The 288,358-nt window shown below is 46.4% G+C and overlaps 1 protein-coding gene, 1 non-coding gene and 1 pseudogene across 2 annotated transcripts; 1 reads left to right on the top strand and 2 right to left on the bottom strand.

The window, feature by feature from the left end:
- Window positions 1–58,635: 58,635 nt before the first annotated feature.
- LOC147679889 (18S ribosomal RNA) lies at window positions 58,636–62,895 on the bottom strand (annotated as a pseudogene).
- Window positions 62,896–86,223: 23,328 nt separating this feature from the next.
- On the bottom strand, window positions 86,224–223,850 carry TGOLN2 (trans-golgi network protein 2). The gene is made up of 4 exons (XM_086943452.1): window positions 223,734–223,850; window positions 200,583–201,580; window positions 158,596–158,679; window positions 86,224–91,287 (listed from the first exon to the last, which is right to left on the bottom strand). Exons 1-4 carry the CDS (start codon window positions 223,774–223,776, stop codon window positions 91,282–91,284), a joined length of 1,131 nt encoding a protein of 376 aa, XP_086799578.1. The 5' UTR covers window positions 223,777–223,850; the 3' UTR covers window positions 86,224–91,281.
- LOC147679888 (small nucleolar RNA SNORD58) lies at window positions 163,262–163,327 on the top strand. The gene has a single exon (XR_015301965.1). It is a non-coding gene; the product is annotated as a small nucleolar RNA SNORD58 (small nucleolar RNA).
- Window positions 223,851–288,358: the final 64,508 nt, after the last annotated feature.

The raw sequence follows: 288,358 nt of genomic DNA, 5'->3' as shown, positions 1-288,358 counted from the left end.
CCAGCAATGTTTAAAAAGCATTTGCAATCAGTGGCGGCTGGTGACATTTGAAATTGGTGAGGCGTAAGTACGATCCTGGTTCCCGGTGGCACTGCACCTGCTGCACCAGCACGGTGGTCTCATCCTAATAGTGAATGATAAGCCAATAAGGAGCGGTAGGGATATGTTTTTATTAAGTAAAACTGATAAATGCCCCAGCCCCTACACCAAACAGGCCTTGTTGATGGTAAAAATGCTCGGTCCTCATTACAACAGCCGAGGGTCTGCAGGACATTTACAGAAACCTGCCCATCGCTAAGTGCTGTGGAGATATGCTGGTAACGTGCACCGCTGCTGGTCTGAATTTTCAGGAACACATTCTGTTTTTGTTTTAATCCTTCTACAAAAAAAATGTAACTACACGTATGATCAATCATGTTAAACTTTACTGAAATTAACAAATGTTCTCCAAAACATAGTGGAAAGGTAGTGAAACAGTAGCTACACTGCGAGCACACTGAATACATAAATCAACTGGTAAATTCAGGGCACCTGGAAATGTGCCATGCAATCCCTAATGCGCTAACAAGGCCAGATGTCTATCCCGCTGCTGCTGCTCCGTCACTCAGCTGCTGGCCCGGATAAAAAGCGACATGTGACAGGGTGCACCTGCTCTGTAAGCCTGTCTCTGCGTCTCCAGGGAGAACCCGCTGCTGTGCTTGTTTGTGGGGGGAGGGGGGCGTGGAGACCTTGGGCAGCATTAGACTCATGCCCAGCCAAACCCTCGAGTCCAGTACAAGGCCACCAAAACAGAGCTGCTAGGGATGGGAGTGTTGAAAGAGCGCCATTGATTTCTCATATACTTGCATCAGTGCTTACCGCAGCCCCCCCTCCCACCCCCCAACCCCGCCCCTCCTCGAATCCTCAGAACCCAAACACCCAGCCTTATGCTGGCATAGGCGGCAGTCTACCGGCTCGAATAATAAACAGAAAGGTTATTGTCTGACGGTTTTCATTAGCTTTATTAATCGAGCTGTGGGAGGTCTCGGGTCAAAGACTTGCGGTCTGTCGGAGTGACCTCTGGACGTGACTCCTGCATGTCACTCGCCAGTCACCGCTGACAGTCTTCTGCAAGTTGGGTTTTTTATTTTAAATACATATAAAAAAGTAAAAACTTACCTTGGCTTCCCGCGCTGACTCCCGACTCGAGTCCTGAGACTGCATGCAGACTCCCGCCGTCCTGGATTTTGAATGCCGCCGCTGCATCTGACGTGGTGTGGGCTCTCGTCACTGAAGGCTGCAGGCAGCCTCCCTCCCCTCCATGGCAGCCGGCGCTGATTGGTTCGGCCGGCTGCCCTAACCGCGTCATTTCTCCTAGTCTGCATCCTGCAGAACGGAGAGTGGGAGGTGGCTTGGGGGAGCGGCTTGCCCACTGTTGCTAATACTGTCTGTTTGGATAGCCTCTCAGGCTGTCCAAACAGTCAGTATTAACAACAGTGGGCAAGCCACTCCCCCTGCCCTGAGGCTCGAGTATTGTAACCAGGAAGTTCTGCTGACTGCTTTCTCGCCGTGTGAGAAGGGCAGGCAGAAACAAATGGTAGTTATAAATAAATAACTACCATTTGTTTCTGCCTTCTTCTCGCACGGCGAGAAAGCAGGGGGGGCGGCGCCCAAACTCCCCCATGGAAGAACCGTCACTGTTTGCAATGCAATAGGTCTCGTATTCACGCGAGTTTGAGCTATTGGCATTGTAAATGACAATGCCTTTTGTTTATGTTTTACAAACCAAAACATAGATAAATGGCATTGTCATTTACAATGCCAATAGCTCAAACTCGCGTGAATGTGAGACCTATTGCACTGCAAATGCTTGTTTGTAGAGCGCTGTGCTTTTCACAAGCGCTACTGCCTACTTGTTAACAGTAGTCCACATATAAGGTCCCAAAGGCGAGACCAATTGGCTATGCCAATGCTTGTACTGCATATGCTTGCAATAAGAAATCAAAAAATATGTAGCCATCGCACAAGCTTGTGATGGCATACTGTTTGAATGCTGAACTGCAATAACATCGTTCAGCCAGACTCTTCAAAGACAGAAGTAATGATTAATTATTATTGTATGGGGGGCTCGACCGAGCTTATTGGCCATATGTGATGCTTTGAAACTATCCTTGTGAAAGAATACTACAGGAGCCACTCAAAAGCAAGTGAAACTATATCCACTTACATGATGTGGAAGACTAACCGCCTATTCAGTGGAGCCTTCTCATTTTAAGTTCAGCAGAGAGATAGTAAACAGTTCTCTTTCCAGTTATATGTAAAACGCTCTGTTGCCCGTGTGGCTGGGTCTGCACTATATAAATACTACAAATAAATAAATATTAAAATACATTGCTTTGTCTCTTTCAGGTTGATGTCAAACAATTAGCAAACCTCCATATAACGGAACCAATGCTAATTATCACAACGAAAAAGATTTAGATTCTTTTTAATCTCAAATAGGCTAATTACATTAAAAACACACACACAAAGCAGCACAGGTACAGAATGAGGGACAAATCCATGCGTCTTTCTTATGAAGAACAAAGTATTGTTTTTTTGGTAGCACATGCATCTCAAAGATTTGTGGCCAACTGCAAATTGTTGTTAATGTATAACCTCATCTAGGACTCCTTGTGAGTTCTGCAAATAAAATATTGCATAATTGCTAGCACTGGTGAAAAAAAAAATCGCATTACCTTGCATTCAACACCTTCAGGATTGATGACTCTTTGCTACCGACGTCCATCCGCAGCTGTGGCAACAGCACAGTATTTCTGCCCAGTATGTATTATGTTTGTATGTTTTCACATACCAAGCAATGACTGCACTTGGTTTGAAAAAACCTAAAACGACCTGAAAGTTGGCTGCGCGCGCACACTAGCACTTGAACACTGCTCCACTCTTAGTTAACAGGCAAACATTCTGAGGCGTCACAATGAAGATGCAACCCGCCGTCGTTTTTGAATAAGCTGAACATGTTTAAGGGCTTTCACACCGGTTCTTATCCAGGAATGTCATTAGAAAGAGACCTTTCAAGAGAGGAGTCTGCTGAACTCGGCGATGACAGCAGTCGATAGCATTTCAATGACGGAACAGAATGCTATGCACACTGTCCTCACAAATCACACAAACCAGACCATTTGCTTACATAGCACATTTACCTCTCTAAGCCACACTCAAACAAGCCTATGTGGAGCTGGCGCCGGTGTGCCTCGAGCTGCTGCAGTGGACCCTGGCGTCTTTAATCCACCTCGTGTTCCAGTGAGGGTGCAGCAAACGTCTCGAAGCGCAGACGCTGCTTTTCTAGCCCTTGTCCGACCTGTCCCTTCACCTCATCGTCCACAATAACCACCTGAGTGGCAGGAAGACTGACGAAGGGCACCCGGCGCGGGTCAGTCATCTCTGTTTGCAGCCTCCAGACTTTGCTATAATGCTCGCATTGTTTTACATTAGCTGGAATGACAGGGGAAAGTGAAAGCGCGGCATGCGCACGCTGTAGGCACACCGTGAGAGTGCACATTGTCTGTCCGGCCACGCTGGGTAATGGTGATGCGACGTGATTGAGAAACCTAGCTACGAACTGGGACTTGTCAGGGAATGACTGCTGCACCACCATGCCAAAAAGGTGAGGCAGAGGCGGCTGTGAGTGGGCTCTGGAGAATGTGTAGCTGCCGGCTGCCAACAGAGCAACGACTGAGGTAGGGCCCAACCAGGAGCATAAGGACAGGGTTTTCAAAAGCGGCTATACGGAATACTTCTAGCGAGTTAGAACGTGCAGGGTGGGGTAGGTTTGCTTGCAATTAATTAAAGCTTTTAGAAAACAAGCAGAGCCGAGGACACACGGTAAGCGCAGGGGGAGTGGTTCGCGTGCGTGTGTGTGCGTGTGCGCGTGTGTGTGCAGGGGGGCCTGGGTGTGTGTGTGTGTGTGCGCGCGCGCGCCGTTACTGCATGCGAAAAAAGCAGCAGCAGGCGCTGTGTGTGCGTGTCTGAGAAGCACGTCCACAGACCCAAATCGGCGTGTGCACCAGTCTGTCTCCCTTGGAAGGCATCACGAAGACAATAGTTCTCGCTGGCGAGACCTAAAAACACTGGTGCTTTACAGAGCAGGCAATTGCAGGCATGCATATCTGGTAGATACCTTGGCTTCCGAGACCCCTTAGGCCGGCAGGTGTCTATGTTTCACGGCGACATGCGCTACCGTTGGCTCCTGAGGCGGCTTGCGCTTGGGGAGTGGGGCAAACGGAGAAGGGCCCGAAGTGAACAACTGCACTGGGGCGATCTTGCCCTCGTAAAATACAGATATCTGGGGAGAAAGGTGCGGCCCCTTTGAAACCAACACCTTGGAGAGTTACCCGAGTTCGAGTCACCATAATATCTGCCAGGAAAGGAACTCAAATGATTACAAGGAATATTCCTTTAAGAAGTTTTGGAGTATGGATACAGGACAAAGACCTCCGGAAGAGATGGGTCGAGAGAAAGAGGTGGAAGAAGGTTTTAAAAGAAAGTATGTGACAGAGGCATAGTAAGGGGAGAAGAGCAACCCTAGTCAGAACAGAAAGAAGGAATCCAGACTGACCCGCTCAATGGCTTGTGCTGTGATCCAAGCCCCTACACCTCGGAGAGTAACCGGAGTTCGAGGCACCATGATATCAGCCATGAAAAGAACTCAAAATACCACAAGGAATATATTGTTCTTTAAGACGTTTTGGAGTACGGATACCTGACAAAGAGATGAGTCAAGAGAAAGAGGTGGAAGAAGGTTTTGAAGAACGTATCTGACAGAGACACATGGTAAGGGGAGAAGAGCCACCCGAATCAGAACAGCGGGAAGGAATCCAGGCAGACCGTTCAGTAGCTTGCGCTGTGAATCAAAGCTCTTTGTCTACACCTGCAACGGAATCTCCTAACCTGATAGGTGGAACAGGACTCATAGAATCACATTAAGACCTGATTCAGTCCCGTCCCAGAAGTACAAGGACTTTGAGAGTTAGGAAAGTTAGGAACTCATTCATGTTTGTGTTCTGTATTAATTACTCTTGTGCTGTCAGTTTTATCTGGGTTAAGGAGAAATGTGGTGTTGGGTGTTCCTAACAACGGGCGTAGTCGCAGGTGTTTATAGAGGGCAGCCCCTATAGAGCGTAGAGTGATAGAGGCAGTGGTGCGGTAAACCGTCTGTTTCGTGTCAACAATTAGACAAATAAACTCCAAATTACAGTTATGGGAGAAAACGTAAAGCAAAAGAAGCCTACATTTTGGAAAGACGTCGCCGAAATCGGTGGTCCTGCGTGCGCCTCCCATTGTGTTGCAACCGGTGCGATCCCATCTCGGTCTTCCAAGCAGAGACCAGGGTGCTGAAGAATTCTCAGTGCGCAACAGCAGTCTTCCTGTTGGGAGGGAGCGCGCAAACGCTCAGAGTCGCAATTTGACGTCAGCGCGTGACTGCCGCTTCCTCCAGTCAGTGCCCAGTGGGATCCCCTCCGACACTGCTGTACCTCACAGAAGGAGCAGGCGAAGCCAGAGCCCTTTGCGGGGGCCGTCGCTCTCCGAGGCGGTGGGTGTTAGCAGCCTTTGTAACGCCTTTAGGGAGCTGAGACCAGGCGGGAGGCGGGGTGCCGGGTCCCGGACCTGTTGGCTACGAGGGTATAGGGACCAGGAAGGCTAAGCAGAGGCCTGCCGTGGGCAGTGAAGTGCCGGCCCCCATCTGGCCTCCACCAGAGCCTCAGCGAGCCAGGGCCATGTCAGACCAGACCACCAGCGTCTCCCTGACGCAGGTCCTGGATAGGTAAGCGTGGAGGGGCTGAACCGACACCCGCGGCGTATTAAGTCCCTTCTTAATAAGCAATCGATACAATGCGGACCCCTCCATAAGTTTCCAGAACACGCAGAGCCGAGGACTCGAGGTAAGCGTGGGGGGGGGTTCGCGTGTGTGTGTGTGTGTGTGTGCAGGGGGGCTGGTTGTGTGTGTGTGTGTGTGTGTGTGTGTGCGTGCGCCCGCAGTTACTGCATGCGAGAAAAGCAGAAGCAGGCGCTGTGTGTGCGCGCGTCTGAGAAGCGCGTCCACAGAACCAAATCGCAGCGCGTGCCCCGGTCTGTCTCCCTTGAGAGGCATCTCGACCACAATAGGTCTCGAGAGCGAGACCTAAGAATATTGACAGTCTTGTTCCCTATTCTCTTTGCCTGTGCCATTCCTCATCTAGGGTTACCAGATAATTCTATGTGTGGGGCACAATTCAGGGCACAATTTTCAAGTTCTATTTTTTTCTTTTACACATTATTTCTTTCACGTGTGTTAGTCCAATTGGTTCGATTGAACTGAACCAAAAGTATATCTCTTATAATGCACTGAATTGTTAAATGAAAGCCCAGAACTGGATCCTAGGTCTCGCGGGGCTTTGGATGTATTTGTTTAATGGCATTCCTCTAGTCCCTATTCAGTTGTCATATGCAAAATCTGCAAAAAACACAGTTGATGGACAGAATGCAGAACAATGTCTTACTTCACCCCAGTACAAAGATCTGGGCCTAAATCCATCGTTTTTTTGCACTCCACACCCCCCTAGGTCAGACACTGGCTATATGCAAATCAGTCTTGACCCTGTGCCTCATGGGAACAGTCCAGCCCGAACTACCAAGCCATGTCTTTCCTAGACCGGAATCAAGCATCCAAGGACCGGTTTCTGGCTATGCAAAATCTGAGCCTGGGAGTAGGCAGACTTGCCTCTCATAAATCCTTCAGGAGGGCAAGGAGCTCTGCATAGACTCCCCAGCAGGTACTTGCTCTGTCTCCTCTGACAATCTAATAATAAACGGGCCAACACCATGGTAGCATTACAAGTGTGTGTCTTTATTAACATCCATTGGAGAGCTACAGCATCACTGCAAACGAAGCATCGGTGTCCGCTCCCAAGTGTTCCCAGTGTTCTCCGTGATGCACCTAACATTCCTATATGTGCATCACACTTAAAGGGCAAGATACAACACAATCCATTCCCTGGAAGAAGTTTCCCCTTATTCTGTGAACCAGTCGTTTCCAGTGAGGCCAGTGAGTGTGAACACCTGTTCCCCTGCCCGCTTTCCCACCACTGCCCAAAACCATGTTTCGTGAACTTTTGTGAATGCACAAGTGGCTGTTACCCAACTATTCCTAAATAAGCATTGCACAGACTAATACAGACGTCCAGCAGTTGAGATGTGTCCAGAGTTTCTCATAGCCAGACTTTTACCAGTAAAGTATTTTTTTCTGAGAAGGGAGTAAAACTCTAGCACTATATGATTCTTCAATGAACTAGAAAGTTGTACCAACCACACTTTGTAGGTATCCCCCATCCCGTAGCTCTGTTACTGTCACATGATTTCTTCCTCGTGTTCACAGCCAAAGTTAAACTGAGTTTACAAGCAAAATTCGGTGTTTGAAGAAGAGGAAGCGAAAATAGGCGTGTGTCCCGAGATAAGGAAAAGGAGGCTGTGTCGGCGGCACTGGACGTTGTTGCTCGAGTCCTAGTCCTATCCCCTTGTCGTCTATGCCTATCAGCTCTTTCCTCTCTATCCCCCGGGGCCTGGACCCACCCTCCGTCCGTGGGCTCTGGTGGAAGCGGAGGTACCAATCCGCAAATGTTTGGATTTATATGCATTGAAACTTTAAAATCTTCTCTTTACTGCTGAACTTACATGCAATTAAACATTATTTGGTTCCATTTAAGAGGCTATTTTTAACGTCTGAAGGCCACGTGAGGGATGTGTGCCAGATTCAGATTGTTAGCGGCTGTGGGAGGGGGGAGAAACTCTAAGGGGGCTCTTGCGGTGAATAAAAGTCTATTTAACAGAAAAGAGAGTACAGTCGAGTCTATCGTAAGCTTGTGAACTTGGTGCGTTTTCCAAAACGTTTGCCAAACTTCATTAAGCCCCAGGTATTTCTGTAGAGTCACTCAAGACAGGCAGTGGCACAAAGAGTCCACGGGCCGCCTGTTTAATCAAAATGCTCAGGTGGCGCGCAGGCTTCATTAGCATCCCGGGCCAGGACACGGAGACTGGAAGGGCAGGGGCCGGGCAGGGCAAGGCCTTTAACTTAACCCCAGCCCAATCGTAATGATATAATCTATTTTGTACGGCTAGATCACGGCCCTGGGCAACACCAATTCTTTAGATTGTGGAGCCGGAGCTACCACGGTGACCACCATTCGTCGCCATCCCACTCAAGAAAATAAAAGCAGCGTTGTTTGGCAATGTCTGCTTAGTTAGTACTTACGGTTACGGTTCAGGAATCCCAGTATGGACTTACGCAGAAAGGGTTAAACCTTTCTACAATCTCGTAAAACCTGATTTTTCCAGTTAGGCAATGGACACCGGGGCACACAAACACCCTTCGTTCCTTTCAAGCTGACATGATTGCTTCAAAACACTTACAGACACATGTAAATGTACGCAACCTCATGATCCGTATAGTTGCGGGTCAGTCTGGGTACACCTACCTAACAATCAATGAAGGAGAAACAGTAACCATAGCACACAAATCACAATTATACACAAAAGTTGAGAAGCATCTTGCATCCACAGAAAAAAATGCAACAGCAGTACGGCTAAAGTGAGAGAAAGAGCACTGGCTCAGGGAAAACGAACAATTGTCATGGCTCCAGTACCGGCCTTAGAGGCTGCTACAAAGGCTAGGTTTCCAAATGCTAAAGCCTTACAGCCAAGATGGATACAATGGGCTAATTCTATCACTGCATCTGATGTAAAATACAGATACGACCCAAATTTAAAAACACAAGCATTTCTGCAATATGAACAAGAATATTCTCTTCCGAAAGAAATAATGCCTCTAGATCAGTATGAATACATACTTTACACTGACGGATCTGCTCAGCCAGTCACTGGAAGTAAACAACAATACAGTGCCACATCCAAGCTGTACAAAAACTCTAAGACTACACGGCTCAGCTGGCAGAATTTAAAGCTCTACTACTGGCACTGATAAATATGGATCGAGAATTCCCCACTCTAATTGTGTGATTCCTTTAACAGTGTACAGTTGTACAATGAATATCTTTTCTACTGGGTACAGAATGGGTTTAAGGACTCAAAAGGTGGCACAATTAAGCTTAAAATGCTATGGGAACAGGAGGCAGGGTTGAAAAACAAACTACCAGGAGCACATGTGATACACACACTGAGTTATCAACGTGATGGCGTTCACCTTGAAGGGAATTCATTGGCTGATGATCAAAAGGGGCTGTACGTATGGCTTCCGTAGCTGCAATTACTCGTTCAAAAATGAGAATAGACGGAGACATTCTGGTTGCTGTCATTGCTACAAGCAATAACTTGGCTGTACAGAAAAAAATTCCACTCAAGTACTCCTACAAGTTAGATGCAAACAACGTTCATTTTGCTCAGATTCCCGGAGTGGGGGATAGAGTCATACCAAACATGGATCTAGATTAGCCTTAATATTAGCTGCACACAAAGGTTTGGGTCTGCACACGCAGGAGTTAACGCAGCTGTTTCTCTACTGAAACGCTATTGGTGGCCAGGGTTAACAAAGCAGACCATAGACTATATCTTAAAATGTGACATCTGTCAACAGATGGAGTGCTCCTCCGTAAAACATCCAGCGCAGACACCATTGTTAATATCAGACAGACCACTCACGTTTGTCGACCCGCTGCAGCCCCTTACAATCCGACGGGGCTTACAAATGCATTATGGTTGCAGTGGATTCCTGCTCAAGATTCCTATGGGTATGACCTCAGTGCTCAGCTGACGCTCTAACTGCTATCAAAGATTTAGGAGTCTTTATAGGGACATACACAGTTGGCTCATTACATTCTGACCGTAGCCAGTGTTTAGCTCTCTGGCTTACAAGGAAGCCATGGGAAGTTTGGGTGTTGCATTGCGGCACTCCGCTCCGTACCATCCCCAGGGAAATTCAGTTGTGGAGAGGAAAAACGGTACTTAAAGCAATCATTAACAGCTAGAGTATTAGGTACGGGTGGTAGTTGGGTCAATCATTTATATGGGGTACAGAGGGCCTTAAACAACATGCCAAGAAGTTCTCTAGGGAATGTCACTCCTTCTGAGGTCCTTTTTGGTACAAGAATGTGGGTACCTGATCTCAATTGTGAAGGCATAGTGGCGGATGAAAAACCTTTTGACATCAATAAACGTTTGGCTGTTTTACAGGATCTGAATGAATCCAGAGCACTACAGAGCAATGTTAAAGTAAAATGGTTCGCCACTGGGGAAGTCAAGTTAGTCACAGCAAGACCTGTCTGGATTCCTAAAGTCGGGGATCTGGTCAGAGAAAAGATAATGGACAAAAAAGAATTTGGGTCATCATACAGAAAGCCAGTACATGTCCTAGCAGTGGAAGGAACAAGACCTATACTTCTACCCTCTTGCCGAAAAGAAGGAGAAAAGATTTGTCTCCATTGACCTGATAAAACCACACTATGTGGCCGATACTGAATAGTAGGGATCGTGGGCTCCTAGGTAGCCGACTCACTCCTCTCGCTACCATACAGGAAGTACAAACAGAATGGCCCATCCTGTTTGAAGAGTCACCTATACGGAACGATGGATTATGTAACAATGCCATGGAACTCGTTCCTCTTTAAACTAACATTCAAAATCAAAATGAACGAAAAATTTTAATTCGACCTATCACTGATGTCTACATAAATATGCCTCAAAAAGAGCCATCTTAAAGTTCAACACAACCTGCTGAGCTACCTAAAATATATCGAACTGCATCTGGCTATTTCATCGACTTTGATACCTTTTCTTTGGATCCAAGTGACCCTGAAACTGACGCCTGCCCCGATTTCTCATCAACAACAAATCAGAGACTTCTTAATTTTTTTTAAAAAGACATACCTGGTGTCACCTTGGCTACAACTTTGGATTATTACCGGTATATTTTCTTTCTTTTCTGGATAGGCTTAGTAACTGTTTTCTGCCTACTTATTAATGGAACTTACCTTCGCCCAAGCTCTGCAGCATCAAAAGTAAATTTGATTTTAAAACCTCATGTTTCATCACATCGTGAAGAAAGAGACTTGTCATCAGTGAACATTACAGCAGTTCCTATACCCTATGGCATAGTATTGGGAAAGGTTGATTATGGTATATTTGGTCCGACCGAACTTTTAAAAATACCACAAATAATTAAAAATTTCCTTAAATTATATCATTACCTCCAGTACATTTTCCGATGGGATTTTGAAACTACGAATAATATGTTGTCTGATTTAGAACAATCTGCCACATTTTCTAGCAATGAAATGTTAGAGGACACATCAGATTTTGATACAATGTATTGTTATCAACATTATGATCATTATTTTTTACACAAATCCAGTAACCCTAGAAATGTTTTCACATATCACCAATGGAAACGTTGCCCTACACCACTGAAAAGTAGTTCGAAAACATTTGCACAAAACTTTTCATATTTTCCATGGTTTAACATTTCTAACCCGACCTCATATTACTATAGGGTTGCACCGACATCCGCACAGAAAAATATGCTGACTAGCATCAAACAGATTTACTCTGTTTCCTTCATTACCCAACTGTCTGAACAGTGTTTCGACTTATTGAAAGACACTATAGACTTAAAATCAGCCTGGGGTTCAAAAGATTGGCAAGTCCAGGGAACAGAAGCGCTATCTAGAGCATGCCTCATTCCTCAGCAGATGAGATTTCTAAACGATACTGTGCAACAAACTTCCTGTCTTGGAATAGCAATAAGTCTTTGAACTCACCTCGGATTCCAACACCATCACATACCAAGTAATTTTACATCATGAGAAGGGATTACTTTTGATTACATTTTACAATACAATAGATCAGACCCCCCATTGGAAGGGATGATTGATTTGGCCCACAGACACAAACAGATGTCAGGCAAGATTCAGGAGTATCACTGAATGGTTCAGTATCCACAAGCCAGACCCCACGCTATGTACAAAGAGAACATCCATGGGTGGTGACATCATACAGTGTTGGGAAGTTATGCCTCGATTGGCTAAAAACCTCGGAAACCGGCACCTCCACAATCTGGGCAGCAGCGAAGGGGGCATTAGCACAATACCATCGCTGCCGTGAGGGCAACAGACAATGCTTCAGGGTTTTTCTTTTCTCTTCACCTGCCGTGAGGAGAACAGCTCTTCAAAACTACATCCCCAGCATTCCCTGCCTTTTCGCCCCGCTCTGACGCCCAACAGCACGCCAGGAGGCGCGATTTAAAAGCTACAAGTCTCCCGCAGAGTGGGATGAGCGCGGACCGCACCCGGGCAAAGCCCGGGCCAAGGGCAGGCCCATCCTTGCCCATCATTGACAGGAAGAGGCAGGGCAGGGCCACCCCCCTTTCATCCCAGGCCCTGGGCACTGTTCTACATTTGGAGTCGGCTAACAGGTACTGTGAGCACCTTTCTTCGCCATCCCTATCATCTGAATCTGCTTGCAGCAACTGTATTTTAACTCTACCAGTAAAACCGATATGTAGTACGGCCAAACAGGACCGGGTGTGACTAAACTTGTTATTGAACTTGCTCTAATTGGACCTCCCTGGTCAAGCCTTCTACTAATCAGGATACTGTACCATATACTGCACTTTACAGACATTACGTCTTCCAAACGCTAATGCTGCTACAAAACTATATGCATGTTGCATTTTTTTACTTATTCCTTTTTCCTTTCTTGATAAAGCAAGGCTCTTGGATAGTCTGTAATACTTGGCACTTTATAGTTTGTGACCTAGTATTGTATTGTATACATTGCACTTTGTCCTGTTAGCTGTGAAGTATTTCAACAGAGAATTGACAATAGAATTGCATGTGGATACACGGTTAACATGAGTAAGCGCAAGCCCAGTAAAGGTAAAAATGTGGTTGGAACTTTAGATGCCTTTTTATTGAGGGCAGAATCAGCCCTCATTAACAAGATAAAGCTCACTGAACGAAGGTTATCTCTTGAGCCCCTATCCTCGCAGTGCAGACTTTCTTTATCTCCCACAATCCCTGAATCCTTGGTGGTTTCTCACCATGAAGTATCCCCATCTCGGATTAGTCAGCCCCCAAATGTTGCTTTAGACCCAGTGACAAATACGGTCTCTTGTTCATTTTCTGACCAAGAACCCAGCCCTGCTAAACCCAAAGTTACGACTTGAGGGCAGAAAGCTAAACTAAGGCCAGGTCGCACTAATGAATCCTCCCCTATTTAAAGGAAAAGTAGTGGATTAGTGAAACAAGGCAAACCTGTTTAGAGAACAACCATAAAGAAAACATTATCTGTTATCCCTGCTAATGATTCCAATGAGGGCTGCCCCCCCCCCCCACTCCTACATATCAGTGGAGTGGACACATACATATCAGTGACCGTCGATTGCAAGATCCGGGTAGTGTCAACCACAAACCCAGGAATACTGGCATTGACAGCCAAAAAGGGGGGATACTAGATGGGGCATAATAAACTTTTACAATTCTGTGGCCTCTCCTTATGGTGCCTGTAATAATACCACCCTGGGTGCATTTATCAGACAGTCTTTTGGTCCTATCTTAGATAATCTTATGGTCTCTGGTGATTTTAATATACATCCCTGTGGAAACTCAATGCAATCGTGTATTTCTGAGCTGGGTTGCCCCCGCATGAAGGGGTTCCATTTTGAACACCATGCCCAGGGGGCACTGTTGAATAACTTGATAAATGAATTGGACATGTTGGCCCTGATGTCCTTATCTGCCCCACATACCATATTTTCTGTGCCAACTTTTAAAGGGCGTGATAGGGGATCATTTATAGATTTTATTTTATTTTAATCTCCTCATCCCTACAATCTTTATTCCATGGTTTTAATATTATAGAGAGCAAATACAGTGACCATAACCCCTTATGTGTTCACATGGTGAGCCCATTATCAGCACAATTTGATGATGCTTCAACAAGGGGTTTACTGAGACCGATTGATGGCAAGCAACGACTCAAATGGTCTCAGATTTCCCCAGACAAATTTTACAGTGAAGTAAATGTATCTTGTCCCCCCGAGTTAGCACTATGTATTGCTGCAGGCTCTTCACCCAATGAGATTATTGGCGCATATGAATCATATAGCGTGCAAAGTTGGTTAAATCCTAAGCGCACCGGCTGGTAGAATGGCTATCCTTGGCCCCAGATGGTTTGACTCTGAATGCTCCAAGGCAGCACAAAACCTGAGGGAAGCTTTGTCAGCCAAACCAAGAATACAAACAGAAGTACGCATCTGCCGCAATGAATACAAGTCAGTCCTGGCCAGACGGAAGGGTGCCCTGAAGGAGGAGGCGTGGAGGGAGTTGATTGACTCGAGCACTCTCAGGAACAGTTCCAGGTACTGGAACGTTGTGAATCGCCCCGTTTTTGGGCAGGAAGTGGGAGGGGCCTTAGACTCACATATCACCGTGGAGGAATGGGTGCTCCACTTTAATTTCATGTTTGACAGCCCCATGGAGCATATCTGCCAAGTGGTTCGGCATACAAATGCCCCTGTAATAACCTTTGAAAAGGCCGAGGTTATGGCTGGTATTGCAGGGCTATCCATTAATAAAGCACCGGCCCCAGACGGTATTACCCCGGACCTTTTGAAGTCCGACCCCCCATTCTGGGCTCCGGTATTAGAGGCTGTGTTCAACGCAGCGGCTCAGAATGGCTGTCCTCAGTCTTAGGCGTCTTCCACCATAGTCCCTGTTTTTAAGAAGGGTGACAGGAACAGTACCCATTGCTACAGGCCAATCTCCCTTATTGATTCAGTGGTCAAGGTTGTAGGACGTATCCTCTTGCAGAGACTATCCACTTGGGCGGAGGAGCATGAGATCCTGTCGGATGTCCAGTTTGGATTCCGGTCGGGTTGCTCGACAGTTGCTCAGTGTCTTTAATTTATCTATGTTACTGAGCAAATATACTGTCGCCCGCCCAAGTACTATCCACCTTGCCTTCCGCATTTGATTGCGTTAATAGGGTGAAATTGTGGCAGTCCATGAGGCCAATGGGGGTGAATAACAGCATTGTTAATTTCCTAGAGGACCTCCATAAATCAACCACGGTTAATGTTAGGTTTTAGCAGGACCTTCGGGTCACTAGAAACTCGGAAACAAAGAGGGGAGTACGGCAAGGATGCATTTTGGCTCCTTTTTTGTTTAACCTGTAATTCAATGACTTGCATACCGCACTAAGAGCTACCTGGTTTGATTTCCCATGTGCTGGGCAGCGTGGCATTCCCGTCCTGCTATATGCGGACGACGCCGTCCTCATTTCTAGGACCGCAGTAGGTTTGCAATCTCTTTTAACAGCATTCTCTAGATTTAAGACTAATCGGGACCTGGCAATACATAATTCAAAATCTTACATAATGCAGGTGGGGAAACAACCCAAAAGAAGTTTCCAATATAGCGCTAGCCCCGCTCAGATCCCCCGTATTAATGTATTTTCCTATCTAGGGGTTCTCTTTGATAACCAACTAAAATGGGGTCCTTTAATTCGGAGGAAAAAGGGTGACCTGGTCCGGGTGAATGCTCAATTTTTTATTTTGCCATCAAAATAGGGAAGAAACCAACAGGAGCCATGTTGAAAGCCTATCAAGCTAAAAGCACAGCTATAGCTAGCTATGGTAGTGAAATCTGGGGACATATTGCTGCAGATTCCCTACAGGTGGCTGAGAATAATTTTTTAAACGCCTACTGCGTATTCCACGCGGAACCTCTAACCTAGCGGTCCATGAGGAATTAGGGGTCCCCTGTTTAAGTGATGTCCTTGCGCTGCGCCCCTGGTGTTTTGGCTGAGGTGCTTGCTGAACAAAGATTTAACTCTTAACCATCCAATTTTAAGAGAGTGTATGTCTCTAGATAATGCATCCCAAATTTTTTGGTTAAAATATTTTAAAAACAGCTTGGAAGGGGTAGGGTGCGCTGATTTATTTCGTAAATCTGAATCCATTGTTAAGAAGGACATGGAAACAATCAAGTTACCCTTCTTTGTTTATTTATTTTTTTATTAGTTTTTATTGCAGAATTATAGATGCGACATCGAGGTGAGTCAACCAGTACACTCATGACATTGCATAACACATCCACTGCCGTTGAAATTGTACACAGCCATTTAGCCCACATCCCGGAGGCTAGGCGGTGTACCGGTTCGTTCCTGCAATCTGTCATGGTGGACATCTCACAGAGATGACTGGGTTACAACACAATCTAGTATCTGCTTTTATATCCCCCAAACTCCCCCCCCCACTAACCGCCGTCAAATGCAGTTAGGCACCCTATGTGGGCGACCCTAGTGTCATCAGTGCCCACTGCGGCGGGGCCAGGTCTGTACCGTACTTCAGTGGCTAGCCCTAAAGACTGTCGGCCTTAACTCTCTACTATGCCGATCGTGCTGCCTAGCACCTCCTGTCCTGCAGCGACAACCCCCGAACCCTTGCCGCAGGCACTCTCCCTAATGGTACCATGGTACCCTAACAACAACCTTACAACCTTCCCACCCCCCCAACTTGCTGCTAGTATGGGTTATAAATGTCAATCATGAAAGAAGAGTTCACCACTAGTCAGGTATGTGCAGTCTATCTTCCTATCTCCACGGAACTCCGCCCTCCGAATGTGCCTAGTCTTCGTCCTCAATCAGGTAGTCTCGCAAAGCCTGCACTACCACTTCCCAGGCCCTCGCCATCTCTAAGCTCTTTTCATTGTCCGTTCTGGTCGCCTGTCGCATTCTGATCACACTCTCACAGCTGGCCCACTTCAACAACTCATTCGTCCATCTCCTCACTGATGGGCCCTCTCTGGATTTCCAGTGCCAAGTAAGCTCTCTCTGGGCCAATATAAGTCCCAGGTCAATAAACTTGCTCGTGACTTTTGTCTTTGCTGTGTGGGGGAACCAGAGCAGCAGACACGCCGCCATATCAAAGTCCACCTCCCGATCAGTAACTGCATTCAGAAGCTCTCCCACCTCCGGCCAGTAATCCCCCAGCTTCGGGCACCCCCACAGCATGTGATCCAGCTCGACCTCTGGTGTTAACACCTTGGGCAAGCCGCATCTTGTACGTGAAAGTGTCGCCTGAGTTTCCCTGGAGTCAGATAGGCTCTGTGTAGTATGAAGAAGTGCACTTGTTGGAAGCGGGCGTTCCTGCTACCCTTCCACGTCCTTTTCAATATGTGACCCCAGACTGTATCTGGTATGGGCTTGCCTATACTTTCCTCCCATTTCGTCTTCAGCGCATGCAACGGCTCTAGACCCTCGTTCAACATTCGAGACTGGAGGCAGGTTACTGCTTTAAATGTGCCCGCAGCCATCACCACATACTGGCAGGCCATGGTCACATCCGCATCCTTTCCTCCATGGTGAGGGCTCCAAACTCTAGTCTCTGCTGCATTACTATGTATGACAAGACATGCCGCTGGATACCTGTCCCTCTCGACTGGTCCGGGCCTCTAAATTCTCTAGCAATGCTTTGGGTCAATACCTGCAGTTGAGCCGCCAGATAATATAGTTCAAAGTCTGGCACCACCAGCCCTCCTTCCTGTTTGGGTCTGACCAGGGTGTTCAGTACCACCCTACGTCTTCTATGCCCCCAAAGGAAGTCAATAATTATTGTCCTCAAATCTTTAAAAATCCGCTGAGGGATCCAGACTGGTAGGGTCCGAAAGTAGTACAGCAGCCGTGGTAGCGCTGCCATCTTCAACAATGCCACTCGGCCTTGTACCGATAGAGGGAGGGAGGCCCAGAAGGACATGCACCCCCTCAGTGCCCTAATACATCGTCCTACATTTCCCTCCAGCAAGCTGGCAGCGTCGTGGTAAACCCGGACTCCTAAATACGTGAAGCATGTGTCCTCCCAGACCACCTTCACCACGAGAGGAGGGTATGGTGTACCCACTCGCAGCGGGAACACGCAAGTCTTGTTCCAGTTCACTTTGAGGCCCGAAAGCCTGCCAAAGCTGGACAACATCTCCACTGCCCCTTCCAGCGCCCTTTCCGTATCCTCCAGGTAGAGCAACAGATCATCTGCATATAAGGAAATGTAATGTGTCTCCTCACCCCATCTAACCCCATCGTACATTTCTCCTGTCCGTGCTTGCGCCGCCAGCGGCTCCATCGCCAAGGCGAACAACAGACGAGACAGTGAGCAACCCTGCCTCGTCCCTCTACGCACTGGATAGTCATCGGATACCACTGATCCCAATCGTACCCTGGCCGTAGCAGAGGAGTATAGAACTCTCGTCCAGCGCCCAAATCCATCCCCTAGCCCGAACTTCTTCAGGACCTCATCTAGATATTTCCATATTTCCATTCGAGGCTACCAAAGGCCTTCTCGATGTCTACCGATAGTACCGCTGGTTTATGTTCCGAGTCCCGGGCGGCATCTAAAACACGGACCAAGCGGCGAATGTTTATGGAAGTGTTCCTCGTCGGGATAAACCCTGCTTGGTCTTCGTGGATCAGCGTGGTCATATGTGGCAGTAGCCTAGTGGCCAGTATACGACTTAAGATCTTATAGTCCACGTTAACATGGAGAGGGGCCTATAGGACGTCACATCAGAAGCCTCCTTGCCAGGCTTCAGCAGCGGTACTACCAGGGCCTCCCTCATCGATTTAGGCAAATGTCCCAGCGCCATAGCCTCAGAGTACACCACCAGTAATTTGGGTGCCAGACTATCGATATATTTCACATAAAACTCAATCGGAAGGCCATCCACTCTCGGTGTCTTATTTCTAGCCCTTTGCTTAATGGCCACCCGGATCTCCGACAGTGTTATTGGGCCACCCAAAGCCTTTGCATCGTCACCATCCAGTACCGGAAGATGGACCGTCTCAAGATAATCTCCTATTGCCGCTACCTCCACCCCCATCTGACTCTCATACAGTAATGTGTAATACGATTTGAAGCGTCTCAGGACTGCTGACTGCGAATAGGCCATCTCCCCTGACTCTTCTTTAATACTCAGAATAGGACAACCTCTATTTTCTGGTGTAGCTAGTTTTGCCAGCAGCGTGCCCACCTTATCCCTTTCTGCGTGTACCTTGGTATTGTAAAGCTTGTAGTCATAACATTGCAGCCGCTCTGTCTCTTTTGCTACCAATTCCTTTGCCTCTAGTAGCCAATCCTGCAGTGCCGGCCGCTCAGGTCTACGCTGCTCTAGTTCTCTCAGCACGCATTCTGCCTTATCTAAATCAGACAAAACCGATGTCCTAGCATTCGAAAATCCGCCCATACAGACACCTCTCACCACCACTTTCATCGCATCCCATTCTATTGACCTCGTAGCAGCTGAACCCTCGTTCTAAACAAAGTAGTGCTCAATACCCTGCAGGACCGTGTCACTAAATACCAGGTCCTCCAGTGTGTCAGGCCGCAGCTTCCACGTGGGGACCGCTGACCTCGCCTGCTGCTATTGCACCCTTATTAATAAGGGGTTGTGATCTGAAATGGTGCTAGCTAGGTACTCCATGTGTGTGATCATGGTGGCCAGCGGTCCCCCACATAGGATTGAGTCTATCCTGACATGTAGCGCATGTAGAGCCGAGTAAAAGGAGTAGTCCCTAACCTCTGGATGTTGTGTTCTCCATATATCTACAAGTCCCCACCTTTCTTGCCAATCCCTCCTGTGTGCGGCTAGTCTGCGGACCGGGGAGTCAGCTAACGGTGGATGCGACCTATCTAGCGCCACATCAATGATCAAGTTGAAGTCCCCTCCTAATATGATGGGACCCGCCAGGAAGTGTGCGAGCGAACCAGTGAGGCCATCAAAAAAACGGGCCTGATCAGTATTGGGGGCCTACAGACTACATAAGACCACGTCCCGGCCATACAACCTCCCTTCCACTGCTACATATCGTCCTTCGGGATCCACTAGCTGGATCGTGACCTCGAACGGGACCCTCGCTCTCACCCATACCAGCGCCCCCCTAGCGAATGCAGAGTACGTGGTGCCAAACACCTGCCCATGCCATCGTTTCTGTAATGCTGTACATTCTTGTTTGGTTAGATGAGTCTCTTGCAACAGTGCAATTTGGGCACCATGCCTCACTAAATAGGCGTGTACCTTGTACCTTCTAGACATTGTTCGAAGTCCACGGACATTCCATGTGATACATTTCAGATTAGGTAACGTCCCCATAGCAGTTATCTCCCCACCATTTCCACAGTGTCCGTTGGTTACCCATATCATGGCATTATGACCCCCCACTCAAAGCATCCCAAAAAACTTCCCCAACCCCGCTCCCCAGAACAGGACCTAATAACACAACATCAGCCCCCATCCAAACCTGTAACACAACACACATACTACTACTCTGTAGTCGCCACTACAGAAAGCCTTAAGGGCAACGAGAGGGTAGTTCAGGGCCGACCAGGGGCAAGCCAGGCACCCGCCCCGCGCCCATGATCCCATACTGCTGTTGCAACACAGTACCTGTCAGTACGCCAAACTCCAAGGTAAGCTAGTCCCTCAGGGCCAGCCAATATAGTCCTCACCCCAACTATCATTCGTTAAACAGTCCATCCGCCGTCTGTGGGGTGACCTTTGGACCAACAGAGCTGTCCACTTCCGAGACGTCACCTCCCGATTTCCCTCCGTCGTCTTCGGTGTCCGAGCCCATCGATATACTCTCCTGTTGCGACCCCGTGATGATTGCTGTCGCCGCCACCGCTCCTTTCCTGTCTGCTGCCATCTGATCGTCCCGCATCGCTCTTTTAAGTTTGTTTCGCTTGCGGATGCGTTGCGATTTTCGGATAGGAACAGATTTTTGACGCTCTCTCTCTCCCCTGTTCTGGCGGTCCGTGCCAGCACGGTACAGTTCGAGCCATGACCACACTTCGTCAGGGGTCTGAAAAAATTGGGTCTTTCCATCCAGGATCACTCGTAGCCTATCCGGAAAAAGCAAGGAGTATTGGATGCCCTCTTCCCTCAGTTCCCTTTTGACGGCTAAAAAGGACGCTCTGTTCTTCTGGACCTCCTGGGTGTAGTCCGGGAAAACTGTAACTGCGCTATTCTCCACTTGGAAGGGGCCCTCCGAACGCGCCCTCCGAATCAGCAGGTCTCGGTCCTTAAAGTGCAGTAGTCTGACCACCATTGGCCTCGGTGGGCGGCCCTGCATGGGTGGGCGGGGTGCGAATTTTGCGAATTCGCGATCCGCAAATTTGCGGATTTGCGAATTCGCAATCCGCAAAATTCACGAATTTGTGCGAATTTGCAGATTCTTGGTTTTTTGCGTGTTCGCGGGGTTTTTTGCGCGTTCCCAGGGTTTTTTTGCGTGTTCGTGGGGCTTTTTGCGTCTTCGCGAGCTGCTTGCATAGCGAAGTTACCCATGCAGTCGTTTATGGGAGAGGGAGAGAGAGAGATAGATAGATAGATAGATAGATAGATAGATAGATAGATAGATAGATAGACAGATAGATAGATAGATAGATAGATAGATAGATAGATAGATAGATAGATAGATAGATAGATAGATAGATAGATAGATAGATAGATAGATAGATAGATAGATAGATAGATAGAGAGAAAGAGAGGGAAAGAGAGAGGGAGAGAGAGAACGAGAGAAAGAAAGAGAGGCCGGATCTCTGAAGGGCCAGATTCCTGAGTTGCCCCTACAGAACATACAGCTTTTCATTTTTAGCTAAATGCATATGAAAATTGCGCTGTAAAGGTCTCTTTTAGTTTAACTCCTCCTGACAACTCAAAATGGGTGTATTTGCCATCCTCTCCCTTCTTCCTGTTTTTTATATCTGTGAGTGCTTCCTGATGAGGTTTAATTCCTTGGACAGGTGCCTCGTTGCCTACTTGTAAATATTCTCTGACCCTGCTTCAAGGGTCAGAGCAGGGTCAGAGAATAGTTGCAAGTAGGCAACGAGGCGCCAGGAAGCAATTAGCAGCAGGTGTCCAAGTTGAAGTTAATTTGTTTGTAACCCTTTTGTAAAAGGTTACAAAGAAATTAGGTTCAACTTTTGCACCTACTGCTGTAACCCTTGCTTGGCTGAAAATTCGTCCCCGCTGATTCGCGGATTTTACCGCGATTTTGCGAGATTCGCGGATCGCGAAATCGCGGAAAATCCGCAAATTCGCCCGCGAAACGGATTTTATTTATTTATTTATTTTAAAGATTTGTAGAGCGCGTAGTCACCACAAGGGTATCCCAGCGCTAAAACCTTGTTACTCATGAGGGGGAGCGGATCGGTAAGAAGCCGGAATTAGGGAAAGAGGAGAGTTTTGAGAGTTTTTCTGAACCGGAGTAGATCAGGCTCTGTTCTGAGGTTCAGAGGGAGTGCGTTCCACTTGAGACCGGTGTTTACCGAAAAGCGGCGGCCCCCTATGCGGGCCTTTTTCACCATGGGGATTGTGATAAGGTTTCCATGCTCCGAGCGGAGAGCTCTCGAGGGTTTGTAGGGGGTGATCCAATTGTTTAGTATGGGGGGACCGGTGTTATGTAGAGCCTTGTGGGCCAGACAAAGGGCCTTGAAAGTGACCCTTTCCTTAATCGGGAGCCAGTGTAGTTTCCTAAGAGCAGGTTTAGCCGATGATCTGGCCGGGGTGCTTGTTAGGAGTCGGGCGGCGGCGTTTTGAGCCTTTTGCAGAGTTTGAAAGGTGGATTCCGGGGCGCCCAGATAGATGGCGTTACTGTAATCCAGCCTAGATAGAATTAAGCCCTGGATCAGCATGAGGCGCGACTGGAAGGGTAGAAGAGGGAGTACTTTCCTGCAAGATTTAAGTAACCCGTAGCAGGTTCCGGCCGTCTTTCTGGCCTGTGTCCGGAAGGTAAGGTCGGTCTCCAGCCACACACCGAGACTCTTGACCTCCTTCTTGGGAGTGGGAGGTTCGCCCATGCAGGCTGGCCAGAAGTTGGAAGGGATGTTAGTAGTTTTTTGTCCAAGGACCAGGATCTCTGTCTTGGAGCCATTGAGCTTCAAGGCAGAGTCGCTCATCCACTGGTGTACGCTGGAAAGACAGTCGTGGAGGTTGGAGGGCTCGAGCTTAGGGTGGGAGAGTGTGACCACCAGTTGTGTGTCGTCGGCGTAGCTGACGATAGTGACTCCGAAGGGTGAAACGAGTTCCTCCAGTGGGGCCATATAAACGTTGAACAACGTAGGGCTCAGGGAAGAGCCCTGTGGCACACCGCACTGGAGGGGGATGGACGAGGAGCGGCTTTCGCCTTCCCATACTTGATAAGAGCGTCGGGAAAGAAAGGACGAGAGCCACTTCAGGGCTTTACGCCCACCCATACCTGTGTGCTCGCTCCAGGGAAAAGAAGGGCGAGAGGCCCTCCGGGACCACTACTGTTTTGAACCAGGTCTCCATGTAGGCCACTGCGTCATCCCCCTCAACTTTCTCCGGCAGGCCCACGACCCTCACGTTATTTCTTCTATTGCGAATTTCGGTATCCTCCACGCGTTTTTCCAGCATCGTCAAGCGTCCCAGGATATCAGATAGTTTGTGTTCCGCGGTCACCACCGCCGGTTTGAGCTCCTGAAGCAGCTGTTCGGAATCCTTCACTCTGTCAGAGAGTTTAGCATGGTCCGCTCTGAGTAGGCCCAATCCCGTGGCGACCTTCGCGATATCTTGGTGTAGGGATTCCTTGGTCGCGGCTATGGCCTCCAGTATCCCATCCAGTCTTTTGTTCAGCCGCTGTTCCTGTGTATCAGTGTCCGGGGCAGCATGCGACCCACCTGCCGCTCCCAGATCGCTTGTTAGGTCTGTCCTCTGCTGCACAGGTGGGTTGCCACCCTTGGCCGCCATCTTAGGCGCTGTGCGCACCGTTAATTGTTTGGCCCCCCGGAGGGTCCCCGCCCCCGCCTCCAACCGCTAGATGAGAAATGGGCCCGGTATCCTCTCACCTCACTGTGATGGTAACGTTCACCCCCCTGCTGCCGCCCCTACTTCCAGGCGTCAAATTGCCTACTGGTCCAGAGCACTATTGCCAGGCTCAAAATGTCTGTCCCTTGTACCCCATCTTGTAGCCCGGGTGTTGTCTTTCACGCGTTCTGCCGCCGTTTCCAGCGTGGTCACATTACAACCTCTCAACGGTGTCGTGGGGGGCTCTGTACCAGTACGTGGAGGGACTAACTGCGCGGGCCGGACCAACCAGCAGTCTTCAGGGAACACCAGGGGCTGCAGGCTACGCCAGGGCACCACCTCTCATCCGCCCGGCACCCCGCTCACCCACTCCGACGAATCACCTCAGCACCGTTGTGCCCGTGCGCCACCAGGAATCGTCGGGTTATACATGGAAGGGCCAACCGTCAGAGCCAACTCTTGTGCACCGCTCGCCCTGTCCAGGAACTCCCGCGGCAGCCAACAACCAGCCAAGGAGGACCACCCCCTCTCAGCGCTCCCGCCCGGTCCGTGTGGGCAGCCCCGAGATCGGGCGTAAGTCCACTCCGTTTTCCGCTGCACACCCAGCCCACATACGTGGCACCACGTCGGGGGTCCGCCTGTCAGACTCCACGCTGCAGGATCCGGTTGATGCACATAAAACTCCACCTCCCGACCTCACCAACACACTGTTGCTTAAAACACAGTGTGTTCGAGGGATAGGGCGAGGGAAAATAAACAGAACAAGGAGGGGACGGAAGGGGACTGCAGGGAAGGGATAGCTGAAAGACAAGAAAATAAATACACAGGTTACAAATGTTCACAGATGAACCCTACACTCATTTCATTCTCGCTAAACTGATCAAATGATTCACCTTTGTGAAGAAAGTGAACTCCACCTCTTCCCTGTTGTATCAGGTATCGAATAACAGAACCTCTGGTCCCTAAGGAATACAAGTATCAGGTTAAACTCATATACTATAGAGAACACCTATAGGAATTTCTTATTTCTGCTTGTAACGTACCCCGCCTTGTGTTAGTTCATATTCATAAGATAAATGTGTATCACACCACAATCCCAAGTGAATCCAATCAAAGAGCCTGTTACGTGAAAGCCGAAAGTATTTCTTAGAAATGTACAAAAAAGGTTCCTAATTAGACACGGCAAGACGTAGCTTCCTACTACTGTCTTCCGCTCTACAATATAGTAATCCACTGGATCCTCAATGAAACATACTCCAAACACGGCAAGGTGTAGAACCCCACTACCTTCCGCTTTGGCACTTAAATCACAAGACACTAGTGCCTTTCTTCGTAGCGGTAGTGTGTAGAAAAGGTATCTCCACTACACTCCGCTCTCTCTGTATTCAAAATACACCAATGCTGAACACCGCCGTGCCAGTCTCTAAATCCGGAGCCTTTCTCTTTCGCTCTGTCAAGAGTAAACTCAAATGCACACAGGTAACGCGTTAAGCCACGCGCTGCCTTTAACTCACAGTACTTGAATATGCCGTGAAGGGTCCGCTCTCCCTCTAGATCTCTGCTCCTCCACACGCCGACTCACAGAGTCTACCAGGAACTAATTACAGGACTTTGCAGCAAGACTCCATATTACAAACGCTACTCGGTAACCCCCGAGTCAGCAGGAAGTAAACAGAAGCGCGGCTCCTCCACACGCCGGTAGAAAACAATGAACGTCTAAAGCTTCCCTCTGTTAGAACAGGGAGAAGACGATTGCCAGTAACCAGCGACTGAAATCCAAATGCACTGTTAGTCACAATCACGAACAGTGAGGAATGGTCCCACCCATCCTTATATAGTACCACGCCCACCGCCAGGACTTCAGGGAGATGTAGTTAATTAACTTTTTAGGTAGGCGCCTTGGCAGTTCCTGACAGTATGTCCCCGCCCCTAGCGCCTCCTAGGGCCGGGCTTAGCAGGGAATCTCCTGTGGAATGGTTGCACCGCACCAGGAGCATGCACATCAGAACAAAGCTCCCATGAATCGTCTTCAGCGGTGTACCCCTTCCAAGACACCAAGTACTTAAGGACACCCATGCACCACTTAGAGTCACAAATGCACTTGACCTCGTATTCCATACCCCCATCACATAACACTGGCGGAGGGGCCGCCCTACGAGATGAAAGAGCGGGCTTCAGCAACTGCACATGTAACACAGGGTGTATCCGCAGCGAACCAGGCAGCCTCAATTTGTACGTTACGGGATTCACCTGTTTCACAATGGGATAAGGGCCGATGTACCTGGGGTGAAACACACTGCGCAGCTTAAACTTAATGTTCTTGGTTGACAGCCATACCTTGTCACCCACCACATACTGACGGCTCTCTATCCTGCGGCGGACTTCCCACTTCTTGTACACCTCCTTGGCCTTGTTCAAATGCACCTGCACCCCCTTATGAACCTTCCTCAGCAATAGAATCTTTTCCTTAACAGAAGGCTGATCTTGGAGATCTGCAGGAATGTCAACAGGCAATGTGTTTGCATCAAATCCGAAATTAGCTTTGAAGGGAGACATTCCAGTGGAACTATGCCAAGCATTATTATAGGCCAGCTCCGCCATCCATAACAGATCCACCCAAGACACGTGAGCTTCTTTAGAGAAACATCTCAAGTACGTCTTCAAAGTTTGATTCAGACGTTCCGTTTGCCCGTCTGTTTGAGGGTGGAAGGAGGTGGACAGATTAGATTCGATATTCAGGGCTCGACACCACATGCGCCAGAATCGTGCAATGAATTGGGGTCCCCTATCTGACACGATTACTCTTGGTATCCCATGCAAACGGACGACGTTGCTGGCTAACAGCTGTGCAGTTTGACTCGCATTGGGAAGGTTTTTACAAGGGATGAAGTGTCCCATTTTGGTGAGACTGTCCACTACCACCAAAACGGCTGAGAAACCCTGATCAAGCGGAAGACCTGACACAAAATACAGGCTAATGTTCTGCCACGGTTGACTGGGTGTAGGCATGGGAATGAGTTTCCCCGCCTTTTTCCTGGTTACCCCCTTGGCTCTGGCACAGATATCACAACGAGCCACCCACACATTAACATCCTTAATCAGAGTAGCCCACCAGAAATGTCTTTGGATGGTATCAATGGTCTTACGAATACCAGGATGTCCCACTAACACCCCCTCATGACACCAGCTGAACGCCTTTTTCTGCAAAGGGACAGAGGGCAAGAACAACTCATCTTGAAAGAATGGCAAACCGTCTCTCACCTTCCTGTCAACAATGCCATGCCCCCATGTCATCCAGCCTCCAGGATAATGATGACTTCTAACGTCATCCAAAAATGTCTCAGCCCTCACTACACATAGAACTTTCCCTGTTGGAATAATGGCCTGTTTCTCTTCCTCGCCCACCAGTGGCAATGTCTGTCGGGATAAGGCATCAGCCTTTCGATTTTCTGACCCAGGGCGGAAGGTGACCACAAAGTTGTATTCAGCAAAAAAGAGCATCCATCTCATTTGTCGTTGAGTTAGATGTCTTGCTGAGGACATATACTGCAGGTTTCTATGGTCCGTGTATACCGTGATGGTATGAAGAGCACCCCAAAGATATTGCCTCCACTCCTGAAAGGCCCTTTTTATCGACAATAGTTCCTTCTCAGCTATAGTGTAGTTGAGTTCCGCCGAACTCAACTTCTTTGACAAATAGGCCACTGGGTGCAGTTGCCCCGTACTGACATCCCTCTGAGACAACACCGCCCCTATTGCTTCATCAGAAGCGTCAGCTTCAATTACAAAAGGATGTTCCAAATTAGGATGTGACAAAACTGGGGCGGTAGTAAACGAGTCCTTGAGAGCTTGGAAGGCCTCTCCAGCCTCTAGAGTCCACAGGAAAGGCATTCCCTTCCTCAAGAGCTTCGTAATGGGAACAGCAATTTGCGAAAAATGCAAGATAAAGCGACAATAGTAATTCGCGAAGCCCAGAAAACTCTGGACTTCTCTCACATTTTTCGGAACTGGCCAGTCCCGAACTGCTTTCACCTTGCGCTCTGACATTTGCAAACCCTGTGGACTGAGCATCACTCCCAAAAACTCCACACTATACACCCCAAACTCACATTTGCTGAGTTTCACAAACAAACTGTGCTCCCTCAATTTGGCCAAAACCTTGCACACCTGTTCCACATGTTTGCTTTCCTCCATAGAGTACACCAAGATGTCATCAATGTAGACAACTACGAACAAATCAATATATTCTTTCAGGACATCATTGATAAGGAACTGAAAAGCCGCCGGGGCATTACACAGCCCAAACGGCATGACCAGATATTCGTACAGACCGTAACGCGTCTTGAATGCCGTTTTCCACTCATCCCCCTCACGAACCCTGACCAAGTGATAGGCACCTCGCAAGTCCAAGTGAGTGTATATCACTGCCTCCCTCACCTGGTCAATCAAAACGGTAATGAGAGGGAGAGGGTACCTGTTGCGAATGGTGTTTTTATTCAAGATGCGGTAGTCCACACAGGCTCTCAGGTCGCCATTGGTTTCGCTATGAAGAAAAGTGGAGATGCTGCAGGGGAACGGGACGGTCTTATAAACCCTATGCTTACGTAATGGTCGATGTATTCTTTTAAGTGTGTGGTCTCAGGGACCGACAAGGCATACACTCTACATGTTGGGATCGTAGCACCTTCAACCAAGTCAATCCGGCAGTCATATTCCCTATGTGGTGGTAGGGTCTCTGCTCTGCTTTCACTAAACACATCCTGGAATGCTTCATATTGATTAGGAAGAACCACCTCTTTCTCCGCTGCTGTAGCCACCATGAACTGACACGCTAACACCGCTAAAGGGGAAGACGCATAAGGCACCAGATGTTCCTGACAATACCCAGACAAGAAATGCACAGTTCGGGTTTTCCAGTCAATAGAAGGGTTGTGGTAAGTAAACCAAGGCATCCCCAAAATGATCTCATATTGGGGAGCGTCTATAATGTTCAACTCCAACCTTTCCACATGTCTCCCTTCTGACACTTCAATGGACAACACCACTTCTGCAGTTTTCTCAGTTATAAGACCTGATTTTATGGGCTGTCCATCAACTGCCAAAACCTCCTCTGGATTGTCTCTAGGTACTCTAGGTATAGCCAAACGAGACACTAACCCATTGTCGATAAAACTTCCTGTAGCTCCTGAGTCCAGCATAACCATTACTTGATGGGTTTTCTGCTCACACTCCAATGACATAGCGAGCACCAGGTGTGACTCAGTTTCCCCTATCCCATGTGAAGATAATGTGGTGAGTTTCCAGTCAGGTGTCTCTACCTCTCTAGGCGAAGGTACCAACAAGGTGTCAGACTCTCTAGCCGTAGTGGAAACAGCCCCCTTTTATTCTTGTTCCAACCAGTGGGAGCTTTGGGCTTGGAAGGGCACTCTCGTACATAGTGCCCCTTTTTTCCACAGTACATACAAAGGCCTTGTACTCTTCTACTTTTTCTTTCCTCTTTGGAAAGAGGGGGGTCTAATAGCTCCTATCTCCATAGGTTCTAGACCAGCCTCTGCGGTACCCATAGGCCTAGGAGGGAAGCTCACAGTACGGGTATAGCCTTTGTCCCATTTTCTCCTGTCTCCACTTCTCTCAGTTAGCCTACCATCCAACCTTAGAACCAAATTCACCATGTCAACACATGTAGTGGGTTGAGGGTCTATCTGCGCCACCACATCCTTCAATTCATCCCTCAAACCTTGATAAAACAAAGACATTCTCTTTCCCTCTGGCCATTCCGTTTCGGCTACCAAACGATTGAACGTGGTCAGATAAGTTATCAAATCACTTCTGCCCTGACGCAAGGTTAACAACTCTTTATCTGCGCTAAAATTAGTGGCCCTTCTGTCAAACACTTTCTCAAATTCGTCCCTGAAAGCTGTCCAGTTTGACAATATGGCATTGTCTCTCTTTATCAGGGGTACCGCCCAATTGGCCGCATCCCCCACTAAATAAGAGATAGCAAACGCAACCCTGGAGTGGTTCATAGGGAAAGAGGCTGGTTTACAAGAAAAATGGAGCATCACCTGTGTCAAAAACACTTGCGTTTTGCGCGGATCACCCGCATATCTTTCTGGGGTAGCCAATGGAATAGGGGGGGGGAACAGTGACCTGTATCTGAGAAGGACTAGCGGAAAAAGGATTCTTAGATAACTGCTCTACCCTGTCCTTATGATTCAGAAAAGGTGTGGCAGGGTATACTCAGACATGAGTCCCTTTCTCACTGCACCATCAGGATTCAAGCAAGCCGGGCCGAAGACGGCTGAAATGCCAGAAACCGGTCCCCGGTAGCTTGTCTCCTTTCTGGTGAAGAATTGGCTTGGTAGTTTAGTCTGCCCTGTTCCCATGATGCACTGGGCCAGGGACAGACTGATTTGCATATAGCCAGGTTCTGAGCTGGGATGGTGCAGTGAGATAAATAACGGTGATGGATCAAGCCCTGATCTTTGGACTGGGTAAGAGTGGTCTGCTTAATTCAGACACTCTGTTCATCACCACCCACTTTTCTGAATTGTTTTTGGCCACTATAGGTGTGGCAGGGTATACTCAGACATGAGTCCCTTTCTCACTGCACCTTCAGGATTCAAGCAAGCCGGGCCGAAGACGGCTGAAATGCCAGAAACCGGTCCCCGGTAGCTTGTCTCCTTTCTGGTGAAGAATTGGCTTGGTAGTTTAGTCTGCCCTGTTCCCATGATGCACTGGGCCAGGGACAGACTGATTTGCATATAGCCAGGTTCTGAGCTGGGATGGTGCAGTGAGATAAATAACGGTGATGGATCAAGCCCTGATCTTTGGACTGGGTAAGAGTGGTCTGCTTAATTCAGACACTCTGTTCATCACCACCCACTTTTCTGAATCTACCCTGTCCTTAAGCACAGCCGTCTCGGCCTTGGAAGATGCCAATTCTTGTTGAACCAAAACCAAAGCATGTAACAGATCCTCCAAGGTGGCCATATGTACCCCAACCGGACCAGGCAGAATGCAATTCGTGGGTTCGTGATTCTGTCAGACTCCACGCTGCAGGATCCGGTTGATGCACATAAAACTCCACCTCCCGACCTCACCAACACACTGTTGCTTAAAACACAGTGTGTTCGAGGGATAGGGCGAGGGAAAATAAACAGAACAAGGAGGGGACGGAAGGGGACTGCAGGGAAGGGATAGCTGAAAGACAAGAAAATAAATACACAGGTTACAAATGTTCACAGATGAACCCTACACTCATTTCATTCTCGCTAAACTGATCAAATGATTCACCTTTGTGAAGAAAGTGTACTCCTCCTCTTCCCTGTTGTATCAGGTATCGAATAACAGAACCTCTGGCCCCTAAGGAATACAAGTATCAGGTTAAACTCATTTACTATAGAGAACACCTATAGGAATTTCTTATTTCTGCTTGTAACGTACCCCGCCTTGTGTTAGTTCATATTCATAAGATAAATGTGTATCACACCACAATCCCAAGTGAATCCAATCAAAGAGCCTGTTACGTGAAAGCCGAAAGTATTTCTTAGAAATGTACAAAAAAGGTTCCTAATTAGACACGGCAAGACGTAGCTTCCTACTACTGTCTTCCGCTCTACAATATAGTAATCCACTGGATCCTCAATGAAACATACTCCAAACACGGCAAGGTGTAGAACCCCACTACCTTCCGCTTTGGCACTTAAACCACAAGACACTAGTGCCTTTCTTCGTAGCGGTAGTGTGTAGAAAAGGTAGCTCCACTACACTCCGCTCTCTCTGTATTCTAAATACTCCAATGCTGAACACCGCCGTGCCAGTCTCTAAATCCGAAGCCTTTCTCTTTCGCTCTGTCAAGAGTAAACTCAAATGCACACAGGTAACGCGTTAAGCCACGCGCTGCCTTTAACTCACAGTACTTGAATATGCCGTTAAGGGTCCGCTCTCCCTCTAGATCTCTGCTCCTCCACACGCCGACTCACAGCGTCTACCAGGAACGAATTACAGGACTTTGCAGCAAGACTCCATAACACAAACGCTACTCGGTAACCCCCGAGTCAGCAGGAAGTAAACAGAAGCGCGGCTCCTCCACACGCCGGTAGAAAACAAAGAACGTCTAAAGCTTCCCTCTGTTAGAACAGGGAGAAGACGATTGCCAGTAACCAGCGACTGAAATCCAAATGCACTGTTAGTCACAACCACGAACAGTGAGGAATGGTCCCACCCATCCTTATATAGTACCACGCCCACCTCCAGGACTTCTGGGAGATGTAGTTAATTAACTTTTTAGGTAGGCGCCTTGGTAGTTCCTGACACCGCCCGTGCAAGGGCCGCGGAGTGCGAGAGGCGCTACTCTAGTGCGGGGCTGTGTACCAACGGCCGCCTCGGTAAAGGTGGGGGATGGGCGTCCTGTCCGCCGTATTCAAAGGCGGCTCTGCGCTCTCACCGCCGTTCCCGCTGCTACGGTATTCCGCGCCACCGGGACCTCCTGCTGCCCGCTCCTACCCGGCCTCCGCACTCACTGCAGTTCTGCTGCGGGCCGCTGCTCCTTTCTTCCCTGATCAGCCGCTGTAAGTCCGGGCCGCCGCCATCTTAGCTCGCCTGGCTCTGCACCGTCCGTCTCCCGATCTCGGACTTCAGCACGGTCCTCCGGCCCCCGCTGGCTCTCAACCGCAGCTCCCCACCTCCTGGATGCTTCGGGCAGAGATTCCGCACCCCGACCGGTGCTCGTAGGGTGATTCCCAGGATAAGTTGCGAGATCAGGCGCAGAGCTGCAGGCTCACGCCGCCATCCCGATCGGCGTCCAAGCCACGCCCCCCATCAAGTTACCCTTCTTAACCTCAAGGAAACTGGCCAGGGATGCGCAGGAAATGCCGAAACCAAATGTTTGCATGTTTTTAATGCTCAAAACAACCCCAACAACGGAACCTTACCTTAGGCTTCGGATGAACACTTTTCACCTTTTGTTAGCCAGGCCCAAAGGATACAGCAGAGGTCAAGTGCTAGCTCCCCGTGGCTGCGACGGACAGTCTCCGCAGGATGTGCTGCACTTTATGTTTTTATGCAAGTTGTATGAAACCCTGCAAAGGCATTTTCTGGTTCCTATTTTAAAAAGAATGAATTTTAGAAAGGCCCGCCCTGCTCTTATGTACCTTCAATTACTGAAAGAGGACTGTATTAGTTTTATAGTAGGGTTTATAAAAGCATCCGTGAAATCTAGGGCCTGTATGGATGTGTGGACAAAATGGATGAGCTATTCGCTTAGTAGGTCCAGCTTTCGCTACCAAGTACATATAATAGGAAGTTATGTTTTGCAGGCAAATTGCATTTTAAGGCTTTGAACAATCCTCGGCGGCTGGGTATTGGGTTTTTACTATGAACTGTGTAGAGGTTTTGATTTTTTATCTATGTTTTAATTATGTACCACTGTTTTTATGTATTTGTATCTGTGTAACTTTCATGGTTTTCTGCAAAACCGAATAGAGTTCAATTGAATTGAATTGGCTAAAAACCTCAACACTAACACAGGGGAAACAACACTTTTCCTTACTTACAGAGGATGTGGTCCTACGGGATGTTTTATTAGGTCCCAGAAAACCACGTCAAAAACATTTCTATTATGCTGTCTATAATGACGCTGCAATCATTCCACGCAGGTTATGTGCCTTAGCATTTTATCAACAGTATGTCACTGTTTTCTGCATATAATCTTACAGAAAAACAGATGAATATGGCACAGAGGGGAGCAAAATATACCATGCTGCATAATGAAAATCAGGACAGACTACCTTTTACTGTGGCTGAGTCACCGTCCACGAAATGGTCGATACATGGCCATATAACATTGCCGGTCACAGTTTCAGTATTGGCCAGCACAACAACAGGCAGATATGAAGAAATGGGTAGGGAATTCATCAAGAAATCTTGAGAATTACCGTACAGTTTTCGATGCAGACGTGGGGATCTAGAGGTATTTTTAAGCGGTACAAACTGCGAGAACGCTTTAAGTGGTTCTCTCATATGCCAGGATATTAGGCTCACATGCCAGGATATTAGGCTACTCGGGGCATGCAATGATTCAGTAGCAACCCTATCTTGTCCCTTGAAGGGTACCCCAGTAGCCGTGATTAACCTGGTATTTAAGCTACTTGTGAATGGGAGTTACTTGATGCTGAAAGATCAAGGTTGTTGTGGGATGCTTCCGGGCATGCATATCTCATCACCGTGAACTCTAGGGTTACTTGCTGTATGCAAGTAATGTTTCCACCAACACACACAGTCAGGGAGCAGTTATGGCCTTCGCTGAATGTTTCCTTTATACAGTTTGATATTCTGAGCAGAATAAAAGCCATGCTTCTACAGAAAACCATGCGCTTAACCTATGCCCGGGAGGCTTTTGATCACCAGATCGCAAGGTCCTCGGCTGAGATACAGGCACTCATGCGTACAAACTGCCCCTTGCCTTTCACAGAAATGATAAATCGTATCTTTAACATGTCTGATACAACAGGTATAGTCCACCTATTTAAGGCCATAGGTTCAGGACTGTTAAGCACATTTCAGACAGTCCTCTGAGTTATACCAAACTTTATACACTCCGTATTCGGAAGCATTTTTGGAGGACCGATAATCCTGTTTCTAATAGCAGGTATCCGGCTTGTAATTTTTATGCTAGGTAAGGGACGCCCCTGTCACCAAGGAGATGAAAAAAGCACTATTGAGGCCTAAATACCGTGATCGCATGGTACAACATCTGGGCACACCTCGCCTACGAGAGAGCTGAGCGCCTCTTTATTTTTGTCATTTAGACCAGTCTGGATAGACTGCATCCTACCTGTTCTCCGATGCCTGCTCTGCGGAGAAGAATGCGTGTTGGATCTCTGTCTGACACTACCATCAGTTGCACAACATGGACTTTGATACTTTACTGGACCCGTTAACTGCCCATGTTCTGCAGTGTCCCCAGCATATTCCTATGTTGATGGCGGCATTCTTAGATCCTCCACAGGAATGCCTCGGCTCCTGCTGGAATGGGTACCAGCTCCTCCACTGACACCCAGGCCTTGGATGATGCATAGACTGCCCCAGCACGGCTGAAGGCAGTGCGAACGGTCATCTGTGCTCAATTGATGTGACCTGCAAGGTGTTTCAAGGGTTGTCGTCTGCGAAGGCAGGCAACAGCAATGTTGCATCTACTAGCCAGGACACAAACATTTGGCTTGTCTCGTGCTGGAAACAAATCGCCCTTTTCAAAGAAACAAAAATTGGACTTCCAAAACAATTGACACTTTTTTCCTGCATGGCTTCCCATTGCTCGCAGTGGTTTGAACTATATATATGAATTTTTAATACTTTTTAGTAGTACTATTGTTTTACTATAGTTGTTTGTGTACCAGTGCCTAGACACGCCTAGTAGTATGTTAGAATTTAATTATGTCGTCCAGTCGGATGAGGAGTGGGTGTTATATTCCATATAGGTACCCCGTTATAGGCTCAGCTAACATCGTACCCCTTCACCTATATTCGTCCCTACATTACATACATAACGGTTCTTAGGTACTGACCTTTTACCTAGATACAACACTGCACACAGAACACAGGATTTTCCCTGGTAAAGGCCTCACACAATATGCATGAGGATTCTTGGAAACTCAGCAGGACTACCATCGCCTGTAAAATATCTATGTATGAAGTTAATTCCCGACATCATCCTAAGTCTGTCACGTGGTACAGGAAGGTAGAACCCCCGGGGAGACCTTGAGGTATATAAACATCACATCTTGCTGAGACAAGGAGAGGAGATCAGGACTTCCTTGCCGACTCACACTGGCGTGAGACGCTGAGATTCCTGCATGCGGTATACTCCAGCTCGCAGTGGTCTAGCATCCCTTGAGGGTTGATGATCAAGACGGGGGGTACCCCAGTCTCTCACTTCAGGTAATGGGGTTGACTTTATCTCAGAGGAATTCGTGGCTTAACACATACATACACACTAGGTACACTTAGGTACATCGAGTTAGGGTAGCATCGTAGGAGTACACATTTTTATTATCATATGTTTTATATACTTGTCTGTATTGATGGTTATAGCAAAATCGTAGCCATATACCATCCTTTTACTTTCTTAATGCTCCTAATCATGTATATCCTGTACAGTCTAATTATTGTTCCAGTGCACCTATTTTACACTAGAATAATGACTGTTCAATAAATACTTATTGAAAAACCTCCCTACGGTTTATTCTGTGTAACTCTCCAAGACTAGGTGAGCACGAGTGACTGAACGAAAAGTAGTACACTGTTTCCATAGTCCTGAGGGAACAGGGTTGTCCTGTTCGATAGTTGCCGAGACCTGTACTCTCCTTGGTAAGAGGAGTTTCTAGTGGCACTTTGAGCTAGCAGGTATAAAGGCCAACATAACCGGTGGGGGTGTCTAGAAACAGTCTGACACCAAGCCCGCAGGGTATGTTGTCTAAACGCGCAAATTCTATATAGGTTTATAGGACCTACACGACAAAAGAAATCGATGTTAATGTGGTGGTCTGACAGTAAACAACTGGATCAGATGGCTCAATAGCTTCTTTGATTTTGGAAGAGGTGATGGACAGAGTATCTGAATGATGCAGAATACTCCTACCCAGTCAAGAGATCAGGGCTTGATCCATCACCATTTTTTTGCTCACTGCACCATCCCAGCTCAGAACCTGGCTATATGCAAATTAGTCTGTTCCTGTCCCAGTGCATGATGGAACAGGGCAAACCAAACTACCAAGCCAATTCTTATACTGGGAAGGAGACAAGCTTCCGGGGACCGGTTTCTGGCATTTCAGCCGTCGTCGGCCCGGCTTGCTTGAATCCTGATGGTGCAATGAGCTAGGGACTCACGTCTGAGTATACCCTCCCACACTTAGTGTGGATAAAATCAATTTTGGAAAAGGTGATGGACAGAGTATCTGAATGATGCAGAATACTCCTACCCAGTCAAGAGATCAGGGCTTGATCCATCACCGTTTTTTTGCTCACTGCACCATCCCAGCTCAGAACCTGGCTATATGCAAATTAGTCTGTTCCTGTCCCAGTGCATGATGGAACAGGGCAAACCAAACTACCAAGCCAATTCTTATACTGGGAAGGAGACAAGCTTCCGGGGACCGGTTTCTGGCATTTCAGCCGTCGTCGGCCCGGCTTGCTTGAATCCTGATGGTGCAATGAGCTAGGGACTCACGTCTGAGTATACCCTCCCACACTTAGTGTGGATAAAATCAATTTTGGAAAAGGTGATGGACAGAGTATCTGAATGATGCAGAATACTCCCACCTAGTCAAGAGATCAGGGCTTGATCCATCACCGTTTTTTTGCTCACTGCACCATCCCAGCTCAGAACCTGGCTATATGCAAATTAGTCTGTTCCTGTCCCAGTGCATGATGGAACAGGGCAAACCAAACTACCAAGCCAATTCTTATACTGGGAAGGAGACAAGCTTCCGGGGACCGGTTTCTGGCATTTCAGCCGTCGTCGGCCCGGCTTGCTTGAATCCTGATGGTGCAATGAGCTAGGGACTCACGTCTGAGTATACCCTCCCACACTTAGTGTGGATAAAATCAATTTTGGAAAAGGTGATGGACAGAGTATCTGAATGATGCAGAATACTCCTACCCAGTCAAGAGATCAGGGCTTGATCCATCACCGTTTTTTTGCTCACTGCACCATCCCAGCTCAGAACCTGGCTATATGCAAATTAGTCTGTTCCTGTCCCAGTGCATGATGGAACAGGGCAAACCAAACTACCAAGCCAATTCTTATACTGGGAAGGAGACAAGCTTCCGGGGACCGGTTTCTGGCATTTCAGCCGTCGTCGGCCCGGCTTGCTTGAATCCTGATGGTGCAATGAGCTAGGGACTAACGTCTGAGTATACCCTCCCACACTTAGTGTGGATAAAATCAATTTTGGAAAAGGTGATGGACAGAGTATCTGAATGATGCAGAATACTCCTACCCAGTCAAGAGATCAGGGCTTGATCCATCACCGTTTTTTTGCTCACTGCACCATCCCAGCTCAGAACCTGGCTATATGCAAATTAGTCTGTTCCTGTCCCAGTGCATGATGGAACAGGGCAAACCAAACTACCAAGCCAATTCTTATACTGGGAAGGAGACAAGCTTCCGAGGACCGGTTTCTGGCATTTCAGCCGTCGTCGGCCCGGCTTGCTTGAATCCTGATGGTGCAATGAGCTAGGGACTCACGTCTGAGTATACCCTCCCACACTTAGTGTGGATAAAATCAATTTTGGATTTCGGACTGGACTGTTCCCATGGGGCAACAGGGTCAGAGCTGATTTGCATATCGCCATTGTCTAACCCAGGGTGGTGTGGAGTGCAAAAAAAACGATGGATTTGGGCCCAGATCTTTTGACTGGGGGAGTGTGTGACATTGATCCACATTCAGTCCATCACTTGTTGTTTTTGCAATTGCCGCCCTAAGTGCGCTGGGGATGCCCAGACGTGGGTCCCAGGCACTCCACACCACTTGGAGTCAAGCTAGCCGGGCTGATGAGAGGTGTTACCTCGAAACCGGTCCAGTCCTCGGATGCTTGATTCCGTTCTGGGAAGGACATGGCTTTTGTAGTTCGAACTGGATTCTTCCCATGGGGCAACAGGGTCAGAGCTGATTTGCATATCGCCATTGTCTAACCCAGGGTGGTGTGGAGTGCAAAAAAACGATGGATTTGGGCCCAGATCTTTTGACTGGGGGAGTGTGTGACATTGATCCACATTCAGTCCATCACTTGTTGTTTTTGCAATTGCCGCCCTAAGTGCGCTGGGGATGCCCAGACGTGGGTCCAAGGCACTCCACACCACTTGGAGACAAGCTAGCCGGGCTGATGAGAGGTGTTACCTCGAAACCGGTCCGGTCCTCGGATGCTTGATTCCGTTCTGGGAAGGACATGGCTTTTGTAGTTCGGACTGGACTGTTCCCATGGGGCAACAGGGTCAGAGCTGATTTGCATATCGCCATTGTCTAACCCAGGGTGGTGTGGAGTGCAAAAAAACGATGGATTTGGGCCCAGATCTTTTGACTGGGGGAGTGTGTGACATTGATCCACATTCAGTCCATCACTTGTTGTTTTTGCAATTGCCACCCTAAGTGCGCTGGGGATGCCCAGACGTGGGTCCCAGGCACTCCACACCACTTGGAGTCAAGCTAGCCGGGCTGATGAGAGGTGTTACCTCGAAACCGGTCCAGTCCTCGGATGCTTGATTCCGTTCTGGGAAGGACATGGCTTTTGTAGTTCGGACTGGATTGTTCCCATGGGGCAACAGGGTCAGAGCTGATTTGCATATCGCCATTGTCTAACCCAGGGTGGTGTGGAGTGCAAAAAAACGATGGATTTGGGCCCAGATCTTTTGACTGGGGGAGTGTGTGACATTGATCCACATTCAGTCCATCCCTTGTTGTTTTTGCAATTGCCGCCCTAAGTGCGCTGGGGATGCCCAGACGTGGGTCCAAGGCACTCCACACCACTTGGAGACACGCTAGCCGGGCTGATGAGAGGTGTTACCTCGAAACCGGTCCGGTCCTCGGATGCTTGATTCCGTTCTGGGAAGGACATGGCTTTTGTAGTTCCGACTGGACTGTTCCCATGGGGCAACAGGGTCAGAGCTGATTTGCATATCGCCATTGTCTAACCCAGAGTGGCGTGGAGTGCAAAAAAACGATGGATTTGGGCCCAGATCTTTTGACTGGGGGAGTGTGTGACATTGATCCACATTCAGTCCATCACTTGTTGTTTTTGCAATTGCCACCCTAAGTGCGCTGGGGATGCCCAGACATGGGTCCCAGGCACTCCACACCACTTGGAGTCAAGCTAGCCGGGCTGATGAGAGGTGTTACCTCGAAACCGGTCCGGTCCTCGGATGCTTGATTCCGTTCTGGGAAGGACATGGCTTTTGTAGTTCGGACTGGACTGTTCCCATGGGGCAACAGGGTCAGAGCTGATTTGCATATCGCCATTGTCTAACCCAGGGTGGTGTGGAGTGCAAAAAAACGATGGATTTGGGCCCAGATCTTTTGACTGGGGGAGTGTGTGACATTGATCCACATTCAGTCCATCACTTGTTGTTTTTTCAATAGCTTCTTTGTCCATGTTCAAGTTTTAGGACTCGTGTTGAGTGGGTGAAGTACCTGGTCCTTCTTATCCTTTCCGCGCGTATACTTGTTTTAATCAAGTATACCAATGGGCTTGTGAACTACGGACAACTGACCCCAACTGTGACTAGGGAAGTGCTCTTATCACGGATTGTAGGAGTACATATATATCCCATTTATTGGAGAATTTAACTGTAAGCAGTTTGTTAGAAAGCAATGCAGTACTATGGGAATTTCGGGAGCTTCATACAAACATGCTCCTGTGGGAATACTTTGCGGCAAATAGAACTTTACCGCATGCCATTATGCTAGGTTGGTACAGCCCGCTGAACAGCTCTACCCTAAATGTTATAACCTATATGAAAGAGTATTTAAACCAGCTCCCATGCAATCTTTTTTGAGACTCAGGGCGTGGTAGTGCAACCTACAGTATTTAGACCAGTTTCCTTTCCTGTATACACCCTCAGGCTGTACACATAACCACTAGAGTTCCAACACAGCATGTCCATTTTGATGCCATAACAGAGTCTTTTACTTGGTATGTACTGCCTGAACAGCAGTCACTCATTATACAGCATTAGGACTCATTGATGGCTACATTCTTTCCAACAGGCAGGATTTTGAACAACCCGTCATGGTCTGGATGGTCCCGGGGCAATGCAGCAGAATTATCATTGAAATGAAGCATACTCCGCAACATAAAATAAATGGTCCCTGCTCAGGGTCGGTGCGAAGTTGGGTGTTACCTAAACAGTGCGAGTAGACCAGTACGATTGTAGACTTGGTTTGTGCTTTATCCCTATTTTGAGCTTAAGGCCCAGAAATGTCTCAACTCCCAAAGTGAAGTGGGAGTTCACCAGTGTCCTAAGAGTGCCTCCATGCTCCCTAAGAAACCGATTGGCATGCAAATTTGTTTAGTGCACAATTTCCTCAAGGAAATAAATATCCAAAAAGAGATGGACGTAATCAATAGCCAAAGAAAAACGGCTCTATCGGCGTTATATCCAGTTTCTTTAGTGAACAGGGGAACTTGGGGTTGCACTAAATTTGGGGATGACAAGAGTGCACTCGTTCTGCGCTTGCCACCGCACATGCCTACTCGCTGTGCTGGTCTACCTGCCTACTCTCTCTCTGCTGCACAGATTGTGCTTATGAAGGGACATCACAACTGAAATTCTCAGGTTCCAGAATTACTAAAAGACGAATCATTGGATAGAGCTCCACTGGCTGAAAAAGAAATCTGGTCCATTCGCTTCTCCCTCGGATGTTGTGTTGGTATTTCATTCTGCCTCAGAGCTGTCATCCATCACTCAAGTTAGTGCCTGGGGAGCAATCATCCACCGAGACCCCATCTCTGCTGACTGTCTAAAACCAGCCTAAAACTTTCCTTCTTACAAAGTTTGTCCTATGTAGAAGACAGAAGTAGGATTCTAAATAGAAGGGTGTGTACATCTGTGAGATGTGTGTGACAAAGTGTAAAAGCTCAGTAGATTGACACTACTGCAGCTTACCCAAAGACACAAAAAAAGACAAAAAAACCCAGAGCACTTCTTCACTATGCCACATACGCAATATACCACAACATACTTAATAGGACAAGTGAGCAAAATTTCTGCACTGTGTCACCTGGGGAGAGCAGAACTAGATAACGTCAAATACTCCAGTTCTGCTCTCTCTGTAAGCTGGCGCACTGTGTGCTGCCTTGCGCCAACGCAGACACCACTACACAAGGGTGTTTGTGCTATGGTCAAGTTTTATGCAAGAAGTGGCATCTTTCTGCATAAAACTATCCATAGAAGCGTTCTCCCCAAAGAAAAATCCATTTCTCCTGGTTACGCCAGCCTCAGGTAGGAGCCAGATTTTGGCGCAAGTCCATGTCTACAAGCCTTTGTAAACATGGATTGGCCTTTAAAAACAAAGGGTGGGCGCAGAGGGGGGCGCCCATGCACCACCCATGAATGCCTCTCTGGTGCAAAGTAACGCAAGGAAGCACGATGTGCTGTTACTTTTTTTTTTTTTTACAAATCAATGCAAATAGCCATTTCCATTACTTTGTAAAATGTAAACAAGGATTTTGTGCTGGGTATGCATGAAAAAAGTCAGGCAAACATGACGCAACATCTTTGTTAGTCTGGTTCTTATTATAGTAAAATTAAAAGCACGGGATGCAATCCAGGGTGGTTTTTTTCTTCATCACCTGCACTAATCTGGAGTCCTTGGCTGAGGTGGACCTTCATCCCCCAGGGTTCCCCTGTTTCTAGGAGGGGTATGAATGTTTTGATGTGCTAGATAAGCGCTGGCGACCTCCTATGTGAGATGACAGGGACATCATGGGCCAGTCATCACCCGAAGAGGCTGGGTAGGCAGTCCTCTTTAATTATCACTCATCTCCTTCGCCTTCCCCCACTGCATGCCCAGGACATTAACACTATTAGCAAACACGACATTCTCTGCCGCAAATGGCACTGTGGAGTCATTCTCCCAACTAAAACAGAAGACCCTAAACTGGCTCTGTACTCACACTGGTTTGCCCTATTTTGATACCTGCCATATATTGATGGTTAGGAGGGTGGGCTAGGTGGGGCCTATGCCTAAGCTTTTCATGGGTGAGTGTATTGTTGTGAACTTCAGGCCCCTAACCATCGTCTGCACCCTCCTCAACAACTACCCCCATCAAAAACTGTTAGATTCAACCATTGCCCTGTTACCTTTGACTTTTTTCTATCACCATTTGTGGGAAAGACATGGGCCTGCTTTTCACTCTCCAATAGTAGTCCAGCAAGTCTGTGGAATGGGTATTGGGTTTGTCCCAACCCCAGGTTTCGACGTATTCAAACTACGTTGTGAACTTACCAATTTCTTTCGAAAATTAAGACTAAAAGTTTTTTGAAAAACAGGTGACTGATCCAACACAGAGAATACAGGGTGATACCAACTTTAGACTCAAGTCTACTTTCACCCCCCTCCCTCCACACAGTGTTCCACCAGAAATACTGGCTTTTGAACAGGCTGTGGTCAAAGAAATTGAATCTATTGAAACTCCCAGTCCGTATCAAAATCTAACAGCTGGTGAATTCAAAGCAATACAATCACTACAGAAAAATTCTGATATAGTTATAAAGAGTGCAGACAAAGGGGGTGGCATTGTCATCCAATACAAGAGTGCCTATGATCAGGAATGTAGACGTTTGTTGGGTAACAAGACCAACTATGTTCTGCTGAGAGAGGATCCATCTGAGAGTCTCAAATCAGAAATAATTGAACTTGTAATGTCAGCAGAGCAGGAAGGCTGGGTTACCAAACAGGAGGCTGATTTCTTGACAGTTTCAGAAGGTAAAATCCCTTATTTTTATACCCTCCCGAAAACACATAAAGGAATCCTACCGCCACCAGGGAGACCCATTGTTTCGGGTTTGGGCTCCTTGCTTGATTCTTTGTTCAAGTATTGTGATTTTTTCTTAAGACCAATAGTTGAGGCTACTAGCACCTACATTAAGGATACCAAAAGCCTACTCGCTCTGCTAGAAACAGTGATTTTACCTGAGTGTCAATGTTTCTTGGCAACATTAGACATTGAGAGCCTTTATACTTGCATTCCGCAAGATGCGACCTTTGAAGTAATTGCCCACACCTTAGAAACCAGCGCTTGGGATCATAAGACATCAAAATCCTTTGTGGTCGATTGTGCTACTCTAGCCCTCAAAAGGAACTTTTTCCAGTATGAGGACCAGTTGTACCTACAAGCCACCGGTACTTCAATGGGCAGCACATTTGCCCCCAGTGTGGCCGGTTTGTATGTCTTTAATTTTGAAAGAATGCACATTTTACCATCTGGCAATCCGTTCTTTGATAACATCATTCTATGGCAAAGATACATAGACGATGTGCTGCTGATCTGGAAAGGGAGTGAAGAGACACTAGGTTCCTTTTTCACCTGGATCAATGGTCGTGATTCGAATCTTAAATTCACTCATGAATTCAATGAGTCAACTGTAGTGTTTTTGGATGTTAGCATCACACGGGTAGGAAATGAGTTGAAAACTAAAACCTACTACAAACCAACTAGCAAAAATAATCTTCTACACTATATCAGCTTCCACCCCCAATCATTGAGGGAGAATCTACCATATGGACAGTACCTCCGCATTCGGAGGAACTGTAGTGATGTAAAAGATTATAAAGAGCAATCCAAGAACCTGACTGTCAAAATGCACAATCGGGGCTATCCTGAACATCTTCTAACAAGAAGTTACAAAAGGGCTCGCAATCAGAATCGAGATTCCCTGTTAGAAGAAACCCCACACAACGAGGACAGTGAAGCACCACTGACATGCGCCACTACATACAATATGGGCTGCCCGCGTACCGAGCTCCGTGATTCAATCTTACCGAACGAACTCTGGATACAATCCCCACGATGTCGGATATTAACGAACATCAAATTAGTTCCTGAAGCGGCTTTCGGTGCAGCGTCGCAACTCGCCTTTGCCTTACTCATTTACCAGACCACACGGAGGATTGGTTACCCTGTGGTTCCCTGCCCCTCCCCCTGGTCCTGATGAAGACCCCACAGCAAGGATAAATATTCCTGCAGTCTCAGAGGGTCGAAACGTCGACTGTTTGTCCAATTGTGGCAACCTCACGCCAATATTTTGTATATACACTGTACCCTGTGTCGTATGCCTTCTCTAAAATAATTGTCGCCATTCTGTTGGCAGTTTGTTGCTATACGTATTATAGCATGAAAAGTTCATTGAAAGACTGATTTTACTGTCACTTAATCCCTTCACTTCCCTTACCTCTTCACAAGCACTTCCTTTCTCCCTCCTGGGGCACTGTATGACCTTTAATACAGTTGACTGTTTGCTATGTGTATTGATTACACTAGATCCCACAGTGAATTAAACTTTGTGGATCAAAATTATTGTTTTTGATTAATTCATTGTATTGCATTATATGTTTTTTGTTTACACTGGGACCTCTTCCTCTCAGTACTTACTACATACAATACAGCATCAAATGTAGTAAGCCGCTGTATTAATAAACATTGGAGGATCCTCACATCCAAAAATTGTAACTGGGTAAAACCTCTTTTCTCGTACAAGAGAGCAAAAAGTCTTAAGGATGCTTTGGTCCACACTCGCCCCCGTAAGACACAGGAATCTGTCAGAAGCGTCCTGAATGCCTGGGGTTTACCACCTGTAGTGGGTCACTACAGTTGTGGTAGTTGCAGTGTTTGTCCCTTCACCACAAGTTCAAAAACCTTAGAATTGGAACCCAATAAGATCTGGGAGCAGAGAAGCCATATGAACTGCAACACCAACAACGTTGTTTATTTAAGAACCTGCCCCTGTGGTTTGAAATATGTGGGGATGACAAAAAGGATGGTCAAACTCCGCATATGTGAACATAGGAGTAGTATAAGGTGTAGCAAAAGTAACACTAAAATGACCACACATTTTTTAGAACATAAACACTCCCCCAACGATATCCACTGGACAGTGATTGAACACTTGCAATATGGCAATGAGCAAAAATTATTTGAACAAGAACAGAGATGGGTATACCGTCTATCGTCTCACCAGGTGGGGCTTAATGACGACATTCCGTGGGGCAGTGAACTGAGATAATACCCACTTATTCATCCTGATTTCTTGTCCTAAAGTTATGCACATCTACCTGAAGAGCTTCTTGATTTTTGCACAACTGGGTTTTTCATCTTTTCTTACAGGGTGCTTAATTTGGAGGCCCTAGATCTGTTTGCGATTACAATTTAATTTCTATCGCAATTTTGTGTCACTCGCTTTGTTGTATCGTTATAACGATTCAGCGTTCCAGATCTATTAATTACCAAGATGAGAACACGATTAGTTATGAGTAAGGTTAGCGGTCTAGTCTTCCTATAAACTCCACCGGAAGTGTATTGTTACCGCGCAGAGAGCTACCGCAATAGTGCTATCTCCCACTGACCATGGCGCGATAACGTACTATATACAGATCGGACGATCTAATAATGAAAGGCATAAGACTGAAAAGTATAAAAACTAATACAAAAGCCTAAGTATAAATCCTTGGGAAATGTTTTTCTTCCGGTCACATGAGTGATGACGTGGTCACGTACCAACAACGTAGTTTTAAATACGGCAACAGCGCCATTACGAGTAAGATCCGGACATCAGTGGAACGAAAAACTAGGTTCCAGGAGGCGAGTCGTCCTGTAAAAAGTAAGTGAAGGTTTCTTTGTACCGCGCGCTAAATTTTATGGCTGTGAGAAACATGTAGCAGCATGGGTGGACTGATGTGTGACAACCCGCTCAGTTTGGTTTGTTTTAACAGATAGAACGGGACGTGAAGAAATTGCTACACTGAGAGTCCATGTGGCACGCCAACTTTTCAAACAGAGTGAGTGCTTTAGAATTGACCGATGGTTCTCCATAGGTTTGTCTGCTTTTCTGTCTTGTTGACCTCTGAGAGGGGGTTATAGGGACCGGAATTTTATGGGCTGGTTATCCGGTGTTTTTAAACGTGAAAATAAACTCCAATGAACTACATGACTCTAACAAGATAGGCAGTTATCTAGCTTAACTACAGCTTATATATTATGAAAAGTCCGAATATAAGTCAGAAAACCCTAGTCTGAAAAAAAAGTTTAGAATAGTAGGTCAACAAACTGATATAGATACATCTAATATGCATGTGTTTTCAAATTACTTTACAGATTGTATCCAGGCAAATTGCAGGAGCACTGACTGCGGGTAAAACCGTGAGTTATCTGAGGAGAGTATAAAATCTTGGTCTTTTCTCTTCTGTCCTAACGGTGTGGGCACGCCTTAGCGTGCGTGGACCCCCGGAGGACTGTTTTTTCGATTATTATTTTGGTCCTGAAGAAAGCTGAGCTAAGAAAGCAATAAACAGCAGAAACATGTTGACCACTCACACCGGGTCACTGGGGTTCTAATATAAACCTCCAAGTGATCTCACTGTTTTTAATATGAACAACTGGCCCTTTAATAAAGTTGTTGGGGTCCAGCTGTGATCTTTTATCACACTATTCATTTTTTATTGATCACATATATCACACTTTTGTAATACCTGCTCCGCTGCAATCGCAGGCGTCGAAGCACACAGGGGGGATATTCGGTCCCTCCTGTGACGAAACCCATGAGGAAGCATGTCACCACTAGGGTGAGTGAGGGTTCTTTTAGGAAATAGTTTTTTCTCCTTTTTCGTTTCCTTCCAGCTTTTTGACCGCACATTTAATTGAGTTTAGTCACTGTGTGTTTCTTTATTTAGGCATCATGTATTTTAGAAATCCACATTAGTAGGCTCTCTTTTGTTGTTACTGAATGGGAGCAAGTACCAGCAGCAGGGACCTATTTGCCCCAACAGAAACCTCCCCCTCACCTAATGTTGTTGCCTAACTCTCTATCTATCAATTGATCCACAATAAACACGGGTCACCATTCCATAATGGTACAGCGCATAATGTTACCCCTTGCATAAACAGTCCAGTGTCTTTAGTGGTTCCTACATGTAGAGTGCACTGAGGCAGGAGAGCTAAGCTTAAACAATCTGAAAGGACTGATCACTAGTTTAGGGTATAGTGCAGCACTCAGACCAAGAGCTATTGATTGCGACAAGATCATCAAGCGACTCTCTTGGTGACATGCACACCGTAAGCATGTCAATGTTTCTTCGGTGATACATTCACCCCTTTTCATTTTTTTTCCTGGTGCAGATGACATTGCTTCGCAGTGATAAGCACATTCACATTTAGATGAAAGAAAGTTTTTCAGGACACTACGCGTGCTTTTCGCTCACATTATTTCATAGTTCACACACCTTTTCAGTGGCTCGCACACTTTACGTGTCATCCCTTCACGGTGATACACACACCAGTCTGAGATTTTAGTAAACAGTGTAGTTTTCTCTTATGCTTAAGTGACTGATAGATTGTTAGTTCACTTTCCTGAGGCACAGCCGGGAAAAGTCAGGAGTGTAGCTTTGTGTTTTAAAAATTGACTACTAATTTTTATGCTTTGTGTGATTTTAATAAAATCGAGTGCTGCTCACCCACGTTGCTCTCAGTCCCTCCTGCACAGCCACCGCGAACCCTGCAGCCGACTAGGAGCTGTTCAGGGATTCACGCGGCCGCCATTTTCCGTCCTGTTTGGTGGTGACGGTCCAGTTGTTTCTCAGACGCCGCCCTCCAGACACGCTGATGCTACTTAAATCGCGCTAAAACTCTTGCGCGTCAGCTAGATTGTTAGTTCAATTTCCTGAGGCACAGCTGGAAAAAGTCAGGAGTGTAGCTTTGTGTTTTAAAAATTGACTACTAATTTTTATGCTTTGTGTGATTTTAATAAAATCGAGTGCTGCTCACCCACGTTGCTCTCAGTCCCTCCTGCACAGCCACCGCGAACCCTGCAGCCGACTAAGAGCTGTTCAGGGATTCACGTGGCCGCCATTTTCCGTCCTGTTTGGTGGTGACGGTCTAGTTGTTTCTCAGACGACCGCCCCCCTCTTCCCTCTATAAATGGTTACCACTAAACATCCGCGCAGTGGGCGGGCGCAGCGGGCGCGCCGGCGCCGCGCCAAAGTCAAGCCCGTCTGCGCCGTCCTCGCCAGGTCATCGCCTCTCGCCAATCCCCTTGGCCGATTGGCATCAGAGCACATTGTTTATGACAGAGAGGTACTTTTGTCCATGAATTCTGGTAAGGGGGTGTGTGAGAAACTGACAAACCAACTGGGGATGCCGGGTTTGACCTGCTCAGTGTGTAATTATGCTGTCCAATCACCTGACCGAGTGAGTGCCATTAGGAGCGTGAAGTCCCATACTCAGGTGTCTGTACTTCAGCTAAATGTTAGATCACTCGCCAAGCACCATCTGGAGGTACATACGTTCATTGAGGAGGAATCTCCTGATGTCTTCTTTATTTGTGAAACATGGCTCCGAGATGAGGACATGATGGGTATAGTGAATCTCACACTCCCTGCAGGATATTTGATCGAAACTCTCAATAGGAATACTAGAGGGGGTGGAATTGCAGTTATTTACAAAGCCCAATACCCTTGCTCTTTTGTCAAGGAGTATCTATGTGGTAGTGAATGTGCCCGGTTTAAGATTACTATTAGTGCACAATTCACACTCTCGGGACTGTATATCTACCGACCACTGGGCCCTGCCTTGAAGTTTGTTGAGGCGCTGTTGGAAACTGCTACCCCACTAGTGGTGGGATCCGCCAACTTTACCATTCTGGGGGATCTGAATCTCCATTTCGATCAAACCCAGGACCCTTCTATCTGTAAATTATTGGCGGACCTGGCCGCTCTCCAGCTAGATTTATTGATGACTGAGGCTACGCATATGGCGGGTCAAAACCTGGATCCAGTGTTCTCGAACTTTCCACATATGACAGGGGAAGTACCTAAGCCCATGGGCTGGACGGACCACTTCTTGGTTGAAGTCAATATGGATATCCCGGAGCCTCTATTGGTGGAGGGAGTGCACAGAGTCCAAAAAAGGCCCTGGCACAAACTTAATTTGGAGGACTTCCATGCTTCTTTAGGGACACTATCCCTTCAAAATTTAGCTGACCCGGAGGCGGCGTATACGGCCTTTTGCGACTGGATTACGAAAAGTCTTGATGCGCTCATTCCTGTCAAATGGACTAGGGGTCGCAGGTCCGTCTCAAACCCATGGTATAATGAAGCCCTCAGAGCTTTAAGGAAGCAGTGTAAGAGAGCTGAGCGCTCCTGGAGAAGGGAATACAAGGAGGGCGATAAAGCAATATATCTGGCAAAATTGAAGGTGTATCACAAAGCGATCTGCTCTGCGCGTGCGGCCTTCTATGTGGAGGAAATAAAATCTAGTTCGAATTCCACTAAATGCATTTTCAAAATTGTGCAAGAATTGAAGAACTCTAGATCTAGGATATCTAATATATCCTCTGCACAGCAATGCGAAGAACTAGCCATCTTTTTTATTGAAAAGGTGAACAATATCTATAAGACCTTCCCGTTGCACCCCCCTGGTCTAATTGTTCGTGGAGACAACAGGGTGAGGGTTACCACTTTAACATCTATCCCAGAGATTTCTGGAGAAGAGCTAGTCAAACTTTGCAGGAAAGTAAAATCGGGCACGCCATCCGACCCTATGAGGCCGACTCAATTTATGGAGTCCCTGGTGCACCTTCAACAGCCGATTGGTGCAATACTCAACCTCTCCTTCTCCACTGCCACTGTTCCTAAGGCATGGAAACAGGCACAAGTTACTCCTATCATTAAGAAACCTTCACTAGATCCCTCCAAACCTGAAAACATTAGGCCAATCTCCCTTCTTCCGTGGATGGCCAAGATTGCTGAAGCCCATGTTAATAATGTCCTCTCTGAGCACATGAGCCAAAATAACATCCTGGATCCGTCGCAAAACGGATTCAGGCCCGGCCATAGTACGGAGTCTGCCCATCTTGCCTCTACTGAACATCTAAGGCTGATCCTCGATGCCGGTCAAAGTGCAGCGCTGATTCTGTTAGATCTCAGCGCTGCCTTTGATACGGTTTCCCATGAGATCCTTTTGCATCGATTGGAAGGGGTAGGGATCATGGGAGCTGCCTTACAGTGGTTTCGATCCTTCCTTGAGAAGAGATCTTTCCGGGTTTCGGCACCACCGTATACTTCTCAGTCCCACTCTATCGGCAAGGGAGTTCCGCAAGGCTCAGCACTCAGTCCATCTCTATTTAATATATATGTGCAACCCCTGGCTGTCGTGGCTAAAGAGTGGGACCTGGAGCTGGTATCATATGCGGATGATACACAGCTGGTCATTACTCTAGCTGAAGGGCCATCGGTGTCTGCCACGAGGTTTAGAGATGGCATGGCAGCAGTAGCCCAGTGGATGTCTGAGAACTGTCTGCAACTCAATGCCAGTAAAACAGAGGTTTTACTGGTAGGAAAAAATACCTCCCTCTGGAATGAACACTGGTGGCCTGCATCGCTGGGTACTATAACAACGCCCAAACCCCTAGTGAAGAATTTGGGAGTATGGATGGATGCCTCGCTCAACTTTCAGTCCCACACAAAGAGAGTGGCAGCTACTTGTGTGGGCCTGCTAAGAGGCCTAAAACCTATCCTGAAGTACTTTGACCCAACAGCTCGCCAGCTCATAGTTCAGGCCACGATCCTCTCGCGCCTGGATTATGCCAGCGTGCTGCTCCTAGGGGCGAACAAAGCCGAGATCTTGCGACTTCAACAAGTTCAGAATCTGGCAGCAAGATCTTTGGTTGGGCTCCCCCGCAGATGCTCCGCTAGAGCAACGATTGGAAGACTACACTGGCTCCCGATTGCGTCGCGGATTAAATTTAAAGCCCTTGTCATGGCATTTAAAATCCTTAAACCCGGGAGTCCGGTTCTACTACGCCCATTGCTGTCTTGGTACAGGTCACCCCGGAGTCTGCGCTCCTCCGGGCAATATTTGGCGGAGGTCCCACGTACCAAACTTTGTCGGATGGGCGGTCGCTCTTTTCGGCTATTAGCGGCCAAACTATGGAACACTCTGCAGGCCCACACCCGTAGCATTGAGAACCTGCTAGCCTTCCGGAAAGCCATTAAGACCATCTTGTTCTCACTGCCATAGGCTCCTATACTTGCCTGACTGTCCTTGAGTTTATGATCCTTCTGGTCTAGCAGTGCCGGGACGCCTCTTTGCTGGGGCAGCTGTTGCGCTTTACCAAATCAGTAACATAACATAACTGATGGCCTATACCTAATTCCCTCTTCTAGGGTACCGTTACATTTATTATTGATCCTTTTCTGTTTTTTTTATTTAGTGTTTCCTTCACGGTTTGCCTAGTCTCTCAAAGTTAACATTCCTACGCTGGTTTTTGGGTAGAGTGACAATGGGTGAAGCTTCTGAGAGCCCACCTAGTGCCAGTACGTCAGCAGTTAATGTGGCACATGTGTCTGTAGTAACACCTCCGTTTTTTCCCCCTTACCCAGGCTCCCCACTAGTCCCATGGGAGGATTGGGTTATTTTGCTTGATGATTATTTGGAGGCTTTAGATGGTCAGGATTTTCATCCTTCCAGAAAAAAAGTGTTGTTGTTGAGTGTTTTAGCAGTGAAGGATAAGTTTTCGATTTTTGCTCCAAGCTATAGACACAAGTGGTCAAACATTGCTTGATATTTTTGATGAAGCTAAATGTAGATTGGAGGTCAAGTTTACGAGGGAAGAAAAAGTAGTCATGACACGCTACAACTTTTATACTCAAACACAGAGAGTAGACGAATCAATTGATGAGTTTGGTTTCAAAATTGCGTGAGTTGTCCATGAAGTGCAAATTTGGGGTTATGACTGATGAGCTAATAAGGGATCAATTGATAGTTCAGTGTAGAGAGAAGAAAATCCAGGAAAGGCTATGGGCAGCCAAAAATCCTGGGGAAGCCGTTGACATGGATAAGGATTTAGAGCAGTCTGCTTCTTGCTATGCATGAACTTTAGAGGAAAAAACAAGAGGGAGGTGTCTCGGAAGTGGCTGATGTCAGTAAACCAGTGGAGCCCTTTACCGCTCTCAAGTACACTAGCAAGTCCATCAAGTATGATGGAACTTTTAGACAAGGCAACAGAATTTACAATGATTGTGGCACCTTCAGTCATTCTTCAGACTTTAAATTCTGCTTTGCCAATAACATGTAGTGTAGAAAGTGTGGCCGATTAGGCCATTTTGCAAAATGTGCAGAATGAGTAATCGCAATAGGTTAGTATCGGAAAGTGGGGTGTGTCATGTTGAGTCTAGCAACAGGATTCTTATGGTAATCGATGTTGATGGAGTAGCACAAGATGGACAGAGTAAGAACAGGCCCAAAGCCTTTTTTGTCATAAACAATGGTGAGTTTGAACATATGGTCGATACAGGATCAATGTATACCATCATTCCCAAACCTGTGTTTGATCGGTGGTGGCCACACTGTACTTTGAAACCGAATGAAATATCTCCGGGGGGCTACCAATGGGAATCTATTGACATTCTGGGTTTCATTGATGCAAAAATTCAATTTCAGGGAAGGTCCATCAAGGGTAAGTTGTATATAGCTGAGCGTGGGCCACCAATTCTGGGTTGGCTCCATCAATATGATTTACACATTATTGTCAACCCTAGGGTGTAGTGTAGTTCCTATATTCCCAATAGGCTCTGCGCATTGGAATAACATATACTATAGTTTAGACGTAGGACTGAAGTCGACTAGGTCTCTATCGTATATATTATACTTAATTGTGAGTGCCAGCTAGCTCAGAGGTCACTAGAAACTTTCTTGAATTCACAAGAAGGGATTAGTTTCTGACAACCGCATAAACATGATAACTTGGTTTCCCAAAAATAAGCAATAAGTCTCTAGAGTCGCAGAAACAATAGATAGCTATTTCACTCAGTCACTCGTGCATGCTTCGTTTCACCAGAGGTGCTGAGAAAATAGAGAGACAGGTGTTTTCAATAAAAGTATTTATTGTACAGTCTTCTTTCTCAAGCATAAGAAATGTACTGCTACAATCGTAATACTGGTAATAAAGTACAGAGTATATAATACAAACAGTATTATAAAGTAGTACTGTAAAAGCATGATATGGTTTCTAAGCCATAAATTGCCTTAAAACGGATAAAATACATACAGTGTTAAAATGATGGCTAAAAGTACTCAACTGGTGCTTTTAAAATGCGCCTACCCCGGTGTACCTGACCTAAGCCTAGCACAAGTGAAGAAGTGAGTGAGGAGTAGTTTAAGTTTAGTATTTTCTGCTAAGAATCTAATCAAGAATTCTCTAAGGGTCTAATCAGCTCCGTACCTTGGTTTAGAATGAAGGAGGTCTTGTATCTCTCTCTCAGGACTCGATTTCCCAGTAACCCGCAAGGGTAGCCTGGAAACACTGAAGCTGGATTTCTCGGCAGGAGAAAAGACAGAGTCTCTCAGTGAGTCAGCTGGAGGGTCGGCTTCCTTCGGCACTTGCTGCTGCAGGGCATCTGGCAAGTAGTTAGTCGATCTGCTCCAAACCACCGTGTGTTTGATTGGGCAAATCTAGGCATATTTATAATTTGAAGGTGCTGAGTTTGACGTATGATTGGACTTAATAACGTCATAGAAGACTCAGTTCTTCGAAAACTCCATGATTTCCTAGATAAATTAGTATTCAGGCAAGGGGAAGTCCCAAGCTGCTGAAGGCGGGTTTTTCTAAGAAATCGTTGCCGATTCTTGGAACATAGTGGAAGTAGCCATGCCGTATTTGGGCTGTATAGGCTCAGTCTAAATATGGTAATGATTTCTATGCCTGTATAAGGATAGCATAATCTATACCTATATAAGGGCATGTATCGGGAAATGTTACACTAGGGTCCTAGATTCATTTACAATTAAGCATGGGCGGATTTCGCGGATCCACGATCCGCAAATTTGCGGATTTGCGGATTCGCGGATCCGCAAAATCCGTGAATTTGCGGATTTCTTTAATGGGGGGGGAGGTCTTCTCCTGTGCGGCCTCGACGACGCTCACGATTGTTTTTGGGCTGATAAATGAGTCACTGAATTTGAGCTTCAACTAGTTCCAGCGACCATGTGTGTGTTACTATGCAATCGCCCCGAAGGGCGCAGGGGTCCCTTGAGTGAGCTGTCCATCATAGTGGGTAAATGGCGGGAAGACGGTGCACACCGCGAGTGTGTGAGCGGGGCCAAACGGGCGGGGCTTCCATGCGAGTTCACATGCCTCTTGTGTGTATAAAAGGTCAGAGACCGATCAGAGCAGCAGATCAAGAGAAAGAAGCTCCTGGTCACAGGAACAGCACGAGGATTGCGCTCGTGAAAGTCAAGGACGCAAAGGCCTCTATCCAGCATCACAGCTGATTTTCGACTGTAGATTTGGGAAGATGGCACACCTGCCCAGCCTCGACGACGCTCCCTTGAGTGAGCTGTCCATCCATCATCTTCCTGTAACTATTTTAGGATGGCGCCTGCAAGCTGCCAGTGCCATCCTAAAATAGTTACTAAATTAGCTTCACTAATAGATAAAATAAAGCAGGTGCTCGAGCACCTGCTTTATTTTATCTATTAGTGCTTCCTGTTGAAGCTAACTTAGTAACTATTTTAGGATGGCGCTGGCAGCTTGCCGGCGCCATCCTAAAATAGTTACAACAACAACTTCAAGCTTGAAGGCTTGAACTTTTGCCCCCCGAATCCGCCGCTCGCGGATTCACGGATTTTCGGTAAATTCGTGGGAGTTCGCGGATTGCGGATTTACCGAAAATCCGTGAAATCCGCGAGCGGAACGGATTTTGCGCTCACGCTTATTTAAAATACCCACTCCACGAATTTAAGTTCAATAAAACTAAACCTATAAGCACTGAACATTTCTAAAGCTGGTGTATACAATCCCACCCAAAATACAACATGCAAATTGCATTTGAAAAGGCTTTTTTGAATGTAACGAGTATAGAACAAGCAAGTCTATATAGACATGAAGCATAGTATACATTCTATCATTTGTAAAATACATTCATGAAATGTCTCTGATGTTTTCACAGAAAGAAAAAAAACTTCGAGACCATCCCATATCATAGGCCCAGATGTAGGTAATAGCAAACTCCCGAATGGTAAATACCGAATTTTACTGATTCGGTATTCACTATTCGGTAATTGCTATGTAGGTAAAACATTCGGTAAAAATACTGAATCGGTAAGATTCGGTAATTACCGATTCTGTAATTACAGAATCGGTATTTGCCATTGATTCCTATAGGCTTCAAGGCCCATAGGATTCCATAGCAAATATCGATTCAGTAATTACCGAATCGGTAAAATAACCGATTTTACAAGGGGACAGGGTGTCACTTTGACACCCTGTTGCACCCCTGTTACTGGCTTGTGTGCCATGTGACACACATACATGCCCTTTGGGCATGTCTGTGTGCCACATGGCACAGGTGTACAGGCACAGATGTGCATGTACACTGGAATTCGTTATTTACCATGGAATAGTATTCTATGGTAAATAACGATTCGGTAAGGGCCTGTGGCACTGATTACAGTGCCACCTACATATTGATTTACAGAATCGGTAAATTTACCGATTCAGTATTTTACCGATTCTGTAACTTTACCGAATCGGTAAATATACTGATTCTGTAAATTAAATGCTACCTACATGTCAAAACCCAAATACCGGCGACCTACATCTGGGCCATAGTTTATAAAACGTTTTTGTTCTGATTATTAGGCCAAATATAGTCATTAGGAAGTTTTTCAAAAGAAATCTTGTTCTCTAAGAATAGTTCTACTTTAAGCAGATGATTCTGTGCCAAAAGTACTATTTTGGAAAAAGTTCAAATTAGTAGATGGTTTGTTTTGAAAAAATGAAGGCCGAATTTCAGAGTTCAGAGAACGCGGTGTAAATGAATCAAAAATTATTCTCAGGAGTGTCAGGACAATACATCAGATCGTCTAGGCTGGCAAAGAAACCGTCTACCGTAGTAGGTGAAAGTGGAATCACTTCAGTTAGCAGATCAAAAGTGCAGAAGTGTGGATCATCGCCGTCAGCGTTTGATGCATTAGCAATGTCCGCAGTAGATGGTACCTGTATGCTTGTAGTCTCTCGTATCTTACCCTCAGTTATACTTGCCGGTGAGACCTCAATGAATGCCGCCATCAGAATAGGCAGCGGTTGGGGGCAACACGATGCATGAGTCGTTACTGGACCTAGCAAAGCGTCAACATCCGATGGCAGTACTGATGGAAGTGTAAGACAAATGTCCAACACGCATTCCTGTCTGCAAAGCAGGCATCGTAGAACAGGTAAGATGCAATCTTGCTAGATTGGTCTGAACGATAGAAACCAGGTTGGGTTCAGATCTCTTAAACGAGCCAAGCCAAGAATCTGTGAAATTCTCTCATGATACCTCATGGCAAGTAGGCATTGTTCCATCGTAGTCTCAGTGTTGCTGGTGGCCAGACTTGCCATATCGGAGAAGAAGGAATAAAAATAGAATTCCTGCTACTAGTCCCAAGATGAGAGGCAGGCCGCCGAACACAGAGTGCACGAAATTTGGAAAAATGCAGAGGACTGCTTCAAACGGTGTTAACAGTCCCGAAAAAAATCGTCTTAAATACATGTGCGATGCCGCTGGTATCAGACATGTTTAAGATTTAACTTAACGTTTCTGCGAAATGTACTGGGAAGTTTGTTGATAATAATGCATGTATCTCTGCAAAAGACCCTGCAACTTGCATATCATACGTTTCTCTAGACGAGGTCAGTGTCACATTTTTTTGTAAAAGAATGACTTTCTTTCTGCTTAAAGTATCAATTTGTATAGAAGAGATATTCAGTGAAGGCCATAATTCCGTCCCCTTGTCTGTCTTGTGCGTTGGATACAATACGTGCATACAACAAGTGAACATGGACGACACACTAACTAAATAAGCTTTTCCTGGCAACATGCCACAACAGCTCTGATCATTGAGCATAACGTAAGTGCCATTGGATAGCTGCCTGAAAATTGGTTCTATCACTGTGGAGGGCGTACCATGCAGATGGCATGAAAGGTTATTTGCAGAACCTTTGCAGGCTCTGTGTAAATTAATACCTTCGCACAAAAGTGTACCACTTAGTGAGTTCTTACAATTATTACCACTAAGGAATACCTCTTTTCCCTTATTCCAACATTTGTGTGTGTAAGGTAAAGTCCAGGTCGACTTAATGTATTCTTTACCCAACCTTTCATACAGGCCCGCTGGTATATGCTGTAGACAATACTCGAACTGGAAAATCGTCACTGGTATCGTAATGGTGCCATGTATTATCCATTCAATGACAGGCTTCTCAGAAACTGTTAATGGTAATATTTCCAGTTTTTCAATGCCCAGCACTGTATAGTCTGCTCCTTTTTGTGCCAAAGATATTTGTTTACCTGTAAGGTTAAATTCAGAAAACAATGTCATGGTGTTGATTAGACGCCATGGCACGTAGCCTGAACGCAGAGTTTGCAACGTTCGCTCCACCTGCACGTCAGCCGTCCGTCGCTGGGTGGCCCCGAGCCGTGCCGGGGGGGCTGGCAATCGGCCCACCCCACCATTTTGCCCGGGTCAGAGGTGCCGGAAGGGAAGAGTCAGGTGGCTCCCCATTCCGCACGCCTCCCACTGAGAGGAGCCGGGGTCCCCTCGCAGGCCCTCGGCCCCTTCTCTTCCAGGCCGCCCTGCCACGCGAGAAGGGCACCTCCTCGGCCACCCGGGCCCCGGTCGGGCAGGGACTCGGGTGCAGGAGAGCCCAGCCGGCGCCAGGGCCTTTTGCAGGGAGGGGTAATACCAGCCCGGGGATGTACCGCGGTGGGGGGTCTGTGCCGGGTGAACTCAGGTTCCACCTCGCAGAGGGACAGGGGACGGGGGACGCCCCCCACACCCGGTCCCTCACGCATCGGTCAGGCCCTTCCCCGGGGGGAGAGGCCCGCCGAAGTCCCGTTCCTAAACCCGAGCGCCCCATGAGGCCACGGACCGCTCCCCCAGGCCGGGGCATGCCAGGGCAGGGCTGGGCCCTGTGCCTAGGGTGCATGCTTGCAAGAGGTGGCCGAGGGCTTCAGGCTGGCGCCGTCGGTCGCTCGGGCCGCTCCTCCATTAATGATCCTTCCGCAGGTTCACCTATGGAAACCTTGTTGCAACTTTTACTTCCTCTAGATAGTCAAGTTTGATCGTCTTCTCGGCGCTCCACCAGGGCTGTTGCCGACCCCGGCAGGGCCGATCCAAGGACCTCACTAAACCATCCAATCGGTAGTAGCGACGGGCGGTGTGTACAAAGGGCAGGGACTTAATCAACGCGAGCTTATGACCGCACTTACTGGGAATTCCTCCTTCATGGGAAATAATTGCAAACCCCAATCCCTACCACGAACGGGGTTCAGCGGGTTACCCACACCTGTCGGCGAAGGGTAGACACACACTGATCCGTTCAGTGTAGTGCGCATGCAGCCCCGGACATCTAAGCAAGTTGATTTAGAACTTACTTTAAGAACTAGTAGCCCTGCATTGCGAGACAATTTGGATGAGGCTTGGGAGGATTATGAGAGCTGGCTGACAAGAGCTCTTGACATAACAGCTCCATGGACAACCAAGGCCCCGCTTAGGAATTCTAAGTCGGCGATATGGTTTAATGCTGAGCTAAAAACTGCTAAATCCCTGTGTAAAAGGCTTAGAACGCTCCTGGCGGAAAAACTATGAGGAAACAGCCAAACAGGAATACAAAAATGGTATTAAAGAATATCATCGTCTACTCAGGAAGACCAAGAGAGATTTTCTGAATAATAGAATTGTAACAGCAGAGAACTCGACTAAGGAGCTCTTTGGCATATATAAGGAGCTAACATCCCTGGAAAGGACCTCAGCTCCAGAAACCCATTCGAGAGAGACATGTGAGGCGATTGCGGACTTTTTTGTCCAAAAGGTCGAAACGATATACAACTCCTTCGTAATAGGAACAATCGGAACTTCCACAGAGGAACGAAGTGAGATTGTCAGGAAATGCTGGCCTTTGCCAGTTTGGTGTCCCGAGTAACCCTGAGCTGCTGAAAATAGTTCAGAGCATTAAGTCTGGCTCTCCTAAAGATGCGGCTCAACCGAAGATTTTTAGGAATCAGGCTGAACTCCTCATTAACCATATCAGTCATATGGTAGGGTGTTATAACTTGTGTTTCCCTGCTGCTCAGCTTGTATGTATGATGTGTGGAATGTTAGATGATTGGAATGTTGGTGTGCTGTGAATGTCAGTTGAGTGAGGGCTGAGCAGCAGGACAGCTGCTCCTGATGGGGTTATCATTATAACTTAACTAATTAACTAAAATAAAGTAACTTGATCTACCTTACATGAAGTATCCATCTTCTCTTTGAGTACAACATAGGGCTGTCATTTAAGGCCTGCTATGTCCCACAGGACTGGAAGACAGCGCAGGTCATCCCCATTAAGAAGAAAGCCAATCTTGGTTTAGATCACTTAGACAACTTCCGACCCATTTTGCTCCTCCCCTTCTGTGCGAAGGTAGTGGAGAAAATTGTTGACGCACAGCTGGTGAAATACATAGAGGACCACCAACTCCTGCACCCCTCTCAATCGGGTTTTAGAGCTGATCACTCCACAGAAACAGCTTTGCTCTTTTCGACCGAACTGCTGCGCGGGAAAGTGGATGAAGGGCGGACGGCCGCGCTGTTATTATTATATCTCAGTGCGGCATTTGACACCGTCTCGCACCCCATGCTGCTCTCCCGACTCAGGATGGCAGGGATTGAGGGGCCGGCCCATGATTGGGTGAAGGCATTCCTGACAGACAGAAAATTTCAGGTCTACTGCCCTCCCTACAAATCGGAAGTGCGGGCATTAAAACAGGGATTCCTCAGGGCTCTATATTGAGCCCTACCCTATTTAACCTGTATATGGAGCCATTGGCCAAGCTAGTAGAAACTTTCGGGGTAGAGATAGTGTCCTACGCAGACGACACCCAACTGGTGGTAACACTGTCTCAGCCCCCAGAAGAGGCGGCAGCGAATTTCTCGGCGTGTCTGGGGAAATTGGTGGAATGGATGAACAATAATTGTTTACTCCTTAATGCAAACAAAACGGAGCTCCTTGTGGTAGGGAAAGCCCCCTCCATCTGGTCCTCTGCCTGGTGGCCATCAGAGTTAGGACCCGCACCGTGTCCGGCAGGACAGGTGAAGAACCTAGGGATCATATTAGATACCAACCTCTCTTTTCAACATCACACTAGAGTGGTGGCAGGCAAATGCTACAGCATTTTAAAATGCCTGCGTAAAACTTTGGATCTCCTCCCAGCGACCAGTAGAAAAATCCTGATCCATACTTTGGTCACGCCTCACCTTGACTACGGCAACTCACTACGCTGGCCTGAGTCAAAAGGGCCTTCATAGATTGCAGTGTGTACAAAATGTGGCTACCAGGTTAGCACTGAATCTCTCTAGAAAATCTTCAGGTAGCCGTGCTTTGGCTAACCTGCATTGGCTTCCGGTCCGGGAGCGCATCAAATTTAAAACTCTATGAGTAGCTCATCGCATCGCACAGGGTAAGGGCCCTGTTTATCTCCAAAGCCTAATGACCCTGTACCAGCCTAAACTACAGCTAAGATCTCTGGGCAGTATGTTTTTTCAGGTTCCCCGCATCCATCGAGCCAGGATGGGTGGGCGTTCCTTCAACTATTTGGTCAGTAAGCACTGGAATGCGTTGCCTCTGGAACTCCGGATGGAGCCATCAGAGAGGAGATTTAGGATGAAACTTAAAACCCACCTTTTCCCCCTAAATAGATAGGAGGGCCCTACGGATCCTGGCGCTACTTCCATTAGCAAGGGGTACGAGCTGGTTCATTGAATCTACACAGCGCGGGGACACACTGTTTCTAGTGTAACCAGGCGCTTTACAAGCTTTTTTATTATTATTATTAAGGGCATCACAGACCTGTTATTGCTCGATCTCGTGTGGCTGAACGCCACTTGTCCATCTAAGAAGTTGGACGCGGACCGCTGGGGGTCGCGTAACTAGTTAGCATGGAGGAGTCTCGTTCGTTATCGGAATTATCCAGACAAATCGCTCCACCAACTAAGAACGGCATGCACCACCACCCACAGAATCGAGAAAGAGCTATCAATCTGTCAATCCTTTCCGTGTCCGGGCGAGGTTTCCCGTGTTGAGTCAAATTAAGCCGCAGGCTCCACTCCTGGTGGTGCCCTTCTGTCAATTCCTTTAAGTTTCAGCTTTGCAACCATACTCCCCCCCCGGAACCCAAAGACTTTGGTTTCCCGGAAGCTGCTCGGCAGGTCATGGGAATAACGCCACCTGATCGCTAGTCGACATCGTTTATGGGTCGGAACTACGACGGTATCTGATCGTCTTCGAATCTCCGACTTTCGTTCTTGATTAATGAAAACAATCTTGTCAAATACCTTCGCTTTGGTTCGTATTGCGCTGGTCCAAGAATTTCACCTCTAGCGACACAATACGAATGCCCCCGGCCGTCCCTCTTAATCATGGCCCCAGTACCGAAAACCAACAAAATAGAACCAGAGTCCTATTCCATTATTCCTAGCTGAAGTATTCAGGCGACCGGCCTGCTTTGAGCACTCTAATTTTTTCCAAGTAAACGCTTCGGACCGCCAGGAGACTCAGTCAAGAGCATCAAGGGGGCGCTGAGAGGCAGGGGCTGGGACAGGCGGTAGCTCGCCTCGCAGCGGACCGCCAGATCGATCCCAAGATCCTACGAGCTTTTTAACTGCAGTAACTTTAATATACGCTATTGGAGCTGGAATTACCGCGGCTGCTGGCACCAGACTTGCCCTCCAATGGATCCTCATTAAAGGATTTAAAGTGTACTCATTCCAATTACAGGGCCTCGAAAGAGTCCTGTATTGTTATTTTTCGTCACTACCTCCCCCAGTCGGGAGTGGGTAATTTGCGCGCCTGCTGCCTTCCTTTGATGTGGTAGCCATTTCTCAGGCTCCCTCTCCGGAATCGAACCCTTATTCCCCGGTTTCACCATAGTAGGCACAGAAAGTACCATCGAAAGTTGATAGGGCAGACATCAGAATGTATTGTCGCCGTCACGGGGACGTGCAATCGGCCCGAGGTTATCTAGAGTCACCAAAGCGGCCGGGCGAGCCCGGATTGGTCTGATAAATGCACGTATCCCAGAAGGTCAGCGCTCGTCGGCATGTATTAGCGCTAGGATTACCACAGTTATCCAAGTAACAGATGGAGCGATCAAAGGAACCATAACTGATTTAATGAGCCATTCGCAGTTTCACTGTACCGGCCGTGTGTACTTACACATGCATGGCTTAAGCTTTGAGACAAGCATATACTACTGGCAGGATCAACCAGGTAGCCGCACCTGATGACGGGGTGGGGAGCCGCATGCCCATCTACCCGACCAGCAACCTTCACACCCCCCTCCGTCTCTCGGGAGCCTGCCAGGGGAAGGAGTCCACCCGCCGGGGCAGGAGGGCTCGGTGGAGGGGCATGGAGAGGTGCGGTCGCATGGGCACCGGCAGGCCCAGCCGTCTCCCCCAGGAGGGAGAGGCAGGCCGAGGCGCAGCCTGAGTGAGGAGGAAGGGGTGCCAGAGCCAGGCACCCCTCGGAACGGTCGTTCCCAGCTGCTGTGGAAATGTGCTGGCCAGAGAGGGGTGACGGCACGGCACACGTGGCCTTCGGACCTGCTGGGCAGCCGCATCCAAGGGACTGGCACCAGCCGACCCCTTCCACTCGGGTCAGACCACTGGGGGACACGAGCTGCCGGGGCCGCTCGGCCTTCGCTCTGCTGGGTAGGGTGAACCCTCGAGTCGGACGGTCCATGCGGGGTGGAAGCTCTTTGCTTGAAACGACAGCCGAGGCTGGCCAAGCAGTCCATCCCTAAACGGACCGAGAGTGCCCAATCGATCAGAGTACAGCCAGGGCTGCAGGGCTCCGGGGCTGCAGGGCTCCGGGGCTCCCGGGCGGCAGGGTTCCCGGGCTGCAGGGCTCAGGGGGGGCTCTGAAACCCCACGCTGCGCCTCAGGAACGGTGAGGACTGCCCGGGACCCATGGAGCCCGTCCCGGGTACTTTGCCACGCCGTGGGCTGGAGGAGGGAGCCCCGGACGCCTGGGAGGTGTTGCCCGGTCATCGCCCATCTGGTCCCCGGCAGGGAACCGCAAGCCCCGGAAGGGTGTCCGGGCATACCCTTGCCACTAATAATCCGGGGACCCTAGGCCGACCTCCTGGAGCCCTGGCTGGGATCCGGGAGGCGAATGGCACTTCATAGGGACTTCCAGGGAAGCCCGGCCATCTGGTCGCCCCATTGGGAAGCATTGTGTGCGACCAGATGGTCGAGTGGAAAGGTGCAACCAGATGGCCGGGACTGACATGACTCCAATCTGCCTGCCCCGAGCCTCCACGGGAGGGCTCTCGCCTGCCCTTCTAGGGCTCCGGGGCTGCAGGGCTTGGGGGCCGCAGGGCTCCGAGGCTCCAGGGCACCGAGGCTTCAGGGATCCGGGGTTGCAGGGTTCGGGGGCTGCAGGGGTGCAGGGCTCCGGGGCTGCAGGGCTCCGGGGGCTGCAGGGCTCCCGGGCCACAGGGCTGCAGAGCTATGGGGCTGCGGGGCTCCGGGGCTGCAGGGCTCCGAGGCTCCAGGGCTCCGAGGCTCCAGGACTCCAGGACTCCAGGACTCGGGGGCTGCAGGGCTCCAGGGGCTGTAGGGCTCCAGGGCTGCAGGAGCTCCAGGGCTGCAGGGCTCAGGGGGGCTGTGAAACCCCACGCTGGGCCTCAGGCACGGGGAGGACTGCCCGGGATCGATGGAGCCCGTCCCGGGTACTTTGCATCGCCGCGGGCTGGAGGAGGGAGCCCCGGATGCCTGAAAGGTGTTGCCCGGTCATCGCCCATCTGGTCCCCGGCAGGGAACCGCCAGCCCCGGAAGGGTGTCAGGGCATACCCTTGCCCCTAGTAATCCGGAGGAAGGCTACCCCTCTTTCTGGGAACAAGTGCGCAACGCACAGCTCAGGGGACCCTAGGCGCGAACACGCCGACTTCCTGGAGCCCTGGCTGGGATCCGGGAGGCGAATGGCACCTCATCAGGACTTCCAGGGAAGCCCGGCCATCTGTTCGCCCCATTGTGAAGCATTGGGTGCGACCAGAAGGCCGAGTGGAAAGGTGCGACCAGATGGCCGGGACCGACATGACGGCAATCTGCCTGCCCGGAGCCTCCACAGGAGGGCTCCCGCCAGCCCTTCCAGGGCTCCGGGGCTTCAGGGCTCCGGGGCTACAGGGCTCCGGGACTCCAGGGCTCCGGGACTCCAGGACTCGGGGGTTGCATGGCTCCAGGGGCTGTAGGGCTCCAGGGCTGCAGGGATGCAGGGGCTCAGGGGGGATCTGAAACCCCACGCTGGGCCTCAGGCACGGGGAGGACTGCCCGGGATCCATGGAGCCTGCCCCGGGTACTTTGCTGCGCCGCGGGCTGGAGGAGGGAGCCCCAGACGCCTGGGAGGTGTTGCCCGGTCATCGCCCATCTGGTCCCCTGCAGGGAACCGCCAGCCCCGGAAGGGTGTCAGGGCATACCCTTGCCCCTAGTAATCCGGAGGAAGGCTACCCCTCTTTCTGGGAACAAGTGCGCAACGCACGGCTCAGGGGACCCTAGGCGCGAACACGCCGACTTCCTGGAGCCCTGGCTGGGATCCGGGAGGCGAATGGCACCTCATCGGGACTTCCAGGGAAGCCCGGCCATCTATTCGCCCCATTGGGAAGCATTGGGTGCGACCAGAAGGCAGAGTGGAAAGGTGCGACCAGATGGCCGGGACCGACATGACGCCAATCTGCCTGCCCGGAGCCTCCACAGGAGGGCTCCCGCCATCCCTTCCAGGGCTCTGGGGTTGCAGGGCTCAGTGCTGCAGGGCACCGAGGCTCCAGGGTTCCAGGGCTGCAGGGCTCGGGGGCTGCAGGGCTCGGGGGCTGCAGGGCTCCAGGGCTCCAGGGCTCCGGGGCTGCAGGGCTCCGAGGCTCCAGGGCTCCGGGACTCCAGGGCTCGGGCCTGCAGGGCTCTAGGGCTCCCGGGCTGCAGGGATCCGAGGCTGTAGGGCTTCGGGGCTGCAGGGCTCCGGGAATCCAGGGCTCGGGGGCAGCATGGCTCTGGGGTTGCAGGTCTCGGGGGCTGCAGAGCTCCCGGGCTGCAGGGCTCAGGGGGGGCTCTGAAACCCCACGCTGGGCCTCAGGCACGGGGAGGACTGCCCGTGACCCATGGAGCCCGTCCCGGGTACTTTGCCACGCCACAGGCTGGAGGAGGGAGCCCCGGACGCCTGGGAGGTGTTGCCCGGTCATCGCCCATCTGGTCCCCGGCAGGGAACCGCCAGCCCCGGAAGGTTGTCTGGGAATACCCTTGCCCCTAGTAATCCGGAGGAAGGCTACCCCTCTTTCTCGGAACCGGTGCGTGCCGAGTGACGGAGGGGACCCAGGGCGCCAACGTGCCCGACATCCTGGAGCCCTGGCTGTGATCCAGGAGGTGAATGGCACCTCATCGGTGTGAGAAGGTGGCCTGGTATATGATGTTCACTATTCTAGTGAGCACCTTGCACCAGTCCAAACAACCCTATGGTGATGGTTGTAAAGTCAACCTTATAGACCAGCTATTCTAGAGGTAGCATGGACAGAGCAGTCTTAGGCTACACTCAAGAGGGCATGTGAAGCTAGCTGTTTTACCATATGCAATCCCTTTAATACCAAATGAAAGCACACCACACAGGATATATATTCAAAATATATATGTATTTATTTCTAAACAAACCCCTGAACTCTTTATGAGCACAGAAGCACAAGCGCAAAACAAGTAACTTAATATAACATACAAAAGTTGCACAAATATGGATAGGCCAGGGTGGCCCGCTAAACCATATACTAAAAAAATGGTACAAGTACCACGTCACAAACAATGGTAAGGCCTAGGGCCTTGGGAATAGCTGGGGCTATACTGGACTAACAATGGCTAGGGAGCAGGAGGCCCACGGGATGCGTGTGCAGAGACTAAAGGCACACATAGAAGTCAATGGGTGCGTAAAAATGGAAAGTTAAAGGTTTGGGAGTCTTCCGACTGGACTAGAACCTAACCACTTGAAACTAGGAGTGTAAACCTTTACAGGAGCACCGTAGTACTCGTGTTACCTAACTCACAGGAAGCGGGTGCATATGTCCCAAAGTGTGTTGGGTTTCGTCGTAGAGATCTATGGAGCCTAGGAGAAAAGATGCTGCAGGCGGCCAGAAGAGAAGAGTCCGGGTGGATCGAAGATGAAGAGGACCTGAAAGCAGAGGGGACAGAGTCTGGGTCACTAGCCAGTGACCAGGATGGAACCAGGAAGGAACCAGGTGATGTCGCGTTGCAATCAGGTGCTGATGGGAAGCTTGTCTCTGCAGCCACGTGGACCAGGAGTCATCGACGACGACCAGGAGTCAGGCACGGACTGTCCCACGAAGGCTCTCGCTGTCGGCGGTGTCGGCTTCAGGATTGGAGGCAACAAGCCTTGGCAAAGGCAACCCACGCAGGATACGATGTAGGCTTCTTACTCAGACCAGCAAGGTCTGAGGGGCTGCTTTTTTTGAGGGAAGCAAGGGCCAGTCTGGAGCAACCAGACCAGCAGTGTAGTTTCTAAGGATCGTCGCCAAGATGGCCACTAGCCAACGGGCAAGTGACCGGGCAGACGCGTCAAGCAGGAAAATGCAAAAGGGCCCCACGCAGAACTCGTGGAGGGTGCAGGGCTGATCTTTGGTGCAGATGCTGCTCGGGCTGGGGCTTCTCAATCCCCAATGCACAGCTTCGAGGAGGCCTCGGGGGCTGCACAGTTGGCAGGTCGCAGACTTTTCATGATGGCCGGTCCCAAGTCTCTCGTCGCCTCCACGGGTCTCAGCTTTGCATGGACTGTGGATCGGGCTTGGTGGATGTCTGGGAATCCGGTTCTTGTCAGGCTCTGGGCTCTGGGCTCGGGCTCCGGCGGGAGGCGGCGGCAAAGCAAGTTGTCGATCGCTGGATGGTGCCTGCTTGTGCAGGGTGGTCACTCCTTGACCACAAGGGAGATTCTTCAGTCCTCTTCTTCCAAAGGAGAGTGATGAATGTCCTGAGTTTTGTTTCAGTGTTTCAGTCAGGATAATCTAAAGTCTCTACACTCAGTTCCTACCTCAATACGAATCTTAGGGGCTGGATTACCTGCTAGGTCACTCCTATGGGTGGACCAGGGAAGGGGGTGGTTACACCCCTTTCCCCTTGTCCAGTTTCACGCCAGAACTGGGGCTGGAGTGCCCCAGCACCGGTTTGAACTGGCCTATGCATGGGACACCTTGTGTGCCCCAGGCAGTGTCTCAATTCTTTCAGCCCTCCCTGTCCCAATACACAAAATCCTGTCTGGGGTGGTGCTAGCACCTCCCAAGTCAGGAAACCTATTGTCCAAGCCTCCCTTGCTGGAAGGACTCCCAGCAGTAGGAGGTCAGACTTGTGTCTGTGGCAGCAGCATCCATTTTGTGATGCTGAGGCTCTGGTTAACTTTAACCGGGAATAGTAGGAACAACATGTCTTCTCCCTCTAGAAGGGTGGAATGCTACCCCCATCGCCGGAACTGGGGAGGGGGTAGTATTCCAAATCGTATGACACCTTACTCGACATGTTTTGATAAAGCCAAACCGAAGTTAGCATTTAACCGCGAGGTTCATAATGCACTTAAGAGTATATGGTATGGCAATATCCTAGAACAGCTATAAGGACATGGTTCCGAAAGCTGCAGACAGGCTCAGTTCATGCTAGAGCACCATCGCACATAAAACCAAGCACTCTGCTTCCAGGATTGTTAAGGCCTGCAATAGGAGTGACTTATAGGTGTATATGTGTCTAGATATAAGGTTAGATATAGGAATACTATATCTAAACAAGGGGTGATTACACCACCTTGCCCCAGCTGAGTGATCAGCCAGTTGTGTCAATTTGGATGGCCAGCCAGGGGTGGCAAAAGATATGCTGCAGCCCCTGGTAGGCCTTGGATGCACCTATGCCCTGGGGCTCATAAGGTGACCCAATATCCAATTGGAGATGTACCTAAGGTATATGGAGTCCATTTTAAAGAGAGAGCAGATAGCCTGGGGCCCTGATTAGCAGGATCCCAGGCCAACTAAGTCAAAAACCAGCTAAACACTAGACAAAGAATCTGGGGTAACCATAGTCTGGTATCCACCTTCCTACAATCGGGACTTCCAGGGAAGCCCGGCCATCTGGTCGCCCCATTGGGAAGCAGGGGGTGCGACCAGATGGCCGAGTGGAAAGGTGCGACCAGATGGCCGGGACCGACATGACGCCAATCTGCCTGCCCTGAGCCTCTGCGGGAGGGTTCCCGCCTGCCCTTCCAGCTTCCGAAACCTAGCCAGGCCGGGGAGAGCCTCCCCGGGCCCCGGTAGAGCCCCGTCCCCAGCGCCCAGACCCTCTGATGGCTTGCAGGACGGGGGGCTCATGCACCCCGGGGCCGGCCGGACGGAGCTCAAGCACCCGGCCCGGTCCCAGCTTCCGAAACCTATCCAGGCCAGGGAGAGCCTCCCCGGGCCCCGGTGGAGCCCCGTCCCCAGCGCCCAGACCCTCTGATGGCTTACAGGACGGGGGGCTCACGGACCCCGGGGCCGGCCGGACAGAGCTCAACCCTGGGCCCGGTCCCAGCTTCCGAACCCTAGCCAGGCCGGGGAGAGCCTGCCTGGGGCCCGGTGGAGCCCCGTCCCCAGCGCCCGGACCCTTGGCCGGACCCAAGGAGATTTAAGCCCAGGCCACGTCCACTCCTCGACGGCCTGCCCGGGGAGCCAATTTTTCTCGACTATTAAGCCCCCACGTAGTGGGGGCTTACAGAACCCAGGGGAAGGACAAAAGTTGGAGTTAGCCCGGCCACCAGCCCGCAGGGCCGTCTGGTTACCCTGCCCGCAGGGCCATCTGGTCACCCTGCCCGCAGGGCCATCTGGTCACCCTGCCCGCAGGGCCATCTGGTCACCCTGCCCGCAGGGCCATCTGGTCACGCAGACAGGCGACCAGATGGCCCGGGACGACCCAGCGCCCTGATGGCCTGGGAGGCTGTCGTACCCAGTCGCCCTTGCAGTCCGGCGAGGGTGGCCGGGCGCACCAAGGCAGCCGCTCTGGAGCTTCCTTCCCCCGGGTTGCTGCTGCTCACCTCCCTGCCTGACTTGCCCGGGAGCAGCGGGAAGGGGAGGCCATCTGGTCACCCTGCTGACCCGCAAGGGATGGTGGCCCCCATCCCCGCACCCCAGTGGGGCAGGGACAGGATGGGGAGGCCCCCGTGCCGAAGGGCACGTGGTGGAGGCAGCCTCCCACGGACCTGTGTTACCACCTCCACGTCCCTCCCGCCGACTTGGCAGCAGAGGGACCCACCCCTGGGTTTGGTGGAGGGAGGCATCCGCTAGCATCCACGCACGGAGAGACAAAAGCTTGGTTCAGAGGAAGACTTTCAGTAGATCGCAGCGAGGTAGTTTATCTCTGCTACTTACGAAACCCTGACCCAGAATCTGACCTGACCGCAAAACATCTTGGTATATGGTTTGGGGAGGACCTAAGATTCGAGGACCACATAAAGAAACTATCAGGGACATGCTTTGCTACTCTGAGAACACTACGAAGATTTTTCCTATTGCTCCCCAGAGAAGCAAAAGAGACTGTTGCCCGAGCTCTCATCTTAGCAAGACTGGACTATGCGAACGCTCTGTTTAGCGGTATCCCTGCTTATTTGGTCAAACGCTTGCAGGTTATCCAGAACGCCGCTGTCCGCCTCTTGTTCAATGTTCCAAGATGGAAGAGCGTTCGCTCTCACATGCGCAGCCTTCATTGGCTGCCAGTGTCTCAGCGCATCTTGTTTAAATCCCTAGTGCTCTCGTTTAGAGCAATCCACGATCAAGGGCCTGCCTATTTGAAGAAACGGTTTACCTTCTATGCCCCTCCACGAGATCTCAGGTCGTCCTCCCTGATCAAGATGACTCTTCCTCGCTTCAAGCGAACCAGACTAGGGGGTCAGTCTATAGCCGTGGTTGCCGCCCGGGCCTGGAATGCCATTCCCCTCCACCTGCGCTCCATTCAGTGCGTAGGCCAGTTTAAGAAATGTCTGAAAACCCATTTATTTACCAGTGTGGCATAAGCTGGTCTCTGCTCTGTCTTCTCTGCCTTTCTCCATCGCGCCAGGATACTCCCAAGTAATAGAGCGCGCTATAAAATGGTTTATACATACATACAATCAGGACCTCTACGAATGATTTAGCACCGGGTGTCCCACGAACATGCGGCGCACTAAGGGTGATGGAGGCGGCCCCCTTCCGTCCGCACTCCGGTCCCCAAGCGAGCGTCTCTACGCAGCGCCCCCCCAAGGGAGGCCGGCTATCCCATGCCAACCGAGGCTCCACGGCACTGCGGTATCGTTACGGTTTAGGGGGGATTCTGACTTAGAGGTGTTCAGTCATAATCCCACAGATGGTAGCTTCGCCCCATTGGCTCCTCAGCCAAGCACATATACCAAATGTCTGAAACTGTGGTTCCTCTCGTACTGAGCAGGATTACTATTGCAACAACACATCAGTAGGGTAAAACTAACCTGTCTCACGACGGTCTAAACCCAGCTCACGTTCCCTATTAGTGGGTGAACAATCCAACGCTTGGTGAATTCTGCTTCACAATGATAGGAAGAGCCGACATCGAAGGATCAAAAAGTAGGACTGCAAGGGCGACTGGGTACGACAGCCTCCCAGGCCATCTGGGCGCTGGGTCGTCCCGGGCCATCTGGTCGCCTGGCTGCGCGACCAGATGGCCCTTCAGGCAGGGTGACCAGATGGCCCTGCGGGTTGGCGGCCGGGCTAACTCCAACGTTTGTCCTTCCCCAGGGTTCTGTAAGCCCCCACGAATAGTCGAGAAAAATGGGCTCCCCAGGCAGGCCGTCGGGGAGTGGATGTGTCCTGGGCTTAAGCCTCCTTGGGTCCGGCCAAGGGACCGTGCGCTGGGGACGGGGCTTCACCGGGCCCCAGGCAGCCTCTCCCCGGCCTGGCTAGCGTTCGGAAGGTGGGACTGGGCCCGGGGCTTGAGCTCTGTATCGGCGGCCCCGGGGTGCGTGAGCCCCCGTCATGCTAGCCATCAGAGGGTCTGGGCGCTGGGGACGGGGCTCCACCGGGGCCTGGGGAGGCTCTCCTTTGCCTGGCTAGTTTTCCAAAGCTGAGAAGGGGCCCGGGGCTTGAGCTCCATCCGGCTGGCCCCGGGCCGAGGGAGGCTCTCCTCGGCCTGGCTAGTGTTCCAAAGCTGGGACCGGACCCGGGGCTTGAGCTCTGTCCGGCCGGCCCCGGGGTGCGTGAGCCCCCCGTCTGCAAGCCATCAGAGCAGGGGGTCTGGGCGCTGGGGACGGGGCTCCACCGGGGCCCGGGGAGGCTCTCCCCGGCCTGGATAGGTTTCGGAAGCTGGGACCGGGCCCGGGCCCGGGGCTCGAGCTCCGTCCGGCCGGCCCCGGGGTGCGTGAGCCCCCCCATACTGCAAGCCATCAGAGGGTCTGGGCGCTGGGGACGGGAATAAACCGGGCCCGGGGAGGCTCTCCCCGGCCTGGCTAGGTTTCAGAAGCTTTGACCGGGTCCAGGGAGCAGGTGTGGCTGGCTTCATCCACTACGCTGTTAGAGTGGAGTTTTCTGCCCTCCCCTACCGTTAAGTATAGAGCTGGAGTCATATGCAGATTCGCAAAAAACGAAAACTGGACTCCCATATCACTAGTGGGTGAAACTTTAAGGCGCAGAACGATGGGGCATTTTGCAAAATATATTCCCCGAGTGTAATGGAAAAAAATGTTCTCAGAGCCCTGATTAGTTATAAGGGAATACCACTTATACTACTGCGCCTGAAACTTGGCATCCACGACATAGCAATGGTGGCAGCACAAAGACCCCTGTTGTATTGAAGTTAAGAGTTTTGTAATGCGCTTGATCACCGTGTGGTTTCTTGGCGCTGAGGACGGATGGACCCAGATGGAACAGAGGAGGCCACCTAGGGCGAGAAAGCACGTGAAAAGAGGAAAGTCTTGAGGGCTTTACGAAAGTCGAGATAGATTGGAATAGACCTGATAGTGAATGGGAAAGCATTCCAGAAGGGTGGGGCCAAGGTGGAAAACCTCATGCCCCCAAATGTTTTCCTCCTAGAGCGGGGGACACATAGTAGGAGCTGGGAGGAGGAGCGCAGGTCTCTGTTGGTGACATAGGCTTTGATTTCAGAGTTGATAAAAACTGGTGCAGTGCCTGCCAGGGCTTGAAAGATCGTGCAGCCCACCTTGAATAAGGAGCGCTCAAGGATGGGACGCCAGTTCAGGGTTTTTAACAGAGGGTTGACATGGTGGAATTTGGGACGTTTGTAGATCAGTCGAGCTGCCTGGTTTTGAAACAGCTGGAGGCGCCGAGGATCACAAGCAGGGACACCTGTATACAAAACATTGCCATAATCAAGGCGTGACATGATCATAGCAAGAAGAATGAGTTTAAGGGCTGCAAAGGAAAAGAAGCGGGAGATCTTGCGTATAGTACGGAGTGTCAATCAATCAATCAATCAATCAAATCATAACACTTGTATAGCGCACTACTGACCCGGCAGGGTCTCAAGGCGCTTGGGGAAGGGGTCCGCTATTGCTCGAACAGCCAGGTCTTGGGTTGTCTCCTGAAGGCGAGATGGTCCTGGGTCAACCGAAGATGGATGGAAAGGGAGTTCCATGTTTGGCCGCCAGGTAGGAGAAGGATCTACCTCTGGCGGTGGCTCTTCGGATGCGTGGTACGGCGGCGAGGGCGAGGCTTGTAGAACGTAGCTGGCGGGTGGGCGTGTGGAAGGTCAGGCGGTCATTGAGGTACTTGGGGCCCAGGTCGTGGAGAGATTTGTGTGCGTGGGTGAGGAGCCTGAACGTGATCCTCTTGCTGACTGGGAGCCAGTGCAGGTCCTTCAGGTGGCCGGAGATGTGGCTGCGTCGGGGGATGTCCAGGATGAGTCGGGCGGAGGCGTTCTGGATGCGTTGGAGTCTTTTCTGTAGCTTGGCTGTGGTTCCGGCGTAGAGGGTGTTTCCGTAGTCCAGTCGGCTGGTGACGAGTGCCTAGCTGACCATCTTCCTGGTTTCGGTGGGGATCCATCGGAAGATCTTGCGGAGCATGCGTAGGGTGTTGAAGCATGATGAGGAGACGGCGTTGACTTGTCTGGTCATCGAGAGGGAGGAGTCCAGGATGAAGCCCAGGTTGCGTGTGTGGTCTGTTGGCTTGGGAGTGGCGCCCAGGGCTGGGGGCCACCAGGAGTCGTCCCAGGCGGAGGGCGATGGTCCCATAATGAGGACTTCCGTCTTGTCTGAGTTCAGTTTCAGGCGGCTGTTCTTCATCCATTCGGCGACGTCTTTCATCCCTTCGTGTAGGCTTGTTCTGACGGTGGCAGGGTCTCTGGTGAGGGAGAGGATCAGTTGGGTGTCGTCGGCGTAGGAGATGATGTTGAGGTTGTGCTGGCGTGCGATGGCTGCAAGAGGTCTAATGTAGACGTTGAAGAGGGTGGGGCTGAGTGATGATACTTGCGGTATGCCGCAGATGACTTTGGTGGCCTCGGATCGAAACGGGGGGAGGAGGACTCTCTGTGTTCTTCCAGTGAGGAACGAGATGATCCACTCCAGTGCCTTCTCTTGGATACCGATGTTGCTGAGGCGTTAAACTAGGGTGCGGTGGCAGACAGTGTCGAACGCTGCAGAGAGGTCCAGGAGGATGAGGGCCGCTGTTTCCCCGTTGTCGAGCAGGGTTCTGATGTCGTTGGTGGCTGCGATGAGTGTCAGGAAACATGATGGTACCACAGTGCTGATCTGAGAGCGCATTGTGAGATCGTTACTGACTTTGATCCCCAGGGTCTTTACAGAAGAAGAGGGTGAGGTGGGGAGCCAAGGGAGAGAGGCCAGAAAGTAGAGGTCCAGGGACTGGAGGTGCCACCAGTGAGTACCAACTCAGTCTTATCGGGGTTTAACTTGAGATGGTTACCGTTCATCCAGTCGCTGATAAAGGTCATAGTGGTTTGAAAATTAAGAATAGAGGCTGGGAGAGGAGAGAGATTGAAGATCAACTAGAGGTCATCGGCATAATTAAATACTGTGACATCCATTTGTTGCAAAGCAGATATAAGAATGTAAAGATTAAAGAGGAGGGGAGAAAGAGAAGAACCCTGGGGAACCCCACAGTGAACAGAACGTGTAGAAGCAGAAAAATCTGCTAGCTGAACAGCCTGTGTACGGTTCCCTAAAAAGGAGGTGAGCCAGGCCAAGGCGGATCCCCTGATGCCGGCGCCTCCGACACAGTCGAGAAGAAAGGAATGGTCGACCGCGTCAAAGGCGGCGGACAAATCGAGGAGAACAAGTGCCTGGGGAGAGTCAATGTCAGCACCCCCTCTAAGCTCGTCCAGGACGGAAAGAACAACAGATTCAGTGGAGTGCGACGGACGAAAGCCTGCCTGATGGGGAGCTAGAAAGCGGCTCCCCTCAATAAAAGCACTGAGGCAGGTGGTAACATGGCATTCCAGAATCTTTCCCAGGAACGGAAGCAGGGAGATAGGACGGAAGTTAGAGAGAGGTGGGCTCAGCGCCTGTTTTTTTTAGGATAGGGATTATTTTGGCTGATTTATACAGATCAGGGACAATTCCCTGCATGAGGGAGTTGTTGAGGAGAATTAATGGGGGCTCAGGGCAAGCAGAAAAGATCTCTCTCAGTATGTGGGCGGGGCAGCTGTCAAAGGAGAACCCTGATTTAACCTTCGTTAACTAAGTAGAAAAAACTTCCTTGGAAATCGAAGGAAATTGATCTAAAGAAAAAGGGTTGAGCGGGGTTGGGGACATAAGAAGGAGGGGGAAGGCGGGGGAATATTGGACTTGATAGTTGCAATTTTCTCAATAAAATAATCATTAAGGGAGTCACAAAGGAATTGTGAAGGAACCGGCTTGAGAGGTGCTCTATCAGAGGAAGCTAGTTCGTGGACGATAGTAAATATTTCCTTGGGTTTGTTTTCAGCGAAAAGGATCTTGGAGGAAAAATCAGTATCTGGAGTACTCACGAGCAGTCTCACTTTAAGGAGGGTTTGCAGGTTATCCTAAACTCCAAATCGGTGAGCAAAATAGGATGGTTAGGATCTATTAAAAGAGCATGGATCGCGATGGGTTTGGAGACATTTTGGAAAAAGCTTTGTTCTATTTGCCCAGGTGATGCACTAAAAGTAAACAAAATTGGACCATGAGAAAGCTATTATCCACAGGGAGCATCAAACGCATATAAGTAGCCTAACAAGCGCCTTTTTACTCGACAAATCCATAAGCAAGGCTGAGGGGTTCATGGGTTAAATACAAACGGTACGCGCACCGTTGGCGTACCTTCAGTTTAGGTATGGGATATTCTCTGTCGCAGCTTTCACTGTCCACTGGGGGAACACGCATCAGGTGTAACACTATTGCTTTTACTGTAAAATATAAAGGAAACGGACAAGCATTTGTTGGTTCTCTGCCCATTTTACATCCAACCTAGAAGCAGATGGATAGACTCCCTGTGTAGATCCCTCAGCTCGCTTGAGCGTTGAGAAGCCTATAGAATATGCAAACACGATACCCCCTCAATTATGGTGGTTTCAAAGTTCTTGTATACTGCATGGACATTGTGGCATAAATCATTAGCCACTGTGCAAGGGTGAGCCTTATTCTGAAACTGTTTTGGTCACCATTGATAAACTTTGTACAAATATCTTTGTTTTTATCCGGTTTTTAATCTTTTATATTTTTGTCCTGTGTTTTTAAAATATAAACTTTTTAGTATGTTTCGAACTATCAATAAATAATACAAAATTCAAAAGTAGCCCACATCTCAACATTGGGGCAGCTTTTAATTTCAATAGACACCACATAAAACATGCCCTTTACATGGGAAATCACACTCCCTGGTGGTTTGGTAGACTACTGACATTTTATTGGGGCAGGGAGGGGCGGAGGGAGTGTGACTGCCCCCTCCTTGGAGGTGCAACTGCGTACCCAGGGGAAAACATGCTTCTTAATAATAATAACGCCCCCCTGGGGGAGGGTTGGTGGGAGCGGGGTTAGGTGGCGCATTTTCCCTTTCAGTTAGACCCCGAAATAGCAGAAAAAAATGGCTGCCATAGCTTTTCCTCTGGGATCCACAATTCCCCACAATCCTCCCCTCCCCCTTGGGGAAAAGGAAAATGCTACTTATCAGTATGCATCTGTTCTTGGCATGTAGAGCTGTAGAATCCTGAATTTAGCAATAGATCGCCACCTGGTGTTGGGCTCGGATGATTGCAGGTTGTTGTCTTCTTGGAAGAAGTCTTTTGTAGTCACGAGATAGGTGACTCCTCCCTTGGATAATACTGCCCATGGTCAGACTCCATCCTCAGATTGTTTTTCGCCAGGATGGGAAATGATGGAGTTAGCAGAAGTAAAGAGAAAAGGATGTCCATGCGTGTGCATCTAAGTAAGATGAGTACTGGAACGGATACAAGTCCCGGGTAGGCGGGAGGGCATGTAGGGTTCTTAAGCTCTACATGCCAAGAACAGATGCATACTGGTAAGTAGCATTTTCCGTTCGAGGCATATGATCTGCAGATCCTACATTTAGCAACGATTGTGCAGCAGTGTCTCCCCTAGCGATGGTCGCTTGTATCCGTTGCAGAATACTGAAAGAGTGTTTTAAGGACAGCTTGGCCTACTGCAGCTTGCTGCTTGGCTTGCACATCAACACAATAGTGTTTAGTGAAGGTGTGTATTGTAGATCATGTTGCTGCCTTGCATATATCCTCTAATGGTATGTTTCCTAAGAAAGCCATAGAGGCTCCTAGTTTGCGAGTGGAGTGTGCTCTAGGAGGAACTGTTAGTGTACGTTTAGCCTTGTGATAGCATATTTGAATACACTTTACAATCCATCTAGCAATACCTCCTATATGGATGGATAGGATTGCCTTTGTGTGGGGGAGAGAAAGATACAAATAGTTGTTTTGTCTTTCTGAAGTATTTAGTCCTGTCTGTGTAATATAGTAGAGCTTTTCTAATATCTAAGGTGTGCAAAGCTCTTTCTGCAACAGAGTCCGTTTTTTGAAAAAACACTGGTAACTCTACTGATTGGTTTAGGTGAAAAGGAGTAATCACTTTTGGTAGGAATTTTGGATTGGGTCTAAGGACCACTTTGTTAGGATGTATTTGAAAAAAAGGTTCTTCTATTGTGAATGCTTGGATTTCACTAACATTTCTGAGAGGGGTAATGGCAACAAGGAAATCAGTTTTCCATGTTAGAAATTGCAGTTCACATTTATGTAACGGCTCTAAAGGGGTCCCATGATTCTTGTAAGGACCACATTTAGGTTCCATACTGGAGCAGGTGGTAACCTGGGTGGGATTATTCTTTTTAATCCTTCCATAAATGCTTTTATTGCAGGTACTCTAAATAGAGATAGATGTTGTCTATTTTGTAAATACGCTGCAATAGCTGCTAGATGCAGACGTATGGAAGAGTAAGCCAAATTGGACCTTTGTAAATGTAGAAGGTAGCAAATGATATTTTGGATGGAAACGTCCAAAGGATCAATGTGATTGTTGTTACAGTATATTGCAAATCGTTTCGACTTAGCAGCATAGCATGCTCTGGTAGTGGGTCTTCTAGCTTCTTTAATTATATTCATACAGTCTGGTGGTAAGTTTAAGTAACCAAACTCTAGGACTTCAGGAGCCAGATCGCCAAATCCAGTTGGCTTGGTTCTGGGTGTCTTATTTCTCCATGGTTCTGTGTTAACAGGGATGGCGTGAGCCGTAATTTCTGGTGTGGAACCAATGAGAGATCTAGTAGCGTGGTGAACCACGGTTGACGTGCCCATGTAGGAGCCACTAGAATCAGTTTGAGGGACTGTTGTCTGAGCTTGCGTACTACTAGTGAAATGAGATGGAGAGGCGGAAAAGCGTACGCAAATCTGCCTGACCAATTCATCCATATTGCATTCCCCTCCGACCGTGGGTATGGAAACCTGGCGGCGAAGGTTGGGCATTTTGAGTTCTCGTGGGTCGCAAACAGGTCTATTTGTGGATGCCCCCCCATTTGAAAGAATGGTTGAAGTACTTGTGGGTGCAACTCCCATTCATGAATCTGTTGTGATTGACGACTTAACAGATCTGCTATCTGGTTGTGGATCCCTGGAAGGAGTTCTACTGTCAGATGTATGTTTTGAGGGATGGCCCATCTCCAAATGTTCTGTGCAAGTTGGGACAGTTGCAGAGAGTGTGTCCCCCTCCGTTTTTGTATGTAGTACATGGCTGTCATATTGTCCGTTCGGACTAGGACAGCTTTGTTTTGGATTTGTACTTGAAAAGTTTTGAGTGCTAGGAAAATTGCTAGCAGCTCTAAGTGGTTGATGTGGAACTGTTTTTGTTGATTGTTCCACTGACCTTGTGTGGTATTATGCAGGAGATGGGCTCCCCATCCTGTGAGGGATGCATCTGTCGTGAGCACTACCTGTGGAACAGGTTCTAGGAACGGCCGTCCCTTTGTCAAATTTTTGGTGTTCCACCATTGCAGAGAGCGATACGTACGGCTGTCCACCAACACCAGGTCTGTGAGCGGACCTTGAGCCTGATTCCACTGTTGTGCTAGACATTCTTGTAGTGCACGCATTTGCAGTCTTGCGTGGGGAACTATGAAGATGCAAGATGCCATCATCCCTATTCGTTTCATGAACACTCTGGCTTGTAGAGAGTGCTGGCATTGAAAAAGGGAGACTAAGTTCTGAATACTTTGAATCCTGGCTTGACTAGGATACGCTTGAGCTACCGATGTGTTTATAGTAGCTCCTAGATATTGATGAACGTGCGAAGGCTCTAGGTGTGACTTGGTGTAGTTTATCGTAAACCCGAAGTTGTGCAGTGTTTGAATTGTTTGTTTTGTGTGTTGTGCACACTGTTTGTACGATCTTGCTTTGATGAGCCAGTCGTCTAGTTAGGGGAAGACATGTATTTGTTGTCTTCTGAGGTGTGCTGCCACTACTGCTAAGCACTTTGTAAACACTTGTGGTGCTGTTGTAACCCCGAATGGAAGGACTTTGAACTGATAGTGTTGTCCTTGTATGACAAACCTTAAATACTTCCTGTGCGCAGGATGTATTGGAATGTGAAAATAGGCGTCCTTTGGGTCTAGTGTGGACAGAAAATCTCCCTGTTGTAGTAATGGAAGTACCTGTTGTAAAGTGATCATGAGAAAATGATCTGATTGAATGTAGTGGTTGAGTGGCCTGAGGTTGAGAATTGGTCTTAAGGTCCCGTCCTTCTTTGGAATTAGGAACTAGAGGGAGTAGACTCCTGTTCCTTGTTCTTCTAATGGAACTACTTGAATAGCATCTTTTTGTAGAAGTGCTAGAACTTACTGTTGAAGCAGAGTTATGTGTTCTACAGACAATGGACGCTGCCTGGCTGGTATGTTTGGGGGGTTGCTGTGAGTTCTAGGCAGTAGCCATGTTGGATAATTTGTCTTACCCACCTGTCTGTTGTGATGGAGTTCCAGACAGGTAGGAACTGTGAAAGTCTGCCCCCCACAGGAGTGGAATGCTGTAGGGGAGGCCGAGGGAAGTCACTGTTTAGGAGTGGAAGAGGAGCGTTTGTTGTTACTACCTCTACCTCTTCCCTTGTTGTTATTACCTCTGTATCCTCCTCTAAAAAAAAATCCTCTATTAGAGGAGGTCTGCGTGTGTGTTTTAAAAGATGATGTTGTGTCTGCGCCGGTCTGCTTGGAGCCTCCTCTATAAGAGGAGCGGCGAAAAGAACATCTAGTTTGGGCGGATTGTAATGCCCCCATAGACTTAGCGGTATGTGTGTCTTTCTTCATCTTTTCGAATGTATTATCTACCTCCGGCCCGAACAATTGGTTCTGATTAAAGGGCTGGTTTAGGATGGTGGAGAAGTGTGGCTCACTGGTTAGAGGAGGCAGACCTGGAAGCAGAGGTCAGCCCGGGACCAGGGTTCAATTCCCGGCTCGGCGGGGTCTTGAGTCCTAAAATGTCCATGGACTCGACAATTCTCGCTCCGGTGCCTACTCGATTCACGGGTTCACACTCTGCGACTCTGGGCAATAGCTTGCTTAATCTCCACAACGGCCCCTCGCGGAGGGATGCCTGACTTTCACCTTGCAGATACCCTGCCGGGGTTATCTCACAGGGGAATACCAGGACGGGTTCCCTAAGCAAGCGCTTAGAAACCGCTCGGTGATTTGCGCTATATAAATTCCTGTACATTTACATTTACATTTACAAGGTAGTTTGTACCTCTGGTTTAAAACCCGAGATGCGTAACTATGCGTGACGCCTGAGAATAACACTAGTGTTCACTGCTCTGGATGCTGTGTCAGCTACATCTAGTGCACATTTAATTGAGGCATTTGAAATTAATTTGCCTTCTTGTAAAATTTCTGCTGCCAGATCCTTGTGTTGATCTGGTAGGTGTTCCATTAACTTTTCTAGTTGATCGTAATGAGCCCTGTTCTAGCGTGAGAGTAAAGCCTGTGTGTTTGCTATGCGCCATATGTTTGATGCTTGTGCAGCAATTCGTTTCCCTGACGCATCAATGATCTTGGGCTTTTTGTCAGGCGGGGGTGTGTCCCCAGAAGTTTGAGAATTGGCTCTTTTGCGCGCATTAGACACTACCAAGGAGTCTAGTGGCAGATGACCCTTAATGTATACTGGATCAGCTGGTGCTGGCCTATACTTTTTCTCTATTCTAGGATTTAACACCCTACAACTTACTGGATCTTTAAAAATCTCTGGAGCAAGTTTAATGACTCCCCTAATCATTGGTAATATCTGGGTAGACCTTTGTGACTGTTCGAAAGTGTCTAACAAGAAGTCCTCCTCAATGGCATCAGAGTGCATGGGAACCCCATGGTAAAGTGCAGCTCTGTTTAACAAATGATTACAACCAATACTGTCCTCTGTAGGGGAAGGTTTTGTTGGGTAGTACTGAGGATCAGGGATGTCTGGTGCATTATTTGGTGAAAAATGATATGCATCATCATCATCCTTAGGGTATTCTCTGTTAACATCCTCATCTAAAGGGTATGTATGTGGCTCTGGAACATCATCCCCCCCACCCAAATCATACTCCTCATCCGTGTGGTGTGATGATGCAGGAGAGTGAATAGAAGAAGTTATAGGTTCTACATATGGAGTAACAGGAGAGGAAGAGGGTGAAGGAGAGGAAGGGTGCATTGGAGAAGTTGCACAGTCCTTTTTGGCAGGAACCACAGGTGTAAGTGGTGTGTCTGCTGGTCTCTTCTTATAAGGGATTGCTTCCACATGTCCAGTTTTTAGATTAATATGGACTTTTTTCTGCCTAGGGTCTGGTCTAAACAGTTCTTCCTCTTCTATACTCTTCTTCGGCGTCGATTTTTTCGGAGCCGGTAGAGGTTGTTTAGTACTTTTTGCCTTATGAGGAGTAGTTGAGTCTTTTGGCAAAATTGTGATCCATGAGTAGGAAACTAATTGAGGAAGGCTTTGTTTTAAAGGGGAGGCTCTGTACTTTCCATGGATGTTTCCCTCAACCCCTGGAGGCTGTTTTCCATCTACATTATGCACTGGAGTGTGAGACCGCACTTGCTACTGTTACTCATCGCTCTAGTGCAGAATCAGGGGAATCAGTGACTTCAGTGCGCCTTGCAGCGACGTTATAGTTTGGCACGCTAGTTAGGCAGTGGCTGAAGTGAAAGTGATTCCACTTTGCCCCCACCCACTTTAAAAACAAAAGAAAAGCCCCCCTACCTTCATTTATTTATTTACACGGCCCTAGGGGATGGGGCCTTGCAGCCTAATTAGGCTCTGGGAGGAGGGTGCACTCCCTGCCTTCTTTTTTATCTCAGCCAGGGGGGATGGGGTCCCTGGGCCTGTCAGAGTCTTGGGAATCTTGGGAAGGAGGGCAACGTGCCCTACCCAAAAATAAAAACATGCCCCCCCCACCCCCAAACAAGCTTGTAACTCGCACTTTTTTTTTGCCACAGATCCTTCACAAATTTGCGGCAACAGACATGTTTTTGGCTCTAGGCAGTGTCATTCTGGGGTTCCACCGCCAGGCCTAGGAGGTCATGGTAATGTACCCTGGTCTTTTTTTAATTTATTTTTTAAACGTACGTCCCGGGTCCTAAGGTAGCTGCCACCACTGGTTGATGTGGTGACAGCCAATCAGATTGTAGCTTGAGATCGGTCTGGTCCGTGGCGATCCGTGGCATGACATGTACACTTTTTTTTACCTTTATTTCTCCCAAATCACTCTTTTGAACCAAGATCTACCTTTCTGCCAAATTTGGTATTCATCCATTTAGAGGTTTGGGCTGTAGCAGAGTCTGAAGTTCCTATGGACAAATGAATGGGAAAAAAGCGTTTTGGGACCCTCTCCCCTTTTCCTGCCCCCCGCTTGATGGATCACCCCCACACTTTCCATGCCCAAACTAGTAAAGAAAAAAGTAGCACTTTTCTTCGGGAAAGTTTCGTGGAAATTCATCAAGCGGTGCCAAAGTTATTAGCAACACAAAAATGTATTTCCTATGGATACACGATCCTAACTATAACTACCCAGTGTCAACCACGGTGGTTCAACAATCCACTGGTGAAGTGAGTTCCCACACTTTTCCCAAGATACCTGGCGAGTTCCTTATGTCCAAAATCCACTGGGCAATGCCTTGCTTGGGAAAGAGGGAGCCTATGTAAGCGATGGTATGTGGTACAAATAATTTAATTGATTTTTTATATTTCTTTGCAAATGATTCCTCCTTCGACTCGGTTACAACCAAATAAGCTTTTTTTTAGAAAGTTGGATGGCATCTGTAGTAGTTTTATCTGGGGGTATAAAAAGGCACGAAGGGCGGTCAAATTTTTGACATTACCAATTTCCAAAGGGGGACTTACCTTTCCGGATTTTAATCTTTACTTTTTAGCTACTTTTCTTTTACGCATTAGGAGCTTATTAAAAAATACTCCTTCTTTATTTTTTCATCAGTATATGTTGGGGGCTGATGCCAATCAATTTCTATTACGGGTCCACGATCCAAACTACTTTAAAAGAGTAAAATTCAAGACTGCTAAGCATGCTATAAGAATCTGGGACAAAATTCTGCACATTAGTAACAGCTCATTTTACAACGCTGAACTTAGACTATGGAATAATCCTGGCCTTCCGGGTATATTTTCGGATGGTTTGGGTAATCGGTGGATAAGACAGGATATAAATACACTAGGAGACCTTTACGGTACTAATGGTTTGATTGATTTTGAGAACTTAAAAATTACAAACGGGCTTACGGATGATATGCACTTTAAATATAGACAACAGAGATTTTTTCTGTAATAAATTGAGAATAACGGAAGTCAAACAATCTGATATTCTTGAGGGTATTTACTCTGAAAAAACTAAATCATTAATCAAATTGGGATATCAATGGCTCATCAAGGATAAGGGAGAAAATACAACTCAAATCGCAGCCAAATGGTCCCGTAGATTAAATCAAAATATAAATTCAGTACAGATCGGAAGTGCCTTAACCCATCTAAGTGATATAGTTCATTCTTCTAATCTCAAAATGCAACTATATAGGACAATCACTGAATTGTATTATACGCCACAAAAAATATCCAGCTGGGCACAAGGTAACTCGATATCAGATAAATCTATGTGTGTTAAATGCAATACTGCTGCAGCTGGAATTGAACATATGTTATTCTCTTGTCCAGCACTCTCCAATTTTTGGAATCGAATATCTTATCTTCGATTTAATCAGATAAATTCACCGGATCTTACAGTACAAATGGTTTTATTAGATATCCAAGATAGGAACTGTCCCAATAAGGATCTTTTAACGATTGTGTTAGCATGTGCTAGATTAACAGTAGCTAGGGTTTGGATATCTAAAGAACCCCCTAAGGTTGCGGATTGGTTATCATTGGTTTACGAAATTAGAACTATGGAGTTCTCTTTAGCTAAACTTAGAGGTCCAAAAGCTCTTCTGAGAAAAGAAAGGATATGGAAGCATTTATTTGAAGGCCAAGAAATGTGATTAGGCCTATACTTATTCTGGTCTTTTTGCTTTAGCAGTTCATTACTTTAACGGTAGAGCTAACATGAAGTTTTGTTTACAGCTTATTTTGTATTGTTTCCACTCTTCTATTTTCTGTCTGTATCAATTGTATATGTATGTTTAGTATGGAATTGAAATGTAATGAATTTTGTCACTTCTTGCAACAATAAAAATGTTTAAAAAAAATAAATTAAAAAAAAAAGATTCCTCCTTCGACTCTCACGTCAACAGTGGATCATTCATCGTCCATCAGTGGTGAACCAGAGCCGTCTAGCCTCCAGCATGTCCTTAACACAGACCATTTCACCAATTACTGCCTCCATGTGTATTAGAAAGCAGTCATTTGGTCCAAACGCTGCAGATTTCAGTGGACTGGACTGCGACCAGAAGGAATCCATCAATGACTCCGAAGCCCCTTTAGCTGACCTCAGTTGTCTGTGTGTGTGCCCCTACCCTCTCACTTCCAGATGTAAACGAAGCTGTTTCTTTGATGCTTTCAAAGAGGCATGCAAATAAATGTTATGGTGTGTCATTTCGGATAATATTGAACACCCAGAAGTCTGATATTATAAAACTTATGCTATACTTATGCCACCCACATGCTTGGAAGTTGGAGGGATGGGAAGCCTCAGAAGACAAGCTCATCCAACTTGCATCTTCGACTTTCTGGAGATGAAGCATCTTGCACCTCTATGGGCATAACCATCAGAAACATTCTATGTGGACTGAACAACAGGGAAAGTGTGTGAGCCAAAGGCTGTGGAAGAGGGCATACAGCTATTCCTCCCCCTCTAACCTCCTGCAGCTAACAGTGTCACTGCAGCTGCGGAATGAGGGAGGCTGGTTCCCCATAGCTCTTAAGTCTCCCTTAACTTCGCTGAACTAAAAAAAGCAGTTTGGCAGAGCAGAGGGAAAATCAGGGACTGACTTCAGTCTCCTTTTAGAGCTTCTGTTGTATGAGCATGCTAGCAATTGTCGTCCACAGATGGTAGGAGCTACGAAAGGGACAAATAGGAGTACTAAATCCCCTTACGTTTCCCCGAGAGGCTTTTTTTTATTTTTTGAGTTATGACATTCCATTCTGAAGGCGTGGGCTATACCGGCCTTTAAAGGTCTGCACATATGTAGTAGGTGAAGATGTACAAGCGGAATGCAACACTTGGGCGGACCTTTAATGGTGCATAGAGCCTACTGTGGTAGGCTTTAAGGCTATACTAAATATCGATCTCATGCCAGATTAAAACCGGAGGATGGGGTGTTTCTAAGTGACCTGCCTTGGAACTAAAAAAGGGTCAACATGTTTCCGCTCCTCAGTATTATCAGTGAGGCGCAGATTGACCCCCGATGATGAATGATGTCACCAAGTATGGGTACGGGGTTAGGTAAACCATCCTTTGAACTCTTAGAAATCTATAGATTTCCTAAGGTCCCTGCACTCATTCTTTGTATACATTGCCTGCTAGGGAGAATGTATTGTGGCCCCTCTGAAACTATCTCCCATCAACCAGCTGCAAATTAAGTCATCTGATGTGCATCAAACACAGTAAACCAAATGAGACAAGAACTTTCCATCCATTCCCTTAGTTTATTTAGTTGATTCGCATGTCGGAACCAAAAATGCCAAAATATACAAAATCAAACATTTCTTTGCTTGTAAACAAACAAATTACGAGCAAGCTGAAATCAAGGTGCGTGGCCCTCCCCCATGTACAATAATACAATTAGGCAATCGACCGCTTCATCATATTCCACAGGTTTAAGATAAACAAAAACAAGGGGAATGGTACAAAAACTGCACAGTCCCAATTAGGTGAACATTCATTAACACAAAAACCTAAAAAGCATAAAGTGTCTTTACAACTCTTGGAAAATCCCCGGAGGGACTGTGCACAAGGGTTACAGAGTGCTAGAATTTGCATTTTCATTAATAACATTTCACAATGTGAATGGCAAGATGGGCAGGTCAAAACAGAGACTGTGGAATTTAGGCCATATCTATGCACAAAAGCCTGTCTGGTACTACAAAAGGAATGTCATTTAGTGAGAATTGGAGCCCTGTGCAAGCTGTCAAAATTTCGACTACAACTCTGTTTCTTGTGGTGACAACTTCCTTCAGGGGCAAACCTCGGTTCTGATATTCAAGAATAAAAAGATGTAAGTGCCATAGGCAGGTCTCCCTTGCTGCTGAAGCGAGGCAAAACATATAAGGTAATTCAGCTCACCTTTGCTGCGACGAACCACAGTGTTGTCTCTCAGGTAAGCTTGATCACTTTCATTAATTAAGTGTGGAGTGGCGTAACAGATTATAACAAAACTGGTGAAACATGGAGTGGAAGGCAATATGTTCTCTGAAATACAAATCTACTGCTACGGCAGAGCAGAGGGTAATAATGGTTCCTCAAAATCAGCTATCAACAAAGCCCTCAACAGTGCCACACTACCAATATATATATTACAGGTCTCCAAGTTGCTCTAATATGGCAAGGGACAGAATAGGCGGTGACGTCACTCCAACTAAGGGGACAGGCTATTGGAATGAAAAAATGGAGTGCTACGCAACTGGATCCTGGGACAAGGATGAAATGTGTCACTGAGCAGATTAGCATGATTTGCAACAACTACGGATGCCCAGCTTTTTAGAATATAGATACTTCTACTAAGGTGACCCTATTTAACGCACTTCCAATCAAAACACATGGACACACAGTGATTTTCGGCATATCATACAATTTGACCAAGGCAACACACCATCTTCATAACCCAAGCTACTGGTTTCACAATCAACAACTTGGCCGGTGGACCATATTTTCTTCTCTGCATACTGAATTTCTTACGCATGTAGGCATCATTGCACAAGACCTAGTCCACAGCTGCTCTAGAGACAGAGGTGTGATAACATGATAAACTACATGTATAGAGTTGCAAATGTATGGCATGCTTGTTGCCTCCGTCTCAGAATATCTTCAAATCCACAATCTTGCCCGACTAAAAAAAAAAACCTGTAAAATAATGAGCAGGTTGCATAAAAACCAGCACAAATCACAATGAGGAAAACAAAAACTATGTCATTGTTGCCCAGGTATGACGCAGGTTTTAAGTATTAAAAATCAAAATGTATTTACGCCAAAGCAAAATAACCAAATAAATAAAATTTTAGGCAAACAAAAATCTAAAAACGATCAATTGCAAGCATCCATGCTTCACCTAAGGAAAGACATGTTTTAAAATTCCACAGCTCATAACAAGAACAGCAACGCTCGAGGCACCAATCGTTGCAAAGCAGGCGAACCTTGGTGCGTTTTCACCTTAATACTTAAAAACCAGACAGAGTTTTAAACACTGCAGACAAAGTAATCTTGCCTCGAAGCAGAAAACAATATATTAACTCAACAATTTTTTTATAAGGCTGAATATATTAAAAAATCTCTATTCCCAGACACCATGCCCTTCCCTTCAACACGAAAAAGGTATAATATAAAAGATAGCCACAGCATGTAGGGTTCTCTTGCATCTAAAGAAAGTCCTGTGATATAAGTCATCATTGGGAAGCAAACACATATGGGCTACGGCACGTTTGACATTTATAAGTTTTACAAGGGCAAAAGGGAGTACAAAGTACAAGACCTGACGACACAACCTACCCTTTCAAGAAAAGCAGTATACTCCAGTAAAACCAACCTTCAGCATGAAGCCAATGTTCTGTAAAACACAGTTAGGAGAGACTCTTTCTCGCCACTTCTCAGGGCTGCTTCCATTAATTTATCACCTATACAGTCAACCAAAGGGGGGTGTACCTGTTGCCAACAACTAACCTCGCAGTGTTTTGCAACTGTTCTGAGGTGCTGTGCATTAAAAAGGAGATGGGTGGAAAAGAAGTAATTTGGTAAGGGTGCTGAAATATCTCAAGCAACCATGTCACGCGTCTTGTATAAATGTCTCCAGCCCCCTCTCTCACCATCGTAGGGAGATCTGCCACGCTGCTGCAGGTAGGCCTAGATGGGCTAGATGATTTTCACACCTGATTCAGAACTATGAACCCAGATCGCTCTACTGTGAACCGCTGAACGTGTGCAAATGGCAAAGGATTCATTCCCCTAAGGCGAGGAATGTTACAAGGGCTACCAGGGTGATTGTGGTCAAGCAACGCAAAAACATACATAGACTGTATCTGGCATCTCAGGCAAAGTGACAGACAATGCACAAACCTGCAAAAAGCATGTTTTAAACAGTGAGAACGCGAGTGGTGCAGTCAAATGGCCCTCTTTGGCTCTTTTGCGATCGAACCATTTTTTTGTCATGTTTTCATACTTCGACCCTTAATGCCAGAAGTGAAAGATTCCCACCCGAGGAGTAACTTATAACGCACCCATCCTGAAACAGGACTTAGTCTATTTTCTAGTGATATACTAACAAAACCACAAAAAATGTGCCTGTATACAATCAGCAGGATGATGGGCAAAATGAGATCAAAAATCATTTAAAATTAAAAGGAGTCCTCTGTTACCAAAGTGGACTACACCTAAGAGGCCCAGAGGAGAGAAGCTGGCAGGTTCCACATCTAATAAAGACAGAGGTGGGTTGGCACTTGAGTGTTGTCTTTCATTTCTTACCCATCTTGGCATTTCTCAATTCACCATTGCACTCCCCACAAACCTGTATTTCTTCTACCTAATCAGACTTTCCCATTCACCATAAAAACACACACACACATAAACCACTTTCTCACAAACGCTCAATGTCACTCATTTCGCTCTCCTTACTACATCTCTCTCAGCCACTTCCCATTTCTATCTCCCATCATACAGTGCCAAATGTTTATACAACTAGGAAGGTATTTTGATACTGAGGTGCACAGCAGTTATTGGGAGGCGTGGGCTGACGCTGCATGGTCCTATTCTTCTGCAGTCAATCATGAGTAGTGAAAGGTGTAACTGGCCTATGGCAGGGTATCCTTGGACAGCAACCAAGTGGGTGACATTCACTCATTCTGAGTGACTGCTCAGACTGCAAGAATGGACACGTATGTAATGTCTCTGCACCTCTTTGTTACCTCAGACATTTACAGACAAGCTGTATAGTGGTGAAGCTCTCGAGTTACAAATAAGCAGATTATGTTCTCATGTTTTGCAATACTTTGTTCTTCCTCTGTCCCAAAGACACAGTCATAGATAGATGGCTAATGGTAAAGGCAGACTATAAGGCGTAGCAAGTCAAGCTACTGCAGATCTCAGCCGAAAAGAATATAGACATTTTTTCTGAATGATTCAGGAACTTGCTTTCTCTTCAGCCCAGATTCAGTTTTTTTAAAATCTCATTCTCATATTCCCCATTGCAAACATCTTTCTTATGCCCCTCAACTAAATAATAGACACAAGAGTCTTTTGTTCTTCTAACAATGAGTAATTTGAGCCATACTCCTGAATTAATCAGCAAGCGCCTTCCCTAAATAAATTCAGGGCAAGTTGGTGAAGTTTAAAAAGCAGGTCCGAAAATTAGCAATCGAAAGGAAACAAAAATATCTATAAGGGTTTCTAATCTGCCCTAAAACAATGCCCTCTGTGATTTCATGAATACTTTGATGTGTATCTACCACATAACCCCAAAATATCCAGACAATCTATAAAAAAAAACTAATTACTTTTAATTTTCTTATGCCTATACCATACACAAAGTAGTCCCTGTAGAATAAGAAATAATTTACAACTTAAGGTTCACTTCACAGTCACAAGAGTGGGGGAAGGTTCACAAACATAGCTATAAAGCAAAAGCATCGAACATGCATTCCAGTCACATGTCACTCTCCTTTGGCTTTAACAGGCAAGGTCTTGACTTCAAAATCTCCAATAATACTTTCAGATGACAGCCTAAAGTAATAATCTGAAATATTTTGCAAACACAATTGCAACTGGCGTAACCTTAAGTTGGCCTATGCCACATTTGGCAATGGTGATACTCATACACAGCACTGTATTTTCCACTCGGTGACAGGTTAAGACGTTTTGATGACCTAGGCCAGAGCCAAGCAATGAGGTTTGTTCACACCACTACTCCAAAAAAAGGAGCCGCCTTTGTAACTATTTTACAAATCCTGGTTTCGTAAAAGAATAATCCAGTTCAAATATAAAATGTGCAAACAAAACTCACTACTAGGTTCACGACATTATTACCAATCGGGCACCTCCTCGTTCCGGCTGCTGAGAATACAGGAGGCAAAATAAATAGAAGATCTGCCTAGATTCGTCTCTGAGTGAAAAGGCAAACACAGATAGCACGTGTACATCAGTTCCAGCATGTGTCACAAGTTCCCACTTTAGCTTCAGCATGTGCCACGGGAGACCCTTTTGTTTTAGCTGCCGCCATGTTACAGGAGTGAGAGTGGACAGACTGTGAAGCCACCATGTGGAATACTCCAATAAAGCGCCTCCGGTATAGTTGTGCCTGTGCAGCAAAACAGGAGTCATAGTGCAAAGCCTACAAGATTCCCCTCTGACCCATTCCACTTAAAAGAATTTAAACAATATTGTCTGTATTGGCTCAGTTCAACGTTCCTGCGTTGTACTCTCTCCACATCACGCTTTCCGCCGCTGAAACACCATTCTCCAATAGCTCCTGGTGGTAGTGCCTCAAATCTGGAATAAAAAGGGAAAATAAAGGCATTGTTGGTAAAGGAATATTAAAAAATGTTCACTCTTATGTGGTTTGACAGTAAAGTGCCTGTTGCTTGTGTCGAAGAAGCCTCTACAGATAAAAAACAAAACTAAAAAAAAAAAAACTTCATTTCTCCAGGGCTATGGGTAGCGACTAACGGAAATGACGATCAACTACAATTTAAATAGGAGGTACCTGCCAGCAAGCTCTGACCTCTTGCTAAAACAAGAGTGCAAATAAAGGTGAGCAAGTGTGAAAATTGCTAGACAATTAGACAGCCACACAATGTATTTGTGAAGGATCAGCAAAAGCCCAAAGACAAAAATATTGTTATCAGAAAATATTTTATTTTAAGAAACAAACCAGTAATATTCTTTTTAAAACTTTTTACAGCCTACCTTTCTTAGATGTAAATCCTGCATTTTACAACAAACTAGGCATTGGTTATCAACCCTCAATATAGTATGTCTTTTGAAAGAGCTCACATTTAGGGCTGCTAGACTTACTAACAATGCTGCCGAATGTTATCCGTCCTGCACATTACTTGGCAACACTCTTTCCCCGAAAGTCATGTTTTCCAAGAGTACAGCCATTAGGCGGCTACTCTTCAATAATCCCAATTTCCACTTTTGAAAAGGTAAATGGGCAGGGCCATAGTGGGAACCCAGAGCAGCCCTGGCAATTTTGACGGACCAGCCCCCCACCGCCGATTTTGTTACTGGGGGCCGATATAGCAGTACAGCTGCAACCCCCCCCCCCCAATAACAACAAGCATTGGCAGAGCCAATAGTTCTTGCCTTTGGGACCTTTTATGTATTTAGCCATGCAGCACATTATCCTGGGAGGTACAACATCTACTGTTACTTCACGTGCCAAAACCTTCCTGCTGGACAACTGCATAAAAGTCCAGAAAATAGTAACATTTGTGAAAATGTATGTATTAAAAATCACCAACTGAAATAAGTGGAAATGATGAGACAAACAATCAGCTTAATTATGCTAGTGAAAACACATTGAATTAGTGGATGAGCATTATACCAACCTGGCCTCTTTTCTATTTAAAGGAAGAAGTGTGGTCTACATACAGTAGAAATTGAGACTTCTGCAGAGACCCTTGCATTGCACATTAAAATCACTCAAGCCAATTCACCACAACGCCTAGTTTCCGCCGCTGAGCACCCTGAATGTTCAAATCCCTTCCTCTAAAGGTGTTTGGGGGCATTACACAACATACAAATAGTATGTGATCTTGAACAATGCATTGGTGTGCAAATATTGTTATTGAGAAAATCTGTTACAAACGTCATCTTCCAAACCCTGCCTTAGAAAGGCAGCTTTGGTATTTGAATAATTCTTCAAACTGAAGGCTTGATTGGTACCTGCGGCCTACAGAGCAAGTTTTCCCAGTACGACTACGTCAGTGCTGGTCTCACTTATTGATGGGAACCAGCAGTGAGCATGTGAAGGTATTTACTGATGAAATGACAGTTCTGTTTATTGCACATGAATAACGCTTTAATGACAGAAAAGCAGATTGTAATTTGAATTGCGTTCCTGGGCACGCCGCACACTATCTGCTGAATCTCTGTAAACACTGCATTGTGGTAGTATTTATATGTGTTTTTAACCCGTTCAGTGCTGCGAACGTCCAACGGTCGTCACGTGCACTACCTCGCTAGTGCTGCGCACGACCGTTGGACGTCCGGATCCCGTTAGCGCAATCGAACGTCCGCACTGGGGCGGAATTTGCGGCGCGCTTAACGGGTTAACAGCCCATGTAAGTCCTGAAGTGTATTCAGTGTTGTCAATTGCATTATTTATATAGTGCTCGAAATAAGTGTTTTAAAAAAAAATTCAATGACTTGATTTTTTTTTTTGCCTGTATTAATGTCTGAGCAAAATTCTATTTTATTGTGGCCTGAACACTTCAGCAAAGGCAAATCAGAGCAGAAAACATCATGGATTTGATTGGACACACCTATGGGGTTTGGATGGATGAGAGAACGTCTGGGTTGGGAGGTGTGGCTGGTAGGTAGAAACAGCTCTATGCATTATCAGAAGAAAAGAAATAGAATAAAAGTGGATGTATCTCAAAGCACATATGAAAAAGTGGGACAGAGTTCTGGCTCTAGAATCTTACTTACTACCAAGTGGTCAATTAATACACCAGCCTTTTGCACTCACATTTCATCGAATCTTGTTCAAGGTCCAGCACGGGTCTCTCAAGCTTCATTTTTTAAGGGAAACAAACTGTGGCAAGCCTGGGAGGGAGCCTCTTGTTTCAGTTATATTTGCAGGGCTTGGGTTACTGTTGACTCGTGATGCAGGTGGCATGTCTACTGCAATGGTGAAGAAGCTGCCTGCATGCGAGGTGAGACTGTATTGTTACTTTTAGTCCTCGCACTCAATTAAAAAGGTTTCTTTTTGTTAGATCCGGTTTACGGCTTTCCTGACAGTGCTCTGTGGAAGACTCGTGCTTACTGCACTCAGCAGATAAATACTTATGAACTCCCGCGGTCTGTCGGAGGAACAGTGATCAGAGCTGCCTCACAAACTTTTGCATATTTTCAAGTTAGGTAAATTTTCACTGCTATAGGTAAAACAGCTCTTTTCTGCTAATCCTTTTCCTAAGGCGTCAGAAGAAGGCCGGCTCACTGAGCCACTCTTAGTTACTCAGAGAGTCTGAATCATTTTGCAACATTTCTTCTGTAAGCCTGTTAATTCTAAAATGAATGATGACAAGGGGGCAGATAAGATTCTTCCTCTTTCTTTAGCTGTCAGTGCAGTATTTTGCGAGCATCTTGAGTTTCTACAGGTGAGCATTTGAAGGGCAGCCATTAAAAAATAAGCTCGCAGAGCAGCCCCGGCTGAACCCCTCCCCCATGTCCAGGCCATAGCTTAGCAAGAGAAACAGAAATAATCCTATCAGTCCCCTTGTCATCATGCATTTGAGAATGAACAGACTGACATTTGCAAAATGAAACAGACTCGCTGAGTAACCAAGAGTGGCTCAGTGGGCCAGCCTGCCTCGGAGGCCTCTAGAAAATTAGGAACATGATTAGCAGAACAGAGCTGCTTTTACCTGCATGGGATCTCTAAGAACAAAGGAGATATAGCGGCCTCGGCTCTACCGCGCCCCCTCCTACATAGGACGCGTAGGAAGAAAGGCAACAATGAAGGAGCAGAGCAGCCTCTAGGAACTGCTGACTACGTCTGGCCCTGAATTTCCCTGCTCCCATTAAAGCACTCACTGAGGCTGGTGCCTGTTTTTTTTTGTTTTTAACAAAAAAATATGAGGAGCAGTTAGTGCTTTGACCTGTAGAAGGCAAGCTTCTTGAACTGCTGCAGGGTGTTTCCCTCTTCAAGGGCAGCCATTAAAACCAGCAGCGCCGCCGTGGGCCAGCCAGCAGCGAGAAGAGGGCAGAAAGAAAAAGTGGTGCAGTTTAAGAAAACAACAGCTCATATCGAAAGGATCTGTATAGCAGGGGCAGTCATCAGGGCGGGAACAAAACACCCACAAGGAGGGACAAATGTGCACTATACACCAACGAAAACTATTGGATTAGTAAAGGCAGACCAAGCAACCTATGAAGAAGCGGTAGGCATGTGGTGGGTGTGGTGAAATGCCACAGACAGAATACAGCATGCCTTGCAGACCAGCGCATGCGTGCTGCCTCTAGGCGCAACCTAAAAACGTCTCTCTTCATTGCAAATTCGTCTCCCATCCTTTCAGCCTCCCAGTGTGGCTAGTCCGGCTATGTACTCCTCACTGACATTCACTAGGAACGGTGTATTTTCAGGAAGGGCATCCAAGAGCAGACATGACTTCCGTAAGTCCTCCCAAGTCTCCACACACTGGAATGTGGACAAACATCACAAGCAAGACTGGCCTTCAACCCAGCGAGGAACCATCCCACACAATTATACATTTCATCCATGCATTGTATAAGTTAAAAAATCCTTGTATTTCATTTTGTTTTGCACTAGACCAAGCATGGTTATTGCTTTTGTCTGTTTGTGTGCAAAATGTCAGACCTACTGGGTGTGCTAGTGTGTTTTTTTTTATTTTAAGGGACACAGGAATAAATGAGTCGCCAGCTTTTAGTCTTCTACAGCCCTATATTTTTTTAATCAAGCAAAACTATTATGCATAAGCAGTCTACTTGTGCATGGGCACTTTATAAGAGACAGTACTAGATTTAATGAGGATGTGCTACAACTAATAATAAATATTTTGTTCTCAGCCCGAGGTTTAAGTAATCTGATGATCATGAAACAGAAGCGCTAAGGGTGGCAATACCCACTAACAAACGTCTGCTTTTGGATTGTTTCATAGGAAACGTACGATTTACTTACCTTTGGTAACGATGTATCTGGTAGAGACGATTCTTGCAGCAGATTCCTTCACGTAGAATCATCCCCAGGTGTGAGACTGGATCCGGAAAACTTTTTGCCACAGCATCCCTGTGCGCCGGGGCGACATCAAGCGATTCCGCCCACGCATCGTCCGCGTACGTGACGTCAGCGAGGTCACATAAGACTCGCCCCGGCGCGCCTACGTCAGTTTTCTTCTGAGAACTTTTCCGCACCACAACGCAGAACGACCAGTTAAAAAACTGTGGAAGCATGGGAACAGTGGGTGAAGTGCAAAAAAAATTGGAAAGAAACGGTGACTAAAAACACCACCAGAGTAGTGTCAACACCGCAGAACCCAAAGGCAGGGAAAGAAGAAAGAACAAGCATAGCCCAGGCAGACACCCTGCCAGCACATCGATAGCCTCCCACCCTTGTGCCCCTGAGGCAAGGAACATGCGTAAAAGTCATGGCACACAGAGTAAAACTACCGCCCCTATCCTGAGCAAGGAAGGGAACCAGCCCCAAGAAAGACATGGACAACAAACGTCCAAGACACCCAAACATAGAGGGCAACCACCCACAAGGGACAAGGGCAAGACATGGCCAGATGACCCTTAATCAGAGGATAGCAATGGAAGGAAGGGAGGGGAGGGTGGACAGGGATAGAAAGCAATCCCCCCACCCCCCCCAACCCTGGAGTAGCCAGAGCAGCAGGGCACCGGAGCACCGGAACCCCATCCTCCAAAGAACCAAAGGAGGAATGAACCGCCCCCAGACGGAGCCACCTGTCAAGAACAAGGAAGGCACTTACAGGAGACACAGCCCCCACTGGGAGGCGAGTACCGAAGACCAACCCAAGGGTCCTCGCAGAATAGGGGAGGAAGGGCTGGCCGTGAAGGAATTTTGCGGCTAGAATCGTCTCTACCAGATACATCGTTACCGAAGGTAAGTAACTCGTACATCTGATAGAGACTACTAGCCGCAGATTCCTTCACATAGAATAGATCCCCAAGCAATACCCCCTGGAAAGGAGGGTCTGCGAAAGGACCCCACCAGCCAACACAGAACAGAGGGACCAACATGGAACCAGATCTGTGGACCAGGTAGAACCTCATCCCAGCCAGGCAATGGGAACCCCCACAAGCAGAACCCTACAGACTCCAAAGGATGTAAGAGGAAGAAGGCTGAAGAGGCCCGTACACTCACAGCAGATGAACCAAGGGCAAGGTCGGAGAGGCCGAAGCACCACACTCCCCCACAAGGCAAACCAGCTGCCGCCTTCTGCCAAGACAGGAAGATCGGAAGAAGAAGCCTAGAGGACCCAAGGAAACAAGGGAAAAGACAAGCAACCTGCCAGCCAGAACAGCGCCGGCAGTCAAAGCCGCAAGAAGAACAGCCCGGGGCCTCAGGAAGGCCAAGTAGGGAGCGCCCGGCAAGGGAGAACACAGGACCATCCCAGACCTCAGGGCAGGAGTAGGGAGAGGAGGAGATGCCCGGGCACACCAATAAAAGTGGCCACGCACACGACCTCAGAAAGCAAAAGCAACCTACATAAACGCCATGGAGAACAGGCACCCGAAGGTGACCAGAACTCTGAAGCAGAGCGCAAGCCATATGACAGATACCTCTGCCCCACATAGGGTACGCTAAGTCCCAAGATATGGGAACCTGTTTTGGAAGATCTTCCGCAGCAGAGTAAAAACAAAAGAGCCACGGAGACAAAAACACCCCCGGGGGAGGCTTGACAAGCAGTCCAAGCAAAGCAGAAGGCCTAATCTAATAACAACTACAGCAGAACACACACACAGAAGCAACAAAAGGGCCGTCCAGCAGCCAACAATGCCAAAGTCCCAAGGAAGGACGCAAATGGCCAGAACACAAACTCCATAGCCAGAATACTTGGCCTAAGAAGGCCCAGAATCAACCCAACTGAGGAGTCACTGAGGAGGGGACGGAGGAGGAGGTGGTGAAGGAGGAGGAGGAGGACGAAGCCCTGCCAAGAGCAGTTGAATGGCGGAGTCGGCCGGGGCATGAAACAACAGGCTGCCATCAAACGGAAGGTCGATGAGTCGTTCCGAATATTCTCAGGGAACTCCCCGTCCCGAAGCCAAGCATGGCGATGGAGAGCGACTGAGGAAGTCATGGCCCATCCCAGCATCTCGGAGATGTCCGGAGCGGAGAATAAACTCTGCAAGCTCCCGGCCAATCAAAGCGTGATGCCGTAAGTCCACCTGACCAGTCTCCTGGGACGCTGCCAGAGACTCAGCAGAGTCCCACAAACAGGAGGAGGCCATAGTCAGCACACACAAGGGAAAGGCAGTCCGCAAAAGGGGGATGGCGGCCGAGGGGTGACGGGAAAGACAGGCCGGCCACGCGGCGCAGAAGATGTGGAGGCACCGGGTCCCCCGGGGCGGGACGCCTCCAAGCCCTAGTCAAGGAAGAAAGAAGCGAACCTTCAAAGGGAAGTAAGATTCCCTCCCACCAGAGCCCTGGTGGAGGACCTCCAATAGATGGTCCACCGGAAAGTGAGCCACGGGTCACCCATGCACAGGATACCCACAGCCATGGACACCACATGAGCGAAGGCCGCACCCGCCTCTGTAGGGCCCCGGGTGGAGAAAGCAGCTCACCCGTGGGCGATGGCTGCAAACTAAGGCGGCCGTCCCAGAGGCCAAGCGGGACGGGCAAGGGCCAGACCTGGAAGTCAGAAGGAGCCGAGGAATGAGGGACCTGCCGCTCTTCCGACAAACACCTCTGCCTCAGGAAGGGTGGGGAGCCGCCCTTCGACAGCAGTGAAAAAGACACCACACAGCGACCAGTCTCCGGGGAGGACCACACCAATATACAGGGTGCCTCCAGGGAAGGAGTGTCCGAAGACGAGTCCGCGGTACGACCCTTGCTGGGAGCCGTAGAATCCCCTGCCTGAGGCAGGACGTCAGCACCATCCAGCGTCACCGGACAAGGTTCCTCCTAGTCACTCCGGATCGGAGACCGGAGTAGAGCTGGAGCCAAACGGGCCCGGGGGCCGCGCGGGAACAACGCCGACCTGACCCCCGCTTAGGCAGACACCTGTGTGGGGGAACGAAACAGGCCTGGGGAGTGACACAAAGCCCTCCGCCAGCCTCGGCCCTGAATGAAGTGTAGATCACTCGGCAACCTATGAGGCCGTGCCAGGGACAATTCAACATCCGACAAGGAAGCCGCCTGTGGGGAGGGAGGAGAGGGGCCCGGAGAGGGACGAGGGGGCCTCCCCCGGCCTCGACCCGGAGCGGGACGAGGAGGATCCATAGACCCCTGTGGCTCTGCATGGTCCAGCTGCTGCCGGCGCAGTAGCGGCGTCACCTCGGCCTTAGACAGGACCACCCTGCCAAAGGACTGAGGGGGCTCTGGGAAGCGACTCGAGCCCCGGCGACCTCCCGCGACACCACAGGGACTCCCACGGGAGTTGGCGGCGAGGCAGAGACGACCTGGCCTGAAGGAGGTGCCCCGGAGGAGCCGCACCCCAACAGCACCACATCCTCCAAGCCTGGATCCGAACCAGTCAGCGCCGGGGCCAGAGCCAGCAGCGCCGCCGGGGAGGGCCCTGCGCAGGGCGAGGGATCCGCTGAAGCCCCAGGAGGGGAAGGAGGAGGAGACGTCAGCGAGGCCTGCAAGGCCGCCGCGTATGTCTCTATTTGGACTCTCGACACCCAACACCGGGAAAAGGTGGCTAGGACGACACGCGGGACGCATCACCCGCGGAGAGTCCACGCCCCCCGCAGGCAGTCAACCAGCCCCCGGGGACAAACTGCAACACTTAAGCACCAGGGAGCAAACCTCACGTGACATCAGGGAAGGGCGAGGACGACGACCAAGGCCGTATCTGAAGCCGTCCGTTGAAGCAGACTGATGGGATAGAGTTGACCTGGAGAGATGCGACGACCTCGACCTGGAGAGACGCGCCAATAGAAGTTTCATCCGGAGCTCCCGCCTCGACTTCGGCTTCAACTGTTGGCACGTTGCGCAATCAGTGGTGCCGTGATCCTCCTCCAAACACCACATACAAATGAGGTGGGGGGGTCTGTCGTCGACATGAGACGCCTACAAAACGTGCAAGTTTTGAAGCCCGAAGGCATTCGCACACTGTTCCACAAAAACGAAATGGAAGAAAAGGCCCATAGCAAGGACCTGATCTGCGTTGCACGCGGAAAAGGAAAAAACTGACATAGGCGTGCCGGGGTGGGTCTTATGTGACCTCGCTGAAGTCACGTATGCGGAGTCCGCCTGGGCAGAGTTGGGTGATGTTGCCCCGCCTCCAGCGCGCAGGGATGCTGTGGCAAAAAGTTTTCCGGATCCAGTCTCACGCCTGGGGATAATTCTACGTGAAGGAACCTGCGGCTAGTAGTCTCTGTCAGATACAGATTTCTTTGACGGCATTACAGCTAATAGTCAATACTTCATAGTGCCTCTGTAAAATGGCCAATAGGCAGGACATCACCAGTAAGAGAGCCTGTCTGGGCCATGGCACATTTTCAATGGAAATACTGTCAATTTCTGACTAATATTACCCAAGACCACTGTGAGAAAAACTTTCAAAGCGGATTCTTGTGCGTCTTAGTATAACCCCCACCAGTGTGTTAAACTGCATAAGCCACAGTTTAAGTGCACAGTAATAGGTCACGTTCATGTTCTACGTGGATGTTCATGTATATTTTGTTTCCACAGAAAGAACTACTTGTCGTGAGTGAGCTATATTTTATGAAGCAACAGATAATCTACAAAGGGACTGTGAGCTGCGTTGCTTAAATTGAACCAATTTTTTCAGATTTACACAAACACCTGCAGCCAAGTGCGTGAAGACACAACCGAAGCGTGCTCAATAAGAATTATTCAAATAGCCCACCAGTAAACATAATACAAGTCACACACTAGCAGTGTGACGCTCTGGTAATGATAATTTGTGAATAACTAACCGCATATGAACACTGAGTGGCTTATCAGTGACACAGTTCTGATTAACTTAAACATTTGCTCTGCTCTTGTGGTTTTTTTTTTGGTTTTTTTTAAGTCCGCGGTTTATAGTACTAAGATAGCGCTATAAAAATACTTCAAACTTTCAAGGCTGGCTTCTTTTGATGAATGACATACAGCAATTTCAGAATGGACTGCTTAGTATTACAAATGCAAGAACTAGCCCGCAAACAGAACCCTCTTCGTAGGAGATTTACTACGCCTTCCTCAACACCCCATCCAGATAGAATGCTGACTCTGAGCCTGCCTGAGTCAGCGAGAACAGGCAGAAGCAGCAGAGCACGGAACAGAGGACGATGGCAACAGACCAAAGCAACAGAGTACCTGTCTGACGATGCAGCAGAAAGCCGAACGGAGATTGAGAGAAAGTAGACCCAAGAAGGGCATGATTAGCCGGATTTAGCCTGATGTTAAAATAGCCCACCAATAGCGAAATCCTACTGATGTGCAGTTGCGTTTTTCTCTTCGGTGATGGGTTCTAAACCCCCCCTCAAAAACAACAAGCATTTGCAATGCAATAGGTCTCGCATTTGCGAGAGTTTAAGCTATTGGCATTGTAAATGACAATGCCTTTTTATTGATCTGTTTTGATAATTAACACATAAATAAAAGGCATTCCCATTTTCAATGCCAATATCTCAACTCTTTTAAATACAAGACCTATTTAATTTCAAATAAGCGGCCACCATTGTCCCGGACTGCTTGGAAAGTGAAAGCGCACCTGGTGCGCTGAATGTTGCAGGAAAGCATGTTGTGCATGCAGTAGGAGAAACAGTGCTTACAGACTAAATAAGACATACTGTGTAACAACAGAAGTAAAAGGGCCAGTCCTTATGGGAGGTTACAAATAAAGACAAGGCGATACTAAGGAGGGACTACCAAGCCTATTAACGAATCAGCAGCCAAAATTTACGAAGGACAATGACACAAACCAATGAAAAATATGGGCGGAGAGTGGGCGGGGCTTCAAGTCCATACTCCATCAAAGAATGCCTCACAGAGCAGCACATGCGCTGCCCAGGCTCACCTAAAAAAGTCTGTAAAACCTATTGTTTTATTTTCATTTTTTTTTGCAAATATCACCATTTCACCCAATATTTTTCTAAAATATCCCAAGGTGGAGATTCCTCACCCAAATCCTTCTGTAGAGATTGTGTAAAGGGAGTACTCATAGAATTTTCTTTGAGACTTGTAGTAGTTAGTCATTTCTCAGCATTATTCGTAGTAGGTACTGATATCTCCCATTGCTGTCCCAAGGGCTCTCAAATTGGATATGAAAGTTAATCCTTCTACAAGGTTAAGAAGTCCCCCCCCCTCCCTAAACAATCTGGCACAGGAACAAAACCAGAAATATAATTATGGAGTTTATGTAAGGTGTTATAAAGCAAACTAACTGGTGCGCCTTGTGTCCACTGTTACTCTATCAGAAAGCAGGGTGCCCTCAGCAAGTGAGACGTGTAAACAAAATAAATTAAAATTAAGAAAGCCATCTTCAGGGCCAATTAATGCAAAGGGAAAGAATACACACAGCAGCAGTTCTCCGTCCCCTCTTCCAAAACCATCAGCCCTATGCAAAATCCCAAATGCCCCCCAAAAAGTGCCTTCCTCTCCAACCAGAGTGGGAAGCTGAGCTGTCCCCTGCTGCGTTTGAATCCTGTCCCACTGAACCGCCACATTATCCTCCTCTCGTAGCTGTGATGCAAGGCATTGCTGCCAGTCAGTTTGGGATTTCTCAGCACAAAACATCTTATCCCTGGGGCATTCAGCTCCAAGAAAGTGTTTGTTGATGCTGTGTTGCCCTATTGTGACCATTTGTGGTGACTCTATATGGCTGCCGTCTACAGTGGAATCAAAGCAGCAGAGCTCTGCAGACAGAGCTCAGGGGGCAGGCCACGGGCTGCCAAGAACAGAAGGTTGGGTGGTGGGGGGCTCACTAGGCATCAAAGGGTCAAGCACAAGCAGCAACGGCTACTCTCTGTTCTTCACAGTCCCACCACAGATTGTTTCTTCTACCAGCACTAAGAACGCAGAATCTCGTTTAAGGTCAACCAGACCTGCCAACTTTTAAAATATTTCCAAGGTTGGGGAGGAGGAGAGACTTTAGAGCGGGCGGGGCATTGAGTCAGTCACTGCCTTACTTGTCGTGGAGGGGCATACTAGCTGGTGGTGCCAAGAGGAGGGGCACAACTTAGAGCCCTGCACTCACCGAAGCAGTCCCTCCTGCCGTCACCCAAAAACACTAAGAAAAGATTCTGTAGTAACAACCATGCCGGTTTGAAGGTGCCAACACCTTAGGCTGCGTCAGCTATGCAGAGCCTCCACGAGAGCTGGAAATCCTCTCCATTCATGGGTTCCAGCTCATCTTCTCTTGGAGTGATGTCGGCTCTTCGCCAGGAGACCACGTGAGTGGATGATGTTACACATGGTGGCATCATGTGTGCTGGCCGTCTTGGGCCAAGTTTTAGGCAGGAAATAACGCAGCTAAAAATCCTTGCATCTTAAAGAATGGTCCACTAGTTGAACCTTTTCGAAATAGGTTCAGGGGAAGGCACTATTTTTTGTGCTCCTCTCAACTGGCGCTGCAGGTCAAGGAGGTGGAGATAATGCCAGATAATGTCGGATCACTCCCCAGTGGTAGCGACATTTCGAGTGGGGGCCACGCCAGCTCCACAACGACACTGGAGGCTGCGTGATGGCCTCTTGCAGCTGCCCGACACCCAAACACGGCTCAAGACCGCGATTGACCACTTTTTGGAACACAACGCCAACGACGACACCACAAAGGCCACTCAGTGGGCAGCCCTCAAAGCGGTCCTACGCGGTGAACTTATCTCCATAGCCACCGCCAACAACAGAGAAAGGGCTCTAAAGCGTGCCGAGCTTACCCAACGGGTGGCGGAACTGGAACAAATGCACCAACGCACGGGGGCGGCACGGGCATGGCGCCAATTATGCGCTGAGCGGAAAATGTTGGCCGCTTTAGACCAGGACGTGGCGGAATACGCCGCTATGCGCCTAAAGCACGCCTATTACACCGGAGGCGACCGCTGCGGGAAGCTTCTGGCGAGCAGACTGCGGGCGCAAACCCAACGACAGCAGGTGCGCTCCCTCCTATCTGCTAGTGGCGGCCAGATCACGGAGGACGCGGTGATAGCAGCGGCCTTCGGCAACTTTTACACGGCGCTATACGATGCGGACCACTTGGACCCTGCTGTCGGACCGACCTATTTGCAGGGTGCTGAGCTCCCCACCCTTACCCAAGCCCAAGCGGACTTTCTGGAGCGGCCCATAGGCCTGGAGGAAGTCATCTCTGCAATTGCCCGCCTCAAGGTGGGGAAATCCCCGGGACCCGACGGCTATACTGCGGCCTTCTACAAGGCCTTTTGTCAGCAGCTTGCCCCCCTCTTGCGCGACCTGTTTAACACCTTCGACACGCCTGGTGCCATACACCCGGACCTGTTGGAGGCGTCTATCTCTGTAATTCCCAAGCCGGGCCGTGACCCAACGGCTTGCGGCTCGTACAGGCCCATCTCGCTGCTGAATGTAGACCTGACGCTCTACACCGGCATACTAGCAGGCCGCATTGCACCATACATGCAGCAGCTGATAGACCCTGACCAGTCGGGCTTTATCCCCCAACGGCAGACCAGCGACAACACCAGGCGAGTGCTGCACCTCATTGAAGCCGGGTCGCGCACTAAACCGGGCTGCATGCTCCTCACCATCGATGCGGAGAAAGCATTCGATAGGGTGCATTGGCCCTACCGTGACCATGTTCTTCGCCACTTCGGGTTTGGGGAGAAACTCCGCCACCGCATCTTCAATTGCTACCGCCGGCCCAACGCCACCGTGAGGGTGAACGGCCATACCTCCCCGAGATTCGATATTGGCAGAGGCACGCGCCAGGGCTGCCCACTATCGCCGCTCCTATTCGCACTGTACATGGAGCCGATGGCTCAGAGGGTGCGACAACATGCGCTCATCTCCGGCATTAAATTTGGTGCTGACACGCACAAAATCAGCCTGTACGCTGACGACATTCTGCTGTCCCTCACCAACCCGATGCAATCCCTACGTGCTCTCTTTGTGGAGCTTCATACCTTTGCCCTGGCCTCGGGTTTTAAAATCAATGAAGCGAAGTCCGAAGCCCTGAACATCTCCCTGTGTCCGGACGTGGTGGCCGGGATTAAGTCCGAATTCAAAATACAGTGGTCGGACGCAGCCGTCCCTTACCTGGGCGTCCGCTTGGCCCCTACTGTGCGGGGCACTGCGCGAGTCAACTATGAGGCGCTCACAAACAAACTCCGGGAGCAGCTCCGGCGATGGAAGCCGCTTACATTATCGTGGCTAGGCAGAATTGCCGCAGTCAAAATGACGCTGCTACCGCAGATCTTATATCTGTTCCAGACGCTCCCCTTGAATCCCCCAGCTGACTGGCTTCAACAGACCCAATCGGAGCTGTCGCGATTCATTTGGAACGGCCGCCGACCGCGGTTTAAGCATACCCTCGCCACTTTGCCCCCAGCGAACGGGGGAGTCGGTGTGCCCGACCTCACCCTGTACTTCCAGGCGGCGCAATTGCGCACCTTCGTGGAGTGGTTTCAACTGGAGTCCGGCAAGCACTGGCTCTTCCAGGACCAGGCGGTGGCAGGTCGTCCCCTTCAGGGCGTGCCTTTCCTGCCACGCCAGCACAGGCCCCCTAACCTGTACGCCTCTGAAAACACAAGCACCGCCCTGAGAGTGTGGGATAGAGTGGCCGTGGCCAGGGGACTGACCACCTTTCCCTCGCCTATGACCCCCATTTTCGGAAATCCTGACTTCACGCCAGGCTTGGACATCGGAGCGTTTACGACCTGGCGAACGACGCCCTGTAGGGCGGCGGGCCACATGTTCGACCTCAAGGGGATCCTCCCGTTCCAGCAGGTCAAGGCAGACTACGGTGTGGCCGAATCGGAACGCCTACAGTACCTGCAGGTGCGGCACTGGGTGCTCCACCCCTCGATCCAGCCTGGTGCCCAACGACACCTCACGCCTTATGAAAAGTGGTTGCTGACACGCACTTCGGATAAAAAATTGATTTCGGACCTCTATCAACAGCTGCTCCTCACTCAGGCCCACACATACAACGCGGGACAGGTCAGGTGGGAGAGGGATCTGGGGCGGCAGCTCACAAGGAAAGAATGGGAAGGGGTGTACCACAGGGCCAGACATTCAGCACACCACACCGGGCTCACCGAGACACTAACTAAAGCAGCCACATACTGGTACCACACCCCTGAGAGATTACACCAATGGGATGCCCGAGTTAGCGATAGGTGCTGGAGGGGGTGCGGGGAACTAGGAACACTTGCTATGGAGCTGCGAGGCGCTTCGCCCCTATTGGAACCCTATCCTGGATCTCATAGACGCACATCTAGATACACAGCTGCCGCGCTTCCCAGCATACATTATACTAGGCCTCCCGAACGCTCTCATGTATCCTCTGAAGTCCTGGAGGGGGCGGCAGATCGCACTTGCTCTGGGGGCAGCGGTCCAGAACATTGTGGCCCATTGGAGAGCAATCCAGGCTCCGCAACAGCTGGGGTGGCACCACCGGCTCTGGGCGATCCTGGGAATGGAGAAACTGTCACTGGCAGCGGCAGGGAGGGGAACGGAATTTGCGGAGCTCTGGCGACCATTCCTCGCCCTACTTACGGGGGAATTCCGTGAGGTGAGCTGCCCACGCTACCTGCGTCTGCTGCGCCTTGCGGAAACACCTCTCCCAGAACCCAAGACACGCTCCCACAAGCGTACAGGCCCGACGAGCGCAGTACCACCTGACCAGTAATGGAAGACAGTAGCCAACCAATTATTCCCGGAAATGGACAAGGAGAGGGGAGGGTAAGGGTGGGAAGGGTAAGGGGGGTTGTCTACAGTTCTATGTTTCTTTCATGTTGCACTAGTACTACATAGCCTGCACCTCTGTAGCACCTCTTATGACGCGGCCGGCCCGGTTGGGTTGTAGGCGGCTTGCTGTGTTAACGAACAGTGTGCCCCGCTGGCCATGTCATGGGTATCAGTGGGGTCTCAGACTTTGGCTTCCCCAGAGTGGTGCCGGCCCACATAACATCTTGGAGGTGCATAATGTTTGCCTGTGCTCAATAAAAGATTTAATACATAAAGTACACACGACCAGTGTGTATTTAGAAACAATGGCAGCGCTCAGTCAGTCCCTACTGTTCCCTGGTTTGCTCTGGTTTGCTCTCACTGCATGACCGAGTTTTTCAAGGACGGTGCTTGAAAGGGAAGAACATTTAAATACAAAATGTTTTCAACTTGCAAAATAGAAAATCATATTTGACCTCGACAGCTGTGACGTTTTGCAGCCTTACTCATTCTGGTTAACAAGAAACAGTAGTGGATAAACCCGTCAGTCACTGACGGGCCTGTGCAGCTTAAAACCTAACTCAGACGAGTTTTTAACTAAAAGGATAATAATACGTGAATCTCTCATGAAGCCCAACACAAGCACAACAGAGAAGACGTGTTTCCAGCATGAAGTACAACAGTGGGACAAGCACGGAGTACAAAGGAAGTTCTTACAAGAGAGGAGATTGGTAAACACGCGTACACGTGGGGCTGTGGAGAAACACACTGGAATGCCATTCAAAAGGCCTTTTAAGTTTCTTTCCTATATTGGAGTAGCTTTGGGCAGTCCAGAAGGATACAGAGATGTTGTTCCAGGCTCTGTCTGCATAGATGGAAAAGGCCTGTTGGTTTGTTTTCCCTTTTTTACGCTGCTTAGTTTGCAGTTTGATGGTGTCGTGGCTGCAAATGTGCTGAGAACCACCAGAGATGGTGAGCTTCTCTGGAAGATAAGTGGGGATGCTGGATGTGATTGCTTTGTAATCTCTATTGGGTGTTTATGCTTTGTTACTTAAAAATGGGTTTTACAGCGAATATGTCAGAATTATCAGTTGAAGAATTCATTTAAAACTTCTGAAATTATTAAGATATGTATTTAAAAAGAAGTGGAATGTTATTGAGTTTTTTAGTCTGTTTTTGTTTTGATTAACAACACTAATGTTCTGATTTGTTACCTTTGTCTCAAATTGTAAAGCGCTCCGATATCCTTCGGGATCAAGTTTGCGCTATATAAAACTTTATAAATAAATAAATAGAATTCAAAGTTCGAGACTAAAGCATTCTTTTCATTCTTTCGCAAACACACGCGTATACATCATGCAGAACTTATTGCTAGGCGTAACTATGTTTTACTTATGTGTTCATGATCCTCAAATTTCTGCAACACGTGTTCTTAAGCTATGCATATAAAATGTACATGGGGAAGTGTAAGGATCTTATACAAAGCTGACTTAGGGCAAGTAAGCGAGCATATTACGCAGGCATGCAAATGACCAAAAATGTTGTTGAATGCTTCATTCTGTTTCTAACTGTTTTTCTTTCAATGTGAATTTTATTAAAATGGTCCAACTGCGCGGGTTTTCACCTCACGCCCATAGTGTAAGGTAATTAAATAACGCAAGACTCGCAAGTGGGCTTTCTGTACTAAACTTCACTTTATGAATACAAATCGCGTGACACGTCCCCAAACCCAACAAGCATTTGCAATGCATTGGGTCTCGCATTAGTGAAAGTTTGAACTATTGGCATTGCTAATATTAATGGAACGGCAATAGCTAATACTTTCAGTAATGCTTTGCTGAAGTCATCGCCGCAATGTATTGCGCGGTGACACTCTTATAAACATGTTCCAGGTAACAAGAACTTACTAAGGACGAGGAAGGGGGGCAGCGAGAAGGAAACAATGTCAAGTAAGGAAGATAATGGCTGCGGGCAGCAGAAACAAGAAACTGAAGGGAATACAGTCATGTGCCAATGGAAAGAAGCGAAGTGTGCACAAGAAAGAAACCGGAACAGAGTTAGATAAACGCGTATTGTGCATCAAAAACCAGGAGTATTTGCATCTAATATAGAGTGAGAATACACCACGTTAATCCCATCAGCTGCTTGGAATCACGTTGCCAGTGCAGGGGCTTCCATATCTTGACTTTTTAACAGCATCACCGGGGTGCACACCTAGTCCGCTGTAGATAAACACATCCAGGTGTATAAATAAACCAACAACCACCATTACTGGACAGGAAATATATTACACTCTGCCATCACTCCCCGGGTAGGAAACTTGTACAGGAGGATGCAGCAGTACCGGTCACTGCACTTGAACACACTACCCCCTTGCTGTGCTAGCCACCCTCCTGCGAAGTAATATTTGTGTAGTGCGACCACCATGCAGGAAACTGTTAGCTAAGAAATTCTTCTAGGCACAGTTGATCTGGGGAGACCCAGCTTGAGTGAACCCTTTGGACTTTGAGGTGTCCCTGTGGATGCAGAATTGAGAGAGATTCCCCTATACCTGGCCCAGCTCTGGGCGTGTAGCTGACTTCACAATCTCAAAGCAGGAACAGAGAGGTCGTAGGGGGTCTCCATGACATGCGATCTAGCACCATAAAAGCACTGCCAACTGAGGAGTATCCAGACATTTACACCACCACCAGACACCTGCCTTCCTAGGTGCCTAGAAGCAGCTCTGGCTGTATAGGTGTTGAGTGCATACAGCAATTAATGATGTTAGATGCCTTTAAATGCCCTGCATATACAGGTAGCTGCTGTCTTCCAATATCATTACTTCTAATGTGTGATATAGCTGTGAAATCAAACAACACAGCTTACCAACCACATACTACAGCACAAGAACCCTATCTCCAGCAATAATAGCAAAGACCCTCAGAGAATCACATGGCTGCAGAGCAATAGGCATTAATTCCCATACATCTGTGAAGCTCGCTCCTGCTTCTCATGTAGGCAGTCATCTGATGCACTGAGATACTATTGTGGAAACCTTCCAAAGGCTCGCACTGCATCACTCATTGAAGGGAACCAAGACAGACACCCAGCGTGAGTGCCATTGCAACTGTAAAAAAATGTTCCATAAACTGTGAATAATTTCTAATTGTTAAAGGCTATGCAAACAAGATGCGTTTAAGTTTGCTAACTACATATTAACTTCACAGAAATTTTTATTTTTATTTTTGTATTACTGTACTTGGGTTTTTCCGTATTCGGTCAGGTCCATGACGGACACGAGGGGGTAAATGCCCCCACAGCCTCTGCTTGAACGAACTTGCCTTAACCCACGAGGTTTAGCAGAAGAAATAAAACGCTACCTCCTTTATTGCAACAGCACGTAGCGAGGGCATACCTTGAGTTTGGTGCTGGGGCAGCTGACATGCCGCCTGATCGTGGTCCTATTGGAGAGGGCAGCCTGCCTCAGGTCCTCCATCACTGACACTATATCATCCACCAAGCACTTCCGGTCCTCGTTCCCCAACATGCACAGGTGAGAGAAAGTGTAATTGTATCCCATGTAGTTCACCTTCATGTCCAGCACGGAGCGGTGCACGCGTAGCACCTGCTCCGCCTGCAGCAGGATGCTCCCGCCCGGCTTGGCCAGAAAGATAACCTTGTCGTAGAGCCCCGGGGTGTGCAGGTCCGAGTAGAGCTGGCTCTTGGAATCATCAAGTGGGAAGAGGCTGCTGGCCAGGCCGCGCTCTATCTTGGCCAGGCTGTGGCTGGGCGGCAAGACGGTCTCCAGGTCGGTCTCCACCCGGGTGCGATGCATGATGCTGAAACAGAAGCTCAGGCTCAGGACGGCAGGCACAGTGAGGAAAAACACTGGATGTCTGTTCACGAACAAGCCCAGACTGAAGAAAAACAACTTCAGCCCTCTGTGGATCACCTGCAGCAGCATCCTTCCCATAATCCAGATTGCAGACACTGTCTTAAGAAGCACATGTGACACGCGTGCCTCGCTGACCCTCACTGTCAAACGCGGTTGCACTCCGCTGCTCCAGCGGTGACACACTGCAGCAAGTTGCAGCAAGACACCCAGATATCGATCCGTGGGGCTTCTGATTTAAAGGCGGCCCGGACCCTCTCCCCCCCTCGGCATCGACCAGTCTCCCGTATTTCGACGATTCCTGCTGCAGAAGCAAAGCTTCCCATTTGAGGCGAGAGCGCGGCGCCATCCCAGGGATACCCCGGCAGCCCTGCGTGATTTATGGCTCAGCTGTTACCATGCGCCTTCCCGTTGTAAATGAGATGGAGAGAGGGGGAGGGACGCGGGTGGAGAGTGTGTAAAACCCCGCTGCGTTTTTTTTTTTGTAAGAGGTTTTTCTTTCTTTCCAAGGCGCAAATGCACACTGCAGCTCGGCGTTTCCAACCACCCAATGCGATAATTTGATTATAATGCAACAGAGCAGGTGTGAACCATAAATGGTCCTGTGTTTGGCTGTATTTGAATGCAGGGTCATTACCGGAGTAGAGAAGGTGGCAAAAGGCATTATTGTGTGCACGATTGTGAATCTGTCTGATTAGGTGTATGTATACTGGAAAATAATGTTAATAGTGAAAAGGTACATGTAGCAGTAAATATTGACTGACATGTCAAAAGAGATTGATAAATTTGTGGATGGAATTTAGAGGTATTTTAACTACAAATTCCTATATTCTCATATTTGTAATTCCATTTTTGTAGGTAATTGCATTTATATAGCGTTTGCCCCATACGAGGCGAATTAGATTAGGTACAGATTAAAACTAGGAAGCTCTTTAAAAAAAAGATGCGGCCGCAAAAGCGATCGCTATTGTAAAAAAAAAAAAACACACGCACGTGAGTGGTGCACGCGCGCCACAGCGAAACATATGGTTTCAATTATCGCACCAGTGTCTGGGCACGATAATTGTAACCACATGGCCTTCGGTGCGCGTAATAGACGCCAATAGGCCATGGGCAGAGCAATGCGCCCGCCTTTGGTACATTGCGTGCGGTCTTTGTAAAAAACACGCATGCAAAGGCCAATAACATGCCACAAAAGGAAAAACACACGCTCGTGCGTGTGCCATCCCTAGGTCAGTCTCTGAAACCCCATTTTTACTCTACTAAATGTCCCGCGCTGCACAAGCAGTGATGGGCACTGCAACGCTAGGTGCAAGACCTAAAAACTCATATTTCATTACAGACAGTGTCGATGCTCGACCTGCTCTCAGGACACCCCTGCGCCGCACGGCCACCAGCTGTTGTGTGTGCACCTCGCCTCGCTGATGCCCGCAGCCTCGTAGAGCCTGCCTCGCTGATCCCGCCCCTCCGCCGTATTTGCGTGTGCTGTTTAATCTATTTTTGTTTCCCATTTGTTTTATTGGCATTTTGTTATTCTCAGTGCTGTGTTTGTATTGTTCTTCAGCCCCCCTGTGCCTGCACGCCCCGCTCCCCGCCGCCGTGCTAGCGGCCACGCCCCCTTTTCGTTCTGTGCCCTCCCAGCTCCCGCCTCCCAGCTGTTCCTCCCTCCCTCCCACTTCGCCATAAATGGCGACCGCGCGGACGTGCAGCGGTCACACGCAGCGGGCGCGCCGATTGTGCGCCGAAGGCGCGCCAAAGGTAAGCCCGTCTGCACCCGTCCGCGCCTGGACCACGCCCAGCGCCAGGACCCCTGGCCCCCACCGACGCAAGACGACCCGACAAACCTACGACGCCGCGGCCCTCAACGCACTCAATACCGGCCGGAAGCCCACCTGCTGCCGGGCCGCCCCGAAACGCTTCCACGGACCCTTCACCTGCACAACCTGCAAGTTCACCTGCCTCCGAACATGCACCGCGCCCGCCAAGTCAAACTCCAGGAACGACTTCAAGTGCATCCTGCTCAACACTCGCTCCGTCCACAGACACGCAGTAGAACTCTGGAACCTCCTCGACACATCCTCACCAGACATCGCCTTCCTCCCTGAAACATGGATGAACTCCTCCTCAGCCCCCGACATCGCCATCGCCGTCCCGGATGGATACAAGATCATCAGGAGGGACCGCGCCAACCAGACCGGAGGAGGCATCGCCATCGTCCATAAGAACACCATCCGCATCACGACCGACGCCGACGACACCCTGGCCGCCGCCGAACACCTCCACTTACAGATTCACACCGACCCAAAGACGACCCTCAGAGGCACCCTCATCTACAGACCCCCGGGACCACGCGCACAATTCAGCGAAGACATCACGGACTTCATCAGCCCACAAGCCCTCCCCTCCGCCGACTACATCCTCCTAGGGGACCTCAACTTCCACCTGGAGAACAGCAAGGACCGCAACACCGTCATCCTGCTGGACAACCTCGCCAACCTCGAACTCAAGCAACTGGTCAACACCCCCACTCACTACGCCGGCCACATACTTGATCCCGTCTTCTCATCCAGCAAGCACATCGCCTTCAGCCACTCCACCGGACTTCACTGGACCGACCACAGCTGCGTCCACTTCAGCTTCAGAAAAACCACCATCCACCACCACCCGCAACAGATCCCTCACAGAAGCTGGAGCAAGATCACCGCCGACCAGCTCACCACCTCCCTCAGCCAAAACCCACCGGCTAGCACACTGGACCCCAACGAAGCAGCCCGCAACTTCACGCAGTGGCTGACCGCCTGTGTCGACGACCTTGCACCACTGAAGAACCCTCCCAGCAAACCCAGAAGCAAGAAGGCCCCCTGGTTCGCCGACTAACTCAAGGACTCCAAGAAGACTTGCCGCACCCTCGAGAAAGCCTGGCTCCACGACCGGACCACTGACAACATGACCGCCCTCAAACACGCGACCCGCAAGCACCACCAGCTCATCCGCACCACCAAGAAGAAATCACTAAAGGATCGACTGGACAACAACGCCCACGACAGCAAGGAACTCTTCAGAATCGTCAAGGAGTTCTCCAACCCCAGCACCGGCAACATCGACATCACCCCTTCACAAGATCTCTGCGACTCCCTTGCCTCACTCTTCCACCGCAAGATTGCCGACATCCACAACAGCTTCGGCGCACCCAACCGTCGAACCAACGCATCCCACCGCCACCCTCCGCACCTGGACCACGGTGACCACCGAAGACACAGCCCGTGCGATGAACACCTTCCACTCCGGATCACCGACTGACCCCCTGCCCCCACCAAATCTTCAACAAGGCCGACTCCACCATCGCACCCCAACTTCGAGACGTCATCAACACCTCCTTCGACACCGCCACCTTCCCGGAGAGCTTGAAGCACGCAGAGCTCAGCGCCCTACTGAAGAAACCAACAGCGGAACCCACCGACCTCAAAAACTTCCGCCCCATCTTGCTCCTCCCTTTTCCTGCCAAAGTCATAGAGAAGATCGCCAACAGACAACTTGCTGCCTTCCTCGAGACGAATGGATCTCTCGACCCCTCGCAGTCCGGTTTCAGAGCCAACCACAGCACCGAGACCGCCCTCATCGCAGCCACCGACGACATCCGAGCCCTGCTCGACAACGGGGAAACAGCGGCACTCATCCTCCTGGACCTCTCCGCAGCGTTCGACACTGTCTGCCACCGCACCCTAGTCCAACGCCTCAGCAACACCGGCATCCAAGAGAAGGCACTAAAGTGGATCATCTCATTCCTCACCGGAAGAACACAGAGAGTCCGCCTCCCCCCGTTTCAATCCGAGGCCACTGAAGTCATCTGCGGCAACCCGCAAGGATCATCACTCAGCCCCACCCTCTTCAACGTCTACATGAGACCGCTCGCCACCATCGCACGCCAACACAACCTCAATATCATCTCATACGCCGACGACACCCAGCTGATCCTCTCCCTCACCAGAGACCCCGACACCTCCAGAACCAGCGTCCACGAAGGGATGAAAGAGGTCGCCAAGTGGATGAAGAACAGCCGCCTGAAACTGAACTCAGGCAAGTCGGAAGTCCTCATCCTGGGACCATCACCCTCCACCTGGGACGACTCCTGGTGGCCCCCTGCCCTGGGCACCGCCCCCAAGCCCACAGACCACACACGCAACCTGGGATTCATCCTGGACTCCTCCCTCTCAATGACCAGACAAGTCAAGGCCGTCTCCTCTTCATGCTTTCCCACCCTCTGCATGCTCCGCAAGATCTTCCGATGGATCCCGACCGAAACCAGGAAGACGGTCACCCAGGCCCTCATCACCAGCCGACTGGACTACGGAAACACCTTCTACGCCTGAACCACAGCCAAGCTACAGAAAAGACTCCAACCCATCCAGAACGCCTCCGCCCGACTCATCCTGGACATCCCCTGACGCAACCACATCTCCGGCCACCTGATGGACCTGCACTGGCTCCCCGTCAACAAGAGGATCACGTTCAGGCTCCTCACCCACAAGTCTCTCCACGACCTGGGCCCCAAGTACCTCAACGACCGCATGACCTTCCACACGCCCACCCGCCAGCTACAGTCTGCTAGCCTCGCCCTCGCTGCCGTACCACGCATCCGAAGAGCCACCGCCGGAGGCAGATCCTTCTCCTACCTGGCGGCCAAGACATGGAACACCCTCCCCATCCACCTCCGGCTGACCCAGGACTACCTCTCCTTCAGGAAGCAACTGAAGACCTGGTTGTTCGAGCAGTAGCGAACCCCTACCCCAAGCGCCTTGAGACCCTCCCGGGTGAGTAGCGCGCTATACAAGTGTCATGATTGATTGATTGATTGATTGATGTCCCATGTATTTAGGCAGGGTGCATCACCTACACCATGTCAAACATACAACTGTGAAAACGCGCAAAAAAACGTTATGGAGGATTTTGATCATCACTAAATGATAAAGGGCGCTCCCTTACAGAAGGCTGGCTCCGTCTTTGACCCAAGTGTGCACTGAAAGTAGATTATAAACCAGTGACCTGCTTGGCCACTTCCACTCTCAGCAGCGATGGCTTCCTTCATGCTCCACTGCTCTCATACCTTGTTTGCAGCATGTACTACTTCAAGCTTCGGGTATTCCCCAAAAATTGGAAACCAACCCTGTGCATAGTGTTTAGAAATGCGTCCCATTGTCGTTAGCATGCCACATGAATGGCACCACAGCTACGCTCTGCCAGGAGACTCAGTGGTCTCACCCTGGTAGTGAAGGGCCAGTGGTAGGCCTGGCGCTATGAGAAGGGTGAATGAGATTTAGGTGCCCTTTCCTGAAGGTCACCCTTAGGTGTGCCCCAACTTCATGGGAGTCAGATGTGAGGTAGCTGCAAGGGTGTGCAGTCACCTCCAGTGAGGCAGGTGCCCTGAGGCCTACAGGTTGTGCTCCTGTTGAATGCCCCGGCCTGGGAAGCGCCACCAAGACAGGCCCTGAGGGTTCAAAGATTAAGACTAGTGGGCACTAAACATATCCCCCTCCTCTTGCACATCATTCCTCGGGATGGACAGCTACACCAGCCTATGCAGCAGGACAGAATGATACCAGACCTGACCATGGACACCGCACCAAGGAGCCGGGCAAAAAACTGTGAATGGACCAATGGGCCCCCAATCCCAATGTGGGCGGGACTGGCGCTGGGTCGGCCCGCTTTGTCATGGGTAGTGGCATCTTTTCGGGTGCGAGCTGCAAGCCTGGATCACCTCTAGTCAGACATCTAGGGTAGGAGCACAGAAGGAGAGCTCCCTCACTGCCGGACTGCAGGCTGTTAACACCCCCCCTAGCTAGTGTTTGAGCCCCCAGACTATAGATGCCACAGGGGGTAGGTGTGGACAGCCCTGGAAGTCCAGCAAGAAAAGAGCCTCTGGAGTTAGATCTCATCTTTATGCCACAAACCTAATATCTAGTGCATGTGGAAGTCAAAAGGGCTGCAGGGAAGTATCTGGGATTGCCCCACAGGGTTCTTGCCTGACACTAGTCACATGCTGTAACGTCATGCCTGAAAAGACACCCTTTGCTGGGCTCACCTTTGTTACCAAAGACCATGCCCACAAAAGTAAGCTCTGACAGAGGAGATACTTACGCAGTTACTGGGCAAGTGGTTTTGGGAGCGAGAAGATAATCCATAACCAAACATGAAGCAATGTTGGTCTGCCAGGGTAAAGCAAAAAGAGCATAAGGGGGAAAACGTGAGCCACGCAGAAAAGCATCACATCCCTGGAGAGACCAACTGCCCCATTACAGCAGCGGAATGCAAAATGATGCTCCCTTTGCCTCGAAGAGTGAGGTAAAGGGCCTTTGAAACGCCAATGTTTCACAGATATGCACAGGTCGTAGGATGAACGAGGGGACCGCAGAGAGCCTCCCTGAACTACGCATTACCAGAGAGCTCACATAGGCCCCGCTCTGCCATGAGTTGTTCAGCTAGTCATTTTCTTCTTTCTGTGCATTCGGGCAGTGGTGTATATACAAACTTAATCTTATCATTGGAAAAGCAAAACTACAAGCACCAGAATGCAACAAAACTGGCAATAGGAGGACACAACAGCCAAACACCAGCCTGCTAGCCCTGCCAGTGTTGGGGTGCCTAAAGAAACAATGTCCTGACAGGTAAGAATATGTAGGCAATTAATTATGCATGCATACAGCATTACTCATGAAGAAAGAAGGAGAACACTCGTTGTTTTTGAAAAAAGAAGTTAATCATCTTATATTATATCACAAGTTGGGGGCGTGGCCTGGAGCCGTTGATGGTGGACGTGTAGTTTGCCAGCTCTGTCCTATGCCCTGAACACCAGCTGATTATCCTGCACTCCCCTGCCTGCAGCCCACCTGCTCCCTACCCAGGTTGTCTCCGGGGGCAAGCGACGTGAGGCGGTGTGACATAGCCCCTCCGGGACCGCTCCTTTGTAAAGTTCCGGCGACGGAGCCTGTTGCGGCCTGCGGGTCGAGGCGAAGCCCCGGCCTCAAGTGATCGGCCTGGCCGGCCTACCCCCAGCCTCCTTCGCGGTCCAGTCGGGACCCGGGATCGGACTTCTTCCGTTCTACTAGCCAGATCCACAGAGTGCGGTACGGCGCCCTCACCCCCACTGAGGCTCCGCTACCCCCCCCCCCCCCCCCCGCTTGGCTGCTTCGCCACGGGCCGCCCGCACTACTACGCGGCCCCTCCGGGACGCGGGAGCACTCCCGTGCCGTCCCCCCGCCCGCCCACGAAGTTCACGGGACTCCGGCATTCCGCCGCAGAGCCACGGACCGTAGAGCGGGTGGTGCGCACAAATCACTGCCAACGCCGCAACACCAGCTTCGTCCTGCACAGGCTGCCTGCGTCACAACACGGATCGGCCGGACCTTAACAATACCCTGGCGCCATCTTGACACCACGACAGGGCTTGGTGGAGACCCTCGGGCCCTGGCAGTCTCGCCTCGCTTGCCACGGAGCCGCCAGTCAGTGGCTCGGAGACAGTCACGCGACACAGAGCGGCACGCATTGGAGACCCGCGGACCTCAGGTACAGGGGTCTGAAGAGGGGTGGTGCGCCTCGCGCTTTGGCGCCTTCTTGCAGCGCTGCAACCCAGACCTTTTCGCGCTTTCGAAAGCCACGACAAGCTCGCTCTGCAGTGGCCTGGTCCCCACCACCCCTTCCCCCCCCACCACCTCTACGGACCTGGGATTGTACCTGCATATGGAGATACAACCCCAGGTCGGTGGCGCACCGACCCACCCCACATTGACGCCTCGCCAAGATAGCCTACGCTACCCCTACCAGCCCTGGGGTCTCCGCTACATCCACCTCTGCCCAGTACATAGTGGTCAGTCCAAAACCACTGCCGAACACTCAGAGGGACAGCGGCGGGCTGCTGCGTCCACTACAGCGCCACCCTGCTAACAAGATCCATGGGCAGAAACAGGGGCAAACCTCAGGACCAGGGTGCCCGAACGGACGTGCAGTCCACGGGCTCTGAAGACCCACTGGCCTCCTCCAGCATGGACATCATCCCGCCGACCGGTAAGGGATCGCAAGACGCCAAGCTAGATCTGATCCTGAATGAAATACGCGCGACGCACGAAGCGCTAGAATCGCGCATAGACAATATGGCGCCCGGCCTGTCCCTACTTAAGGCTGACCATAACAAGTTGGCGGATCGAGTGGCGGAGCAGAAAATAGCGCTGGATGACCTTATACCGCAGCAAACGGAACACTCCACGAAATTAGAAAACGTGGAGAAGCAACTGAAGCAACTGTGGGGTAGAGTGGACGATGCAGAAGGACGTGCCCGCCGCAACAACATCCGCATCCTGGGCATTCTGGTGAGAAGCGAGGGGAGAGACCCCACGCAGTTTGTGGAGGATTGGCTAAGGAAGCTGGTGGGCCAGAGAGACCTCACCGCCCTCTACAGTGTGGAAAGGGCCCACAGGATGCCATCGCGGCCCCCACAACCGGGGGCACCCCCTCGCCCCCTGATCGCTCGTCTTCTCCACTTCAGGGACCGTGACACTGTCCTGCGGGCGGCCAGGGAGGAAGCGCCAATACGCTTCGAGGACAAGAATATATCGGTCTACCCTGATTTCACGCCCACTGTGCAGCGGGCCAGGTCCAACTTCATGGGGGTGAAACGCAAATTGCGGGACAGGAACATGAAATATGCCCTTTTGTTCCCTGCTCGGCTCAAAATCCTACATAACAACAGGTCCCATTTTTTCGACTCGCCTGAGGAAGCGGCAGAATGGATGGAGGTCACCCTGACCCCGCCGGCATCACAGGACCCATTCACAGACCACCACAGTGACACCCACAGGGGCTCGCCAGGCCGACTGAACGACAATCACAGCCCCGGACATCATTCATCCCACGGAGTATCGGCGACGACGCATCTGCCCGGACGACAGGCGGCAGGCCAATCGTCATCATCCCCGCATCAGCGTCTAACAGAGGAGGCGCTGGCCGCCCACGACGCGGGAGCAAACGGAGACAGACTCACAGTCACCACCGACACCCACACTGAGGTGTCTGGTTTAGTTGACAGCTTGCAGCTCTTCCCGAAGATCACGGCCCAGATGGCAGAAGAGTTCTGAACCACGACACGACTGATCCTCTCCAGGTGGTAACGTATGACTAATCCCCTCCTTCACATATGGTGGGTTGTGTGTGCAGGGGCCCATTGTATTGTGGGCTATCATGCCCACGCAGACAGTTCAGTGCCGATCGACGGAGGCCTACCACCCCCGGTATGCACACGTACTTGACTGACTTGTGCCCACGTTGGGCACCATGGTTTGGCTACTGGGTACGTTGGCTCAGGGACCTTTTTGTTCAGGGGTTACTTGTTTGCGAGACACTCTCACTTTGTAGCACAGCAGGACATGTGGGGTTACCCAGTTGTTTCACATTGCTGCACCACACAGATGGGAATGGGACCTCTTAACAATTACCAATTGTGCACCTGGAATGTGCGTGGCATGGGATTAGTGCATAAACGACATAGAATCCTTGCACAACTCAACCGCAGGGGGACACAGATTGCTTGCTTGCAAGAGACACATTTGAACGCTGCTGAAGCAGTGAAATTGCGAAAGAAATGGAGAGGGCAGCTCTTTGCTACCTCATATTCTGCATTCTCAAGGGGGGCGGCAATTTGGCTCCGTGGCTCTCTTCCCTTCCAGCTGCTGGAACAACGGATTGATCAGGAGGGTGGCTATGTATTTGTACGGGGACTGTTGGATGGGGAGGCTGTTGTCATTGGATGTGTGTACTCACCTAACACAAATCAGTCGGAATTTTTGTTCACTGTCAACGGGGTGCTTGCAGATTGGGCTGACCATCGCTGGATCATCGGGGGTGATTTCAATGCTGTACTTGATGTTATGCTAGATAGATCACATCCCCCCCTTACAGGCTACCGAGAGCAGGAAACAGGCTGATGCGCTTGCGAGTTGGGCTGGGGGCTGGGATTTGGCAGATGTGTGGCGCAGCATACACCCTATGGAGAGGGAATACACCTTTTTCTCCCCTCCCCACCAGCTTCACACCAGATTCGATCATGTTTTCTGCTCCCGTTCCCTTACAGCACTGATTGTCCAGACCCAGCATATGGGGAAAACGCTATCGGACCATAACCCCGTGGAAATTACATGGCAGTGGGGTAGGAGGCTGGCTCCCATTCCGACTTGGCGACTATCCCCTGATCTCCTCGAGGACTCGGTCTTCCGGTCCTCCCTGTCCGACACTATAGATACCTACTTCTCCACGAATGCGGACACGGCCAGCTCCCGGCAGATAGAATGGGACACTTTCAAAGTCTGTCTTAGGGGGGCTGCTATGACTATTAGGGTGGGAAGGAAGCGGGAGGTGATCAGCCAACTGAAGGAGGTGGAGGGCTCCCTTGCATCCCTAGAGAATGAGGCAGCGGGCACCAATGCACCCTTTACACCACTGCAAGAGGCACATATTAGGCACGCGGAGCTACTGGAAGAACTGCGGATTATAGACTATAGGGAATCCACAAACAGACAGCATACGCAGGCTGACCGAGCCGGTCCCCTACTCGCCCGCCTCCTACGGGACTCCCCGATCAGCCAACCCATCCTGAGGGTTTTGGACCAATCTGGCCGCTCGGCTACCACCCAAATAGGGATCAATACGACGTTTAAGGACTATTACACCACGCTGTATGGTCCCCCACAGCCCCTGTCAGAACCCGCACTTGTGGCCTTCATGGAGGGTCTGGATCTCCCACAACTTACTACCGATCAGAACAAAGACTTGAAGCGTACTATTTCGGTGGCGGAAATCAGACAGGCTATAAGAGCCCTTCCGAAGGGTAAGGCCCCTGGAACGGATGGCCTGCCAGCAGAATTCTACGCCACATATATAGACCTCCTGGCCCCACGGTTACACACTGTTTACCTGGAAGCCCTACGTACAACCTCCCTACCGCAATCATCCATGCAAGCACTGATCACGTCCCTCTTGAAACCGGCCAAAGAAGGTCTGCAGATGGCCGATTACAGGCCCCTGTCCCTTCTCAATACGGATTCTAAAATATTGAGCAAGGTGCTGGCGTCTAGGCTTGTGCAATACGTGCCTCAGCTGGTCCACCCGGATCAATGCGGTTTTGTAACGGGACGTAATACGGCCATGAACCTTAGGCGCTTGGCCCAGCTCATGCTCGGAGACAACGTGGACACGGGCTCCGAAGGATGCATTTCTCTGGACTTAAAACAAGCTTTTGATTCCTTAAGGTGGGACTATATGTTAGCCACCCTGTCAAAATTCGGGATACCGCCCGAATTCCTCGCTTGGGTCAGATTGCTATACACCATTCCCACGGCCAGGGTGCGCACCTCCAATCAAATCTCAGGTCCCATGGCCATTGCCAGAGGCACCAGGCAGGGCTGCCCGCTCTCCCCTCTCCTCTTCGTCCTTGCCCTCGAGCCATTGCTCTGTAGACTCAGGTTGATGGCCCCCCGATATGGCATACAACGGCATGATGCGGACCACATTGTATCTGCGTACGCGGATGATATCATATTATATCTCCGCGACCTGAGGGGTGATCTGAGCCCAGTTTCCCAGGTTTTTGAGGATTTTAGAGAAATCTCTGGCCTCACCATCAGCGAGTCTAAGTCCTACGGGTTCACCTTTGCAGCCGCAGGCGAGTCGGCCCCCCTGCCTTTTGCCCCTCATGAATTCCAAATGGCGGACACCACCTTCCGATACCTTGGGATACAGATATACAGAGAGGCGAGCATGATGATAGACGGCAACCTGGGGAGGGCAATTAGAACGCTGAAGTCACAAATTCAGTTTTGGCTGACATTGCCGCTCTCAATACCCGGCAGAGTGGCAATATCCAAGATGGTGATGCTCCCCCGTCTTATCTACTACTTCACCAATCTGCCGTTCCAGATCCCAGCGTCAACATTTAAGACCCTCGACTCCCTACTCACCGAACTTGTGTGGGGACATGGCCGCAGGCGCATAGGTCTGGCCAAGTTACAGCTCCCCTCCAACTCCGGAGGCATGGGCTTACCGGACTTCAGGGCTTATAATTACGCATGTCAGCTACAATGGCTAGCTTACTGGGTGGCGGGCCGCAATCTTCATGAGATTAATATATCAAAGGACGACCATGCTAAGGGGAGAGTGCACATCTTGCTCCTACCTGGCTCGGATCTACCTAGAAACGCCCCGCCACTTCTCAAGCTGGCGATCACATACTGGCGGAAGGCATTGAAGTACACGTCACCCGGGACACCTTATGCCCCCACGATTCCACTCTTGGGCATACCACTAGGCTCGGGCACACTCACGGCGACCCTACTAGAGCCCTGGCATGACGCAGGTGTGACACACGTGGGCGACCTGTTTGCGGAGGGACACTTATTATCTTTTGAAGACTTCAGAACCACACAGGGCGTCCCCAGCGGCTCCTTTCTCCTACACGCCGGACTCCGACACTATATCACACGCAAATGGTCGCCTGGCGGGCGGGAACCTGTTACGAACCCTCTCGTCACAATGCTCTACCTCATGGGAACGGGCGGCCATCTGACCAAGTGGCTCACGACTAGCATTAAATCGGGGAGGGCACTCACACTGTCACCACTACGGGCGACATGGGAAGTAGATATTGGAAGGCCACTGCGAGACAAGGAGTGGGAGCGCATACTACAGTTCCCCAGGAAGGTAGCTAGAAACCCCAAATACAAGTTCATCCAACTGATGTTACAACATAGAGCCTACCTGACACCGCACCGCCTACACGTGATGTTCCCTGCATCCAAGAGCAACTGCCCCCGATGCGATGCAGACGACGCATCACTAGTACATATGCTGTGGCAATGCCCTAAATTAGGGTATTTCTGGAACACTGTCCATGACTCACTCGAGAAGGCTGGTACGCTGCCCCGACCACCTACACTGGAACATACACTTCTAGGACTGGGGCCATCGACCCGCACCAGAACCGTGGCAGCGCGCTTCTCAGATCTGGCCCTGTTGCTGGCGAAGCGTGCCATCACGATGCGATGGAAATCGTCTAAACCGCCCAACCCTGACCTGTGGCGGGCGGAAGTAGTGCGCTGGGGTAAGGCTGAGGGCGAAGCACTACAAAGGGAGGAGAGTAGGGGCCTCCGCAAAACACCGATCTCACTGGAATGGTTTGACACTTTAGGGGGCTTTGAGGCTGGCAATGACGAAGATGAAGAGGATGCTAGTGAATAGCCACTTGGGGTATTGCTATGCCCCGACTCACTCTCCCATACACTGCCACTGCCACGGCCACTGCCTACGGTGCACTGCGATGGGACACGGGTAGCCCCGACCCATCGATCACACTACCCACCCGACCTGTGTGTTAACTTTCAATATGTATCAATGCATTGAGTGTGACCCGCATGTCGACATTTCAATCATGTGCCTGCTTAGAGAGTGACGGGTGGGATTTCACAGGGGTGGAGGGTGGGACCGGATGTGAACGGGGTTTGTTAGTTTGTTCTGGTTCATCGACAAAATGAAAAATCGAATTCACTATGTTTCTATATATGCTCTGAGCGAACGCATACATGTAACACCGGGATTCAACTTCTATATATGAAGTTGTATGCTGTTACTGCTCTCAAACTATGCTAATAAACAGATTTAAAAAAAAAAAAAAAAATATATCACAAGTTCATGGTCAGAAAATATACAGTTAGAAGCAGCACTGCATAAAATGAATTAGTGGCAACCATACAATACTTGGTGCATAAAAAAGTGTTCGTGGTGAAAGTGGCGACGCAAGTGCATAAGTGAACAGTGAGGACGGCGCACTGTGGACAAGGTGCAAGTAATTTACAGCGAGTGGCACAAAAATTGTGACAACGTGATATCACAGTTTGTAAGAGTTCTTTCAATTTGATGTAGAGCCACAATGAAGGAGTACGCCTGTTAATGAGCTGTTAGGTCGGCGGCATTTCGATCCATATTAGTTTGGATCGTCATCAGGACTTGGTTGTCTAGATCTGGGCGTGCTGAGTTAGTTCCGTTGTGTAGATAATAAATTGGGATAGTGTAGAGGCTTCTGTGGTTAATTCAGGGGCAGTCTGGCGTCTATTTTCGGGCAGCAGGGCGAGAAGTCCTCTGGAACCTGCATACGGGCAAGATATTGCGTGTGCTCCACGGCCGCCTGTGATCAGTCCCTGGATTAGAGAATACAGACAGGTATTATTTAACCCCTTCCATGCTCATTTATTTATTTATTTATTTATTTATTGACATTTGTAGAGCGCGGCGAATACCCGTGGGCGTCTCGGCGCTAGTTAAGGGATGGATCAGCAACTGGGGTAAAGAAGATATACAAGGCTATTGGTCAAATAACCACGTCTTTAGCTGTTTGCGGAATGTGAACAGGGAGGGACTTGCTCGGATATGTGCAGGAAGGGTGTTCCAGAGTCATGACGGAACGGTTCCGTCATGAGCGTAAGGTGGCCAGTGCTTATGACGGAACCGTTCCGTCATGGTTCCATAGGCCCAATGGGACGTTCAGCACCGGGGCAAAATTTGCGCAGCACAGAAGGGGTTAAGTTCCACAGCCGTCTGGGATCAGTCGCTGGGTCAGCACGGTTCTGAGTAGATCGGGTGCTGGGCGGCCGTCAGTGGATAGCAGATTACCGCTTCATGGCTCCTGAAAAAGTCGGCGTCTCAGCAGGGATTGAATCCAAACACGAGTGTTGGGGTGCCAGCAGCTCGCCCACTCCTGGTTCATGCATTGCATCAATGGCAAGTCTCTGAATTGCAGGACTACAAATACCAACATGCATCGGAAACCTTCCACTGAAGGAGCAACTTGACGAGTGAAACCCGTAGTTTTCCGGACCCACAAATCTTCAAGTGTTGTCTCCTCTCTCACACTGTACCACTTTGTGTGGCTGCCCGCTGCCAGAAAACGCAGCCTTGCCCGCTTCTGACCAATACACAACATTTCTCCGTGCACAGCAGTCCAGTAATAATAATCTCATCCTGTGCCCTGCAGAAATCCACGGCCGAGTTCTCAACCATTGCAAACACAGAGCCCTGCACGGTCATGTACACGCTGAGGGCCAAGGAGGTAACTGCTTGCTTAACATCCACCGCAGAGCAGCAGGCGCTGCCGCCCTACTCCCAGAAACTTACCTGCTGTACGCAGACAGCGGTTTCCCAATGGAGCAGAGACGAGCGTTCGATGAGAGAGCCGGACTGGCGCGTGCAAGGCAGCGTGACGAAGCTTCTGATAAGAAACTTCGTCACAACAGCCATAATGCAGGCGACCGAGTCCTTGGGGACCGTCCAAAAAGGTGAAAGGGCGGCAACCGAAAACCCTCCTTTTCAATGGAAAGCCAGCGTTTAACAAATGCGGACGCTACCCAATGAAAATGAGGGTGGGGCTTCGAGTCCACTTCTTGAAACTTGCTTGATGACTATAGCTCTCGCTGGTGAGGAGAGCATGTGCACTCTAACGCCAGGCGAGACCTAAAAATGAAACACAGTGGCCGTGAAACGTGCACAAGTGTGCACCGGTAGATAAAAGTTAGTCACGTGGCTGCCATGCTGAAATATGAAGGGTGGCTGCCGTCGGAGGTTGGAGCAACTAGAAAGATAGAGTGTCTGTCATCATACTCGGTTAGTGTCCCAGTGATTAGATTTAGTACATTATGCAATAATCAGTGATTCTTCTTCAAATAAAGGACGTATTAAACAGATGGCAAGTCCACGAGTTGCAAAGAATAAAAACAATTTAGCTTCATATAAACAGCCTTTCTTCTTAGGATGCTGGGACTAAAGTATCAATTTACTATCACTGACTATTTTCTGTGACAGATATGTTAAGTTTCACAGGAAATCTGTTTTGTGTATTGGGCTACATTTTTTCAATATTTGTCAAACATTTTGGTTAGTAAATGTCGAAGTGTATAATGTTTGGAGAGATGCAAAACACAAGGCATCTGCTGAAGGTGTCACCCAAACTATTACCAAAATTACTGGGGTGAACAGACGTTAGTGTGTAACAAAGATTGGGTATGAAAGAACTCTGAATTAAAGCTTAACTACTGGAGGAGAGAGATCTGAAGTAGATGTAAGTTACTGTGTTAATGTAACGAAGTGCAGCAAACTACCTAATGAGGCTGGGCATGCACTGCAAAAGGCACAATTGATGGACGGAATGCAGAACAAATAAAAACATTCACTCCTAGTCAAGAGTTCAGGGATAAATCCATCATTCTCTTGCTCACCATGCCATCCCAGTTTAGATTTGGCCATTTGCAAATCAGTTTTGACCCTGTGCCTCATGGGAACAGTCCAGCCCGAACGGCCAAGCCAGGTTCTCCCTGGACCGGAAACAAGCATCCTAGGACCGGTTTCAGGGTTTCACCCCTCATCAGCTAGGATAGCTTGATTCCAGTGGCACATTGAGCCCAGGACCCACGTCTGTGCATACTTGGCGCACTTAGGGCGCGAAAGTAAAAGACACACAATTGAATAAGGCACTGCAGACATCTCGCACAAGGAAGTGGAGTTATGAAAGAGGATGACCAAAAATTATTATTATGATTATTGAGTTCTCATGTAGCGCATAGCTAACCCAAGCGTTTCCCAGCACTTAGAGAACAGGTAGACCAGCTTAGAAAAGAGAACTAAAATGATTCCTTACGGAAGGTGGATTGGGAGGCACAGTGTTGCAAAGACTCGGTTCTATAAACTGGGGCCCACAAAGGAAAAGGAATGGCCACCTATCTGGGTGCATTTGAGTTTAGTGACTGAAAAAACAAGTTGAGTGCTAGAACGCAGAATGTGGGAGGTGCGGTAGGGAACCATCAGTTTTTGCAGGTACCAAGGCCACGAGCATGAGCTAATTTTACGCATGAAGCAAAGTGCTTTGAAATCTATTTGCTGCTCCACTGTAAGCCAGTGAAGATTGTGAAGAAGGCCAGATGCAGAAGAGTATGTGGGAAGGCAGAAGAGGAACCTGGCAGAGGAGTTCTCCACCACCTGAAGGAGTCTTATCACAGCCTTAACTCCCCACTAATACAGGATGCTGTCATAATCGAACCTTTATAGTATCATGGCTTGGATAACTGTTCTTTGAGCAGAGAAAGAAAGTACCCTTAGGATCTTTTTAAGCAATTTAATGAAGGCGAAACATGTGGCGGCTACTTTACCTGCCTGCGGCTTCATGGAAAGGGAGGAGTCAATCCAGAAGCCAAGGTTCTTCACTTTATTGGTGGGTTCAGGAGGCACTCCCAGCAGAGCAGACCAGTGTTTGGGTCCCAGAGTCGGGGCTTCACACCCAATATCATAACCTTGGTCTTGTCATCATTGAAAGTTAGGGAGTTAATGTTCATACAAGTGGAGACAAGGCCAAGTCAGGAGTTGAGATCTTCAGAGTTAACTTCTTGAATGGACAACAAAGAAAAAATAATCTGGGTGTCGGCCGCATATGAAAACGGGGTGAGTTCACAGCCAAAGGGCAGACATACATGATAAATAGCATGGGACTGGGGAGGATCCCTGTGGAACTCCCGAGGTGAGTGTGAGCTAGACACTATGTTTGTAGAAAAGACTTAAAAAGTGCGCTCTGTCAAGAAAGAGGATAGCCATGCAAACACCATATCTTGGAGACCTAATTGAGTCAGTCTTTCAGCAAGGATATCATGGGACACTATTGAAAGCTGCACTGAGATCTGATAAAATAAGCGTGGCTGTGGCGCCCATATCCAGGAGCCTCTTAAGACTATCTGTGACTCCTAGAAGGGCGGATTTGGTGCTGTGCCCAGCTCTGAAGCCTGACTGGGATGGATGGAGATCATCCTGGGCCTCCACAAGTGAGGTGAGCTGGGCGTTTACATGTGGTTTCCAGTATCTTGGACAAGGTAGGTAGCAAAGAAATGGGACTAAAAATTGGACCAGTTGTCCGATTCCACATTTTTTTTTACAAGGGGAGAACCAAGCATGCTTCCATCCTTTAGGCAAGTGCCCCTCAGGTAAAGAGGAGTTTAGAAGTTCCACCACCAATTGCATAAGGTGTGGGCTCAAAATACTCAGTTTGGTTGGCGGTAGAGGCTCTAACGGTGAACCAGATTGAATTGACTGCCATAAGTCCAGTAGACGAAGATGGTCCAAGGGTAGCAGAGACTGCAGTCTTACAGGCGAGCAGCCTGCCACCAAGAAATGTTCTACCCAGGTGGAAGGTAAAATGGAGTTGGAGTTTAAACTATTACTCCCTGGATGGATATTGTCATTCCTAGAAGTAGCCAGGGCCAGTTGAATATCTGCCACCTTCTTAGCAAAGAAGTCAGCAAGTTCCCCACATTGAGCTTGTGACAATGAAGGGGGAGCAGTATTCCTGGCGTCTGACCGGTCTTGGACCACTTTAAAAAGTGTTTTGGGGCAGTTTTGTGCTTGAGAGATTTTTCCTCAATAGGAAAATTAAGGCTTAAGCATGTTTGCAGTGCATGTGATACTTATTCAGAGCTATTTTATATTTCATTTTTGAATTCACATCAAATAGCTTCCTTCCGGCCCATTCTAATTGCTTACAGATTTTCTTTACTGCCTGTAAGGACTCATTAAACTTGGGGGCAGGAGTTGTTGCCTAAATGAGCATTTATATTTGGCTGGCAGAGTTATATCTAAAGAATCTCAAAACAAGTTATCGATCGCAGGTTGATCTAGGCCAATCTCCTTTGCTAGCGGAGGTAGAGTACTTAACATGCACATATTAAGACTGGCGAAGGGGAAGGTGAAGTATGAAAAGGTATAAAAAAGGTAAAATCTTCAAAGGGAAGGTGCACCAGGAAAAAAAAGTCTTTCAAAATGTGCATATTTTTAGTCCATCATCTTCCTTTATTTATCCAACAAATTTTATGCACACGAAAAGAGCTTTCTTTCTAAAAAAATCAGCCAACACGTTTAGTTCCTGGATGCCTAGGAACTTCATCAGGACTAAGCATGTAGTGTAGCGTATGCACCTTATTAATATATGGCAGTCATCATATCATGGGTATTATTTATCTAGTCCATAGACAGTATACGGAGCCAAGTCATGCTCCAGGTCAGGACCAGAGTCCTGTCAAAAAACTGAAGTATCCTGCGGTCTAAGTTTTCACAGGGCCATCCATGCTGAGATAGAAAGGGACAAAGTATTTTGTCATTTCTACAGCAAATTCTTTAAACACAGGAATAGCACAGTGTTACTTATGCCGAGCTGTAAAATGGCCAATGCTTTTTACCACTCCAGGCACAGTATTACAGCTTTGGATTGGTAAACTACCATTAAAACCATGGCAAAAGACTTAGTCCCTTTCTATCTCAGAGTGGAGGGCACAGTGCTAATCCAACGCTCATGATAGAAAAGCAGACATTTGAGGTGAGCAAATTTAGAGTGTCGCTGGTGTTGAGAGTGCTCCATACTGGAGCTGCTTTCCACCTAAACTTGAGAACTAGCCAGAGTTCTCGGATATATATATATATATATGGATATATATATAGATATATATATAGATATATCTATCTATATATCTATATATCTATATATCTATATATCTATATATCTATATATCTATATATCTATATATCTATATATCTATATATCTATATATCTATATATCTATCTCTATATATATATATATATATATATATATATATATATATCTATATATCTATCTATATATATATATATATATATATATATATATATATATATATATATATATATATATATATATATATATATATATATATATATATATATATATATATATATGTCCAGTCTTTATGGGAGGTTACAAATGCATACAAAGCGGTATCAAGGAGGGACTATTAAGCCTATTTACAAATGAAAAGCAACAATATCACATAATGTAATAGGCAAATCTGTAGTAAGGCCTGTAATGTTAGAAAAAATAGGGTCTAGCAAATGACCTGCTTTATGAGTGGAGGAAGAATCTATTAGATTATGGTTCAGAGCGCCCAGGTCCTCTGAAACAGCCTGGCTACGTTACTTATATCTCCAAGTAAAGTAAAATTGGCACATTTTACTATAAAAAGAGAAATTGCATCGGGGATTGTACAGTGCCTGGCATAGCTGGGGGGCTGGTAAATTAAGAGTGCCAGAGCCTGTGAATTTAGGCATGAGGCCAAGTGAGAAGAGCAGGGCTTCACAAGCCAAAAAATGTGGCTTCTCTAGCATGCACTGAAAAATTTCTTCATGGGCAATAGCTAACCCTCCTCCTAAATGGTCTTTACAATCCCATGTAAGGATGCAATCGTTATGCGCGAGTCTGGCGATGGCATCTGGCAGAGATGCCTCAGGTAACCATGTTTCAGTTATTGTTTCTAAAATATGGACGTCATCCCAAAGTCTATGTCATGAGGGTGCAGCAATCATCTGTGATTGCAGAGCATAGAACCTAATACACTGGCTGCTTGTAGGAGCTCATGAAGATATTAATACGGTCTTCCATCCACACATTTTTTTCTTGTTCTCTAAAGCATAGGAGAAGGGACTGTAGCTATCAGGAGAGAATGTAAGGTTTTTAACTTTAATGGGAAACAGCTGTAGTCCGGCTCAATGTGCAGTAGAGTGGGGGATAGTGGGGGGGGGGGGGGGGGGGGTCGAGGGAGGGAAGGGAGTTCCAGGAGGAGGAGGCTCGCTCTGTTAACATCCTTAAGCGGATTTGCTTCAAGATCCTATGAATGGATAGGTGGTGGGAGTTAGGAGGATTTGAGACTCGTTGACAACTAGTACCTGCTGATACATGGGTAAGAGTATGAGGAACCTTTATGGGGTCAAACAAACGTCTTGGCAATGACTGATGAACTACGTCAGTGGAAGCCAACACTGGTCTGCCTAAACTTGGAGAGGTGCTGGTAAGGATTCAGGAAGAGGTGTAGTCCATATGCCTTGTTCATCATATTCTGCAATTTATATGTTACGTCAGGTGAAACCAATGAAGACAGAATTTGCATGCAAAATGAAGGCCAAGATTAGAAAACCACAAACGCTTTCTTGTAGGAAGAGGGGGATGTTCAAAGAAAACTTAAATATTAATGTCAGGCTTTGAGAAGTTAGTTGGTTTGTGAATGGCTGAAAACACTGTCACCAAAGAGGTTTTGCAGGGTTTTGACTGGAAGATTAACCAGTCAGAGAATGTCACTTTATTAGAACGGCATGGTTAAAAGAAAATGAGTGGTTAGATTTTGTCTTAGTTTAAGGAAAGCTTTTTATGGGTCATCCAACATTAAAATAGTTGGAAGTCAAATTTGGATAGTCTGGGAGTCTGACACTACTACTTTAATATATGCATCTAGTTACCTTGCTGAAACTTTTCTGTGTACATTTGGATGTGGGTTGAGAAAACTGATTTTGGTCCAGATGTTGCACAGTGTAACCCTCAATACAACATCTGAAAGAGAGGTCTGCCACAGAGTGGGTTGATTTTTTTTTCACCAACATTCATTTTTTTCAGCAAGACCTCATTATGACAGCAAGTTCATTGCTGAATCATTTGAAAAGAGACTGAAGCAAAGAGTTTGGAAAATCCTAAATTTACATGTGTCTGCAGGACCAGCACTTACATTTATTCAGGGGGTGGGCTGTTGCTGCAGGAATACAGAAGGTGCTTACTTTGAAGGGATAAAAAGCTATGGCGGTTAGGCAGCTTTGGAAAGAAACCAGATACTTACCTGTAACAATTATGTTGACACTTCATACTCTTCTAGATTCATATCTTATGAAATATTATATGGCCTAGTGGTTTAGTCCAGAAAGGTTTGTAGGAATAAAGATTTAGGCATCAACCATAAGTGGAGTCAAAATTACCTATTATGATGTTGAGTTCACACCAACCATGCTTCATTGTACAGTCAACATTTTCTGTTTTTTTTATTGTCCATTAATTATTTTATGCAGAAACCAGATTTATTTCTGTCTCTACAGATCTATATGCTAAGAACAGATGCATACTGGGTAAGTAGCATTTTCTGTTCGAGGCATATGAGCTGTAGATCATATGCTTTGCATAGACTATACAGAAGTTATCTCCCAAAGCGGTGGCTAACCTGCATCTGTTGTAGTGGTTTGAAAGAGTGTACGTAAAACTGCCTGGCCTACTCAAGCTTGTTGTCTTGCTAATACATCTATACAATAGTGTTTTGTGAAGGTGTGAGGTGTAGACCATGTTGCAGCTTTGCATTGGTCATCTGTGGGTATATTTCCTAAGAATGCTAAAGAAGTCGCATGCAGAGTGCGCTCTGGGGTAACTGTTAATGTTCTTTTTGCTTTTTCGTAACAGCTTTGAATGTACTGGACTATCCACCTAGCAATTCCTGATTTTGATAGGGGATTGCCGTTGTGTGATGGAGCAAAAGCGGCAAAAAGTTGATTTGGGTAACGTAAAGGTTCTATCCTTTCGATGTAACACAGCAATGCTCTTTTTACATCTATTGTGTGCAGAGCACGTTCTGCTACTGAATCTGGTTAGGGAAGAACACTGGTAACTCAACCGATTGATTGATTGATGTGAATAGCAGAAATGACTTTAGGAAGGAATCTAGGATTAGTCTGAAGAACTACTTTATTTTTATGCATTTGTAAGAAAGATTCGTCACTAGTTAATGCCCGAGGTTCACTTACTCTCCTGAGTGATGTGATAACCACAAGGAATGCAGTTTTCCATGTAAGAAATTGTAGTTCACATTTGTGCAATGGCTCAAAAGGTGGGCCCATTAGTCTGGTGAGGACAATATTGAGATTCCATACTGGAGCAGGTGGACATCTCGGGGGGAATAAATCTTTTGAGTCCTTCCATAAATGCTTTAATGACAGGCACTCTAAAAAGAGATATATGTTGTCTATTTTGTAGGTTTTCAGTTATTGCAGCTAGATGTAGACGTATGGACGTGTAAGCTAAATTGGAACGTTGTAGATGTAACAAATAGCATATAATATTTTGGACAGAAGCATCAAGCGGGTTGATGTGGTTGTTATAGCTGTAAATTACAAACCGCTTCCACTTTGCTGCATAGCAGGCTCTTGTGGTAGCTCGTCTAGCTTCCTTGATGATATTCTTACAGTCTGGCGGTAGATTAAGATAGCCAAAGTCTAAAACTTCAGGTTCAAGATCGCCATATTGAGTTGACTGGGATATGGGTGCCTTATGTCTCTACGGCTCTGTGCGAGAGATTGGGTGTAAGACGTAGTTTTTGATGTAGAACTACCGAGAGCTCCAGCAGGGTTGTGAACCATGGTTGACGTACCCTTGTGGGAGCAACTAGGATTAGTGTCAGGGATGCTTGTTTGAGGTTCCGAATCACTAATGGAATGAGTGGGAGAGGTGGAACAGCGTAAGAAAATATCTGTGACCAGTTCATCCATAGAAGGTCATCCATAGATCATTACCTTTGGGCAATGGGTGTGGATACCTGGACACGAAGTTTGGGCATTTTGCTTTTAGATGCGTGGCAAACAGGTTTATGTCTGGAAAGCCCCACATTTGGAAGAATGGGAGGAGAACTTGAGGATGTATTTCCCATTCGTGGACTTGTTGTGTTTACTCCTGGGAGATGTTCTCCTAGGAGATAGATCTTGTGATAGATCTTGTGATGAATGGCCCACCTCCAGATGTCCTGATCTAATTGGGACAATTGGGGGGAGTGTGTTCCCCCCTGTTTCTGTATGTAATACATAGCTGTCATGTTGTCGGTATGAACTAGGACAGTTTCATCTTTCAGCTGGGTCTGAAAAGCTTTGAGGGCTAGACAAATGGCCATGAGCTCTAAATGGTTTATATGAAGCAACTTTTGTTGGTGGCTCCACAGTCCTTGTACTGTGGTTTGTTGTAGATGGGCACCCCAGCCAGTTAGAGACACGTCCGCTGTTAGTACTGTCTGTGGAACCGGGTCTATGAAGGGCTGTCCTTTTGACAGATTTTGTTTATTTCACCACTGCAGAGAGCGATGTGTACGGCCGCTTACCAACACTAGATCAGTTAATAGACCGTTTGACTGGTTCCACTGACTGGCTAAGCATTCCTGGAGCGGACGCATGTGAAGTCTGGCATGAGGCACGTTCATTATGCAGGATGCCATCATTCCCAGCAGTTGCATGCAAGCCAGAGCTGGAAGAGATTGATTGGGCTGAAACTGATGAACCAAAGCCTGAATGTTGAGAATTCTGGCTGCCTTGGGGAACGCTAGAGCCTTTTGGGTGTCTAAAGTGGCTCCTAGGGAGCTCTGAATATTGGTTGGTTGAAGATGTGACTTTCGCACATTGACTGTGAACCCTAGTTGATGTAGTAACTGGATGGTTACGGAAGTGTTTTTGAGACACTGTTGGTAGGTGCTGGCTTTGATGAGCAAGTTGTCCAAGTATGGGAAGACATGGATTCTTTGTCTTTTGAGAGGAGCAGCTACTACTGCCAGACATTTTGTGAAGATTCTGGGGGCAGTGGTGACCCCGAATGGGAGTACCTTGAACTGGTAGTGTTGGCCCACTAGGATGTGAAAGTATGCGTCCTTTCAGTCTAGGGTAGACATGAAGTCGCCTTTATGCAACAGAGGTAGTCTGACTGTATGTAAAAATTGATTTCTATGAGATCTAAGATTGGTCAGTGAGACCCATCATTTTTTAGTATTAGGAAGTAAAAGGAGTACACGCCCAACCTTTGGTGTTGCAGTGGTACGGGCTCTATAGCGCCTTTTAAGAGGAGAGACTGTACCTCTTGTTTGAGGAGGTGTAGATGGTCCGAGGAGAGTTTGTGTGACTTCGAGGGAATGTTTGGAGGAGTATTGATGAACTCCAGGCAGTAACCAGAACGGATAATTTGTAGAACCCACTTGTCTGTTGCTATTGACTGCCAAGCGGGAAAGAAATTGGAGTCTTCCCCCGACAGGTGTTAGGTTGTCGGGGGGAGGAGAGGTGAGTCTTTGTTTTATATTGAGGGGGAGGTGCGTGTGATTAAACCTCTACCTCTTCCCTTACCGCTATTTCCTCTGTAACCCCCTCTGAAGTAGGTTTTAGAGCCATAGGGTTGAATATTACCCTTATATGTGGAGGTATTTTCTGAGGAAGAATTCTTGGACCCCACTCGATAGAAAGAGCGTCGAAAGGAACCACGTGTTTGTGGTGACTGAAGATCCCCCATGGTTTTGGCCACTTCGGTGTCTTTCTTCATTTTTTCTAGTGAAGAGTCACCACCGGTCCAAAAAGGTGGTCCTTATCAAAAGATGTGTTTAACAGAGGTTTGAACCTCTGGTTTGAATCCAGAGATACGTAGCCAGGCGGGCCTTCTTAAAAAGGACACTGGTAGTTACTGCTCTGGCAGCTGTGTCTGCAGCATCGAGGTAACACCTGATTTGATTATTGAAAATAAGGTGTCCCTCCCTTATTAGTTCTTCAGCCTTACATTTGTGTTTGTGGGGTAGATATTAGATTAATTGTTCCAGCTCGTCCCAGTGGGCACTGTTATCTAGCTAGCAAAGCTTGTGTATTGGATATGCGCCAGAAGTTTGCTGACTGAGATGCGACTCTTTTCCCCAAAGCATCAAGAAGCTTAGATTCTTTATCTGGGGGTGGAGCATCTCCAGTGGTTTGGGAGTTAGCCCTTTTGCGTGTGTTAGAAACTACTAGCGAGTTTAACAGTAATTGTCCCTTAATGTACGCTGGGTCAGATGGTGCAGACTTGTATTTTTGGTCTACCCTAGGTGTAATGATACACACCCTGACAGGATCATTAAAGGTATCATCCACATGTCTTATCATACCCTGGAGCATTGTTAAAGTGTGTGATGACTTTTGATCAGTGCTAAGGGTCTCGAAAAGGAAATATTCTATGGGAATCTTTGTGGAGCTGCACCCCATGATAAATAGCAGCCTTACAAAGCAAATCAATGTATCCTACACTATTGTCTGGAGGAGAGGGTTTGGTAGGATATACATCAGGATCATTGCCTGTGGGCGAGTTAACATTATAAATGTCCCATGGGTCTGCAGGTATTGGCTGGCCATCATCATCCCCATCCCCATTATCATCCCCATAATCCTGGTTAGCAAGTGTATCTGGTGAGTGCTGAGGTGAAGTAAGTACAGTTATAAACTGTGGAGAAGGGGGAGATGAGATAAGAGGAGGAAGAGAAGGAGGAGAAAGGTTAGTTCTGACTGCTCTTCTTCAAAGGAATGCGATATTCCTCTTCAGCATCAGTTTGTCTTTTTAGAGTCACTGTGGTGGTAATATATCCAGTTTTTGGATGAATGTAAAGCATTTTCTGTTTCAGGTCCGGTTTATCGAGCGGATCGTCGAAAAGGTGCTTCTTTTGCGATTTCGGTGCCTGCGGTTGTCTTTGCGTCAAAGGTTTTAGTGTTGAAGGTTTAGGGGCCGGTGTTTTGGGTTCCGAAGTGTGTTTCAGCACCGAATTCTGTGGATTGGAGCCGTACTTAGGTTTAGATCCCGAAGGTTTTGGCTCGGTACCCAATTTGGCGTGGGTTTTTTTGTAGCTGGAAGGCTTTTTTGTAGGATTCGGTGCCATGCCAGAAGGTGGGGCGTTGGAAACGTGGTCTCGGTGCCGACCGTAGCCCAAGGGAGCGGGTTGGTCCGTAGCCGCCTTTTTTGTTTCGTGTGGATTTTGGGGCAAGGGAGGGTCTGTACTTAGAGTACACTGTCCCTGTGGGATGTCTTTATACTGGTCGGAGCAGTACTCAGAAACGGAGAGCGGTTCCTGTTCTTTTCGGCCCAATAGCTTCGCCGGCTTCTTCCTACGATATAGTACTGAAGAGGTCAGGAAAGGACCCTGTGTGTTTTGTCGCAACATCGAGCCAAACGGTCGCAAAGCACGTTCTTGGAGCGGAAGGCTTTGCACGCGTCGCAGTCCTGTTTACTGTGCTCGTGGGACAATCACAGGTTACACAGTTTGTGTGAGTCGGTGCGTGGCTACTACGCGTGGCACCGAGGGCAGAATTTAAATGGAGTTCGTTCCATCGATTGCGAGTCGAACCGACGCGGGAAGGCCTGACTGCCTACCACGAGCTCTCCGATCGAAAGAGGGTTTTTTAGTCAGCGAACACGAAACGCGAAGAATGGAATATGCGATCGAAAACAATACCGTTGAGGTAGAATGTCTTGCGCTCTGAGGGAAACCGAAGAACGGTGTTGAACCAGAGCGTATCGACTAACATCCGAACCTGATGGAGGAAAAAAAAAATCTAACAATGGAGGTGATGCCCATGCGCACTATCACCAAAAGGAGGAGTCATCTACCTCATGACTGGGAAAGACTTCTTCGAAGAAAAATAAAGTGCAAACACCCGGACCCAACACTAGATGGTGATATATGCAAAGCATATGATTTTCAGCTCATATGTCTCGAACATATTGTTTAACTCGGACACCTCTTGCACATGCATCAACAACAAATAAATGTACTTTAAATTATTCTTACAATGGTGCACTGGTCAATAAGTACATTGAGTATGTATTGAGGTTTGTTTCATGCATCATTCAGTTTTTGCATAGGCTTTATATCTATCAAGAAAACAAATCATTTGCGGATTAACACGTCTGTGTTACTGGCTTACTTTCTTTCCTTAATACCCCTTAACTTTTATGGTAGCTTTTGATGGTGAAAGTCTCAGCTGCCAAGATTAAAGTTATACATTCTGGTTGATACATTATCCCCTTTAGAATCAGTATTAATTGTGGTAAGACAGGGAGCCGCTTGATTTGTTTCTGCAATGTTTTCATGACGTGACCCATCTGGGTCCGTATGATGACATTAGTATCACAATGACGCAAAAGGACTTGCACCCGTTGATGACTAGAGGATCAATGGTACTAATGGAAAAGCTTAAGAAAATCTCACACACCAATTGAGTGATAGTTAATTTCCCTTTGATGTGTGGATACAAAGTTGTGGCATTTTGTGTGATTTGAACCAGATAAATGCATGGTGTTCCCCTTTCTTTAAAAATGCTCGGGACAACTCCCTGAACCAATCTCCAATCCTAAAACATGCCAACTACTTGCTTAATCTGCCTTTTATAGATCCTGATCCCATGTTAATTGACGTGTCACTGAAGACATTTTATTTCGAATGGTCAATTGTCAAAAGCGCAGAGCTAATTTTGATGGTCTGTAAGTTCCCCCTTCCTTGTTTATGTAAACAAACCTGTAGTGTATTCAGTTAGTATCTGCATTACCTTTCCCCTTATTTTGCTTTGTACGTTTTTAAGTGTGAGAAACACATTCTTTGTTACTGTAGATTTACAGTGACCACTGAGCTGTAATTTCAGATCTGCACACTATCCAGTGTGATTCATCTGTTTTTATAATCATTGTGTAGGCTAGCCTTCTGCATGTTTTGCCTTTCATCATGCTATCTTATTTTCATCATCTTAACAAGTTTTGTATACTGCTTGCGATAAACACTAGATCCACCACCCAAGTCCCCGAGTGCCAAGCACAATTAGACTTTTAATCATATCAGGATTGATTCCACATGAAAGTGTGTGCAATATTATCTGAATGCACAATGTAATCATTCTCTGCATTTTCATAAGTGTGCTTATTGCCAGAGACCGTATGGAAAAGGTGAACTTGTTTCTAAAATTCAAGTACTCTTTGTCTTTGGGCAGCCATCACAGTCATCGTAGCCAATTCTATTCCAAAGAAAACTTCCTGCTTTGATGGAAATGGGTGACAATTTTTTCACATTGACTGTAAAACCCAATTAGTACAGGAGTTAAATGACTTGGCTTCTTATTAACTGATTCTTGAGAGGAGTTCCCAGAGACCAGCAACTAGCAAAGATACGTGCAAACACAAATGGAATGTTGTAAGTGGTGCGCAACCACCACTGCTCAAAATTCTGTACACATATGTGGTGCAGACGTTGTACCGAAAGGTAAACCCTTAAAATAAGAGTGAAAGCTCTCATGAAAAATAAGATACTTTCAAAGCTCTAGATTTCATTAGAATGCGAAGTTATTTTTTTAGCTGTTTATTGTTGCCCAAATCCCCTTCAAGTAGAGATATCACATCGAGCTAAGATGCCATTCCGAGTCTTAGCATTATTATAATTTTTTAACAAGTGCAGTTATGAGGCTGGATCTTAATGTTGGATTTTTCTTTAGCCTGGGTCGAGTTCGCAGAGTTCTGCTACAGGGAACTCCGCGAAGTGCAAAAAAAATCTGCATCGCTAGGCAGAGCTCCGCGAGCAATGGAGTGCATTAGATAAAGGCAGTTTGTTGTGATTTTCTTTGCCAGGTGCTTGTCCACACTGTGCAATGATCGCAATCATGTGCAATCAAAGCAAAAGGCACCATGCACAGAGCAAGGGGGCGCAGCCTCCTTTCTGCCGCTCGAGAAGATTTTTACTTGAGCGATAGCTTTCTCAATGCGAACGGATGGTTTTTCAACACAAGCGGTCTCTAGCATACACGACCACTCGCAATGAGAAATCAGACCGCCTGCGTTGAGAAATCTCGCAGGAAGGTTGAATTTCTACGCTCGTGCTCGCCAACTTGATGATGACGATCACGAATGAGGAAAAATCTCGCTGGAAGGTGTATTTTCCTCGCTCGCCAACTTGGCGCTGACGAACGCGAGTGAGGTAAAAAAAAACACTCCACTCCGCGAAGGAGAGTTTTTCAGAACTCTGTGAGCTCCGCGTAAAGCAGAGTGGGGAAAACTCCACAAACTCTGAGACCGGAGGGACTTCACCGCCCAGACTCAGTCTTCAGATACTATTAAAACGTGCACTCCCTACCTAGATCCACTCCATGCAACGCATTTTTTTATCACTTTCTCAAGCTGTAGCTCTTGGTCTTCTAGTAAAAGTAAAAACAGATGTTTTTTTTTGCAAATTCAAAGTTTTAAATGCTTTAATAATGGAGTTAATAATGGAGTGTTTTCAATTTCTATGCAATATCCATGGCTTTTAGTGCTCGCCTGTTTGTGGCAGGTAACCCGCCCAACTTTTCTACTAGTAACCGGCAAAAAGCTGTCACTTGCTGGTTGCGACATTTCTTCATCTACAACACTCTTTGCTCTCTTATTACACTCCTTTGGATCGTGTTCCATGACCGTCTCAATTTCAAGATATTTTAGTTAGCTGTTCTCCATTGTGTAGCTGCAGCCATTTCAATTTTGTTGCTCATTTTGTCTGACCATTTGTTGTTCTCTTCTGGGGGTTGGCCTGATGATTCGATCCCTTCTTACAGTTGCCACAATCTAGGATTCTACCTTTACATGGTGTGGAGTACCCACTTGATCTTGTGATGGGGGCCTTGTATTTCTTCTCCATAACTGCCTTGGAAATGCCTAAACTATTACAAAGAAACTCACCAGCCGTGAAAACAATATTGCACATCCAAATAGTAAATCCAAATGTTTATGCTGCTAAACGCATTGTACCCTCCTGCTGCAAAGGTTACCAGTCTAGAAAATGACCACCTCAAGATAGTCAGCAATATAGAAGAAGAAAAAACTAAGAACAAAACATATCTGGATAGTACAATACAAATTATAACTGTTGAAAATGAATTACCACACCAAAAGATGCTGAATAGAGTCAAAAGTAAAACAAATCTGACTGAAAATTAGACAAATACAGGCAAAACAAATTACAGAAGCCTGTGTTCAGGATTGCCACAGCATGCAGTGCATGATGGGATGGCACTGAACTGCCAAAACAGTGCCACACTGCCTTTAGTCTTTTACCCTAAAATCCTATTCTTTGTGTGGAGATCTGCTTCCTATCTGCCTATGCTCACAATTTTTTTATTTGAAACATCAGAAGTAAAACAAATGGCTAAACTTGCTATCCCCATGGTGTCTGTGTTATGGCTTGAAAAAATTATCTGGATTTAGATTCGCACATGAGTAAAAGTATTACCAGTACCCGATTTGCCAGTTGTGGTGGTGATGATCCGGTCGGTAATGGCTATTCATTTTTTTGAATTGTTCAACTGCGAGCAAACATGGTAAAGACAAAATCGACGGAATTTCCTGTTGCTGTATGACAATGGTAAAAATATACTTCAGGGATCGTCAGGTTATTCATAACAAAATCTTGCCCTACGTCTTGTAAGCTGTTTCACGAGCCCCCAGAATTCTTGAATATCTATAAGAAGCCCATGATGAGTAGTCAGGTTTCTGGGATGCAGAGAAAGTCATAGTACGGACCCAGTTGTTAGCGGAATATCCCATGCATAATTTGCATCACGAGTCTTTGCTCTGGGAGATCCTGCACGCAAGCTTCCTTCCAGTTTAGCATTTTTCTTTTGGTCTTGGCATGCATGACAATCATGCTTGCGCACTGACAGCCACTAAAGCTAGGTATTGTAAAATTCTGCAACAATGTGGAGGGCTCTCTGGTCTGGTGGGATGTACCAAGTAGGCCTTCCATACAGTAGTACTACTATCTCATCACATGATTATATAGCATCTCTCAGCATAGTTCTGGAGCCTCCAACTGTGCAAAAGATAATTATATCTGCTTTAGACATGCTCTTCGCTATTACTGAAGTGTCTAATACACACATGCTCCACCATGTTGATACTTTATGGGCTACTAGCTCATCGTCGGAGTGTAAGACATGGACAGCGGTGGCAGTGCGAACTGTTACCAGGATAGGACTTTGTATTGATACCTAGAGAGGTGAGTGGCTTACCAGCCTTGCCACGTGCAGTTCAGTACCACGGGCCCCACACTAGATCCTCTGCACAAGCGTAGTGTGCGTCTGCATGCATGCGTGAAAGAAGTGTGTGTCATGTTATCCTATGGACACTTCAGATACAACGTTTTCCATTCCATGGTGGAACTCTTTGGAAATCTCTGGCAGGCAAAGACGCACAATTAAACAAGCATTGGCAAAGCCAATAGGTCTCGCCTTTGGGACCTTATAAGTGTTTAGCGGTGCAACAGTTGATGTTGTGCACCAAGGATATTGTGCTGCATAACTAAATACTTATAAGGTCTCAAAAGCGAGACCTATTGGTTATGCCACCGCTTGTTTCTGTTTGGTGCGTGCCTGTGTGCGTCTGCAGGTTTGTATGAATGGATGTGCAAGGTGTATTTGTTCGTGAGTGTTGTATATGTGTGAATTCATGGGTGTGAGCGAGTGTGTATGTGTGTGTGTGCCACCCGCTCCCTCCATGGCAGTGCTTCATGTGTGTTGCTGTTTGCTGCTGGTGAGCACAGACTCTCACTTCTGGGACCAGGACTTATTTTTCATCATCAGACTTTGACTAAGACCAAGAGAGAGAAAGGTAGAAATGGGAGGGAGAAAGAGAAAGTTAAGAAATGATTGACAAAGGGGGGGGGGGGGGGGGGGGGATAGGAAAGAATAAGAACCTGGAAGAAGGAGACAAGACGGAGAAAGGAAGAAAGAAGTCTGGGGTGGAGTCAAGACAAGGGGACATGGGGATTCAGCAACCCCGGCGGCTCTGGTGTCGGCTCCTAAGAATATCTTTGGGCCCCTGCACTTGTGGTTTTACAAATTAACCTCAGGCAACAGTTTAGAACTGGGTTTGGCTAGGTGCATGTATGCAGAAAAGGAGTAGCGTCCCAATGTCGTGTGGGGAGGTCTGTAATGCCAAAGTGCTTTTAGTACACCCCGCAGGACGTAGAATCAGGGAGTGTAAATCTAAGGCAACAGGAGAAAGCCCACCATTCTGAGCTCCACAGGAAGTGATGTGATTTGTATTTCTCTGAAGTTAATGGAACATTACTGTATGCGGAAATGTTGACTTCAGAAACATTCTATCAAAGAATTGCTACCCAAATGTTGATAAGTGCACACAGGTAAGTATAGGTTTACTACTCTCCAAATGATAGTCAATCTCTAGTAATGCTGAGTCATGTGAATTACCTTTAGAGTTTTTTTTGCCACTACTTTCTTTCTCCTCTTGCCCTGGGCCTACACGCCGGCCACACACACTGCCATAGTGCAGCCAGTGTGTGATGGGCTCTAGTACAAGGAAGGAAAAGCCCCACCACCCAGATCCTGCTTGAATGATAAAATCCAGAATTAATCAAGGCTGAGTGGGGCGCTCAGGCCATAGACCCCCGGTGCCACTGCACCTACTGCACCAATATAAGCTACACCCCTGATCCTCTGAAATGTATTAATAATGAAGGAACGCATTTGGACATTATACACCGTGTGCAATACTCGTGGACCAGCACACAGCAAAGCCATCACTGGGTTTACTGTTAAACTCCTGTAGCGATGTCATTGGATCACGCAACGATGCATGACCTTTGGCACCGATAGCACATGGACGCAACAGCATATGACCTGTGACACCGATAGCACATCGGGACGAGTTAAATAGAGGGGATATGTTACGCGACTGCACCCAACATGACAGCATGACAAAATATAGCAGGACAGCATAACACAATCTAACAATGTGACTAACACAACATAGCACAAAATAACAGCATAAATACATGACGCATTATGAAGGGAAATATCATAGCACAACATAACGTAGCATACCATACCTTTGCAACAGAAAACAACAACATGGTATACCAGAACAGCGTAAAATAACGCAGCTAATTACATATCATAACATAACCTAGGAACCTGAAATAACGCAACGCAAGACAAAATGAAGTAACATCACTTAACTACATGACATAACATAGCGGAAAACAACACAGCACAACATACATTTGCGTACGATTACAGCATAACAAAAACATGGCATTGCATGACAACATGACATAGCCTAACATCTTTAAATCATATAGCGTAATCCAATTAAATATCATAACATAACCTAAAAAACCATAACACATGACGCATAACATAATATTACTTAACCACATGACGTAACAATACGGAAAACAACACAGGACAACGTAACAAAGCATACCATTGCAACATAACGTCATATCATAACACGGCATAAAATAACATAGCTAATTACATAACTTCATGACATAGCATAACCTAACAACACTGTATAACATAACAAGACAAAATATAATAATATCAAAAATATCGCTCGCCTACATCCCGTAAAATAGCATAATACTACCACTTTTTATTCATTCAGACAATTAAAAATCTACATAAAAGGGCAGCTGGACGATCCTTTTATATTTTGACCACAAAATAGGAAAACAGAACCACAACGGCACCAGCCAACACAAAGAACACATTCGCAACATTTATAAATATTTAAATCTGTCCTCCTCGGAGACCATTCCTCGAATTATTACAGGTCACAGTTTGGAGCCGTTATTTTTCAAAGGAAAACATCTCGGCAGAAGTGCATTCTCCCAACGCTACCAAGAGCACGAAAAGCTCTGCGGGAGCCGAATTAATTTTTTAATGAGGACTTTTTTTTCTTGGTGAAGTCAGAGACTCTGTGCAAACACAACATGCCTTCAGGCCGATGTCGCTGGGGTATTCTGAGAGTACGGCAGTGGGTTCAAAGCCCACCATGGACGCGAGTAGGGTGGGAGGGGCAACGGTGGCTTGAGATAACAAGCATAGGCAGCGCATGCGCGAGGGCGATCTGTGGTGGGGGAGGGGGAGAAGCGGGAGTTGTGTGCGTGCGAAAGTGAAACTGATCGCGATCAGGCGCTGAAAGCTGGAGGTTGCATGCGCAAGCTGGTGGCCGGCAAAAGCCTCTGGTGGCACTTTTAAAAGCCACTCACTAAAGTTCTCCCCAGAGTAGCGCATGCGCTGCTTTAGCGAGACCTAAAAATGATGTCTGGAAGAACTGTATAAAGGATGCCAGAGCTTCAACTTAGAAGTCTAGGATATTTAATGACCAAGAGAGCCTGCACCCACTGGAGCGCAGGAGGATTTCAGTGATTTAAGTCATGTATATCTTACTGACAGTTTTCCAAGAGGGCGAGGGAGAGGGGCAACATCATCTCGAAGACTGTAACCTGCTGCTAAAGATCTGCATTGGAAATGGGAGCGCTAAGTTAAGAGCGAGCCACTTGAGGGGTTTCTGTAAAGCATCAGCCCCTAGAAAAACCTCATTGAACATCCCTGCTTTGTGGCCTGCCTTTGAGCTGTGTTTTAGAGAGAGGAAGGCACCACTGCTAAAGGAGACACCTGGGATGGGCTAAGGTGTGCAGCACCCATGCCACTGTGGTGATCAACCGAGGATGAACAATGAGAGTTAGTTTGTGCCCGTTGTTGTAGTATAATACAGAAGGCTCGATGCCTAGAACGATGGAACCACTTTTATCATGGCTGCTCATATGACCATTATTGTAGCGCCTCAGTGCAGCTGTGCTATCTATTCATATGAAATCTCCTCTAATCAAAGAGGTATGACCTCACAGTGACCCAGCACAGCGAACCGAAGAAAAACTTGCTCAATTTATTCTCAGAAATGTGTCTGTCAGGCCCAGCATGCATGCTTACTCGACTGCGACCGCTTGCCTAGATGGACTGCTCTAGAAACTGCTTGAGATGCGTCAGTGGGGACTGTACTGCATCTACCGTCGAGATAAAGGTTTAACTGCTCTGCCGGTAGAGAACAAGGGACAGGGATGAAATTACTTTCTGAACATTGATGCCCAATACGGACATGATGGTCACTTACTTGAAGTGAGGTTGGGGACCATGGAGTTGGGTGTCTAGTTGGCAGGAAGATAGAGACAGCCAAAGCACCTGCTACAATCATGTAGAGCTTGTTCCAATTAGTGCCCATTGATGCGCTACTGACTACTGACTAAGTATAGTACTTGCCCATAGTGGCAGTACTGTAGAGTAGTCTTTTGCAATTTATTGTTTCTGTAATTCTGTAGGAACATCCATAGTTTGGAGTTATTGTATGAATAAAATAACTTGCCTTTTATTAAGGTCACGTATTTCCTATAAATTTGATTATAGGTAAGTTGCTGTGGGTGTCGTTGAATTCAGAGTCTCAAATTCCACACCACCTCTCTGAGTGTGTTTTGGACTCCTTATCTGTATCTACCATTAAGATTTAAGTGCTAAGTGGGTATACTTGGTGCTCGATTTGCATGACCATAGTAGGAAGGAGGCAACAAACCCATATACCCAATGGTTATGACCTTTAGCCCCCATACGCTTGGGACCCACAAATTAGGTCTGAAAGTTGTCCATCAAGACCGAGAGTAAGGGTCTTTGCTGGCCACTGATATTGTATGACTTATGAACAACATAAGCAATCTTATTTGGACCTGGGGAATTAGGGAGTATTCACAGTGAGATCAGAGGTGGGGCTTTATATGTTCTAGTTCACAAAGGCCCTAGAGAGCGAAGTTGGACAAAATTATTCTATCAGATTAAAGCTTCTTGAGGGATGTAAAGTTTAAGGGGCCAGCAAATGCTCCCAAGCTCTTCAAAGTCGAAGGATCATATCTCAAAGAAGGATGGTGAGAGATGTTGAATTGAAGCACTTTTGCTTAGAATCAAACAACAAAAGGAGAGATATCCTGAATGCAAGACACTGTTGTCAGCCTTCTTACAAATGTATGTGATGCACCAATTTGTAAACCCATGCAAGTATAGCTCGTACGTCTTCCCTTCTATTCCAGCTTCATAGTTAACTAGGCTCACCGCTGGAAGGTGGGGCTTTTAAACAGGTAACCTTTTAACCTCACGTCCAACACTCTTTAAAGGAAGGTTAAGGACTAGGGAATCCTGAAAGCACACAATGAGTTCAGCTAGCATTGAATCATATGATTTCATTCCATAGTATCAAGAATGTTAGTGGGGATCTTCCAGAGGTGTGCTTAAACAAAGCATGTCATGGGAGCTCTTGTAGATACAGAGATAAGAAATCGGGCCATACCTCTGGAAATCAACTGACGTGAGTTTAGGTGCCACAAAGGGCATACATTTCAGAAACAAACTTTTGAATGATGCGGCCATAGAAGCATGTAAAAAGATCTACTGCAAAACCAAACTTTAAAAACAACACCAAAGAAATCAATGGTCATATTATTGACCAAAATGAAAAATAGTAACTCCCTAAGCGGCCGTTAGGCTGGTCGGGAGTACAGAATAAAGAGGCACCCAGTATTAGAAGAGCTGACATAATTGGGTAGTCAAGAGCCAGCATTAGTTCGACTACCCAAGCTTAAGTGCCCGAGTTTTTTTTTTTTTTAGATGTTCTGAATACCCTTTTGAAAAGTAGTGGTTTGCTTTTGAAGCCTTTATCAGCATGAGAATATTTTACAAGCAACAAAGGCAAGAACTGACACTAGGTTTTAGAATTGGAGATTAAGGAAAAAGAGAATACCACACATAAAGGTCCAGTACCACATTTATTTGATTTTTATAAGTGCAAGGGCAAAAATGGATTAACCAACATACTCCCCACTTGAAGGCAAACTAAAAAATAATGATCTTATCAAGGCAATTATATAACATACTATACAAGTTTGCTATGCAGATCTGTATAAGCAGTCCAGTCAATTGGGCAATGCACACAAATCCAAGTATTATCATTCTTTATTGATTCAGAATTTAATTATTTGTAGGCATAAAATATAGCACTCCATTTAGAGAAGTCGTTTTGAGAAAATAAATTGAGGACTAGTTACACACACTGATCTCCCTAAAGTTGTGCAAGTGGTGGTGTGGAGTTGGGCACCAGAGAGTGAAATATAAACGCCATATGTACTGGGTAAACAAATTTTGACATCATTTTAGATTAACTATATTAAAAGATTTGTATGTAAATGAGGGGTTATACTCAAGCCTACGCTTATGTCACATTTTTGTAGTTGCTTACAGCTATAAAACGAGTCGCTCTACAACGGTGTCTGTACACGTTGATTCTACTGAGCACCAACTGCGTATGGTAGAATTTGGGATTGAGTCACACACATTCGTAATCCTCTTCTGCGGGTTCATTTACATAGCTGTAAACACTTAATTGTTGGAAAGAAATCTTAATTTTCACAGCATGTTAATCTTTTGAGCAGGAAATGATAAGTTAAGCAAACGCGGTTTCTTTTGCTAATCTCAGATTCAATAGAGTGCTTTACTTGACACTTTAAATGGATCATGAATAATTTGGAAAAGAGCTTTAGCCGCCTCAAACATTATAAATTGTCTGGAAACTAAGTGAAATTATTTAATTCTCAGTATTTTAAAATGGTTCTTCAGGTAAAGTGATTCTTTAGGTAATATATCTTATTACGACAAGAGTTCTGTCAGGTCACAGATATGATCAATAGGTATATACAATAAAAGTAGATAAATGATGAGTTACAGCATATAAAGCATGCATTATGAAACAGAGACATAGCTGCACAGGCAAACTGTATTGGACTTTATTTATAGTATTTTGTAAAGTGCATTGTATAACTTTGATGCACTGGTGTCTTATATTGGTTCACAGAGAGAAAATACCCCCCCTGACTAAGGGCTTTTTTTTTTGTTACGAAATGTTTTGTGGATTTGGAGCATGAAATTATATTGTTTTGGAAATCAATTGACCCTAATTGAAACATTCTAAAAGATTGTTTTTTATAAATAATGAATAAAGAATACGAAAAAAAAAACCTGGAAAGTTCTGATAGGTGATTTAAGTTTCAGTGAAATTAAATATACAAATAACCGACAAACATACGAGGTCAACTGATACATCCAAAGTAGCTCAATAAAAGGGATTACTTCAACCTCCCCAAGGAGGAAAATGGTTATGCATGGCATAAAAGGAGCCCAGTGATCAGTGGAATCACCTTCCAGTGTACACAAGAATATGTATATTTGGAGGAAATTGTTCTGGAGAACAAGAAACAACAGTGAATCAGAAATATTATTTATGAGTGCTCAAGGGACCAAAAGGGTTTTCAGAAAAAGCAAATAAGGCAAGTCGAGGGCCCTGTGGTATGGGGTGCAAAAGTCTCTTCAAACTCCTTAAAGCTGCGCCCCCGCTGTGAAGAACAAAAAAACTTTAAAATATCCTCTGCCATCCCCTACAATTATTCTGCTAAATTGTCAATGTTTAAATATCTTCAAACATATTTAGACATTGCAGTTAATCTCTGGTACCCCTTTTTAGGTCTCGGCTAGCGCAGGCTGCGCACATGCGCAGTCTTGCTGGCGAGATTATTTAGGTTTTAGAGTAGTTTCACTTGCGGTGTTTAAGTCCCGCCCCCTTTTCCATTGGCTGGCATCAGCCGTTCATCATTCTGAGGATGATAAAAAAGGAGTACGACGGAGTTTGTGTAAAAGAAAAAAGGAAACCAGCAAAGGCAAAATCCTCCTTTGGTGAAGCTCTGCTTGGCCGAAAGTTGACGAGGTGGCTCAGCTACACCTCTGCGATCCTGCTAGGTTACGGGTAGCTCCTTTGTGGAAAAAAACACAATTTTTTCACCGCTTATTGCACCTGTAAAATCACCACAAGGGAAGTTAAGAGACTGGTCCAAAGGGGTCTGGTATGGACGATGAGGTCGTCACCTCCGGCTCGGGGGAAGCAACAGAAAACACCAATAACAAGTTAAAGTGAAAAGAAACTAAAGCCGAGCCGGAAAAACCTGTACTGAGGATCGGGTGCGATTCACCAGAGGACTTATGAGTTGGTTAGTCTAAAAAAGACGAGCGTGAAATCTGGAATTTCCACCCCAGGGTGTCCCTGGGGCAGGCAGGGACTGGATCATCGTCCGGAACAATCAGGTTTTATTTCCTCTTCGGTAACACCTGCCTCCTCCCCACAACAGAGCTGCCTGTGTCGACATATCAAGAATGCGCGGCCGAGGGGGGGTTAATGCACCTGCTACAAAGTTCGGTGCGGGAGCTGCAGATCACGCGCTCCATTCAGTCACACTGAATAAAATCGGCGGTCGGAGCGCTACTTTCAGGTACCTGTAGTAAGGCTCTGATGAGGCTTTCTCAGGCAAATCCCACCTTCACATTCCAGTTCGTAGCTCAGCGGGTTGAGGTGCATGCAGCTGAGACGTGGGTGGATGCCAGGGGTTCACACGCTGACGGAATCGTATCCACCTTTTAACCATCCGATGCCGACAGGAGTACCCCAGCTAGGCATTGTCGAAGCCTCACACCCTCAGGTTATTCGCTGAGAAACGTTGGGGGCACTTCTGCAGTCCCGCGACCCTCGGTGGGCTGGCTTCGTGGGACTGCTCCCTCGCAAGGGGCGTGGGTCGCTGCCAGGGAGGGGCCGCTGTGCCCGAGATGTTCACAGGATGGCACACCTGTCAGGGGAGGGCTAGGCCCACAATGCAGCGCTCCTCCCTGGCCGCATGCCCAGCTGTAAACCACTGGCAGCAAAGTGCGTTCATCCATTACTGACAAGCAGCAGGGGTCTGGCACGGGGCAGGGGGGCGTACCCCTCCGCTCAAGTACACTGTGTGGTCCAATAGAGGCTTTCTTTTGCAATCGGGAAATCGGCTACAGGAGGGGGGTCTGGGGCTTGGTGCACGAATGCTCCTTTTCCGGTCTGTCCACAGGCAACGCTATCTCTGCCGTGCCTCATGTCATCAAGTCTTCAACAAGTGCAATAAGGGAGGGGACGAGCAGAGAGGGGGGCTTCGGGACAGACCTTTTCTGTTATTCTCTGGAGTGTCAGGATCATTTCCCCGGGTCTGCTGTTCTGCCAATGCGACCAACTGGGCATCTCTGGTCTCCTTATGCCCCACTGTAGGTTGTGTGGGGCTGCGCCCTCTTGGCTTCGGCTACTCTTCACCTTATCCTCTGCGGCTCAATGTTTTGCTTTTTTTCTTGACTGGTCAAACACCCACCTCAAAGAGGCTAATAGTCTTTTTACAACAGAGGTTCATAGGGTACTGTTCTTCATTTGCATAAAACTGATGCGCCCTACTGAAGCAGAGTGACTACAAAGATCCTAAAGAACTCTTAGAGAGTCAAGTACAAGAGTAATCACAGCATTAACTTAAATGGCTGGGGCAATGTCAATTCCGCTGAAAATTGGACTACAACAGCTACATTTAAGCTACCTGTTTGACCAGGAAGCCAGACAAAAAGGAGCAACTAATTAATTAACCTTTCATTAGGAGTAAATGAATCCATCATCTGAGGTCATAGGAGTTGGCAATGGATCCCTTAGAAATGTAAAAGTAATTATACACGCTGAGCTAAATAACCCACTCTTCTACAAACTATTCAATTCACAACACCCCTCAGCTACAACAGGTACAATTCCCCTGCTGTCACCAACCCATCTTCAAGAGCCCTCATTGGCCAACCTGTTTTCTCTGGTTTGAAGTTTTCAAACCGAGGTCTGGCATAATCTAAAGTAGAAATTTCTAAATTAAGGCAACATCTTCCAGGGATGAGAGCCCTAACCAAACTGGAAAGTGTAGGACTTATGGGTGATATGCTGGATCAAAGGGAAAGGACACTCGTCAAATTACAGATCTATGCACTTTAAATGCTATAAAACTAAAATAATACAATACAAAACTCCCCATGTCAAAGCCCAGGAAGCTGACCTTAAAAATAGATTAAGAATGTTGAATTAAAAATGATATCTATGACTGATGGTAGGAAGTGAAAAAATTATGAAGATTATCAAACAAATGTCTTTGGTAGAACACGATTACGAAGTCCCAGATAACATTACACTCGTTCATGCAAAGAGATCAAATATGTCCCAAAACGAAGCATATTCATGTGCATTTAAACAGGTAACTATTCAAAGGTATGCTTTGGAATCTTTTAATATAAAACAAAGTACCATTTACCAGCTTATAAACACAGTTGGCATTAGCAAATCTGCTTACTAGATGAGGTGTAAACTAAAGCAAAGCGGGTCATGGTCTAACATGAGTTGTAGAAGTAGGTGCAATCCACATAATTCTGTGAAGCGTAATCATGCGGAATTACCTAAGAACTTAGAATGATTATTCTTTAATTACGTGAGAAGAGCAATTCTGCATTTTGCGCTATTTCTTAGCACAAAAATACCCTCTTGTGTCAAAAATGCACACAAGGATGCAATTTGCGCTAAAAAATAGCACTAAATGCGACAGAACATGAATAGCGAGCAGCCCCTCGCTACATGTGTTCTTGTGGCAAGATTTTCCCTAATTTACTATCGGCACTTAGCGCTATATTCCTAGCTCAAAATGCATCCTTACATCCAAAATGGATACAAAGCATTTTGGGTTAAGGAACAGCACTAAGTGCAGAACACAAATAGTGAGTATGAGTAGCCACTCATGTTCGCAAAATGTGCTCTCGAGGTAAGATTGCCCCCCCCCCCCCGACGCTTAATTATGCGAGGAGGAATTGCATAATCATCAGTAAATCTGTGTTAAATTGAAACGCAGAATTACCAAAATTACTGTGTTCACTCTGGTGTAACTGAAATTACATTCAGGCCTAATGAGTTGGAATGCTTATCATTCTCCAACGATAGGACATATCTAATATAGGATTGACGAGTAATAAAACTACTTGCAAAGTTACTCCTATAAAGCAGAGGATTAGATTCAAATACTGATGATGAAGAAGGACATACTTAAGAAGTTGTACAGTACATGTCTTCAGAGGGTGAAAACACCTGAAGAGTCAACACTGTCTACAGCCGGTAATCATGAAAAGTTAGAATGCTTACACGTGAAAGTAGCAATACTTGTTGCCAGGGAGCTGCTTTGAAATGGAGGTTTCGGGGGGGGGGAATAAAAATAAACTGAAACAAAAAATTAGCAATGTGTAACACCACTTTGGTAAGAAGCAACAGAGACGTGGCATAGCCAAATAACGTTACAAAATAAATATCTCTGCCTGAATGTAAAACAGCAGAAATCAATCAGGGTGCCTAACACTGAGATTTGTTTTCTAGGTGTAAAGTCATCGGATCTGATTTTTACTGGTTGAAAAATAAAGGATTTTAAATAGAGGGTATTTGTAAAGGGATATCAGTTATTTGTAAGCTGTGAATCATCAGTGGGCGGCAGATGAGCACAAAATAAATACCATGCAGGAAATAGTTAAGGATAACAAGACAGGCATGATCTTGCTTCAAGAAACCCACCTTAAACACGTGGAGGCTCTACGCACATTAAATATTCGAATGGGTTCAGACCTCCTATATATTTCATGTCACGTGGATTGTGAAAGAGCTCCAGCACCTTGAAAGGGTATCCTAGCACTATAAGAAAGGCATTGACTTATCAGAACAGGCGAACAGGAGAAGCTAGTAGTAGAGAATTAGGCCAGCCAAGTATTTAGCCTCTTTCTTTAAGATCAGAAAATTAACGATCCTCCGTGAAGAGATAAGGACATGGTTCAACTTTTGTTAGTCCAATACAAGCAGGAAGGACCACTAGACAGTTTGGAAAATGCGTGGAATGACTGCCAAGAGTTGGATGGAGGTTACAGCAGTCCAGAAGTCAGAAAAAAACGCAATTTTCATATTTAAATAATGTGGGGTGGTGTTGTGACGGGCTTTTTGCGCACTGCAAAGTAGCCCAACTGGCCGGTAACTACAGCTTGGGTAACAGTCTTTCATGTCCCAATAAGAAGTCAGGTGAACATTGTGTGTAACATATTTAGGACACCAAAGCAAGATGCTGACCAACAAGAGACTTGGTCTACCATTGTATGGTCTTCATATGGGACTATACCTACATTTACACCAGAATTGATTGTCTCTCAGCTCTTTATGTCTCCAAACCTCTGACCAACAGGCTGTAGCTTTCTCACACAGACGTCCTTTCGTTTTGTCGCCATTCAGCTTAAGGAAACAAGTTTTTAACCAGTTAGCGACTTGAAGCATACAAGAGATGAAATTAGCCTGGATTTTGTAATGTTGATGGGAATGCAATAATCCACTGGGTGCCATCCAAATAGAATACAACTTCAAATATGTGGGATCTGAGGATTCCAGCAAGTGGAGCCACACAAATATTGACAAGGGTTGAACTCAGTGACGAAACCTGCATACTTTGAGTGTTTTTTGAAGGAAAAGGAGAGCTCACAACTGTCTGGGAACTCTGAGAGAAGATTTCTGATCTGCTGTGGATTATCCAGACAGATGGCAATATCATGTAGGCTTTTCCAGCTGGAAGGAAAAGAAATGGTGCCAAATCCTGCAGATAGATCGAGAAGAATCAAGGAGGCAGAAGCGTCCTAATCCACAATGCAGCAAATGCCATTAGTAGCTGCCAACAGGGCCGTTTCTGTGCAGTGGACAGTTCTATTATCGGATTTAGAGGAATTGGATCCAAACAGTAGTTTGTTTCCAAAAAGGTGAAGAGTTGCATATTAACTAGTTAACAGCGATATTGGTCTATGGTTAGACACAATGTTTGGGTCCACAGAAGGTTTAATTAGCAAAGGCAGTACCTTGGTATGCTTCCCTCTCTCCGGACATCTGTGGAGGCAAGGGAGGTATTATAAAGAGTACTAAGTGCAAAAACAATTGAGTTGGAGCTCATAAAAGACAAAGTGGACATAGATCATCTGGAGAGCCGTATTTGGTGGATCGCATAATTCTGCTAACAATGTACCTGTCACCCAGCACAAACCTAGAAAGAGGCGCCCAACTGGCTCTAATAGAAATGTGACTGATGAAACAAAGTAACTCAGTGGTGGTCTGGAGATCCAAATTAGAATCGATGTTGTTCCTATGCCATGGAAAAAGTCTCATAGGAAGGAACATAGGCTCTCAGAGGGGGTAATGGCAGTGTGCTTGCAGAGGCTTGGTAGAAATCATTATAAAAAAATATTTCCTGCAAAGGATTTTAAACTATTTTGAGAATGCAATGACAAGAAAATTGCGGAAGACCAGGCGAATGTGCCCCTGTTAAGTTTTCGAAGTTGACTTACCCGTCCTCCCCATCAAATCACCTTGACGCTCTTTTTCTACCATATCTGTCCTCACGAAACCCGTTTCAGACTGGGTTGGAATGATCACCGGTCCAGCGATATCACACGTTACTATTCTTGCTCATACAGCCCTGAAGAGTCACGGGGTAATTCCCAGGTGACGAAACACGCGTCGGCTGGTTTTCTTATTTGACCTATTTCAAGAACTATAAACAAATTCTACAAAAAGAACCTACTGGTGTCGACCCCTACAATTTTTTCACAGGAAGTACCATAACTGTGTGTTGTTACCTTGAACGTATTACTCTGAAACGTGTGCCCGGGACTTGGTTTCAATTTTCAGTGTGGGTCCGCACCCACACACTTCTAGGGGTTGTTTGGGTTGTTTCCCCTGACCTGGTAACACCATAACAATTCTCTTGTATCATTTTCTCTACCATGAACCAGCTTGAGCGCCATTCTTCCTGCCTTATTCAAAACCCTACGCAAAACCAGGAAGTTTTCGATGTTGCTTTGCAAGTACGCCAGTCTTATGAGAATGAACACCCTCAAGTGCTCTCAAGACACTTCCAATGTTTGTTTGACTGTCTGAGGTCATCCGTGTACCTTTCAGCAGAAAGAGCTTTGCATACAGAGGTATGCACTTTCATAAGGATGATGATTTTGGTCACTTTCGTGATCCAGAAATTGAACCGGTCAGCTGCTTAAGAGAAATCAGTCTCATCGTCCAGAGGAGAGCAGGACAGTACCTCTTCCAGATTATACTTAGTGACCCATTCCCAGGTGCTTATTGATTATGACAGATTTGTTTGAGCACCTGTGCATGGGGAACTTTAAACAGTATAAGATAGTGATGTGACCATATCACTGGTTGGGGTGGTCATACTAACAATATAGATGTTCGAAAAAACAGAAAAGAGTATTTTAGGAGTCAACTCCCAAATTTCTAAGGAGACTAAAGTCCTCATTGCAAGTTTGGTGGACTACAGTGTGGGGATACTGGCTAGCCAGAATTTCAGATTTGAGGCGGTATTCCCACACCCAAATCTACCAATAACACATTTTGTCCTCTAAATGCAGAACAAAGACCTTGGGATACTGTATCTTTTAAACACTCCAACCCATCGTTTTAGTGCCCACCAGGCCACCTCAGATTAGACCCAGTCATATGAAAATTAGTCTTTGTCTTGCTCCAATCGGAACAGGCTAGCCCGAACTATAAAGCAAGGGCCTTTGAACAGGAACGCAAGCAGCCCTTGACTAGTTTTGGCATATTTGAGCCTCTACAGTCAGGTGTAATTTGGTTCCATGTCCAACATATGTCACCCTGCATTTCAATACAGACTCACAGCTCGTACTGGGTAGATGACTGGTAACCGGCAATGGTTTGCCAATATTTAAAGTTCTGAATAACTTAACTGTGCTCTGCACTGCACTCCCACTTTCTGGGGTTTGGTTAGGAGTTTCCGTGCTCCGTGCACAGTATTTCCATAGAGCATTAATAAAGCATTTCAAACCCGATTACAGAAATACAATCGGAGGGCAAGACCGTGTCCCTGCGCATTGTGTGGTTCATAGAACGTGATCACTTCTGAAACAGAAACAAACACTGTGAGGGAAAAAATTGAAAAAATCCAAACCCAGCGCTAGACAGCAGGAGAGTGGTGCACATGGATATTTTGGAACACATATGCTGAAAACAGTATGGACCAAAGAAATGATACATTGCCTGCTACTGTTCAAGAAGTAAGAAATATAATCTAGGTTTGAGGAAAATATTTCCAGTTGTAGCAACAAATAGGAGACTGGGCATGGACTAAGAGGTCGAGCCTCAATTCAGGCAAGGACCCCAGGCCAAGCTGTTTATATGCTGCAAAGATTGGCGCTCTGAGATTGCTGCCTAGGTTGACCCAAGACTATGTATGAGTTAAGTGACAAGATGTGGTGAGACACAAGAAGCTATTGGGGTAACACCACTGATCAAGGTGTGGTTTACCTGAGGCTCCCCTCAGCACAGACACAGAAGCTGTTCAATCTTCATAGCATGTGCACCAGTACAAATACCTCTTAAAGTTCACAATTTTACCTCTTACCACTCTCTGCATTGTCACATAAAGGCTGCAACCCCCCCATAGGAGTTGATCCCTGCGAGGCCTGTAAGCCTTGCCACCATCACATGCTCAGTCTTGAACCAAACTATATCCACATGCCGCATCCTTTCTAGGGCTGTGAACATCCTCACCAACTCCCAATCATCCAGAGTCCTGGGGTCATAGCCCTGTTCCTTGGGGCCAATAACCTAAAGTAACAAAAGCAGAATAGCTCTTTACCCCAACAACAAAAGCGTCCCTGTACTCTGCAGATCAGAGACCACAGGACATGCAAGCACCAAGGGGACAAAGTGCCCTTGACACTAGTAAAACCCAGTGCGCTGAGCATATGCTTACCACAGAACTGAATAATACCTTTAACAAGACTCTTTTTCTTTTGTCTACTTCCTTTTATGAACTGGTGCACACTGAAACCCCTGTGTGTACATAGTCCTAACAGTACAGAAGATGACACAAAGTATCTGTTGGACTTTAAACACAATCTAACAGTATGAGTGCTATTTACTGAACGAATAAGCATTTACATAAAAAAAGTTTATTAATTTTATTTTAAAGACATAATACACAGACACTGATTTATTGTGAGTGATACATGTACAAGCTGAAGGCAATGTTCTACTCAAGAGCCAACCTTAAGAAGGCTTGACTGATGGATCGCACTACCCTCTGAAAGTCAAGGCCTACATAAGAGGCACATGTCAATTCAGTTAGCCCATAGTAGTACTGATGACTGTGGATCAAGTGAGGATAGCAATATGTGTCAAAAAGATTGCTTGGTTGCCCTAGATTGAATAGACCTTGGTGAACTGGCATGAGGCTTCCCTGTTTCCCCATCCTGCATCAGTGAAAGCCCCAACTGCCTGCCAAACCAATACCCCCTGCCTGCAGTGCTTCTGTAGAAGGGAAGGAGAGGAAAAGAAAAATAGCACCTCTGCATGCCATCCTTGCATCTACCACTATGCAAAATGTTGACATGTTCTATTAATTACGCTCTATAGAAACCCGCACCTATTATACTACTGAAACATTTTGACCACGGATGCCCCAACCTTAATTTGACAATTAGACCATTATTTCCACTTTACCTAGAAATAGCAGAAAGGTTTCAAAATGGTGCCCAGGCTCCTTAGAGAGGTAGGTCGTCATATAATTGGAAGGCTGGTACTATACAAAAGTAAATAATGAATATCATGTATAACACTCCGGTAGCTTATTGGTTGACCAAGAGTAGGGAATTTACCTTGTGATCCAGGCGCTGATAGTCTCCAGAATTAGGGCGTCTGCCTCCTTTGCCTCGGCGACCCTCCAGGACAAAGGCGATGATCTAGTAAGAAGAGGAAAATAATATGAAGCAAGAGAGTTCGTAAAGCCATGCCAGCTCTCAGTAACTCAACTTATACAACTCTTCTATTTTATTTGAATGTACCTTAGATGTACATTTTTTTTAAGTTATCAGTTAACAGTATAAAGAAGACAATACTTTTCTGTTTAGCCATTAATAAATTCACAATTTACCACACAAATATTTTCTTGCCAGGTGGTTTACTAAGCACAACAAGCAAAGTCAATAGGGTTTGCAGTTAACATGTGGGTCATGACAATAGACCTAGCCTGCAATATGCGGGTGCAAACAAATTGGCTTTGCCAGTGCTTGCTTGGGCATACTTTATGGTCAAAAGAATTTCAAGGTGACTCCCATATGGATGCGCAAGCAAAGTTGGCCATCTTCAAGTTTTTTTCGGTAAAATAATAGCAAACCATTCAAAGAGGGTTACCCATGCACCCACTGCTATGCACACATACCAACAGGGATATTAGAAAGAATTGTGTTATACTTGGACAAAAAACATCTCTTGAAAGGAAAGCCGACCTTCTCTACACATCCACATGCGCACACAGCTGTGGGCATTGTGGAATGGGTGTTGTCAAAGTATAACAAGGTTCATTCTAAAATGGCTACGTTACAACTGCACAAACTGGTTTCATCAACATACAATGATTTTTGTTATACTTTATTATCATTCATTTATCCTACCAAGGTGGTGATGGACATTTTGGAACAATAAATCAAAAATAAAGTATGCAAGGGATGCTGGTTACCTCATTGGAAGCACCGTACCTCCAAGCTGCAAAGTGGTACTAGACCCTTTACAAAACAAATTGTCAGGCGACAAGAAGGAGGGGTGGGGGGTGGAGGGGGGTGGGGAGAGTGAATAGTTAGCAGTCGGTAGAAAGAAGTAGTCCGCGAGAGAGTGCAGTATCAAAAAGGGGAAGGCTGGAGAGGAATGGAAGAGCGGATGGAGACCGTGCAAGCAGGTAAGATAGACCTGAAAGGAGGAGGGGTAGAAGAGAACTTGATGAGTGGACAGTGGGCAAAGGGGTGGGGACAGGGAGTGGCAGGAGAGCAATGGACGAAAGAGTGCTGTTAATGCCAGAGCTCTGGTCTCACAGATTTGAGCCGATCGCACCACAAAAAACAAGCATAACAAAATGTGGACAAATAAAACGTCTATGCTGCTGGTCAAGGAAGCAACAAGGTTCCTGTGCGTCTTTTCCTAAATAAAGTAAGGCAATGTTAGAAAATTGTACACAATGTATCTTAGACAAGTGACAGATAAAACTGTCTGTAGGTGAGACTAATGAGTCAGCTTTGTAAAGTGTATTAAACTTTCTTTAAAACAACCAGCATCTTCATCAAGCTGATACTACGAACACAAATGCTTCAATTGGTTTCCGGAGTAGTGTGCTACTGCCCAAAAATCCCAAAAAAAAAAAAGAAGAAGAGCTTAACACCCCTTTAGGGGTAACGAGCGCTATATAAATGCAAACTTTTTTTCCTCTTCTATCCTTCCGCTATCCTTCCGAATCCAAATAACTGACTAACCAATTCACTACTTTAATTACTTTCATATTTCACTATACTAATTCAACACTAATCCTTTATGGGTCCCGGAGTAGGGTGCTATTCACCGTAAAAGGGCTTTGACGCCTCGTCAGGGGAGGTAAGCGCTGTATAAATGCAATTACAATACAATACGTACTTTCTGGAGTTTCTGAGGCACTGTTATGCTAACACTAGGAATAGCAAAACATTAACATTGAAATATCAGTCTATGTATGATATTAACTGCTGTGAAAGTCAGTACCTACTGATGAACCATTCCATGTTTCTTTACTAACATAAATGTAAACAAAGACTTACATAAATCCCACAGATGCACCCACATAGTAATGCATAAAATGTTCACTTGATAGGTATTACTGAAAAAGGTTTTCCCGCTATGACAGCTACCGGATTTAACCTAGTGGGGTTCTTCACATTTCCATTAGTAATCTTTTGCTTTCCAGGGGAGGTTAAAGCTAGTACTTCATATACGTTGGTGGTATAGACAACACATTCTCACGTGCCTTGTTTCTATTTTTCCCAATTCCCAGTTGCCATGACAGCAGTATCTAACAACACAACTGGCTGCATGCAACAACAACTGCAGGTTGCTCAGCAGGTTTCCAAGGCTCACAATGATGTCACCAAAGAGTACTTCATCTGTGAAGCGAAATAGAAGGCAGGCAAGAAGCAATCTAAATATTTGACCTTTTAAAGTACTAAAGTAAACATCAACATGTATCTCACTGCAGATCTTTCCCAAAATCTGGACAGAAGTGTTTAGAATGCAAACCGACAGTAAAGGCACACTGATTAACACTGACTGTTGAACATCTTTCAGAAAAATCTGCCTTTGGCTTGCAAAGTCTGGTTTAAAGTGATATTGAATTCCGATGCAGTCATACAACTCTGAATAATAAGCAAATAAATAAAATATATACTACATTTTACCTTCCAACTGAAAGGCAGCAGAATATGCTGATAGTAACTGCTCAAAGGAACAGTAACTTGCTGCAACTATGAAATGTGCCACTATCCATCTCTTCAAATACTTCTAACACGTTTTCTGGAAATCGCAGAAATTTCCGCTAGCATAAGCTGAAGCCATTTTGTTTGTGGGAGCCATTTTAATTAGCCATGTGCTCGCCATGTGCTTCTCCCTTTTCACTGTTGCCTGCCCTTGTATTTCGCGTGAGTCATCAACTATAATTAACTCCTTCAGCACGGAGCCAGAGCAATGTATGATCAGAAAGGCATGTAGCTGCCAGAATGCATCTCTTAGTTTATAACGGTCAGGCTATTCCATCTGATGTAAGGGTTTAAGGTCGAGGCTACCGTCGCACTGCGAAGCAGTGGGCGTAGCCAAAGATTTTATGTCTTCTACAGTGGGGGCATTAACCCGTCTCTCTCTTCCCATTGGCTAGCTTCGTAAATGGAGGCTAGCCATTGGAAGAGATGTGCGACACTCATTTTTAGTCCCGGCTTGAGCAGATTCGTGGGCGTTTCTTTAACATTTTTTAAGCCCTGCCCCTTTTCTAGTGGTGGGTGTTACTAAACATGCCCCTCAATCCAAAATATTTTGGGCGTTTCTCCGAGATCGCAAGGCAAGAGAGGAACGCTCCACACCACCATGTTTCTCCGAGATCATTCACAAATGGCTCGGAGAAACGCCCGTCATTTTCTGTCAAAAAAGGTGGCATCATAAGTAAAGTAGGGACCGGGTTGGTCAAGGACACGTAATGTATTCGTTCTTTACAAACGCGGCGGCCATCTTAGAAGTGGGGTTAAACGTTGAATTCGGGGTAAAATTGTTGTAGTAACTGAAAAAACTACTCTGTAAATTACGTTTTGGACAGTTTATTAACATTTACAATTGAACAAAAATACTATCGCATTTTTATATTTTGTAATATAAACGTATTATTTTGGCAGTAAAAACGTAAATTACATCAGCGGTAACAATCACGAAATCATATTCAATGTAGTTATTCGACTTAGATAGACTGCTTTTCAGATGGTTCTTTTACATAAGGTGTAAATAATAGTTTTGTTTGCGGCTGATCGAGATCTCGCGATATTTTGAAGTCGTCATGCCGCTCCCGGCGTGCTCCGCTTTCTCTTCCAGCGCAGCCTGAGGTGAGTCAGACATGGTATCCAGAGCTGAGAGAAGGAGACTAAGTTAAATCCGGGGGAATCTTCGCCATCCTGTCTTGAAACCCTTCGGTTTAGTGCTTGGAGAACAGGATCGTTCTCCCAGACAGAACCCTCCATGTTACTAGCCTTGTTGTGTTTTGGTTTTGCGGGAGTTTGAAGTATAACCGGGCTATCTATGGCTGTCCGCGTTGAAATGGCCTCAGTGTGGCTCTACTGTGTAATGAGGCGCTGGGCACAAATAGAACAGCAGCGTGTGTCCCTTCCGATATGTATACTGTCCGTTTTACGCCATCTGGCCATTTTATTGGATCACCTGGACACTGGTAGCAAATGCCTTTCTATTCCTTCTCTGCCGGGATGACTCAAGGATTGCACCCCCCTTTGTAAACTAAAGTAATTTGTAAGAGGCCTGTTATCACTGATTTGTATGTTAGACTACGTAATTGGGTCTAAGAAAGGCACGGTAACGCTTTGTATACACTCCGTGCATACAGGTCTGCATTGCTAAATGTTTGTACCGACTAGAAGTTTGACTGCGCTAACTAATGACTCCGTCTTAGCCAGTGTATTTTTGGTTTGTAATTGCATTGTGATATCTAACAGGAAAGGACAGTTATGTGATTATCAAAAACATCGTTGTATGACCCACTCCCGTCACATCTTTAAAAAGAATTTGACCATTTCTCTTTGAGTTTTTGTTTGATAAATAGCAGCGTACATTTTCTGGAAATGCTTTATCGTATTCGTTCCACAAGTTTTGAGAGAGACTTAAAAGGCTACTAACTAGTTGCAGCACTCTTTCCTGACGTCATTTAACATTCGCCTTACTGTGTGTATCCAATGAAGCGAAAATGGGCTGGGCATGTTGCTGCGATGATGATGTTCTTAGGACACCTTTGAATTGATTATGAAACTAATTTGATTTCTGAGCAGCGAAAAGTTAGTTGTAAACCTATTTAAAAGGACGCATCATTGCCTGTGTGTGTAGCTCTCTGTGTGACTCTGTGTGTGTGGGATGGTTCTGTGTGTGTGGGGAGGCTCTGTGTGTGTGTGTGGGGAGGCTCTGTGTGTGTGTGGGGAGGCTCTGTGTGTGTGTGGGGAGGCTGTGTGTGTGTGTGGGGAGGCTCTGTGTGTGTGGGGGGAGGCTCTGTGTGTGTGTGGGGAGGCTCTGTGTGTGGGGAGGCTCTGTGTGTGTGGGTCTCTATGTGAATGAGTGTGGGTGGCTCTGTATGTGGCTCTGTGTGTGTGTGGGGAGGCTCTGTGTGTGTGGGGGGAGGCTCTGTGTGTGTGTGGGGAGGCTCTGTGTGTGGGGAGGCTCTGTGTGTGGGGAGGCTCTGTGTGTGTGGGTCTCTATGTGAATGAGTGTGGGTGGCTCTGTATGTGTGTGTGGGTGGCTTTGTGTGGGTGGCTGTGTGTGGGTGCAAATGGTCTCGCATTTGCGAGAGATTAAGCTATTGGCATTGTAAATGACAATGCCATTTATTTATATGTTTTAAAAACAAAAACAAATAAAAATAATGTCACGAGCAATGCCAAAAGCTCTAACTTTAACAATGCCGAGACTATTGCATTGTAAATGCTTATTGTTACTCCTCCCACTCTGTTGACTAAGTAGTTTCCAGTTGTCCATATATGTGAAATAGCTATTTTTATGTATACTTGTACAGCCTTTTTTTTGAGTCTTCATGCTTACTTAGCTATAAACTGGCCATAAAAGGCCCATGGTTTCTGTACTCCTTGGACTACCTCATACAGTGGCCTGAGGGTACAGTATTGCATAGTCTCCCTCATGAGAGGGAGACTACCTTGATATTACAGCTTCCGTGCCAATCTCTATTTTATTAGTCTAAGGACTTAAGGACAAAGAAGGGCAAACCCCTGCACCAGTGGGCCTGTGAAAAGTCTCACCCGGACAAATTGGCACCCGTCGTGGGGCTCATCGGAGACACGGTCGCCCAAAAGAGTGGTCTCAATGGAGGATTGGAATCTCGCTGAGGATGTACACTGCACAATTAGACCCTTGTCTTTGCAGACCAAAGTGCTTTTCCGGTTTTCCCGATTTGAACCTCCAGGTTGTGACCGGTCCCCGACGGAGATCCCTTTCGGTGTTCATCTCACAGTGACCATTACGTCGATTTAAAACTTGGCAGTTGGAGGCTGGAGACTTTTGTTTGGTAAGGTCGCAATGCAACACTCTTGTTTTAGAATAGCTTGGCCAAGATTTTGGTTTGTTTGCTTGTTTGCTGCAGCAAATAAAGGCAGGTAACGGGGAGATTTTTTCTACTTTTGGATAATTCTCAGGATAAATACGCTTTGATTATAATATTACATCGCATTGTAATATTTTTGGCATGCCTGCTCCTAGCACACTTCGTAGAATGTGTTGCTGTCTTGGTGGTACCAATATGGATTTAGAAAGTACTCAGCTAGCTCCCCTGGAGGGGATACCTAATAGGAGTATGTACATTAAATATGGTATTTCTTCCATAATGTATAGTACACTGTGGAACAAATGCACTAAAAAGGGTCCTGATCTACGTACTTAGTAAAATTAATAAATGGTGATACGGAGCGCTTTGAGCGTTCCCCCAGCTTCATTGGTAATTCGGTGTATTTTGGAAAAAGTCTGGGGTTGGAGCCTGTCTTTTTGAACATGGCACAGTCTTTTGGCTGTCTACTTGTCTTGGTGTATTCTCTGTACTATTTTTTGAGAGTCCTTTAGTTTGTAAATAGGATGTAAAATTGGTATTTACAAATGGTTTGGTTTGAGTACAGTCTGTGGGCTGCCTCTTGCTTTTGTCCCAAGTGTTGATTTGTGGTTTTTTTTTTGTGTCTATGTGGTTTGTGGACCGACACCAGTGGTGATGCTTGTGAAGTACTTGTTTGAGTGAGTAGCGACGGTGTTTTTTGTGTGAGAATGGCTTGCCTTGGCAAGCAGTGTTGTGTGTTCTGAGTGTGTGACCCCCTTCTTGAAAATGTCTGAAATGAGCTCAATTTGGTTTGCTGTCGTCATTGTGTTCTGCAAATGTCATTGGAAGACTTACACTTTAAAATTCAAAGAATGAATTATATAACATATGCTAAGTAGCTGCATGCTACCATTAAAAGTAAAGCAGTAACACAGTATAGACGTGTGAATATTGCCACAATGATAAAGAAAAATTAGAATTAACACTCAATAGGAAAAAATAGGCCTCACTTGTCTTCCACAATATAAAAAAAATACTTGCTGGTGCCCTTTCCTATTCTAGGGGTACCACCAAGCTTAAATAAAAAAAATAAAAAAATGAATGAACAAAAACGCTGCTGCAGGGCATTATGAAGGGCTCCATGCTGGAACAGTGAATAATAAATGAGCGGCACTTGCCGTCCATTTATTATTCACCTTGGTGTCTTGGTGCCCACCTAGGATACCCTTTTATTTTTTTAAACAACAATTATTGTGGTGTGGGGGCAAGCAGCCCCTCTCCCTAAGCTTTACTGCCCCCGAGACCCCAGCCCCTGCAGCCTTTATTTTTTAATGAGGCGAGGAAGGCACACAACTGCTCCCCCAAGCCTCCTTGGTCTCTGGGGACGCAGTCCTCTGGGGACTTATTTTCATTTTAGGCAGAAGGGGACATTCTACCCCCCTCCCTCTGCCTCATTGGGCCTCAGGGACCCCATCCCTTGGGGCCCCACACCCGGACCATTTCCATCCCCTGGGGCCTACATTGGGGGCCACATAGTGAGCCCTTGGCCACCATGGCACTCCGGCTTCCCGCATGCACCGATCATGGGTGAACTGGTAGCTGGTTTTGCTCCACCCTAGAGGGAGAAGCTGCTTTTGCTTGCTGCCTCAGGTGGGAATAATTTGCATTCCGTACAAACTGGAGCACAGGAAGGGAGACATAAGTCTTTTCCCGCCTGACAGGAGCATTTGTAAAGTTACAGCCGATTAGGAACAGACATGCAGGACTGCAGTCAGCGGAAGGCATGTCTGCTCTGGCAGCTAGAAGTTTTTTTCACTTTGGATGGGAGCTTGTGTATTTTAAAAAACAAATTACAGAGGATTCTATTTGAATTTGTGGCAAAATAAGAAAAAAGCAATAAAAGGAAAAAAAAAGGTTTTGACCACCACCACCACCAGGTCTGGGGGACCAAGGTATCCTTACCTATACCCTGATGTCTTTTTTTAACCTTTTTGTTAGGACTTGGGATCAAGTCCTAAAATGGCTGCCACCCCAACCTTACTGACATGGTGACAGCCAGTCAGATCTCACCATGAAATCGGTCTGCCCCATGGATCCTACACGGCGTGAAATATGCAATGTTTTTGAGCCTTCATTACTCACATAATACTGGACGGAATTACACCAAATCACAAAAAGCACTCTTTCTTGATCAAGATCCAGCTTTCTGCCAGATTCAGTGTAAATCCGTTCAGCCATAGCAGTGTCCAAAGTTCCTATGGAAAAAGTATGGGGAAAACACCGAAACATTTTAGGAGCCAGGTCCACCTGCAGCATCAATCAGTTTTAAGTTACTGTTCATCGCCAGTGGTTGCAGTGATATAATAATTTTTTATTTGAATACATCTATATGGCATTTTATCAAAATTCAAACAATAAGAGAGGTAGCTCCCAAAGTGTCCACCACTTCCAAATCTCAACCCACACATCCCCACCCCCAACTCAACCCATCTGAATAATTTAAAGCTCCGAGTTAAGGTCACAGGAATTAGTTAGAAGTCCGACAACAGGCAGTCCGCCATTAATTTAACCATGGATTCAAGTGTCTTTTCTAGACTCATAGTATTATTCCAGCTGGCATTCCCTCTAGAATTTGAAGTGCTCTTGGTTGTTGTCAACACTGTAGTTCTTGAAAGTTTCTACAAAGGTACTGCAGAATAATCCCCCATAGTTTCCTACATTTCTGTTCCTTTCCCTAAGCGGTTTTCAAAGTCTTAACCATTGGTAGGATCCATAAAACTCCACCTAGCCTGGGTATCTCTCCTAGGACCCCCACCATGCTGCATAGAGCTAATGCACATTGTTTTGCCGTCAGCAACAAATAAGAGATAACTCTGCTTTTCCTGCAAAATCTTCAATAGATGTTTTATAAGGGGGACCCCAGTAAAGTGACCTGAAGACATTGTGTTAATTGTCATCCTGTGACTTTTTCAATCGTTTTTTTCAATCGTTTTGAGAACGTACTGCCAGAAGGAATGTTATTTCGGAATGTAATTTCGGACAAGACCATAATACATGGGTGCGTGGGCCAGTTTTTCAAATTGCCGCCAACTCTGGGCCCCTTGAGGGTAACCCATGGCCTTCAATCTAATAGGGGTAGAATACCATCTGTATAGTATTTTTTTTAATAAATCTTTTTATTGTTTTAAAGCAAAAAATAAACAGACATATCCGGTGCCATAAATACAGCCACTGATAACGGTGAATTGGTACAAAAACAGGATAGACAGAGCAGTAAAAAATTTCTTTGAGAGGCCCGCACTATTAAGCGCAAGGTTAAGATTGGCATCAGTATAATCGCTAAACAGTTTAGATGCGGATCCTCAAAACGCTCCCACCCATAAATCAAACCAGCAGGAGAATTATGGCAACCAGACACTAGAAGTTAAGGATCAAAGTCCGGATATTTCGACAATATTACGAGTAAAGGAGAGACTAAGAAAAAATTGAAAAAAGAGAAAAATTATATGGGCGATGTGGGCGATAACAAAAAGAAAACAATAAACCCATCCCCCCCACCCTGCACCCCTGCAAACGGCTATCGCCTAACCCCCAGTAGCAGCGTGCCTGTCTCCCCAACTAACAAGGTTCTAAAAGAAGAAATCTATCAAAGTAGAGAGGAGAAGTGGAGGAGGGCATATTCGTACGGGCTTCCGGTCGCCCCTCCCCCCCGCCAGAACCAATAATCCCCAGAGTGAAGTCAAGAAATCTATAGGACAACAGATGTGTATCTCTACAAGGGAAACTTCAAACACCGCCCAGCCTTCCTAAAGCATAAGTTTAATAGATCCCGTATCCATCGTACTGAAATCAAACCCAGTCTTTCAATCTCATCCTTGCCCCTTCCCATCAGACGCATGAGTCCCCTTCGGACAAACCACCTCTTCCACGGGACAGTCCGAGTACGCAGAAAATGTAACAGAACTCAATGCAAGACAAGACAGAAGAACAAAAGTGCTGTGAACACAGTCAGGTCCAGAGACTCCCTTCCCCGTTATGAACTCCCAGCATTGATTCATCCGCCATCTTAGCGGCTCTGATGTATAGGGGAGTGACGCAGTTTCATCCGATAACAGTTCTCATCAAAAGACTCTGTAGTGGGAACATCAATTAGTCCTTCCATAGTCGGCAACGATCGTAGGCTTAACAATCCATTGGTGCATCGAGCTTGTTCTCATGGTCCAAAACACTGGTCCAAGGCTCCAACACCTCACACAGTACGGGGTCTACTTCCTCCATCAGAGTGGCCATCTTGGGTGTCTTAGTCGTCACCGTTTCTTGTAGTGGAGTATGGTCCGGTCCAATTCGTACCATCTCATACAAACGCGCCACCATCGTTTGAATGCGGCCTTCGACGTACACATGAATTGACTCAATGGCTGCCAAACACAGTCCGCAGCGACGGGCCACTCACGGTCAGTTCCACTACTCTTTGATCGGTGACAGTCATGAGGGAGACTGATCAGTTGTTTCGATGATATCCGAGGTCCGCCACCGCAGGCGGAGATCCCGACCCAGCGGGCCCTTTACCGGGTCACCTGGCAGGACCCCCGTCCACAGCTGCAATCGTTGGGTTGTCACCCCTCCTCAGACTTTCACCAAGGCAGCCAAACGTCATCCACATCAATCCGAGAGAGCAAAAAAAAGTTTTTTCCCACTCCGGTAGACCGGACCCGATCACACCACCACAGTCGATGTTGTTTAACTGGAACCCGGATGGGCCAGTACTCGAGACCCCCGGCTTCCGGGCAGATCTAGGTTGAAAACTTCCACTCGACATATCTTCGTCAGCCGAACAGGTAGAAATCTCGGAATAGCACCATTAATCTCACGGCAGGTTCATACACACGGTGGCTGGGCGCAAGGACAGGATAAATGACAGGATATTCCGGCGGGAGTCAGAGGTCGGCGGAGCCGGGAGCCTACGCGGCTATCTTGGTTGCTAGCGTGGCTCCTCCCCATGTATAGTATTTTTAAGAGCGTTTCTTTACCACCAATGTGGCTAGCTGTAGTGCCTACCCCACACCCAGGGTCCCACTTCTCATCACCTATTGTAATGCCCAGCTCTGTTTTTCATACATCTAGAAAGAGCAGGCTTCCCCTAATGGTAATTTAGTTGAGAGTTCCAACAGCCTCATACTTTACGTGTGGTTGTAAAACCTGTTGCCTCACCAGAAGGTATCTAAAATGGTCGGCCTCTGAAAGGCCACATTCGTCTTTAAGTTGCTCGAATGGTTTCATTTGTCTTTTCTTACACATATCTTTTTCTATTCTGAACCCGCTTTCTCACCTATTTTGGAAAACTCTCCTAACCCGTCCTGGGTATGTTATACCCATAGGTGCGAAAATGGGGAGGGCGAAGGTGGTTTACACTTTTTGTAGCCCTAATGTACTCTAGGAGTCGGAGAAACATATAAGGCCACTTTTCAGGTTGACTTACAAGTCCACGGGACGTAGTAGAAATATCTCCCCCCAACAGTATGGTAAATCATCCACCAACGTGGTCCCTCTTGTTCAGGTAATGAAAAAGCAGAAGTGGCCTGCATAACAACAGTCCAGATAGTTGGGAACCCTACACCTCCTTATTTGTTTGTAGGAGATTAGCTAATAATGTGTTCGGTTTATTGACAAATTCATAGTACCTGCTGTCTATTTGGCCAGAATATAGTGAGCCCTATCTGTTTCTAACATATTAATCTGCTCCCTTAAGGTGGTTACTTTTTTCCCGGGTTTCTGATATAAGGTTTGTTTATTTATTTATTTATTTATGGGCTTGTAACGCGCCGGCATCACACCCGAAGGTGTATCTCCGCGCGGTGCTGTGAAGAAACAGGTCGAGCAGCGCTCCAACTAGAATAGAGTTGTCTTTAGGCATTTCCTGAAAGCTAGATGACTCGGGCACTCTCTGAGGGAAAGGGGAAGACTGTTCCACAGACGCGGGCCCATAATGGAAAGGGCGCGACCTCCCTGTCTAGTCTTGTTATGTCTAGGAACCTGAAGTAATAGCTGATTGCTGGACCTAAGATTGCGGGAAGGGCGGTGGTATACAAATTTCTCGGCCAGATAGTGTGGACCGAGGTTGTGGAGACTCTTGTGCACCACACAGCAAATCTTGAATTCCACCCGTTTCCGGATGGGAAGCCAGTGGAGGGCCTTGAGGAGGGGCAAGGATGGAGTTCTAGGGGGGGCATTGGTCACCAGGCGGGCCACAGTGTTCTGAACCACCTGAAGTTTATTAAGCACTCCTTCATTGGCTGCTAAGAATAGGCCATTACAATAGTCCAGGCGGCTCAGAACGAGGGCTTGGACCAAGGTCTGTGGCTTCTTTCAGCTCCATTTGAAGCCTGAGAGAATGCTTCTTTCATTTTCCGAAGTCTAGTGTATTCAGCAATCAACTCCCCACTAAGTAATGCTTTGAATATCACTCAATATACCTGTATCATTGTGTGTTATTTATTCTTTGATGCATCTACTTATACAGTGAAAGATTACCAGGTCTTGAAGCACGGTTTCACTAAGATCCCAAATTCCAGTGCTCTTATGGGCAGTGACAGATCTAGGGCACAGTAGAGCAGCTCATGGTCTAAAACGGGTAATGAACCTGAGAGACATCTTGAACTCCAGAGAAGATATGACCAAGCAGCGCGTAACTTTTATGAGCGTCCAAATAGTGGAAATAATCCATTTAGTGGGTGCCTATATTGCCAACCATTAAACATCCCAATTTCTTCCTGGGCCCAACAGAACCACTGTACCCAAATGTGTGGGCTGTGTTCTGTCCAGGTCACCACCCATAACCATATTTAAGTCTCCCCCTATGACAATGTGTAACTTCCCAGTCTAAAAGAAGCCCTAGGGTCTGAAGTAAGAAATGCTCCTGCCCTGGTTTAGGCAAGATATCAAAATTAGTTTGGCCCCTGAATGTGCCTTGTAGTGCCACTCACCTGCCTTCCTGAATCTCTGATGTGAAATTTGCACCCTCAAGAGAATAACCACTCCAGCTGTCTTATTCTCAGATGAGGAAAAGGTTTATGAGGGGAACAGATGGGATCAGAGGCAGACTTTTCCCAGGTAGTGCAGGGGGAGGGGGTCTCCTGTAAGATGGCTAAATCCATCTCCAATAGTGCTAGTTCATGGAGGAGAGAGTGCCTCCTTGCTGGGCTGTTTAAACATGAGAGGGGTGACTGGGAGTATAAAGGCTGCAGGCTAGCAGACTATGTGCAGGGTGTCTTAGGGTGAAATAGAAGGACAGGGGCATAAAACAAGACCCCAAAACCAGGGGTATCAACAATAAAAAAATAATTTAGGGTTCAGGAAAAAACAACCAATAACTTGTCATCTAACCGTGTCCTTAGGATGTGGGGTGATAGGCTTTCAAAAACAGGCCATAGTCCCAGCAGTGCCGGCTGTGGTAGGATGTAATGGTAAGGGGAAGAATGCTACTGTTGGACTAGCGAAGGATCCCACCTCCTCAGGAGAATACTAGTAGCAAAAAGTATAGATACTCGTGCCCCTGCCCACAAATATACCACGCCCGCTTGATCAGCCGGAGACTGGATCCCTGTCCTATCAGCATTTTGAGAATCTGGTGGCCGAGAGTGCTCAGCGCTGGAGTTCTGGAGACGAGCGACTGTAGCCCTAAGGTCCTCCAAGATTGAGATTTTCTCATCTTTCTAGGATTTCAAAATTCTCGTGTGTCAGGGTTCTTCATGTGTGTTTTTCCTGACAACTTACGCCATTCGGTGCAGTCTGGATTCCAGCTTGCCTGATGTGTTATTTCTTGGTGGGCTCAGGCCTAGGAGGGCATACAGTTCTTTCAGAGATTTAGACACTCAAGTGCAGCCTTCCCAATTGAAGATGATGCAGAAGGTAAGACCCCATGTGTAGCAGAAGCCTTTGTCCTGCATGCGTGTTGTGACGGTAAACAACACTCAATGCATCTGGATTGTGAGAACTGAGAGGCTTAGAAAGATTTTTAATGGGACCTGTTGTAGGTGATGTGGGTATCTGCCAAGGCGGCATACAGCCTAGGGAGTGCTGTTCAAGAGTTTGTACGGTGAGAAGACCGACTCAATTGTCAGTCTGGATTTATCCAATTTGGCTCTCATCATAGTATTTAGGGTGTCTGCTGTCTCTCTCAGTGTGATTGATGCATAGAGAAGAGTAAGTGATTCATTATATAATTCGTTAAAATATTTACAAAAACATCATAGCACATGAAGGAAATCTTCGGTGCATTGCATTAAAACATAAGGAAGGCGCCGTTTTTCAAAGACGGTCCGGGAACTACAGGAGGGGGAACACATTCAGTCAGGTGCATCCGCCTGTCTACCTTAACTTGAGCGCTACTGCTTCAATATCTTCTCCTCCCGGTTATGGCCTCCTTACCACTACATTAAGGAACCATCAAACTACGCGAGTAAAGTCCATCCTCCACATTTCGCCTTTTTCGGGCGTTGGCCACAACACCATTTCCGGTTCTTTCGTTTAAGAGGCCCTGAAGATTCGCAGTCTGTTTCCCTGCGATGAAACACGTGTTGGCCAGTACAAGAGGAACAATAAACCGGTGTTTTATACCAAGAACTTTACTTCATTGAAATTCCTTTTTCAGCACTTTGCAGTCTATTGACTTTGAAAATTTTCGATGTGCACATTGACTTATGCTACTGAAACTCGAAGTCACCCAGACATTATTGTTGTTTATCCAGTGCAGGGGTTTTGTTGTTTTTGTGCAATTTGTGTGGATTTTCGTGATCCAACCTTGAGCGGTTACGAGGGATTACCGCCCGCCCTTTTGCCTGGATTTCGATACTCCATAGCAGTATAATACTTTGCGGTTACTTGGTTGCGCGCCTGGCCAATTCTGGAATACCTCAAACCCTCCCAGTAGATCTATGCTGTAAACACATACAGACTGTGTACTCTCAATAACCTTCCTACTATAGCAAAGAACTTAGCAATTTCTGCTGACTCCAGAGGAACCTCGCATGTGTAGCTATAGGACACTGCCTCTTTGCAAGTTCTCATGCTGTGCTGCAGGATTATTGGCCTTAAAAAGGTTGCGTTAAAGGCAGCTGTGCTGGACAACTGCATACTAAATGAAGCACAGATTCCAGGGTAAATGGACACAGTCTACACTGCCTTTGTCCAGGCTTTTATTTTTATTTTCCAGTGCCCTCTGAATTCCCAAATGGGCAGTGTCAAAAGTCTGGTCAATAGATTGTTCCCTTAGGGATCGTCTCCCCATGGTGATTCTCAAATATGCCTGGCATACAACATCCTTGTGGAATTTGTAGAGCCTTTGGGCACCCGGGCTTTGCCTGATTCCTTTCGCATCTTGTTCTGATGCATAGAGTATTGTGTTTATATTTCAGAAAACAATTTCAGGCAGGTACTAATGAAATCAGAAGAAGGGTACAAGCAAGGACATCTGACAGTACCATAATGTTACTACAGAAATAGAAAAAAACTTTTGATTTTATAGGTAAAGATATTGCAATTTCAATAATTGATAAATACAGACACTCTCTTCAGCTAATTGCCGCTATATCTAACAAGCATTTGCAATGCAATAGGTCTCGCATTAGGAAAGTTTGAGCTATTGGTACTGTAAATGACAAATTTTTTATTTATGTGTTGGTTTTGAAAATAGCGAAATTAATAGCTTTGTCATTTACAATGCCAATAGTTTTAACTTTCGCAAATGTGACACCTATAGCATTTGTAATGCAATATGTGTTGTATTTACGTGACCTACATGTATTGATATTACAAATAAAAATGGCTTTTAATTTTTTTAAGAATTAATACTTAAATAAAAGTTATTGTAATTTATAATGGCAATAGCTTTTGTAAATATTTAACGATTATGTTCATTGTATTTTATTGTGACGGAAATCCAAGAACAGAAGTGAAATATTAACATCTTTTTGTGACATTTGTAATAAAGCTTGAAACATTGAGAGAACATATTTGAACCAGTTGTTGTTGAATGGTTGCACATATTGATGCTGTGGTGGCGCTCAGTGATGTTGTGGTGGTGACGAGTGATGCTGTGGCATTCAGTGATGCTGTGGTAGCGCATAGTGATGTTGTGGTGGCCCTGAGTGATGCTGTGGTGGCCCTGAGTGATGCTGTAGTGATGCGCTAGCTAGATAGAGTGAGTGCGATAGATAGAGTAAGTGCAATAGATAGATAGAGGGAGGGCGATAGATAGATAGACAGATAAAGTGAATTTATGTTGCATTGAGTAGAGTGTAAGTATGAGGTGTGCAATTATGTTGCATATAATTATGTGGCACTGAGTGGTATTTGGAGTGTATGTTCCATTACAGAGTGTGTCAGGGTGCAGAGTGTGTGAGGGTGCAGAGTGTGTGAGGGTGCAGAGTGTGTGAGGGTGCAGAGTGTGTGAGGGTGCAGAGTGTGTGAGGGTGCAGAGTGTGTGCGGGTGCAGAGTGTGTGCGGGTGCAGTGTGTGTGCGGGTGCAGTGTGTGTGCGGGTGCAGTGTGTGTGCGGGTGCAGGGCGTGTGAGGGTGCGGCGTGTGAGGGTGCGGCGTGTGAGGGTGTGGCGTGTGAGGGTGCGGCGTGTGAGGGTGCGGCGTGTGTCAGGGTGCAGCGTGTGTCAGGGTGCAGCGTGTGTCAGGGTGCAGCGTGTGTCAGGGTGCAGCGTGTGTCAGGGTGCAGCGTGTGTCAGGGTGCAGCGTGTGTCAGGGTGCAGCGTGTGTCAGGGTGCAGCGTGTGTCAGGGTGCAGCGTGTGTCAGGGTGCAGCGTGTGTCAGGGTGCAGTGTGTGTCAGGGTGCAGTGTGTGTCAGGGTGCAGTGTGTGTCAGGGTGCAGTGTGTGTCAGGGTGCAATGTGTGTCAGGGTGCAATGTGTGTCAGGGTGCAGTGTGTGTGCGGGTGCAGTGTGTGTGCGGGTGCAGTGTGTGTGTTTGGGTGCAGTGTGTGTGTTTGGGTGCAGTGTGTGTGTTTGGGTGCAGTGTGTGTGTTTGGGTGCAGTGTGTGTGTTTGGGTGCAGTGTGTGTGTTTGGGTGCAGTGTGTGTGTTTGGGTGCAGTGTGTGTGTTTGGGTGCAGTGTGTGTGTTTGGGTGCAGTGTGTGTGTTTGGGTGCAGTGTGTGTGTTCGGGTGCAGTGTGTGTGTTCGGGTGCAGTGTGTGTGTTCGGGTGCAGTGTGTGTGTTCGGGTGCAGTGTGTTCGGGTGCGGGGTGTGAGGGTGCGGGGTGTGAGGGTGCGGGGTGTGAGGGTGCATGGTCTGTGAGGGTGCAGTGTGTGTAAGGTTGCGGTGTGTAAGTGTGCGGTGTGTGAGGGTGCGGTGTGTGTGAGGGTGCAGTGTGGCTACAGACATGATCTATTAGCCATAAACAGGACCAGGCAGCTGTGTTCAGATCTTAAAGGGAGTAAACTTTCTAATAAATGAAGAAAATAACAGATAAGCTGTGTGTGAGGGTGCAGAGTGTGTGAGGATGCAGAGTGTGTGTGTGTGAGGGTGCAGAGTATGTGTGTGGGTGCGGTGTGTGTGTGGGTGCGGTGTGTGTGTGTGTGGGTACAGTGTGTGCAGTGTGGGTGTGGGTCAAACTCACATGTGCTTCTAAAGCAATTATGTGGCTCTAAAAATCTTTCCGCTTTGATATGGATGCAGACTGCCTTTTGTCTCATTCACTATGAGCCCACGCTGTCCTGCAAACATACTGCAAGAGTGAAACCCATCACTTACATGTTGTGAAGCTATATGAAGACATGAATGCGAACCAGCCACAGCAAGATAATCATGTACAGGGGAGAGACCGGAGTGTGAGTGCTACCGTTCAAGATATACCCAACTAAATACACAACTGTGACCAAGAAGATGCCAAGTTGCATTGCTGAACGACGCCGGTCTAAAGATGTTTCCTACATTTTTTCAATGTGGTCAGACATTGTCATTGAGCAGTTCAAGAAACAGGGGAGTGTCTCGTTTTTTTCAAGGCATAAATGCCCAGAAAATAGTTCTCTATGATTTTGGTTGGTTTTTATTATGAGGATCATGGTTCAAGCCTGATGTAACAGGAAATGCAGCCGACACATGTTTCGCCCAAAGTGGCTGGCACACCCAGGTCTTTCTCAAAGCAAAATATCAGAAATAACAGTGTTTCAGTCTTAGTTTAGTCTTCACAGCACATGAAAATATAAAGATCTCTATGCTTGTCATAGAGCAGGAGGGGCTGGTCAACAGAGGCTCAGGTGACCCTACCTGTTGGCAGCGGGTGGTTCAGCGTTAGAGATACTAATCTTTCAGCGATTCTAATGAATCAGTTATTATTACAGTAAGTAAACACACTGTTACACAACTGCTGGGGTGAAAAACAGGTGTGGCACAGGCATGTGATTACCCTACGAGTCAGTGTTCTAATAACAGTGCTGTGCACAGTGTGGGTTTTACAGGTTCTCTTAAACATATGTACATTTTAAGTGTGATGAATCCGCACGGGGAGATTCCAAGGTACGGAATGTTACCACCCGTGCTCCGTGTTATTCCCAGGACTTCCGGTCGTGATCCATGGCAGACTAGTGTAGCAGGGTTTCCGTTCTCCCACAGAACTGTGCATAGAGATCTAGAACCTCAGTGAGTTAGGATGATCCAAAAACTCATCTCAGTGTCAAAAATCTCGTTACCTAGCTAGCTACAGTGTCTCATGGATCATTATGGAATGATCCATGTATTAGACAAACCAGAACATAATCTTTAGAATACCTCAGGAGTCGTGGAACACATGAACACTCTTTCGTTATATAATCATTTCAAACCAAAACTGAGAGTCAAAGAACACAAGTGCAAGTTTGAAATATTTATTATTCAATGCAAAGTTCTCAAACGCAGTATCTTGTATAATACCAAAATGCAGATTATAAAAATCAGAGTCAGCAGCATAGTCACTAATCCATAGTAAGCAAAAGGTGCTAGCATGTTATAATGCAATTTCTATAGAAATCTGTATCACCTATATTTCGCGCACCCTATCTAGCATATTATATTATATCTAAGAAGGTCTCATTCGGGTTTTAGCAGGGCGGCCCCATACCTCTCAATGTCAGTAGGAGCAGTTCACATCAACCGCTACCAGCTCTCTTCATGCGCAGCACCAAGTGTCTACGTTCATTCCGTGTAACTCTATCTTAAACCCGCGTAGAGCCCAAAATGTTGGCATCAACATTATTTGTGTTATGTCTAATGTGGTGCGAGGATCAGGCCTCCCAGCAACCTTGTGTTAGGTTAATTTCAGAGTGTGCAGCTCTCAGTGTGCAGACAGTTGTACCAAGTGTACCAGGCAAAGCTGATAGCATAGAAATAACATATTATTCTCAAATAAACCACCTCACCGCTTCTAGGGTGAAGGCGACAACAACAAGTATGTGTCGTGTGCAAAACTGAAGCCGAAGGAAAAAAGGCTGTTTAAACATGTAATGCACTCATGCTAACTTAACGCAATATATGTAACGAAGTATCCATATGACACCCCCCTATTGGTCCGAGCACCGTCAAACATAAGGGAAAAGGCAATACTAAATCAGATACAAAGATTGAAAGCAAAGTCCAATAATCTTAAGCTAAAATAAGCTAAAAAATATGCATGAATGAATATGTATGAATGCCTACAGTGGCCTCAAGTCTAAAAAATAAAAACAAAACTTTCGAACCAAAAGTCATTCGCCAGGTCTCAAAAATATGAAAGTAAGACCAGGTCGCATCAATCCAAATGTCTGTAAGAGAAAAAACAAGGCACTTATCCGATATCCAAAGTCATGTGCCACAATGACGTTATCCTCAGCGACATCACGTGATTGAATTCTCCATCAGCTGAACACACTCCATCTCTCCAATTCAGCGAGGAGAAAGTCATATTTCACAACAAAGCACTCCTCCCAGGTATGTCATGAATGGAAAGTATATGCAAAGAAAGTTGCAATAGACTCCAGTATGAAATCACTGCCATCATCCGAAAATAGTTCAGCCATCCAATTCAGCAATGGGAAAGAACATACGTGCTCCTCCAGCATCGGATCCTCCTGTAACGCCAGAGGACAACTCGGTGGGTTCACCAGATCGCTGTGTGTCAGAAAGGCATCCGCCGCTGCAGAGATCTCCCATTGGCCCAGAACTCCATTTATTGCTGCCAAGGCCATAACTCTCTCGCCAGAACAGATCAACTCATGAGCCACCACGGGACGCATTAGCTGATCAAAATCGACGTCAGGAGCAGTCCTCAAGCATAGGCACAAATCAATGGCCCAATCGAACTCGCAGTTCAGGCAGTGAAACACAGGTTGGACACACGTGAAGTCGGTGAACCGAAATGACAATCTATAGGCCGTGCTTAATGCTGCAAGCGGCAATGTTCCATAGTAATTGAGCATCCGATTACGGCACAGTGTCAGGAGGCGTTGAACGGCGTCTTGTGCAGGATGGGCATCCATGTTTTATGAAGAAAAATACCAACAGAATGCCTGCGGCTACAGCCAATAACACAGGTAGTCCACCAAACAAACTCGAAAAAATAGTATGAAAAAACGTGGGAATGATACCAAAAACCTTCTCAAACGTAGTCACGAGGCCACTGCTCACTAACTTGAAAAAATGTGCCAGCCCAGTCGTTGAAGAAGCATTAAAAATCTGGTGTATCAGCTCGCAGAAATGAAACGGCAAATCAGTATTTAAAAGCGCCTGCACCTCTGTGCGGGTGTTGGCTATGTGAAGGACATAAGTTTCCCGGGCCGAACTCAGGGTCACTTGTTTTTGAGACAAAAGGGCCCTTATTCTGCTTAAACCATTGAATTTTGCTTCCAAGGTTAGAATCCGTGGCCAGATGGAGACATCTGAAGAACCATGCGTGGGTGGGTATAGAACATTCTTGCAGCACACTACACGCTCTGATACAGTTACCACATAAGCCACACCAATTAATAAACCACAACATAATTCGTTGTTTAAAAGTAAATAACTACCATTAGCTAACAATGTGAATGTGGGAACCACTGCTGGAACTGGCGTGCCTTTTAAAACACATGCTAAATTTGGGCGGTCCTGATTACAAGATCCGTGTAACTGAATGTGTCTGCATATTAATGAATGGTCAGGTGACTGTGTGCATTCCTCACCATTAAGATTCACTTCTTTCCCATCCTTCAGACATCTGTATGTGTATGGTAATGACCATGTCTCATGTAGGAATGCATTGCCTAGTGGTTCATAACGTCCTATAGCAATATATCGCATACAGTTAGTAAATTTATATAAAGGAAATGGTAATGTAATCAAACCATGAATAAGCCACGTGGCAGTAGTGGTTTCAGCAACAGAAAAAGGCAAGGATTCTAGCTTCTCAATATGTAACATAGAAAATGATGCATCACGCATTGAAAGCATGCGCTGTTTTTCAGTAAGATTAAAAGGGGCAAAAAGTGATGAAACGTTCAATGAGGTCCAGGGAACTCGACCAGCCTTAATTGTCTGTAGAGTCCAGGCAAACTGCATTACAGAACGCAATTGATTTTGACCATGGTATAACGTGGACACTTCATCATGTACAATATCAACAACAGAAGAAACAATATTATCCAATGTGTAAATTCTGGAAGAAAGCGTGTTAATACTGTTATCGACCACTGCAAGCACTTTTTCCAAATTGGCTTGATCAATAGCCCTCAGGCGTTTAGCTGCTTCGACTTGTGAAAATTTCCAAATTTCATTGTAAATAGCATAAATAAAGCGTTTAGACCTACCCATAGTCGGGCCTTTTATAAAATCATGTAACTCTATGTTCTCATTCAACTGGGACAGATGCAGTTTAACTGCAGATAAAGTGGAATGTTGTAACCAGTTCTGACACAATTTGCCTACTGAATAAGTTGTAACAGTGTGATCTGAGTCAAACCTGGGATCTGGCCTGATGCGTGTAAAACCTTCAGACAAACCCAAAAAACGACGTTGGCAAGAATCAGAGCTTCTTTGCCATAAAAGCCACCCATCTGGATCAAAACTGGAAATATTAAAGGAGGAATTCTGCAAAAGTGCTTGTATCTCACTTATGGACAATGTAGTGAAATTACTCCAACCTGAATATTCTTCCAAATCAGGGATAGTAGGGTTATTTAATTTTTTAGATGTAGCCAATCCAAAACATGTTGTTTGGGAAATAGTCGAATTTAAAAACAACATGTGATTCGGGATGAGACATGCACGATGCAAAGCCTCAGTGCCTTGTACCTGCCAATCTTTGGTACCCCAAACCGATTTAAGGTCAATAGCATCCTTCCATAACTCATAGCCATCCACAGATAACCTTTCTAGAAAGGACTTTGAATACAACAATTTTGTGTCAGTTAGTCTAACTTTTGGCATGAATTTCTGTTTCACTTCAAAATAAAACGACTCAGGATTTGATTGATTAAAATCTGTAAAGTAAGAGTATTTTCCCAGAAACGTACTTGAGCTCCCCTGTAAAGGAGTAGGGCAATGTTCCCACTGAGTGTAATTCACAGGAACCCGCCTGGAACTTGTCTTGTGCAAGAAATGATTTCCATAATGTTGGTAACAAAACAAATCACCATAATTGACAGAATCTAAATACAAATCCTCATCATCAAAGGCCGCATAATATTTCAAATCAGAGAACAATGCTTCTACGGCCTGAAGATCCCAATCATCAGAACGAATATTTTGCTTAATCACATCTCCCATGTTTACTCTAAGCACATTAGGAACATTAATAACTTCTGTGGGGCCATGTATCTGAAACCTAACCGCATCCCACACAATCCCATCAAGGACAGGCCACGCAGTAATTTGTACTGAATGTAAGTCTCTCTTTAGTCTGTGTGCTGAATGTGAGGAGGAGTGAGGGGCCAATGTTCCATTAAGGTACCGAATTCCTGTTCTTTCTTTCACATAATGGCCATCAATCAGGCGGAAAAAATAAAACACAAAACCAATTGACATAAAAAGATAAAATGAAAATAGTATCAGCCAAATGTATGTCCAAGGTGGAACTAAAAAATGTTTTTTAAACAACGTGGCATATTTTGCAATAGTCGATGGTTTCTTTGAAAGTTCCGAATCAGAGTCAAAAGAGAATCTGGACTGGTTAGCCAAACGAGCATGTAAATCGGACATAGATAAATCAGCAGGATCTGCATAGGTCACCTCATCAATGTTAGTAACAGGAATAGTATTTAATAAAGGACTTGATATGGCAGGCATCTCGAGGGACACCTCCTGATCTGCACCAGATGCAATAGCCAGCACAGAGTGCCTCACCATGGAAGGACAGGATACAGCCGGTGTCATGCTATGAAGAATCGGCCACCCTGTGTGTCTTGACATTGTCAATAGAAATAAATCTGTTTTCTTTACGACCTGGAAGTGGTGGTAAAATGACTGTTCTTGTGCCCTTCACTCCAAGGACCCGAACCGGCGCTCGATATGAGGGACCAAACTCCTTTTTGTTATCGATCTTCTCTCGAACCAGTTCTCCAACTTGGGGTAGCCAGCCAACTACCGGGATCAGCAACGCATCATCCGACGTGGAGGGCAAGTGTTCCTTTGCAAGACTGTCTCTGGTCTTTTGTAGATCCTGTAAAACATTGCAATGTTCATCTACGTCAAAGGCCGCGGCCTGGGCCTCGCAGTCTGCACCATCAAGGTCAGGGACGTACATCTTGATACCAAAGAGCATTTCGTATGGGGTCCGCCCACCCAGAGACCTTCTAGGGAGATTATTAAGCGCACGCTGCACGCCATAGAGGTGGGTCAGCCAGTTTCTACCAGTGCCTATAACTCGGGCTGTCAAAGATTGCTTTAAGTCGCGGTTCATTCTTTCTACCACAGAATTGCCCTCAGGCCTGTAGGGGCTTGAAAACTTCACCTGTACTCCCAACGAAACCATAGCATCCTTATACGCCTTAGAGGCGAAAGCCGGACCCTGGTCCGAATGGAAAGCACCACAAGCAAAGATTCCCACAAAGACACGCAAATCCTTAATGACAGTCCGTGAATCAGCGCTGCGATGCGGCCATAACCACACAAAGCGTGTGCATGAGTCAACTGCTACTAAGATGTATTTATACGCAGTATCAGAAGAAAAAGGACCGCAGTGATCCAAATAAACACATCCAAGTGGTTTATTAGAGATGTACAACTGTGTCTGAGGCGGACGCGCAGCAGTAGAAGGCTTAATCTGCTGACAAATGTCACACATAAGGACATAATCGCGCGTCTGTTTGTACAGTCCCCGCCACCAGAACCTCTGTTGTAGCTGAGATACAGTGGCCGAGACGCCCGCATGCGCAGACGCCACACCTTCATGAGCCGCTGTAATCAGAGAAGCTCTGCGATCCGAGTTGGGAACTAGACGCTCTCCAACTTCAGGAATTTTCACATAAGGAACCTTATCGGGACTTAAGTGGTATGTGTACTTCGAAGGGAACCCCGCAGGATATTTACCTCCCTTCGCTGTGGCAGCAACAGCCGCCAAGATGTCATCATCTATTTTGCTTTTGGACCTTGTGACTGCTGCAACTAAGTATTTCGATACCGCTGACTTCGCTGCTTCATCAGCAAGCGAGTTGCCAACAGCGTGGACTCCCACGCGCTGGTGGCCGAGAGTATGAATCACAAACACGAGCGGCAGCTTTTCTTTAAGTTCCGCCACTCGGACCCAGATCATTTTATGTTTTATTGTGCTACCTTTGGAATCACGAAAATCATTCTGAATCCAAAAGAACAAGTTCTCATTGTAAGACTGGACACAGTAGTAAGAATCACTTACGATTAAAGTTGTCACACTAGGATCTGCGTACTCCAATGCGAGCATAAGAGCACGGAGCTCTGCTAATTGTGCGGTGCAGTCTCCAAGCGTCTGCGTGTGCACGACACTGGACTCGAACTCATCGGTCACCATGGCACCGACCACAATGGCGCAAGCGGAAACGTAGGCATGTTTAGAGCCATGCGCAACCTGCGCCGAACCATCCGTGTAAATGATACAGTGGAAATCCTCCAACGGCCGCATTGCTAAAGGAGCAGGATGAACAAATTCATATTGTAAATACTCCTGCGACCGTAAAGCGGCGTCAAAAATAAACGTGACATCCTGAGATGTCAAGGAAGTAGCCCACTGAATCCACCGAGGGTGCAAAGCTTTAGAATTAGGTACACTGGCTTTCGTGACCGCCTCCAAGGCAGGACACGGGGTAACAACCAACATGCGCTTTCCCTGCGACAGGGCACGTTCTTTAAGAATTGCCATCTGCACAGCCGTTAACACTTTCTCCACAGTGGAAAAACGCAGTTCAGCCGAAGTGTACAAGTGCGACTTGTAAGCAATAGGTACAGTATCCCCCTCATTAAAAGTCAGGTACGTGAAACCCACCGTCCCAGGGATAATTCTTATCACCAGGTTGGTCTGGTTATCACGGGTCTGTAAGTAGTCAGAAGTGAGCAAATCAGCCTGCAAAGACTGCAGAATGGCCGAATGCTCAGGCAGCCAGCATGATTTGGAAAAAGATGGTTGTACCAAGGCATATAAAGGCTTGATACGCTGGGCATATTCCGGAATGTATGTCCTCCCGAAATTTAAAAAACCCAGTAAAGACTGTAATTTTTTCAGAGTTGTCGGAGAGCGCAACTGCGCGCACTTCTCCAGGAAGTGAGGAGCCAATCCCTTTCCTTCATGGTTAAGTTCATAACCTAGAAACAACACTGTGTACTCCGCAATGTGTGACTTTGCAAAGTTAAACTTGTAACCCATGTCTGCAAAGTTACAAATTATGCTGTTTACTCGACACAGATGCACCCAAAGCTCGTCGTCTGTGAGATAAATGTCATCCACATACGAACATGCAACTGGATCGAAACTCTCTAAAAGAGAGACTATGCGGGCGGAAAACACTCCAGGACTATTTTTATATCCCATTGGGAGTCGTTTAAACATTTTTTGTACGCCGCCGCATGTAAAACTGGTCCATTGGGAACTTAGACCATCTAATCTATGTGCATAAAAACCATTGGAAATGTCAAGCGTGGTTTTGAACCGTTTACGCTCAAGACTATTCACTAGGGCAGAGCCGTGAGTATTCTGTACTGCACAGTTACGGCAATGCGAGTTCAAATGCCGGTAATCCAAAACCAGACGATACGAGCCGTCCGGCTTGTTAACAGTAAAAAGGGGATTATTCATTGGTGACACACATGTTTCAATTACACCTTGATATTCCAATTGTTCAAGGATAGCCGCGACCGAAGCTTTAGCTTCACGCCGTATGGGATACTGGGGTTGTGGCTGAGGCTGTGACCGTAAAGGAATCTCATGGCTAGGGGACAATTTATCCTAGCCACACTGATTTCGGTACACAGCCGGCGCAAGCGCCAGAGCCCACTCTTCTGCAAAATGCAGCGCTTCCACTCTCGGTACAGTGTGCGCGAAACTGGGGAGGATTACCTCCTCCCCTCGCGGAGCTGCGAGAACAAAAGGTGGGGGCCAGTCAGCCTCCGAAAGCAAAATGTCATACGTATCCGAAAGATTCTCCCAAAATACCCCTTTTACAGTTCGCTGCATGTCACCTTCAATTAACAGGACAATTTCAAAAAGTCTTTCAGGGGGAGCAACATGTGTATCAGCTGTTTCGATTACAACATAAGTGTCAGTCGCTGTCACCTTCAACAGTGGACGGAGGGCCTCTCTCACTATGGTAATCTCCGCCGCGCTGTCCAGCAAGGTCAGAGCCCACGTCAGATTCCGAAGCCGCGTTCTCACTATCTGGGGCATATCGATGTGCCGTTAAGGCTGCGACTTTCTTCTTGGCAAACTGCGGTCTCTTTGGCGTAGAGTCGTCCCGCTGGTCCCCTTCACTTCGCGTGCGGGGCTGGCCACGTCCTTGCTGACCACCCCTGCCCCTGCCGCCCCCTCCACCACCGGTTGACGGAGCCGATGAGTCCTGAAAGGAACGAGGAGAGCGTTGGTCAGATGCCTGATATCTGTCAGGCGATTTAATCGTAGCGCGGTCGCGCAATTCATAAACACGCTCTGACCGCGCAGGTTGTGAAGGCGCCGGACCCGAGACCTGTGTCTGTTGTTGTTGTTGCTTACCCTGATTCTGCTTTTTAGGCCAATTTTGTTTTTTGGACCTGGGCTGTCCACCTGTTTCCGAAGACTGCCCCTGGGGCTGCTTCTTTTCTTTTTCAAGAAAAACCTTCGCACCCTTAGAATTGCGGCCAACCATTTTATAAGCCGCCACAATTATTCTTGCCAGCTGACGGGGTTTCTCGGCATCGGGAATTAACGCCAGACCATTGGCCACTTGAAAGTTCACTGCATCCCCTTTTACATTGGCAAGGATAATACCGCAAACTGTCTCAAATGAACCGTTCAGGCGCATACCCAACTCAACCGCCTACTCAGGTCCGTGATCATCCTGAACACGTTTGAGGATCGCAGACAGGTTCGACACTGACGGTGTGCCAAAGCACCTCGAGTAAACCGCTGCAAAAGTCTTACCCCATGTCTCACAGTCAACAAGTTCCGGGGCTAAATCTTTCGGTAAACTAAGCGTAAGAATCCGGTGTTTTTCACCCGGAGTCGTATTAGGAAACACAGCCTCCAGCTCTTCGAATTTCTCGGCAAGCCAGTAAGGAAAATCATCCTTATTGTCTGGCTTTCTGCCCATAACGGAATTCACCAAGACAGGACTGATTTTCAAGCCAGCCTGGTCTGCTCGAAGCTGCGCACCTGCGGGGGCTGCGCCATGAATATTACGACCAATGTAATGAACAAGCGCTCTAATCACTCCAACCGCGACCTCATGAAGACGCCGCAGGTCACCTACGTTACAAGTGGTGCGATTAGGATGAGGAGTAAATCCACCCAACGCGGGCCAATTTGTGCCCGGAATGGATAAGGGACCTAACCTCGGAGCTGTTAAAGAATGGGGTAGGGCGCCACCAAATCAAACTCCGTGCTGCCAAGCGTCTATAGGTACTTCCAGTGCCCTGTACGGAGCATAAGCCGCCGGTACATCCGTGGCAGTGTATGAATGGTAGACACCCGAATTAGCGTCCACTTCCGGAAATGTCACCCAGGAATAAAACAATTCGTACGGGTACGCATGTTCCGCACTCACCACTAGAACCACAGCTAAGCCTTCTGCGGGTACATTATAACCCCGCAAGTGGTCGCGAACCGCGACGCGGCTATGCTGCGCTATTTCCACTGCCATGTTAGCACAGGAAGAAGAAAGAAAAGACAAAGAACACTTTGTAGCGCAACTGGGTAGTGATTCAAAGAAACCTTTTTTAGAAGAATTCAAGCTTGAAAAGACCTATTTCAAAAACAGGTAGGTTTTCCGACACCGCCGTTTACCGGAAACGGGAATGCAGGCGTCAAGGTATGAATGATATACTACTCGAGTGTCATGAAATACGGCCAACCAATCCGTTGGGCGCCATGTAGCAGGGTTTCCGTTCTCCCACAGAACTGTGTATAGAGATCTAGAACCTCAGTGAGTTAGGATGATCCAAAAACTCATCTCAGTGTCAAAAATCTCGTTACCTAGCTAGCTACAGTGTCTCATGGATCATTATGGAATGATCCATGTATTAGACAAACCAGAACATGATCTTTAGAATACCTCAGGAGTCGTGGAACACATGAACACTCTTTCGTTATATAATCATTTCAAACCAAAACTGAGAGTCAAAGAACACAAGTGCAAGTTTGAAATATTTATTATTCAATGCAAAGTTCTCAAACGCAGTATCTTGTATAATACCAAAATGCAGATTATAAAAATCAGAGTCAGCAGCATAGTCACTAATCCATAGTAAGCAAAAGGTGCTAGCATGTTATAATGCAATTTCTATAGAAATCTGTATCACCTATATTTCGCGCACCCTATCTAGCATATTATATTATATCTAAGAAGGTCTCATTCGGGTTTTAGCAGGGCGGCCCCATACCTCTCAATGTCAGTAGGAGCAGTTCACATCAACCGCTACCAGCTCTCTTCATGCGCAGCACCAAGTGTCTACGTTCATTCCGTGTAACTCTATCTTAAACCCGCGTAGAGCCCAAAATGTTGGCATCAACATTATTTGTGTTATGTCTAATGTGGTGCGAGGATCAGGCCTCCCAGCAACCTTGTGTTAGGTTAATTTCAGAGTGTGCAGCTCTCAGTGTGCAGACAGTTGTACCAAGTGTACCAGGCAAAGCTGATAGCATAGAAATAACATATTATTCTCAAATAAACCACCTCACCGCTTCTAGGGTGAAGGCGACAACAACAAGTATGTGTCGTGTGCAAAACTGAAGCCGAAGGAAAAAAGGCTGTTTAAACATGTAATGCACTCATGCTAACTTAACGCAATATATGTAACGAAGTATCCATATGACACTAGGAGGGATGGGTTCAGAAGCTGTCTGTCTCCATGGCGCCTCAGACACAGTGCTGCGCTGGTGCCTTGAAGAAGGATGCTCTCTTTGCAGGCACTACTTAAGATCAGACCTTCTGTCCCCGTGTCTGCCAGCCCGCAACCTTGGTGACTAGCGCGAGGCCGTACAGGCAGCAAGAGATGCTACGGTGCCTGTGCCCAGTGACACTGCCCTGCCTAGCACAACATTCGCACTCGTACACGGAGGCGAGAGAGTGGGGCTAAATGCCTGCAGTGCTGCAATGAGCAAAACCGTAATTTGGACAAAGTCACAGCTCGACAGGACTCTATGTTCAGTTTAGGTCACAGGGCAGCAGAGTCCAGAAAACGTCACTAAGTCCTGAGCGTAGAGCAGTTAAGGCGACTGGCTTCTTTCAGGGCAAGGGGCCTTTCAATCGGCCTCATTATCTGAGGGAATATAAACTGGTGCCACAGCTCTCTCTATAATATCCCCACACTGGACACCGCGTCAGGGGAAGCCTGTCCTCCCCAAAGTGTGACTTAGCTCCGCAGGGTTCCCCGCTCTAGTCGGCTAATGACATCGACACTCGTTAGGCCCCCTGGAGGGCTCGTCATCTACATCTTCATGTGTAGGTAGACTTCTGATGTGCGGGGCGGGAGCATCGACTTCATCGGCGTGACGTGTACTCTAAGGTCATCTGTGACGTCGATATGGAGAGCTGTTTCGAAATGGGGTTTACCTTACCTTTGGAAAAGAGCATTTGACGTCAAGGAACACTGACCCACGTATGGAAAAGTCAACGTTTTAGCAGCTGCAGTGGAAAGATAAGAGCCGCTGTTGCTGCCGGCGATATCGACAGTAATGACACGTTTTTGACGCAAAGGAAGTTAAATCGGAGAGAAAAGTTTCTTTAGAGATTGAACTCCCCTCGGAGATGCTGACTTCCACCCCGCCCTTTCTTTTTGCTGGTGGCAGCTTTGTTTTTTTCTAGATTTATACAGCGGGAACTCGACCCGGAGTTATCGGAGAGCCTACATGAGCACCAGTTACACAGGGACACATTCGGGGAGAAGCTGAGTAGACGCCGAGCTCAAACCTGGTTCAACAGCTTCGAAGTCGGCAGCTCTGGCCGTAAGGCAGCCTCTCCCCATGGCAGTCTCGGAGAAGAACCTCGCTTCACATACCAGCCAACGGGACAGGCGATAACGCCTTCAAAATGTGGGGCCTGCGACACGTGTGTCCCTCAGCCAGAAAAAAATGGGATCCTCCTATTCTGAAAGACTACCCAAAATAAAATGCCAACAAATGCAATTCCTTTTCCATTCATAGTAACTTCAAAAACATCTTTGCAACCTAGCGCACTTATACTTATTCAAAAACAGCAAGTAGTGCGACGTAAAACACAGACAACTAATGCACCCCAGAAGAGAAAAATGCATAAATAAATAAATAAATAAATAAATACCGCAAATCTCTGCCGGCCTGCGACCAGGAAGACAGGCAGGCCGGCGCGACAACAGGAAGTAGGAGGGCGGGAGCCTACCCCGCCTCCCACGGAAGAGCCGCGATTGGATGGGGCCCTGTTTGGAGCACCGGAGCAGGCAGGAGCCTACTCTGCGCCCCGGTGCCGAAGGAGGGAAGAAGAGTCATGCTGCCGGGCCCTGCAGCTGAGAAGAGCCGCCGCAAGAAGAAAGCCGGTGAGTGGGTTGCTGACGGGGGGGGGGGGGGGGGGGGGGGGGGGGGCGCGAGTGCGGGCGAGCGGGCTTTGTATGTATGTGTGCGTGCGTGTGACTGTGGGGAAGGTGTGTGTGTGTGAGCGAGTGTCTGTGTGCCTGTATGTGTGTGCCTGCGTGTGCATGCGCTCGCCTGTGTGTGCGTGCGTGCATGCAGAGGGGTGGGGGCTGCCTGCCTGCGTCTGTGTGAGCAAGGGCTGAGTTACTCTGCGCATGCGCGGGAACTCTGCGCATGCGCAGGTCAGACGCTCGCTCCCGCGGTGAAAACTGCGAGGAAAAACGCTCGTGACAGATTGGTGTCCTCATTCCCAATAACACGGGCCTACGGGCCACAAAAGGTCTGAAGCAGACACTCTCAATGCTCACGCATTGAGAGTAAGGTCTGCTCGACCTAAAAATATCAACTGATTCTACTCACAACTCATAGTAAAATAGGAAATAAAGACTTATGATGCAACAATGATAGTTTGTGGCCAAAAAACTTGATTCTACGTATAGTTTTCTACATGCGTTTTAGCAGATTGCCTTCATCAGGAAGCCACGTAATGGATGTGTCGGAGAAGTGTCTCAAAAGTTTTGTTTGGTAGTCAGGACCTACTGTGCATTGTAAACATACAGGGAAGTGTAGATACTCCAAAAAAAACTCAAAAGATATCGTATTAGAAGCTCTCAAGGAAGATAGGTCTATATGTAGATATGCCAAAAGGTCGATCCAAGTCCTGATAAGCGCCCAATAGTCTTCTCTTTTCAATAGAAGTCTGGTTATATGTATGCGTTAAGATATTCAGGAGACAGTCTTGTGACAGAAAGATAGGGTGCTTGAGTAGTGTTGTTATACTTGCTGCTCAGCCAGTGTGACTGTGGTGGTGGAATGTTGGTATGTGAGTTGGCTGTGCAATGTTGGCGAGTGAGAGAGTCAATTGGAGGACGGGCTGAGCAGCAGCAAGGCTGCTCCTGATGGGCTCTTCATCACATCCTTCTCAATAAACCTACTTATCTAATCTACATGGAACTGGATCTGCTTTCTTACCCAACAAGTGTGTTTAGTCTTCCCTCTGCAAGTGGTCTTGTGGGAATAGATGTCTCTAGGTGGGTAGTACTGCTGGCAATTTGAAGTGGCCCGCCAAGGCCACATTGTGTGGCACTCTCAGACTGCTCCGGGTTTCTGGGCGACTATGCATTCACCCTATGCTTCACACAGCAAGGCTGGGACAGGAGGTGACAGTGCATTAAGTTCAAGCCCCCACAGGAGACAGATCAATTGGATCCTTTAGGTCTCTAAGTTCAGGCCGTTTTTAGGTTTTGCCTGGCTAAAAGATGCGTTCTGCGCATCTTTTTCGCGCAGGTGAAAACCTAATGAGAATAGTACGGGAGACAGGAACGGCCCCAGTCTTTCATTGGCTAGCTCCATAAATGGAGGCTAGCCATTGGAAGACGGGCCTGTCCGTCAATGCCGGACCAGATTCGGGGGCGTTCCCGAGATTTTTTGGCTTTTGGCTACGTCACGCTACGTCAGCCAAAAGCCCTCAGGAACGCCCCCTAATCTGGTCCGGCATTGAGCCGGCACACGCCTTTCTGTGCCCCGTTCCCACCCCCCTACCGCTGCCTCGGCTCCCAGTTCCCGCCCCCCTACCGCTGCCTCGCTCTCTGTGTCTCCCCGGCCCCGTTCCCGCCCCCCTACCGCTGCCTCGGCTCCCGTTCCCGCCCCCCTACCGCTGCCTCGCTCTCTGTGTCTCCCCGGCCCCGTTCCCACCCCCCTACCACTGCCTATATGTGCACACTGAGACACACATGCATGCACACGCACACACCCGTGTCTCTTGTCTCACCCCTGTGAGGTGGTTTCAATCAAATATTTATTTTGCACCTTTGGAAAATGCAAGCATTTGAAGGGCTCTGACGGGGGCAGCGGGCGGGTGGAAACAGCCTTGACGTGGGAGTGGTGAGGAAGGCCGGTGCAACTAAGGACTGGGGAGAAGGGGAGACAGCACGCTAGCACATGCACTCTTATGGAGTGCAACAACAATAAAAAAACAAATTATCTGCTAAAGTCTTTGCTGTGATGCATCATGGCGATCAGTTGTAAATTGGAGAATATTACCAGCGATCACTTGAGCTGAATCTTTTCTTGTACAGGTGACTGCAGAGCGTCCAGATAAACTTGCCTAAAGACTCCGAATTAGGAAGAGAAATATGTCGACCCCCGCGCTCCCCACCCCCCCCACACTTGTTGACACTGATTCTGACTTATTAAAACACTTGCCACCTGTGCTGTTGTATACAATTCAGAACGTGCCTGTCCGTGTGGTGCACACGTTTACACACTTGGAAAAGCAAATAAAACTCTGAAAGCAGTACAAACTATGAATTGTTTTCAGACATGTTTGTGAGAAGGCATGTACCTGTTCGAATAACATGCTTGTCTGTGAATGCGGACACCACAGAAACCCAGAGGACTGCGGGCCTCCCTGCACAAAGATTTCAAGATTTTACTTGCGCCATGGAGGCACCTATTTCAGAGTACATTGTCTATTTAGATGTTTTTGCTTCGCAGGAAAACACACCACAATAAAGAAGGACATTGACTTGCAAGGTCAGGTGTAAATACCCCAAAATGTGGCGATCTAAACAGGCGATAGACTACGCAAAAAAGATTAATGCACCCTTATAGTGATAGACCGAATACCCTTATAGTGATATAACGAATAGAAAATACTTATAATGTGAAAAAAGACGAATGACTAATTGACACAGGTGTAAATTACTAACAACCACACATGCCTGTAAAATGCAAAGAAACAGTCCAAACAACTTGGCAAGTACAGGATATCGCTGAACTTCAAGGATGTGAGGAGTAAGGGCAGTTAACAGCTACCGTTACTGTGCAATAAACGAGCAGACAATAGGCAGCTCTACATGAGGCTTTGTAAACACACATCTCGCCGCTGTGCTCTCCTTGAAAGTTCATGGCTCTCATTGTGCAAATACGGTTATTTGGGTAATGGCTTTAGGACTTTGGGAAACGTGTGCGGCTCCAGAGGCAGTTTACCTGAGATGGCCATGGCCAGGGGTAGGTTTCCGCGCCTTTCTGCTTCCGTGTCTCCCCGGCCCCGTTCCCGCCCCCCTACCGCTGCCTCGGCTCCCAGTTCCCGCCCACCTACCGCTGCCTCGCTCTCCGTGTCTCCCCGGCCCCGTTCCCGCCCCCCTACCTGCACAACCAGTCCTTGGCCTCTCTGCTGCGTGCACAGATGCACTTGTGTGCCTCAATTGTGAGGGAGGAGCAAGCTGTTTAAATGGACAGGGTGAAAAAGAATATGTGCTTACAGCGGATACGGGAAGCACGTGCAGGGGTGTGGGTGGGGGGCTGCAGAGGATCAAACATGAAGCACGTGCAGGGGTGGGGGGCTGCAGAGGATCAAACATGCAGATTGGGAATCAGACTTGGAGGAAAACGTGCGCTGTCTGCGGCTGCCGGAGCCAGGAGATCCATTATCAAGGTGAGGAGGGGTTAGTGGGTGCTCTAGAAAAACATGCGTGTTATCGAAATGCTCAAAGGTCAGTGCTCACCTTCCTCCCTCTTTCACACTTATTTAACACAGTCTGTTATCGCTTGAGAGAACTTCTGGGGGGGGGGGGGGGAAGAGGGGGTATTCCTCATACAAGTGCGAGTTCCTGTCGAGTGTGTGTGTGTGTAACTTCTACAAGCCCGGGTGGAAACTCTGGCGGGGGCTGTGCAGTTGCACATGTGTCTTCTGGGCGTGCTTGTGCGGCGAGCGTTGGCAGGGTGTCCTTACCCAGCGTGTGATTACTTGTGCACACAAGCCAGGGATGTTTCACGAGGTAAGAGAGTTTCTTATTTTTTAAAAATGTACTTTTTAACACCCTGCGCGGTTCCCCCCCCTGCCCGCACCCCAAAGTCCCGTCGTCCTCCCCCCCGCCCCCAAGTCCCCCCCACCCCTCACCCCGCGCGAGTCAATGCCAATGGCTCTAGATCTTGCAATTGCCGGACCTGTTCAATTGAAAATGCTTGTTATATAGTTCTGATTAGTTTCTTCCTTTGGCATCCTAACCCCTTTTGAGGCCAAAATGAACTTTCTGAATTGTGCTTTCTTTGAATATTAGTTATCTTCATCCAGAAGGTTATTCTTGAAAAAGGAATTGAACTTGGGACAGATCATTATTTTATTGAATATACTTTTGCCTTTCATTTGGGCCATACAGATGATGGCAATTTATTCTACCATAGTTAACATATATCATTTGGTCTGATGAGAATAAAGACGATAACAACTCTGGGTCCTGTCTCATCAGGATGCAACTTGAACCCAGATCATACGCCCTGACTTCTCATGCTTGTAGAAGTGGCCTGAGAGATTACCAATTTTAAGAACTATTTCTTTCGAAGTCTGGAAATGAGGAGGTAAGTCAGACTTATTGTTGATACAGTCTGCATATTTCACAGAACTTCTTTGCAGCTACCTTAAGTCAGTCCTTTTGACCCTGTTGTAACCTTTGGTGACTTTGATGATATCGACCACCTGATGTAACCAAGCTGTAAAAGTGGGGTTGGTGGCAGCAATCCTGGCATGGCTTTGGTATCTGTTTGGAATGACACACTTTTTATTTATCTAGAACAGTGCAAGGTAAAAAAAATGTTTAACACATGTTCTAATATCTTGGTCTTTGACTTGTGTTCGGATTGGTCTACGTGCCATATAGTTCATGGGATTTCTGAGTTGCTGTTATTAAGGGGATGGAAGCTTCTGAACATTTATGGTTGTCCCCGTCCTTATGTTCCCATTTTTGGTTTATAACTTCTTGAACTACAGTAACTCATTATTCCTCTAATAACTAGTATATCTTTTCCGGAAAAACCAACTGGCTCTGCAGATTTTCCTTTTTTTATTCCAGTATTTTCTAAAGTGTTAATTTAGGGAATTGGATATCCTTAAACAAAGTAGCTTAACTTCCTAGTTGAAATATTCTCTCTATAGGTCAGAACTATGATCTTGAAACTCCAAATATATTTCCCTTACATTTTCTATTGTTGTTGAAATATTATTTCTACTTTTTTTTGCCTTGGTCTTCTACAATAGAATGACATTCCTAGCATACAATTCTCCAAAAGCAACCCCACCTCAGCTTACTCAAATTATGATTCAGAATGCCTTATGCCTAAGAGCTGTTTACGTGCCTCTGTTGCCTGCAATGTGTGGGGGCTCGCAGTGTGTGGGGGGCTCTGTGTGGCTGTGTGTGTGTGGTGGTGGGCTCTGTGTGGCTGTGTGTGTGGGGGGCTCTGTGTGTGGGGGGGGGGGCTCTGTGTGGGTGTGTGTGGGGGGGGTCTGTGTGTGTGGGGGGGGCTCTGTGTGGGTGTTTGTGTGTGGCATTTGCGAGAGATTAAGCTATTGGCATTTTAAATGACAATGCCATTTATTTATGTTAAAAAAAACATAAATAAAAATAATGTCAAGAGCAATGCCAATAGCTCTAACTTTAACAAAGGCAAAACCATTGCATTGTAAATGCTTTTTCTTTCTTGGTGCTGTATATTTTAGATGAGGATGCATTTTCTATGTAGCAGCTATATCAATTCTGGCCTCCGTTGCTCCCCCAGCAGCAATGTTCTTCAAGAGGTTGGTGCAGAAGCCTGAGTGTTCGGGGGCTCCTAGTTCACCTCAGTACACTGGCAACTGCATCACTTGTAGGGCCACGTCTATGGTCCTATGATGGAACTTGCATTTAGTCCAGCAGCCCCTGCCATCTCCTCTTCAGTTGTTGACTGCAGGGCCCACGTGTTGTTGCTGGGGTCCAGATCACTGTGCTTTATTTTGTGGCTCCAGCGATGCATTGAAGGGTGAGCTAACTCATCTTGTGTGCCTAGGCAGCAGCCAAGCACGTGATTCAGCTGCCACTTCAGGCCCTATGTGTCTTCAGGGCTGATGCTCCTGCTCCAAAGGTGCTGGGTGCGCGTCTGACAACCTGTGTGGGCCTCTGCACAAGCTTCCAAACTGAGCACCTCCAGGGCCCCAAAGCAGGGACAACCTGCTAGGCCTGGATGTCCCGTCAGTAGCAGCGGTGTCCATTTTGGATGACAAAAATTCAGAATTCTCTATCCTCAGACTGATGGATTGTGGAGCTAAACCGTTGCAGGGAGGTGTCGCCCCTTGGTCAAGGGATTGCCCCCAAGTGGGGAGAGAGAATTCAGCTCTGAATGGGCTGCAGAAGACAAGAGTACTCTCACTTTCTCCCGCTGGGTTGAGGAGCGCTCAGATTGAATCTAAATGCATGGGTGTAAGTGAGTGTGCAAGTGTGGCCTCCCCCCCGCCCCCACCATGCTCCAATTATGGGTTGCCACTGCCAGGTGACAATCTATCTTCACAACTCCGGTGGGGTATCTGGTCCCATTTGGTAGAGGATGTTGTGCCGATTTAGGGAACATCTGAACCATCACTCTGGACCTTACAGTTGTTGTGTTATCGCCAGTTAAACCTGTGGACTCTCTTTCCTTTTTATCTGGTCAGTTGCCTGTATCTAAAATTGTGAACCTGATCTGTGGTGGCTTTTCCATTGAAAATCCACTATTGCGACTGACTGAGAGGCACTTAAATGTTTTGGGAAACCTCATTGGGGCATAAGATGGCACCTGTCCTACTGTTTCCTTCAAGTACCATCTGCAAGCAAAATGGACCAGTTTGTCTCTTTCTGTTACCTGAATTTTAGTAACTGGGCTGTGCCCCCCCCCCCCCCGCCCCCCCACCACCACCACCGATTCACTCATTTGTAACTGAAGAGACCTGAGCGCTTCTAAATGTACAGAGTTGATCCAAAGCCTACCCAGTAGGGTAACATTGGCTTTGGAGCTCAAAGTTAACAACAAATCTAGAGCCTAACATGAGGGATGAATAAAGAATTCAATGTTGAAACTTGGGAGCAGAAGATGATTTCGAATTCTAAATGTGCCATTTACTTATCTGTTAAATAAAGTACTTTGTTGTTATTAAAAACAAGCATTGGCAAAGCAAATAGGTCTCAACTACGTGTGAACTATTGGCTTTGCCAAGTTGTACAGCAGCATAGAGTGGAGTGGTATGGAGTAGAGTATTGTGGCATGGAGTAGAGGAGAGTACAGTGGAGTTCTGTAGAATGCAGTGGCCGTAGAGTGCAGTGGTTGTAGAGTAGAGTGCAGTGGTTGTAGAGTAGAGTGCAGTGGTTGTAGAGTAGAGTGCAGTGGCTGTAGGTAGAATGGCGTAGATTGGTGCAGAGTAGCGTAGTGTCAGAGTGGTGCAGAGTAGAATGACAGAGTAGAGTGGTGCAAAGTAGAGTGGCATATAGTGGCCTAAAGTACTACAGAGTAGAGAAAGTGGTGAAGAGCACAATGGCAAAGTGCAGTAGAGTAGAGTGGTGCAGAATAGAATGGCCTAAAGTGCAGTGGTATTAAGTAAAGTGGTGTAGAGTATAGCGGAATAGAGCACAGTGGTGCAGAGTAGAGTGCAGTGGTGCAGAAGAGAGGGCAGTGGTGCAGAAGAGAGGGCAGTGGTGCAGAAGAGAGGGCAGTGGTGCAGAAGAGAGTGCAGAGGCATAGTTGCCTAGAGTGGTGTGCAGTGGTGCAGTTGAGTGGCGCAGAGTAGAGTGCAATGGCGATACGTGCAGTGGTGTAGAGTGCAGTGGCACAGCGTGGTTAGAAAGTGCCATTGTGTGCAGAGTAGAATGCAGTGGTGAAAAGTTCAGTGGCGTAGTGCAGATAGAGTGAAGTGATGCAGTCCACAGTGGCATAGTTGCAGTGGGGTAGAGTGGTCCAGAATATAGTAGAGGGGCCTAGAATAGAGTGATGCAGAGTAGAGTCGCGTAGAGTGCAGTGGCATAAAGTAGGGTGGCGTAGAGTATAATGGCGCAGGGTGCAGAGTTCCATGGTGCAGAGTACAGTTGTAAAATAGAAAAAAAAAGGCGTGCAGCTCTATTTTCTTTTTTTATTTATTTACTTTTGATGCAATTGCGGCACCGTTACTTTAGATTAAGATGTTTAAAGTTAAATCGGGGCATGCTGTGCTTATGACAAAAGTAAGAAACTTGAAAAAAAGGCAAGAAGGGCATTTCTCTCCTTCTAGTTGTTGAACTTTGAAGCAATTGCGGCACCCGCGCTTTAAGATGTTTAAAGCTAAAGCGCGAGTGCAACATAAGTAAAGAAATAGAAAAAAAAGCATGCAGCCACATGATTTCTCAGTTTAATTTAATTTTGAAGCAATTGTTGCACACACGCTTTAGCTTTAGATGTTTAAAGCTAAAGCGCAGACATGCCGTGTTTGTACCAAAATTAAAGAAGTAGTAAAAGAAAAGCATGTGACCGAGTTTGGCAAGCCGCAAAGAAGGTAAGAAAGGCGTGGCTGACATTTATGCAGCTGAGGCTTGCCACACTGGGGAAAAAAAATGCATTGGGGAAGAGCATGTCCTGCCGGCAGGAAGGAGAAAGTGCTTTCAGAAAATAGTGCTCCCATGCTGTAATCAAACCATGTGGATTAACAACACATGTAACAGGGGAAGTCCTCATGGGAGGTTACAAAAGGAGGTACTAAGGAGGGACAACTAAGCCTATTGTCGAATCAAAGGGAAACATCACTTACAACGAAACTGTTACAACACACTACCATTACGACGCATTGTGCTGGGGGGCGCTCTAGGATAGGGAATAGGTTTAATTTACTGTCCAACACCTTCCCTACTATCCATGGGGACTGGAGTTGGAATAGTAAATTAAACTATTCACTATCTAGCGCCCCAAAGCACTATGCGTTGTAATGGTATGCGTTGTAAAACCCGCGTTGTAAAAGCATGCGATGTAAAAGCATGCGTTGTAATGTCGTACATCCGAACCAAAAGCCACTATTTACAGAGGAGAGTAACAAGAGCCAATTAAAAAGATGGGTAGAAAATGAGCAGAGGTTAAAGTCCAAACCTAAGCGCTGCCTAGGCGAGACCTAAAAAGCACTGAATGAAAATAGAAGTTATTGAGCGTTATGTGTCACACTAACTTTTAATATCTATCACAAGACAAGAAGGTGAACGTTTTTATGACATACGAAACTTGTTTCCGAATGCTGTAATTGTGACAAAGGTCCAATTGTTTTAGAAATACGTAGTTGACAAGATCTACACACACATTGAAGATCTAGACTAGTATTGTGAATACAAAAACCCATACCAGAATATGAATATGGTGCAAATTAATGTTCACAGACAAATTCTCAAGAAGAAAACGTAATCAGTGTGGCTGTGACTAAGGTGTGCCCTATACCCACACATTCTACTAGTTCCAAATGTGACACATCAGGGTTTAACGTGCCTAGAATACAACCGGCAAACAAATAGCCAAAAAGATCCACTTACTTATTAGTTACAATGTAATTCACATGCGACTGATGCATCATATTTAAAACGGCATGCATTCAGCAAGGAAAGCACAATTCAAAATCGACTACTGTTTTGATCTTTGATCTCTGACCCATAATGGGCTTCATGAGGACCACTGACTTAACATTCTGGTAATGCTAGCCAACAAAGAAGAGCACAACGAGGCATAATGTAAAATACAAATACTGCACTTCAATGAAAAACAAGCATATGAGAAACCTGTACATACTCTGAAGTGCCCACTTTGAACAGTTGTCCTCCATGAAGTCCCATACTTTCTGGAATCAGGGTGCTAGGTTTTATTTTAAATTCTATGGCAGAGGAACCTTCTTTGGTGACAACCTTTATTTTTATACTGAACAACTGGTCCCTGGGGATGGGAGTAGAGGGTATTTGAAACAAGACCCAAATTTATTCTTAAATAATGAGAGTCCCTGCTATGGTAGCACAGATTCTCACTTCTACTAAAGAAAAAGCTCCACCTGAGCATTTGCAAAGTTTAGTAGCTCAGTTGGTGCAACCGAATACTTCCTTGTCAGATGAATGAATTTCAAGGAACAACTTACAACATGCTGATCTTCAAATTCACAGAAGAGGAGCCTGGTGTATAAATAATAAATACACACAGGAGGTCCCGACTGATGTATCAAGTCTTTCAATGTTCCTCTTCTCAAGATCCCCGGATTTTGTAAAGCTCCTTTTGGATGGGTCCTCTCTGATCCAGGCACACCACCTGTGAAATTCTCTGCCTCAGAAACTGCACTCCATCAGCAACCAAACCCCTTTCTAGAACATGCTCAATACCTGATTTTTTTCTTGGCAAACACTGCTGTTATACATGTCCTTTGTTGTCTCAGTGTGCCAATTCATAATGATGTTGGCTTATCTAGGCTCAGTTAACATACAATAAAATGTTACTCTGTAGTTCTTGAAACCACTTTGGAGCTTGCTACATAGTCGTTGATGGAAGAAGTCATGAAACAGGTGTTGCCTCAATACACGGTTACTGTGCTATGTCAAAACGGAAACAGGGCTCTTGCGTAGCATGCTGGTGAACTGTAAATCACCCAACAATCAAACGATATGCTCAATTTTACCTAAATTAAGTAATAGGAGCTAATTTCTTCTGAGAAACATGCAAAGAAGAGGGCTGCTTAAAAGAGACAAAGAATGGCTTCCCGTTACCTTAACCAATACAATCTAAATGAATCAGATCTATGCTTTATCCAACCTGGCAAATCTGGGCAGGAAACTCACATTTCATACAGATTGATTTAAAAGAGGTAACAGCACTGCAAACAAGAAACGGTGAGAAATATTCATAGAAAGGCATTGGTATGCACAAGGGCACTTTACACTTTTAAATACAAGTACTTCGGTAGACAGAGGACATAAAACAAGACATACCTTTCTTTTATTGTGGTAGGCGATGTACAAACCAGCAACAAGAATGGCTGTGGTCACAAGGTAGGCAAAGAAATGACTGTTTTCGGACTCCTCTTTGGAAACATTGATAGTCTTATCGTGCTTACTGTCTGAAGATTCGCCAATGTCATTTAACTTCCCCTCCTTCTGACCTGGAGCATTATCATCTTCATCTCCACCGTTTGCATCATCCCCCTCTGCATCTTGTGCTTGGTCAATACTTTGATCTGTTACTTCATCGCCATTTTCCTCTTCCCCGTCTGCTAGGTTATCAGCTTCAGGGATGGCATTATCTGCCTCCTCATCAGACTTCCCATGACCAGCTGCTGCATGAGTCTTTGGGGAATTAGCATCAGCCTTTGGAGGGGCAGGGTTGACTTCCTTCGTAGGGGCGACTTCCTTTGGAGGGGTGACTTCCTTCGGAGGGGTGACTTCCTTTGGAGGGGCGACTTCCTTCGGAGGGGTGACTTCCTTCGGAGGGGCGTGTGGAAGAGCAATGGCCTTTGGAGGAGCAGGGGCGTTTGTAGGAGCAGCAGCGTTTGCAGGAGCAGCGGCGTTTGCAGGAGCAGCGGCGTTTGCAGGAGCAGCGGCGTTTGCAGGAGCAGCGGCGTTTGCAGGAGCAGCGGCGTTTGCAGGAGCAGCAGCGTTTGCAGGAGCAGCGGCTTCTGCAGGAGCAGCAGCGTTTGCAGGAGCAGCGGCATTTGCAGGAGCAGCGGCATTTGCAGGAGCAGCGGCGTTTGCAGGAGCAACGGCGTTTGCAGGAGCAGCAGCGTTTGGAGGAGAAACGGCGTTTGAAGGAGCAACGGCGTTTGGATGGGCGCCTTCCTTCTGAGGGGCGCCTTCCTTCTGAGGGGCGCCTTCCTTCTGAGGGGCGCCTTCCTTCAGATGATCGTCAGAAGCCAGGGTGCCAGCCTTTGGAGTGCTATGGATGCCGGCCTTCTGAGAGACATCAGCTTTAACATTACCTTGTCTGGAGTGACCTAAAAATAAATAAAAGGGACGTGAAGATTTGAACAAATTATGATTCAGTTCAGGAAGGTCGTGATGTAAAATGCTAACTGAACGGATTTTAAAAAAAAATCAGCATTTCAAACAAACACTGTACATGTCCATAATTATGCATGTAATACCATTGGTAGTTATGCTGCTAAACTGTAGTTGGTGGATAATGAAAATAACAATGAAATGGTAATCAATGGAATATAGTGTAAATGCTCCATATTTACAACGGGTTATATTAGGTGTGAGGGGACAGATATCCCGGTGGAGTGGGCGAAGACTGTCAGCCATGCTAATCTTCTCGATGGAGGAGGTGGGCTTTATAAACAGACTTTATAGTGTGAAGTGGGAAGAGTTACTCAGATTTAATTGTGGAAAGCATTCCAGTGGATGGGCGAGAGGCTGAAGGACCTGAATTTGGATGGGATGTCAGGTAATATGGTACATCTAGGAGATAATGGCTTGCATAGCATAGTACTGATGAAAAGCGTAGAGAGACAGTAATGGAGAGCACTGCCTTGAAAATAACTGTAAGAACAGTGTCCTATGTTTAGCTGACAGACAGCCATCTGTTGTGGGTGAGTAGGCGGGAGTGTGTGTGTGTGAGAGAGAGATGTTACATATTTCAACTGTGCAAAATATGAAGATTTCGTTCGGAGGGGAGAATTCATACTGGAGGTGTCCTCCGAGGACGCGGATGCATTATTCAGGGTGTTATTGGGAGATTTGGTGGGCTGGAAAGAAAGAATATTTTGATGTTCAATATCTGGAAACTTAGCTGTGTTTGTGCTAGTGAAGTCAGACAACTTAGGGCACATTATAAGGCTGACTATCACACCAAACATCATGGTGGATGAGGCCGATGTCAGTGCCAGAAAGGGAGCAGAATTAAGAAGGCAAAACGGCTGGAGACTTGCAAAACAAACCACCTCAGTCTACAAGGAGTTTAAGTATGGGTGTATTCTGGTCCATATAACCCCAACTGGTGGTCAGGTGTTAAGAGACTCTACTTTAATCCTGTAGAAATGATGAAAAGGAGAACATGCCATTAGTGAGAATCCAAAGGAAATGGCATCATTGTGGGAGGCGGTGCATTGAAAGAAAGACAAACAAGCATTTACAATGCAATGGTTTCGCCTTTTGAAAAGTTTGAGCTATTGGCATTGTAAATGACAAAATTTGTGTTTATGTGTTGGGTTTTGTCATTTACATTGCCACTAGCTTAATCTCTCGCAATGTGAGACCTATTGTACCCGACGGACGAGCTCAACAGACAGCAATTACTACCACACCCACACACCCAGAGCCACACACACACCCACCCAGAGCCCCACACACACACACACACCCAGAGCCCCACACACACACACCCAGAGCCCCACACACACACCCACCCAGAGCCCCACACCCACCCACCCAGAGCCCCACACACACACACACACCCAGAGCCCCCCCCCACACACACACACACACCCAGAGCCCCACACACACACCCACCCACAGCCACACACACACACACCCACCCAGAGCCACACACACACACACCCAGAGCCACACACACCCACCCAGAGCCACACACACCCACCCAGAGCCACACACACACCCACCCAGAGCCCAACACACACACCCAGAGCCACACACACCCGCCCAGAGCCACACACACACGCCCAGAGCCACACACACACACCCAGAGCGCCCCCCCCCCCCACACACACACACACACACCCAGAGCCCCACACACACACACACACACACACGCCAGGCGAAACCTAAAAAGTATAACAAATGAAAATGCAGAAGGAATAGGCAATATACAAAATGTACAACCTCTTTTTACAAACTACTGTAGCAGAACCACAACAGTGCTAACCTGAACATTACCAAAAAAGTGCAGTCTATTCTAAGGACTGAAAATCACTTTAAATGCTTTCGACTGTCTCATGGAAAGAATACAAGAAGTGTGTACACAAAATCACAAATTGAAGGAAAGCAACGTTGGGCTGTTCTTTAAAAAAGTATGGGAGGCTCCATGCATGCATCTGTGTTGTCTGCGGCCAATGTGTGTTGTAATAGCAGGGGATCATTGCTAAAAACGTACCCATCACGCCATAAATAGGCCTACAAACTTCTAAAACAAAGAAAAGGGCCCTTATACTGATCTGTCAGACCAGCCAATCGGGCCAGTCCGATCCTGGTGGTCTGTGTACACGGATTGAGACTGGGCCATGTGGTCAGGTGGCACTTGAACCCGGAGCCTCTGTCTGCAGGGTCACTGTTCTACCCGCACTGTCGGCGAAGCGATGCCACTGAGCGCACAAGAGGTACAGGATAGTGCTGATGGGCACACATGTGACAGCGCTGCTGAGGTCCCACAAGATATGGAGCAGTGCTCATGAGAATGCACAGGGCACGGAGCAGTGCTGCTGAGAACTCACAGGGCAGGGAGCAGTGCTCCCGAGAACTCACAGGGCAGGGAGCAGTGCTGCTGAGAACAAACATGGCACATAGCACTGCTGCGGAGTCTAAAGAGGGTACGGGCAGTGCTGCTGAGAAAGCACAGCCAGAGCTGTCGTGCACAGGGTATGGGGCAATGCTGCTGAGAACAGGCACGGAGCACTGCTAAGGAGTCTAAAGAGGGTGCGGGCAGTGCTGCTGAGAAAGCATAGCCAGGGCTGTCGTGCTGAACACGTATAAATAAGCAGTGCTGCCGAGCACAGTGGCGTAACGAAACTTGAACCCCCCCTCCGAAAGTTACATGGAGAGGGCCCCCACGCTCCAGACCCATTCAAGCATGCCGCCCGTGCACAGTTCTCAGTGCCAGAGGGCCCCCCCCCCTGTACTGTCTTGCACCTGATTAGTCGGGAGCCTTTTCTTGTCCCAGCCCTTGGCCAGGGTTGGTCCTCGTACCATTCTAGGTCAATATAATTTGTGTGGTATGTCCTTGTACCGTTTTCCCTTTCCACCCTTCCCAGGTACCAATGTTTAAAACTATTTGCTTGAAGTCTCAGAATACTTTTCTTTTGCATTAATAATTATTTTCTTACTTGAAAAATCCCAGATTGCATTGCTTTTGTTCTTGACTCATAAAATATTGCATAGATAAAGTGTTTAAAACGTTCCTGAGTCTGTGGTTATTTTATGAAGGTAAATGTTATTCTCTACCTATTATTCTAACTCCCTTGATCCTTAGATTTAGGACTTAGAGCACAAGTGACAAGGGTTTGGTAAGTCATGGTGTACAAGTATAAGTCCTAAGGTGAATAAAACTCTGATAGGCAGGAAGTTAAGTTGGATTACCGGTTCAAAGTGTGAATGTTCAAGGGCCCAGGTGAGTATGATAAACTGAGCCGGTAAACACGCGCCATCAACAGCATCACTGCAACTGCACTCCCCCCCCCCACCCCCCCCAAAAAACGTATACAAAAAGCACCAAATGTCACTAGGGAAATCAACATGAAAGTTTTTATTCATGCATCAGTTTGTGCAGCACACAAAGATCTAGCTAATAGACTGTTTATCTCTGGTCAATCGGGTGCATTCCGGCGGGCAGACTATCTCCAGCTTGAAACGCCAGGTTTCAAGCAAGTAAGAACTCTCAAACAACATGTCTAAAATAGCATTCTCCTCTTGATTGAGACGACGATCACCTCTTTCCGGAACCGTCAAGAGGGAGCTCAAAATTTTACTTTCCCGACAACATTTTCCAATGGCAATATCATCACTGTAGCTGCAAAAACTGAATGCAGCTAAACTGTATACCGCTATGTTTTAGAGTTGGTGTAGACAGTTTTGGTTTTTCTAGTTTCATGACCGTTGGTCTTCAAGGTGGACCCATGCAATACCACTCTGTATAGGTAGGAGATGCTGTGGCCGTGGCCTAGTGGCTAGAGTTCCACTTTAGAACCTGGGAACCCAGGTTTTAATCTTGGCTTGGGTTCAATATCCTGTGATTCTGAGCAAGACACTTAATCTGCCTGTGCCGTGAAATATATTTGTGTAATGCCCACTTGATGTACATATCCTACTCAGATCCCAATGCACCATATCCAACTTGATCTACACGGTCGGTTTGCTTCTCACCCCATGTAATATACAGAGCTTCGCTGCTTCCTAGTTAGAGTTACTCTCTATAAATACTAATACATACCGTACAGGTGGAACGGGAGGCGGTAAAAGAATGACTATCTCCAATGCACTATGCATGAAGAATCTGTATCGTGGCCGTAATAGAAAGACTACCTTCAAACCATTTTGAGGGAAGAATCAATGTCCTATTGTTCTAGGTATGCATGTTTTCCTTCTCTCACTTACCTGTAAAGCACTCCGTTGCCTAGGTGCGTTAAGCAAAATTACTAAAAAATAAAACGCACTATCACTGTTTTTTTTACATTTGTTTTCGAATACAGAACACCTCATCTGTGTATCAAACTGAAAAAATGGTGCTACCCAAATGACCTGTGAGTTCACTGCTTTCTAAGTTCTGCTTCCCTCCATTCCCAATGAACAGAACCGAAAGCACAGTTCATAAACAAACCTCGTCCTCTTTTTTCGGTATGAAGAGCAGAATGGGTGCCATGAGCCTACAGACACAAAGCCGACGTTAGCCAACCTTTGAACAGCACTTTTTGCCATTGTTGGATAAAGTCCGTAGACTCAGCTGCATCTTTCGCCGTAAACAGCACAGCACGCACTTCCATCCGGCAGCAAAAAAAGCGCAGCACACACAAGCGCGCGCACATACACCTCAACACTCCGTCATCCCTCACAGTGACACGCATCTAGCAACTCGCTTTTCGCTTTATACATAAAAATCGCATAAGCGCACAGCTCTTTTCTTCTCCGGGTTACGGTGATGGTTACACCAGAGAGGAAAATGCCTAGATAATGGACTGCTTACCCCAGAGCAATGCGTCATTCCAATCTAGCATTTTGGTAAATAGATTTTAATTCTAGTACATGCGGAGGAAACTGTCAGCTGCTATCTCCTACCGCCTCTCCCTGCCCTCTCTCTGCTTCCTGTTCCGGGTCATAAGGGGGAGGCGAGAGCATGAAGGATTGGAAAATTGCACTTCCGTTACAGGCCGAAGCAAAGACTGAAAGAATTACGAAACAAGCACCTACGGGGACACGAACACCGGGGGCATGGGGACACGAACAGCAGGGGCGGGGGGGGGGGGGGGGGGGGGACATGGGGACACGAACAGCGGGGGCGGGGGAGGACATGGGGACACGAACAGCGGGGGCAGGGGGGGACATGGTTGACACAAACAGATTGGGGGGCGGGGGAGCCCAGGCACACGGTCAGCGGGAGAGGCGGGAAAGGAACGCACTCACCTGGACTTCTTCTGGCGGCCGTGGTCGGCATGAAATGAGGAAAACAAACACCCAAAAAAAAAAAACGAAACTCCGCCCACAGCCCAATGACTATGCAAAAAGGGTGGAGAGGGAAAAAAAATGCAGGAACGCCCACGAATCTGGTCCGTGAATGACGGACAGATCTCTGTTTCAATGGCTAGCCTTCATTTATGGAGCTAGCCAATGGAACAGAGGGCGGGACTAAGCAGTACACTGTAGAGACGTAAGATTTCTCCTGTGGGCGGAGCTAAAGCTCCGTGCCCCAGGCGAAACCTAAAAAGGACTAACAAGAAGCACTTGCCTAAGTTATGAACCTCAAGGACCCATTGCAGCGAGGGCACAATCTAGGACCACCCCCACAAAACAAAGCAAACATTCACCTATACACATCAGACTGAAAAACTGTAGAGGGACCGATTTATCATAGTTTTGCATCGCCCTTGCACAACAGAAAACCAAATTACAGACTCGCCAAGTGGATTGGTAAATCTTTTGCAACACTGTAGTGCAAGGCACTGCCGTGGGGCAAACTTAGAGGCTGGGGGAGTGGGGGAGGGACGGGGGGGGGGGGAATACATGTGTTTTCCCACTCATCCACCCAAGCATTTTGACACATTCCCAAATTTACCAACACTGATAGACATTAGTGTGTTGATTGTACTAGAGGCAGACAAAGGAAAATCTTTCCTTGTTTAGGTTTATAAAGTATTATGCAGCACACTTAAAGAGAAAATGATTTGCGGCTTACTTCTGTGCAGGAAGGTGCCTCCAAAAAAACGAATGCAGGCACCACTGCAAAACAGCGCTTGAGTGTTGGCGCAGAAGGAATGCACCAATTATATGTGCATATGTCGCAAACCTGCCCTCTCCCTTATGCAGCAGAGTGCCTTGCGTGACAGTAAGATTAATCCGCCCCAGAGTTCCTATAATATCAAAGTTGCAGCTCAGCCAAACATGTTAGAATAGTTAAGGATCTCCTAATTCGGATCTAAACGCTAGGTCAGTGAACCCTCCCCAACGCTCCGTGACCCTCCACCATACATTGGTCTCTAAAAGGAACGGCACTAACCAAGTGGACAAATAACCGTAGGCTTTTAACAGACACATTGACCTACAACTGTTTGAATGGAGAGTTCTGTAGGAACGTTCAGTGGAGAGAAATTGAAAGTTTCCACTCCGAATATAGAGATGGGGAGGTCCTGAACCAATCCCCAACATGTATGAGCGGCATTCATGGTGGAAAGGCAAACTAACCTGGGTAGAAAACCAGCTGAACATTTATTAAAATACATATTGCCCTTGTAATCCCCCAAATTATAGATATGAGGAAAAGCTGTGAGTTGATCGAACTACACACAGCTCGATGCTAATACCCTCAAAAGCCGGCGTTAGAAATGTGTAAATTTGCTAATTGCTCTCCACGTCAGATGCCAGAGTATACGTCCGTGTAATTTTGTGTTACAAATTAAAGTTACATGGTGTTAGATCGGTTTAGTTTGATGTGAGCAAAGTAACATTACAATTGCCAGAATTCACCAGGTTGTCAAAAGAAAGCCTCGCCCAGAAACAACGTGCCAAACCTACACAGTCACTGAGGAAAAGAAGCCGGTCATAAACTGCAAGTTGACACCCACAAAATAACAGCTCCCGCTGCACAACTCAAGCAAGAAGAATGACCTGCCTACGATATCCACCAACAACGTATCACTAAACCCCGCCAGGAGCCCACATGAGAACGCAGAACAGGCCTCACTTAAAGGCAACTTAAAAGTGAGCCACGCTGGAGCCATTAAACATGCACGAACAGCTGCCGGGGAGGCTCCCGCACGATTCAACGGAAATCCACAACCATCCGGTGAACCGGGTAATAGTCATTAGAACATTTTTAATGTGTAGCCCCGTTCAGTGCCTCCCCAACTAACCTCGGACAAGGACTGCGTGAAAGAAAGAGAGCGGCCGCGCCGCCTCCAGCAACTATATACTATGAGCTTGTGACCAATCACAGGCCGTCAGCAGCCGCGCGTCACAGCACGAAGGCCCTGTGCGTTGCCGTCAATCAACCCAGAAACTCGTACAATTGGGTAGCAAGGCGCTAGTGAAGCTACTGCAGGCACGTCTTTCATGGATATAACAAGCACCACGAGCACAGGGAGGGAGGAGGGCGGGAACGGGCACAGGACAGCGGGAGGGGGGCGGGGGCGGGCAGGAACGGCGCACGGACAGCGGGAGGGGGGGGGATCACGCACGCACGCACATTTATAAACAACATGCTCCTTACCTGATCGCCTCGTGGGAACTCGAATCTTGCAGCCAACTCCAACAACAGACACTTTGAAAAAAAAAAAAAACAGGCCCACTCGAAGAAAAAAAAATAACACCCACCCACCGCCGTGATGACGAACAGAAGTGGGTGGAGAGGGAAAAAAATCACGGGAACGCCCCCGAATCTGGTCCGGCCTTGACGGACAGATCTCTGTTCCAATGGCTAGCCTCCATTTATGGAGCTAGCCAATGGAACAGAGGGTGGGACTAAGAGTACACTGTAGAGACATAAGATTTCTCTGGGGGCGGAGCTAAAGCTCCGTGCCCCAGGCGAAACCTAAAAAAGGAGGAGGAACGAACGCGGAGCCATGCTGACATCCACAATTAGAACTGTTGACATAGTGGGAGATGCAGCAGGAGATCAGTCTTAAAATCAATTCAGTGTAATGTAAGTAATGGCTAAAGAGGAGAATGCTGCTACCAAAATTGGGTAATGTTGGTAACTGTCATATATGAGGAACTAGTCAAAGACAGTAGCAAGGAGAGAGAGGACTCCTGAATAGAGGGCCAGTAACTTATTGGACTAAAGGTTCAACAGGCCCCTTTATGTCCGAACCCCTTATTAACTGTAGTGGTACAAGAAAAGAACACAGTATTTAAATCCCAAAGTTCTATTCACTGGATTTTATAGACTAGAATCTTCATTCCTTACTCCTGCAGTTTCGAAGACAGGGATCAATTCCATGGCCTAAAATCCCCCCAGCTCTTAGAACAATAGAAGAATCCATTGCCTTCAGGTAAATTCTGAAAATCTTTCATTTACCAGTTCCCTAGTCCCAATACTTCTTATTGCGCTCTACAAATCCCTCCAGCAAACCCAAAATAAATGTTTTTAACCCCTTGCATGTGCATGACGGAACCACGCCGTCATGAGCCACGGACGGCGTGTGCTCATGACGGCGTAGTTCAGTCATGCGGCTGCCGCTCCGCCCACGCTGCATTAATTCTCCGCCTGTTCGGGTGAAATAATGAGTGGGCGACGTGACCATGACGGAACCACGCCGTCATGAGCACACGCCGCCTGTGACTCATGATGGCGTGGTTCCGTCACGAGCACGTAAGCGTTGGGCACATCCCCCACCATGCTGCGAAATTTGTGCTGCGGCGAAGGGGTTAAAATTGTTTATGTGTAACATCAAACTAGTTTCAGCAGTATAGAGGTGTGCTCCTCATAATAATGCGAAGATGGTGCATAAATTATAAATGTAAGTTATACCTAAAAATGTAGAATTTCTAATGTTTGTGTAGTTTAAGTGTGGTTTGTATAGAAAAAAAGTTTATAACTGGCACCTTTGCTTTTTTATTTAAATTTTAAGTTTTTTAAAAAATTCGTAATAAAAATGTTTTTCAGATAGTAGAGTCCTGTGTTGCTGAGTGTAGTGTCGTTATGTGTAGTGTCATACAGTGCAGTGGCTTTCAAAAACAAATGGAGGAGTACCCCACTCCTTTTCAGCCACATGTCGCAGTGGAAGCCAACCTTGCTGCCCCATGGCCGCTCACAACCGCCTTGTTCTCCCCAGCAAAACTCCCACGCACCGAGATTAACGCGAAGGAGACTCTGCGCTGGGCCTGGGATGGGCTCTGTAAACTCTCCAGCTCCAGCATGCTCTTCACGGATGCCATGCCTATCGCTCATCATCCAGCTTTTGCCCCCCTTCTATCATCCGGGATGGTTAAACACGCAACCCGCTTGAGGCTTTCCACAGTGTCGGACCTCTACCCTGGGGACACATTTTTCTCTCTTGCTGTTGACTCCGGGCCCATTGACACTCTGCTCTACTACCAACTAAGGCCTATTTGCAGGGAGCGTCATCCCTAGTTTTCCCAGCCCCCTTCCTCGATGGTCACTCTTGACTTCCTTTACACCTCCCCCTCCCCCCGAAAGTTGGTCACTAAGATTTACGCCCTTACACTAGCAGCATCTCCCATTTCTACAGACTGGGCGCGAGTAGTGTGGTGGGAGGACCTGGGTGTCTAACTCTCTCAAGAAGACTGGCTTTATTTTTGCAATCAGATTAAACGCCTATCCCCGAATTACCGCCTGCGCCTCATCCACTTTAAGTGTTTGCATAGGCTTTACCGTACTCCTGCTCAGCTGCACAAGATGGAACTTATCCCCAATGATAGAGGTCTGCGATGTTCTGCTCCTGCGGCAGACTTCTCCCACCTCGCTTGGTTGTGTCCTTAGAACTCCGCATAATAGCGCAAGGTGTGTGCCGCTACTTCCGAGATCACCTCGTCGCTGTTCCAGCCTGACCCTCTGCTTTGCCTTTTAGGCATCGTGAAATTGTGCCCAGATGCCACACGCCACCTGACTGCGATGCTTCTTGTCCATGCGAGGCGTAGGGTCTCCATGTGCTGGGGTCGCAGGCTTGTACCTAAGGTTGACACTTGGCTTGAGGACGCTTCGTGGTGTCAGTCACTCCTGTTCGTATTCTGGGACCTAATGCTGGCCAAATCCCGCCCAATTGACATATGTGGTCTACTGGTGTCTTACCGCTTAATCCGTAACTCTCAGCATCCTGCGACCTCCACCGCGCTCTCCGCTGCGGCCGCTGGTGATGGTCAGTGAGTTGCTGGCTCCTCGCTCACTCTCCCTTCTGCTCCACTAGCTTCTCTCCTTCATTGAATGGGCCTCTTCTCATAGCTCACACTACTCCCCCAGTCTTACCACAACGTTTTCTTCTTTGTATCGATATCATGCGTTACGTGTATGAGGCAACATCTGCTGCATAATAAGGAATGCTCGTATATAATGTCTTGATATAGTGCACTCTTGTAACCTGCTGTGCACATCTGTGCAATATAGATTTTTGAAAAATATAAAGAAAAGAAAAACTTCAAACCGATAATTGTAGTCCTGTGGTTTAACACTGGTTGCTCAGACGCAGACTCGCCTCACTCCTCCTTTGCCATATCTCCGCTCACCAATCACTGTGTATTAGAATTTAATGTATTATTTTCATCTCTTGCTCCAGCGCGTCTTTTGTTTTCCAAACCTTTTCCCATTATCGCACCCATCTCTCCTGCGCTCTGCACACTTCCTCATTTCTCTCCTTAACCCACATTTTTCCTGATTCTTTCCCAGCTCCTCTACTTGTTAGGCTCATTTGCTCATAGAATCCCTTTTCTCTCTTTTCCCGCTCACAATCATATGTATTTTCTTCCTGTTTCTCCACATCTCTTTATTAGTCTGCGTCCTTGCCCCTAGCCTCTTATCAGTATCTCTTTTTACAACGTTTCTCTGCATCACCTCGACCTGTACTCCCTTCTCGCTAGCATCTTTTCAGTTGCATGGACTCCTACTTCACACGACTTTCTTTCCATAGCCCTTTCGTCACTCACCGCTTCCTAGCAGCCCTCTTCTCATACCACTCCCTTTCCTTGTTCTTTCATGTGTAATTTTTGCCACATATTATGCTCTCCAAAGTCTACCACGTGTTTTCAGTTTTCCACCTACTTCTACACGCTATTGTGTTTATATCCAGACTCAGTTCGGACCCTACCGCCCGATATTCCTGCCTCTGCCACATCCCTACTGTAAATCTGGCATCGCATTCTCACTCTTCTTTTAAATTTTATGTCCAGCTGTTGGTGAGCTGGAAGCAGGGTGATATTTTTTGAGCGGGCAGTGCTTTAAGACTGTCTTATCAGGGCTACAATCCAAGATGTTTTGCTTGTTTCTGAAAGCGTGTGGTTGCGAACAGTCTTAATATAACTCTGAAAGATTGTATAAATGGCCAGTGGTAATGGAGAGAAGGTGCAATTAATTACAGCCCAGCCCAAACGGATGAGTGTTTAACAGTGTATACATAAAATATAAAAGACCGTGCAGTCCAGCCTCTAACAAAGACAGCTTTATTAAACCGTGGGAGATGCAATGCTATCCAAATCTTTTCACAAAGCCGATGAATACATGCCCCACAACACATACAGGGGCACACCGCTGAGTTGTCAGTGTAAAATGTGTGATCTCAAAGTATTTTACATTGGTTGCTCCACTGTTTGTGTGTCTTTTGACACCCCTTAGTACGACAGTTGGAGTGCAGACAGAAGGCTACCGAAAATACATATGGTGTATTTTATTTATAGCGAAGACACTAAGATTGCTCATTGATTTTGTTGAAGGAACCAGAGCAGTGCATTCATACCTAAATTGCGATTGGCCCATGACTCAATGTACAATAAGAATTGATTTATAAGTTGTGGTACATCCCTCGGTACAGGGGTTAAAAGCCAGATTCTGTACTGGTGTGGCGCTGCACGGGGACGCCCCCTAGGGCAGCACAGAGACATTTCTCTCATCTATAACACACAGTTGCCTCACTTCTAATTCATGTTTTCCCACCTCTGCTTCATGCTGTGAATACTTGCTGCAAAAAACACAGTTGATGGACAGAATGTAGAACAATGTCATACATTCACCCCAGTACAAGGATCTGGGCCTAAATCCTTCGTTTTTTTGCACTCCACACCACCCTGGGTTAGACACTGGCTATATGCAAATCAGCTCTGACCCTGTGCCTCATGCGAACAGTCCAGTCCGAACTACCAAGCCATGTCTTTCCCAGATCGTAATCAAGCATCCAAGGACCAGTTTCTGGCTATCAGCCTTCATCAGCCTGGATAGCTTGACTCCAGTGGTGTGGAGAGCCTGGGACTCACGTCTGAGTATACCCAGCACACTCTGGGTGAAAATTGCAAAAAACATTTTATTGAATACTTGCTGGGCTTCTCTTCTGTGCACTCAGTCTTGTCCAGTTTCAATATGGCACCATTCTGCGTTTCCACTCCTCATTACGCCGAGTGCATGTGCCCGTGCACGCGCTTGCTCCCCGAGCCGCCTCCATTATCGCATCAGACCCGCCACAGCAATGCCGAAAGCTTCACACTTCAAAGGAACGCTCTCCCCCGCCCCATCTGCGCAATGCCTCTTCTCGCACCCTTTCGCTATCTCCCCTGCCCTCCCACCTTCAATCTCTTCCTCTGCAGCGCACTCTTTCCCCCCTCCTCACCCCAACATTTGTCTCTCACACCACAGGCTGCTGCTCCCCCGCCCACCCAGCAATGCCGAGAGCTATTCCCTCCCACTTACTGGCTCCCTTGCTACCCCACCAGACTTGAAAGGAAGCCTCGCACACCACGACCAGGAAAACACACACACACATTCACAGAAAGATTTTTCTGTGTTTTAAATGACATCTGCAGTTATGTAATAAAGGTCATCAGTTCACATCCTAGCAGGACCAACTCACACACATTCTGTTTAGTGCTAATTCTTTCACACACATGCACACACGCACATACACACTCACAGCAAGATTTTCCTGTGTTTTAAACGCTCTCTGCTGACATCTTCAGTTATGTAATAAAGGTCATCAGTTCACATCCTGGCAGGACCAACTCACAATAGTGCTATTTAGTGCTAATTCTTTCACACACATGCACGTACGCACACACAGCAAGATTTTTCTCCGTTTTAAACGCTCGCTGCTGACATCTTCAGTTATGTAATAAAGGTCATCAGTTCACATCCTGGCAGGACCAACTCACACACGTGCTATTTAGTGCTAATTCTTTCACACACATGCACGCACACACACACAAACAGCAAGATTTTTCAGTGTTTTAAACACTCGCTGCTGGCATCTTCAGTTATGTAATAAAGGTCTTCAGTTCACATCCTGGCAGGACCAACTCACACATGTCCTATTTAGTGCTAATTCTTTCATACACATGCACGCACACACACACACACACTCACAGCAAGATTTTTCTGTGTTTTAAACGCTCGTTGCTGACATCTTCAGTTATGTAATAAAGGTCATCAGTTCACACACATGCACACACACACACACACTCAAAGCAAGATTTTTCTGTGTTTTAAACGCTCGCTGCTGACATCTTCAGTTATGTAATAAAGGTCATCAGTTCACATCCTGGCAGGACCAACTCACACACGTGCTATTTAGTGCTAACTCTTTCACAAACATGCACACACACACGCACACGCACACACATTCACAGGAAGATTTTTCTGTTTTAAATGCTCGCTGCATACATCTGCAGTTATGTAATGAAGGTCATCAATTCACATCCTGGCAGGACCAACTCACACTTCCAGCTTCTAAGGTGGATGAATTGAGTACTGTTACATTGGGTAATAGTAGTTCATTTTAATTGTGTTGTGAGTGCACCTGCTGGCCAAAATAGACTGCCACATTAACGCATGCATGCAACACATAGAGCCAGTGGTTCAATGGCTACAGCTAAGGAGGATACATTTATCACTGTGTGCAGACGAATTACTGAGATTCATGCGCATCAGCAAAAATGGAGGCCTGCAGGTCCGCAATTCTCATGAGATTCTCTGCCTCTCTCGTCATACCGATTCAGAAAAGGGGGTGGTGATGAACAGAGTGTCTGAATTAAGCAGACCACTCTTACCCAGTCCAAAGATCAGGGCTTGATCCATCACCGTTTTTTAGCTCACTGCACCATCCCAGCTCAGAACCTGGCTACATGCAAATTAGTCTGTTCCTGTCCCAGTTCATTATGGGAACAGGGCAAACCAAACTACCAAGCCAATTCTTATACTGGGAAGAAAACAAGCTTCCGGGGACTGGTTTCTGGCATTTCAGCCGTCGTCGGCCCGGCTTGCTTGAATCCTGATGGTGCAATGAGCAAGGGACTCACATCGGAGTATACCCTTCCACGCTTATGGTGGACAAAATGATTCAGAAAAGGGGGTGGTGATGAACAGAGTGTCTGAATTAAGCAGACCACTCTTATCCATTCCAAAGATCAGGGCTTGATCCATCACCGTTTTTTAGCTCACTGCACCATCCCAGCTCAGAACCTGGCTACATGCAAATTAGTCTGTTCCTGTCCCAGTGCATGATGGGAACAGGGCAAACCAAACTACCAAGCCAATTCTTATACTGGGAAGGAAACAAGCTTCCGGGGACCGGTTTCTGGCATTTCAGCTGTCGTCGGCCCGGCTTGCTTGAATCCTGATGGTGCAATGAGCAAGGGACCCTTTTCTGAATCGTTTTTGGCCACTATAGGTGTGGCAGGGTATACTCAGACATGAGTCCCTTGCTCACTGCACCATCAGGATTCAAGCAAGCCGGGCCGACGACGGCTGAAATGCCAGAAACCGGTCCCCGGAAGCTTGTTTCCTTTCTGGTGAAGAATTGGCTTGGTAGTTTGTTCTGCCCTGTTCCCATGATGCACTGGGCCAGGGACAGACTAATTTGCATATAGCCAGGTTCTGAGCTAGGATGGTGCAGTGAGCTAAATTACGGTGATGGATCAAGCCCTGATCTTTGGACTGGGTAAGAGTGGTCTGCTTAATTCAGACACTCTGTTCCTCACCACCCCCTTTTCTGAATCGTTTTTGGCCACTATAGGTGTGGCAGGGTACACTCAGACATGAGTCCCTTGCTCACTGCACCATCAGGATTCAAGCAAGCCGGGCCGACGACGGATGAAATGCCAGAAACCGGTCCCCGGAAGCTTGTCTCCTTTCTGGTGAAGAATTGGCTAGGTAGTTTGGTCTGCAATGAGCAAGGGACTCACATCTGAGCATACCCTTCCACGCTTGTGGTGGACAAAACGATTCAGAAAAGGCGATTCTGAAATGCTAGAAACCGGTCCCCGGTAGCTTGTCTCCTTTCTGGTGAAGAATTGGCTTGGTAGTTTAGTCTGCCCTGTTCCCATGATGCACTGGGCCAGGGACAGACTAATTTGCATATAGCCAGGCTCTGAGCTGGGATGGTGCAGTGAGCTAAATAACGGTGGTGGATCAAGCCCTGATCTTTGGACTGGGTAAGAGTGGTCTGCTTAATTCAGACACTCTGTTCATCACCACCCCCTTTTCTGAATCTCTCTTCATACCGTCACTGTAAATTTCCTGGAATGCGGCTCACACAAAGCCTCCCTTTACCTGGGGAATTCTTCTAAGGAGCACGCTGCCCACAGCAGAAAACGATTAACTCACTATCTGTCTATCCATCGCACTCACTCTATTGCCGACACTATCTATTGCCCTCCCTCTATCTATCTATCGCACTCACTCTATCGCATCCCCACAGCATCACTCAGCACCACCACCGCATCACTCAGGGGCCCTACATCACTACTATGCGCTACCACAGCATCACTGAAAGCCACAGCATCACTCGTCGCAACCACGTCACTCAGCGCCACCACAGCATCAATCTGTGCAACCATTCAACAACTGGTTCAAATATGTTCTCTCAATGTTACAAGCTTTATTACAAATGTCACAAAAAAAGTTAATATTTCACTTCTGTTCTTGGATTTTAGTCACAATAAAATACACTGAACATAATCTTCACAAAAGTTACTTACAAACGTTTAAGCTATTGCCATTATAAATTACAATAACTTTTATTTAAGTATTAAAAATAAATTAAAGCCATTGTTATTTGTAATATCAATACATCTAAGTCACGTTAATACAATACATATTGCATTACAAATGCTATAGGTGTCACATTTGCGAAAGTTAAAACTATTGGCATTGTAAAGGACAAAGCTATTAATTTCACTATTTTCAAAACCAACACATAAATAACAAGTTTGTCATATACAATACCAATAGCTCAAACTTTCCTAATGCGCGACCTATTGCATTGCAAATGCTTGTTTATATTTGTGTTTCCCATAATATTGTTGAAAGTGGTTGCACTGATTTTCCATTATGAATATGTTTGGAAATACAAGCCTGTATCAACAAATTTTACTAAATGGTCCTTTAAAGAAATGGTGCCAAAGAATTTCACAGTAGTTTAGCAAAATATTTTTTTCCTAGGTGCATTTTTGTTGTGAACATTTCCTTTTGAAAGCAAAGAATCATCAATCTTGCTTTCAAGCTCCTGCAAATATTTGCGTCTAATCAGAGGGCATACAGGGTGCCTTATATTTAGCCTCATATTGGTAAATTTTGCAAAATGTGTACATATTTTTAAACTGGAACCAATGTCAGAAGTACAGTCAGTGTTTACATTTCCCTGAAGCGCTCATCATCATAATAATAAAGACTTTGCTTTAAAAACCACATAAAAACAAGTTTGCACAGCATTTAAATATGGATACACGCTACCTTAACTGCAGAAAATGCCCTTCCAAGATCCAGGTGGTATAGTAGACTGGCAGGCGAAGGGTTTGTGATGCAGCAGAGAGGGCCTACTTACCCCAAGGGCAAAATAAATATGAAAACGTACTACCCATGACCCCATGCAATATGTCCTGGATGTCAGGCTATTGGAATGCCACACCCCTGGTTCAATAGGTCTTGCTTTCAATGTCTGCAGGTTTAATGTTGTCAATCCCGGCTACTCCTGCTCCGATCACTGAAGGCAAGTAATGCTTTTATCTTATCCTGTCAGTCCCTTCCGCTGTCATTCTCAGTATGGTGGACACTGGATTATTCTAATGCTGGCCTGCTTCTGCACATCATGTACAATGCTGTCATTCACTGCTGATCCAAATGCCAGTCCTTCTACTGTCACATTACTGGGCTGGACTAAGTGGAGGAACATTAGCTGTGCCCTGGTTGAGGATCCATGGGTTTTACATTGGTTGGAGCTACAGGAGCCCGGTGAGAGAAGTGCAGATGAGTCTACACCTAGTTCTGTGTCTGGCTATCTTTTTGTCTAAATGTATTTAATAACTTGTAATTGTTTTATATGAGCTGTTGTGCTTTTATGGTCTATTTACAAAAGATCGAATAAAGCTGTGTGACTAACTGACTGCAAACACTACTTTCAATGATGAATTTACGATGAAGCATGTGCACATTAAAATCTCAGTAATTTTGTCCAACCCTCTTTCATTCAGAAAGAAAGAAACTGTGTCTAAGGTCAAGTAAAAATTGTGTTGGTGCTTACATTGCAGAAAAGGCAGTGCTATTATACCTCATATCACAAGCAACTGCGAAAATTTGAAAATATTTAATGATTGCCTGTGAAATAAGGAGTTTGTCTTTTAGACAGCCCCTAAACCACTTTGCATAGTTTTACCACTGTATGGGCTAGTAGGATTATGCAGCACTGAAGACTAAATTATGCTCAAGGTTAGACAAACTATGCAACAAGAAAATGTTAAATATGTGGTACATTCTCTGTGAGTATTATTTCCATCAATCTTAGCTACAAACAATATTTTAGTGAAATATGCATATTCTGGAAATTATGTGTTAAACTCAGTAAATTCATAATTATGTAGTGAACTCGGCAGATACTGCATACATTTCCTGACTTCATCATCACCCATTGTTTTATAAAGAATTATTTTGTGACACGTAAACAAAACAAACATTCTCATTCTGTTCATTGCCAATTGTTAGCAGCACTTTGAAGAAAACAGCTTTTTCAACCCAACTACCTCAAAATAAACATGCAATATAAGATAATCCAATACACGTGTAGAACAGTCCTATATTGCCACACTGGGCCTCTGGTGACCATAAACAACCACTTGGCCTTTTGTTTTATGGTGTCATCAGTCTTCCTCATTGGGAATATTGGATGATATTACACAGTCACTCGTACTGTATCCCTTCCTTCTAAATAGAAACATAGCTTTAACTCATTGTGATATGCGACTAGACAAACCTGAAACTTAAGCAAAAGACAGTTTAATAAAGGTGCTGTCCATGTATAATATCTACATACCAACATAATTTGCATTCAATCTTCTCAGTAGATAGCATGAGGAACATTGGCTATGGTACACTATCCACAGAATATGAGTGATCACAAAGTTTTATGAAGGCCAATATATTAAGCATTTTCAAATATATTCTGAACTGCTAAACTGCTAAAAAAATGTTTTACAACATGAACTAAGGAAGGAGTGTTCTAGTAGCTAAGCTGTCAATCTGGGGACTTAGGTTTGAATCCAGTCTGACACTTGACTGAAAATTGCATAGTTTTGGCCAAATCACTTAATCTCACTGTGCCTAAAATGTTAATGTGTAAGACATGAGTCTAAATGTATTTAAAAAATAGATTTTAGCCTCCACTGTTATGGAAGTTTCCTGAATCATGCCCTTATATAGGTATAAATCACTATATCCTTATATAGGCATAGAAATCATAACCATATTTAGGCATAGCTCAAGCAGTCCAAATACGGCAGGCTACTTCCGCTAGTTCCGAAAATCCACAACGATTTCTTGGAAAAACCCGCCTTCAGCAGTCAGGGACTTCCCCTTGCTTGAGCACTGATTTACTGATTAACTCATGGAGCTTTCAAAGAACTGAGACTCTTTGATGATGTTATTATGTCCAACCATACGTCAAACTAGGCACCTTCAAGGTATAAATATGCCCACACTTGCACACGCAAACACACGGTGGTTTGGAGCAGTTCGAATATCTACTTGCCCGACGCAGGCTGCTACAGCAAGTGCTGAAGGAAGCCGACCATCCAGCAGACGCACTGAAAGAGACGCTGTCTTTTTCTCCTGCTGAGAAATCCACATCCAGTGTTTCCAAGCTACCCTTGCGGGTTGTTGGGAAATTTAGTCCCAAGACCAGCCTTCTCCATTCTAAACTAAGGTACGGAGCTGATTAGACCCTTAGAGAAATCTTGGGCAGATTCTTGGCAAAAGAATACTACATTTATGCTACACCTCACTTACTTCTTCCCTTGTACTAAGCTTAGGTTAGGTACACCGGGGTAAGCGTATTTTAGAAGCGCCAGTTGAGTACTTTTTTAGCCTCTGTTATTTATGTATGTATTTTTCTATGGTTTAGGAACCATGCAATGCTCTTACAGTATTATTTTTTTCTATTTATACTGTACGCATTATATTTTACAAACTGTGTTACGATTGTAGCAGTTCATTTCTTATGCTTGAGAAAGAAGACTGTTCAATAAATCTTTTTATTGAAAACGCCCGTCAATCTATTTCTCTGCACCTCTAGTGAAACGAAGCATGCACGATTGACTGAGTGAAATATCTATCTATTGTTTCCACGACTCTGAAGATACGTTTTATCTTGGGGAAACAAAGTTGTCATGTTTATGCGGCTGTCAGAGACTAATCCCTTCTTGTGAATTTGAGAAAGTTTCTAGTGACCTCTGAGCTAGCTGGCACACACAATTAAGTTTAGTATATTCAGTAGAGACCTAGTCGACCTCAGTCCTACATCTAATCTATAATATACATAATTCCAATGCGCAGAGCCTATTGGGAATATAGGAACTACACTACACCACATATTGTATACAACCTTGCATTGTCTTATATTTACTCCTATAATGTAGAACGCTCTGCTGCTCCTCCTCTAGGCATTTGCTATATAAATACCAATACATGCATATTTTTACATTACGACCAGGTATCCTAATTATTATTGTCTTTGGATACCCCTTCCTTTTGTGCTACTGGTGAACTGCCCACATTTAGTGACAGCAGATAGAAGCCTCCCAGAATAAAATGTCTTTATCGCAGTACACCGTTAATGGGGTTCATATAAGTCTACTCCTCAACATATGTGGGAGCACTTTCTTATGCTACTTGGCAGATCCCTCCACACCCATTGTGTCTCCTGCAAGCCATTTCTTTGTTATGCAATTCCTGTACCGAGAATTAACAGAACATGGTGACCAGGTCAGTCAAATCTCAATGAGTCACTGGGAGCGTGACTCTTTAAGAGCAAGTGCCCTCACACCCAGAAGGGTGTCATGCTTCATCATTGGGCGAACTCTACGTCGGCTGGCGCTGCAATGCCCAACGGGCGCAAACAAGGGGGCTCTTTACCTGAGATCTCTTTGGTATGCCATCATGAGATGTATGAAGCCTGGGTGGGTGGCTGTAAAGTGTAGATTGGTGTGCAGTGATTTAGTCTACTGTGACTAATAGTAAAGCGCAGATAAAAATAGGGAGCAGAGCCCGGATAGGTTGTCCCGTGCGCTTTTGCTGAGGAGCCTCATGTGCAGCTTAGCCCCTACCCAAGGAAGCTTCAAAATAACATAATATGGTCGGTTTTTATATACATTTTAAGGTAAGGATATGGAAATAGGCCATTACGTGGCGATTGGAAATTGGGTCATTTAATAATTACTGATTCCAATCACTTGTGTAGATTAGGAATTATTGGTCCTTAAGAATTGCCACTAGATCCCTTTGGGACTGACTGAACAGGGCAAGAAACATGTCGACCCACCAGCTAACATAAGACTATAATCTCTGGCGATAACACATACCTTGTTTTAATGTAGGTTAGGGGACTCACTAATTAAAACGTTTTAGAGGACGTTCTGGCATATTTTTGTCTGCAATTTACAATTACTCACAGTAGACTAAATCACTTCACACCAATCTACACTTGAGTCCCACACCACGCTTCATACATCTCAGAAAGGCATACTGAAAAGATTTACGGTAAAGAGCTCCCTTGTGGATGCCTGTTGGGCATTGCAACGCCGGCCCGACATGGAGCTCGCCGAGTGATGAAGCATGACACCCTTCTGGATGTGTGAGGGCACTTTCCCCTAAAGAGTCAAACTCTCTGTGACTCATGGAGACTTGACTGACCTGGTCACCACGCTCTGTTTAATCTTGGTATAGGAACTTCATACTCTACTCAGTAAAGTATTTATGGAATATATAAGCTGGGCCTTCAAGCGCTCCTAGTCCCCACTTTTGTGAGAATTTTGCTTGTTATGCCCCTTGCGTCGCTTTTCGTAAGAAAAGATACCTTTCCAATGAAACAGTCAGAGGGCACCGATATTCAGAGGAGCGAACAGAACGGTCTGCATAAAGGTCCTGCAAACAGCAACAATCCGCTTACTTGGCTACAGTGATTTCATTTAAAGAAGTTTCAATCGATTTAACTTCTCACAGCCGCCGTTTCAGCGCCTTATCAGTCCCACTACCTTGTGCTCCCATCTGTCTCCCAACCCCTGCCGACACACACAACACCCCCAACCCAACACACAACTTGGAACCAGCCTGAGGAATCTACCTTGTGGGCGATTCAGGTGACTTCAGAGGCAAGTTGCTGCTTTGATGTAGCGAGCCATGAGACTGGCTTGTGAAAAGGGGTTGCTGACTCACTTTATTCACCCGCAGTCGCGAGTGCGGCAAAAGTATTTCTGCCCAGGACGCTACTGAAGCAAGTGTCGGCTCTGCGCCCCCTCCCTCTCCCAAGTTCAGGTCTACTTGCAGTCCTGATATCAGGCATCTGAGCTATATGGAGGGGAGGCTCCTGAGGCCAGAGCATCACAAAGTTTGAGAAAGGCATCATGGGTTGAGGGCTACTGAAAGGCACCATTCGTCTGGTGTCAAGAGAGAATACTCTTTAGATCTGCTGTATATTTTAAGCATGGGAGGTAAGTATTCTGTTTCGAGACCACCCATTCAAGTAATTGGAGGAAACAAGCCTCACCATCTGTAACGTGACGCTTGTCACTTACCAAATAGAGCCAGACACAGTAGCAGCAACAGAAGACGATTCATTGTGATCTCGTAGAAAGGTCGAAAAAAAATTCAGGAACTTCCGCCTTCAATAGTCCACTTCCGCCCGTGAGTCCTAGTTTTCCGGCATCAATGATGCGTCACCGGTGAAAGTGGGCGTGTACTCAGGCGTCCAAGACGATTCGCTCACCTCAATGGGCGGCCATGCTAGGTGTATAAAACGCCATAAACTGCAGCAGGACGCGTACTAGGTCAATTCGAGATGATTGGGTCCAGACAATGGTTTCTTAAATGCAATATTTAAAGAGACGGGGGGCTGCTGTTTTTTTTCAGGTTTATGTAGTCTGAACTTGACCCGAAGGTATCAGAGCGCTTTACATGAATAACCGTTGTGTTTCCTTCTAGAGCTGTAGAAAAAAAGTGAAAAGATACGAGCAGCACGAATACTTTTGCAGTGTACATAGCTGCCAAGGTTTCAGATTGCTATGTGTGACATTTTCATAATTTTAGTGTAATTATGAGTGACATTTCAACGACTGTGAGTGACACTTTTTCGCGTGCATTCAACGACTGTGAGTGACACTTTTTCGCGTGCAAAATCAAGCAATGAAGACGAGGCAAACATATATATATATTGGAAATTACACCCATTTGAGCACTAGAAATGGAAGGTACTTAACCGTAGAGGAATTCTGTGTGAGTGCAGAACAGGCATCATAGCTGCCAAGTTTTCAGATTACTTATATGTGACATGTCCATGGTATTAGTGGATTTACGAATGATATGTAACTGCCAACTGTGTAACACTTAAAGTGACACTTTCTCATGAGAAAAAAACATGTAATGAGGTGCATGGAGAGAGATAAATATCAGAACTTATCCACAAGAAGTTCTTATAATATCTTGCAACTGGAGCAAAACCCCTGAAATGAAAGTCTACACTTGCTTTATAATGAACTATGTCTGCAAATGTTGTGGTAAGCTAGCATATACTGTGTGTAATATAATTTTAAAACAATGTGGAAATTCATGTGCCTACAGTATCAGGCTGGGTCCTCGTAGCACTATAATATAGAAGTAACTATCCACTACTGAGCCAAGAAGGACACACTTGAATAAATATTTACTTTTGTGCCAGCATTCGATTGCTACCAACAATATGCCAGGAAGTATCACCATTAAGCCAGATCAAGCATTAGGCTATTGTGCGGCTTTAATAATGCAGGGTCCAGCATTATAGAGCATGTGAGTGCCACGGATGCCTATGATATATCAAGGAGGATCACCAATGAGCATTGGATGCCTGCAGTATGGCAAGAATTACAGCCATACTGCCAAAACCTTGACTGTGCCGTGGCTGCTGACAATATGCTTCCTGTCGCCTTTCAGGAACGGCCGACTCTGCTCACCGGAACCCCATTCTCGGAACTTCCCGTCTTGATGCGAGACGGCACCCTCGGCATCCACGCGCCTCTTCTACTTGGGAGAAACCTAGTCCCCGTCCGTTCACAGGCGGCACCCTCGGCAGCTACGCGCCGCGCTTTCCCTGGCAGTAACCTGTGATCGGTCGATCTATCAGTCTGCACATGAACTTATGTATGCCACCCTTTGTACATCATATATCGTCTGACTCTAGACTTAGAGTTCTATCTTCCTGCAATTTCTGGAAAACTGTACCTGATAACATCACAATCACGAGAAAATATATTGACCTTCCAGCATCCTCTTCGCAGCCTACCAGTAGCAGTGCAGCCTACCATTCCTAAATATTATTTTCAGGACCCAGGAGACTCCTGAAAACACATATAAAGCAACATTGCATTAGAATATCCTGGGAATATCTTCACCAGATCATCATCGACTTCCCAGCCAACAGTCCCCAGCCCTGACGAAGGTGTGGCCCTTTGGGCCCATACACCGAAACGCGCGTCGGCTTATGTCTCATGAATTACGGCTTATCATGTCACTCTAAATAAAGGGCCGTACAATGAGTTATTGTATTGAATAAGACTCTGTTCTATGCCACATATTTACCACCTATGTGTGACATACAACAGAATGATGGAAATGTAATGATGAATGTCAGTGGAGTGATAGAATCTTAGGTAGAATTCGTTGGTAGTATTCTGAGAGAATGAGAGTATGAATGAAGTGTGGTTTGTTGCTGGGTAGGCGCTTATAGTGAAAATGTATCCTTGTTATGTTTATCTCTTTGTAAATTTTGATGTCTGATTGTGCAATATTATGTGTTATTTATGCTGGTCAAAAAAAATATATGGATGAATAAATAAAAATATATTTTTGGTAACAAAAAAAACCCTCTGCCTTGCATATATCTGGATTGTATATATTTTGTCCAGGTGCAGTACCAACTCCTAGCTTCTTCACCCCTCATATACCTGGATCCCATTTCTGGGACCATTAGATCAACTGGCGGGGTACGTGCTCTGTTCTTTACTCAGTCTTTTTTTCCCCCTACGACCTGCCTACATCATTAAAGAAACCCTGTGGGGAACCCCCTTCTTTCGCTTTGCTGACAATATGTGCCTAACCAAAAAAAAGAATGTGTCCCCTCATGTAAAGTAACTGGTGCTATGTAAAGCGCTCTGATACCCGATTCGGGTTAAGTTTGCGCTATATAAAAAACTGAAAAAACAAAACAAAAATAAAACTTCTGTTCCTCTCTGGTTACAGCTATTCTGCGCTGGAAATTGCCTGACAATTTATCGCAGTTACAACATAAATACAATGTGTCCTGTGTGTGAAGAAATAAACTGGCAGGCTCAGTCTGTAATAAATGGTGTGTTGTCACTGGCATTGCGATCTAGTATTAATAAGCAAATGCTGCAGAGATCAATTTGACAGTACAGTAGTCTGTAGACCCGAAAATGAATGAATGACTAACCTGACTGCTGGTGGTAAACAGGTGCTGGGGATAATGCGCCATACTGAGCGCTTCACTTTCGTCTTGGGCCTGAACTCTTCGGTTGACTGGGCACGGGGCCAAGGGGGCACAAGTTGCAACAGCAGACGGCATTTAAAGAGTGCCTGAACAGACGTCGCTGGAGACTGCCAAGCAGCACTTTTCTTCGAATATAGAAGTGCTTTATTCTACCTCACTGGGGCCGGTAGTGGCACTTCATTTTTGCGTGCTGTTTACCCGGCTGCCATCTGCCAGCCAGAGAGACCTCCACAGCACCGGCGATCCCACTAAATAAAATAGCTTACTGCATTGAAATAATTTCTTCGGGCAAGGAGAGACACAGCAAAGATAAAGGGTTTTATCCTCTTGCACCATTCGTCCTCCGCAGCGGCACTAAAACTTCCTACGGACCACCTGTGAGCCTGGTGTAGTAACAAAGGTCAGCACAATCCTCATGGCGCCACTTTGAAGGGCGGCCCGGCACCTGTGACGGCACAACTCTATACTGTTTTTTTTACAGGCGCGAGGTCGAAGTGTTTGGGGGCCTTCGGCTTCCACAAGTAGTCACGTGATCAGGTCAGATGTTACACTCCACTAGTGTCTGGCTCTGTTATTAACTGTTGCTGCAGCGAGAGTCACTACCTCCCTGGGCCAATGAATCACTGCGGCCGGAGGTCGTATTTACCATAGCTGCTGAGACACGCAGCGGGGCACCGGGCACCCGGCAGCCGGAGGAAAATCTAACCTGCCGCCTGCCTTCCGAATGGCCTCTGCCTTGCAGCGAAAGGGGCTTTACAGGGAAGTGCGCCTTCATAAAAATGATGATGAGCTGCACTCCAGTTCACCATAAATTGCTGACATCGTCAGACACATGCGCGCTTTACTTGGCACAGTAAGCTCGCTATTGCAGCTTCCAAAGGCTTCTTGTTAAAGCATGCCTGGGGGTGGGTAGTCAGCCTGGGGGGGTCCCTAATTATGCGTGACAAATGAATTTCGTACGGTGATGCGGACACCGGCACTGAAAAGCGATACCGTCACGCCTGATGCGTGACACTTGGCAGGGCTGAGTGTAGGTTGTAAATGGCCATTTGAATTACAGGAATACATATTGTTACGTCGGAGTGGCTGGTGGATATATAGCAGCAGCACCTCCACCAAGAGAGTAGCCACTGAAATAAAATCACCCCCCCCCCTTTAAGACACAGAATTAGAGTGGCCAGCGAAGCACTAATTTGGTTGCTTCCCCGAGGAAATACTGTCAATGATCGACCCTTTTTCATCTGCATTGTCAGTAAATGTGCACATCCATCCAAATATCGATCATCCCTACCATTACTTCCTTGTTAACATTTTACAAAAGGAAAGTGGGAGAGAAGGGGAGAAAATTCGGGGGAAACAGGGACGTATTTTCTTCGTCGACAAATATTGAACCACAGACAATTCCAGACTGGAGACAGCGAGAATAAATCCATTTTGGCTTTAAAATTGGGAGTCTCTATAGTCTGAATCAGGTCTGGTGGCATGTATGCATACATAGATCCATCCCTCCATCCACCTGCCATCCATCCTCACTTAGTTTTTATCAATCCATCCTTATTTCTATCTATCTATTCTTGTATAGTCCATCATTCGTTTTTCTTGCCATCCACCCATCATCCTTTCCCTAATCCATCCTTCGCACCATCATTCCAACTATCTAGCCATCCCCCATGCACCCATCTTTATGCCTTCATCCCTGCATCCACCTCTTTATCCACCAACTCATCATCCAGCTGTCCATCTACCCACACATCAATCCAATTTTCCATCCATTTCTCCATCCAGCCCTCACTTCTTTCGTTATTCTCGTATTCTCCTCTTGCATTTTTGCTTACCCCACAACTCCATCCTGCGTTTCCCGTCAGTGCCTCCGATCAAAGCAAAGTGAACAAAAAGAACATTTGAACATTTTAAAACTTTTATTTCAGATATTCTGCCCTGTGGTAACCCCCTCGCTCAAGCTACTAAAGTGGGAGAGTTCATGACGCTCTTGCCCCCTACTTGATCGCCTTTCTGGATCCCGCAAACTCAGACTACACCAATGTCAGCTTTATGGAAGAATTGAGGCTGCAGTTTACTGCAGTGATAACCTGGTTTCCTTACACTGTGCCACAGACATTCCTTAGTATGCCCAGGTGCAGATTTACAGAGCCTGTGCGTTGCCATTGTGTCACGCAATGCGAGGGAAGGCATTACATGAGCATCAATAGCTTCAAAGAGATTTACTAAGCCACGCAAAGCCACCTGTTGTGGCTCTGCGTGGGTTAGTAAATCTGGAGTGACGCAAGGCAGTGCAAGTTGCATTGGGAGGCATTTCATCAGTGAATTGTGAGAGTCCCCACTCATTCACTCATGGATTTTGGTGAATTCCCAGATTTATTAAAACTAGTACACCTGGGAATGTGTCAAAATAGTAGGCCTTCCCAATAGAGTAATATTCACATCCTCCTCGTTATTTCCTTTTTTTCATGTGAGCTCTATTCTGCAGCACTCAAAGAAAAAGGAAAAGGCCTCTAACGATTGTTTTTGTACAGGAAGGTGTCCCTTACTGCTCAAAAACAATCCTACCTGTAATACAGGCACCCATGCACCATGGTGCAAGGGCTGGCACAAGGCAGCATATCACAAAATATTTAAACAGGGGGTCCTGGGGAAAATATTTAACCCCTTCGCTGCTCATGACGAGCTCAGCTCGTTGAGGGACAGTGGAGCTGTGCTTATGACGAGCTGAGCTCGTCATGAAACAATGGTATTCAAAGTCACCCAGCACAGGAGGGGAAAGCCATAGCAGCCAAGGTGTTAAAGAACAAACTGATCCTTACATAACAAACAAGAAACCATTGATCTAAAAGAAATAAACCTAGACAACAACAGACTAAACTAATTTGGTCAAAGAAGTCCCTTTAAAGAGGACGGAATCCCATCACCCACCAAGGTGGCATGCTTCATCATCTGGGATCTCCTCTTAGCTGCAAGTCCTAGTACAGCCAAGGGCTGCAACCTTCCCAACACTGGAAGGGAGCTCACGGATGTTTTGATCAGTGGCCTAAGATGGAATCCACTATGATCCCAATATGATGAGACGGAATTCAAATTTTAGAGGGGTGACGATGATTGCAGGTTCCGTGACAATTGTAAGTGGTGTTTTCGACTCGCACGAATATGGTCGAGTCTGGTATCTATGAACCGCAAATGACGAGTTTAGTGGGTGTACGCGTTTTCGCTGTGCTAACCTAAACCGTTCGTCTGTTTCGTGGGTTTCTTCATCTGAACCCACGGGTTCCATCTTAGATACGGCATCCATTTTGTTTCTTGCCCTCAAGTAGCCAGCGAACGGACGCTGTCCGCTTCGCGACCCTGGGTTTCCCAAACTCTTGCGGAAGACACGTTTCCTTTGAAGGTGTCTTTATGATGAGGGGGATGATACTGTAAGGCAGATGGCCCCGCTCGAGCCTCATCTTGCCGTGCCGGTCTATTGTCTCAGTTGTGCATTCATTAGGCACGTCCCCTTTGATGCCTGCAACTCGTGTTTCCTGATACCACCCCTTTTACATCCTTTTCAATCTGTTCACTGTCCTCATCTTCCTCTGCACCTGTTTCTGTCTCTTCCTTGCTTTGTTTATTGCCGAATGGAATGTACTAATGGTGGGAAGATGTACTTTTACAGTTGGGAACGGCCAAATGCTACTGTGATTATGTTCCGGGCTCTGAATACATGAAAGCGACCCCTTATGGTCTTTACGATGGGAACCGGGTTGTAATCCTTTGTGCACCATGTTATCCTATGCTTGAAAACTGTATAAGAAGAGCGATCCATAGATACAATTTGAAGCAGTCTCCGTGAACTTACATGCTATGTACTTCTCGTGACTTCTGTGTTCCCTGCAGTAATAAACCTCGAATCTTTGACGCCGAAGGAAGTGTCCCATGTCTCTGTCATTTGTACGCCGGAACAGGTTACCCACGAAGGTTTTAGGTGTTATCCCTGGCACCGCTGGGTCTTAAGAAAACCCAGTCCTTCAGTTGGCCCCCAACGTAGGGCTGCATCAGTGGTACCGGTCCAAAGCCCGACGATCGTGAGGAACTTCGTGTGAAATCTCCGAGGGAAGGTGCACCCCGCTTCATCGATCCTGTTGTCGAAACAAGTGGCCCGACGACTTTTCCCGCGAAGATCCCCGCCTCCTGACGGCTGCGACGGACTGCTGCCCTGACTGTAGACCTGTTTTGGCGCCTGGCGTAGACCTTGGTACAGCGAGACGATTGACGGGCCTTCCTGGTGACGCCATTGATCTTTGAGTTAAGTATTTGTGGGTCGCTCCCAGAGTCCTTCGTTGTGGGTGCTTAGTTGTTGCATGGTTCCATTGCATTTGTGGTTCTTGGTATTTTGTTCTTTGTTGTACTATTTGACGTCTGCAGTTGCCAAAAACCAAGGGTTTTTGCTCTTTGCAGGGACATTGTAATCCTATAACCCTTGACGTTTGTGAAACTCGGTTAGTGTGCACGATGCCTGGCCGTAGTACTTTGTTCAGTTGCTTTAGAAGTTGTGGTGTGGATTCCTGACTGGAGGACTCGTGTCCGATACCTCCGGTTGGAACTCCAACTTATGAGTTGTACAGTCGACACGGTTTGGGTCCAATCACATTCAATGAGTGTTGGGTTCGTTACACTAAAAAAGACGGTGTCCTTAGTTGGCCACCTCATGGTAGTTTCGAAGCCCCGATTTTAGATAATATTGAAGCTAAGTTGTTCCAAAGAAAAGCAAGGCCGGCCATGTTTGATTCCTTTCGGTTGTGGCGTAAAGAAGCCAAGCAGAGAGAAATCCAACAGATTAAACGTAATAAGAGAGAAGGAATTGTTACAACGGTAAGAAACGCAGAGCAGTTCCAGCGAGATAAGGAGGAAAAGGAAAAGGAAGTTTTCGATAGATTGCAGCGCATGACTATAGATAAGTGTTACCCCGCTTTACCGACGGGTACGGATAAGCAGGAGGAAGTAGTAGAGGACCCCTTGTTGTCCTATCTCTTGAAGTCACCACCTCCGTATGCACAGGGTACCGCAGTTCCTGTGGTTCCCCCTGTCCCTGTTCCTCCACCTGCTCCTGTTCCTGTTCCCCAACCTGTTCCCGTTCTTCAACCCGTTCCTGCTCCTATACCTGCTCCCGTCCCTACTGCTCCCCCGCTTGTACTTCCTCATACTCCTGTTCCCGCTGCTCCTACTGTTCTGGTTACTCCGGCTGTCCCTTCTGTTCCTGACACTTCTCTTGTTACCCCGTTGTGTTACTCTTCTTCCCCATCTTCTCGACGTCGTGTCCCTTCTGTCGCTGCTAACTTCTTTACTTCACTTGGACCGGTTCTCGAGTCCGCTGGTTCTGATGGTTCTCAAAGGCGAAGTCAGCTTCCCGGTAGTAGGGAACGGGACTCGCTATATAACATGGCGATGGGTTGGATTAGATACCCCCATAGGAATCCTCCACGTGTGGTGCTTGATACTTTCTGTCAATTCAACATACCAACACAAAGGTTTGTGTTTGAGGAAATGTGCAAGTGTTTACGTGATCAAATATCGGCTGATGCGTCTGACGATGTATTGACTGCTCTGACTAATCTTCAGCTCCAGTTTGCGAGCAGAATACTGGTGGGTAGCAATGTTCGACGTGCTGTCGAGCAGTTGCTGTCTTTTCGCCCTTCTATAATGCCTCGGGCATTGTTTTTAGAAGACATTGAGGAACCGCCAGCAGCGCCTGGTCAGTATCCCATGCGCGAAGTTCCACCAGTGTGGATGCCAGGTAACCCTGGTGCTGCTCCGCCGATCCTGCCACACTTCCAGAGAGTGTGGATACATCTTCCGCGGAAGCGATCGGAAGTATTGCAGGTAAAGCAATCTTTGCCCGACCCTCGCAAAAATCCTGCAGGATACTATGAAGAATTATCGCAGCTAGTGGACGCTACGATGAACCTTGCTGACATCGATATGTTGTTCGGTAACGTAGTTCCGCAACCGGTTTGGCGAAAATTCGTCAAGAAAATCATGTAGCAGAATTAGGTGGTGATTGGGCTGCTCTTATAGCGGCGGATACACGACAAGTTGGTGGGGCTAAGCCTGAACAGTTAATTACGGCTTTGCCCCAGAGGATTATTACCCTTATGAAGACGCTTATGCCAGCTATGAAGGTGAATTGGGCCAAGTTGTCCGCTTGCAAGCAAAAGAAGGATGAGAGTGTCTCTGATTTTTTTACGAGATTTGAGGAGGCATTCATTGATCATAGTGGTCAAGATATGGGTACAGAGGGAGGTCAGAGATTGTTTGTGGACAAGTTTGTATCAAATTTGTTGCCGGACTTAAGCAACAAATTACGGAATTCAGAGAGTGCGTGGGCTGTTTCCACTTCTGCTCAAATATTGGCTTCGGCCCAATATTATGAGAATAGGGAGAAAGAGGAAAATGATCGTGCCGATAAAAAGACGAAAGAACTCAAAACTAAAGTGTTGTTGCAGCAAGCGTATCCTCCACGTTCGAATCAGAATGATTCGCAACAGCGGAATCGATCGCAATCTCAGTCAAATAGGTCGCAATCACGAAATGACTCCTCTTCGCAGAGATCTAAATTGGGGTACAATCAGTGTGCCTATTGTAGGGGAGAGGGTCATTTGAAATTCAATTGTCCAGTTTTGCGCGATCGAAATAGTGGTAATTCATCTAGAGGAGGTCGTAGTGGTCCTCAACAGGCATCACGTGGTAGAGGTCGCGGTGCTCAAAATGATCGTTCAAATAATTCTTCTGATTCTAATAATTGTTTTGATCAGCGTGGATCGTCACAAGGAAGATCTGCGCAGTACAATGTGGACGATTATTACGTCGATCAGAGTACTGACGACGGTAATTACTAGGACAGCCATAGACAAGGAGAGGGAGTAGCATCAGTTCCGGTTGGTCAGAGAGGGCCTTACGTCGCAGTTGCCACCTCGGGCGTCATTGAGCCTTTTCTGTTGGACACTGGTGCAGCGAAAAGTTCCATCATGCATTCGAAACTCCCTGGCGCACCTTTGTCTGGCTTAACAAATGTTTCCGTTGGATTTTCTGGCGCCCCTGTTAGCAATCCGGTTTCACGCCCTTTGCCCCTTGCAATTGGGCCTCGTGAGCTGAAAGCTCCTTTTATTTTGACTACTGGTTGTGGTGAGAATCTTTTGGGCCTAGATTTGCTGAAACGTCTGTATGCGACTTTGTATTGTTCTCCTGCGGGAGTAAAGCTTACATTGGGTGAGAAAGTTGTCTCTCCTATGTACTTGTCCATCGACAAGCTTCCACCGGAATTGAGTTCTCTTCCTGCATCTTTGTGGGCAACAGGTCCCAATGACGTGGGCCTGCTTGATATCTCCCCTTATGTTGTTCACTTGAAATCTAATGTGCGTTTGCCACGTATTCCCCAGTATCGTATATCTCTTGATGGTGAGCGAGCACTGTTGGCGATCATTTACGATTTGATTGAGAAAGATGTTATCGAGGAGACTCGGGGAAAGGTGTGCAATAGCCCTGTGTTACCCATTCTGAAGCGCACTGATCCATCAAAGCCTCCTGTTTATCGTTTTGTTATCGATTTACGGGAGGTGAATAAAATTGTGATTCCTCAGTTCCCTGTAGTGCCCGACATAACGGCTCTACTGACTCTGATTCCAGCCTCTGCATCTTGGTTCTCAGTAATCGATTTGAAGAATGCCTTCTTTAGCATTCCGATCGCTGAGGAGAGTAGGGACCTTTTCGGGTTCTCTCTTGGTGGCCGCAGCTTTAGGTTTAAACGCGCTCCTCAGGGCTACTGTGAGAGTCCATCGATATACAGCCAAGCCTTGAAGAGCCAACTTGATGCTTTCGTGTTGCCAGCCGGTGCGGCCTTGATCCAATATGTCGATGACTTATTGGTGGCTGCAGACACTCAGGACATTTGCAAACTTGCTACGGTGTCGTTGTTGCAACATCTCTGCGACTTACATCACAAGGTGTCACCTTCTAAACTGCAATATTGTTGTCAAGAAGTAACCTATCTAGGTCACTTATTGTCAAAGGAGGGAAGAAGGTTGACCCCAGAGAGAATTGCAGCGATTGCTCGAATGACTGTGCCAACAACTCAGAGAGATGTGCGTGCTTTTTAGGTATCACGTCATACTGCAGGCAATGGATTCCAAATTTGTCATTGCTAGCGAAACCATTGGTGGCCCATACGTGCAAGGATGTTCCAACTCCTTTACCATGGACGGAAGAATGTCAGAAAAGTTTTTCTGAATTGCGTGATGCATTGTGTTCGGCTCCTGTGTTAGGTACCCCTGACTACAGTAAGCCGTTTACACTATACGTTCACGAGAGGGAAGGTTGTGCGTTGAGTGTTCTAACGCAACAATTCGGTGGTAAGCAGCGTCCATGTGCATATTTTTCCTCGACCTTGGACCCAGTAGCTAGAGCATTGCCGAGTTGTTTGAGAGCAACAGCGGCAGCTGCGGTGTCCATCCGACAATCTGCAGGATTGGTCATGGATAATATGCTTACGGTGATGGTTCCGCATGCAGTTGACACTCTCTTGAATCGTACGAAAACCCAACACCTGACGAGTGCAAGGTTGTCTGGGTATGAGCTGACGCTTTTGGCAAGTCACATTCAAATAAAACGCTGTAATGTCCTGAACCCGGCGACTTTGTTGCCAATCAGTATGGAATCAGACGAGGTAACACCTCATGACTGCTACTTACGAACTGAGGAGGAAACAAAAGGTCGTGTTGACCTGAAAAATACTCCATTGGAAGACCCCGATGGGACCTTGTATGTGGATGGGTCGTGTTTTAAGGTGCCGAATGGTGATGTGACGACTGCGTATGCTGTGGTGACATTGAATACGGTTGTGGAAACTGCGAGATTGAATCAGAATTCTGCTCAGGCGGCAGAGCTGATTGCTTTGACTAGAGCGTGTGTGTTGTCGAAAGAGAAACGGGTGAATGTGTTTACGGATAGTCAGTATGCATTTGGTGTTGCGCACAGTTTTGGACGTTTGTGGAGAGAGAGGGGTTTTATGACATCGCATGGTACAAAGATTCAGTATGGACAGCTTGTGAATGATCTTTTGGATGCACTTACATTGCCCGAGCAGGTGGCGATTATTAAATGTAGTGCACACCGTAAGGTGACAGATGATGTTGGTCGTGGCAATGCGTTTGCGGATGAGATTGCTAAGGAGACTGCCCGGAATCTTAGCACTAAAATGTATGTGACGAGTTCGGTAAGGTGGCCTGCAGAAACTGGTATGTGTGAAGACACTATTGAGAGAGTGAAAGCGATTCAGAACGAGGCCACTGAGTCTGAAAAGACGAAGTGGAAAGAGAGTACGGGAAAGTTGGATGCGAATGGCTGCTGGATCGATTTGTCGGAGAATAAGAGATGGATGTTGCCGGATGCGTATGTACTGGCTGTTGTGACGATGGCACACGGCTTGGCACATATTAGTGTGAAAGGTATCTGCAAGTTATTGTCCCCTGTATGGAAGAATGATGGTATTGCTAAGTGTGCTGAGAGATTGGTTAAGAATTGTATGATATGTATGATGTACAATCCTGGTAAGGGAACTCCTACACCCCCTGGCCATTTTGCTCCCCCTTCATGTCCCTTTGAGGTGATTCAGCTAGACTTCATCCATAAGAAGCGATGCAATAACCTGAAGTACGTTTTAGTTGTGGTTTGCGCATTCTCCCGATGGATTGAAGCCTACCCTCTCAAAGACAACACTGCTCTGTCCACATAAAAATCCTACTGAAGGAATATTTTCCTCGGTATGGAATGCCATGGATTGTATGGTCTGATAAAGGAAGTGAGTTTGTGGGGAGTGTGATGAAGAGTGTGTGTAAGGGCCTTGGAATTACACAGAAATTCCATAGCGCCAATCATCCCCAGTCAGCAGGTGTAGCGATCGCTACCATCGACAAGGTACAAGGTAAAGGATTTCGTATATCCAGTCCATGGCGGAAACACTACAAGTCCCAGAAGGCCATCCGGCGCTGGGGGTTGGCTCAGTGGGAGGACATTATATAAGCTCCACCTCCGGAACACAACGGGGCTTGTCAATCGTGTTCTGTATTCGCTCATGGTGGATGAGCCTTCCTTCGCTTCAAGTCAAGATCCTGGAGAACAGCGCCGATCAAAAGCCAGCGTGGTCAGTGATCCTAGACTGCACGACGCCGATCAACAGCCAGCGTGGTCAGATATCCTGTTGGAGAACCTCTGGTCCACCGCCATTTCCAGTCGTGCAAGTACAAAGAGGAGTGCGGGCTCGCCTCCCCTTTTTTGTGTATTGTTTCTATTTAAAACGGCGTCTCGGCCGCCGTCATTTCTTGTTTACATTCCGGGGAAAACCTTGGTGTTTATTGTCAGTGGCTACTGACAATTTCTGATACTGTTGTATTTGTAACCACAAGAAAGAAGTTGGTTTATTACGTGGTGGTTCCACGTTTCGGAAGTAAGTACTTCAAAGGTTCATTTGAGATTACGAACTGAGCGGAGTGACGTTAACTCCTCTGTACTTCTGGTCAACTATTACTAGGGTTCTTTTGTTGAGGATTCCTTTGAGGATACATGGGGTGGAGAAACTGGTGAGTAGAGAGAAGAGGGAAGGGCTGTTGGTTGCCTGTAAGTCTTACTACGGAAATAATCCTTTGTTCTCTGTCTCCCCTGCCTGCAGTGTCCCTGTACCAGTCACCTCATGGTAACAAGACCAGACGATACTTGACGTGCCATTCCCCGATGACAATCTACCTCCCGGCCCCTATTCGTACAGGCTCAAACAGTGGGTATATTCCATTGTAGGGGTTTGTGCGGAGCGGAGTTGGAAGGACTATCGTCTATCGTCTCTGCTGGCCATCAGAGTAAGGTTAGTGGCGCTTGCGTACTCTTGCGCTACTCTCAATCCTGACAGATTGACAAGCCCAAGAATACCGCCCAGCCTAGACGATGGATACGAATGCCACTCTCACCGCCCTGTTGGAGAGCTTTACAGGCCTTCAACAGGAGGTCCAGAATTCCCGGTTAGAGAACCAGGCCTTATATAAAGAGATCTCTGAGTTACGTAAAGACGTATCAGATCTGGCCATAAGAGAGCCGGTGGCGAAACCATTGATTCGGCCGGCCACTCTGCAGCCTCCCCCTTCCTTCCAAACTGGGGGGTCACTAGCAGCCCCTTCCACTTCGGCTGAAGCCACGCCGACGGTACATATCATCCAAAATCACGGTATACCCCTGGCTCCTCCTGAAAGGTTTTATGGGGACCCACGAAAATTTGAAACCTTTTTGAACCAATGCCGTCTACATTTTTTATGCAAACCTATGGTCTTCCAGGACGAAGCATCCAAAACGGCTTTTCTGATGTCCTATATGGGGGGGAACGCGTCCAGCTGGACTATCCCTTTATTGGAAAAAGACGATCCTGTTTTACATGATTTTGCGGCCTTTTGCGTAGAACTCAGGAAATTGTTTGACAGGAAGTCTCACATGTTGTCCTTGGATCATGAATTAATGACCTTGAGACAAGGGTCCCAAGATCTGTTGTCGTACATCACGACCTTTAACCGTCTCATCGTAGAAACGGACTGGCCGGCCCAGAAACGGATCTCCTTGTTCTACCAAGGACTCCGGGGTGAACTAAAAGATGTCTTAGCTCAGGTGGTACAATTACCTACTACCTGTGAGGAGTTAATAGACCTGACAGTCCAACTAGATCACCGGCTGTTGGAACGAAAGGGGGATTGAAGAGGGGGGGATTACCGCTACTCCTATCCTTTATTTAAATCCCGACAGGGGGTAGATGACAAGGCTAAAACACCAGAAGGACCGGAACCCATGCAAATAGGGGGAATACGTGGGCCCCTTTCCCGGGAGGAAAGAGACAGGAGAGGGAGGTTGAAACTTTGCCTCTACTGTGGTAAAGGGGGGCATTTCATCAATGACTGTAGGGCAAGGAATTATGTCCCTGGAAAAAATCCCCTTCACCGAGGGCAGGCTGTTCTTAGTTCTGATGAACCGGCGGAAAACTGTCGGTCTTGAATCAGGTAGAGACCCCTGGTTTGAGACGACCTCATGATCCGGTCTCTCCTTTTGTAGCCAATACTTTACACCCTGCAGTCGCCCATATGAATGTGAATGTCGCTCTATGGGTTGCCAACCAGAAACCTGTAAAGGTAGATGCCTTGTTGGATTCGGGGGCGACAGGAAATTACATCGACCAGACCTATGCCTTTCGTATGGGTATCCCCTGTGAGAAGAAGTCGATACCTGAAACCGTTAAGACAGTGGATGGTACCGTACTAACGTCAGGCCCAGTTACTTACCATACGTTGGCCCTCTTGATGAGATTCGGTGAAGATCACTGTGAATATATTCAGTTTGACTTGATCGATGCCCCTCAGTTCCGGCTCATTCTAGGCATGCCCTGGTTGACACTACATGATCCGGTGGTGAGTTGGGCTTCCCGTACAGTGAGCATGATCTCCGAGTATTGTAAGGAACATTGTCGAGAAGGAATGCATCACGACTTTCCCCTTGTTCCTTCGATCGAGACCTTCTTGGCTCATGAATGTGTGGTGGATGCCTATTGTTGTGCCAGCACTCTTCCTGAGGAGTACATATCCTTTCAGGCCTTGTTCGATAAACAGACCGCTACCCAATTGCCTCCACATCGTACATACGATTGTCGGATTGATCTTGTTCCAGGCGCAGATATCCCCTGTAGTAGGGTGTACGCCCTTACGGAAAAAGAAACATTGTACCTCAAAAAATATCTGGAGGACAATATCGCATCTGGGTTCATTAGACACTCTACCTCCCCGGCCTCGTCTCCCATGTTCTTCATACCAAAGAAGGATTGTGAGGAATTGAGACCATGTATAGACTACCGCGCCATTAACAGGGTGACCATCAAGAATCGCTATCCACTCCCCTTAATTCCGGTATTGATGGATCAGCTGAAAGGGGCGCGCTATTTTACAAAACTTGATCTCCGCGGGGCTTATCATCTGGTCCGCGTGATGAAAGGAGACGAGTGGAAGACTGCGTTTCGAACAAAGTTCGGTCTCTACGAATACCGCGTGATGCCCTTTGGCCTCTGCAACGCCCCCGCCGCCTTCCAGTTTTTTATGGATGAAGTGTTAAGGGGGTGTTTGGAAACATTTTGTGTGGTCTATATAGACGACATTTTGATCTATTCCGTGTCTCTAGCTGATCACATCACCCATGTGAAAATCGTACTGGAAAGGCTCCAACAGAACTCCTTGTACGCCAAACTGGAGAAATGCCTTTTTCATGTCCAACAAGTAGCCTTCTTGGGGTATGTTATTGACGCTCACGGATTTCGTATGGACATGAGTAAGGTGGATGCCATCATTACATGGAAAACGCCACGGAACGTTAAATCTGTGCAAAGCTTTCTCGGATTTGCCAATTACTATCGGCGTTTCATACAAGATTTCTCCAGAATCATCCATCCCATCACAGCCCTCTTGCGAAAGAATGTTCCTTTCAAATGGGGAGAGGAAGCCGATTCCTCCTTCCAACTCCTCAAAGAGAAGTTCACGCAAGCCCCCATCCTTCGACATCCAGACCCCACGATTCCGTTTATCCTGGAAACTGATGCTTCTCAGTTTGCTCTAGGGGGAGTCCTTTCTCAACGCCATCCTACCTCTGGTCAACTCCACCCGGTGGCTTACTACTCCAAGAAACTCTCTCCGTGTGAAATAAACTACTCAATCACCGACAAAGAGCTTTTGGCCATCAAAAGAGCATGCAAAGAATGGAGACATTACCTTTTGGGAGCGTTACATACGGTGGAAATCATCACTGATCACCGTAATTTTCTGTTCCTAAAGACGGCTAAGGCCTTGACTCCTCGACAATTGAGGTGGACTCTCTTCTTTTCGGATTTTGATTTTGTGATCAAATATAGACCGGGAACTCGTAACGGGAAAGCAGATACGCTATCCAGGTTGGGTGAGGAAGAAACAACTACCTATACGGACCCCCCTTTTATATTGAAAGGAGCCGACTCCTCGGAAAGAGCTATCGCCTTGATCACCTCCGAAGATTTCCTGGACGACGTTCGGGTTGCCCTAACGGACCAGGATATCACTGCTTGGGTACAGAAAGAGCCCGATAATCGATGTGAAAAAGATCAATTGGCCTATCATTTCCATGCCTTATTTGTCCCCAACCCTGCATTACAACGCAAAGTCCTGGAATGGTCTCACGATTCTGTTCTAGGGGGACACATGGGCATCTTTAAGACTATCGCTAATGTGGAACGCTCCTTCTGGTGGCCTGGTGTCAGAAGGGATACCAAGGAATACGTGAAGAACTGTGCAATCTGTGCCCAGGGGAAATCCAGTCACATCAAACCTCCGGGACTGCTACAACCGTTGCCAATTCCACCCAAACCTTGGCACACGTTGTCCATGGACTTTATTGTAGAGATGCCCCCCTGTGAGAAACAAACTGTGATACTGGTAGTAGTGGACCACCTCACGAAAATGGGACACTTCATTCCCTTGCCTGGATTACCTTCCTCCAGTGAACTAGCCAAAGTCTTCCTCCAACACATCGTCCGTCCACATGGCTTACCGAGGGTGCTGATCACGGATAGAGGGACACAATTCACTTCCCGTTTCTGGAAGGCTCTATGTGCCATATTACAGATTGATGCGCAACTCTCGACGAGCTTTCATCCGCAAACAGATGGCAAAACGGAACGTCTGAATCAGACGTTGGAGCAATACCTGCGGTGTTTCTCGCTACAGAACGCCACAGATTGGACCATTCTCTTGTGGTTGGCAGAGTTCGCCTATAATAGCGCGGTACATACCACCTTGGGATGTTCCCCATTCTTTTGCCTCTATGGATTCCATCCTAACATGTTCCCTTTCGAATGGCCTGCTGAATCCTTGGTCCCTGCCATTCATGAACACCATGCTCATCTTCGAGCTATACTGATTGAGGCACGAAACAATCTCGAACATGCCCAAGAATCCCAGAAAGCCTACGCAGATAGGAGGCGTACTCCTGAGCCTGAATATAAGGCGGGGGACAAGGTATGGCTTTCTACGCGTAATCTCCATATCAAGGGACTTACGAAACTGAAACCAAAGTATGTGGGTCCCTATGGCATTTGTGAGAGGATAAACGCTGTGGCCATGAAACTCTCATTACCTGCATCCTGGACGATTCATCCTGTTTTTCATGTGTCACTCCTACGTCCGTGCCTTCCGGGTGTGAGATTGTCCGATCGTCCCCTTCCAGTGGAAGTTGAGGGCCACGAAGAGTATGAAGTGAGTTCTGTTCTGGACTCTCGCTTGGTCCGAGGTCGCATACAGTACCTGGTGGATTGGAAAGGGTTTGGTCCCGAGGACAGAACCTGGGAACCCTTGGACCATCTGCATTGTCCCGAGTTGGTGGAACAATTCCATGAGCGATATCCAGGGAAGCCGGGACGGCGGTCCACGAGAGGGGGTTCTGTAGCGATCGCTACCATCGACAAGGTACAAGGTAAAGGATTTCGTATATCCAGTCCATGGCGGAAACACTACAAGTCCCAGAAGGCCATCCGGCGCTGGGGGTTGGCTCAGTGGGAGGACATTATATAAGCTCCACCTCCGGAACACAACGGGGCTTGTCAATCGTGTTCTGTAATCGCTCATGGTGGATGAGCCGTCCTTCGCTTCAAGTCAAGATCCTGGAGAACAGCGCCGATCAAAAGCCAGCGTGGTCAGTGATCCTAGACTGCACGACGCCGATCAACAGCCAGCGTGGTCAGATATCCTGTTGGAGAACCTCTGGTCCACCGCCATTTCCAGTCGTGCAAGTACAAAGAGGAGTGCGGGCTCGCCTCCCCTTTTTTGTGTATTGTTTCTATTTAAAACGGCGTCTCGGCCGCCGCCATTTCTTGTTTACATTCCGGGGAAAACCTTGGTGTTTATTGTCAGTGGCTACTGACAATTTCTGATACTGTTGTATTTGTAACCACAAGAAAGAAGTTGGTTTATTACGTGGTGGTTCCACGTTTCGGAAGTAAGTACTTCAAAGGTTCATTTGAGATTACGAACTGAGCGGAGTGACGTTAACTCCTCTGTACTTCTGGTCAACTATTACTAGGGTTCTTTTGTTGAGGATTCCTTTGAGGATACATGGGGTGGAGAAACTGGTGAGTAGAGAGAAGAGGGAAGGGCTGTTGGTTGCCTGTAAGTCTTACTACGGAAATAATCCTTTGTTCTCTGTCTCCCCTGCCTGCAGTGTCCCTGTACCAGTCACCTCATGGTAACAAGACCAGACGATACTTGACGTGCCATTCCCCGATGACAATCTACCTCCCGGCCCCTATTCGTACAGGCTCAAACAGTGGGTATATTCCATTGTAGGGGTTTGTGCGGAGCGGAGTTGGAAGGACTATTGTCTATCGTCTCTGCTGGCCATCAGAGTAAGGTTAGTGGCGCTTGCGTACTCTTGCGCTACTCTCAATCCTGACAGCAGGTTTGGTTGAAGGGTATAATGGCACCCTTAAATTGAAATTAGCGAAGATTCAGGCTACGACTGGTCTCTCGTGGCCTGACGCTTTGCCCCTAGCTTTCTGTCAACCAGGGCGACTGTACACTCCCGAGTAGGGCTTAGTCCCTATGAGATTGTGTTCGGCCGCCCTGCCAATGTTTGGGGGGTCCCTAGACCCAGTGTGTTTTCTGATCTTGAGTACCCAATGTTGATTGATTACCTTCATGATCTGACTGCTAAACTGAGGTTAATTCACCAACAGGTCTTTGAAGCACTGCCGACGCAGACGGAGGGTCCAGGCCACCAGCTCCAGCCCGGAGACTGGGTGGTGATGAGGAATTTTGGCAGGAAGCGCAACCTTGAGCCTCGTTTTACCGTACCCTACCAAGTGCTCCTTGCCACGAGGACTGCTGTTCGTTAGGAAGGGCGTAAGAACTGGGTGCATGCCACCCATACCAAAAAGGTACCTATACCTTTACCAGCAGACTCGTGGATGAGGAAGGGCATCGCCTCGTCTGAAGTTGAAACTGTGCCGACCTTCGTTCCATTTAGCGACGCTCAGCCTGTCGGAGAGACCTCAGTGCAGCAGAACAACATTGTTGAACATTTGCCATCACAAAACTCAGGATCTGAACAATTGACTGCTCAACAGAACTCTGTCTCATCATCGGATCAATTGTTTGACGAACAGACACGTCCTGGGAGAAGCCGATATTTTCTCCGCTCCAACACCAGAGACAAATAAATAAAATATCTTTGCTTTCTCCCCTGACATCCACGTCACCCCATTGCCATTACAGAGTTTGAACACACTTGCATAATTGTGATTTTGTAAATTTTTAGTCTTTTTCTACGTATGTGTTTTTGCTTCCACAGCTAGGAGATTTTGTATATATTGTTGATTAAAAAAATACCTTACATCCGGGTGGACCGTAGGGCCGCGCGGGTACTTCCTTCTGGTTAGTAGGTCTTGACACTAGGTCAGAGACCGTTGATTCCTAGGAATTCCTGGGGATTGACTACTGCTACACAGAACGAAGTGCGTCAAGAACGTTGCGGACGGTTTTAGAGGATGGCTTTCTCAAAGCTGTCGGAATTGGAAAAGGCTCAGGCTAAAAGATTCGAATTGCGAAAAATTGCACGTACAAAATGCTTCATGTTTCAGGTGTTCCTTCTGTTTTTAACTGTTTCCTCGTTATTGGTGGGTGGGGTGTATTATATGATACAGTCATTGTTGCCTTCTGCCTCACCTACCCCTTCTTCTGAACCTAAACTTACCTCCACTGTTTCTCCTCATTCTTTCCACATCTTACCCCAACACGAACAGGTTAGACGTGCGGAATCCATGAACAATTCCTTCGTTCAGCTCCTTCATCAGCATCAGTTGGTGATGAACACTACTAATTGTTGGGTGTGTGGATTAATGCCACATACCACCGATAAGGGCATTCCGTACTTGGTCCTTCCTTATAGTTCCCAGGGTTCAGCTCGAGCATTTCAAACAATGTTTCGAAGTGCACTAGATTCTTACCCCAATCGAGAGCCACGTTCTCCACACTTTGGTCCCGGTCCGTACCATAAGCCTTTGGCAATAGCGATTGCTGATTTAGATAGGGATATCTATGAGCCGTCGCTCATCCCAGAGGAAGAGGTGCGAGCCTATAGGGATCTCAGTGAGGTTGAGTATAGTGCGCTCGTGAGCGAAAGACAGCTTAAAAGCTCGTCTCCAATATGGATCGTACCCCACCTTGGTAATTTCTGTCTAAAAGGTCGTGGCCAAAGCCCGAGAGCTCACCTTGGATAGAGTGCTTGCTCTGAGACGTATGTCTTACCAATGCTCTCTTCCCCTGTTCTCCTGACTGCCAAGGGTATGTACTTTGTCTGTTACGACCGTGCATATACATGGTTGCCCCTTGACTTTGCGGGCACCTGTTATATTGCAAACTTGTTGCCACCGACTTTTACAGTCGCCTCCGATTACCACAAGACCAGAGTTGTGAGGGGCGTGATTAGCAAAGAGGACACTGCCGGTCAAGAGGCAGGAGACTTTTTCAAGGGTTTCTTGCCGTTTTGGGGGCCTATGATCAATAGTAGGAACCTGAGCCAGTTGACTCGAGTGGTAGAATCGACAGCTAACAACACTGCCAGTGCCCTTGGTAATATCACAGCAGAGCTTCAGGCGGATAGGCTGATGACGTTACAAAATCGTATGGTTTTAGACGTTGTCTTAGCAGATCGAGGTGGAGTATGTAAAGTGATCCATTCGAGTATTTTTATTCCAGACAACGCTCCGACTGTCTATCAAGCCATCTCGAAGTTGCATAAGATCTTTGAGTCCATACACGTGGACGTAGGGGATTGGACGCTACTAGGGTGGTTTTGGGGCCTAATGTCGACTTGGGGTTGGAAGATTCTGATGATCATCGGGGTTGTTGTAGCATTTCTGTTCACGTGTTGTCTTTGTGTGCAGTGTGGTCCTGCCTTATGTGGCCTCTGTGCTACGACGTGTATAAGGCAGCCGCCTGTTACCAAAGGAACTCTGATGGATAGAATTATGTTGCAGCAGCATCTAGATGGTCTGATGAATATCGAGATCGATTTTGATTCCGACTAGTGCTTGCCTACATGAGGGCAAAAGGAGCGTCTGAGGTTCCGTGACAATTGTAAGTGGTGTTTTTGACTCGCACGAATATGGTCGAGTCTGGTATCTATGAACCGCAAATGACGAGTTTAGTGGGTGTACGCGTTTTCGCTGTGCTAACCTAAACCGTTCGTCTGTTTCGTGGGTTTCTTCATCTGAACCCACGGGTTCCATCTTAGATACGGCATCCATTTTGTTTCTTGCCCTCAAGTAGCCAGCGAACGGACGCTGTCCGCTTCGCGACCCTGGGTTTCCCAAACTCTTGCGGAAGACACGTTTCCTTTGAAGGTGTCTTTATGATGAGGGGGATGATACTGTAAGGCAGATGGCCCCGCTCGAGCCTCATCTTGCCGTGCCGGTCTATTGTCTCAGTTGTGCATTCATTAGGCACGTCCCCTTTGATGCCTGCAACTCGTGTTTCCTGATACCACCCCTTTTACACCCTTTTCGATCTGTTCACTGTCCTCATCTTCCTCTGCACCTGCTTCTGTCTCTTCCTTGGTTCGTGTATTGCCGAATGGAATGTACTAATGGTGGGAAGATGTACTTTTACAGTTGGAAACTGCCAAATGCTACTGTGATTATGTTCCGGGCTCTGAATACATGAAAGCGACCCCTTATGGTCTTTACGATGGGAACCGGGTTGTAATCCTTTGTGCACCATGTTATCCTATGCTTGAAAACTGTATAAGAAGAGCAATCCACAGATACAATTTGAAGCAGTCTCCGTGAACTTACATGCTATGTACTTCTCGTGACTTCTGTGTTCCCTGCAGTAATAAACCTAGAATCTTTGACGCCGAAGGAAGTGTCCCGTGTCTCTGTCATTTGTACGCCGGAACAGGTTACCCACAAAGGTTTTAGGTGTTATCCCTGGCACCGCTGGGTCTTAAGAAAACCAGTCCTTCAGTAAGTAATTAAATGTGTGTACAAAAGTGAAATTTAAAATTGACTACCAGGATACTAAACAATTTTAATCAACGCTATCCTAGTGTCATAATTAAAACAGTGCGTGTGTAGTTGGTATGGTATATATTTATTTATTTATTAATTAAAATAATTACAAAAGAAAGTACATATCTAAAACAAAATCTCTGTGAACTTATAGAGATACAATGCTTTTTTATAATGGAAGTACTATCCGCAGCCTAAACCTAACATGAATTAATCAACAATAGATAAGGTGCATTGTGCATACAGCACCAAGACTAAAGTGCATTATGCTAGCAACGAATATTAACCGTTTTTTCCAATTTGTCAATAACAATTAGCACCTACCAGATAAAGTGCATTGTACTTACAGTATCAAAACTAAAGTGCCTTATGCTAGCAGCAAATATTGACAATTTTTCAATAACAATTAGCAGCAAAAGTGCAATAAATGACAATTTTTACGATTTGTCAATACCAAATAGCAGCTGGGGAAAGCCATAGCAGCCAAGGTGTTAAAGAACAAACTGATCCTTACATAACAAACAAGAAACCATTGATCTAAAAGAAATAAACCTCGACAACAACAGACTAAACTAATTTGGTCAAAGAAGTCCCTTTAAAGAGGACGGAATCCCATCACCCACCAAGGTGGCATGCTTCATCATCTGGGATCTCCTCTTAGCTGCAAGTCCTAGTGCAGCCAAGGGCTGCAACCTTCCCAACACTGGAAGGGAGCTCAAGGATGTTTTGATCAGTGGCCTAAGATGGAATCCACTATGATCCCAATATGATGAGACGGAATTCTAATTTTAGAGGGGTGACGATGATTGCAGTGTAAGTAATTAAATGTGTGTACAAAAGTGAAATTTAAAATTGACTACCAGGATACTAAACAATTTTAATCAACGATATCCTAGTGTCAAAATTAAAACAGTGCGTGTGCAGTTGGTATGGTATATATTTATTTATTTATTAATTAAAATAATTACAAAAGAAAGTACATATCTAAAACAAAATCTCAGTGAACTTATAGAGATACAATGCTTTTTTTTAATGGAAGTACTATCCGCAGCCTAAACCTAACATGAATTAATCAACAATAGATAAGGTGCATTGTGCATACAGCACCAAGACTAAAGTGCATTATGCTAGCAACGAATATTAACCGTTTTTTCCAATTTGTCAATAACAATTAGCACCTACCAGATGAAGTGCATTGTACTTACAGTATCAAAACTAAAGTGCCTTATGCTAGCAGCAAATATTGACAATTTTTCAATAACGATTAGCAGCAAAAGTGCAATAAATGACAATTTTTATGATTTGTCAATACCAAATAGCAGCGGAAGGAAAAGTGCATTCGATTTTCAGCACCAAAGCTAAAGTGCCTTATGCTAACAGCAAAAAGTTACAGATGACTAATTTAGTTAAAAATAATGTATAATATACAATGCTCCTACCGGAAATAAAGTGCACATGTGCTAACCTCTAAGATCATAGAATTCGATTATACATAAAGTGCCAACCATAATTGTGGGATTACCTTTAAAATACAACATTACAACAGGTAAACTACAACATAAATAAAAAAAAACTTGTGCGGGCAGCAAGAATTACACAGATTAAGAATGAATTCAAAATACAATAAAATAGCCCTCAAACTCCCTAAAAACAGTAGAAATCATTATATCATTACCATAATGAATATATCATTTGCTTAAGATGTCTACTCTACATAATTTGTTTTCAGCTATAAAGATAAACTTAACAAATTGGTGTATAATACGAATATTAACACCTCTTAAACAAAATATAATTGCAGTCCTACAGGTTCTAACTCCCAACTCATTAAAAATAGGCTTCAAAACAGTCTTCCGCTCCTGTAACATTTTTGGACATAAATTTGCAATGTGCTGTAGGGTTTCATCACACAGCCCACAAAGCCTACAAATATTCGAAGACCATTTACTATCCCATTTTGGTATTCCGTCTTTAGTTGGATATATGCCTAACCTTAATAGCATACATTTATTTTTAATCAGAGGGTTTAAATGAAAAAGCAAATAAGGTTGGGCAAACAATTTTTCAAAAGAGTTAGATATAGACCAGAATTGATTTTTTCCCCTCAGTTCATCTTTATCCATTATTCCAGACAACAAAGCAACCGTTTGGTTAATTGATTTTTTGTAAACCATTTTACTCCTCACTTGATCCACTAAATTAGGGCATTCAAAATTGCATAAACACTCAGATAGATAATCCTGCCAGCTACTCGAATATTCACCCTTCGAAATCTCAAGCCAGCACACATTTGCTAACGTGCCCACTTCAGCTCGAGATAGAGCCAATAAAGTTTTTAGATAGGTGATTGTCGAACCAATAACTGTTTCCTTAGATCCAATTCCAGTCTTAAATTGGCACGAGTGATATATCTGGGAATCTTGAAAACTGATTTATACATCCTTACTTCTATGTCATCAAGCAGTTTCGCATCCTTGCCTCTAAAGATTATAGAACCGTAGTCCAAGGAGGGAATTAACTTTGCTTTCATAGCCTTCAGCAAGTGATCGTAATTAGGGCATGATAACTTATCCCTCAGTTTTCTAAAGGCAAAGGCAAGTGAAGTACCTTTAGCCTCTAGGTTATTAAAATGCTGCCTAAATGACAAACCATCGTCAAATGTGGTCCCCAGATATTTGTATGTTTTTACACATTCTATAGCCAAACCGTTAATATTCCATTCCTTTACTCCCAGTTTGCCTTTCCCAACAGTCATTATTTTTGTTTTTTTTGTGTTAATTGTTACACCATTTTGTATGACATATATGTTAAACAAATGTATTAATCTTTTTAACCCTATAACAGTTTGGCTTGGTAAAATAGTGTCGTCTGCATATTGTAAATATTTGATCTCTTTACCCAACACTGAAGGGGAGTATGAATTAACATCATTAAAATGGGCTGGGAGATCAGACATAAAAAGATTAAAAAGGCAAGGAGCCAAAACACATCCTTGTTTCAAGCCGACATTGGTTTCAAGGCGACTGGTCGTATATCTACGGTCGCCTAATTTGATCTGTACCCAAGTGTTGGAGTATAATAATTTAATCATTTTTAAAAGTGTTTCAGATATACCCCAATTAATTAACTTCAACCAAAGAATATTTCTGGGGACAGAATCAAAAGCGGCTTTTAAATCTATGAAACAGATGTACAGTTTTTGTTTCGTATGTTTGGCTCTTTCGCCTAATAATGTCAATAAAATCAAGTTAGTGAGAGTCGGTTCTCCCTTTCTAAAACCAGTTAATTTGGTATCAGTTCTTCTCTTATAGCCCATGTTTCCAGTTCATCTAGCAAACTACTTGCAAATATTTTCGCATCTACATCGGTTAGTGTTATTAAACGATAATTTGCAGGATTATCCTGGGGGCCACTTTTATAAATTGGCTGAATAATGCTTCCCTGCCATGATTCCGGAATACAGCCAGATTTAAGCACATCATTAAACAGGAGCGTTAGTAACTCTGGCTAATTCTTTATCTTAAGTTTAAAAATGGCATTTGGGATTCCATTAGGGCCAGGCGCTCCGTTAGATCTAATCTTGGTCAGTACTTTTTTAACTTTATCAAACGACCACGGCTCCATGTCGGGGGAACATAATGAGTCACAAGCACTAGAGTGAGGTCCCCCATCTACTGGCTTTGGATGACAATGATGGCGATTACATTTATCATCATCGCTCTGTGCGTGTGCAGTTTAAAAGAATAACTGTAAAAAGTCCACGAGGATGACAGGTCTACATGTTTCATCCTATGAATCCTCTGATCCAGGCTTACATCAGGACCTAAATAAATTAAATCGCTACTGCAACATGGTGCGCCTAATGTGCAAGAACAAAATACAAAGTCTCAAAAGAAAGAGGTTGGTTCAATACAACCTACGATCACCTGTGAATCCTGAATATGGTTGAATATCACAGGAGTATTGGACCCATTCCTAAAAAAACAAAATATGCATGTTTTAATATAAAAGACCAAACCAAAAGTGTGTTGTTGTCAAAGAAAACATCATCTTGAGATTGCTATTGTGATGATGTAGGTACTATGGGATTGTATCATATACCCATAAGTATATAAATTACAGAAAATATATTTAAAGAAAGTTATCGCACTTACCCGTCTTTATGCAGGAGTACTCCTCACCTCACCTGGCATCCGCTCAGGGAATGAGGCTCCACTCTGTATTACAGGTGAAAACATAAAAACTACAATCAGAGTCCAAGTCCTCTGAACAGTGACTACCTATCATGTTTATAGCAACACTATCAATCAAAACTCAGACCATTAGCGAGATCCAGGAACCTCTGACTATCTAATGAAAAAATATATGTATTGATGCACCTTACCAGGCACCCATAAGTGGTTCACTTATGTAACTAAATCAACAAACCAGTACCACATGGCATTCACGATTGTTAACCCCTTCCATGCTCATGACGAGCTCAGCTCGTCATGAGGCACAGTTGAGCTGTGCTGATGACGAGCTGAGCTCGTCATGAATAAAGGGAAATACAAGTTTCCAGCACAGGGTAAAAATAACCACAGCAGCGATGTGGTTAAAAAAACATTAATGTCTCTTAGTGTTAAGATGTCCCAACTATACTAATATAGCTCCTTTGGAACATCCTTCAAAAGTTGGCTCCACCATGTTCTCATGCGTCTTTTAAAGAAAAAGGGGGGCTCTATCTGTTAGGCAAAACCCTTAAGAAGAACAATTACAGCTTGGGGAACCGTTTTTGAAAAACAGACATCAGACCTACAAGGTTCTCAAATTAGATCATAACAAGAGAAAAAGGACCCCACTCCCGGTCTCACAATCGTGCAGTCACTCTTCAATGAGAATACTTTCTAAGTGGCACCCAAAGAGAGACAACCAAGCAGATCACTCCTTACCTGTCCGTTGGTACCCTTGACTGGACTGAGATGGAAGGGGAGGTAACCAGACAGACAGGCATACCTGTTTACATACCGGACATTAGCCGCCTAGATTGACCACAGCTGACACCTCATCTGTGTCACCTGCGTATCTCGTGCCGGAAAATGATGTCCTTCTGCCTCCGGCACGGAGCTCACATCTGATGCAATGTATTGATCGAGTGCGCGCAAGTGGACCTATGGGAAATGTACTACCTTAGTCCACATTCTTTACATATCTGTGCGATTCTTCAACCAGAAGTTGCGTCATCGCTCTGGCTGCGCATGCACACAAGCGGTGTCATTATACTTCCTGAATACATTACTTTGGATACCTGGAGGATGTAGTTTTGCACATGACCCCAATGTTTTCATGAAATATGCATAACATGCTCAAATGTAAAAAACCTCTTGTGGTGTACATTATGTACGAGTGGCACAATTAGTCAATATTTGGTAAGGCAGCACATAGTGTGCCTGTGCAGATAGAGCGATACCAAAGGGGATGATGGACGGAGCGCTTGAGCAAATCAAACACTCACCCCCAGTCAACTGATCTGGGTTTAATCCACCATCATTCTTTATCCCACTCCACCACCCCAGGTCAGACATGGCCATATGCAAATCAGTCTGACCCTGTGCCTCATGGGAACAGTCCAGCCCGAACTGCCAAGCCATGTCTTCCCTGGAACGGAAACAAGCATCCTGGGACCGGTTTCTGGCTATTCAGCCGTCATCAGCCAGGCTAGCTTGAATCCAGTGGGAAAGGTAGCAAGGGACCCACGTCTGGGCATACCCTGCCAACTTAGGGCGTACAAAGCGATACCAAAGGGGAACAATTGAGAACAATGACACATAATACAGTGCTCACAACCCAATAACAATTGACTGCCCTTCTCTTCATCCTCCCTCTCTTCTCCTCATTCCCTTCAACCAAAATGGACAGAAACAAAGCGGAAAATCACAGGCGCTGGGGGGGTGCATGCCTGAATCTACAGACAAAGCACTCGAGACAGCCCACACAACAGGGCATAACCCGGAGACCTAACCCGGTCATGCAGATCAGTTAGAGGACATTATGGCAGCCATCTTGGACATCAAGTCCACCCTAGGCCTCAAAATTGACTCACTTTGTATTGAGATGGGCCACCTGCGAGAATATAAAAAATGGCTAAAGGAAAGGGTAGAGAACTTGGACTCAACCCGGTTGTCCTTGAGGCCCACCGTGAAGGGGATGGAGGTGCAACTTAAAGCACTACAAAAAAAGGTTGAATACTGAGGCGATCAGGGACCAGGAGGGCAGATCGTAAAGAAATAATGTTCGCATAGTGGGCATACCAGAACGGTTAAAAGGTCAGAGCATGTAGCTATACCTGGAGAAGTGGTCTGTAGACACACTTTTGCAGGACAAGCAATCCAAATTCTTCTAGGTGGAAAGGGCACAGGGTTCTTGGGGGGCCCCCGCAGCCAATAGTGGCCCGCCTATTTAGTTATCATGAAAAGGACCACATCTTACTGGTTGCAAGAGCACGAGGACCATGGACAATAGACAATGCCACGGTTCATATTTATCCGCATTATACCCTAGCATTGCAACAACGCAGGTCGTCATTCCTCGCAATAAAGAAAACCCTAAGGGAATACAGCATAAAATATGCTCTGCAGTTTCCAACCACACTGAGAATCCAACACGATGGTAAAACTACCTTCTGTGCCACGCCAGAGAACTCATGGGACTGGCCAAAACAACATGGCGTTGCAGACAGGAGTAGATCGACCTCCGTACCTCTATGGCAATGACAAACGCAAAGGCGCAAAGGTCAGCATTCCAAGCATCACCCACAGGGCTCAACCAAAGCACAAGCGAAGAAGGAAAGAGCGCAAGTGGTGAAAAATGCTGCAAGATATGCGGTACTTCAATCCTCCACATCATCGGGGTCTGAGCCTGATAACCCTTCGGAGGACACCCCCTCCTTAAAAAGTTCTCATAGGGCTGCCTTGGAAACGGATGGCCCAGACATCACTCCACAGACGACAGATGATCTCCTGTGAAAGGTCTTCTACAGGTTTACTATAGAACGTATATAAATGCATCAGCGGTATATAAGACAGATACTCTGAGTTTCTTCCCCTCCTCCCTTCCCCCATCCCTGACCCTGAGAATTAATGGAGGCAGGTTTATAGAGACTATCTTGCAGACTCCACCCCTCCCACCCCCCCTTACCACTCACACTGTGTGGCTATTATAGGCCTAGTATTTGATGTTCAATACTATATCTTTCTTTATGTTGCTTATATTTGTACACAATTATAGGCCTAGTATTTGATGTTCAATACTATATCTTTCTTTATGTTGCTTATATTTGTACACAATTTCACTGTTATGTACTGCAACCAGGTGGAGATGACTGGCTGCTGTTGGTGCCTAGTCCTGGGAACAGAGTTGAGGAATGTTATTGGATACATTGCTAAACCAGCGCCTAGACATTAACCCTGTTATTGCAAATGTTCTTTCTCAACCTTACGAAGTGCTATGCACACACACCCATACACATCCGGTGGATATACTAATGTTAAAATGGGGCACAGACAATTTCACTCTACTTACCTCATGCAAATAGTCGTGCAATTAAACAATATCAAACATATAACCTGGAATGTAAGTGGGCTGGCAGGTTATACTATGGGTTTACAGGTCTACCAATAACTAAGAAGGAGAGGGGTTATCATTCCACTCCTGCAGGAACCACAGAGACACTTGTATCCATGCATAAAGATGGAGAGGCTGGTACTGGGACCTCGTACTCAAGCTACCCTAGAGGTACTCTGATAAGGATGGCACCGAGAACACCACTCAAGATACAATACACCCACATATACCCAAATAGCCACTACATGATATTAGAGGGAATATTGAACGAATGCACAAAAACACAGATTTCATTGCATGGCCCAAATTCTGGTCAAGCCCAATTTCTGCAGTCATTGACACCAGCGTTACTGCAAAACCCTATCACACCAACGTTTTGGGTGCCAGATTTTAATTGCCCTAGACCGGTGATGCCCACCATTACAGGGCGCTCAGTCTATTACCCTCTCGCACCATCTATAGGCGTGGCCCGCCAGGACACATTTATATGATACGTGGCACAAATTACACCCTACACATAACAAATATTCTCATTACTCCGGACTTCATGACCTGCACACCAGATGGACCTGATATATTGTTCACCAGAAGCCCTACCAATGACATCACATGCAGAATACCTCCCCCACACATTTTCGGATCATAAACAGCTACAAATCCCAATGGCGAGTGTCCCAACTTGATTCAGTATCCCAACCTGGCACCTCCCTTTGGAAGTGCTCAAAAAACGCACCACTATGCGACTCAACAACACAAGCTATTACTTTGTACTTTTCAGATAACGAAGGCACAGTTTCTAATGTCAGCATCGAATGGGATGCCTTCAATGTGGTCATGCGGGGCCACATGATAAAAAAGGTTTATGGGGCATGTATGACACTTACCAAGGAGCTAGAGGACCTAGAGGTGGAGTTGCGCACTTATGAACGCCAACTACCCTGCGATCCACAAGAAGCACAAACCTGTTTATCTCACAAAGAGACACTAGACAAATTATGTGCATTGGTTTATAAAAGGTACTTAGCCAACAAGGGGTATACCATAAACCCCACAAATAAAAACTCACTGGTGGCCTTTGATAGCTACCTTTCCAAAAGCCCTCAGGGAGAACCTCCTGGTAGGGCAATTCTTTAGACTCAGCCGCAACTGTACAGACCGGATGTCCTTTAACGAAGAGGCGGGTCTCTTAACGAAGAAACTGTACCAGAGAGGATACCCAAAACTGGGCAATCGGAAAGGCCAAATAAAGAGCAGCCAACACCAACAGAGATAACCTTCTGTATAAGGTAGAAAAACCTGCAACGAACAGACCAGTATGTGTCACTACCTTCAACACTACCTAGCATCACATCAAACAACTCATATTAAAGAATTGGCGCATACTGAATTCGAATGGGCTGAATGTTATGAAGCCTTTATTCTCATTCAGAAGAAGCACAAACCTGCGAGACATCCTGGTTCATACTAGACTAGAGACCCCGGAGCCTCGGGTTTATCTAGAACTCCACCACCGGTATAGGGACACTCGAGATGCGGTTCTTGTAATGTATGTCACCTTACAAAGAACACAAACACGATTGATGTGGTTCTGACCAACCCACGGGAGCAGAGAACCCACACAAATTGCCACTCTGAGTGAATCGTTTACCTGCTTACATGCCCATGCAAAAACAATATATAGGTATGACTACCAGAAAAGTCAAGACACGCATTATGGAACATAGGAGCACCATTAGGTGCCAAAAATCAAACATAAGATTGACAACACATTACTTGGAGCAGCATCACACTAGAGATGATATAGTTTGGACTGTGATTGAGAAACCTAGACTGCATTTAAGCCAAGGCAACAGAACAAGGGCGCTGTTTCTTAGGGATCAGAAGTGGGTCTACAGACTCAAGAGCCATGTCATGGGGCTAAATGATGATATACCCTGCAATGCTAGATATAGTTGAAACTTTCCCTACTATATATATATATATATATATATATATATATATATATATATATATATATATATATATATATATATATATATATATATATATATATATATATATATATATATATATATATATATATATAGATATATGTATATATATATATATATATATATATATATATATATATATATATATATATATATATATATATATATATATATATATATATATCTGCTGCAATTATCCAAGCATTAACCGCCTCCACCAAACCGAGAGTTGCGTCGTCACCATAAGACTCCTTGGATTGAGTCTCTTTCACTCCATTATTCAAACGACCACGCCATGTGAGATTTTCAAAATTTCTTTATTTCTGCCGCCGCCAAATGCGTTTCGACTACACAGTAGCCTTGATCACTGGTTACGGTTAGGAGAGCGCGCGGCCATTTTTAAAGAAAAAAATATAAGTTCATACTACGTCATTGGCACTACCTGTCAACCGACAGGAAAGACAGACTTAAAATTCACTCTCCGTTGTATGTTCATTCTTTTACACGTTAGCTTCAACATAATTTAATACATTTGTTCAAAAATGCATAACGATTACCGGTTAAATCAATTCATGAACAACCTTGTATTTTTAATAAAGTGCTAGGTGCGAGTATTTGTGATTTTCAACTCCCTTTTGAAAACTTTATCGACAATGACGCGCATTTGAACAATTGCGCGTTGTATGTGCATACTATATACCCATTGTCAATACAATTCACAAGTTAGAAAGTAGCGCCCATGTGGGCTTAGCCTAAACATCTATCGAATTATATTGTTCAATATCAGTTATCTTCTCGGCTACAAAATACTTGATGAGTTACTATCTCATACCTATCTTAAACATTGCACATATCTTAAACAATGTATATATATACATTGTTGAAAAGAAGCAAGGCAAACTATTGTTCATAGACTCCCCCGGTGGCACAGGAAAGACTTACCTAATCAACCTCATACTTGCCAACGTTCGATCTTCTGGGAATTTGGCTCTAGCTGTTGCTTTATCTGGAATAGCTGCCACTTTGCTAACAGCTGGGAAAACAGCACATTCTACCTTTGAACTGCCTCTAACAGTTTCCCTTCAAAGGGATTCAATATGCTCTATTTGGAAAAACTGACTTTTGGGGACACTGCTTCAAAATGTGTCTCTTATCATGTGGAACGAATGTACAATGATACTAAAACCATTGCTATATATATATGTTATCAGACTCTCGCGCTATAGCCATACACACCGAAGATGGAAATGTAGCCCTCACAAACAGGAGCGGAATTTGAGCATCTAGGGATATTGACACTATATGTTGCCAAAACGTCACCCGTAACATAAATATAACATTATTGAGGGGATTGGGCACCGTTGAGATTAGATAGAAACCAGAATGGAAGATATGTGTGCAGTATAATAATAAGCTGGAATCTCTAAGTACTATGGACACACATGGACGCCAACACGCCCATGTGCGTGGATTATGCAGTTAGCCACGCCCCCACATGTGACGGGAAGTGCAGGCGAGTAAAACAAGCCCTCCCGCGATCCCCGGTATCTACACTGCAGAATTGGTGAATCATTGAGCAGAGTACCTACCTTGATGAAGTAAGGAGCAGTGGGTAGGGGGCCAGGAATACGGACGGACTCCTGGGTCCATTAGGCTTCCATTTACAAGCAGTAGCGGTCGGTGGTGGGAGTAGCTGCCGGGCGGTGACATGGGGAGGGGGAGGGGCAGGGTGGGGGGTAGTATTCTATGGAATACGGAGGATTACAAGTAAGTAAACATATAAATAACTAAAATGAATTTCGTTGCACGCATTCATCCCCAAATGCGATGCAGTGCACGCAACAAAATTTGTTTTATTTACGTATGTGTTTACTTACCTATAATCCTCCATAATCCATAGATTACTACCCCCCACCCTGCCCCTCCCCCTCCCCACGTCACAGCCTGGCAGCTACTCCCACCACCGGCCGCTACTGTTTACAAGGCACCCCTGCAATAGCCGCAAGGGTACCAAAAAGCGTTACATACTAGCACGGTCAGGTGGGGGAGAAAGTCAACAACTACGGGAGACTTAATAATATGACATGCGACTGAAGACTGTCAAACTCTTCGGAGATTGATATAAAGCAATGCGACCATTGATTCCCAGATCACTTCTTGGGAGGGAGGGGCGCAAGCCAGCACGAGACCAATTTTGTGTGTGTAAAAGGCCACTTTATTGAAACAGGTGCATATCACAATTTATTAACCTTAGCAACTGCCTTCCAAAACTAAAACCTCACTATACATAAATTACCTGACCCCTTGTTCCCCCCACCCCTACAATCCCACCATCAAATCTCCACCCCGCAAAATTCAACATAACATTCCATAACATTAATATTCCACAGTCCTATACAATATAGCATTTACCAAGCCTAACCTCCCATGACCCACATCCCTACCTGCCTTTGAGCAACTGTAACTAACAAACCTCTAATCTAAACTTAGTCTACCTGATTACCCTTTCCCTGCTCAAAAACTACAAACATTTAACTAACTAAAAACTACAGCCAATCCTGGCCAACTTTCAACAACCCCGCCACCCAGGAAAATGCGAGAGGGTAGGCGGAAACACTGCCTCCCTGTTTTCCTGCCCCCCCCCCTGCCTTCTAAGCCCAAAAACACTGCCGCCCTAGGACTTCTCTGAGTTCTAACAAATACAAGTCCATGCCTAGCCTGGATAAATAGACCCCATCACCTCTGAAAAACTCAGCTGTATCATATTTGATGTCCCTGTGACGAATCCTAGAAAGCCCTACCTGGCGGCAAAAGCATACCGTCTCTGTATTTAACTTCCTCCTGGCTTTGTCCACTGCCCCTGGATTCACCGCTCCCCTTCAGACCCTTCTTGGCACAAACTCTGTCCAAATGACAGCACATTCAGACCACTGATGCCTGATCAAATCCAAATCGCGTTTCATGCACCTCATCAGTGCTAAACTCGTCTCCCTCACCATGTCATTCTCACCGAGATGAATGAACACTACATCGGGGCACCTACCAACCACCAGGATACCATTCAAAACACGTAGCAACTCTTTCCAAAGCATACCCCTTTTCCCCCCTCCAACAAACGTTAAACATTTATTTCTTGAAACCAAGGTTGTCCCCGAAATAGCTGGCGCGGGCCTGGATTTGAGCCCACTTCACAAAGGAATGGCCCACAATCCATATGGACATCTCCCTGGCGAGGGGACCCATGAAAGAACCTGAAAAGAGAAACATGAATGAACACATGGAAAACACATCACCGCGCTACAACGACCCTGATGCGCTGCGCACATAATGCTGGTAACAGTTAGAGGACCACCTGCCCAAGTTCATGATGTCTCCTCGCCCCCAAATCCTGATTGCTCGCTTCAGATGCTGCCCCAATCCTAAATGAATGCATTCCAAATCCTTTATCATCAATCCCCAACCCGGCCAATCCCTTCCTCAATACAGTCAACAGCTGGGAAGCCTTCACCACACGCATGCATGATGCATGCATGAAAACTAACCTCCGCCTATCCGTGGTCAAGGACCTCCACCGCCTGCCCCATCTGCACGGGCAAGTCAGCAACTGCACGACAGACTGCATAGAAACCCATCTTCCCCAGCCCCTCTGATCTGTCTTCAATTTCTTAAGCGATAGGCTGACCTTATTCCCCTTAAGGGAGACCTCACTCCATAACAGCTCCTCTACCCCTCTTGAACCCAACAGTTCCGACACCCGAAAGGCCCCAAAGAACATCCACGACATCAACATAGAGAAAAGCAAACTTCAAACTCCTCCTTGGATATCCCTGGCAAAGTCTCCAGTAGCTCCCATGACAAAAGGTTCTTCACCTGACACGCCTGGCCGCACTCCCGGGCCCACCCTTCCAACATGCGAGTCCCTATTTCCCCTGCGAATAGCACATAGCCCCACAACAACTTCCCAACGAAATCGATCCCCGCCAATTTACCCGCTATTGTCACCTCGTAAGACCCCTCTCAATCAGAATAAAGTGAATTACATTTCCTGTCGCCGCGCTGTCCATTCCTGCCGCTGCACCCCAGAGCTCAAATATTCTTTCCATGCTGTACCGTATGCCACTTTTGTAGATTGCGCCAGAGAACCTAAAACCAGCTGCAACATCCTGTGTTGCCTACGTACTACAAATGCTGCGGCATACTGGTCGGGGTCCTGTCCATGTCCTTGGCTAGCCCACGGAATATCCCCCACTGTGAACGAGACAAAGCATCAGCTATGTCATTGTCCACCCCGGGTACATGCACTGCGCGAAAGCAATATCATGCCACAAGCAGCCCAACACAAACACCCTCATCAATTTCAAGACTTGTCATCCTTAGCAGGCTGGTGGTTCACAATTTCCACTACTGCCATGTTGTCTATCCTGAACGTCACTTTTTTTGTGTGCCAGCTGCTCCCCCCATAGCGTAACCGCTACTACCAGGGGGAAGAACTCCAAAAAAGCGATGCTCCGTCCCCCTCCCGCCCATTCAGGGGGCCACTGCTCCACACACCATTTCCCTTGACAGTACAATCCAAAACCCTTGCTCCCTGCCACGTCACAAAAATGTGCACAGCCCACACCATGTCCTCTTCCCCCATCAGGGGATCCCATTGAAATTCTGTAAGAAAAACTGCCACATCCTCAGGTCTTCCCTCACCCCTGCCGACAGCCGCACATGATAATGCCGAGGTCTCTGTCCTGCTAGTGCCCTGCCCAGTCGCCTACAAAACATCTGCCCTACTCTCACCACTCTACAAGCAAAGTTAAGGTGCCCCAATAGCACCTGAATCTCTGTCACCGTGACCTTATGTTTTGACATCATTTCCGCCAGCAGGCCCAGCATTTGCTGCTTTTTGTCCACTGGAAGGCGTGCCTCCATCATATAAGAGTCCAACTCAATGGCCAAAAAGGACAGGGCCCCATAGTTTTTTCCGGTGCCAATGGCACGCCCAGTTCCCCCATGATCTCATTGAACCTGTCCAGTGCCTCCTGACAGTGTGTGGAGTCTTGGGTGCCCACAAAGAAAAAGTCATCCAGGTAATGCGTTACTCCTTGGTGACCCGTCCGTTCCATAAACAACAATTGCAGGAACGTGCTAAAGCATTCAAAAAGTGCGCAAGACATAGAACAGCTCATCGGTAATGCTTTGTCCACGTACCAGTGACCGGTAAATTGGATCCCCAAAAGGTCCCAATCCTCTGGATGGACTGGAAGCAGCCGGAAAGCCGACTTTATGTTATTTACTCAATAGGGCTCCTAATAGCTGAAATACATTATATTATTGAGTCCGCCTCTAAAGTACAATTTGCAGAGTTACTTTTTAACCATTGTATTTCTTGTGCTTTTTTAGCTGTTTCTTGTAGTGTGTGACAACAGGGGGCTCTCTCTCCATCTCGCCAGTTTTTGTTTATTTGTTTATGAAACTCTGTGACTCAAACATTTTATTTCAGAGTGTGGATGAGTGAAGCTGTTATGATTAGGACTCCTGTCCAGTGACATATAACTATCTGCGGTTGTATATTGATAAGGTGGACTAACCATATGTACGATCGCATTGCCAAAGTATGGATAAGCATTAAGAGTATAGGACAAACAATGACCATACTGTATCCACTCGGTTGAACAAGCGAGCAATCACTAGCACTGTGTGAATGAATGGGTGAAATTCCACAAGCGAGTGAATCGTCTCTGGCTTGTTCTCTTCTTTTCCAGTACAACGAGAGGAAGCTACATAGAGGTACCCTCACCTTGGGAACGATTTGTTTCAAGAAATACCACATCTGGGTATTGAGGGACACATAACTCCAGTGGGAGCAAGAAAGGTCCGGATGAATGCTGTTGTGACCTATAACTGCAGGCCAGGATTTCTTTACTCTTTCCTGTCACCACCATCCTTTATGATTTTAATCCTGGCCAGAGGGTCCAGGAATAAAATTTAAGCAGTGACACCTCCGAGCAAGTTTTAAGTTCCACTGCACTTTACTTTCGGTGATCCCATTATATTTTGGCATTAAATGTGTGTACATTTTACTTGTATGTTTTGTCTTCCCCTCCCTTTTGCTCCACCCCAGGGGTTGGTCTTCACGGGGGTGTTTGGTAGCACAGCCCGATGATGAAGCATGTCACAACTTTGTGAGTGAGGGCAGTATTTTCACACAGTGCACTTCCTCCACCTAGATTTATTCTCGTTTTCACACCCTCTACTCCTTTGTGTGTGTATAGACTTAGCTGCTAAGCACATGGAAGGTGACAAGGCCTGGTTATTGAAGGCATATAGGACCCACACACTGGTTACCGCTATATATAATAAGAGAGGCCAACTGGTCAACACACAGACCGAAATAAACTTAGCCTTCCATCAGTATTATGCATCCCTACATAGCGCCCCCTCCACTCAAACAGGAACAGAGAACAGAGACACTGACATTCCTAGAGCACATAATGCTTCCCCAGATTCCGGCTAGTTACTATGACACTCTATCACGGCTTCTAAAATTACAGAGGCCATACACCAACTGGCAAGGGGGAAGACCCCAGGGGCGGATGACTGGCCCCTAGAATTCTACGCCATTTGTAGTACACAAATGATCCCGCGCCTTCATCGAGGGTATTTAGATGCATTAGAATGGGGCACATTTCCACCCTCGATACAAGAAGCTATACTGGTGGTTTTACTGAAACCTGGTTGGGATCCACTACAATTGGGATCCTACCGCCCACTCTCAATATTGAACACAGATTACAAGATATTGGGCAGAGTTTAAGCCAACAGACTGACAGAGGTCACACAATTATTGGTGCACTCAGCATAGATGGGTTTATCCCAGGTAGGAACAGCAGCCTTAATTTGCCACGGCTCTTCCAGTTGCCTGAATGAGCACCCACGATGGGTGAAACGGCATGGATAGCCTCCTTGGATATAGAGAAGGCATTTGACACACTGGGATGGTAGTATTTGGACATGGTACTGGCGGGGTATGGAATGGGCCCCAAGTTCTTGAAATGGATTACATTATTATATAATGCGCATAGGCCAGGGTATAGACTGCTCGTATGATCTCAGACCTGTTCTGCATCAAGCGGAGAAAAAGGCAGGGGTGCCCCTTATCACTAATTATACTTACCTTAGTGATGGAACCTCTAGCATGCGCACTGTGCAACCTCACATTAGACTGGGGCATTAAAGTGTACAATCAAAGGCATATTATCTCATAATATGTAGACGATGCCCTGATTTACCTCCAAGGCCAGTAAACAATACTAATTGATTTAATGGCGCTAAAGGAATCTTTCAGATCTGTAAAGTATATTGGGAGAAGTCCCTTTTCTTCCTGATGACCACCCAAACATTAGACCAGTGGGAGGCACTGCCACAGGCACCTCTCACCTGGACATTTAACTCCTTTAAATATCTAGGGGTTCCAATTTACCATTCGCAAGTGGATGTAATAGAGGGCAATGTGTAAAGGGTAATAGCCAGGGTTCATTCCACCTTGTCCTTCTGGATTGAACTTCCTCTCTCTTTGATGGGACACATAGCTATATCCAAAATGCTCCTACTCTCGTGTTTATTACATTATTTTGTTGCTTTACTATTCCCATTGCAGAGCAAAATGTTCCAGGAGCTGAAATCAATCCTAACATCCTTAATTTGGGGTAAACCTAGAGCCCAAGTAGTCCTCGCGGAAATCTGCGCCCCTATCGTGGAGGGGGACTAGGAGCACCCAATTATGAGAAATATTATGCAGCAGCACAACTACAAGGGCCGGCGAGGTGCTGGAAAACCATAACATCTCAGAACTGGGACAAAAGACAACATATAATACTCAGTCAACAGTTTTGGGGTGGCTGTGTAGATCGAATGCGGTGATACCGAGGCATCCTAACAACATATTAATGTCCACAGCACGTAGTTGTTAGATTCAATATGTACGAATTATGCATTCACCTCCGCCTTACACCCCAGACCTACCTATAGGGGTACTTTCCAATTCAAAATCTGGAATCCACTGCACGGAAATGACTGAACTCACGACCTGGGGAGACTTATTCACTGACTCAGCACTCTGTGAATAGGCAACACTTATAGATGATTATGGAATAGCCCCCGGGTGATTCCTATTATACGCATCACTAACACAGCAACTTCTAAAAACGTGGGGGGCTAAGCAGGAGGAACCGAAAAACTCTGCCATACCCCAAACGCTGCGGGGAGAAGAGCAATAACAATGACTCCTATATAGAATTGACACTACGGTAAGGCCTCGCTAAAGACTTTTCTCACTAGCTGGACCCTAATCGGAGCCACCACGTGCTGACGATCTGTCACCTCAGCAGCACGCCTTCTACTCCACGCTTACCAGCAGATGTACCATGCTACATAAACGGCATTCCCTCACTGTTATAGTTAAATTAGAGATTGGTCTCTCTTCTCCTACAAATACTATGATCTTTGCCAGGGCATCCACAACACATACAAATACCATGTAATGCGAACTCAATGGTAACTCGCAAACAGGGTTCGTTCTGCAAATGTATAATGAATATATGGACGACAAGCAAACTTGTAAATAGTTTGTTAAACTAACTGTTTAACAGTGGTACAACAGAACGATAAACTGATGTCAACAACTGCATGTACAATATGGATGTGCAATCTTGTAATCTTGTGCCAAATGTGCTATTAATATATGTGTAATAATTTAACAGCACTGATGCCCCCAAATGTTAAAATAAAAATCAATACAGAGTTTTTTTTTTAACTCTGGAGTGTCACAAGATTGTATCATCTCACCACTTCTCTTCAACTCTTACCTCACCCCATTACCAGACTTCATCAATACTTTAATGTAACTCGCTGAAATGCTTAATAACTTGGCCTTGCGAACCAAATTCCAACCTTATTTCATTTTCAGAGGTAGATTACTACCAGTATCTATTATCAGCTGAAGGGAGTCTGTGGTGTTCTAGACAATTAGCTACCTCAATCCACATGAATTGACTAGTCTTAGTTAGGTTCAGGGCTAGAGTTATGGTCAGAGCTAGGGACAGGTTCAGGGCTAGGATTGGGTTCATGGGTAGGGTCAGGTTAAGGGCAATAATTAGGTTCAGGGTTGTGTTTTGGTTTAGAATTAGGGCCAGGTGTGATATAATATTTTTAGAATGTGCTATGTATTTTACCATTATACTGTCTACACTTGCATGGTATTTGTAGGAAACTAGCTCTCTATATAGTGTACTAAATGAAGTACACTGTGCAGAAAGTCCAGTCGGCCCCACTTGGTTTACAGAGGCAAAAGTAGATAATAATTATTCTCTCTTTTGTGGTAGTGTGGGTGAGCAGTCAGGCTTATCAGAGGGTAGTTCTAAGCATTTGTTGTACTCACAGAAACAATAAATGAGACACACACTTAAAGAATAAATCCAAGACCAAATTTGAAAAATAACACTTCTCTTTATATGTGTTTTCAAACCAAGAGCTTTGTTCAAAGGTAAATACAGTTTTCGGTAGCGATATTCACAAGTAAGTAAATTAAACATGTGCGCTTTTACGCACAATGAAATCCTATGGGAGGAAAAGTCAAAAATGCATAAAGGTAGGTACAGTCAGTTTCAGAGGGGTTCACCTTCAGGGTTCGAAGTTGTAGTGGGCCAGGTTCCAAAGTATTACCAGTAATTCTTTCAGGAACCCCCCAGGTTCTGCCGTGAGCAGGGTGCTGCTGAGGCTGGTAGCTGGCTTGCTACTCTGAAAAGGGCCACCCAAAAACAGCCTGCACAGTGGGACTTGCTGACAAGTCAGAGGGGTCCCAAACGGGTGCTTAGATCGCACAGGGTCTTTGAGCAAAGTGGCACAACCAGTTCGTAGAGACCCTGGTTGAGTGGCCCAGGTGAAGAGTGGTTGATCGGCTGGGTACCCCTCAGTCAGGGAGAAACAGCTGGCAGGGGCTAAATTAAAGCAGAGGGGCTACTCTTGAAGGGGGTCTCAGTGATGCTGATGTCCCTCTGTAACTATTTGGTCCTGGTGCAGTGAGAATCTGGACTGGACTCTCACTGTTGGTGTTTGGTGCAGGGCATCAAGTACTCCGAGAGTTGGTACTGCACAGCTTTGGTTAGTCCCGGTGTCTTCACACTTGGTGGGGAGATAGATCTGACCTTCCAGAAAACAAGTGCCTTGTCCCGGTTGTCTGTGGTGTTGGTTGCGCCGAGAAGCTGCAATGTACTGGACCAGACTCTGCTTGTCGGTGCCTGCGGACTGCAAGGAAGTAGCTCCTCTACTCAAGAGAGATTGTCAGCGATTTCCGAAGTGCTGGCAGAATACCCAAAGGTTTGGTAGTTCTCCAGCTCTCTGGGTGAGTCACCCTGTCGCACTCTGATTTGCTCAGGGCACACTAGGGATCCCACTTGGAGACTTGCTATTTCTGCTATAACTGGGGCAGTACTAGGGGGATTTGTTTTTGGGGCAGGCAGAGTCTCCAGTTCAGTGTACTGTCCTTTGACAGCTGTGACACAATGCCTTTTTGAGATCCCAATTCTTACGATGGTACCTGTGTTTCAGTTGTGAAGAGTTTTGGGGCCCACCCTCCTCAGCAGGTTGTTAGGGGCCTTTAGAAGACTCTTTACTGTTACCCTTAGGATGTTCACCCTCTTTACCCCTAGGGAGGCTTAGTAACTTCTGCCTTTTAGTCATCTTCACCAGTGGTAGTTTTAGTCACTCTAGTCTTGACATAGTGGTCTGCCTTTTTCCCAATTCTTGGGGAGAAGTTGGTCCTAGGTCTACCAAGTGTTTGTGCAACTTTTCAGAAACACAGTTACTCGTTATATGTTCTTTCATAATCAAACTATACAGCCTATCATAATCACGCATCTGGCTTTCTTCTAACCACCCACCTAGTGTCTTTATTGAAAAATCAACTAAATCAACCCAGGACTGACTCGAGGTTTTCTGAGTCCGCCAGAACGTAATCCTTTATACTTCAGTGGTGAGTCCAAAGCCCTCAATTAGGGTACCCTTCATGTGGTCATAGGATTCAGCATGTGTCCCTGCCTGTGTCAGGGGTCTATCCCTGCTCTTACCAGAGAACAGTTCCCAAAGGAGAGAGCCCCAATGCTTCTGGCTGACCTTCCTCATATTACAGGCTCTCTCAAATGCTGTAAACCATTTTGTGATGTCATAACCATCTGTATATTTAAACAATCCCTTTGGGGATTTTAGGGTCAACGATTTCCATTCTGTCACATCCTCATTCAAATGATGGGCCAGCTCATACTCTGCCAACAGCTTCTGATGAGGTGGCATGTTAGGGTGTGAGACAGTTTTTATTTTGTACCCTTTGTAGAGGGTGCTTAGCTGAGCGTATTTCAGCTGCAGGAAAGGGATAAGGTGGAGCTTCTTAGTCACATCCCCTGTGGTATTCATTATCTCACTAAAGTTGGGCACTTTTTGGAAGCAAGAAAAACTCCTAACCCAATTTTTACAGTCCTAACTATAGTACGTTTTTAAATCCTAAACAGTTTTAAACTTCAGGGGCTTAGTAAAGGCCCTAACAGTTAATTCTAGAATTTTAGAAAAAATCGACCAATTGCAATTTAACTAAAGGCAATTTTGGGATTTACTCTTGTAGTCACTTATTGACCAAGTAGTATCAGCAAACGCAAAGCTGAAGACCCCACCGCTGAGCCACCAGTGTAGGAAGCTGGCTCTCTATATAGTGTACTAAAATGAAGCACGCTGTGCAGAAAGTCCAGTGGATCCCCAATTGGTTTACAGAGGCAAGAGTAGATAATACTAAAACTCTCTTTTGTTGTTGTGTGGGTGTGCAGTTAGGCTTATCAGTGGGTAGTGCTAAGCAGGTGTTGTACTTATAGAGGCAATAAATGAGACACACACTCAAAGAATACATTTGAGACCAAATTAGAAAAATAACACTTCTTTTTATATATGTATTAATATTAAGAACTACGTTCAAAGGTAAGAACTGTTTTCAATAGCAATATTCACAGGTAGGTAAAACGTTCAAACCTGTGCGCTTTTACATGCAATACAATCCTATGGAAGGAAAAGTCAATGATGCATAAAGGTAGGTACAGTCGGTTTCAGGAGTTCACCTTCAGGGTTCGGAGTTCTAGTGGGCCAAGGTCCAAACTACTACTGGCAGTTTTTCAGGAACCGCCTGGGTTATAACAAAAGCAGGGTGCTGGTGAGGCTGGTAGCTGGCGCGCAAGGGTGAAGGGGGCCACCCAAAACACGCTGCACAGCAGGACTTGCGGATACGTCAGAGGGCTCCCAAACGGGGGCTTAGGTCACAAGGGGTCTTGGAGCAAGGGGCACAGCTGGTTCGTTAGGACCTGTGCGGAGCGGCTCGGGTACAGAGTGGTTAGGTCACCTGGCCCGGGTGTGTAAAGATGTGCCTCGCAGTCTGGGACAAACAGATGGCAGGGGCAAAATCAAAGCAGCTGGGCCACTCTCGAAAGGGATCTCAGTGATGCTAATGTCCCTCAGTGGCTACTTGGTCCTGGTGCAGTGAGAATCCGGACTGGACTTTCACTAATGGTGTTTGGTGTGATAGAGCGCGCAGGTCACCCGGCTAGGATATTTTTACTAATACTCACCTGGGCCCATAATTTTGATACAACCGTAACATTTACCTTGGGTAACTCACGCTCTACTGTCGGTATATCTATTCTACTTATTCCTATATCCATAACCTAGCAAATAGATACTAGGAACCTAAACACACTGGATAAGGGAGTTGATTCAAATATCAGATAGTCAAGAACATTTATATCATTTGTAAAATGAAATAACCACAGACTCTCGGTAGGTTCAAAACGTTATCTAATCATCATCACTGTATGTCATGAGTACCAGATTAAAACATATTAAACTATCTATAATCAATATCATTAAACGTGTATAGCTATGCAAAAGATAGATTATGCTAAGCATTTAACAATTTTGAATAAGGGAAGGTAAAACAAGGAACATGCTATATTTAGAAAAACAATCTTTCACAACATTGATTAAAGGAGGGTAAAGAAAGGGAACATGCTAGACATGAGCGAATTTTGCGAATCTCGAGTTTGCGAATTTTGCGGATTTGCAAACTCGCAATCCGCAAAATCCACGAATTCTCGCGAATTTGCGGATTTTTTTTTTATGTTCGCACGGGTTTCTGCAAGTTCGCGAGGGTTTTGTACAATTTCTCAAATTGCGAAATTGTACAAAACGCGTGCGAACTTGCAGCAACCCGTGCGAACACAATTATATGAAGAGAAAGAAGCTCCTGGCCACAGGAACAGCACGGGGATTGCGCTCATGAAAGTCAAGGATGCAAAGGCCTCTACCCAGCATCACAGCTGATTTTCCACAGTAGATTTGGGAAGAGGCACACCTGTCCCGCCTCGAAGACGCTCATGATTGTTTTTGGGCTAATGAATGAGTCACTGATTTTGAGCATCAACTAGTTCGAGCGACCATGCAAAGGCCGCCCTCTACCCAGCATCACAGCTGATTTTCCACGGTAGATTTGGGAAGAGGCACACCTGTCCAGCCTCGAAGACGCTCAGGATTGTTTTTGGGCTAATGAATGAGTCACTGAATTTGAGCAACTAGTTCGAGTGACCATGTGTGTGTTACTATGCAATCGCCCTGAAGGGCGCAGGGGTCCCTTGAGTGACCTGTGTGAGGCTGTGCCTGTAACTATTTTACAATGGCGCCATCAAGCTGCCAGCGCCGTTGTAAAATTGTTACAAAGTTAGCTTGCACAGGAAGCACTTAGATAAAATAAAGCAGCACCTGCTTCGTTTTATCTAGTGGTTCCTGTGCAAGCTAACTTTGTAACTATTTTACAACGGCGCTGGCAGCTTGCTGGCGCCATTGTAAAATAGTTGCATGAGTGGGGGTTCAACTTTTGAACCCGTTACGCTCGCTGATTTTTTTTGCGGATTTTGCGGGAAATCCGCAAAATTCGCGGATTGCGGATTTCCCAAAAATCCGCAAAATCCGCGAGCGTAACAGATTTCCCGCTCATGCTTAGCTATATCCAAGAGATTTTATAGCAGTTAAAGAAACTTAAATTCAAGATTCAATTCAGCCCAATACTATAGGGTAGGTAAGATTGGAACATACTATTAAACTCAGCTTATCTCCTGAAGGGAGGGTAAGATAAGGAACATATACTAAAATAGAAACGATTTAGCATTAATTAAAGGTAGGTCCAAAAGTGGTACATGCTAATAGTCAAGTAATGCATGAAAATCTTATTGATCAAAGGACAGGGAAGAAAAAGGAACATAGGCAATTATGTTTGCAATATTCGAGAATTTTGAAATGCAAATATAGATAAGCAATCACCCACACAGACTTTATATTTACCTAGGATAGAGTGAAGACCAACCCTGGCCACGGGTCAGTTGGAAAAGACGGGAAGGAACCCTCAAGGACTTAGGTGCCAGTAGGCGAGCAGGTACAGCTCATGGACAGTCAGGACAGGATAACCCCAGAATTTGGATCAGGACCGGATTCACCAAAGGGTATGACCAACACCCGCAGCTTCGGTTGCAACGCCAGCGCTACTCGCTCTCTGCAAGGAATCTGCCAATAACTCCGATTGGGTTCTCGAACCTCCCAGCAAAGTGCTTCACCAGCACTTTCAATTACCAAAACCCCGAAATGGGTTTCTCAAACCTCCCAACAGAGTGCTCCGCAGCTCTCTGTGTCAGTCACCTATAGAGTGCGTTGGGTCAGTGACAGGTCAGCTATTCGGACAAGTCGGACAAATTCTATAGCTAAACCTACGCTAGTTATATTGTTTTTCAGGTCAATGTACCACCCCCCAGTGTTGCAAGTGTGAGGATCGCCAATTTTTATTGGACAGAGGAGGAAGTTATGTCATCACACCACCTAAATGTTATACTTTCTCAGGCCAAATATTCAATTTCTGCACCCGCCCCTTAAATTCCAGGTTCTCAAGACATATTCTTTTGTATAACTATAAATGTTCTATTTACAAATACATTGTATTTTATTTAGAGTTCGTAAGGTGAGGTTCAGATGAGCATCTTCTCAGTCAATCGGCTCCTTGGCAGCTTTTCAAAGGTCATCTGCTCTGGAGACTCGCAGATCTCGCGCAGATGCAGTTTCATTCAACATGGGGCACAGTATTACAGAAAAGGCCGAGTTTTCGAAGTGTACATGAAATGGAAAAGAAACAGTTTTAAAACATAGAATAAATGATTTCACTGTATACCTTGAATCTCTATACTACACCCATTACTTTATAATAACTAAAGCATTATTGATTATGCAGAACAGACAGCTTTGCGAAAGCGGCAATTCAAGCTTAAAGCATGTGAGAACACAGAGCAGCCATCTTAGATTTATTGCACATGCGCAACTGTTTTCCCTCCAAGACATTGAATATGTCACGTCACATGGTTATGACCGACGCATTCGCAGTTTAAATTCACGCATAGCAGCGGTCATTAGATTAATAAACACATAAGCAAGCGTCTCTTGGACACCCCGTATAATGAAAAATGTGCAAAATTAGTAAAATGAACATGTTGGTTACTTTATTAACGTTATTTGAGGTTCATGATACAAGCAAGTCGCTTAACGTGTGAATCCTTGCTCCATCAATCCCCTCTTTGATGATATTTACTATAATAACCATTAATCTAACCAGATGCCAAGTTTTCACATTTCACCCATTTCAATCTCTTCAAACCTTCTATTCAGCTTTTTCTCTGCATCTTTATTAGGATGAGAATTTTTCACTCATTTATAAATTTGATTATTCATTTCTTCTAGTTCGAGTTCTTAAACATTTCATTTCATTCCTCTTCTATTGACAGTATATTTCTTTTTATGTTTTTGACATTTACAGCAAATAATTATAGTGGACACTAATAAACCTATTCCCGCTATTGGCATCAGTATTTTACTCACAAGACTTTTACCTAGGTTAGAAAACCAACCACCTACAGAGGAGAGACCATCAGTAAGTCTCTTCCAGGCACTATCAGCCTCCAGTGGTTTGAGCTCTCTTTCCAAATTAGTGATGTTTTTCACATACTTTTTTATTTCAACACTTTTGTCTGGAATAGACGTGCAACAATGTTGCGCTTTCAACATTCTACAGACTCCGCCCTCTTTTGACAATAGGGTGTCAAGAGCAAGTCGATTTTGTAAAACCATAGATCTGATCGCAACCAATTCGGTATTGACCATTAGGAAATCTCCAGCAGTGTCAGTTGATAACCGATCAACTACTGTTGACAATTTGCAGATTCTGTGTGTATTCAGAGCCACTCCCACTGTAGGTATCAATGCACTAAATATATCACCTATTATTTCTCCTACACTTTCTCTTTTACTACGTATTAACCCCTTGTATACTGATGACGGAACCGCTCCGTCATCAGCTGCGGTGGCGCTGTGCTGATGACGGAGTGGTTCCGTCATGGCCCGCCCGCCGCTCATGCGCGACGCGAATTCCGCGCCTGCGCTGAGCGTTCTATTGAGCAGGCGGGGCCATGATGGAACTGCTCCGTCATAAGCACAGCGCAACCGACGCTGGTGACGGAGCGGTTCCATCACCAGCATGCGCCCGCCGCTCTTCCGCCCCGCCCCCTTAGCACTGCGGTGGAATAGCCGCCGCAGTGAAGGGGTTAATCCATTAGTGTTTTCAGTGCTTCCAGCGACTTCATTTACATGGTATATCTTTGGGAAGACAATACCAAAATAACAGCTTCCATACCAATGATCTGGTAATTTGAAATAAGCCTTGTTTCCACATATGTAATAGATTCCGGGAAACACAGGTTCTGACCCATTTTTGAAACCCCAACCTCCAAATACCTTGTAATTGTGTTCGCATTCACTGGAACCAATGAATATGTTATTATAGTAACTAGTCTTTTCTCTGTGAAGACAAAGTTTCCCCTTCTTTTCGAAATCCAGCAACAAAGCAGCATTTGCTCCACCATTTGAGGTGCTCCCCATATTTTCAACCCATTTAGGAGTTTTCTGCCTTTTGTCATTCGCCTTTCTTTGGAAACTTTCTCTTCTTTTCTCTGCCATATTTAGAAACATTTTCTCTCTATTCGTGTAATGAACATGTTAAGTTATCTCTATGTGCTTCACCTAAATCTATTGTACCTATAGTTAGAAAGTATTCTCCCATATAACGTGTTACATCACTTTTAGTATGTACAGGATTTAGATTTCCATGTATGGAAGTTCAGAAAATATCACATCTGAATTAGAGTAATAATACTGTAAAGGTCCTCTCTTATAGAATAAACTAGCTAAAATACTACAGGAAATTCAATATGTTAGTGGCAAGTGATGGTAGGTCACACCCTCAGCTACTGAAGTAGGTAGCTTCATACAGACGTAACAGGCTTCTATCTCCGTTGCTTCTACGTAATGGACTAAAAGGTTTGCAAATACATTTAAATGAGTTCTATTCTAGATTCTATGATAATGCAGTCCTACCTCATCTGGTGCATCTAAGTCCATTCTAGTTTGTCTAAGGCTAAGTGCTTTCTCTTGTGTCTCTACTCTTTGTGGTGTATCTTTCATCTGCAGCTCTTCTGTGTCCTTTGTCACTGATTTAGTAGGGTACACATTAGTATCTTTACTCATCATGTAAGGAATAGTAATTGTTAGTCCTATCCATAATATAAGTACTAATGCTACACTACATAAACATACTTTGCAGCATGCTTTACAACAATTTCGTCTCGGTCTTCCATTCACAGAGGAATCAGACATTTGGCTCAAAAGAAGCTTCAACCCCTCTTTGCAACTTTGCACAGGTTGCTTACACAGGGCAACTTTCAGGTTGGTTTCACTTCTTCGTCAGTCTGGTCAGCAATCAATTCTTCATCGCTTTCGTCACTTATTTCAAGGTTTTCAAAGTCTTCCAGCACCAGATAAGTCCATTCAGGACTTTGGTACTTGTTATTCAGTCTTTTTATTCAGGCACTTCTTCTTTTAGGCTTTATCAGAGACTGATCAGTTTTATTGGATTCTTGATTTTCTTGCTCAAGTTCTTCTTTGATAGTCTTTAATCTCAGTCTCAGTCTTTTGACAAATCTCGGTACTTTATCTCCTTTTCTGAATCTTTTAACTGGCACTGTAATCTGGCTTTCTTCAAGTTCTCTTTTATTCTCATTCAGTTGTGGCACCTCTATTTCATTTTCTTCTTTTTCTCTTCCTGTCTGACTAGTTCCAGGTCTTATTTTAGCTTCTTCTGCCTGGTTGCTAAGCTGGCCTTGTTCAGGTATATGCTGGATTTGGCTTTGTTTTATTTCAATTTCTTCTTCCTGAACACATTTGTCTAGTTCTATCTGATCCTGTTCAAGCACTTTTGAACTTTTGATTTTCTTCCGCTTAAACTTCTGCTCTAATTTCTATCTGTCCCTTTTCAGGCTCTGGAGTTCTTGGAGGAGTGTCAATAATTTGTTCTTTCCCTATCTGGTCTTCCTCACCATCAGATTTGATTTGGATTTCGATAATCTGATCGTCTTCTTCTATTCCTATCTCTTCCTCACTATCCCACTCTCTATCTAAGTAGGTTTGTCTTCTTGTTCTTATTGGATCGAGAGTCAGGTCGATTACTGGGACCCAATCATCTTGACTGGAGCTTGTTTGTTCTTTTTCAGCTCCTTCAGGACCAATTTCAGGCAACCCCTCAGCTGCACAACCTTCAGCCTCAGGTTCTTCAGGTTCAGTCACTTTCTTCGTATGGCTGGCATGGATCCACCGTGGCACACCTGCACACTTTACCGCTGTTGTGGTAACCAGGATTACTTGTCTTGGTTTTCCCCACTTCGGTGCAAGGCAACTCTTCCGAGTATGTTTCTTTATTATGACCCAATCACCTGGGTTCAAGTCATGTGCTGGAGTTGTTGACCTGGCGGCGGCGTCTTCTCCAATCTGGTGAGAGATAGAACGCACTTGGTCACCCAGTTGCTTGCAGTATTCCAGTACCAAATCATCAGATTTGCTTATCAGTTTGTATCCTGGCACCCATGCTTGCTGCATTGCTCTTCCCATCAATATCTCATGTGGACTCAAGCCTGTGTTCCGGTCTGGAATACTTCTGAGTCCCATCAAAACAAGTGGCAAAGCATCTGGCCATTCCATTTGAGTAGATTCACACATTTTTCCCAATCTTGATTTGATTGTGCCATTCAGTTGTTCTACCACTCCAGAAGCCTCAGGGCGATATGCACAGTGCAGTTTTTGCGTAATTTTGAATGCTTCACAGATTTGTCTTATTACTTCGCTATGGAAATGCCCACCTCTGTCTGATTCAATTGTGACTGGAAAACCGTACCCTGGTATCAGTTCCCTAAGTAACAGTTTGGCTACAGTGATGCTATCATTTCTGCAAGCATGGTAAGCCTCTACCCATTTTGAAAATAGGCAGACAATGACAAGAACGTACTTCATTCCTCGACATGGGGGTAACTGAATAAAATTAAGTTGTTATCGTATGAAAGGGCCTTCTGCCTTTCCAATCTTTCCTGGTAAAACTACAGTTTTCTTTCCGGAGTTGAATTGCTGACAAACTAGGCACCTTTGGCAGAGTGCCTCTGCTATGTTTCTGAATTTCGAGTTGAACCATGTCTTCCTAAAAATGCGAATCATAGCGTCTCTTCCTAAATGTGTGTCTCAATGTATCAATCTAGCTATAGGAGCAAGCAGGCAGTCTGGCAACACAGGCATATCATCAAGGTAAACAATGACACCATCCTCATTCCATCTCTGACAACCAAATTTTCTCCATCTTTCCTTTTCTTTTGGTTCTGCTGCATTCTGCAAATCTCTCACTTCTTCCCATGTTTTTATTCCTTCAAGCACCAGAAGTTGGCAGCTGTTTCCGTTTACCCCCATCTTTTTATTAATAGCCATTTTGTACTTTGCACAATGTTGGGCCAATTGGTCAGTATATTGATTACCTGCTGTCACTTTATCATCGCCAGATTTGGGAGCGGCACACTTGACCACTGTCAATTCTTTTGGTAACTGGATTGCTTCCAGTAATTCTTGCACTAAATTTCCATTTCTAATAGGAGTACCTTAAGAAGTCAGAAACTCCCTTTGTAGCCACAATTGGCCAAAGTCATGCACAACCCCATAACCATACTGGCTATCAGTGTATATGGTTATTTTCATGTTCCTCCCAAATTTACAGGGTTTTACCAATGCAACCAATTCAGCTATTTGTGTAGACTTGACTCCATGTAAATAGGATGCTTCCACTGGACCTCCTAAAGTGCATACTGCATAAGCAGCACTTAAGCCTCCATCCTTATACCTCATGCATGAGCCATCTACAAACAGCTCGTAATCTTCGTCAGTTAGGGGCACTTCTTTTATGTCTGGGCGTGGTTTGGTGCTATATTTAGTCAGATCAAGGCAGTAATGCTCAACTTCTCCTTTCACTTCTACTGTGAGTGAATTTGGTAGTAAGGTAGCTGGATTCAAAATATTACACTGGGCAATGGTCACATTTCCTGCACCTACAAGAATTCTCTAATACTTAGTCAGCCGACTCAGTGTGAGATACTGAGTTTTGGTTCTAGTCAACAAAATTACAACTGCATATGGAACATGCACAGTTACAGGATGTCCCATAATAATGGATTCACTTTGTTCAAGACTCATGCAAGTTGCAGCTACTGCTTTCAGACATCCAGGTAATCCAGCAGCCACTGGATCCAAAGTAGAGGAAAAATATGCTACAGGACGTCTGGTTAAACCATGAATTTGGGTCTAGACTGAAAGTGCACAATTGTCTCGTGTGTCACAAAACAGTGCAAACTCCTTTGAATAGTCAGGCATTCCTAATGCGGGAGCTGTGCATAGACATTCTCGTAATTTTGTAAAAGCCGTCATGCTTTCATCATCCCACTCCACTGGGTCTTTTGCCCCTTTCTTTGTCATGTTTATCAATGGTCTTTCTAGAACTGTAAATCCCACAATCCACTGCCTACAGTATCCTACAACTCCAAGAAACATTCTGATTTCTTTCTGGGTATTGGGCAGTTGCATGTTTCGAATTATTCTAATTCTTTCTGTGGTAACCTTCCTGATACCTCTCTCTATCTGGTGCCCCAGATATTTCACTGAGGAGGTGGAGAACTGTAATTTGTCTGGTGACACTTTATGTCCCCCTTCACCTAAATGGTTCAGTAAGGCAATGGTGTCAACAACACAGTCTCTCCTACTTTTAGACGCCACCAAAAGGTTGTCTATATATATTGCACCAGGACTGATTCTCCAGGCAATACCAGGGTTTCAAGACATTTTTTCAAAATTTGATTATAAATCAAAGGGCTCTCTGTGTACCCCTGAGAAACACGATTCCAGACGTAAACATGACTGTCAAATTCAAATGAGAAAATAAATTTGCTTTCTGGATGTAATGGAATCGAAAAGAATGCATGGCACAAATCGATAACATTAAACCATCCAGCATTCCATGGTATTTGGTACAAGATCACTCCAGGGTTTGGCACAATAGGACAGCAAGGAACAACGATTTTGTTAACCATGCGCAGGTGCTGTACTACCTTGTACTTACCACTTGGTTTCTTTATTCCAATTATGGGCGAATTACAAGGACTGCTCAACACTTCTTGTATGATATCTGCTTCCAACAACCTTTTTATTTCAATAGCAACCCCTGCTTTTACTTCTGCACTCATTTTATACTGTCGAGTATTTGGGTAAACTGCATCTTCTTTTATGGTAATTTTAATTGGGTTAACATTTGCCATCAATCCTACATCTTTTCCAGTAAAATCCCATACTTCTGGTTTCACTTTCTGTTGGAGCTCTTCAGGTAAGTCTTGTATTGTCAGTCTTTTAATTTCTGAGTCAGGTCTTATCAGCATTAATTTATATATTCCGTCTTCATCTGGGGTCTGAATTTCGATGCCATTTGGAGTACAAAAGATGGTTCAGTTCATTTTGCACAGCAAATCTCGTCCTAGTAGGTTCTCAGGACTTGAATCACAAACAACGAATCTATGCATCTCTTTGAAATTCCCTATTTTAATTTCCATGGGTTCTGTAACTGGGGTACTAATTAATTTATTAGAAACGTCCACTACTTGGATCGCTTCTCCCGAGAGGGGTAGGTTTGGAACGTCTTCTGTTCTCACAGTAGAACGGGTAGCACCAGTGTCCAACAGAAAGGTGACCTAATTTCCTTCAACCTTTCCTTCAATGTATGGCCCTGACTGGTCTACCGGCAAGGAGGCCCCAAGCACGCACTCCTCGTCCTCCCCCCTCAGGCACCGTCAGTAAGGTTCGTCACAGGGAAATGTATCATTTAACAGGAATTGCGAAATTGCTGCATTTCTATCCTCCCTTCCTTCCCAAATTTTGGTTTCTTCACCCTGTTGTGCTTTGCTCCTATAGTTTGGCCTAGGTGCATGAGGCAACTGATTCTGTTCTACCTGTTGCTGTGTCTTCCGTGGTCCCTCATTCTGCGCCTGTGGATTTAAATCATTAATTTGCACATTATCATTCTGTACAGCCTTACATTCGTCCCTCCAGTGCCCCATCTTTCCGCACCCGTGACAGGGAAATTTCTTCCTGGCCTCTTCTCTACTCATTTTTACCCTTGGTTTTCCTCCATCCCCAGGGCTCTGATTCTGAGGGTTTGTCATTTTGCTTAACTGCTGTTCTTGATGCTCTGCTAATTTTACTTGTGCCCACTTGACTTTTTCTTTCAGTTCCTTTTTCTTATTTTCTAGCTCATCTTCACAGTATTTGGCGTATTTAAGGACTTCATCAATTGGTTTAGCTTGCCAACAGATTTTATTGTCTTTGATCCACTGTGAGATTTCAGGCTTAACCCTAACACAAATCGATAAATGAAGTGGGTCATATCCTTCATTTCAATATTATCTAGCCCACTGTATGTTTTGAACACTTGTAACAGACGCTAATAGTACGAATGTACAGTTTCATCGCGGTTCTGAGTAGTTCTATCTATTCGAGTCCAGTCTGTCTCTTTTGCAGGCACCTTTCCTTTCAGGTATAACATTATCTGATTGTACTTCCTCATTACATCTTCGGAAGGAGCCCCTGTCTTTGGGTCTCTAGGGTATTCCTCATTTGGCCAATCAACAGCAATTTTACATTCTGTCCATAGATCCACGGGAACTACAATGTCAAAGAAACCATCTAAATCTTTCAGAAGGCATTTTGAAACTTTCACAAATTTCTCGACCTGTCTGTACCACTCTACAGGTTTCTCTCGTAATTTTTGGATGTCATTTGTAAATGACACAATATCTTGTCTGGACCATGGCACATGTACATATCCTCCACCTGGTACTTCTCGCATGGGACATACTTTTTCTACCTTGCCTGCTTCTTTTAGGACAAATTCTGAAGCCAATTGCCTTGACTGCACCTCTTCCTTTTTCTTTGCCCATCTAGCTCTCCATTTCTCTAGATCACCCCATTTTTGCATCAAATTCATCAGCTCTCTACTCTGGAAATTTTTCCCTGACACATTCATGTTTTCTAAATCTTTGTCAGAAAATTCTACTCGATAAGGTTTCTGCAATACTTTAGATTTTCCAATGTTAATTCCCATGCTAGCTGCCATATCCATTAATTTTTCGTGAAACACCCTTGTATTTCTAGTGATGCTCTTACATACAAACAGCAATTTGTCCTCACTAAGGGTATTCAATCTTTCTAAACCCACATTTCCGACATTAATTCTTCTATTTAAATTCTTAATTTATATAGGTCTAATGGCTTGGGCTGCATTTTTGGTCTCTCTATTTCTCGGGTCCACCTTTCTATTCCTTCGGAAGTTACTACAGTGACACTTCTCGTTCCTGATGAAGTCTCTATCTCTACTTCCCTTGCAGGTACAGGAGTGGGTTTTCTGATGGAACCACTTTCAGGTTCTCGTATTGGTAAATCCATTAAGGAAATTACTGATTCACATTCGCTTGCCTGATCATCTACTATCAGGGTTTCTTTTCTTGGCTGTACTACTGATGTCGTTATAACTGGAGCTTTTGGACTAGCTTGTTTGTCTCCGTACAATGGAAAAACTGGGAAAATGGTTACTGGAATTGTCAAAGCCTCAGGACTTGTATTTAACTGGGATATTTTCTGAATTGATTCGCTTCTTTGTTTATTTAAAGCTTCCTTTTCTCTTTCTTGTAACACCCTCTCAAGGGAGGTCTCATCAGTCCCTTGCGGGATTAACGGTGGATTAAAGAACGGAGTAGTCGGATTTGATGTGCTCAACACCTCATTACAGGGAGGTCTAAAGAACGGATTCTTTGGGTTTACTATTCTGGTTTCTTCACTATAAGGTGGTGGATTTTTCATGAAATCCTCCAGGTAATCATCATCAAAATCACCAGTAGTCATTAAATGTCTAGTTTTCTCAGTCCTTTTACCTCCCACAGGCTCCTCTACTGTCAGTACTGGGTAAAGTCCTTCCACTAGCATATTCTGTCTCCATTCTTTCATTCTTTTTTCTTTGGTATCTCTTTTAACCTGTGGGTAAAACGTACTCAACCCTTTGTCAATTCTTGGTCTGTCCCACTCAAAAGCTTCTATTTCCCATTCCTCTAATGCCTCATATTGTGTCAATCTAGGTCTGAGATGTAAATCATTCATTCGTGTTCTCAAGTTGAACAAAATTCTTCCATTAAAAGTACTGTTTAAAGGGAATGCTAAAATACCATCATCTTTGGTATATTCCACCCAATTTTCCAACCATACACAAGCATGGTACCCTCTGTCAAACATCATGAAGGATGCAGGAGTGTTTGGTGGTGGAATAATAACTCCTTCTCTAGTTTTAATCGGCTTGTCTTTCTTGAAATAATTTTTAACTTTGTCTACGAGAGTCATTTTTCTCTTGCTTCCGTATATTCTGCGAGGTCTACCTCGTATCGACTGTTCAAAGGCAAACCCCTGGTATCTGGGATCAGGTCTAATCTCTGGATAAGTTGGATACCACATATACTTTCTGCAAGTTTTCTTTGTTTACAAAATCACTTCCAATACTAGCGCGTCTTATTTTTCTCGACAACCAATCAACACTGTGGTTGCAAGAAATTTTCAAAAAATGGAGCACGGCTTTTCTTGTGAGTCAAGTTCTCACGCTCCTGCGCTCACCCCTCCTTTACAATACTATCTCAGCTACACGCCCGCTGTTTCTACCAATACCAGCGCGGCACAGAGTGACGTCAGCGCAGCTCAGCAACTGACTCCCTCCTTCACAAGGTAACTGAAATTCAATTTCTTTCTTTTAAAGTGCAAGTGCTTTATTTAATTTACAACGTATAACATTCGCCACTGTACTCGAGTGTCTAGAAAGGAAAGATTTGTTTCACTGCAAGTAAACCTCTTCTGTCTACTTTTCATATACTGCGGATAGATCCCTTCTACCTATCCTTCACACAAGCATTAGAGAACCTGCTACTCCCTCGACTCATCCACTCTGGAATATAAACTAAGTCTAAAGTTTCACCAGCGAACCCTTTTGCTGTCAATCAAGCTCCGACGAACCTGCTACTCCTTCCGTGTGACCCTTACTAGGTTATATCACAATAGAAGTTTTGCTAGCGAACTCGTTGCTATCACCTATTCAATCATTCATACAAAAAACCCTAATTAGTGCTTCCAGTTCTGCCGAACCATGCACTAATTTTCCTCGAGCAACTGACCTCACTGCGATGTGGCTTCTATTACCACCCGCTATTCTGCCCCCGGGGATTCCAGACAAAACATATAACAGTTACGCACAATTTTTGTTAATATATGAACTTCAATATAGCAGCATCAAAATAAGCATTTCAATAATAACACATTTGAATAATAACACATTTGATCAATCAATAAAATATGAATCTTAACCTACTAACTACTAACTACTAACTACCTAACTTTAACTAATCCCTAACCATCCTCTGCTTACCATAAAAGAATACTGATAGAGCGCGGAGGTCACCCGGCTAGGATATTTTTACTAATACTCACCTGGGCCCATAATTTTGATACAACCGTAACATTTACCTTGGGTAACTCACGCTTTACTATCAGTATAACTTGAGATAATCTATTCTACTAATTCCTATATCTATAACCTAGTAAATAGATATTAGGAACCTAAACACACTGGATCAGGGAGTTGAGTCAAATATCAGATAGTCAAGAACATTTATAACATTTGTAAAATGAAATAACCACAGACTCTGGGTAGGTTGAAAACTTTATCTAATCATCATCATCGTATGTCATGAGTACCAGATTAAAACATATTAGGCTATCTATAACCAAGATCATTAAAAGTGTATAGCTATGTAAAAGATAGATTATGCTAAGCATTTAACAATTTTAAATAAGGGAAGGTAAAACAAGGAACATGCTATATTTAGAATAACAATCTTTCACAACATTGATTAAAGGAGGGTAAAGAAAGGAAAAATTCAAGATTCAATTCAGCTCAATACTATAGGGTAGGTAAGATTGGAACATACTATTAAACTCAGCTTATCTCCTAAAGGGAGGGTAAGATAAGGAATATATACTAAAATAGAAACGATTTAGCATTAATTAAAGGTAGGTCGAAAAGTGGTACATGCTAATAGACAAGTAATGCATGAAAATCTTATTTATCAAAGGACAGGGAAGAAAAAGGAACATAGGCAATTATGTTTGCAATATTCGAGAATTTTGAAATGCAAATATAGATAATCAATCACCCACACAGACTTTATATTTACCTAAGATAGAGTGAAGACCAACCCTGGCTACGGGTCAGTTGGAAAAGACGGGAAGGAACCCTCAAGGACTTAGGTGCCAGTAGGCGAGCAGGTACAGCTCATGGACAGTCAGGACAGGATAAGCCCAGAATTTGGATCAGGACCGAATTCACCAAAGGGTACAACCAACACCCGCAGCTTCAGTTGCAACGCCTGCGCTCCTCCCTCTCTGCAAGGAATCTGCCAATAACCCCGATTGGGTTCTAGAACCTTCCAGAAAAGTGCTTCGCCAGCACTTTCAAATACCAAAACTCTGTATCAGTCACCTATAGAGTGCGTTGGGTCAGTGACAGGTCAGCTATTCGGACAAGTCGGACAAATTCTCTAGCTAAACCTACGCTAGTTATACTATTTTTCGGGTCAGTGTACCACCACCCAATGTTGCAAGTGTGAGGATCCCCAATTTTGACTGGACAGAGGAGGAGGTTAAGTCATCACACCACCTAAATTTTATACTTTCTCAGGCTTAATATTCAATTTCTGCACTCGCCCCTTAAATTCCAGGTTCTCATGACATATTCTTTTGTATAACAATAAATTTTCTATTTACAAATACATTGTATTTTATTTAGAGTTCGTGAGGTGAGGTTCCCATGAGCATCCTCTCAGTCAATCGGCTCCTTGGCAGCTTTTCAAAGGTCATCTGCTCTGGAGACTTGCAGATCTCGCGCAGACGCGGTTTCATTCAACATGGGGCACAGTATTACAGAAAAGGCCAAGTTTTCGAAGTGTACATGAAATGGAAAAGAAACAGTTTTAAAACATAGAATAAATGATTTCACTGTATACCATGAATCTCTATACTACACCCATTACCTTATAACTAAAGCATTATTGATTATGCAGAACAGACAGCTTTGCGAAAGCGGCAATGCAAGCTTAAAGCATGTGAGAACACAGAGCTGCCATCTTAGATTTATTGCACATGCGCAACTGTTTTCCCTCCAAGACATTGAATACGTCACGTCACATGGTTATGACCGACGCATGCGCAGTCTAAATTCCCGCGTAGCAGCGGCCATTTTATAGAGCAAGCGTATTAAGATTAATAAACACGCAAGCAAGCATCTCTCGGACACCCCGTATAATGAAAATTTTTCAAAATTAGTAAAACAAACATGTTGGTTATTTTATTAACGTTATTTGAGGTTTATGATACAAGCAAGTCGCTTAACGTGCGAATCCTTGCTCCATCAGGTGCAGTGCTACCATTACCACATGGGTTGGTGCTGCATGGCTTCAGTTGTTCCTGGTGTCTTCATACTCAGTTGGGAGACAGATCTGTTATTCCAGAACATGAGTACCTTCTCCTGCTTAACTGCAGTGTTGGTCAGGCCATGGAGCTGCAAGGCAGTGAACAGGAGTCAACTTGTGAGTTCTTGCAGACTGCAGGGGAGTAGCCCCTAATATTACTAATTCTCCCACCTGTCATGTTGTTAAAAGTGGGATCAGGATGGGGGGTCGAGCGAGGCGGCAGGGCATTTGAAGCTTCCCACCCTGGAATGCCCATCCTACTTGGAGGAGGTGTGAACACCTCTTCCCAGAGCAGGCTTTGTTCCTGACCTCCGAGATCAAAGGCTTTTCCCTCAGGAGCTCAAAAACCTGTCTATGGTGGCCGGCTGGTCAAGACCAGTCAGCCAACACACTAGTAGTCAGTAGGTTTTTAGGGAGAACCTGTAAGGGGCTCTCTGGGTGCATTTTCTAATAAATCCAGCACTGGCATCAGTTTGGGTTTATTTGTTATTTTTTTACTTTTCTTATTGAACATGAGCTCCATACAGCATAAAGTAGAGAGTGAGTCGACAATTGATATCCTTCTATAAATCTTTGGTTCAGTACATTGTTGGAGAAACATATCCATCCATTCAAGAGTGGCTCTTTTTACGGCCCATTATCATTTGGAAATCACACATACGTTTCCCTGACGGCCTTCTCATCCCCCCTCCCGGAGGTCATCCCGGCGCCTCATTCAGCCGTGTCCCCTGTTCTCTTGCCAGCCCCCCACACTTTCTTCCACTTTTTGGGGCAACCTCTGGCTTTGTATGTCACTTGTCAGTGTGTATTAATTAAGATGTGGTGTTTGGTAGCAAACTCCTTGGGTGTAGTGAAGCCATCATGTGGCTGTGGAACTCATAATGATGAGTGTCCAACCATGTGTTGTTGTGGTTTCCCTGTGCACTTGTAATATGTATGGGTGAACTTAGATATCCCTGAGGCATATCCACTCTTGCAGATATGCCCACACATGGGTATAGTGCATCCTGCTTTAGGGCTGTAAGGTCTGCCATAGGGGAGACTTAATAATACCACATTTAGTGCTGGCAGGCATGGTACACAGGGATGTGTGCCATGTCGACTTTTCAGTTTTCTCTGCACCAAGACACACAAGCTGCAATTGCTGTTTACATGAGCTTGGTGAGGGGTCCTTTACGATGGCACAAGTTGTGTTGCTGCCCTTTAGGACCCTCTTTAGTTCCAAGGCCATAGGTACCGGGGCGTACCACTCACTAGGGACTTACAAGGGTCCTAAAGGGGTGTCAATTGTGGAATAATAGTACAGTTTAGGGAAAGAACATTGGTTCTGGGGACCTGATTAGCAAGAACCCAGCACATTTCCAGTCAATGGTGCACCAGCTATCAAGAAAAATCTGGGGGGTAACCATGTCAAAAGGGGCACTTTCCTAAGGTATTTATGTACTAAAAATAATATTTTCACATACAGCAGTATTGATGATATTATTGTATCATACATATCTTATACTGAAAAATCCATACAATGGATTTTTCAGTATACTGGTACCCAATATTGTATCATACATCATAAATAGGCCTTACAAACCTAATCCCAAGCTCATTTAATTTTTAGGGATAGATTACTGCCTGTACCTAAGTTCAGCCATGGGCAGTCTGCGGTGACCCAGACAATAAGCAACCTTATGCCACTTGAATTGAATAATTTGATTTGTGGCTGTGTTACACACAGAATATAGGGGCTATGGCAAATCATACAAACACACCTCATTTTCTTAACTCTTCCAGTGGAGGGGATGTTTCTTTCCCTCCAGTCTCGGACCACCACAGTTCCCTTCGAGCCATGTATCCTTGTTCCTGTCATTAAGCATGCAAGGCATTTTAATGAGACACAATTATCTCAAAGTGGATTGAATACCCAGCTGGAAAGCCCATCCAATAATAAACATGCATATGCAATATCTACAAAAGCATCAAAAATCAAAATGGAAAACAATGAAAGGAAAAGCAGCTGGAGATGTACCAGCAGGTGCTGCAGGTTTTACCTTTGGCCACACTGGTAGCTGGCATAACCTACATTGTCTTTAGAGATATGGTTTGCCTGGCCCCAATTACCTATACCATCATAAGAGTAGCACGTACTTCTAACAACTTTATGGATACAACGAGCAAGAGAAGCTATTAAACTAAACTCTAAACCACCAGAGGAATTTGCTAAAAAAAAAATAGTGAGAATGGTTGTACCTGAAATTCTTCATCATGAACAAAATGCATGGCTGCGGAAGACTTCCTTACTTGACACAGCAAAAAGAAATTTAGAGGGGATACATAGCAAACAAAGGACTCACTCCCAGAATATCAACGACAAGAATATCGACGACAAAAATATCGGACCAGAAATATCGATGTCCAGAATATCGAAGTCCTACCTACATAAGGGTAAGTACAAAAATATCGTTAACAAAAATATTGTTGTTAAAAATATTGTTTTTTTAATATCTAAGAAATAAAGTAAATAATACATATAATTAAAATGAACATAGTTAAAATTAATTTAAAATGTTTAAAATGTATAACTAATACATATAATGTAAAAATAAATTAAACACATGTATAAAATATAAAATAAATACTTACTTAACACTTATGAATCATTATTTTAATAACTTATCAATTGTTAAACAACATATTAAAAATTATAAATACATATATATACACATACACCAATAATATAAATACAAATATAAAAAATATATATAACAAATTAAAAAAAACATTTTTTAAAATCTTTTTAAAACACATTATACACTACATTAACGAAAACAGTAGAGAAAATATTGGATAGCAGAGGGGATAACATTACTATTCATACTCCAGAGCACAGGTACTCATAGTACGGCCCGCGGGCCACTTTAAGAGTATCCGCAAACACTGCTGGTTGCAGCAGAGTGACTCTGAGAGACTCTGCTCTATGGGGGCCGGGCAATTCCAGTGATAGTCAAAGTGGAGATGCAGGTGCGCTAGGAAGAGGAGAAATACAACAAAGCCTCATTAACAAGTGAATAGTCTTTAAAGACCTGTGAAGTACTCGGGTGGGGCTGTGTGTGTGCCCGGCAAGCTGTCTCAGCCCCAGCTGACACACACGCGGATGAGGTGACAGAGGGTGAAAGAGGGAAGGAGAGGGAGGGAGACAGAGGGAGAGGGAGGGAAAGGGAGGGACGGAGACAGAGGGAGCGAGACAGTTGGTGACAGAGGGGGAGAGGGAGGGAGACAGAGGGTAACAGAGGGGGGAGAGGGAGGAAGACGGAGGAAGGGAGGAGACAGAGGGAGTGAGACAGAGGGCGGGAGGCAGACAGAGACAGACAGAGGGAGACAGGAGAGGGAGAGAGGGAGACAGAGGGAGAGGGAGGGAGACAGAGGGAGAGGGAGGGAGACAGAGGGAGATAGAGGGTGACAGACAGAGGGAGATAGAGGGTGACAGACAAAGGGAAGGAGACAGAGGGAGATAGAGGGTTACAGACAGAGGGATGGAAACATAGGGAGAAAGAGGGTGACAGACAGAGGGAGGGAGAGACAGAGGGAGGGAGACAGAGGGTGATGGAGGGAGAGAGAGGGAGACAGGGGGAAACAGAAGGAGGGAGAGATAGACAGCGAGAGGGGGGAGACAAAAGGAGGGAGGGAGGGAGACAGAGGGATGGAGGGAGACAGAGGGAGGGAGACAGAGGGAGGGAGGAAAACAGAGGGAAGGAGGGAGACAGACAGGGAGGGAGGGAGACAGACAGAGAGAGACAGAGGA

Source organism: Lissotriton vulgaris, chromosome 11 (genome assembly GCF_964263255.1).
Source record: "Lissotriton vulgaris chromosome 11, aLisVul1.2, whole genome shotgun sequence".
In the NCBI taxonomy this organism is placed as follows: domain Eukaryota; kingdom Metazoa; phylum Chordata; class Amphibia; order Caudata; family Salamandridae; genus Lissotriton; species Lissotriton vulgaris.
The sequence above is the reverse complement of the archived record's forward strand: the minus strand, read 5'-3'. Positions and strand labels throughout refer to the sequence as shown.

Bases quoted from the DNA above. Each gene is read 5' to 3' on its own strand.
- TGOLN2 (XM_086943452.1), bottom strand. From the start codon at position 223,776: ATGAATCGTCTTCTGTTGCTGCTACTGTGTCTGGCTCTATTTG. The intron at 201,581-223,733 runs GTAAGTGACAAG...ATTTATTTTTAG, and splicing joins ACTGTGTCTGGCTCTATTTG to GTCACTCCAGACAAGGTAAT. The intron at 158,680-200,582 runs GTATGTCTTGTT...TCTTCTTACTAG, and splicing joins CCTACCACAATAAAAGAAAG to ATCATCGCCTTTGTCCTGGA.